This window comes from Vitis vinifera, chromosome 3 (assembly GCF_030704535.1).
Source record: "Vitis vinifera cultivar Pinot Noir 40024 chromosome 3, ASM3070453v1".
NCBI classification, from domain to species: domain Eukaryota; kingdom Viridiplantae; phylum Streptophyta; class Magnoliopsida; order Vitales; family Vitaceae; genus Vitis; species Vitis vinifera.
Window position 1 is genome coordinate 2,331,533 of NC_081807.1, and position 210,305 is coordinate 2,541,837.

At 35.6% G+C, this 210,305-nt stretch overlaps 42 protein-coding genes across 49 annotated transcripts; 29 read left to right on the forward strand and 13 right to left on the reverse strand.

Moving 5' to 3' along the window:
* Positions 1-14,313: 14,313 nt before the first annotated feature.
* LOC104878126 (uncharacterized) lies at positions 14,314-20,294 on the reverse strand. Of its 2 annotated transcripts, none has more exons than XM_019218724.2 (2): positions 19,812-20,294; positions 14,314-16,228 (listed from the first exon to the last, which is right to left on the reverse strand). In XM_019218724.2, the coding sequence occupies exons 1-2, from the start codon at positions 19,825-19,827 to the stop codon at positions 14,643-14,645; spliced, it is 1,602 nt and encodes a 533-aa protein (XP_019074269.1). In that variant the 5' UTR covers positions 19,828-20,294; the 3' UTR covers positions 14,314-14,642. The 2 variants fall into 2 exon arrangements, with proteins under 2 accessions (XP_019074269.1, XP_010646207.1); XM_010647905.3 differs by having other exon boundaries at positions 19,785-20,294.
* A 1,900-nt stretch (positions 20,295-22,194) lies between these two features.
* Positions 22,195-27,484, forward strand: LOC100247016 (O-fucosyltransferase 16). Its single transcript, XM_019219150.2, has 10 exons — positions 22,195-22,509; positions 22,618-22,677; positions 22,761-22,851; positions 23,086-23,162; positions 23,929-24,017; positions 24,113-24,296; positions 25,202-25,383; positions 25,722-25,824; positions 25,913-26,244; positions 26,658-27,484. Exons 1-10 carry the CDS (start codon positions 22,309-22,311, stop codon positions 27,115-27,117), a joined length of 1,779 nt encoding a protein of 592 aa, XP_019074695.2. The 5' UTR covers positions 22,195-22,308; the 3' UTR covers positions 27,118-27,484.
* A 441-nt stretch (positions 27,485-27,925) lies between these two features.
* On the forward strand, positions 27,926-32,130 carry LOC100241886 (protein HIGH CHLOROPHYLL FLUORESCENCE PHENOTYPE 244, chloroplastic). Its single transcript, XM_002278775.5, has 7 exons — positions 27,926-28,323; positions 29,435-29,533; positions 30,217-30,411; positions 30,674-30,766; positions 30,856-30,951; positions 31,366-31,506; positions 31,708-32,130. Exons 1-7 carry the CDS (start codon positions 27,931-27,933, stop codon positions 31,882-31,884), a joined length of 1,194 nt encoding a protein of 397 aa, XP_002278811.1. The 5' UTR covers positions 27,926-27,930; the 3' UTR covers positions 31,885-32,130.
* An 18,481-nt stretch (positions 32,131-50,611) lies between these two features.
* LOC100264167 (protein ALTERED PHOSPHATE STARVATION RESPONSE 1) lies at positions 50,612-57,284 on the forward strand. The gene is made up of 4 exons (XM_002278789.5): positions 50,612-52,236; positions 52,476-52,693; positions 55,063-55,286; positions 55,701-57,284. Exons 1-4 carry the CDS (start codon positions 50,970-50,972, stop codon positions 56,428-56,430), a joined length of 2,439 nt encoding a protein of 812 aa, XP_002278825.1. The 5' UTR covers positions 50,612-50,969; the 3' UTR covers positions 56,431-57,284.
* A 3,622-nt stretch (positions 57,285-60,906) lies between these two features.
* On the forward strand, positions 60,907-67,957 carry LOC100265782 (serine/threonine-protein kinase BSK1). Its single transcript, XM_010647883.3, has 9 exons — positions 60,907-61,501; positions 62,096-62,231; positions 62,899-63,032; positions 63,141-63,246; positions 64,734-64,819; positions 66,074-66,262; positions 66,575-66,739; positions 66,832-66,945; positions 67,410-67,957. The coding sequence occupies exons 1-9, from the start codon at positions 61,184-61,186 to the stop codon at positions 67,662-67,664; spliced, it is 1,503 nt and encodes a 500-aa protein (XP_010646185.1). The 5' UTR covers positions 60,907-61,183; the 3' UTR covers positions 67,665-67,957.
* Positions 67,958-69,348: 1,391 nt separating this feature from the next.
* LOC109122298 (uncharacterized) lies at positions 69,349-70,242 on the reverse strand. Its single transcript, XM_019218822.1, has one exon. It carries the CDS (start codon positions 70,240-70,242, stop codon positions 69,349-69,351), a length of 894 nt encoding a protein of 297 aa, XP_019074367.1.
* Positions 70,243-74,428: 4,186 nt separating this feature from the next.
* LOC104878766 (uncharacterized) lies at positions 74,429-75,717 on the reverse strand. Its single transcript, XM_019218823.2, has one exon. The coding sequence runs from the start codon at positions 75,320-75,322 to the stop codon at positions 74,429-74,431; it is 894 nt and encodes a 297-aa protein (XP_019074368.1). The 5' UTR covers positions 75,323-75,717.
* A 1,476-nt stretch (positions 75,718-77,193) lies between these two features.
* LOC100255496 (uncharacterized) lies at positions 77,194-78,087 on the reverse strand. Its single transcript, XM_002281616.4, has one exon. The coding sequence runs from the start codon at positions 78,085-78,087 to the stop codon at positions 77,194-77,196; it is 894 nt and encodes a 297-aa protein (XP_002281652.1).
* A 3,825-nt stretch (positions 78,088-81,912) lies between these two features.
* LOC100250318 (uncharacterized) lies at positions 81,913-82,809 on the reverse strand. Its single transcript, XM_002281646.2, has one exon. It carries the CDS (start codon positions 82,807-82,809, stop codon positions 81,913-81,915), a length of 897 nt encoding a protein of 298 aa, XP_002281682.1.
* Positions 82,810-86,322: 3,513 nt separating this feature from the next.
* LOC100245194 (uncharacterized) lies at positions 86,323-87,216 on the reverse strand. The gene has a single exon (XM_002281656.1). It carries the CDS (start codon positions 87,214-87,216, stop codon positions 86,323-86,325), a length of 894 nt encoding a protein of 297 aa, XP_002281692.1.
* Positions 87,217-89,977: 2,761 nt separating this feature from the next.
* LOC100267495 (uncharacterized) lies at positions 89,978-90,874 on the forward strand. The gene has a single exon (XM_002281679.3). It carries the CDS (start codon positions 89,978-89,980, stop codon positions 90,872-90,874), a length of 897 nt encoding a protein of 298 aa, XP_002281715.1.
* Positions 90,875-97,651: 6,777 nt separating this feature from the next.
* LOC100265938 (uncharacterized) lies at positions 97,652-98,107 on the forward strand. The gene has a single exon (XM_019218824.1). The coding sequence runs from the start codon at positions 97,652-97,654 to the stop codon at positions 98,105-98,107; it is 456 nt and encodes a 151-aa protein (XP_019074369.1).
* Positions 98,108-99,351: 1,244 nt separating this feature from the next.
* Positions 99,352-100,260, forward strand: LOC100262338 (uncharacterized). Its single transcript, XM_002281691.1, has one exon. The coding sequence runs from the start codon at positions 99,352-99,354 to the stop codon at positions 100,258-100,260; it is 909 nt and encodes a 302-aa protein (XP_002281727.1).
* A 1,452-nt stretch (positions 100,261-101,712) lies between these two features.
* Positions 101,713-102,609, forward strand: LOC100257230 (uncharacterized). The gene has a single exon (XM_002281701.3). It carries the CDS (start codon positions 101,713-101,715, stop codon positions 102,607-102,609), a length of 897 nt encoding a protein of 298 aa, XP_002281737.1.
* A 1,135-nt stretch (positions 102,610-103,744) lies between these two features.
* On the forward strand, positions 103,745-104,635 carry LOC100260729 (uncharacterized). The gene has a single exon (XM_002278896.3). The coding sequence runs from the start codon at positions 103,745-103,747 to the stop codon at positions 104,633-104,635; it is 891 nt and encodes a 296-aa protein (XP_002278932.1).
* A 1,375-nt stretch (positions 104,636-106,010) lies between these two features.
* On the forward strand, positions 106,011-107,156 carry LOC100252108 (uncharacterized). The gene has a single exon (XM_002281713.4). It carries the CDS (start codon positions 106,177-106,179, stop codon positions 107,074-107,076), a length of 900 nt encoding a protein of 299 aa, XP_002281749.1. The 5' UTR covers positions 106,011-106,176; the 3' UTR covers positions 107,077-107,156.
* A 3,065-nt stretch (positions 107,157-110,221) lies between these two features.
* On the forward strand, positions 110,222-111,472 carry LOC100232985 (chitinase class I). The gene is given in 3 exon segments (NM_001280962.1): positions 110,222-110,618; positions 110,833-110,986; positions 111,079-111,472. Coding segments are annotated over 3 exon segments (945 nt in total).
* Positions 111,473-113,051: 1,579 nt separating this feature from the next.
* On the reverse strand, positions 113,052-114,498 carry LOC100241839 (NAC domain-containing protein 6). The gene is made up of 3 exons (XM_002281780.5): positions 114,210-114,498; positions 113,840-114,108; positions 113,052-113,726 (listed from the first exon to the last, which is right to left on the reverse strand). The coding sequence occupies exons 1-3, from the start codon at positions 114,373-114,375 to the stop codon at positions 113,322-113,324; spliced, it is 840 nt and encodes a 279-aa protein (XP_002281816.1). The 5' UTR covers positions 114,376-114,498; the 3' UTR covers positions 113,052-113,321.
* An 8,703-nt stretch (positions 114,499-123,201) lies between these two features.
* On the reverse strand, positions 123,202-125,039 carry LOC100264122 (cytokinin riboside 5'-monophosphate phosphoribohydrolase LOG5). Of its 2 annotated transcripts, XM_002281803.5 has the most exons (7): positions 124,814-125,039; positions 124,624-124,721; positions 124,501-124,531; positions 124,299-124,398; positions 124,138-124,208; positions 123,917-124,060; positions 123,202-123,721 (listed from the first exon to the last, which is right to left on the reverse strand). In XM_002281803.5, exons 1-7 carry the CDS (start codon positions 124,925-124,927, stop codon positions 123,590-123,592), a joined length of 690 nt encoding a protein of 229 aa, XP_002281839.1. In that variant the 5' UTR covers positions 124,928-125,039; the 3' UTR covers positions 123,202-123,589. The 2 variants fall into 2 exon arrangements, with proteins under 2 accessions (XP_002281839.1, XP_010646149.1); XM_010647847.3 differs by having other exon boundaries at positions 124,138-124,398.
* Positions 125,040-134,476: 9,437 nt separating this feature from the next.
* On the reverse strand, positions 134,477-136,292 carry LOC100258952 (expansin-like A2). Its single transcript, XM_002281815.5, has 5 exons — positions 136,073-136,292; positions 135,836-135,945; positions 135,574-135,752; positions 134,996-135,128; positions 134,477-134,908 (listed from the first exon to the last, which is right to left on the reverse strand). The coding sequence occupies exons 1-5, from the start codon at positions 136,182-136,184 to the stop codon at positions 134,663-134,665; spliced, it is 780 nt and encodes a 259-aa protein (XP_002281851.1). The 5' UTR covers positions 136,185-136,292; the 3' UTR covers positions 134,477-134,662.
* A 919-nt stretch (positions 136,293-137,211) lies between these two features.
* LOC100255425 (alanine--tRNA ligase, chloroplastic/mitochondrial) lies at positions 137,212-147,855 on the reverse strand. 6 transcript variants are annotated; one of them, XR_002029761.2, is made up of 15 exons: positions 147,481-147,855; positions 146,627-146,752; positions 146,326-146,534; positions 145,802-145,980; positions 145,332-145,410; positions 144,656-144,790; positions 144,362-144,511; positions 144,068-144,178; positions 143,039-143,956; positions 142,362-142,634; positions 140,824-141,033; positions 140,144-140,301; positions 139,324-139,766; positions 137,814-137,859; positions 137,212-137,725 (listed from the first exon to the last, which is right to left on the reverse strand). XR_002029761.2 is itself a non-coding variant. In XM_002278915.5 (13 exons), exons 1-13 carry the CDS (start codon positions 147,614-147,616, stop codon positions 139,430-139,432), a joined length of 3,021 nt encoding a protein of 1,006 aa, XP_002278951.1. In that variant the 5' UTR covers positions 147,617-147,855; the 3' UTR covers positions 139,089-139,429. The 6 variants fall into 6 exon arrangements, 1 of the variants encoding a protein (XP_002278951.1); XR_009465382.1 differs by having other exon boundaries at positions 137,814-138,108; XR_002029760.2 differs by having other exon boundaries at positions 137,212-137,859.
* Positions 147,856-150,147: 2,292 nt separating this feature from the next.
* On the forward strand, positions 150,148-150,492 carry LOC109122299 (auxin-responsive protein SAUR65-like). Its single transcript, XM_019218825.1, has one exon. It carries the CDS (start codon positions 150,148-150,150, stop codon positions 150,490-150,492), a length of 345 nt encoding a protein of 114 aa, XP_019074370.1.
* A 1,312-nt stretch (positions 150,493-151,804) lies between these two features.
* On the reverse strand, positions 151,805-152,530 carry LOC100245123 (auxin-responsive protein SAUR68-like). The gene has a single exon (XM_019218896.2). The coding sequence runs from the start codon at positions 152,324-152,326 to the stop codon at positions 151,880-151,882; it is 447 nt and encodes a 148-aa protein (XP_019074441.1). The 5' UTR covers positions 152,327-152,530; the 3' UTR covers positions 151,805-151,879.
* LOC109122300 (auxin-responsive protein SAUR66-like) lies at positions 152,529-153,426 on the forward strand. The gene is made up of 3 exons (XM_019218826.1): positions 152,529-152,594; positions 152,673-152,813; positions 153,142-153,426. Exons 1-3 carry the CDS (start codon positions 152,529-152,531, stop codon positions 153,424-153,426), a joined length of 492 nt encoding a protein of 163 aa, XP_019074371.1.
* A 2,656-nt stretch (positions 153,427-156,082) lies between these two features.
* On the forward strand, positions 156,083-156,710 carry LOC100252039 (auxin-responsive protein SAUR68). Its single transcript, XM_002279016.4, has one exon. It carries the CDS (start codon positions 156,180-156,182, stop codon positions 156,624-156,626), a length of 447 nt encoding a protein of 148 aa, XP_002279052.1. The 5' UTR covers positions 156,083-156,179; the 3' UTR covers positions 156,627-156,710.
* A 4,277-nt stretch (positions 156,711-160,987) lies between these two features.
* Positions 160,988-161,600, forward strand: LOC100241775 (auxin-responsive protein SAUR67). The gene has a single exon (XM_002279048.4). It carries the CDS (start codon positions 161,081-161,083, stop codon positions 161,525-161,527), a length of 447 nt encoding a protein of 148 aa, XP_002279084.1. The 5' UTR covers positions 160,988-161,080; the 3' UTR covers positions 161,528-161,600.
* An 867-nt stretch (positions 161,601-162,467) lies between these two features.
* Positions 162,468-162,969, forward strand: LOC100264057 (auxin-responsive protein SAUR67). Its single transcript, XM_010647807.3, has one exon. It carries the CDS (start codon positions 162,533-162,535, stop codon positions 162,944-162,946), a length of 414 nt encoding a protein of 137 aa, XP_010646109.3. The 5' UTR covers positions 162,468-162,532; the 3' UTR covers positions 162,947-162,969.
* Positions 162,970-164,183: 1,214 nt separating this feature from the next.
* LOC100258885 (auxin-responsive protein SAUR68) lies at positions 164,184-164,747 on the forward strand. The gene has a single exon (XM_002279096.4). It carries the CDS (start codon positions 164,233-164,235, stop codon positions 164,677-164,679), a length of 447 nt encoding a protein of 148 aa, XP_002279132.1. The 5' UTR covers positions 164,184-164,232; the 3' UTR covers positions 164,680-164,747.
* A 1,277-nt stretch (positions 164,748-166,024) lies between these two features.
* Positions 166,025-166,626, forward strand: LOC100253738 (auxin-responsive protein SAUR67). Its single transcript, XM_002279115.4, has one exon. It carries the CDS (start codon positions 166,110-166,112, stop codon positions 166,554-166,556), a length of 447 nt encoding a protein of 148 aa, XP_002279151.1. The 5' UTR covers positions 166,025-166,109; the 3' UTR covers positions 166,557-166,626.
* A 1,142-nt stretch (positions 166,627-167,768) lies between these two features.
* Positions 167,769-168,326, forward strand: LOC100248641 (auxin-responsive protein SAUR67-like). The gene has a single exon (XM_002279136.3). It carries the CDS (start codon positions 167,822-167,824, stop codon positions 168,266-168,268), a length of 447 nt encoding a protein of 148 aa, XP_002279172.1. The 5' UTR covers positions 167,769-167,821; the 3' UTR covers positions 168,269-168,326.
* A 3,354-nt stretch (positions 168,327-171,680) lies between these two features.
* Positions 171,681-172,121, forward strand: LOC100265824 (auxin-responsive protein SAUR67). Its single transcript, XM_002279173.1, has one exon. The coding sequence runs from the start codon at positions 171,681-171,683 to the stop codon at positions 172,119-172,121; it is 441 nt and encodes a 146-aa protein (XP_002279209.1).
* Positions 172,122-172,929: 808 nt separating this feature from the next.
* On the reverse strand, positions 172,930-173,471 carry LOC100260607 (auxin-responsive protein SAUR68). The gene has a single exon (XM_010649395.2). It carries the CDS (start codon positions 173,399-173,401, stop codon positions 172,955-172,957), a length of 447 nt encoding a protein of 148 aa, XP_010647697.1. The 5' UTR covers positions 173,402-173,471; the 3' UTR covers positions 172,930-172,954.
* Positions 173,472-174,411: 940 nt separating this feature from the next.
* Positions 174,412-174,831, forward strand: LOC100255537 (auxin-responsive protein SAUR61). Its single transcript, XM_019218827.2, has one exon. It carries the CDS (start codon positions 174,412-174,414, stop codon positions 174,829-174,831), a length of 420 nt encoding a protein of 139 aa, XP_019074372.2.
* A 608-nt stretch (positions 174,832-175,439) lies between these two features.
* On the forward strand, positions 175,440-176,482 carry LOC109122342 (auxin-responsive protein SAUR64). Its single transcript, XM_019218895.2, has one exon. The coding sequence runs from the start codon at positions 175,945-175,947 to the stop codon at positions 176,389-176,391; it is 447 nt and encodes a 148-aa protein (XP_019074440.1). The 5' UTR covers positions 175,440-175,944; the 3' UTR covers positions 176,392-176,482.
* Positions 176,483-177,971: 1,489 nt separating this feature from the next.
* LOC100253806 (auxin-responsive protein SAUR67) lies at positions 177,972-178,649 on the forward strand. The gene has a single exon (XM_002282018.4). The coding sequence runs from the start codon at positions 178,055-178,057 to the stop codon at positions 178,499-178,501; it is 447 nt and encodes a 148-aa protein (XP_002282054.1). The 5' UTR covers positions 177,972-178,054; the 3' UTR covers positions 178,502-178,649.
* Positions 178,650-179,471: 822 nt separating this feature from the next.
* On the forward strand, positions 179,472-179,885 carry LOC100245236 (auxin-responsive protein SAUR67). The gene has a single exon (XM_002279246.4). The coding sequence runs from the start codon at positions 179,472-179,474 to the stop codon at positions 179,883-179,885; it is 414 nt and encodes a 137-aa protein (XP_002279282.4).
* Positions 179,886-180,789: 904 nt separating this feature from the next.
* Positions 180,790-181,209, reverse strand: LOC100267542 (auxin-responsive protein SAUR68). The gene has a single exon (XM_002279269.4). It carries the CDS (start codon positions 181,207-181,209, stop codon positions 180,790-180,792), a length of 420 nt encoding a protein of 139 aa, XP_002279305.2.
* Positions 181,210-182,212: 1,003 nt separating this feature from the next.
* Positions 182,213-182,629, forward strand: LOC100262379 (auxin-responsive protein SAUR61). Its single transcript, XM_019218828.1, has one exon. The coding sequence runs from the start codon at positions 182,213-182,215 to the stop codon at positions 182,627-182,629; it is 417 nt and encodes a 138-aa protein (XP_019074373.1).
* A 1,148-nt stretch (positions 182,630-183,777) lies between these two features.
* Positions 183,778-184,173, forward strand: LOC109122336 (auxin-responsive protein SAUR64-like). The gene has a single exon (XM_059735813.1). The coding sequence runs from the start codon at positions 183,778-183,780 to the stop codon at positions 184,171-184,173; it is 396 nt and encodes a 131-aa protein (XP_059591796.1).
* A 1,851-nt stretch (positions 184,174-186,024) lies between these two features.
* Positions 186,025-186,459, forward strand: LOC100252141 (auxin-responsive protein SAUR67). The gene has a single exon (XM_002279320.3). The coding sequence runs from the start codon at positions 186,025-186,027 to the stop codon at positions 186,457-186,459; it is 435 nt and encodes a 144-aa protein (XP_002279356.1).
* A 1,402-nt stretch (positions 186,460-187,861) lies between these two features.
* On the forward strand, positions 187,862-189,436 carry LOC100247009 (auxin-responsive protein SAUR64-like). The gene has a single exon (XM_010647752.3). The coding sequence runs from the start codon at positions 188,579-188,581 to the stop codon at positions 189,011-189,013; it is 435 nt and encodes a 144-aa protein (XP_010646054.1). The 5' UTR covers positions 187,862-188,578; the 3' UTR covers positions 189,014-189,436.
* A 3,371-nt stretch (positions 189,437-192,807) lies between these two features.
* Positions 192,808-196,517, forward strand: LOC100248706 (lysine histidine transporter-like 8). The gene is made up of 5 exons (XM_002282090.5): positions 192,808-193,509; positions 193,612-193,748; positions 193,849-194,279; positions 195,446-195,577; positions 195,836-196,517. Exons 1-5 carry the CDS (start codon positions 193,007-193,009, stop codon positions 196,319-196,321), a joined length of 1,689 nt encoding a protein of 562 aa, XP_002282126.1. The 5' UTR covers positions 192,808-193,006; the 3' UTR covers positions 196,322-196,517.
* The last annotated feature ends 13,788 nt before the right edge of the window (positions 196,518-210,305 follow it).

Here is a 210,305-nt window from a genome sequence, read left to right on the forward strand (position 1 = left end):
GGAATCAAATATAATCTTAATTCTTTTTTAATAATTTATAGAAAATGATTAATTTTTATATTTTATTTTTTATGAAAAGTAAATATATATATATATATATATATATATATATGAATGGGCGAGTAATGGTTTGATCCAAGTTTTTTTTTTATAAAAAAATAAAAATAAACAAAAAATCATCTAAGTGTGTCCACTTCATGTAATAATGGATTTAGCCTAGTCATTTTGGAGTCATATTCTTTTTTTCTTTGAAACATGCATCTAAATGTACACAAGAAAAGTTGATGAACGCAGCTAACCCTCAAACCCTCCAATCTACCAACAATCTCCCCCCAACGACACCTTAGGGTTTGAACCCATGACCTTAACTCTGATACCACTTGTAAAATCTCAAACGTTACCAATTATCCTAAAAGCAATTGTTATTAAAAAATGCGCATATCATAACCTTATAGTGTATTCACCCAAGCGCCCACGACATTCGAAGACAAAGGGAGTTTATAGATACAATCAATCCTCTAATCAACAATATATCATACAATGGATCAATATTGAAATTAACAAATTAAAAAGAGATAATGAAAAGTTGACATGATTTGGAGACTTTGAGAGGACATGTTGTTCTAAAGCTATGATTGCTTCCGAACATGTGGTACCATTGATAGTTGCTTCAAGATATAACCGTAATAAGTCTCAACCATACAACTGTAACAAGTCTCAATTTTATTTTCTTTACCAACACAAAAGACTAACTAAAGTCTAAGGATAAAAATATTATTTGGATTTTACATGGATATTTTGACAAAAATATACAAAAATGATTCAAAAGTCATGGAAATACTATGAAAAATTTAAAAAATTAGGATAAAATAAATAATAAAATACACGTTTAAAGTTATTTTGTAAGTATAATTGACATAAATATGATCAAAGATAGTAGTTATCAAATTTTTTTATAGAAAAAATTATCTTAAATTCCTTTAATATATTTATATTACATGTTTTATTACACTTTAAATAAAAAATTAAATCCATTTATATAAAATATTTTATTTAAGATTTAATTTCTAAAATTTATTACAAATTTGTGGTTATAATTTTTTGTTATTAATATTAATTTATTTAAAAAATTAAAATGATTAGAAATTATATTAATAATTTATCTTATCAAATTAATTTTAATTTATAAAACATTATAACTTCATTATTTTTTTTTATTTTAGCAATTTTTGAATAAATTTATATTTTTTATATTGACGCAGGTTCATTTATTTATTTTTTAATAAATTATAGAAAATGAATAATTTTTATATTTTATTTTTATGAAAAGTACATTTATATTTCTATTTTAAATATGCTTAAAAAATTATTTCTTTCTGTATATGAATTGGGCGAGTAATGGTTTGATCCAAGTTAATCATCTAGGTGTATCCACTTCATGTAATAGTGGATTTAGCCTAATCGTTTTGGAGTCATATTCTTTATTTTGAAACATATGTCTAAATATATGATGTGTAGAGAGGTCGAGGATTCACTTAGGTTATATTTGATTCAATTGGAAAAAAATTGTTAAAGAAAATAATTTTTTTATATTTGGTTTTATTATGAAAAAAAAAAAAGTTAAATATAATTAACATTGTTAAAAAAAATTATATTTTTAAATTATTTAATCCATATATAGGAATTAAATCTATGAAGTAATATATAAAAATAATTTATTGACTTTAAATTTATTATTATTATTATTATTTTTTCTTCTTTATTTTCTTTCCCTCACATTTTCCTTCAAACTTTTGAATAACCAAGCATAACTTTAAACTCTGATATACATTTTTTTTTTGTTAGGATATAATTACATATTGGCATAAAACTCATGAATTTGAGCACATAAATTATACAATTGATAAAATTCCCAATGTTGATGGAGATAAAACAAGTTGACTCATTCAAAGACTTTGAGACGACATGTTGTTCTAAAGCTACTATCACTTCCTAATGTGTGGTACCAATGATTGATAGTTGCTTCACGATACAACTGTAATAGGTCTCAATCATATTTTCTTTATGAGTATGGAAGACAAACTAAAGTCCCAGGGTAAAAATATTATTTGGATTTTACATGGATGTTTTGACAAAATATACAAAAATTATTAAAAAGTCATGGAAATATTTTGAAAAACTTCAAAAAAAATGATAAAATAAATAAGAATATACATATTAAAGTTATTTTATAAGTATAATTGACATAGTTATGATCAAAGATAGTATTTATCAATCTTTTTTAGAAAAAATTATCTTAAATTCCTTTAATATATTTATATTACATGTTTTATTGCATTTTAAATAAAAAAAATTAAATCGAAATGTATAGACTATTTTATTTGACATTTAATTTCTAAAATTTTATTACAAGTTTGTGGTTATAACTTTTTGTTATTAATATTGATTTATTTAAAAAATTAAAATTATTAGAAATTATATTAATAATTTATCTATCAAATTAATTTTAATTTATAAAATATTCGAAATTCATTATTTTTTATATATATTTTATCAATTTTATAATAAATTTATATTTTTAATATTTTAAAATAAAATATTTAAAATTAAAAAGATAAATATAAATAAAATTTAAAAGTAAAGTGATAATAATTTTTAAAAAATAGGATTAATGAGATAAATATGAAAAATAATTAAAAAGCAGAGATAATATAAAAATAAAAGGGCAATATGAATTTAAAATAAAAATAAATTAGAAAAAAATAATTAAAAAAAATGGAAAGTGATTTTTAAAAAACTTCGATTAAAAGATAGACATAAGAGAATATTGTTATAAACATAATCATAATTCTCATCAAAACTTATAAGTCTTACCCTAATATATGCAAATATTAAAGATTATCCATTGTAAATTAAGAGATTTTGGCTTACTAAATTAATTTGTATAAAATATTTTTATTTTATTTTTAAAAATAACTAAAATTTAAACTTTATTTTCTCAAAATCCAACATTTTTCACTTTTAGGATTTGTTGGTTTAGTGTGTTACAAACAAAGCTCGATGCAATTATCTTAGATAGCATAATCATCGTCTTTTGTTTATATTATCTTAGATGACATTGAAGTTCTAAATTTGTTTATGTTTCTTTTTTGAGGCTTTTTTTTTAATAATTTTTAATTTTTATTTATTTTGTTGTCTGCTCTTCACCAGTCAATCGATAATACACATAAAAAAGGTCTTAAGGTGTTAGCTTGATTCGCATTGTTAATTCATTGCATAATTTTTTATCAATTAAACAAAGTTCATACTATTAAGATATGATAAATGTAAGTCTATGAGAAAGTATAAGCCACATCTAGGTGTGATGTTATATGGGGAAGTAGAGAAGGATAAAAGACATTGCATTGGTACCATCTCTGAGATCCATAAATCCCTTAAGATAAAGAATGAAGCATGGATTCTCCTAATAAACGGTGGGTCTTGCTCCTCCATATGAGTGTGGGCTTGTTTCGTAAATGACAGAAACAGTGGGGCCCATCAAAATTTCCAATAAAAATTAAGTTTATTTGATTTAAAAGGTCGTTGAAAAGTCAAATTTTGAAATTTAACCTTTCATCTTATTTTAGCTTGACAAAAATGTCCTTATTATTTTCTAGTAAAAATAACCATTTTTTTAAACCTTACACATGAATATCTGAAATGATAAATAACATTTATATCAAAATTTGATTATTTTTCAAGTAAAAACACGGAAATGTATCATTTCTTCCCTTTATCCAATTAATTATAGAAACTACCACAAATATTTGTTCCAAGAAGGTATCGAAAAAATAAAGGAAATTTGTTAGGAAAAATGATTATTTTTTATAAATATTTTGATATTATAGGAAAAGGTAATAAAAAAATATTAGGGTTATGTTTGGTTTCTCAAAAAATTGGATGAAAATGTAAAAGAAATAAAATAATGAGGAAAAGTATAAGAGAAGTAAAAAATGGATTTAAAGTTAATAAATGTTTTTAATATCTTTTTTGAAATTCATTTAATTTATTTTCATATAAATATTAAATAATTTTTAAATATATAAATGTCTAACTAATTTTAATTATATTTTATTTATTTTCATTTTTTATAATAAAACCCAATAAAAGAAAATAATTTTTCTTGATATACTTTTTCTTCCTTGCTTTTTAGAAATCAAGTATAGTAATTAAAAGTTTTTTAATAAAAAAATTTTTTTAAATAAATTTTCTCAAAAAAGAATTAAAGAAAATTATACTTGAAATATTTCTCCTTATTCTCTAAAAAAAAAGAAACTAAGGTTATGTTTGGTTATCAGGAAATATTAAGAAAAGAAAACAAATGTAAAGAAAAATGATTTTTTTATATTTGGTTGCTCTATAAAAAATATCAAATAAAATAAAATATAATTAAAATTAGTTAAAATTTAATACATTTTTAAATTATTTAATTTTCATATCAATGAGTTAAAATAAATAAAATAAGTTTATAGGAGCAAGTAAAAATAATTTATTAACTTTTAATCTATTTTTTATTTCTCTTCACTTTTTATTTCCTTCTACTTTTCTTTCTATTACATTTTCCTTTAAATTTTTTGAGAACCAAACATAACCTAAATAAAATGATAATTTTATTTATTAAAAAAATATATACTTGAAATATTATTAAAGTAATTCATAATTTCATATGAGTTATGTTTGGTTCATAAAAATTATTAAGAAAAGAACAAAGAAAAAAATATTAAGGGAAATGATTTTATCCATTACACCATAAAAAATAAGAAAGAATGTCAAATATAAATAAAAGTAATAAAAATTATAAATATTTAAATTATTTAATTTAAAAAAAAAATTCTCTTTATTTTTCTTTCCTTTGTATTTACTATTTTCATATAAAGTTCCCTGCAACCAAACATAGCCATAAGAGTATCGATATGACTACCAGTTTGTCATATCATGAAAGTACATTGCCATTTCACTACCAGTTGAAGGCTTGAAGCTGCCATTTACGGATTTACCACATGCGTCTAAAAAGTGATTATTTCTAGAAAATGTGAGTGTTATTATTACTATTTTTTGTGGCTAGTGCTTGTAGGTAGTAGCTTGTAAGCACAGAAAATTTTTCACATGGGATGTGGGGGCTGTCTCCTTTGTGGGTTTGGTATAAGAATAATACCTGTGAGCCTAACAAAACAAGCAAATGAATCCAACAACAACAATCCAAACAGTTTCTTAAAAAAAAAAAAAAAAATTTCATTCCTTCAAAAAAAATTATTTAATAATAACTTTTTATAAAATAATAAAATTACTTTTTCAAAATCAACAAAGAATGTAATTGACACTAATTTTAAAAAATATTTTTAATACTTAAATGATAAAAAAAATTTAAGTATCAGATCGATTAAAAATACTTTTTAAAATCATTGTAATTCATTTGATAGTGATTTTAGAAAGCGGTTTTTTTATCATTCTAACACTTGTTATAAAATTTTTATCATTTAAGTATTAGAGTGTATTTGATAATGATTTTATATATTTTTTTAAAGTGTTAAAAATATTAAAATCATTTTCTAAAATAATTATCAAATAGATTCTTAAAAATATTGAAAGTGCTTCATAGAATCATTATTAGATAGATTCTAATTTTTTTTTTTTACAATTCTTTTATTTAAAAAAATTTATAAAAATCATTTCTATTATTAGAAACATTTCGAAAATAATGTTTCAAGTATCAAAATTAATAAATTTTCACCCAATTTGTGAAATTTTCTTTTTAAGTTGAGTAAAGGCTTTTATATTTATTGAAATAATTTTTTTTATAAAAAAAAGTTAAATAAAAAAGGTAAAAAATATTGTTTTTTTTTTTAAATAATTATTTGGTATTCAATAATTTTTTCTGCAATGTCAATATTATTATTGTTTTTTTTTTTAAAATTATATCTTTAATTTCATCTTCAAATATAATTTTTTATTTATTTACCAAAGTGTGGACCCCGCATTTCGGCTCATGCGTTTCCCACTTGATGGCGAGCTCGATTTTTATTTGAAAAATTGATTTTTATTTGATTAAGAAAAATGACTTGGAGTCGCCACTTATTTTTGTTTTATTTTTAAAAGGGTAAACAAAATAAGAAAGAAAAACCCTAAGTGTGACTCCTTATTTTGGAAAAGGTGATCTACGAAAAACCGAATCGGGTTCGGGGGTCAGGTTACTTATCAGGAAGGTACGGTAAAGACCGTAGCACCCCTCTAAGTCCCTAAAGTCGGGTCTCTACTAATAAAATGAAACAATCATGGCAGTGGACGAGTAGATCAATGAGTATCCAGAATAAATCATGCACACGTGAGAATCAAAATATGCTTGGACAATTATCAGAGTGAAAATAAGTGCGTACCTGGGCGACGAGCCACCATGCGCTATCAAGAGAGAGGTTAGTGCACAATTAAGAAATAATAGCATGCATGTCGGAGAGTAGGATAAATAAATCGCGACAAACAAATCAATCATAAAATCACGTATGTGGGGCCCCCACCAAAGCCCGATTGATCTTGCATGAATTAATCTCACAAATTCCATTATTCTGAAATTATGAAAGTGACATTCACGCTTATATAAAACCAAGATGAAATTAAAACTGTTCGAGTGAAAACTGGATTTTTGAAATTTGTTTGAAAATTGGAGTATCGAAAATTATTTGGAAATTGGAGTTTTGAAAATTAAATTTAAGAATTGGAATTTTAGGGATTAAATTCGAATGAAAACATAATTTTGAAAATTATTTGGGAAGTAGAAACTATGAAAGTTAAATTATGAAAATTGAGACTTTAGAAATTAAATTTTGAAAGAAATTAGAATTGGAAATTATTTAAGAATTAGAAATCATGAAAATTAAATTACATAAATTGGAATTTTGGAAATTATTTGAAGGTGGAATTTTTCTAAAGATAAATAACTAAAATGATGATGATAATAATATTAATAACAATAATAATAATAATAATAAATAAATGTGAATAGTGAAATTTTTGAAATTGAAAATTAAATTTGGGAGTTGGAATTTTGAAGGATTATTAAAAGATGGAATTTTAAAATGAACTTGAAAATTAGAATCTAAAAAAAAAATATTTGAGGAATGAGATTTCTTAAAGAATTAGATTTTGATATTGGAAGTTTTTAGGAAATTACGTGAGAATGGAATTGAGAATATAACCATTAGAAAGTGTTAAATTAATTGAGAAAGAAACTAGATTGCTAACACATCAGGCATGGAGGATAAAATAATAATAAAATAAAAAAGAAAAAGAAAATGGGCATGCTTAGGATTGAGTGCATAGGTGGCTGCCCATTTTCTTTGATGATGGCCCTACTATTCCTCTGACTTGCACTTTGTCCCACGATGAAATTGAATTCACCCATGGATTATATGACAGCATGCCGACCCTTCCACCAACTCCCAAGCCGCAAGTCAAGAGGGTTGCCATAAAAAATGGGACGTAATTAGAATAGGACTAGATAATGTTACCCAAACATTCGGTCAGTCCAGGGGATAGTAACTATTACTTAACAGCTATAATAGATTATCAGAGGGGAATGAACAAGTAACAAAGAGAAAGGCGGAGCAAAATGTGAAAAAGAAACAAAAGCAGCTGATCCCAACTAAGAGGAAAGACCTGATATGCCAACTGTAGACAACACACCTTCCTCACCGGCCATTTGGCTCGGCAAGCCTGGGTCTGCATCCCATCTGCTCAATAAATTTGGTGAGGCGCAAGGGCTTTGCACTCCACTACTCAGCCAACTTCTGCTCCTTGGATTCTGCGTCCCTCCTCAGTCCCGCTAATTGAATGTATTAGATGCCCTCTCAAACTTCCCCTGATTTCTTTTGCATCTTCTCCTCCCGCTTGCTCTTTTTTTCTTTCTCCCCTCTTTTCTCCTTCCTTCCCACGACTTCTCTGAAATATCTCCTTTTTTTTAGCCGTCCCCTGCCCTTTCTTGCTCCCCCCTTTTTTTAGCCGTTCCTCTCTCTCTTCTCATCTTTCCCAGATTTTTCCCCCTCAAATCTCCCGCTGCTTCCCGTCCTCTCCATCACTTCCAATCTCACCCACTCCCCTAATAAAAAAATAATATTTTTCTCCTCCCTCTCCAGCAAACAAGGGGGTCTACAAATATGCCCCTCTTCGGTAGAGCTCACGAGTGTAAGGAATATGAACACTGAAGTGAAAGGTAAGTGTGAATAGTGAGTGGAATGAAGTGAACTCTACCGAAGAACCAAGGAGACCCCCATTGGGACACTAGTGAAATGCAAATTCACTCAGGCTAGCAAACGAACACAAAGGCTCTGATCCTAAAAGAAGAAAGATGTCTCAAAATGCCTCTAAAGCCACACTAAGGATCCAGGCTCCCTCTAAGATGTCTCCAAAAGTGACTCAAAGATCGATGTCAAAGATGAGTAACGGTCGAACCACCCTGGAGTACAAGAAAGAATGTGCCCGAAGGAGACTGCCCTATGTGAACTATACGAGAATGCCAAGTGTAGGGTGTCCAACAACATGATCGAAATATGCGTCTCAGACTCAAAGAACTATGTCATGTGCAATGGGAAGGGAGGCCTAGAAGAGCAATGATGAAACGATAAGCATAAGGTAACAAGGTGAGGAGAACGAGAATAAGTGCAAATCCATGAAGGTGAGACATGCAATGCTAGTGAATATGAATGCTAGGAGCTGTGACCCTGAATGTCATACTGAAACAAAGACCTGGATGTCGAACTGACCTGATAGGAAGACTGAATGACCGATCTATATGGGTGCGGTCCCGACGCAAACTAAACACAAACTGATAAGATGATGACCGATCGTATAGGTGCGGTCCCAGAAACTGAACTGACATGACAGGAAGATGGCCGATCGTATAGGTGCGGCCCCGACTCAAAGTGACACGATAATGACCGATCGTATAGGTGCGGCCCCGACTCAAACTGATAAGATGATGACCGATCGTATAGGTGCGGTCCCAGAAACTGAACTGACATGACAGGAAGATGGCCGATCGTATAGGTGCGGCCCCGACTCAAACTAATAAGATGATGACCGATCGTATAGGTGCGGCCCCGACTCAAACTGACAAGATGATGACCGATCGTATAGGTGCGGTCCCAGAAACTGAACTGACATGACAGGAAGATGGCTGATCGTATAGGTGCGGCCCCGACTCAAAGTGACACGATAATGACCGATCGTATAGGTGCGGTCCCAGAAACTGAACTGACATGACAGGAAGATGGCCGATCGTATAGGTGCGGCCCCGACTCAAACTGATAAGATGATGACCGATCGTATAGGTGCGGTCCCATAAACCGAACTGACATGACAGGAAGATGGCCGATCGTATAGGTGCGGCCCCGACTCAAAGTGACACGATAATGACCGATCGTATAGGTGCGGCCCCGACTCAAACTGATAAGATGATGACCGATCGTATAGGTGCGGTCCCAGAAACTGAACTGACATGACAGGAAGATGGCTGATCGTATAGGTGCGGCCCCGACTCAAAGTGACACGATAATGACCGATCGTATAGGTGCGGTCCCAGAAACTGAACTGACATGACAGGAAGATGGTCGATCGTATAGGTGCGGCCCCGACTCAAACTGACAAGATGATGACCGATCGTATAGGTGCGGTCCCGACTCAAACTGAACTGACATGACAGGAAGATGGCCGATCGTATAGGTGCGGCCCCGACTCAAAGTGACACGATAATGACCGATCGTATAGGTGCGGCCCCGACTCAAACTGATAAGATGATGACCGATCGTATAGGTGCGGTCCCAGAAACTGAACTGACATGACAGGAAGATGGCCGATCGTATAGGTGCGGCCCCGACTCAAACTGATAAGATGATGACCGATCGTATAGGTGCGGCCCCGACTCAAACTGACAAGATGATGACCGATCGTATAGGTGCGATCCCAGAAACTGAACTGACATGACAAAGAGATGACCGATCGTATAGGTGCGGTCCCGACTCAAACTGACACGATAATGACCGATCGTATAGGTGCGGTCCCAGAAACTGAACTGACATGACAGGAAGATGGCCGATCGTATAGGTGCGGCCCCGACTCAAAGTGACACGATAATGACCGATCGTATAGGTGCGGCCCCAGAAACTGAACTGACATGACAGGAAGATGGCCGATCGTATAGGTGCGGCCCCGACTCAAAGTGACACGATAATGACCGATCGTATAGGTGCGGCCCCGACTCAAACTGATAAGATGATGACCGATCGTATAGGTGCGGTCCCAGAAACTGAACTGACATGACAGGAAGATGGCCGATCGTATAGGTGCGGCCCCGACTCAAACTGATAAGATGATGACCGATCGTATAGGTGCGGCCCCGACTCAAACTGACAAGATGATGACCGATCGTATAGGTGCGATCCCAGAAACTGAACTGACATGACAAAGAGATGACCGATCGTATAGGTGCGGTCCCGACTCAAACTGACACGATAATGACCGATCGTATAGGTGCGGTCCCAGAAACTGAACTGTCATGACAAAGAGATGGCCGATCGTATAGGTGCGGCCCCGACTCAAACTGACACGATAGGAAGATGGCCGATCGATATAGGTGCGGCCCCGACTCAAACTGACATGACAAGATGATGAATGACCTGATCAAGTGACCCAAAACCAAAGGATGACCCAAATAATGATGCAAGTAAACTCGGGAGGGGATATGCTCCAGTATGACAACTCATAAGGATCGACAACTAGGTCGAAAGACAATGAAGCCTGTGAAAGGTCCGATGATCTTGGAGAAGGAGGGTATGCCCCAGTATGCAACTCTCAGGGTCGACAACTAGATCAAAAGTGAATGAAACCTGTCGAAGGTTCAATGCTCTCGGAGATGGGGTATGCCCCAGTATGCAACTCGAGGGAGTCAACAACTAGATCAAAAGTGAATGAAACATGTGGAAGATCTAGTGCTCTCGGGGAGAGGATATGCCCCAGTATGCAATGACGAATAAGCAGGGATGCAAAATGCCTCCAAACCACTGTACTCTGAAATATGTTCATCCATCATGTAATGAAAATGTCTAACCTCAGATGGGTAATGCCAAACAGGACCATGTGTCATGAGACCATGCTGACAACACAAAACTAACTGATGAATAAAACAATGATGACCCATGCTCGAAATGCAAAGAGCAAACAAAAAATCAACACTCATCGTGCCAACTGTCAAAATGAAAGCATCGTCACTGATAAGTCAACAATCTGTCAGGCCCTGCTATCATGGAAGATGTTGAACCTAAAGTCCAAAAGAATGTATGAAAACACAACCAAGGTGATCAAGGACTGATCTACATCCTCTCCTAATCGAGAAAAGGGGTGAGGTCATGTGTCACGGTGGGATGTGTAGGATAAAATAAGGTAATGATCAGGCTCCGGTATGATAGAAGGTATGAAAATATCCATGGTGAAACGTCTGAGTATGAAATGAGAGGTATGTAAGTATCTGAGATCATCCAGGTATGCCGAGGAGGCTAGACCCGAGGTGCCGATAACTCCGTAATCCACCAGAAGTAATAACCATGAACGGAAAGTCAGATCTCGATATCAAAACATCCGACTAGGTGGCTATGCCTCGGTATGCCATGAGGACAACATGAAATAATCCAATGATCTCCATATCACTCGTCAGGCGCTCCAATGTAAAGGACCAAACAGATCTCCCTCCAAAAAATGGATATGCCCCAGTGTAAAGGATCCAATAAGGTGGCTATGCTCCCATGAAAAATACTCTCCATGTCGGCTATGCCCCAGTATAAACCAACTGAAGTGACTATGCTCTAATGAACAATCAAAGTCCATCACCAATGAGAGGGCTACGCCTCAAATAAATCGTCATCTCAAAAATCAACCATCAATGAGTAGGGTGTGTCCCAATGCAGAGTATCGAGTAGAGTGACTGTATCTCCAATAAAAGCGCTCTCTGAAATGGCTATGCCCCAGCGTAGGGTCATCCAACAACTCCTGATCCATCATAATCCAATGTGAAAAAAAGCAAACCGACTATGCCTCAGTGCAAAACATCATCCCGAAAGAAACTGTCATCGATGAGTGGGGTATGCCCCAGTGTAGATAATGTCGCCTCTGAAAATCCATCACTGATAAGAGGGGTATGACCCAATGTAAATCACCATCTCAACTCCCCATCCATCATGCTCTGAGAAATGATCTCCGACCAAGCTCGAGTATTGCCCATGTGTGAGCTGTCAAACACAATGTGAAGTAATGGCCTCAGGGTGGTCTTCAGACTCGGGACGTAACGTAGGCTAAGGTAATAGGGTGAAAGAAATGAAGGGAAACTAGGCTCAAAAATCCCAATGATATAATCCTCATACCCCTCATGCATGAGATGCAATGCGTAGAAAACGTCATGAGTCCCGGACCTAGGGGTCCCCACACGAAAAGTGATGATAAATGAATGGTCATATCGAATAAGCAAGCATGAAGTGCGGATGCTGAACTCAAGTCAAACATCAAGAAGGATGAGAAAAGAAAGAAATCGGGTGAGGTATGGTAAAAATGGAGTGATAAAACAAAGATAAAAGAAGGTAAAGAGATAGGAAGGTGAGTGATGGCTAACCTGCATCAAATCATGGAAAGTAGTCACATCCAAAACAGATGGGATGATGGATAGAGCAAGGATCCAGAGATACTAAAGAAAGGCCACTCGCCTCTCTCACAAAAATCGAATGAGCGACTCATACTCTCACCCAAAATATACATCAAGATGAATCTTAAGAATAAGCTCCCATACGAGCTCTCTCTAACACATAAACTCAATAAAACAACCTGACACGTCCATACACATGCCCAATGAAGAACGATAAAATGAACAATGCGCTATATATATATATATTTTTTTTCATCAATATTTTTTTTTTTTTTTTTTTTTTTTTTTTTTGCGCATACTCTAATCAATAATGAATGAACTCCCATGAAAATACATACCCAAATGATCAAACCCTCTCCACATACGAATGTAACATGAATCCTCACTAACAAGACAACCTCTCAAAATAACATCTCTGAACCACTGCCCATGAGGTGAATGATAGGAAAGAATGTGACAATCCTCCATGCAGTGATGTGTGAAAAACCACCACTCAAGGTGAAACACGGATAATGTCGAGTAAGCAATGATGAAAGAAAAGACAGAAAACGAATATCACAAGTGGTGATATATGATATCAGAAAATAGTGATGAAATGATATCCAAGTGGAAAATACCACAATGAAGAGTGAAGAATGAGGCTCGAATATGTATGTCAGGCCCGGAACTCATGACGTATCTAAACATAGCATGCAAGCACTATAGGGTCCCCAACCCGGTGTAATAGGTAAATGAGGTGGTGAAAGAAAAGGCTATGATGCTCGTGCGAGGCTCAAAGGGCTAGCAATAGATAACTCTATATGCGAGGGTGATAAAGTAAATAGGCTCATGAAATGATGGCCACCCATCCTTTGACCAAAACCTCGAACATCGTGCTTTCAAGATCTCACGTGGCCAATACTAAAGACTGGCATCCATCTAACAAAGTCATGTCACCTCCTCCAAAATCACGTGAAAGCTCCCACCGAGGCTCTGTGATAATCATCAATGTCCTCCGACAATCACCTCGCCCTATCGTCATATGCCACTCACCATCATCTCATAAAGTCACCATGTCTAATCATCCCGACTCTCTAAAGTCATGTGCAATGGCTCAAATCTGGATGCTCCATGATAACCCCTCTATCTCAACAATAGCATCAAATAATCAAGCCACTCTCTCATCATGATCCATCTATCATCGTGTAAAGCTCACCTCGGGTCTAACCATCTCGAACTCTACCTGGTCAGATCAAGGAAATGATGGAAAGAAACAAAGAATGGTACTGTAATATGCTAAGGCGAACAAGGATGGTAATGTAGTATAACGGTACCAAGGGTAGTGTCATGTCAAGCTCAAAATGGGTAAGTCAACAAGTCCACAGAGTCAGGGTATGGATATGGATATAGTACTACTCTGAACGGAAGGTGAAATGGGTCACAGTCTCGAACTCCCTAAGTCGATATCCTAATCCTAGGTCAAAAGGCTCAATATCCTCCATGATAGGTCAAGCCAGAGTGATCATGATGTATAAGTGAAAATATGTCTCAAATCAAAAGCATAGCACACATCAACGCAAGATATGCAAAACATACTCATTAGAAAAGAGAATAACACATACTCAAAATAAAAAGATCATATCACTAAATGAACCAAATGAGTACATCATGTGTGAAGCGATAGAGGACTACAAAAGACTAGACTCTCAACATGAACTACAAACAACGACTCTGAACCAAACTGGACTCGACAAAGCGACTCTGATGAGCTAAACACTGGACCCGACAGATCGGGAACGACTCTGATGACGACCATAAATCAAAATGGAAGGTGCTCTGAGCTAAATCGCTGCAAAATGATGTACCCACGTCAACTGAAACAAAGTCCCCAACCCGAGGTGTCCCAAAATACCATGCGACCATCAATACCATCAACATCCAAATCAATCTACTGAAGACCAGGAGGAGGAGGAACTGCGTGTGTAGAATGTGCAGGCAGGGGATTGGTGGTCACACTTGGCCTAGCCAAGTCAACCACCCCTGAATCGATCAAATCCTGTATCGCATGATGGATTGCTGAACAATGCTCAGTATCGTGCCCCGGAATCTGATGATACAAGCAGTGCTCATGTGAACGGAAATGAGGAGGAATAGGATGGGGCAAAGGCCTCGGCGCCAAATGAGCAATCACTCCAGCATCTCTGAGCTTCTCAAAAGCTCTAGTCAAGGTCATGCCCAAGGGAGTGAACTGTCTCGGGGGCCTCTGTGTATATGGTCTAGGCGGTGGGTGAGTAGCGGCTCTCGGATGTGGTGGTCGCGGCTGCATGCTAGTCTGAGCAATGTAAGGCTCCTGAGCATAATCCAACTGATACTGACACTGTGGAAGAGAGAAAGGAGCTCTGACTGTAGGAGGCCTATAAGCTGAGTGATGCGCGGGCCTCTGGTGCCGATAGCTAATAGCACCAACCTCTCCAGATCTGGTAGATGATCCAATCGTTCTCTTCCCCTTACTGTCAGGGGAAGTAGCAGTATATGTCCATAATCCTCGAGCCATAGCCTCCTCTACACTGAAAGCAGCATGAACCAAACTCCTGAGATCTTGAAACGGGATACCCACAAGACGCCTAGCGAACCTCGGCTGTAGGTTCCGAAGAACCATATCAATCTGATCCTGCTCCTTAGGCCGGTCTATCATACCAGCCACCTTTGCCCTCCAACGAGTGACAAAGGAAGAAATAGACTCCTCTGGCCTCTGTCTAGTGACCTCCAACTCTCGTCTAGATACGTCAATATCGGCACTGAAAGCGAACTGGGTCAGGAACTCACGAGCCACATCCTCCCAAGTGCGGAGTCTCGAAGGCTCAACTGAAGCAAACCATCTCTGAGCTGCCCCACTAAGTGACATGGGAAAGAGGGCCACCAGCTGTGCATCATCTATCCCGTGCGCCCTCATGACTGTGCTGTATAGCCTCAAATGGATCTTGGGACAACCAATCCCACTGTAGCGCTCAATGTCTGGCATGCGAAACTTGGCGGGCAAGCTAGCCGCCGGTATGCCATCTCTGTCATCCCAAGTCAAACCTCCGTCTTGCAATCTGATCTGTCTCATCATGGACTCGAGCCTCTCAACCTTGGCCTCCTGCTCGGCCAATCGAGTATCCCCAATAGTAGGAACCATGGGAGGCGGCATTGTGACAGTAGGTGGTGGAATGGTCTCATAATGATCTACCAGATGGAATGGAGTACCAAGTGAAACCCCAGGTGGACGAGTCTGTGCTGTCTGAGATGCATGAGGAATCGTCTCGTCAGTGACCACGCCAGCCGGATGAGGATCCTGGCGAGAACTCTCTAACTGATCCAAACGTCTACTGACTCCGGCCATGAACTCCTGAATGGAAGCAAGTGTGGAAGCTAGCTCGTCTGACATCTCAACTGAACTATCTGAACTCGGATATGAATCGGCTCTGATCAATCGTCCTCGAACTCTCCTCCAAGAATGTGACTTCAGACTCAACCGACTCCTAAACTGACTCCCTACAATGCAAACAAGATGAATGAAGGACACGAGATAAAACTCTAAAAGACGATAATACAACATACAAGCACATGGTCCTGAGGTGGCAATCATAAATATGGATATATGACGAGAACTCTGAAGTCATAAAGGTGTCCACTGTGAGATGGCTACAAATGTGACTAGAGAATCTCCATCAATAATCTGAGATAAAAAGAGGTGTGAAAAACCCACTATCACGAGATCAATACTCCATCTATAACCACATATCCTTGAATCAACCTTCTACTCGAGCTCCATAAGACAAAAAAATGGTAAGGTGATCAAGGCAACTCTCTCAAAAAAAGTGTGAATATGAAAACGTGCCTTTCACCTTTCCGTAATGAAAATATGAGCATCGAGTCGAAAATTGAATCAAGGATCAAACAAAGAATGAGGTATTGGGCTCGTGATAGGTGTACAATGCGAAAACAAGAAGATCATGATGGATGATCATATCCCAAAGTATCGAGCGAGTGAAAACAAAGTGAAGGGGTGTGTCGAGCCAAGAAATGAGAATGAAAGCCCTAAGGAGAAAACATGCTAAACTCATCGAGTGAAAAACATAATCCAAGGTGACATGACAAAGGTGGTCCAACCGATACTCAAACTCAAACAAATCTCCGAGCACTCTCAACTGGAGACTAAAAAGAGGGAGTGTTGGATCCGAACTGTAACTAAAGAGGCTCTGAAGGCCCTCAGATGCACCCACGTGTAGGGAAGGAGTCCTAATCGAAGGATCTATGGCTCAACCTACGAGGTCATGGTAGCCCTAAATGGATATGGGTGGACTTTAAAGATTCCTAGCAGAAGCGATCATACCCTCCAGTGGTACGCAACCCTCTGCACGCCTCCGAAGAGACGGGGCGCTTCCATGCAAGGTGGTCATCACCTCCACACATGCACTACCTCGACATCCCAGGGGGTTTCCTATGGTGAAACCTCTCAAAACTCTCAAAGCTCAATGGTCGACTAGAGTGCATAGTGAATGGTGTGGGTGCATCCGATAATCCTAGGAAGCTAAAGCAGGAGATGAAACACACTGGTCGCACAAATATCCATAAATCTTAGCTCCGGGCTATACAGGTCTTCAATGATCGGACTCCAATCAGCATCGATATGTCGGTCTCCTCCAAAATGCTCCCGTACATCGATATAGCCCATCGCTAGACCCTACTCCTAATCTCTGGCTCGGTCAGAGAGCAAGCACACAGAAGGTCTCACACTTGCAATAGTGAGAACCGAGATAAAAGGAATGACTGAAACCAAGAGATTTGGAGGTAGGGGGATAGAAGTGCGACCCACATGGACAAGCAACATGCAATCACACAAATGGAGGGTAGTCATGCACCATACAGTCAAGCAGAGTACAGGATATATCACTCATGTATACATACAAGCTGTGACAATCAAGATGAATAGTGATACAAACATCATGCTCAAACGATCAAGAGAATATACAATCCAGATAATCGACATGTCAAATCAAACGATGTATAACAAGGAATCCATACGTGCAAGGCGATCAAAACAATCATGGCAAATATCAGAGTCAATGTGCTAAGCAATACAAGACGATCAATCAACAACAAACCAACATGTCCATGTCTCAAACGAATATATCAATGAAGCACATAAAATCATGGTATTGGAAATCTCAATCAAGACAAATCAGTCAACATAATCAACATGTCAAAATCCCAAATAGATATAACATCCAAGCATGCATCAAAAACTCTCAATGTGCAATCAAGAAATGGGCATCCACTGATCGTCCAATCGAATGCCACGTTTGTTTCATTCTAAGTTCAAGCTTGACCCTCTAAACAATCCCCAGTGGAGTCGCCATTTTGTGGACCCCGCATTTCGGCTCATGCGTTTCCCACTTGATGGCGAGCTCGATTTTTATTTGAAAAATTGATTTTTATTTGATTAAGAAAAATGACTTGGAGTCGCCACTTATTTTTGTTTTATTTTTAAAAGGGTAAACAAAATAAGAAAGAAAAACCCTAAGTGTGACTCCTTATTTTGGAAAAGGTGATCTACGAAAAACCGAATCGGGTTCGGGGGTCAGGTTACTTATCAGGAAGGTACGGTAAAGACCGTAGCACCCCTCTAAGTCCCTAAAGTCGGGTCTCTACTAATAAAATGAAACAATCATGGCAGTGGACGAGTAGATCAATGAGTATCCAGAATAAATCATGCACACGTGAGAATCAAAATATGCTTGGACAATTATCAGAGTGAAAATAAGTGCGTACCTGGGCGACGAGCCACCATGCGCTATCAAGAGAGAGGTTAGTGCACAATTAAGAAATAATAGCATGCATGTCGGAGAGTAGGATAAATAAATCGCGACAAACAAATCAATCATAAAATCACGTATGTGGGGCCCCCACCAAAGCCCGATTGATCTTGCATGAATTAATCTCACAAATTCCATTATTCTGAAATTATGAAAGTGACATTCACGCTTATATAAAACCAAGATGAAATTAAAACTGTTCGAGTGAAAACTGGATTTTTGAAATTTGTTTGAAAATTGGAGTATCGAAAATTATTTGGAAATTGGAGTTTTGAAAATTAAATTTAAGAATTGGAATTTTAGGGATTAAATTCGAATGAAAACATAATTTTGAAAATTATTTGGGAAGTAGAAACTATGAAAGTTAAATTATGAAAATTGAGACTTTAGAAATTAAATTTTGAAAGAAATTAGAATTGGAAATTATTTAAGAATTAGAAATCATGAAAATTAAATTACATAAATTGGAATTTTGGAAATTATTTGAAGGTGGAATTTTTCTAAAGATAAATAACTAAAATGATGATGATAATAATATTAATAACAATAATAATAATAATAATAAATAAATGTGAATAGTGAAATTTTTGAAATTGAAAATTAAATTTGGGAGTTGGAATTTTGAAGGATTATTAAAAGATGGAATTTTAAAATGAACTTGAAAATTAGAATCTAAAAAAAAAATATTTGAGGAATGAGATTTCTTAAAGAATTAGATTTTGATATTGGAAGTTTTTAGGAAATTACGTGAGAATGGAATTGAGAATATAACCATTAGAAAGTGTTAAATTAATTGAGAAAGAAACTAGATTGCTAACACATCAGGCGTGGAGGATAAAATAATAATAAAATAAAAAAGAAAAAGAAAATGGGCATGCTTAGGATTGAGTGCATAGGTGGCTGCCCATTTTCTTTGATGATGGCCCTACTATTCCTCTGACTTGCACTTTGTCCCACGATGAAATTGAATTCACCCATGGATTATATGACAGCATGCCGACCCTTCCACCAACTCCCAAGCCGCAAGTCAAGAGGGTTGCCATAAAAAATGGGACGTAATTAGAATAGGACTAGATAATGTTACCCAAACATTCGGTCAGTCCAGGGGATAGTAACTATTACTTAACAGCTATAATAGATTATCAGAGGGGAATGAACAAGTAACAAAGAGAAAGGCGGAGCAAAATGTGAAAAAGAAACAAAAGCAGCTGATCCCAACTAAGAGGAAAGACCTGATATGCCAACTGTAGACAACACACCTTCCTCACCGGCCATTTGGCTCGGCAAGCCTGGGTCTGCATCCCATCTGCTCAATAAATTTGGTGAGGCGCAAGGGCTTTGCACTCCACTACTCAGCCAACTTCTGCTCCTTGGATTCTGCGTCCCTCCTCAGTCCCGCTAATTGAATGTATTAGATGCCCTCTCAAACTTCCCCTGATTTCTTTTGCATCTCCTCCTCCCGCTTGCTCTTTTTTTCTTTCTCCCCTCTTTTCTCCTTCCTTCCCACGACTTCTCTGAAATATCTCCTTTTTTTTAGCCGTCCCCTGCCCTTTCTTGCTCCCCCCTTTTTTTAGCCGTTCCTCTCTCTCTTCTCATCTTTCCCAGATTTTTCCCCCTCAAATCTCCCGCTGCTTCCCGTCCTCTCCATCACTTCCAATCTCACCCACTCCCCTAATAAAAAAATAATATTTTTCTCCTCCCTCTCCAGCAAACAAGGGGGTCTACACAAAGTTGACACTTTCTTTCCCTTTTTTTTTTTTTTTTTCTTTTCCATTTTTCGAAATTCCATGACTTATAAGCAACTTGACCATGAAAAAGTCCACATATGCAAACAAAGGAACCCAAGTCTTGTTTATTACAAGCTTTTACTTTGAAAGGGAAAACTCCATGAATGAGGAAGTCAATTGCCGTTTCAGCCAAACAAAACGTCCATTTCAATCCCATTTGACACATAAATTATTCACCACTAGCTTATGTCTTTTCAATACACACCTTTCTCCCAGTTCTCTTTTCTTAATCAATCAATTAATTAATCTTAATTCCATTAAAAAATACCCACTAATTAATTAATCACTATCAACAACCCCTTTGACAATTTCTGAGGGTTAGGTGAATCACACATCTTCTCACCACACATCACCTTCATTAATTAATGTTTAATTAAAAATTATTCAATATGTTATGCCAATTGAAGCTTTTATACAAATATGATTAATTTAAGAACATAAAAATAAAATAATCATGATACACGAGGGTTTAACATGGTTAGACCAATTATACTTATATCAACATATAAGAGAGAATATTTCCATTCTACCATAGAAAATATTACAAATAATAGAATCAGATACAATTATTGAATTTCCGAAACATTTCATGTTTCCTACTTAAACCACAAGTCTATTCGCTCCATTAGGTATTTCTCGATCTTCCTCGTATCTTTATTTAGCTCATATAGTATTTATAAACCCATCTTCATTTTATCATTTTTTTCCCCAAAGAAATGCTTTTTAATACCATATTCAATAACTTCATCCGATTCAACTTACATATGTATGAAGTAAAAATATGATCAAAATATGAAAATTTTGGGTTGATACCATAAATATATTTTAAAATTATTTATCTTTGTGACATAATTTCATAAAATCATTAATAACAAAACTTTGGATAAAAAATGAGAATTGAATTGGTGGACGACTTAATTTAGTATACTAATTAAAAATTCGAGATAAAGGAAGTAAAGGGTATGCAAATTAAGTCTTCTCTTTATTAACATATTGGTAAGCATTGTGTATATTGAGTCATGATTCATTTGTCGTTACTATTTTTAATATATTAGAAGGTAGTTTTTTTTAGTAAAAAATTATCACAAAATATATGATAAAAAAAAATAAAAAATAGGTTTTATTTAAAAAATTAAATTGTTAATTACTCCAAAAATCATCCATTTCAAATTTATTAAATTTAGAATTTGAATATTAATATATATATATATGCCAAGAGGCAGTGGAGGAATCTGCGGTGACCTAAAATGTTGAAGAACAACGCCGGCACTCAAACAATATTGGAAACCGTTAGTTTTGACTTCAAAACGACGTCGTACCGGGACAATGGGTGGTGCTCCCCCACGCTCCATAACGCACGTGGAGCACACACGGCTACCTATAGGCCTTCCGGGACTTGTTGCTTCAATCAAGCGCTTTGTTCAGGTGTGAGTGAAGAAACGTGATGCCTTGGAAGCACGTGGGGGTCACGTGATGAGAGAGAACACTACAAAGATCTTGCCGGAAAGAAATGATAAAGAAGGGAGAATGCCTGTGAAAAACACTCGCACCTGTTTTAACCAACCATGTGATTAAACGTGGCAAGCATCAAGTGGCTCATCGTATCGTGGGTCCAACTCTTACTTGCATGACAAGTTGATGAAGTATTCCATGATGCCTTTCTTATAATCAATTTTAAAAAAAATAAAATTTCTGGAAAAAACTCAAATTATAGAAAAGATAAGTACAATAACTTCCATGTGAGTGATTAACACGCTAGAGGAACCACTCAGATTTACGCGCGGTTCGTTCTAGGAGGTGTGGGGCCTACAGGAGTAGAAATCCACTATGTTTTTATCTCCGATGGGAAGGTATTATATGAGAACGTCGTCGTCCTCGCAGAGGCGTTGGAGATGTTCTCAGTTAGGCCACCGTCACCACCACCCGCTCCACCGCTGTCTCTCCCTGTGCCTCTCTTTCCCTCTTCACAATGAAGAAGAAGAACCGCGAAGCAGCCTCCGGACTCCGCCTCCTGCTCCTCCGGCGCCGCCGGTTACAGTCTCGCCTCCGCCTCCTCGCTCCGGTGGTCTCCGCCGTGTCCGGCGTCATTCTCCTTCTCTTCGCGCTGTTCACTTTCCTTGCTCCGGCTCCGATCAGCAGAAATGAGCTCCTCTTCCGCCGGAACAGCTCGGTACTTCTCTCTCTTTGAATTTTCTCAGCTTCGTTTCTCCTCGTTCTTAACTCCTCTCTTCTGATTCTGGAGATTGTGGCGTGTTTTCTTGGTGTTTTGTGTGTTTAGTTGAGCAGTGGATTGGAGGCTCAATCGAGTGCCGATCGGGACGTTGTATTTCGTGTTCCGGTTGGTTTTTGATTTGGTCGCTTCGTTTGGATCTTGCTTCGGTTTTGTGTATTGGTTTGATTTTTGTTTTTTGGATTGGTTAGGCTACTGGAGGGAGTTTAGGTAATGATATGTGGACTTCGAGGTTATCGAAATTCTACTATGGTTGCAGTAATGCTAGCGTTAAGTTCTCCAGTGAGTATCTTTCTGTTCTAGGCCTTGAGCTTTGCTAGGATTTTGAGGAATGAGTCTAAGTTTATCAGAATATTGCTGTTATTTTTCTTGCCATGGCATTAATTTCCATTGTTAAGTGGTGGACTGAATCAGTTTTCTATCAGAAAATGTTGTTTAGTTTTGATCAAAATTTTGGTTTATATAGCAACTTCTGTGTATTGATTTGGTGTTCATTTGTATTTCCATATGTTACAGAAGTTGGTGTCAGCACACAACGGAATAGATACTTGTTGATTGCTACCAGTGGAGGCTTAAATCAACAAAGAACAGGGGTAACTTTCTTTCAATTAATTAACAAGTTTTTTGTTTATAAGTTCCTGTTTATTAATTAAAATAATATTCAAAATTAAATTGATGTTTCTGTTGAATACGCCTTGCATTCCATTATACTCCCTTGTTGGTGCAAGTTTTGAATTGAAATGAGCATTCAACTTCTGAATTTGAAATGAGCATCTGCTGCTGTTTTGTTGTTGTTGCATTCCAGATGTGCGTTAGAACATATGTTAGCTTGCCTATACATTCATGCCATTTGAAAAATTTTTAGGCATCTATTTGGCACTAAAAACTAGGCAAATGTCTTGTTACCTGGTTTTCAGACATTGTTCTTTGCTCTATGAGTAAGGAACTTTCAACCCCATTATTCCTTTGGCATGGTTGGATACTGTTCAGGCTATGTTCTCGGTCCTTTAGAGCGCCAAAGGATGAGAATTAGCTGCTTGATTTGCATCTATACTATTTTTTAATGAATAATAGCTCAATTCATGATTGAAGCAACGATTTTATGATATGATCTAGTGATTTTTTTCTTTAACATGAACACAACTGTTCATCTGTATGATTTTTTATTGTCAGTGAATTTACGGGTCTCAAATTTACTTATGACCAGAACTAGTTGATAGGAGGTATTACTGTTGTGCTTGTTGATGAATTCCTGCCAAACATACTTCACTCATCATTAGAACAATGTGGAGGTTTATAATGGTTGTGTTACTAATTTAGTTTTTTATCCTGAGTATGTTATATCCATCATGGCTGCAGATAACAGATGCAGTTGTTGCAGCTCGTATTTTGAATGCCACTCTTGTTGTTCCCAAGTTGGACCAGAAATCTTTTTGGAAGGATAGCAGGTCTGTTTTCACATTTGCATATTAACTTACCAACTGCTTAAATCAAAGGAAATATATATGTTGTGCATTTATATGTGATGTGGTGTTTGGTGCAGCAACTTTGCTGAAATCTTTGATGCGGATTGGTTTATTTCATTTCTATCAAAAGATGTTAAAATCATTAAACAGCTTCCTAAAGAGGGAAGGAAGATTATGGCTCCATATACCATGCGTGTTCCAAGGAAGTGCACTCCAAGTTGCTATCAGAAACGTGTCTTACCTGTTCTCACTAAAAAGCATGTAAGTAACTAATTCCTTATAAAAAAATTGAATACTTTACTTTTCATACAGAATTTTAATAGATTGGCTCCTTTGTGTTTTTATGTTCTGACATTTGCTTCTCCTTCCATGTCATGATTCCATTGCAGACAGTAGAACATAGCACTAGATGATGACATGCAAATCCCTCAACAAAACTTATTTTTCCTTTTCTTTCAGAATCCTGTCTTTTGTGAGCATGGCTTTGTACTGGATGGGTGCCAGAAAAATAACCCAAGCTGTGGGAACCAAGTGTTCCAGTTTTAATTGGTCCATCAGGATCAACCAGCACCCAAAATTTGGATTTTCAGTTAAAACTGTAAGGGTCTTTAATTGTTGGTCCAACATACAAACTCATAAGTTAGACAAGTGGTTTGGACTTTCTGTTAAAACTGTTAATGGTCTATTATTGGTCCAGAATATAAATTTATAAGTTAGACTATGCATGGTCTAATGTAGAATGATGTGTTCAGTTAAAAGATGTAAAGTGATAACTGATAAGTAAAGGCCATGCAATACCCATATATAAAAACTGTCTGTGCAAATGACTGTATTTGGGGAGACCTCAGAGTGGTCTAGTTTTCTCATCTTGGAGAAAATAAGGGAATTATGATTTTGATGAATTGGAAAGGCAGGTTTGTAAGAAAGCCTACCTGAGTGACTCTTCTGAATTTCTCTTCATTTTCATATTTTGAGTCCAATGAGTAACTAAATTCTTTTATGCCATATTAATTGCACAATGTTCTTCAGATAGTTATAAGATATGTGAAAGGATAAGCTGGTCTTGCATGACAGATTCTTCCATTTTTTGGGGCTTAATAGAAGTTTATGATTTTATTTGTATGCACCAGAATTGACAATTGCTGGCTGTACTTTCCTTGGTGCAGGCTGTTCAGCTCACTAAGTTTGATTATAGGCTTTCAAATAGGCTGGACATGGATTTACAAAAGCTGAGATGCAGAGTTAACTACCATGCTTTGAAATTTACCAATTCAATTCTTGAAATGGGTAAAAAGTTGGTTGAGAGGATGAGGATGAAAAGCAAGCATTTCATTGCCCTGCATTTGAGGTAAGTTACAGTACTTAACCATGTGTTGGCGGCAAGTTTTTTGCTTTTCTTTCTTCCTTATATTCTATTCCTTGTTATTTTGAAATTATGTTGTAAATTTCCTCACCGCATTGGACTACCTGTGTGTACATATAGTGCAAATGTATTTTTTTGAGGTTATCAACAACCGTCTTAATTTCCAATACGTAATAGGTGATAAGTGGGTGTGTATGTGTACATATCAGTATAGAACTTGAATGTATATGGTTTTTGAAATAGGGAAACTTGGTTTTGATTGTATTCCAGCTGCATTGAACAGGGTTTTCATGGATTTTTCTTATGGATGTTCATTGTCATAGGTTTGAACCTGATATGCTTGCATTCTCTGGATGCTATTATGGTGGAGGAGAAAAAGAAAGGACAGAACTGGGCGCATTAAGGAAGAGGTGGAAAACTTTACATGTGAGGCTCCATGAGTTTTAAGAGATATCATGCAATGCCAACTATAGATAAAGCATGCTTTGACACATTCTTTTGGAATTTTATTCAGATACGCAACCCTGATAAGGAAAGGAGGCAGGGAAAATGCCCCCTCACTCCAGAGGAAGTTGGTCTTATGCTGAGAGCATTGGGTTTTGGTAGTGATGTTCACATCTATGTGGCATCTGGTGAAGTATACGGAGGTGAAACAACATTAGCACCCCTCAAGGCACTCTTCCCAAATTTCCATTCAAAAGATACTATAGCCAGTGAGGAAGAGCTGGCCCCATTTTCGTCCTTTTCTTCTCGTATGGCTGCCCTAGACTTCATTGTTTGTGATGAAAGTGATGTTTTTGTCACCAACAACAATGGCAACATGGCTAGAATGTTGGCTGGACGAAGGTATGTGATTTTTTATTTCACGTCTGTGGAAGCAAATTACAAGGATGTGAGGAAAAACTTTTAATACTCTCCTTAATACCCATTAACCCATCTACAATGAACGTGGGATTTAATCCAAAGTCTCTAAGTTGGCAACTTATTCAAGTTTTTTCTTCATTCTTTAGTGTAATCTTAAACAGCGATTTTCATGTTCAAGTACCTCATTTTGGAACCAAGCAACCCCTGTTTTTGGTTGAGAACAGGGCCTGAAAGAAAAATATTGTTGATTACTGCATCAATTGACATTAGTGTCTATCAAATGTCATTCTTCGCTGGAGTTTTTCCTCTGAGCATACTCTTATTCTGGGTTCTGGTAGACCTACAAGCAACTCAAACTGGTCACTTTCTAATCAAATGTGTTTTGTTCATTGCAGGAGATACTTTGGCCATAAACCCACAATCCGACCCAATGCTAAAAAGCTCTATCGCTTGTTCATGAATCGAAATAACATGACATGGGAAGAGTTTGCCTCTGGGGTGCGAAGTCGTCAAATTGGCTTCATGGGGGAGCCAAATGAGGTAAGGCCTGGCAGGGGCGAGTTTCATGAAAACCCGTCCTCCTGCATATGTGAACTTCCTGAAGCCAAGGCCAGAGGAGATTTAGGTTCTAAAGTACAGGCTAATGTCGGGACTGAGGACCTGAGCACAGGAAAGGATAGTGAACAGGCGGATGAGCAGCCAACTGAGGATGAGCATGATTGGATTGATATGGACTATTCAGAGAATGAAAATGGCCTTCAAGGGAAAGGGTCCCTCAACCTAACAGACTCAGATTTGGGCGGTCTTCTCAAGGCCGATCCCCAGCCAGAATTGGAAGAGATGTTCTCGGACTAGATGAATGAACCAACATTTCCCTTGGGCAGAGCTGTATGGTGTACCTAGCCCATTCTTACATCAAATTCTTTGGGTCATATTTTGTTACCCCTTCACATTTGCTTCCATGATTTCTGATGAAAGAGGCAGTGACAAAAAAACATTTTTTGTATATAAGAGCCGTTGGCAATTAGGCGATTGAATCCGAGTCCTGCAAGTAACAGCTCAGTAGCAAGGCAGAAACATCGGGCATCTGTCTGAAGACCAGGGTCATGGAAAAAAAAAAAGTGGAATTTGCGGTGTTTTTCCTAGAAAAGTTGTATTTATAGAGGCGTGGATGAAAAGATTGGTTTAGGAAATGCAAAGCTCTTCCTTTTTTTTTTTTTTTCTCTATCCAATTTTCGTTTTTCATAAGTTTAGTGGCACGAAAAAGAATCAGGAAAATGTAAAGATCCTAAATAGGGTAAGAAAGAAAATTAAATATAATTAAAATTAAATATTTTTTAAATTTTTTATGTAAAAATAAATGAAATAAATTTGAAATAATATATAAAAATAAATTATTTTCTTTGAATCAATATTTTACTTTTTCTTTCTTTTATCTTTTTAATTTTCTATTTATCATATTTTTGGGAATCCAATAAATTGTAAGAGAAAATGGAAAAATAACTGGGAGAGGTGTTAATAAACAAGTGGCCATAGCCTCTACACTTGAGCTGGCAGCGGGCGTCATCCACTTCGAGCACCGACGTGGCAAAATCCACATCTATTGTTCCTCTTCTTATTTCTCTTTTTCCCAAAAAAACCAAAAAAAACCGTTTTTTTCCCTCAGCAATGGCGTCGAAGCTCCCAACACAACTGGCCACTGCTCGCAGTCTGGACTCACGTGGCCACCATTCCAAGCCCAAACCCTCCTCACTCTCGTGGCGCACCACCCTCTCTTCAAACGGTGTCGTTCCATCCCCTCTCACTTCTTCCAATTTGTCCTTTAACGGTCTTCCAAAACGATCTGTTTTGCCGGTGGTGAGGTGCAGCGGTGCGGCGGTGAATCTGGGGCCGGGTACCCCGGTGAGGTCGACGAGTGTGCTGGTGGTTGGGGCGACGGGGACGCTGGGGAGGCAGGTGGTGAGGAGGGCTCTGGATGAAGGGTATGATGTGAGGTGCCTTGTTAGGCCCAGACCTGCTCCTGCTGACTTTCTTCGTGATTGGGGTGCCATTGTTGTTAATGTATATCCTCTCTCTCTCTCTTATTTTCTGGGCTTGAATGTTCATCTATTGATGGGTTGTTCTTGGATTTGAGCTTTTGTTTGTTGCTGATTGTTGTTGGGGATGTCTATGTGATGAAAAGAGTGAAGACCCTCGCTGTACTGTTGGTTCTAATGTGGGGTTTTCTATTTTTATTTTTATTTTTGAATTGTAGTAGTACTTTTAGACTTGATGATTTTGCCTTATAGTAAATTTAATGACATTGTTGTTTGTCATAATTCAAGTGATTCGGGTGCCACTGTTGTCAATATATTGTGGTTGCTGTTGGGTTGCGCTTGTGATCAAAAGAGTAAAGACCTTTGTTCTAATTTTGGTTGTAATATGAGATTTTTTTTTCCATTGTCAGTATTCTTTTAGATTGGATGATTTTACCATTTAGTAGATTCAATTTGGTTGCTTTTTATTATCATTTAATTGATTGGAATGCCACTATGGTCGTTGCATGCCTCTCTTTGTGTTCCCAGTTGTTTATTTGTTAATGGGTCTTTCTTGTTTTGAACATTTTGTTTGCTCATTGTTATTGCCCATGTCATTATGATCAAAAGATTCAACACCCACTGTTCCGGTCTTTGTTTTAATGTGGGATTTTTTAAAAAGAAAGGAAAAATGATGGGCATGCTTTGAGGCTTGATGATTTTGCCATTAGGTGGATTTAAGTGTTAATTCTTGTCTGTTGATTGCTATTGATTATATCAGTATGAAGAAAAGAACCAGGAATGTACCCATTAATCTAATTTTGATTCTAATGGGGGCAACTTTTTAAAGATTACCATTCTTCTTTCTGATTTGCTCATTTTTTCATGTAGTAGATTCAAATTTCCTTATCAGTCTTGTTTCTTATCATTAAAGTGATTATGGGAGGGCCCTGTATTTGGTTTGGATGGAGAAAGGCCCCCTTTCTCTGTTACAGATGCTTGGTATTGCTTCACATCTCATTTGCAAGATATATTTATGTTGTTGCAAAATGTAATTGTTTCCTGCAGCATCTGAATTAGTTGCAAACTTTGGAGTGGCAAATTTTACTTTACTGTCTAAAGGTTTTGGCACTGAAAATCAAGTTTATTTTGAGCAGGCTGATTTAACCAAACCAGAGACCATACCTGCAACATTGGTTGGCATTCACACAGTCATCGACTGTGCAACAGGGCGTCCAGAAGAGCCTATTAAAACGGTAGGTATCAGATTGAAGTTTTGATGCATTCCTTCATTAAAATTACATTAGCATAGATGTTTTGAGTATGAAGGGTGCTTTGCAATACTGGGATTCCAATCCACTGATATGCTAAGTGGTGAAGGGTCATTGGGTAGGTCAAGTTCCTTTGAGACTTGTGTGCTGCTGAACTTTTGGTTCTACAGATTTTCTGGCAGTGAAGATACATGTCCTTGCAATATTAGCTGCCCATCTCATTTGGGCCTTTCTCTTGTCAGTCATTTGAACATCATTTTGCAATTTACATGAAGTTACAAATGCTAATGAAATGACGTAACCATCATGTTGGTATTTTTAGTAACAAATTAAGTGCTGCCCCCTGCTCATATATCTTCACTCTCAAATTTTATTCTCATGAAAACTATTTATTTAGATTCAACCTAATTTATATAATTTCTTGGACATAAATGATGCTGACAGAACTAGTTGATAGGATCTTCTTTTGTATGTCTGCATGTCCTGGCCTTCTATGAAATTGGGTGAAAGGAGGAAAGAGGGATAGTGTTTCTCCTTCATTTGGAGCCTGTATGAAGTTATTATATGTTTCTCGATGTGTGACATCTGCTATGTTCATGAAGTCACCATCATTTTTTATAAGCTTTGTAATGGTTTTTTGGCCTTATCTAATCCATTTTTCTGTTTAGGTAGACTGGGAAGGAAAAGTTGCTCTTATACAATGTGCAAAAGCAATGGGAATCCAGAAGTATGTGTTCTTTTCCATTCACAACTGTGACAACCATCCTGAAGTTCCATTAATGGAAATCAAGTATTGCACTGAGAAGTTTCTTCAGGACATAGGCCTAACCCACATCATAATCCGGTTGTGTGGTTTCATGCAGGTATATTTCACCCAAATAGAAGTTCTTGCAAGTGCTTATAATCTTGTTACTGAAAATGGTTGTACAATATGTGACATAAGTGGCAGGTAGTTCACCGAAATGTACTTATATGTAATATTATACATATAAAAGCATGTAGTAATTATATACACATGTCGATGACTCTTTCTCGTTTCAAAAAGTCTTGTATTGTTCTTTTCCTTTCTCTTCTGATATAATCTTTTTGTTACTAAGCACAAATGCTTGTTGCCAATGTGTTCAGGGCCTAATTGGGCAGTATGCAGTACCTATACTAGAAGAGAAATCTGTGTGGGGAACAGATGCTACCACACGAATAGCATATATGGATACTCAGGTTAAATTGCTTCTGCGACTAGTTTCTCAAGGTTGACTGTGTTGGATTATTATCTTCATCATGGTATCTAAACATGTCAACTTTTCCAGGATATTGCTCGGTTGACATTTATAGCCTTGCGCAATGAGAAAATTAATGGGAAGCTTCTCACATTTGCTGGGCCCCGTGCATGGACAACACAAGAGGTACAAAATATTATTTTTAATGTCATCATTCTTGATACTATTGACTCTTTATAAAGGTAAAAAACCCATTAATCAGTCTTATTACATGTTAATTGGTCAGCCCTTTCAATTGACCTATCAAAAAAGAAAAAGAGAAAAGGGGGAAAAATCTCCGAGCCTTACTCAATACTCTTGATTTTTGTTTGAATGTCTCTTAAAGTCTATTGATTACTCAGAAAATATAGGCTTACCACTGTTGTAAAGATTCATTAGTTTTCTTTTCTTTTACATTGAATTGTTTGGAATCAGTGGGAGTTTTCATCTTAGCAGTTTCATCAATCACCTGCTGTCTATGATTTAGATAGGGCCAGTGCCTTAGGATAAAATCAAATGGTGTAGCCGCATCTTTCTTTAAAAGTGTTCTCTTGGCTTTAGGTGATTACATTGTGCGAGAGGCTTGCTGGCCAAGATGCAAATGTAACTACAGTCCCTGTGTCTGTCTTGAAATTGACTCGCCAACTGACCCGATTGTTTGAGTGGACAAATGATGTTGCAGATCGATTAGCATTTTCAGAGGTAGTAGATTCTTTTCACACTCTCTACTGTTGGTAGTTAAGTTCATGAAAAGCAGTGGAATTCAGATACATGAACATAAACAGATTCTTAATTTCATGATTACCATTTTTGGCTAGACCTTGAAGATAGATAGTCTTTCACATTCTTGATGGAACTATTGCATATAATTGAGGCTGATGGCTTGTCTGGGGGCATTTCTAGGTTCTTACTAGTGATACTGTTTTCTCGACTTCGATGACTGAGACGTATGATCTGCTTGGTGTGGATCCAAAAGACATAGTTACACTGGAGAAATATTTGCAAGATTACTTCACAAACATACTGAAGAAATTGAAAGACCTCAAAGCACAATCAAAGCAAAGTGACTTTTACATCTGAAAGAAGACCCTTTTTCGTAATTGTACATGAAGCTATGTATGTATCGACAAATTTGATACCTCATAACAACTATGCAGAGCCATGTCTTTCTTTCGGGACACCCCCTCTCATCCCTTTTCATGTTCTCATCTGTATCATCCCATACCATGGGAAAAGTAACAATTACAATGTTGAGACACATACCTTATTTATCTTTATTGCTCATTTTGGAGTTGTATAATAGAAGAAAATGTGGATTTCCTTTGATTTCTGCTTGCACCTATGCATATGATAGGCTAGATATTAGCATGGGCTGGACTTTGGTCTAGGTTTCTCCATTTTTTTTTTTGATAGGTAAAGAAAAGTCGTATAAAAAGTATAGAGGAGAAACCGAAAACAATGCCCTCAGAGTATACATGAAGTATACAAATGAAGCCTAAAGGCTCAAAATAGAGGGGGAAGGACAAAAGCAAAAAAATTATCAGCTCTTACTTAGAACCTAACCAATTAATGAAACTTACAAGAGAAACAGGACACATATCTATAGACACCCTGGGCCAAGACCACATGTTACATACAAAAGAATTTTTCAATCTTTGGATCAATAACTCCTAATTGTCAAACACTATCAAATTCCTTTCCTTCCACATTGTCCAAAATATACATAAAGGGGTCGTTTGCCAAGCCTTTTTACGAGATTTACCCACAAACGACCCATGCCACCCAAGAAGAGTTTCCTTCACTGAACAAGAGAGAATCCAAGACACACCAAAGAAGGAGAAAAGAAGATCCCAAAGAACCCGAGACCTTGCATAGTGAAGAAGAAGATGATCAACCGTCTACGCTTCAGAGAGACAAAAGAAACACCTATTTGCCAAAAAGAACCCCCTCATTTGAAGTTGGTATAAAGTTAACACTTTCCCCCAAAATGCTTCCCAAGCAAAGAAGGCCACCTTAAGAGGCCCGCTCAATCTCCAAATACTATCACTAGGGAACGAAAGAGGATTTCATGTCTCCAAGATGGAATAAAGAGATTTAAATGAAAAGGTCCTATACCTCGAAGCTGTCCAAATCACTTTATCTTTCAAATCCTTATAAACTCTAGATGCTTGAATCTTTTGTAGAAAACGTTCCACTAAATCTAGTTCCCAATCATTAAAGGCCCTAGAGAAAAAAAGGGTTCAACCACCCCCTTCACCTTCAGGGTTCCAAACATCCGCCACCCAAGCTTTCTTAGACATAGAAATGGTAAATAATGAAGAAATGACTCACTAAGTGGCTCATCTCCACACCACTTGTCCAATCAGAATCTCACTCTCTGCCCATTGCCCACTTGGTAGGCCAACCTGCCACTCAAATACTTCCATTCTTTCCTAATAGCTTTCCACAACCTCACACCAAATCTCTCTCTCACCTCACGGGAACGCCACCCCCCATTCTCTTCACCATAATTTTGACTAATGACTTGCTTCCAAAGAGCCTCCCTTTCATTGACATACCACCAACTTCACTTGCACAGGAGAGCTATATTCGTCAAAGAAAGATTTCTCACACCTAAACCACCTTTCTTTTTCTCCAAACAAACCATTTTCCACCTTACAAGATGCGGTTTTTGCACAAGAGCCCCCCTACCCCAAAGAAAATCCCTCTGAATCTTCTCTAAACTCAACCTTACTTGTCTTGGCATGCAAAAGAGAGACATGAAATATATATGCATGCTAGACAAAGTGTTTTGAATTAGAGTAAGTCTTCCTTTTTTTGAGATATACTACCTTTTCCACATGGTTAGCCTTCTTCGAAATCTTTCTCCAACACCATCCCAAACCTCCACAGATTTGAAGGAGGCCCCCAAAGGAAGACCCAAATAGTGGGAAGGAAGGCCTCCCACTTTGCACCCCAACTCCAAGGTCAAATCCTCTATACCACCCTTCCCACCGAAATTAGCTCACTTTTCTCCAAATTTATTCTCAAACCCGAGCAAGCCTCGAACCACATAAGAAGTCAACTTAGATAAGTCATCTGGTCTTGAGACGCCTCATAAAATACCAAAGTATCATCAACAAATAACAAGTGAGATATTAGAATCCCATCACCACTTCTATCTCTCACCCACCAACCAGATAAGAAGCCCCCACTAATGGCCCTCCTTAAGAGACACCTAAACACCTCCATGGCTATCATGAATAAGTAAGGGGAAAGAGGATCTTCTTGTCTCAAACCCCTTAAACTTTGGAAAAAACCAGAAGGAGAACCATTAACTAGAACATAAAATTTCGCAGTAGAGATACACCATCCTACCCATTTAATCCATCTCTCCCCAAAACCCATCTTTCTTAGCACTGCAAACAATAACTTCCAATTCACATGATCATACACCTTCTCTATATCCAACTTGCACAACACACCACCTTCATTGCTTTTCAACCTTGAGTCCACAGCCTCATTTGCAATCAGCACTGCATCTAAAATTTGTCTATCCTCCACAAATGCATTTTGGGACTCCGTGATCACTTTAACGGTTACTTTTTTAAGTCTATTGGCCAACACCTTGGCTAGTAGCTTATAGAGGCTGCCCACAAAGCTAATCAATCTAAAATCTTTCAGGTCTTCTGCACCTTCCTTCTTTGGAACAAGAGCAAGGAAAGTAGCATTCAAAGACTTCACAAATCTGCCCCTTTCAATGAAGTCCCTAAAAAAACCCCAAAACCTCATCCTTCACCACATCCCAACAAAAAAGCCAAAACGCCATGGTGTAACCCTAAAAAAAAACCAAGTGAAATATCATCGACTTGTACTTAAACAATTTAAGACACTTGAAGTTACTAAGTCGGCTATACCATCAATACTCAAGTTAGGGCTTGTTTGTGTAAAAAGTTTTAACAAACCATTAGATACAACTTATTTGTTAGTGTTAAAAATGAACCATATGCAGATTCAAAGAACAGTCCCCATCAATCAAACCCCATAAACTGTTGAATCCTCAATTTGGCCCACAATTCCATTTCACTGAGAGCTTTAGACAGTGACAAAAAGAACTATGTGATTTCCTTTAGTCTTTTGGATGATGGAAGCCTTGGGTTGAAGATATGAGGATTGTCTTGAGTACCCTTACCTTTCCCACTCTCTTATATTATGAGTAATGATAGAAACAGAGACTTTTTAACACAAATGGCTGTTAGGGTGGTGGGTTGTGGAATCTCCACTCTACACTCCTCTCTATGGGATTAAAAGTTTGACTATAATGAGTAGGTGGGCCTATCCCAAACAACCTCTATAAATCTAGCCCTACATATTGGTCCCTTGGCTGATTACATTCTTGATTCTTGAAAAAGAAAAATTATTGTTCTCAAACTATGGATAGTTTGCTAGTATATTTGTTTCTTGTATACACTTTCTTCTACTTATCTGAGGACGTCCATGTTATGTGTATGTTTGAAAAGACAAATTGAGGAGTTTGGTTCATTTTTTAGCCCTCATTTAAGTTGACTTTTTTGAAGTGTTTATTTTTATTTTTATTTTTACTCTTTTGGGTATGTTTAGTAGAAGTAGAAGAATTTGTGGTTTATTTTATATTTGGAAGCTCTATTTTAAAAATGGTTTAATTAAAAAAAATATATATTTTTAAAAGCTTGATTAAATAAAAATTTATTTTCCAATATTGGAAGGCATGAGATTCATGTTGGAGGGTTCTATTAAATACCTTTAAAAGATCTTTAGAAAAAAGGTTTTCATATCGAAAAGAAGTTTTATATGTAATTGGGTAATTTTATCTTACGTTCACTTCTTGTTAAATTATAAATTTATTTATACTTTCCAAATAATGCACTGTTACATGATTCCCCCAATCATATTTTCAATAAATTTGTCATTCTTTTAATAGTCTCATAAAAATAAATTTGTCGGGTAATTTTAGCATTATTTTTTATATAATTATTACATATGTGTTAACTTGTATTTATTTCTAAGATTCTTTGGAGATGAAATGAGCAATGTAGGAAATTAGAGAGTGACATGAATGATTGATAATTTGAATACTTAAAGAAAATAATTGCCACTTTCTCTTAGGGCCAGCCATTCCTTTAGAGAGAAAAGGACCACCAGCCATCAAATATGGATCAAATAATTGATGCCAACTTATAAAATTTTGATTGGACAGCCCATCAGCTTGAAAATGGTTGCCAAGCCTTTTCTAAAATATTCAAAGAATCAAATCAATCTCAATAAATAAATAACTCACAGAGCATGTAAAAATGGCCAAAAGCATCATTATTTTATTAATGTTACCTGTTGGGTAGGGTTTGGATGGGTGCAATGATGCTGATATTTTTGAATCATGGTTTGGAAAATGGACATAAAAATATGAATATGATTCCGATACGATAAAAGGTTTGGCCTATCCTACTGAAGTGTAATAAGTTTTTAAGTGAAATAGTTAAAAACCTCGATATAAAACTTTGAAAATAAAAAATTATGTTGTTCTTTCTTTTCCGTTTATATTTTTTCTCAATTATATTGGAGTTAATGTTTCACTCGTGCAATCTCCAAGTTAAAAATTTAGAGATCTCGAAGATAATAGGACAAATAACTTTTGGGCTTGATTAGCAATTTGATTTTGTTTTTTGGACTTAAATTTTCAATCATAGAAGCGCTTTTGTCGTCATTAGTTATAATTTCAATTGATGTATAACCTAGAAAAGATTCCAATTGCATGTTTGATTAGAATTGTCAAATATTTTTTTGTATGTTATTGAATTTGTACAAATTTTGATCCAACTTTGCACTAAGATAAATACCTTTGTATATATATATATATATATCGTAGATGCATAATTCACTATATTTAATTAAAAAAGGTGATTTAAAAAAAAAATAAAAGATCAAAAGCTTGGCTAGGCTAGGCTTGAAAAGATGAAATTACATATGCAGATGATGCAACACTTCCAACTCTTATTCAAATGGCCCAAAAAAGAACACAATGGAAATGGTTTGATTTAAATCCCATAAAAAAAATACCCAAAAATTCTAGTATTTGATATCACAATCTTGGTGGGGTTTGGCTAAAATTCATATATACTGAATGCCAAAGCCAAACAGATGTAGAATGGAAACTTTTTCCCGGAAAAAAGAACTGCAGTCTTCTTGAGCTAATCCAGCCATGGCCTTGTGGTAGTACCTTAGCTGACATTTCCCTGTACAATGACATTAAAAAATCCAGCCCATAAAGATCCCTAAACTTCAAAGACCCGAAAATTTGTATCTATCTTTCACATGCATTGTACCAAACATTTTATCGTGCAACGAAATCATCCCCTGAAATTGATACAAAAGGCCAAAGACACCACCATGATCACAACATGGAATGGTCTTATTCGTAACAACTGGTCTTTTTGTGATGTGCAGTGGGCTCCAAAAGGACATTTTTTTTTTTTTTACCTTTAGAGTAGGACCCAGTTCCCATCTGTACTGACATGGGAATCACCATTCCTTTGCATCGATTTTACTCATTGATCAATTTAAAATTATGGGGTCGACTTTCCCATATTCCTAAGACCGAGCATTATGATTAAAATTCTTGCAATCTGTAGGATGGGAAGAAAAGAAGATCCTCATCAGAGATTCTGCACAAAGCCTTCAATACTTTAGCCTTTAAGGATGTGAAGGTCTACACAAGGATATTCGCTTTGATACTTGAATTTTGACTTCAATCATATTATATTCATATGGGGTATGGATGCAGCTTTGAAGTCATAGTAATTAGAAGGTGATTAGGGAGTAGGGTTTTGTAAAGATACCGAAAAATGATATCCTTTGGAAGACATAAAAAAGGGTCAGAATACAATCTAGCACTATCAATTTTTTTAAAAGCTTAAACTTAGAGGATTCGGGTTTAATATACATATACGATTTCTTAACACTCTTCCTCATATACGATTTCATACTCACATGTAGAGAGCAAACAGACATGAGTTCCATCAAACCAAGCTTTGATACCATGTTAAACTACTAATTTTTCTAAAAGTTTAAACTTATTGGATTTGAATTCAATATCCATGTCGTAATCCTTGACAAAGAAGAAGACATAGAACTCGATTGTTTTTTTTTGCTGATTTGGAATTAGGGTTTTGGTGGAGATATCGAGAAATGAGAACCTTTGGAAGAGGTGAGAACAGGGTTAGAGACCAATCTAACACCTGTGGCAGTCTTCATGGCAGCTTGCTCCCCACTTGAATACACAGTGAAAGTGAAAGTGAGAGCTAAAAGAGCTGAAACACCCCATCAGCTGACTCACTTTTCAATTTTCATCAAACATATTACCCAGCTTTTACTCAAAAGGAGCTACATCAAAGCATATATTAATACCGTCTTTGACTTCCTCACATGGATACAATGTACTCGAAGCCATAGCTCTAGCCAAACGCCCTGTTCCTGCACACAGATTGAGTTAGCTCCTGAATGCTTTTTACCCAAAAAGAAGCAAAAAAATTGGGAAACCCCTGAAATCATGAGGGGTGTTTTTTAAGGGGTTTTGGTCAAGTAATGCTCCAAGTCGAAGAATTGAGTAAAGTCCCATGTGGGTTCAGAAGCTCATGTTTGGAGGTTTGCTGGCTGGCTGCACATATGCTTCCAATGACAAGCCTCTTTGCTTCAGTGAAAATGCATGTATGACTCTGCTTTGATGTCATGGTAGTGATAGTCTTGTCCTTTGGCACATGCATTCATTATTCATAGTACTTCTTCTTCTAAGTCTTAACCTAACAACTTGGTTCCAATCTCAAACAAGAGTAGTCCCAGATCTTTCGATTATAACAAGGCGTAGTCGATTATGTACTATATCGGTTTAATGTTATGTTAAGATAGAAGTATTAGGTAGGAGTTGTCTTTTTGTCCCATATTTCAAATTGAGACCAAGGAAATTATAAAAAGTCACAATAGCGTTAAAGCAAGGTTTCTTTCTTGACCTTTCGGTTGGTGATCTAAAGTATGAGCCAATAATATTAGAGCTGGCATTGGGGTATAGACTATATCAACTTTCCCGTGAGTTCTCTAGAGAATTGCTCCCAAAAGAGTCGTAAGGGAAAACCAATGAGTCTAAATTTGTACAAAACTTGACTAGAATTTTTTTAAAAACTATTATTTAGACTTTAAATTTTAGATATTCAAATAAAATATTGAATGCACTAAACAAAAAAATAGACGACACTAAAAACTTGTTGGGGAGTGTTTTGACATTTGAAAATCATGATTCTTTCAAAAATCATGTTGTAGTATGTGTCTCATATTAAGTGAAAAACATATAAAAATAAAAAATAAAAGTGGGCAAATGCCGCAGCGAAGTTCCTGCGGTATAATTCAAGGATATTTTTGGAATTTCATTCCTTGAGGGTTAGTATAAATACCCTTTTATGTAACCTTAATTTAATATTTAGTAAAAGTCTTATTTTCTATTCCCGTAAACATAGGCAATCTATCGAACCATGTTAAATCTGTGTATTTTTCTTCTCTTTGTTTTCTTTAATTTTCATCATAAATCGTTACACATAAATCAATAAATCATTTTCACAAATATTTTAAAAAATATATATATTTTTTCAATAAAAAGACCGCTATTAACACACATATATATATATATATATATATACTCACCGGACATTATTTCTAAAACATCTTATATATTCAAAAATCAAATGGGCCTACATTCCATAGTGCAATCACTTTCTCTACTCATGAGTCCTCTTTCAATCCAACAGTGCAAAGTACAGTATATGGTATAAAACTATAAAATAGACTTCATATAATGTTAAGGTAAGAACACTAATTTTGTGTGTACTTAGGTGTGTATATATATAAATAGAATACAAGAGGGATGGGACCACAGCCCACACTGCAGATCCTAGCACTGCAGCACATGGGAGTAGCATTATTTGCTTAGAAAATTGAGAGTATGATCTCAATTTTATTATGGTTTGGATGCATGAATGATGGTCAGAAGGACAGGAAAGAATAATGATAAAAGGTTGAATAATATAATCAGAGTTGTTTTTGGGCTAAATCTTGACTGCAGACCTCAAATGATGATGCACCAAAAAGCATATAATAATTTTCTTACCTCTTTGAGTGTCTCATGTGCATGAAGCTAGTAGTAAAGCAGAGGCAGTGGTACACATTGGATTCTTTTCTCTCTGATAATTCAACCTTTAATTTGGAGAGTGTGAAGTGGGGTACTGGTGGAAACTACTAATAAATCTTGAAATGGACAGTGCCTCCCAACAGGAAGGGAAAAAAAAGGAAAAAAAACCCTTTGGTTCATGGGGTGTGGGGATACCTGTTGGGTAATGAAAACCCTCCATCCAATTTATTTGATGTGTTGGTAGAAGCTTTGAATTGATCTATTCAATTGTACTCTACTACGGGGATAAAATAATTTTCAAGGCATGTTTTATGATCGAAAAAATGAGTATCGTGAAAATATACGTCATTCGATCGTAAAAAGCTGATGAAGATTTGAGGGATCTCTTTTAAATCAATAGTATCGTTATTGAAATCGTGAATACTGACATATAAATTTCAAATTCAAGTGTAGTATCATGACCTTCTATTATTGTTCATATTTGTCGGCTCATTCTCAAAAGACGATTTTATAAAATCATTTTTTTATTAAAAATTATTTAGTTATGGTTTGATTAATTATGTTTATGTCTATAAATAAAAGAAAATCACTTGTAAAATGTTCGGAATCTTTTTTTTTTTCATTCTTTATATCTATATCTTTAATCCGAATCTATTCCATTAGGAATCTCTCACTCTTCCTTATATCTTTTACCTACTTGTATATACTTTATAAGTTCAATTTATAGTCGTAGTCGGGGGGTTCGGGAATAAAAAGTCTAGAAAAATAGGTGTCCTAGAGCTGGGGTCACCCATGTGCTAGGAAAACTAAAAAGGGGTTAGTAGCAACATGCTCTAATGGTGCATTGTTTCAAAAAAGTGGCACTAATGCTTACTTAGCCAACTCCAAAGAAGACAAACTTTGTTGGTTAATTTAGTGTTGTAAGCATGAAACCCCAATTTAAAAACTCAGAATGTACTTCGAAAAAATATGAATGGTCTTCACTTCATTGCACATGGTCTTCCTTCCTTGGTGGGTTGGCTTGTGGGGGAGGCCATAAAGCTCATCAACTACACAAATTAAATGCTGCAAATGGCATGAAAAGATCCCCCCTCTTTTTCTCATTCCTTATCTCAGAATAAACTGTCTTTTTTAGCTCTGCCCATGTCATCTGCAACTTGATCTTCTTTCACAAACTTTGCTCTTCATCTTGCCTTTTAGTATTTTGGAATAAGGACAAAGAAAATGACATTGAATTTGTTAGAAAAAAAAACTAGCATTCTTGTAAAACAATTTCATTGAAATGATATGGTACGTGGGCGTCCTTCAAAATTCAAATCCATCAAGATTCGTAGCTATGCGAGGTTAAAATCAGACTGCTACGAAAAACGATTTTTTCATATCATATATTTTTCATACTTTAGTTACATTTTCTTTTACATCGATTACATTTTTCATTATTTTAATGCTATTTTTTTTTTAATTCAATCAATACATATTATTTATATTTAAGATTTTTTTAACAATTTTTCAATGTCGTATCTCTTTCATACTTTAATCAAGTTTTTCTCCCATATGATCTCATTTTTGTGTTTATTTTTTAAAGACGATTCTAAATTCATCCAAATCGGGTTAAATTTAGATTATCATCCTCTGCTTGATCGTATTTTTGTATATATACTCTAATCATATTTTTATACTTCTCTTCATACATTTCATGCATGAAATTTGAGAACTTATAGTTTTCCTAATTTGTGTCATGGATTAAATTTTTGTGAGAAAAAGGAAAAGAAAAAAGGTTTTTTCTTCGCAAAAATAAAGTGAAAGTATAGTAGTAAAAGCAAGTAAGAACTGCACAAAAGTGAAAAGGACAAGATATGGGCATTGAATACTTAGGTTGAAGGCTTGCAATTGTGCTTTTTGGTACTGTTTTCTTCTTAGTTCAGTGGGGACCCAAGAATTTATTGCCTAATATTGCAATTTGGAAGTCTTAGATTCACCTCAGTTGCCTTTTTTTTTTTTTAATGAAAAAGTAATAATAAAATAAAAAAAGGGCAGCCTATCACCACTCACAACTACCACCCCTTTCACCAACCAAACCATGGGGGCAAGCCCACTTTTCCCATCTTTTTTTTTTATTATTTTTTTTTATATTTTTATTTTATCCCAACTTTTAATTTTGGAAAAGAAAAACAACTACTATCACTTTCTAAACTTAAAAATAATTTTCAAAAATAAATTTAAGAAAACATAATAAAATAGGTTTATATTTTTCTTTTGTTTTTAAAAACTATTGAAAACAATTTCTAAGTATTTTTGAAAAATTAATTTCTATTTCATTTTATTTTTAAAAATTATTTTAAAAAAACAATGTTAAATATGATTGGAATTTTTTAAAAACAATTTTCTATTTTTAAATTATACGATCAAACAAGATTTTATGATAGAAATAGAGCAACATAAAAATACGAATAATAAGGTGAAAATAAAGGAAAAAATAATGTTCATAAATCATTATAAATAAGTGATTTTAGTATTGCCCTTGTTTTAAATTTTTCAAAGATTCATTATGTTAGGAGTAACTTTTTGACTTCTAGGCCATTCAATGGGTAAAATGGCACACAAAACATTCTAAACCAAGTACTAGAGAACTTGGTTTTTTCTTCCTCATGCCACATTTTCTCACATCAAACTATTTTCTTTCCAAATCACAGCCACCAAACACTCCCAACTTGGCTTCACTTTTCAAAAATTACAGTGAGATTGTAAAAGAAGAAATGGTACTAATCAAAGCAGCTGAACCACCATATTAATGACATTTTTTCTTCTTCGAACATGATTAATGATAATTTTACGTTCAACCAACTGATTATCGCTTGTACGTTCAACCAATTGATTATCGTTTTTCTTCTTCTTTCTTTCCTTTTACTTTTTCTTTTTACGTACACAACTTTAAACTAACAATGTGAAAATAAAACAAACTTATATTCAAGTTTTCTGTCTATTGACATAAGACTTGTCATTTAGTTTTTTTATTTGATTGATGTGACATAAATATTAGTTTAATATTTCTTATTAAACTAATTTATTTAAATCTAGACTAAATATATTTCTTATTTTTATTTTTAAAAATAAAAAGATAAAAACTCTTGTAAAAAAATAGAAAACAATACAAACTCACCTTATGTTATTAAAAATTAGTTCTACAATTTTTAAAATTTGATATAATAAATTTCTTTTTAATGCTCAAATTTCTTTTAAGTGTTGTTGTATTTTATATAGAAATTTTTGTTTTTCTAAAAAATAAAAAATAAAAATATTTTTAAATGACATCTATAAAACTCCTAAATTACTATCTAATTCATAAAAATTAAAGGTTTGTTTGATAACTATTTTCGAAAATAATTTTTGAAAACTGTTCTGTGATGTTATGTAGAATAATAGTTTATTTGGAAACCTAAAATATTTTTTACCTATTTTTAATATTTTTAAAAATAATTTTATATTCAATATTATATTTTTAATCATTCTATATGTTTTGTATAATTAATTTTTAAAATAGTTAAAAAAAACAAATAAAAACAATATAAAACAACTAAAAGATGTTATCTAAAAACATCTTATTTTCTATTATTAAGAACAAATAATAGAAAATAGAAAATAGTTTTTTTTTGTTAAACATTTTTTTTTATTTTAGAGGAAAAAAAATTATTTTCTAAAATAGTTACAAAATAAGCCCTAAAATTCTCCAAGAATTGTCTCTTATTTATTTTTTATTTTTGACTTTGTTTAAGGCTAAAATCAATATTTTAAAGTAAAAATTTTAGCATCATGAAATTTATATAACACAAAACAATTTCTTAAATTAAAAAAATATATATTTTTAAATAATTTGACATTATTATTATTTATACATTAAATTTTGTTAAAAATCATAAACTCTTCCAATAAAAATTATTTCAATTAAATATATTTAAAGTCAATTTAGTTTAAAAAAAAAAAAGGAAAAAAATATTTGGTTTTTTCTAAAAATCAATTCAAATAGTTAGTGTAGATCCCAATGAGCACAAGATGGAAATTCCCAATTGTAAAATGAAAAAAATAAAAAATTATTTTATAGTTCAATTACCTAATTAATTTTTTTAATGCATTTTGTATTGGGAAAAGTGGAATTTGATTCACTAATATGAAAATATATGAAAAAAAAGAAACTTAAATTTTTTAAATTAGTATTATCATTTATCTATTTAAAAATAATTTGAAATACATACACTTTTAATAAGTCATCCAATTATTTTAAAAAATGTTCATTCACTTGTTATATCATCTAAATCAATTGATAACTAGACTTTATTATTATTATTATTTTATTTGAGAGTTTTTTTTCCCTTAAAAACAGTATAAAATAAGAATTTGAAAAAAAAAAGTTTATTCTAGTATTAATAACTTAAAAATAAATTTATATTATTGATAATAAATAAACCAATAATAAATTTATATTTATTATATAATATTAATAATTATTTAATATAATAAGGAATAAAATTTATTGTAAGAGTTTTTTAGATATAAAATATTTTATAATATGGTTGTACTTTGATATATAGTTTAAAAATAAATAAATAAATAAATAATTATTTTATATTAAATAAATCAATCATAATTAAAATAATTATAAATTATTAAATTTATTATTTAATAAATAACCTTATTACTTTTTGAATTGATAATTATTATTAAATAGGATTTGTTTGACGATATTTTCCCCTAAAACTATAAGAAATAAAAAAAATATTAATCCTATTTAAATAGGATTTTTTTTGGCACAATATTTTTTAAACTTTTAGAAAACTAAAATAAGAATCTTATAAGGTATTTGTTTCTAGAGAAAAAAACCAAATAATAATAATAATAAAATATCTAAAAGAAATGAAAACATCTATACGAAGGAGTTTAATTGCCAATTAATTTAAATGACATGACAAGTAAAAGAGTATTTTTGATAATAATTGAATGATTCATTAAAAGGAGCATGTATTTCAAATTATTTTTAAATAGATGAAGATAATATTAATTTAAAATTTTTGGGATATTTTTATATATATTTTCATATTAGTGAATCATCAAATCCCATTTTTCCTTTTTATATTACTTAAAAAAAAAAAACAAAAAACAAAAAACAAAAAAACCTTATCACTCCATGATTGGTGCACTAAAAAACCCAAAATCAAACACATTTGAAGACAAGAGTTAGGACAAAAAGTCACAAATCAAGAGAATTTATTTATTTATGAAGGGTCTCAAGAGGTGGTCCATTGATCTAATGGGTCCAAAAGAAAGTGACACATTTCAACAACAACAAAAAAATATTAATTTTGATTTTTTTTTTTCTGTGTATTTTTTTTTTCTTTTTTAACACTTTGAACATGAATGTATTTATTAAAGTATGTGTATTGTAACCCCAACCACATGTTACATACCAAATATGGAGTGTTTGGACATGGTGAATAGACTAAGGAAAACGAAAAAAGAAACAAATGCATTGGAATTGATTTTCCCAGTAAACAGCCCTTTCTCACGTGCAGTTGTGGGATTGGAATTTGAATATTCCAAATCAGACTGCTTTCAAAGGGAAGAGATTTCTCTTTTCTTTTCTTTGCAGGTTTTCCATGAGTGGCCCTAAGGGTAAAAGAGGAAAAAGAAAAAGAAACGCTTCCTATCATGCCAATTCCACAGCCTTCTTGAAAGCAAAAGTTTAGGACATCCAAACAGGGCTTTTTATTTTTAGTATTACATGTCACATGGTGTGGTATTGGAAAGGCTTATCAACTTGTCCGATAGGGTACTCCACTTGATCGGACAAATATTAAAAAGTGTAGTCCCAATAAATGACACATGATTTTGGGTTTGAATCTAACTATTGATGATGCCTTGAATTGATTTGATGTTGGTTATTACGAGACAGTCAGCACTCCAAGCTTTGTAGCTATGGAAAGTTCCTCTGTTATCACCGACACACGATCTTAGGTTTGAATTTTGTTATCGATATCAGCGCCTTAAGGTTTGTAGTCATGAAAGGTTCCTTAGTTATTACTTATATGTGGTTTTAGTTTTGAATCTTGTCATCGATGGTATCTTGAATTTTTCAGATGCTGATTGTTACGGGACGATTAACACTTTAAGGTTTGTGACCATAAAAGGTTCTTCAATTATCCCTACCACATGGTTCTGGGTTTGACGATTAACACTCCAAGGTTTATTGCCATAAAAGGTTCTTCGGTTATTACTAGTACATGGTCTTGAATTTGAATCATGTCACTAATAATATCATAAAGTAAAATTTTAATAACAGGTAATTATTTTTGTCCAAAGAAAATTAATCTTATTTGAGTAGTAGAAAAAAGTAAAAATAAAAATAATTATTTATTCCATGTAATTGAATGTTATATTTTGGAACTTTATTTTAAAAGTAATTTTATTAAAAAAAGGGAATAATTTTGATATTTAAAAAAAAAAAATTGTTCCACCTATCATGATTAAAAAAAAATTCCTTATTTAAAATATAAATAAATCATATATGATTGACCACGTATCATCTAGAATTTTGAAAAAAATCTACAAAACTAAAAATGTATAATATTTCAATACCAACCACTAAATTTTAATATATAATTTAAATTGGTGGTAGCGTTTTGTATCAACTACTCGTATTATTCATATTCTTGGGTCACATCTTTCATGCATGAATAGAAAATTTTGACACGTTGACGTCAATCCTTCGTGGGTATTGGTTATAATATGTTCGAATTAAAAAATATTTCATATAATATCGTAAAAGTACTTTTTCTCACCAAAGATTAATTTTAAAATTTTGGAATAAAATGTCGGAATATATTTTTTTTTTTTAACGATAAAAAGGAAAAAATAGATAATGTTTAAAAGAAGAATTAATTATTAAAGTTCCACTTACGCTAAAAAAAACTCTTATAAAGTAATTTTTAAGGACTTGTTTGTCAACACGTTAACTATACTTTTAATCGCATTCAATATTGGATGGCTGAATCTAACACGGTCCAATTTGGTTTCCTGCTCCCCAAACAAGAGGAGGAAAATACTAGAAAATAACGGAAGATGTTTCCGGGAGGTTTCGATGGAAAACCCATATCTTTTAATGCAGTCAGAAAATGCCTTAGAAAATAAAACCCTAGTTGAAAGAATCCCTTGAAAATATACAAAGACTCTGGATGGTCAATTGTTGATGGTGACATTCAAGAAATGTGAAACCTCTTAATTAGCTCCACATATTTTTTTGGACCAAAATACCCCCATCAGATGATATAATTTTGTCAAATTCAGAAATATTCCTACATTATATTTTTTTGGCATAATAAGATTACGTGTGAAATTATTTTTACTCCAAGTATTTTTAATAAAAGTGTTTTTTAAATTTTTTTAATTGTTTATCTAGAAAACACTATAAGTAATATTTTAAAATTTTAAAAATATTTTCTAAATTTAGTTAAATATTGATTTTTTTTTCAAATACACTTTTTAAATTTAAATAGTGTGTTTGGAAGTGATTATATGCAGTGTTTTTAGTATTTTTTTTAATTGAAATTTTTATCTTTCAAGTATTAAAAATATTAGAAGTATTTCCTAAAATCAATGCAAAAGGTACCCTAAAAACGTTTTTTTAAATCACCATTAAACTATTCTGTTTGACAATGCTTCTAGTCAAAGTGTTTTTTTTCTATATCACTTCTATGAAAAATGCTTTTATAAACTTCCGAAAAGTGATTCTAATAGTATTTTTGACAATATGTCCCATAAGTATAAAAATACTTTTAATATTAGTAAATTACTAGAAAAATATGTATTACAAAAAGAAAATACTATAATAAAGAAAATAAGTTTTACAAAAAATAAATAAACATTTATATTGTTAAAAAGCTAAAAAAAAATATTTTTATGATCATAAGAAAATTTTTAAAAAATATTTACAAAAAAATTTGAAGTATTTTTTCAAATAAACATTTTGGAGTATTTTTAAAATATTTAAAAAAATTTGAAGTATTTTTTTAATAAACACCTCTTAAGTACTTCTCTAAAAAAACACTTTAAGTGTTTTTCAAATTTTTTAGAAATGTTTTTCAAAATATTGCCAAACACTTATTCCCTTATCTTAAAAATGATTCTAAGGATAAAATTATTTTTAAGAAACACCGTGAAAACGACTCGTTAATAATATTAATCAATATATTGTTTTTTTTACTATAATAATTGAATTTCTATAGCAAGATATTTCTTTGAAATAGTAAATCCAAAAAATTGTTATAAATATTACTATCTATTAATTTTTGAGGCTTGTAGCAATGTTGGCCATGCAACATATGAATAAAGTGAAACATATCACCCCACCATTGGGGACAAAAACTTTTGGCGACCAAAAGGGACTTTCTCTTTTTTCTCTTTTATTTTTAATTTTTAATTTTTTAAAAATTTATTTATTTATTTTATACGTGGCTTATTATTATTATTATTATTATTATTAATCACAATTTTAATAAAAAATTAGAAATTTTTTTGAAGGACAATGGTAGGTCAATAGATATCATTGAACCAAGATAATAGCTTAGGCGCATATGATTTCTCGAGGTAAAAGTATTATAAATTATTGTTAAATAAAGTTTTTCGTATATGTACGGTCCATGCGCTCCACGTATTAAATTAAATAATTATTTTATTTGTACTATTAGATCGTTGCATTCAAGTAAATTGTTCTCTAATGTTGACCATGTGCTCGGTCTTATTTAAATATGGTTTTGATAATTCTTTTTGAAAATAGTTTTCAATTATTTGTAACAATAGGATTTAATTTAAAATTTTAATAATGAAATACGGTTTTTATCGATTTAAAATGGATTTGGTAGAAAATTTAGGAAGTGGTTTTATTTTTTTCTGGTATTTGAAAATTTAAATTACGGTGGCATTTGTTTTTTTAGTTAAATATGAAAAATCAAAATATTTGATTTTTTATTTATTTATCTAAAAGTAACTCGTTGAAATAAAACAACATAATTAAACTAAATTTATTAATAATAAGTTTACTTTATATTGATTGATATTAATCGTATTTTCAGTTGATTAGAAAAAGTCAAATATTTCAATAAAAAAACAAACACTACTTATATTTGGATATGAGAAAATACTAAGCTATATTTGGTTCTTGGAAAAATTGAGGAAAAGAAAATGGAGATAAAAGTTGAAGGAAAATAAAAAATAGATTAGAAAATAATAAATTATTTTATAAAATTTTTTTAAAGCCATTGAACTTATTTTTCTCTGTTGTATTAAGATTAAATAATTTCAAATTATATAAATTTTTAATTAATTTTAATTATATTTGGTATTTTTTATAGTGAAACAAAATATGAGAAAATTGTTTTCTTTATCATGTTTTTTTTTTATTACTTTTAAAGACTTTCTAATAATTAAATATAGTCTAGAAAAGAAAATATATATAAAGGAAAATAATTTTTTTTATGTTTTGTTTCACCATAATATATATTTGATTATTTAATATTCTATAAATAAGTAAAATAAGTTTAAAGAAATATGAAAAAATAATTTATTGAGTTTAAACCTATTTTTTTTATTTTCTTTTTTGCATTTTTCCTTAAATTTTGTTGAAAACCAAATAGAGCCTTAAAGTATATTTAACGGTGATTTTAGAAAGTATTTCTATTATTTCTAATACTTAAAAATAATAATTATTTTTATATTAAAAAATGAGAAATATTTTTTAAAATTACTATTAAATGGGATGAAAACATGTAAAATTTTTTTTTAAAAAATAACTACAAGTTTAGTAGAAATGGATTTTGTAAGGAAAAGGAAAAATTTGCTTTTTGGGAAATGAGAGGGACATTTCTCCTAACAGAAAGAGGTGTGAAATTGAAATTACATATGATGGAAACTTGGAAACTTTATCGAGAGAGAAGTAAAAGCAGTAAATTGTAGATGAAGCAACTCAATTTCTATTTTTCTATCCGTTACATACATGGGAGGAAAAGCTTTTTCCTTGGAAAACATTTTCCGTGACTTGAATGCCAAGGATTCAACTTTCCATGTTGGTACGAACATTCCGTTTATATTTTTTATTTTTATTTTATCTGTTTAATTTAAAAATTAAATAGAAAATAAATTTGAAATTGTTTTTTTTTTTTTTTTTTTGGGAAAAAGAAGGCGACTCAAAAGTCGGTCCACCGCATCATTACATATTTTTAACCAAAAAGACAAGAATGGTATTCCAAAAAATAAAAAAGGTCAAAAACTAGACCCCAGTTCTTTTTTAGTTAAAGAAATACAGCTGTAATTATGTAATTTGGAAGGGGTATTGTTGGAATTGCACGTACTCCCGTCCGCTGCCAACGGCGGCGACAGGCGTCAAAGCCTCTGTCATACCCGAGCTTTCTCTCTCTAGAAACTCCACTTTCTCCCTGGAAAGCAATGGTCTAAAATTCTAAAAATTGACCCCTTTGAAAATTTGATTTTATTTTTTATTTTTATTTTCGTATTTTAATGAACCGTAGGCGGTTTGGTGTACAAGTGAAAGGAGCGTGCTCCGAAAAATATACCCACTCACACCGAAGATAAAAACCGAAAGGGATACACTCACGATCTCCTCTCTCCTCTCTCCTCTCTCCTCTCTTCCCTCTCTCTCTCTCTCTCTCTCTCTCTGTACTGCGATTTTCTCTCTCTTCTCTTCCTCTCTTCTGCAACCCAAAACGACAGAGGCTCCGCTGTCAAGATTCTTCTCTTTCTTTCTTTCTGTCTCTCTCCTCTCTCCTCCACTTTTCTCACCCCTTATCTCTCCCTAATTCCTGAAATTTTCCCGAGAAACAAACACCCTGGTTCACATGGTTTTAGTGGTTGAGATGCTTTTTTCAGTGCTTTGATTGTTGGGTATTTTTTTGGGTTGTTTGCGGGTTTTGGTTTCATGGGGTGTACGACTTCTAAGATTGATGATCTCCCGGCGGTGGCGCTTTGCCGAGAGAGATGTGCTTGCTTGGATGACGCGATACAGCAAAGGTACACTTTTGCGGCGTATCATGTGGCGTATATGAAGAGCTTGCAGGTGATTGGAGGGTCATTGCAGGAATTTTTTGACCTGGATCTTGATGGGTCAGCAGTGTCGCCGGTGCTGCCGCTGCCGGTTCAGAAAAAAGGAGATCATGAGGTTCAGAGGGAAATCAAACTCAAGGCTGAGCCCTCGGGCTTGTCGCCGGCGGCGGCTGCGTTGAACGACCGTTCGAATTCGAATTCCGGGTCGCATCTAAACTTTCACTCGGATTCGGACGACGAAGATGGTAGCATGGAATCCCTCCACCATTCCGAACACTATTCGCCTCGTCATGGCTATCAGGACCATCTCGGTTACGATGAGGAAGCCCTAAGTTCATTTCCGAGAGGGTTCATGAATGTGAACATGAATTTCATGAAAAATCAGGCCACACAGTCGGTGACGTACCAGCACCGGCCGGCGAGTCCTGAAAAGATGCACATGGGCGAAGCTTCGTACTACCCATATGCCTATCCGAACAATAATCCTAGTTCTTACCCCTACGGTTATGGTGGTGGAAATTACGGCTACTATGGCCAGCAGCCGCAGCAGCCGTATGGGGCTTCATCGCCCGCTATGGCAACGGGGGCGTCATCTTCGAAACCGCCTCCACCACCGCCATCACCGCCTAGCAGCTCGGCTTGGGACTTCTTTAACCCTTTCGAGAGTTATGATAAATACTATCCTCCATATACCCCTAGTAGAGACTCGAAAGATTTGAGAGAGGAGGAGGGTATTCCTGATTTGGAAGATGAGGATTATCTGCATGAAGTTGTGAAGGAAATTCACGGAAATCAGAAGTTTGTGGATGGCGGTGGAGGTGGTGGCAATTACGCAAAGATGATGGAGAATCAGAGCGAGAAGGTGGATAATATGGATGCCCATTATCAGAGACAGAGTGTTTCAGCGGATAACGACAGAGTGGAGTATGAAGTGCATATGTTGGAGAAGAAGGTGGTTGATAGTGAGGAGAAGGCCGGAGATCGGGGTAATGTGGCTGCATTCAAAGCTCGTGGCGGGCCTCGGGGTATGTACGAGGTGGTGAGGGAAATTCAGGTTCAGTTTGTGAGAGCTTCAGAGTGTGGAAATGAGCTTGCCAAAATGCTGGAGGTGGGAAAGCACCCATACCACCCAAAAAATCAAGGTAAAATTTTTCCCACAGAGCTTCTGATATTCCATGTCTTTCTCTCCTTTCGAGTTCTTATTTCTCTTTGTTTTTATTATTTGTTAGATTGCTTCATCTGTGATAATTTCATGGCTAAGTGAGTCTGAAGCATTTGATTGTAGTTATATGGATCTGGGTTCACTTGAATGTAATCGAAAATGTTCAATAACTGGATCATCATGCCCCTGATTTTCAATTTTATGGTTCTTTGAAAGCAGTTTCTTCGAAGATGTTGCATGCCATTTCTCCTTCGGTAGCCGCTTTAGTATCCTCACAGCCTGCTACTTCCAAAAATGCCGAGTCCTCGGCTTCCGGTGAGAAGGCTGATCCTATGGAGTTGGAATTTGATGGAGGTGCCGGGATGAGATCAGGAAATCTCTCTTCTACCTTACAAAAGCTGCATCTTTGGGAGAAGAAACTCTATGATGAAGTCAAGGTATGCTTTTTCTTTTTCCCCCTTTTCTTTTTCATCTCCTTTTTTTTTTTTTTTTTTTTTTTTCTAATTTTTCTGCATAATCAATCTTGGTTTAGACTTTAATTTATGTAGTTTTGGATTTTTAGTTCAAATGGAAATTTTCTTTAGCTGAACTATATGGTACATGTCTACGTCATCCTATATACACCCACTTCTGGAATCATGTGGTGGTGACAATTAACTGCAATCTTGTTTCATGATTTCTCCTTTATCATCCACCATTATGTTAGGATGCTTATCCTTGTCAGCAGTTGGCGTGTTTGGACGTTTGTTCCCCTGTCAGATGTGTCAGAAACCATTTTGGACATTTGTAAATAAGTGCACGTCTTTCTAATCAAAACAAAACACGTGGAGTAGAATGCTCTTGTATTTTGAATTTTATTTTGTCGAAGAGGAAAAAAAAAACCGGCGCCTGCAAATTTGCTATGTGGCTGATATGTTATAACTTGATTATCAAAGACAATTCATAATTATCCTTTCCACATGAGCACGCTGAAACAAGCTAGAATTCTGTGTCCTTGCATGTTCCCATTTGGTGCATTCTCATGCACTTGACATATATATAAATGTATCCTTATTTCGAGATTTTGTGGAGTTGCTTTATCTGACAGCATATTCTGTTTTCTGGCACAAATTGTGTCCATTCTAATGTTTAATGTCTCCATTGGTCATAATTCTTATGTAGACAAGCTTTCTTATGGATTCCATATCATTGACATGCATTCTATATTTTGGACAGAAGAATGTAGACAATTTCTTGAAACTCATGGCCATGGAGGGATGTGAAGGCAACTATTTGTTTTCACACTTCACCCATCAATCTTGCTTTCCAGAAATCGTTCCAGTTTTCCATCTTAAAGCTTGCTTGTCCCTTTTAAAGCAAAGAGCAATTATTTGACTTAAAAAACAAAAAGAAAAAGAAAAAATAAAGGAAAAAAAGAGGGGAGGGGGTAGTCTTATTCAACCATTTGGGATTGGGTGCAGTATAATTTTTCAATTTTCTTCCTTAGTGCTATATTTTTTAGTCAATATTTCTGCCATAAGATTGACAAATTTCAATGTTTTCGTTAATTATAGTTTAACAAAATGTTCTAATGTTTTATTTCTTTTGGTATATTTATGAAACCAAGAAAGTTGATTGTATTGGAACTTGTAGAACATTTAGTGGTGATCTGATATTATATCTTTTGGCAATGTGTGGGTGCAGGGATTGTGTGTTGTATTTGCTGCATGTGTATATATGTGCACCTTAAAATATAGCTACACAAACCACAGATAGATAACTGCCACCAGAACATTACATAATCATCATGGTATTGGCTAAGATCTGTGGAATTAAGGTGCATGAACAGAGTGGTGACTGTTGACTAGATTCTCAGGAAAGTAGACGTGAGGAAGTATTTGCTAATGCGATCAAATTCCATATTTTAATTTGTAAGGTCATTAATCACTTAGTCAAAGCTAAGGCACTCGAGGATGTCCAATAGGAAAGAAACCATTCTTTAAAAGCAAGTCTCGATATTTTCATTTTCAGAATTTGCTCAACCCATCACTATTTTGTTTTGGTTTTTTTTTCTTTTTTCTTTTTTCCTCCCTGTCCTTTGGCAAAATTCTTCTATTTCTGTCCAAAGCAAGAGATTAAGGGCCACATATATTTTGAACTTGTGGAAACTCTCTCCAATAGCAAAGCTAAAAGAATAATTTAAAGGATCTAACTCCAAAGAGATATGGTTATAGATACTCTTCCTTTTTTTCCCTTGCCCCTCTGAAATGATGAAGCCATGAAAGAAATATGCATCATGTTTATGTCGTGGCTTGGCTTCAACTTATGATACCAATCAAGGGACTTCTTTTAGTTTTCTATTATAATTGTGAGTGCACACATGCATGTGTTTCTGGAAGGGCTCTTTTTGGAGGCATTTCATTTTTAACTGGTCCTGCCATTGCTTATTAGTCTTCTGACTGGTCTCTTTATCTGCACACCTTCTATACTTTCATGGATAGGAATCATAATCTACCAACCATCTTATGTTGGCATCTGTATCTATGTTATTAGTTCTTATCAATTCAAATATCATCACATAATGTTCTCACATGGATAAAATGGCACTTGGTGATTCCCATCTTTTCGATTCTAAGTATGGATTTAGATAAGTAAGAAACATTGATTCTGCCTTGGTTTTCTTCACTTAGTCTCTTGTCTTTTTCTTTATAAAAGATCTCGTATCCTTCCTTTACTTCGACCGACCCTTTTGTTCCCTAAAGTTATATCTTGTGAATCCCTGTTTATAGGCTCCTTATGGGGAACAACCATGTATGTTCTTTTTCAGGTTGAGGAAAAAATGAGAGTAGCCCATGAGAGGAAGAGTCGGAAGTTGAAGCGTCTGGATGAAAGGGGTGCTGAGGCTCACAAAGTTGATTCGACCAGAAGTATGATCAGGAGTCTTTCCACAAAAATAAGAATTGCCATTCAGGTTGTTGAAAAGATTTCTCTAAAGATAAATAAGTTAAGAGATGATGAGTTGTGGCCACAACTAAATGAATTAATTCAAGGGTACGTGACTTTTATGAGTTCTTTAGTAGTTTTTTGTAGTTCTATTTGTCTATCTGCAGCTATTGTTTGTAATAACTCTTGTTTTTACAGACTTATTTTAAATCTGGTTGAGGTTCCACAGTTGTTAAACATCATGATCAAAGCTACTGACTTATAATACTGTAGAGTTGGATGGATTTGAATAAATAAATATTTATGAAGTTAATCTGATTGAAAATTATGATACGGTGACTGCATGGAATTTTCAACTTTTACGTTAGTTGTTTATTGCTGAAGTATTGTCTCTGTAGTCCGCCATGGCAAAGATTAACTAATTGTTCATGTTTTAATTGTAGTTCTGCATAGCTCTTTATGGTTGATGTTTATTCTTTGCATTGTCTTGTTGGTTGCTAATATGAAATTTATTTACATCAGCCTAACCAGGATGTGGAAATCTATGCTTGAATGTCACCGTAGTCAGTGTCAAGCAATCCGAGAAGCTAGAAATTTAGATGTCATTTCATCTCACAAGCTTAGTGACGCCCATCTTGATGCCACATTGCGGCTTGAACGTGATCTTCTTCACTGGACTTCAATGTTCTCTAGTTGGATTGCTGCCCAGAAGGGTTATGTCAGAGCCTTGAATAATTGGCTCGTAAAATGTCTTCTATATGAGCCAGAAGAAACAGCAGATGGAATAGCTCCCTTCTCTCCTGGGAGGGTGGGTGCACCTCCTGCATTTGTAATTTGCAATCAGTGGTCACAAGCTATGGATAGGATTTCTGAGAAAGAAGTTGTGGACTCTATTCGTGTTTTTGCCAAGAGTATTTTTCAGCTTTGGGAACGGGGTAGACTAGAAATGCGCCAGAGGGCGCTGGTTGATAAGGATTTAGAGCGGAAAGTTAAGGACTTGGATAGGGAGGACCAGAAGATTCAGAAGGAGATTCAAGCCTTGGACAAAAAGATGGTTCCGATTGCAGGGCACAGTGACGGCCTCGCATTAGCTGGACATCTTGTGTACCAAAGTGAAACCAGCAGTAATAATAGTATACATGCGAATTTGCAACATATTTTTGAATCCATGGAGAGGTTCACAGCTAACTCCTTGAGAGCCTATGAGGAGCTTTTACAACGAATTGAAGAAGATAAGCTTGCTGAGGCATGAGAGTTTTTAATAGTGGCAAGTGAAATGAAATCGTGTCCATTGCTTTCATGTTGGTAATTTTGGTTCATTATCTATGGCATATGGTCCTTCCTGCAAGACTATCTGAAGCTCAACTTGAGGAGCACACTGCCCCTTTGGGAAAGACAGGTGTGAGGAAAATTTTGGCTGATTCATGTCAGCAGCAGTTTGTTTTGGTGGCTCAGATTCCTGGAGAAGATCATTGGTCCCAACTCCAATTGAATTCCATTTTGAGCTACAACCACTGCCATTGAGTTATTGTCTCCAAAGGAAGAAAGGTCAAGATACCAAACAAGAAGTATTGATGCAAAGCCAATTAGGTTTCAATTTGGTTTCCCTTGATCGAAAATGATGATTCCAAAGCTGTTGCTGGGTTAAGTGGACGGTGATGTTTACCAAATTTGTCGTTGCCCATTGGTTTCATTACTGAGCTAGTCTTGCAGCTGTGTAAAATGAGAATGAAGACGCATAAGTGGAACTCCCATTTTAAGCATACTATTTCCCATTTGGGTTTGGGAAAACAGCTTTCCATGGAAAGATCAATAGCACAGGCAGCTGGGTCAGGCAGATGGTCCTTGGAGGAAGCAGATTTCACTCAAAACAGTTTTGCACCAAGATGAATTCTAGGGTTATGGGCAGTTTAGCACGACGCAAGTCGTGGAAATGCCCATATATCATATGCTGTAATTATAAAAATAAATTTTGCTTTATTTTAATGATCACTTTAGATTAAGTTATTGTACAGAAGATCTTGACATTGGAGCATTTTGAAAGCACTTGATTAGAGTGGTTTGGACGCAATGATTCTTTTATTTAATTAATAAGCTTTTATCGAAGATGAATCTTGTCCCATGAGCTCCTGGTCTGTGGTGTGTATACAGGATGGCTAAGCTCATCAAGGGCCATCTCCCCAACCCAGAATGCAGCAGCACAGAGACCGGCCTCTGCTCAGAAACAACAGCAGAGCAGTGAAGAAGCGAAGCTGGCGAACCATGAAGTAAGTTTTGATAATTGTGTTTTCTATCACTGTCTTGCAGTGTCATAGCTGATTAGGACAATAGTTTCTGGGAGACAGTTTTCTGTAGTTTGGCCATGCAGATGCACGATTATCGGACTGATGTGATGATAAACACTGATTACTGGCTTTGAAAACAATGGATTAAGCTTGACAAAGCAGTTGCTGGATATGGTATAATTTCATAGGTATTGGTGGGTAGAAGAACTATTATAGAAATGATTGGCATAGTTGAAAATCTATCTATATTATAAATCAGATCAGATCCCACTACAAACAAATATACTTTGTACTGATTAGCCTGTGGTGGTCCTCCCTCCTCCTATGAAATGACAAAGTATCTTCACGGAGTCATTGATTATCTGGTTGATATCACTGTGGAAAATAATACACGCTGCAGTTTGTCCTTTTGAATACATGGGCTTAGAAAATGTTAGTAGGCCACGGCTCTTTGAAGTCTGCGCCTCTTTGATTCCTTCCTCCGTTTGCTCGTTCACACTCGACACCCTCAAATTCCAAGTTGAGGTGTGCTTGAAAAAAAAGCTAAGGTTTCCCAATTCTGTTTTAGTAAGGAAATTCGTAGGTACTGATTTGGTATTATACCTAACTTTGGACTCGGGCGGTATTATTAAATTATAAAAAAATGAGACTTAAGTATAAACAATGAGACTATGATAGGATGGAAAGAAATATGATTCATTTGTCTCGAGTATGATTGGTAGAGGCAAATATGATTCATTTGTCTCGAGTACGATTGGTAGAGGCATATGGTCTCGGGTTTGATTTCATGAAAAAGATAAATTATCTATTTAAATATTTATACCAAGTGTACACTTGTGATTGGGTGACACTTTTTTAATATGTGGTGCCATGGAAAAACCCTTGTTGGTGATTCACTTGTTTATGCATATTTGCATTAGGAGCTTTTGTGCTTGGCATTGTGCCAAATGGGAGACTTTCACCCTTTTGTAAAGAATATATGCCTTTCAATCAATCTCCATTTAATACTCATTAAAAATATATTTATGCCCTCAACACATCTATTGTATATCCTTATTTGGCAGATTTCCATTCCTAAGGGATGCTTATTCTTATTTATATTATATATATTTTTTCAATTTCTCATCAAATAAATATCGAAATTTTCATCACTCTAAAATAGGGCCGATTGATGGAAGCCACACATATGTGCATTAGTACAATTATTGGTAGCATTATATTCAAATATCCAACCTGTTGGGTCTGACTTTTTTTATTAGTATTGAACCATTACATATAATTTGAAAAACTTTTTATTTTTTATTTTAACTAGAAATCGAAAAGAAAACAAAGTCGGAAAATTTAAAAGATCATATTAGAATCGTAAAAGTGTTATTTAACATGATTTTTTTTTAATAAGTGAAAACAAATTTTTTATAAAAGACAATATTTTTAAGTCATAAATTCTTTAGATGAAATTAGTCCAACAAACATGGGAGTTCTTGAACTTAAAAAATAGTTTTGGACTTATAGAAAGTCAGTCCAAATGGGCCTTAATCTAACTTAAACACATGATGGAAGTGAAAAAATGTTACTAAACCAAGCTGCAAAGAATGTTCTAGAAAAAAAAAAAGAAAAAGACCCATATTAAAAGTTAGATGGTAGTTATTGGTAGAGATTTGTGAGTGGACAAAAGTGTAGAAAGTGTATACTGAGGGGGGGCATCCAGCTAGGAATGGACAGACCAACAAGTAATGCCCCCACAAAACAGAGGACTTTTCAATTCATACACCCCCAGATTAGGTAGGTAAAGTGTCCCTGATATGAAGGGCCAAAACCCAATTCAAAAATAGGTCAATTTTGATCTTTACATTTGGGTAACCTCCCCAAGGACCCATGAACAAGATATGATTTGGCTGCTCTTCTTTTGGGTGTGGGTCTGTGAATTTAGGTACCCACTTGACTTTCACCATGTCCTGCCCCTAAAGGACTTAGCCCTCTCACCACGCACCACCACCACCACTCTTAGGATCCACCACCTTAGCTGTCTCACACTCTCATTCATTCACCCACACAAACACATTTACGCAATAGACTTCCCTACAACACCTTTTCGTTCATTGTTTTTAAAAACAATTTTTATTTTTATTTTTTAAAATTGGGAAATGAAAGTAGCTCCTACATAAAATATAAAAATTCTTTAAAACAATGATTTTTAAAATTTATTTAAAATATTGAGGTATTTAATTTTTTTTAAATTTAAAATATAAGAAAATTTAATATAATTTAATCTAATTTTTTATTTTTATTTTCTCAAATTTGTTATAAAGCTTTTTAGAACTTCAATAAAGATTGAAACCGGTAGTAAAGTATTATATATAAGAAAGAGTCATATTATGTAGAAATAATTTGAGATGTTTTCTAAAATGGACTTGAAATATTTTAGTATTGTAATTTTAGGTTAATTTTAAATTTTATTATCTTATTTAAGTATAAAAATGAAAAATTAATTTTGAGGTGGTGTTGGAACATATATATATATATATATATATATATATATATATATATATATATTATATTTATTTTTGTTAAACTCTACACAAATTATAGGAATTCTATTAAAAAAGATAAATTAAGGGTTTGTTTAGTAACTACTGTTCTTCAAAATAAAAAATTTAAAAATCATGTTTGATAATTAAAAACTATTTTTTATTTTTTATTTAAAAAATAGAAAATATGGTATTTTTGGAAAATATCTTTTAATTGTTTTATATTATTTTTACTTGTTTTTTAAGGGTTACTTTAAAAAATAATTATATAAATGTCTAAAATGATTAAAAATAAAATAATAGGTATAAAATTCATTTTTAAACCATATTTAAAAATATTAAAAATTACTTAAAAAATTTTAGATTTTAAACAGTTTTTTATTTTATAAAACATCAAATAATAGTTTTAAAAAAATATTCTTAAAAATTATTTTTTAAAACTATTTTTTAAAATAATTACCAAACAAGCCTTTAAAGATTTTATTTGAAAATTATTTTAAAAAATAGTTTTTGAAAATAAATTTTAAAAACTAATTTATAATATTTAAAATAATAAAAATTGTTTGAGAATCTAAGATATTTTAAACTATTTTTTATGTTTTAAAAAATAATTTTTATATATAATATTTTATTTGTAATCGGTGAATGTATTTCAATAATTATTTTATAAAATAATACTGAGATGACAAATGAAAATAAATGAAAAATATTTTTTGAAAATAGTATAAAACTATTTTTTATTTTTAACTTGATAAACGTGTCGTGTCTTTTCTAATCCTTAAATTTTAAAGAAAAATTAGAATATTTTCAAATATAATTCAAAAAATTTCAAAGTGTTTTCAAGAATATTTAGCATCGACTTTCTGATTTTAAACATTACCTATATTTAAAAGAATAAATTGAGTTTATATTTATAGGAAAAAAAAAGTCAAATTTAGTGGGAATTAAAGAGCAAGAAAAAAAATCACAGATATGTAATGTGAAAAGGCGCTACAAACACATGAGAAATGAAGATAAAGTGTTGTGGATGTTTTTCAAAGGCAATTTGGTGATGAAAACGCTGTTGGAAAAGTGAAAGTGGAGAAAGCAACTGAAGAAGTAGAAGACGACACCGAAGAAGAAGCACAAAAAGGAAGGATAACTGGGTCGAGCTCATTTCATTTCAACTCGTTAGCTCACTCACTGAGTCATCATGGGCTGCTGTGAATCGTCGTTCCTTACAGAGACACACCCAGAAAAAGATGACCAGCATCACCACAACAACAGCCACAATACCCAGAACCCACCCTTCAGCCCTCCCTCCCCTGCCGACGGGGGAGTCCCATCCTTCTCCGAGTTCTCCTTCTCGGACCTTAAGGCAGCTACTAATAACTTCAGCTCTGACTCCATCGTCTCCGAGAGCGGCGAGAAGGCCCCCAATATCGTCTACAAGGGTCGCCTCCAGAACCGTCGGTGGATCGCCGTGAAGAAATTTACGAAGATGGCGTGGCCGGACCCGAAGCAGTTCGCTGTAACTCTCTTTTGTGTGCTCTCGTTTTGTTCTTCTTTTGATTTCTGTGTGTGGGTGTGTTTAATTTTGTGGGTTTTGCTGTTTTTGGAAGTGACTTTCTGCTATGGCTGTCATTTCTTATTCTTATCGATAGCTGTTTGTGTATTGTGTTTTTGATTTTGTGGGTTTTTCTGTGTTGGGATGCGACTCTTTTCTTTGTGTATTGGTGTGTTTAGTTCTGTGGGTTTTTCTGTTCTGTAATCGAACATGCTTCTTTGGTTCTCATTTCTTCTTCTTTTATTGCTGTCTGTGGGTGTGTTTAATTTTGATGGGTTTTTGCTATTTTAGGATGTAGCTCTCTTTCCCTCTCATTCTTATTCTTTTGATTGCTGTATATGTGGGTGTGTTTAATTTTATGGGTTCTGCTCTTTTAGGATGTACCATCTTCATTGACTCTCATTTCTTGTTCTTTTGATTGCTTTCAGTAGGCGTGCATTTAATTTTGTGGGATTTTCTGTTTTAGGATGTGAATCTCTTCTTTGGGCATCATTTTTGTTCTTTTGATTGTTCCGTGTGTATTTGTGTGTTTGATTTTGTGGGTTTTCACTGTTTTAGGAGGAGGCTTGGGGTGTTGGGAGGTTGCGGCATCAGAGACTTGCCAATCTGATTGGTTATTGCTGTGATGGTGATGAGAGGTTGCTTGTTGCTGAGTACATGCCAAATGATACTCTTGCTAAGCATTTATTCCACTGTATGTTTTCATTTGGAATTTGAATTTTGTATGTTACACTCTAATCGATGCCTTTGTTCTGGTTCTTAGTTTGTTTTATTCATTTGACCTCTGTGCTAACTTTTGAGATGTGTTTTTATTAGAGTCTGGAAATTTGTATCCAAATGGCTGGCAATATTTAACTAAGGCATGAGATAATTTTTCAGTTAGTGTTAATGGCCTACTTGGGATTCAGCTTCCTTGAGGCAAGCTATGGTAGTGATCTTAAGGGATGGTGAGGATATGGGAAAAGGCTGGTAATGTAGCTGGATTTGTGTCCTCAAGTTGTGTACTTGAGTATGCAGCTTCATTTGGTGGTGGTGATGATTCTGTAATGATTGATTAAATTTGTCTGTGTCTTAGAATTGGATGAATCTATTATATGTATTAGGGACTAAGTCCAATTGATGTCTATTTTGGAACTTTAATTGGTATAGAATACATGGTTGTAATTGTTTACTTTTTCCATTTCTCTGTTTTTTCCATTCTGGCTTTCTTTTGGTTTACTTTTTGCCCTGTTTATCAAATTTTTGTATTTGAGTTTTATTAATTTGATATATTGTACTCTATTCTGGTTTCAAGTTGAAATTAGAAAGTTGGATTACTGTTTGTTTTAGATTAAACTCAGGTCTTTCTTCTTTCTTGACAGGGGAAAATCAAACCATTGAATGGGCCATGCGTTTGAGAGTAGCCCTTTTCATTGCTGAAGCCTTGGATTTTTGTAGTACTGAAAGCCGTTCATTGTACCACGATCTGAATGCATATAGGGTTCTCTTTGACGAGGTGCTATAATGGATTCTTTTCTCAAAATTTTAAAGTTTATTATCTACTGTTATACATAATTTGATGTTTAGCTAGGTGATAATCTAATATTTTGATTGGACTTTGTAGGATGGTGACCCACGGCTTTCATGTTTTGGCTTGATGAAAAATAGTAGAGATGGGAAAAGTTATAGCACAAATCTTGCCTACACACCTCCGGAATATCTAAGAAATGGTACTTCTCTAATCTGAATGATATCTATTTGTTTGTCAAATGTCATTTAAGTTTTCCGGTACTTCATAAAATGTTGTGAAACTGATCTGGCTCCCCTTATACCCACTTTCCTAATTTGTTGTTCTACTTGGTGTGCATCTTTAACCTTTGCCCCCATTCAGAATTTTGTACATTTTAAAAACTTAAAATCAGTTCTTGATTGGTAATTGAAACAAACTGGTGAAGAACTGGATTACTCTTGCATGTTTCGTATTTGAAATATACAAGCTACAATTTGAATTATTGCCAAATGACATGTTTGTTTTGAAAAGTTTGCTAGTATCTTTGTATTACAGCATTCTATCCCATGTAACTTTTGCAGTTTCTGTTTTACTATGAATGCAAATGGTATCATATCCCTGTTAACATACCAGAGGAGATGCAGACAGAAATTTCCACCTTCCATTGTTTGACTCTGTGCCATAGTGGTCGATCTTTGCGGAATCTTAAAGAGGGAAAGAAGACTCTTCACATAAAATTATTTATTAGGAACAAAGAGGTTTCTAGTGGAAGTAAACATGGGGATTTGCCTCTGTAACTGATACTTGTTTAAAGGATAACAAACATGGTTCCAAATATTTAACTTGAAATCATATTACAAGATTTGAAGAGTGCTGAGTGGTAATCATTGGTAGAACAACTGATATTATGGAAATCAAATTGTGAGTGATTGTGTTGTTTTGCCAGTGGCTGGGCATACAATTTATATTCATCACTGGGTATGACTGAAATAATTTCTCACCTTAGTAGTGGGCTCCTAAGTGTATTTGTGTTCACTTGATAAAATTAATTATTGTTAATGAAATACTAGAACACCGAGGAGATGGAAATCTTAAGGCCTTGACAAAAAAATTGGATTCAAGGTTTTAACTCTACAATGAAATATCAAAATTACTATTTGATATCTATTGTGGGAGAAGAAGTGGATATCTTTAGCTAATTTGATCCTTGGGCTGCTCTTTAAAATAGTTATATGGATCTGCTAATCTTTGTGTGGGCTCTTGCAAACAATGACCTCTTGTTCTAGAAAAAAAATATTTTTGGGAACCCTACTTTGGATAACAAATTTTGAGTTCAAGTTTGTATTGAAATCATAATTGGAATTTTAATTCACTTGTTAGTACCAGTTTTGATGAGTTTAGTTCTGAACTTCCAGTTCTTTGGAAGAGACAATGCAAATAAGGTTGCAAAATATGTCGCCTTTTGAGTAGCATGAAATGGCAATACCACATGGTGTGGCATTCACATATTTAAATTAAGTTCCTTTTGTTTTCACAGATTGATTAGGAAAAGATGTGGCAACTGTTTTACAGTGCATGATAACTAGGTGCTTATCTGTCATTTATTTTAGTAAGGACTATTATTTCCTTGTTTTGGATTGCATGATCAATCTTTCTGTATCTTTTGGACTTGTACTTTCTGTAATTGCTATAATCTGTATATTGTAGGAAGGGTCACCCCTGAAAGTGTTATTTACAGCTTTGGTACTGTCCTTTTGGATCTGCTAAGTGGAAAGCATATCCCGCCAAGTCATGTGAGTCAATTATACTTGTGATGAACTTATATGCTTAGTTAATATTACAGATAGCTTCATTTTTGTTTGACAATCTGGAAACCATGATCTTGTGGTTGCAGTTGTGTAAATTGACCCTCAGTTTAGTCTGAAGTAACTAAATCAAAACAGGAGAATGTTGGAAAAGGGATTAATTTTCCTTTGATTCTTCACACAGTCTCCTACACCCCTTTGAGCTTAAACTGTTCATATCTTTCTCATCATTCTCAACTTATAAAAGACCACCTACTGTGAACAACTGCCCTGTTTTCTTCAACAATATGCTTCCTTGCCCTCTCTTTAATTAGTGCTATTTATGGAACTATTTAATGTCATACAACATGAATCAGGATTGGCATCTTTTCTTCTTATAGTAACACCATGCTTCACTTTTCCAGATTTTTTCCTAATTCTGCCTCGAACGTTTCTTGCATGATTCAAAACCAAAACAGTTCATTTGAATTCCATCATGTGGATTTTTACGGCTATATAAAGATTCAGGAATAAATATTGCTGTGGTCGCTTGAGTTTCAGGTGGTGTAGGTGTTCTGTATGGATATGTATAGGTGTCTCAGAAATTTTAGGGGACTAGGCTAAACTTTGACGTAATAAATGGAAAAAAAATAAAAACTAAAAATCAATTAGAAATCAATCAAAAGCAAAAATGTCTTTGTTAAGAACTCCCTTTCTTTTCTCTTTTATTTCATTTTTTTCTTTTTATCTAAAATATTCTTATACAAGTTCACTTCTAACAAACTCTCTTTTTTCAATGAAACTCTATTAAGCCATTGAAAATAAAAAAATAAATCAAACAAGCTAACTAGGAGTATTGGACAAGGATCCCACACCCAGACTCGTGGCCTGTTGTATCAACACAGGTATGCTGGGTGAAGTTGGAGAGTCCAGATATTGTTGGCTGTTGTCTTATTGGATTCTAATTACAGATGCATTTATCATTTTATGTGATGATCTACGTGGATGAATCAACCATAATATTGTGTAGGGAATGAACTGTATAAGAGTCTCATTCTACCATAGGTAATAGGATTATGATTTCTACTTCAAAGATAAATCAATAGGCTTCAACATGCATGCTGAAAGATCCATTGTTATTTTTTGTACATCAGATGGAGGAGGCTTGGACAGTGATGATGGAATAACAAATGTTCAAGCATGATCCATGTGAAAGCAGGATAGAACCTGCAGTATTAATTTATTCTCTGTGCTTGTTTTCAGGCTCTTGATTTGATAAGGGACAAAAATATCATCCTTCTGATGGACTCACATTTGGAGGGAAACTTCTCTACAGAAGAAGCAACAACCGTTGTTGGTCTTGCCTCTCAATGTTTGCAATATGAACCTAGAGAGCGGCCTAATACAAAGGACCTTGTTGCAACACTTGCCCCACTGAAAACCAAACCTGATGTAAGGAACCTGTGCTTGTCTTTGACTATTTGCATTTGTAAATCCTCAATCTATGCTTCCTTGTTTTATCCTTGTGCTCAATTAATTATAAAAATATTTCCAGACATCTTTTTCCTTGTTTCACATGATTTTGATAAGATGGCTGCAAGTGCAAAATCTGTTCTTCCTGGATATGATTTTGTTCTCCTATTTACTTTTTATTCCCCTATTAACTTTTTGATCAATGATCTAATTTTTGCTCCAACAAAAATCTGCTTTACACTTAGCCGCCTTTCTTTTAAAATCCTGATCAGAATCTTTGTGGTGTTACAGGTTCCATCTTACGTCATGCTTGGGATTCCAAAGCATGAGGATGCCCCACCAACCCCACAGCACCCTCTATCACCAATGGGTGAGGCCTGTTCACGACTGGACCTCACAGCAATCCATCAGATCTTGGTTATGACACACTACAGAGATGATGAAGGAACCAATGAGGTAATTGAGTTGTTGATGAAGGTTTTTTTTTGGCATCTCTATACTCTTACATCCAATGGTGAGTGGTTTATCTTGGTGTTGTATTGGTTCAGTTGTCCTTCCAAGAATGGACCCAACAGATGAGAGATATGCTAGAAGCAAGGAAGCGTGGGGACTTTGCATTCCGTGACAAGGATTTTAAAACTGCCATTGATTGTTATTCTCAGGTATGATTTCTATCTCTTCCAATGGAAAGTATGATGCTGTGCAAATGCTAAGGTGTATCTCCATAGGTTACACTATAAGTCATAAAAGGCAAAAGGGGTAAAAAAGGGATGAGCACTCTGTATTGCTTAAAAGGATCCCATGCCGCCCCAGTTGCTTTCCTTAATCGGCTTCTGTTTTGGCCATGTATTCCAACATTAAAAGAATCCAAAACCCCATCAATTTGTGTAAAAAATATAGGCAGAGAATTGATTTATTCAGAGCTAATCATACAGTTGATGCTTAAATTACTGTGCATATGATATAATGTTTTTTTGGTTATGTCCAACACTCCCAAATTTGCTCGTCATTCATCTCCATGTGTGCATGCGCCCATTTTGATTTAGAGATCTCTTGAATTGGGCAAAGGAAGTAGCTGTGTCATGATATTCTCTTTGTGGTCCTTTTGGCTTTGTTTCTGGAGCAGTTTGTAGATGTGGGAACCATGGTGTCCCCAACTGTTTATGCACGGCGCAGTCTATGCTATCTGCTGTGTGACCAACCAGATGCTGCCCTTAGAGATGCAATGCAAGCCCAATGCGTCTACCCAGACTGGCCTACGGCCTTCTACATGCAATCAGTGGCTCTTGCCAAATTGGACATGCACAAGGATGCTGCTGACATGCTAAATGAAGCTGCTGGACTTGAAGAGAAGAGGCAAAAAGGTGGGAGAGGATCATGAAAAGAAACCCAATAATCAGAATAAATTGATTAACCACCATCATGATTCTTCATGTCACGACAAGTTTGTGTACAATCTGGGTTGGGAATTGAACTTGCCCATCAATTGAAAATGTATTATAGAGCAACCTTGTTCTCATTGCATTTAATGTCTGTGTGATTCACTGTTTTGAATTAAAAATCTCGGCCTCAACCTGTAAAAAATACATGTGAGTCATTTGTCATAAGTCATCACAACTGTGTCTTCTACCTTCTTCTACGTGTATAATATCAAGTTCATCTATATTATCAACACCTATAGTTGTTTTAAAGAATTTGATTAGGAGAGCAGTGGGCACAGGCTTCAGCATCTGCAGAAAAACCCAGAGAGGCACCTATTAACTTCTGCAAGGAGAAAAATGTGGTGACTATCAACAATTTTCCTCTCTATTAATGACAAACTTGAGGTAGGTAAGAGTAAGACTGAAAAATGACAACCTGTGTTGAGGAACCTCAACTCCACCTTCTGTTAGGTTGAATGTTGAGGCATTCAAAAATCCAAATCCAAAAGGATCCGGTTATAACATCGAATGGGTACCTACTGAAAACTGCAATCAATCAGGTTTTATTACATGTTCATTCACTTTCCCTTGTAGCCATTGTTTTATACCTAGATTTCATTCAAAGAAGAATTTGACCACAGCACCCAAGAGGCACCTACCAAAAAGTGCAACCAATCAAGGCATGTCATATGTGTGTTTGATGCTATTAAGGATACTGTGACGATAATGAAGAGGTAACTACCAAAAAGTGCAACCAATCAACATTCAAAGAAGAATTTGACCACAGCACCCAAGAGGTACCTACCAAAAAGTGCAACCAATCAAGGCATGTCATATGTATATTTGACACTATTAAGGATGTGACGATAATGAAGAGGTACCTATCAATATCACCTGTGCATTTAGATATTATTGTTTATCTTATCATATCTAGCTAACAACAGTATATAGCCTTAAATCACATTTGAATGGTTGTATAAAATACAACCTATTTTTTTGCATTAAAATTAATCTTTACAATTTTTAAAATGTGGGATTCAATTTTTTTCAAAGTGAGAATGGTTGGATGTGGTGACATGAAATTTCATGCTAACCTTTTCTCAGCTGCCTTGTGGAGAAGAAGACATTTGGTTTCTGAGAGTAGAACTGCAGAATGTATGGCTACCCCCCATTGAGCCTGTAGGGAGATTTGCTCTTTGTTGTGGGGTTTTTCAGCAGCTTGATGAGAATGTGGCTACAAGGAAGAAGAAAAGGCGCAGGAAATTTTCTGGGAACTTATGACTAGTGGCAGCAGGTGACCTTGGAAAATGATGAGTTATCATGGCTTGACTTCTGATACAGAATTAGATCCCCCATTGTGATCATCTCCCCTTTATGTAAAAACTAAGTATACAATGTTTAGCTCCCTGTATGGTAATGAAATCTTAGGCGGTTCTTTTTCCTTAGATAAGCCACGAATGCCTTCTACTGTGATTCCCCACCTTCATGAGACCATAGTTCATATATCACATGATGAGTATTTGTATTTATAATTTGTAAATGTTTACAAGAGAATTGATTGTATTTGTATTTCTCATTCATGTACAAGTATGCAAAAATTGATAGGCCTTTGCCCATGACATACTACATTGTATGTTCTAAAACCTAGTGATTGAGGATATTGAGGAGAGAAACCCTGGTTTTGATCAACCTCCTGGATAGGAACTCTAGACCTTCTTCAAGATCTTGAATGCTCGACTCCAATTTCCCTAATTTATTTTGCACATTATCAACATGAACTGGGTTAACTGATTTGCCCTTGTGATCAATGAGGGTGTTCAATGCAGAATCCACCTTCTCAAAATCAGTGAGGCCTGCTGGTGCTTCCTCACACGCTACCTGCTTGTGGTGGATCAGTTTTGAAACTAAAGACCAGCTGCTTGACTTTGATCTCACAGTTGATCCAGATATTGAGGATAACAAAGATTCAAGCACTGTGAGAGTCACCATTTCCACCTCTCTTAACATGCTGACCATGGAGAGAGCCTCAGAGTCTGTGTTCAAGGGAGAGAAACTGCACTTGTTCTTCATGCCCTTCAGATTGTTTAGGGCCTTGTGGATTGCCTTCATCACCTTCTTCCTAGAGGTTAAATATTCCTCAACCTTGGTTGAGATCCTATATTCACCTCTTCGCCTTCTGCGTAGAGTTGATTGAAGTTCATTTGTATGTTCCTTTGTCTGCAACAGTGCTTCCTTAGCAGTGCCACATGCATCTAATAGGCTGAGAGATCCCTCCATCAGCTCATCGACCCATATCTTGTGCCCGTGTTGGGCTAAGATCTGTTGGGTGAGTGGTAATAGAAGCAAATTGTCTACACAATCATGTAGATCTTTTAGGCCACTAAGTTTGTGGCTTATTGACGATGATGAGGTGGCCTCAGAAGCTTGTAATCTGCATAACTGCTCATCAAATTCAGGAATGAGAGGGTGTGGCCTAGAGGGCAAGCTAATGGAGCGAGCATGGTAATTGGCTTTTGGGTTTAGAGGAGTGACAGCCATTTTTTCTTCCTTGGGAGAAAAGAAGGCCTGGAAGTTGAATCTATAATTTGGCCTTGCAATTTGCAGATGCTTTGCGTTGCTCTATCATCTTCCCAGTATATATAATGGAGTCAGGAGACAATAAGAATTCCTTCCTCTCCAAAAATCAATGAATGGTAATGTGGTTATGATTTTGATCTTAATGATATCTCAGCGGTGTTTAGTCATTGTCTCCCTCCAACCAGTTCCCCAACTCACCACCCATTTAATTTAACTTAGAAAATCACAGGCTTAACGTTATGTGATCCTAGAAATAATTCTAGTATATGCAGCCCACGAGTGGCAGTCAAAATCTCCTCTGATAGAAGTAATCTTTCTGCTCCTATTCATATATGTATATACATCATTTTTTTTTTGTTTTGTCTTTTTTTGCATATATTACAGTTGTGTGACAATAACCAAACATGAGGAATAATTCAATTCCATATGTTCCACCACTGTGAAATTTGATATTCAGAAGACAACAGGTCTGCATCACTCATGCAAGCATATTCTGAGTAGGATTTGCAATTTCTTTTAAGGATAGAGGGCCTTAAAATTAATCTGATATTGTGGATATTGTGAAGAAGAAAGTTAATTTTCTAGCAAACCTGCATGTTTCTTTTTGTTGGTATAGTCATATTGCTTGTCCCTACATCATATGAGAAGGAAATTTCACCAAGAAAATGAAAAAGTTTGATGATTATGAGCACAGAAATATCTGAACAAAAAGAATTTGATGAGGATTTTTCCTTCCGTACTAGGTCTCAACTCTGCTTGTTATCACAAACCAGCACAAGACAATCAAAACAATTTGTATGGCATTATGTTTATGGATCTTGCATTTGATTCATCTGTTTGGAAATCTGATTATTAGAATCAAATGGGATTAACTTTTACCAGGTACAAAAAATGGTAGAGTTTAAGCGCAAGGCCCTTCATTTTTTATGAAGGAACAAACTACGGAGGACAGTAGTTGGCTCTTGCAACATTTATCTCCTTGCCACTGGCTGTGGATATCGGTAAGTATTCTTCAACCTCATTTGAAGGCCCTTATTCACTATGGTCTTCTGCACAAAACTGATTGTAGTTCTTGGACGTGTTCCTTAGCAATGCTGCATACATCAGGCTACTTAGATTGTCCCTTAATGATGATTATGAACAGGTGGTTTCAGAATTTCTTAATCTACACAAATGCTCATCTAATTGAGGAATCAAGGGATGAGGCCTAGAGGGCAAACTGATTGAGTGAGCATGGAACCGGTTTTGGGGACTGACAGAGAAGAAGCCATCTTTGTTACAGGAGGCCAGGCACTAACAATGTGCAGGTCAGATCTAGCAAGTTCCCTTCCTCCCTTGGCATCTGCTCAATATATATATATATGGTGGAAGAGAGGAATAAGAAATCTCATCTTTTCAACTCCCATTGACTCACAGCATCATTTTGAGTAGATCTAAACTCAAATGTCTGCCAATGTTTGTTCAATGTTCCTCACCCCAATTCATAATTACAATTACATGCACACGAGAGGGTCTCTTCAGTCTTATAATATGGAAATTGAAGTGATCATGTGAATGGTGTCAACCCTATTTAAGACAAAAGGGATCTTGGCAGGCTTGAAATCACTGTAAAATACATCACTTGCTCGATTCTTTTCTGATTAGTTTATGGAAAAAGAAAATGCAGCCTGGATTAGATTAGAAGATATGCCATATGCTTATTTTCAGGGTGAAAGGTTTCGTATCTATGCCAATGGTCCTTTGACATCAGTTTAGTTTTGTTTAACCTTTTCCATGTGTGCTAGCTTGTAATTGCAATTCATTTTGAAAGATAATGATGAACCCAATATATAATCCATACTTAGGGAGAAGTTGAATCCACAGATCAGTCTTGCAATTTGCAGATGGTTGGCCTTGCTCTGGCATAAGCTTAATATATATTATGAAGTGAGGAGACAAGAAGAATCTCTTCCCCTCCAAAACTCAATGAATGCTAATGTGATTTTGATTTGGATGTAAATACTATCTCAGCGATGTTTATGCATTGTCTCCCTCCAACCAATTCTCCAACTCGCCACCCAAATAATTTAACTTTGAAAATCACAGGCTTAACTTAACATGATGTGATCCTAGAAAACAACTCATAGAATATGCAGCCCACAAGTGGTCTCCTCTGATAGGAGTAAACTTTCTGATCCTATTCTTATATTCGTTTCTTTTTGTTTTTTTTGCCTATATAATTGTTGTGTGACAACAACCAGTAGCAACATTTTTCTCCTAGCTACTGGGTTTGCATGTTGGTAGAGGCCACTCTGCTTTTCAAACAGATCCTTAAAGCATACACCCGCAAGTGTCTTCTGTAATAGTAATGAGAAAATATCTACTTAGGTATGGTTCTGCACCATATATGATTGAAATCAACATCTGTGTAAGGAATGCTTTGATGAAGGTAAGGAAATGACAAGAACAATGTTAATTTGGAAAAAAAAAGAGTATATTTATGTAGAAAAAGTACAAAGCATTCAAGTATTTGCTCAAGGCTTATCTCTATTGAGGCTTTTAAACTACCAGTAGAGGACGTTGAGAAGGGACACTCTTGTTTTCATAAGATGCCTAAACAGGCATTCTAGTCCTTCATCCTCTGTGACTTCTGCCATGGCCAAAGCAGGAACTTTGATTATTTCTCACCCAAAGCAGCTCCATCTCTAGATTTCTGCTGAGAACCCTCTGCTCCAAATTTTGAATTCTTTGCCACGAACATGCTACTCCTGCTGATTGGAAACAAAATCACTAACCCTCTCCCTTGACATCCAAGGAGATTAGCCTCAGGGCTGTTGGGGCTATGCAAAAGCTGACAGAGAAGAAGCCACCTTTCTTAGAGAAGACTCAGCACTTACAATTTGCAACTCCTTCCCCCCTTGGCAATTGCTTGATATATATTTGGGGGAAGAGGCAAATCAGGAATCTCATCTGCTCAACTCTCACTTATTACTTGATTTTTATTTGACCTAGACACCATGTTTTCCATTTTCTAGTCAGAGTCCCCCTACCCAACTTATAATTTCCTATAAACAGTTTTCTTCTTTAAACTTGTTATTGCATTGACCTTAGTGTAGCAGCATCTCACATTTGATAAAATAATGCATTAAAATACATGGTGAATGGTGGCATTGCTGCCTTGTCTCCCTCCATATAACCATGCATGGCTGATGAGAAAAATATTAAACTACACCACATAATTAAGACTGTTGCGCCATAATCTTGCTACATAATTGATGGAGGTATCCTGATATGGGAGACAAGATTGCAGTCGTACTTATGCTGGTTTGTAGTTGCTACTCATTTTGAAAGGCAATGATGAACCCAATATATAATCCATACAAGTGTGCATCTGCCTAAATCCTTTTTATAATGGCTGCACACGAGGCAGCTGCAGTCAATCATGTGAAAATTGTAGTGGCCATGTGAATGGTTGGTGTCACTCCCTATTGAGACAAAAGGCATCTCAAAGGGCTTCAAATCAACATAATACATTGTCCCCGTGTGGTCTTGATTATATTAGCAGATTCTTATTTGGTTAGTCTATGGAAAACAGGCTTTAAATCAGTCCTTGTGTAGCCTGGATTATAGTGGGGGGTTCATCATATGATTATTTTCATATATGCAAATGGCTTTTTTCTTCAAAAGTTCTTATGGAAAACCCTCTGTGGGTGGGCTTGAGTCATGACTCTGGCATAAATTAATACTGCAACTTGGCGTGTGGGTTATTAAGCAATCAGGTTTCCAGAGTGGGGTCATTTCTGATCATTGCCTTTTGTGTAAAATCTCAAGGATACAAACGTTTGCTTATTGTATGGTAACAGAATCCTTGACCATTCTTTTCCTTGACAAATTTAATCAATCATTCATGGTGGAAGTCCTTCCCTAGATAAACCAAGAATGCCTTCTAAGAAGATTCCTAACCTACCTCAGACCATAGATCATATACCATATCATAAAAGGAAAAGAAGCAAAAGATTACCATTGAGTAGTCTGTATATAAGAGAACTTATTTGTGGTGAAAAACAGAAAATTGTATTTGTATTTCTCATTCATTTACAAGTATGAAAAAATCAATGGGTCCTTGCCCATGAATCTATATTATGTTTTGTTTTTTTTTTTTTCTCAGCTATTGGCTCAGGATGTTGAGGAGAGACACCCTGGTTTTGATTAAACGCCTTGAAAGGAACTCTATCCCTTCTTCAAGATCTTGAATGCTTGATTCCAGCTTTGCTACCTCATTATGCACATTATCAACATGCACCACATTAACTGATTTGTTCTTGTGGCCAAGAAGGGTGCACAATGCAGCATCCACCTTCTCAAATTCACTAAGATTGGCTTCTGCTTCCTCGCATGCCACGTGCTTGTGTTGCATCAATTTTGAGACTAAAGACCAGCCACTTCGCTTTGATTGTGCTGTTACCCCATCTATTGATGACAGCAGAGATTCAAGCACTGTGAAAGTGATTGTTTCCACCTCTCTTAACATGCTGACCATGGAGTGAGTCTCAGGGTCTTTGTTCAAGGCAGAGAATCTGCACTCCTTCTCCATGCCCTTCAGATTCCTTAGGGCCTTGTGGATTGCCTTCTTTACCTTCTTCCTAGAGGTTAAATATTTCTCAACCTCACTTGAGATCCCATTTTCACTTCCTCGCCTTCTGCGCATACTTGATTGAAGTTCACGTGCACCTTCCCTTGTCTGCAGCAAGGCATCCTTAGCTGTGCCGCATATGTCCAGAAGCATGAGAGATCCATCCAACAGCTCATCAACCCATTGCTCATGGCGGTTTTGAGCTAAGGTTTGTTGAGTGAATGGCAGAAGAAGAAAACTATGGACACAATCATGTAGATCTCTAAGGCCCGTAAGTTTGTGGCTTTTTGATGATGAAGAGGTGGCTTCAGAAGCTCTTAATCTGCACAAATGCTCATCAAATTCAGGGATGAGAGGGTGTGGTCTAGAGGGCAAGCTGATAGAGCGAGCATGGTAATAGGCTTTTGGGTTTAAAGGAGAGATGGCCATTTTTTTCGTCCTAGTGAGGGAGAAGTTGAATCCACAGATCAGTCTTGCAATTTTCAGATGGTTGGCCTTGCTTTGTTATATGCTCAATATATATTATGAAGTGAGGAGACAAGAAGAATCTCTTCCCCACCAAAAATCAATGAATGGTAATGTGATGTTGAATTGGATCTAAATGCTATTTCAGCAATGCTTATGCATTGTCTCCCTCCAACCAATTCTCCAACTCACCACCCAATTAATTTAAATTTGAAAATCACAGGCTTATCAACATAATGTGATGCTAGAAAATAATTCATAGAATATGCAGCCCACGAGTGGCACTCATAATCTCCTCTGATAGAAGTAATCTTTCTGCTCCTATTCATATACAAGTAGGTATTTTCCCATGGCTTATCTCTATGAGGCTTATAAACTAGCAGTTAAGGACATTGAAAATAAGATGCCTAAACAGGCATTCTAGTCCTTCATCCTCTGTGACTTCTGCCATGGCCAAAGCAGTTGCTTTGGCTATTTCGCACCCCAAACATCCCCCTTGAGATCCAAGTAAATTTGCCTCAAGGCTGTCTTTCTTGGAGAAGACTCAGCACTTAAAATTTACAACTCCTTCCTCCCTTGGCATCTGCTCCACATATATTTGGGGGAAGAGGGAAATCAGGAATCTCATCTACTCAATTCTCAATCACTCACAAATTGATTTTGATTTGACCTACACACCATGTTTTCCATTTTTTAGTTAGAGTCCCTGTGGCCAACTTATAATTTCCTATAAACAGCTTTCTTTTTTAATCCTGTTATGCCATTGACCTTGGTGTAGCAGCATCTCACATTTGATAAAATAATGCATTAAAAAACATGGTGAATGGTAGCATTGCTAAAAAACATGGTGAATGGTAGCATTGCTGCCTTGTCTCCTCCATATAACCATGCATAGTAGATGAGGAAATATTAAACCGTAATCTTGGTACATAATAGATGGGGGTATGCTGATATGGGAGACAAGATTGCAGTCCTACTTGTGCTGGCTTATAATTACAACTCATTTTGAAAGACAATGATGAACCCAATATATAATCTATGCATGTGTGCATCTGCCTAAATCCTTTTATAATGGCTGCACACAAGGCAGCTGCAGTCAATCATATGCAAATTGTAGTGATCATGTGAATGGTGTCATGCCCTATTGAGACTGAAGGCATCTCCAAGGGCTTTAAATCAATTTATAATACATTGTCCCCGTGTGGCTTTGATTAGATCAGCAGGTTCTTATCTGATCTGATTAGTTTATGGAAAACAGGCTTTGAGTCAGTTCTTGTGTAGCCTGGATTAGATTAGAAGGCTCATCATGTGATTATTTTCATATATGCCAATGGCCTTTTTTCTTCAAACTTTCTTATGGAAAACCCCATGTGGGTGGGCTTGAGTCATGACTCTGGCACAAATTAATACAGCAACTTGGCATGTGGGTTATTTAACAATCAGCTTTCCAGAGTGGGGTTAGATCAAATGGGGTCTTTTCTGATCGTTGCCTTCTGTGTAAAATCCCAAAGTGTACAAACATTTAGCCCCTTGAATAGTAACAGAATCCTTGGCCATTCCTTTCCTCGATAAATTTAAATCTTTCATGGCGGATGTCTTTCCCAACATGAACCATGAATACCTTCTATGAGGATTCCTTACCTACCTGAGACCATATCTCATAAAACACATCATAAATGGAAAAAAAAGTAGAAGATTATCATTGATTAATCTATTTAGAAGAGAGCTGATTTATAATGAAAAGCAAAAAATTGTATTTGTATTTCTCATTCATTTACAAGTATTGAAAAATCAATGGGCCCTTGCCCATTATTCTGTATTATGCGTTTTTTCAACTAGTGGCTGAGGATGTTGAGGAGAGACACCCTGGTTTTGATTAAATGCCTTGATAGGAACTCTATCCCTTCTTCAAGATCTTGAATGCTCAATTCCAGCTTTGCTACCTCATTATGCACATTATCAACATGCATTACATTAACTGATTTGTTCTTGTGGCCAAGGAGGGTGCACAATGCAGTATCCACCTTCTCAAACTCACTAAGATCAGCTTCTGCTTCCTCGCATGCCACTCGCTTGTGTTGCATCAATTTTGAGACTAAAGACCAGCTACTTCGCTTTGATTGTGCTGTTAACCCAGCTATTGAGGACAACAGAGCTTCAATCACTGTGAGAGTGACTGTTTCCACCTCTCTTAACATCCTGACTGTGGAGAGGGTCTCAGGATCTCTATTCAAGGCAGAGAAGCTGCACTTGTTCCCCATGCCCTTCAGATTCCTTAAGGCCTTGTGGATTGCCTTCTTTACCTTCTTCCTAGAAGTTAAATATTTCCCAATCTCACTTGAGATCCCATTTTCACTTCCTCGCCTTCTGCGCATACTTGATTGAAGTTCATTTGCACCTTCCCTTGTCTGCAACAAGGCATCCTTAGCAGTGTCACATAAGTCCAAAAGCCTGAGAGATCCATCCAATAGCTCATCAATCCATTGCTCATGGTGGTATTGAGCTAAGGATTGTTGAGTGAATGGCAGCAGAAGCAAATTATCTACACAATCATGTAGATCTTTAAGGCCACTAAATTTGTGGCTTATTGATGATGAAGAGGTGGCTTCAGAAGCTCTTAATCTGCACAGATGCTCATCAAATTCAGGAATGAGAGGGTGTGGTCTAGAGGGCAAGCTGATAGAGCGAGCATGATAATAGGCTTTTGTGTTTAAAGGAGAGACAGCCATTTTTCTTCCTAGGGGGAAAAGAAGGCCTGGAAGTTGAATGTACTATCCTTGCTCTGCCATCTGCCCAATATATATAGTGAAGTGAGGAGACAAGAGGAATCTCTTCCTCTCCAAAAATCAATGAATGGTAATGTGATTTTGATTTGGATGTAAACAATATCTCAGCGATGTTTATGCATTGTTTCCCTCCAACCAATTCCCCAACTCACCACCCAATTAATTTAATTTGTAAAATAAAAAACTTGGATTAACATAACATGATCCTAGAAAATAATTCATAGAATATGCATTCCACGAGTGGTGCTCATAATCTCCTCTGATAGAAGTAATCTTTCTGAGAAGACAAACATGAGGACGAATTAAATTTCTATATTTTCCACCATTGTAAAATTTGAAATTGAGAAGACAACAGGTCTGCATCACTCGTGCAAGCATATTCTGAGTAGGATAAAGGGCCTTTATATTGTTTCAATATCTTGAATATTATGATGAAAATGGTTGACAAAAAACCTTCCAAATTTGATGATTATGATCACAGTACTGGATGGTCATATATTTTTTCTTTGTTGGTATAGTAGTAGTACTGCATGTCCTGCAGCATATGAGAAGGGAATGCTACTTATGAGAAAATGAAAAAGTTTGATGATTATGATCACAGTACTGGATGGTTTTCTTGTATAATTCTGGACATCCAAGATTAGAAGCTCATGTCAGTACTAAATTTGATGGGGTTTTCCTTCTGTTCCAGGTCTCAACTGTGCTTGCTATTACAAACCAGAACTGGGTTATCAAACAATTGGTTTGTTATTACATTCATGGATCTTGCATTTGAGTCATCTGCTTGGGAATCTGATTATTAGAATCAAATGGAATGGAATGTAACTTCCTTCAGGTACAAAAAAAATGGTAGGAGCTTAAAGCCAAAGGCACTTCATTTTTTATGGAGTATCAAAATGCAGAGGTTTCTCCTTGCTACTGGTTGTGGATGTTGATTAGGGTCACTCTGCTTTTCCAACAGATTCTTAGGCACACTCCACCAGTGCCTTCTGGAAAATATATGAACGACTTCAGTTTACCTCTTACAAGACCAATTATGTTTGATTTGATCTCTCTCTCTTCATAGGTATGATTCTGCATCATATATGACAGGAGTATCAACATCTGTGCAAAGAATGCTTTGGTGAAGGAAAGGAAAAGAGGAGAACAGTGTTGATTTGGGTACAAAGAGTATATTTATATGGAGAAAAGTGTAAAGTATTTCTCCTTCATGTACAAGTATGTATGTATCCTGACAAACATTTTGGTTGCCTATGGCTTATCAGTGTGAGGCTTTTAAACTAGTGGTTGAGGATGCTGGTTTTAATAAGATGCCTAAACAGGCTTTTAGTCCTCCATCAAAGTCTTGAATGCTCAACACAAAAGAGAGGGTTGGTTCTCTTTTGGCTGATGTTGGGGTTCAATGCAGCACCTATATACCTTTTGATTTTGCTTCTTCCTCAGATGCAACATGCTTGGAGTGCATCAATCTGGATACTAAAGACCATCCCTTTGTCTTTGGATGGACCTTTGGCCCAGAAATAAATGCCAACAAGTATTCAAACACAGTGAGGGTGGCTCCTATAACTCTCTTAATAAGCCGTCTAAACCCACAGTTTCATGTTCTTTGTCTTGGTAGAGAAGTCGCACTTGCTCGTCAAATCCTACAAGGACTTGTGGATTGCCTTCTTCATCTTCTTCCTTGAATCTAAGTATTCTCCAAACTCATTTTAAGGCCAAAGTTCACCACATGGCTTTTTGCTCAGAATTGATTGAAATTCTTGTGCAAGCAACAGTGCTTATAGTCAATAGCAAAAGATATGCATCTTTTTACCTCAGTAACCCATTTCTGGCTTGGTTGTTGGACCATGACTTGCTGAGAGAGTGGCACCAGAAGCAAATTCCCCAAACCATCATACAAATTTGCAAGGCTACTGAGATTGTTGCTTACTGATAATGAAGAACAGTTGGCTTCGGAATCTCCTAATCTACACTTAATTGAGGAATCAATGGATGAGGCTTTGAGGGCAAGCAGATGGATTGAGCATTGTAACTAGTTTTGGAAACTGACAGAGAATAATCCATCTTTCTTACATGGGGCCTGACACTTACAATGTGCTATTCAGATCTACCAAGTTGCCTTCCTCCCTTGGCATCTGCTCAATATATGTATATATATGGTGGAAGAGAAAAACAAGGAATCCTATCTTCTCAACTCCTATTGACTGACAGCATGATTTAGATTCCATCCAAGCACCCTGTCTGCCAATGTTTGCTCAATGTTCCTCAACCCGATTCATAATGACCATAAACAACTCTGTTCTTCAAAATTGTTATGGCATTGACCTTTTAGTATTGCAACACATGATATCTTATAGAACATTGCTAAAAAAAGGAGGAGCAGGTGGCATTGTCACCTTGTCTCCTCCACATGATTGTGCACGGCTCATTAGGAAATATTGAGGCCACTGGAATAATAATTAGGACCAAATGAGTTATATCTCATGTTCATTTGAAAATTGAAAAACAGTGTGGGAGACAAGATTGCAATGCCACTCATTCTAGTTTGTAATTGCAACTCATTTGAAAAACAATGATGATTCCAAGTGTGAAAGAAAGAAAAACGTTTATAAGCATGAACACTTTTATAATTAGATGTGCACGAGAGAGTCTCAATCTATGATATTGAAATTGAAAACAAACACGGATCCTCTCCTTCAACATCCAAGGCCACACAAAAGCTAACAGAGAAGAGGCCATCTTTCTTAGAGGAGACCTAACGCTTACAATTTACAACTCCTTCGTTGGCATTAAAATACATGAACGGTGGCATTGCTGCTTTATCTCCTCCATATAACCATGCATGGCTGATGAGGAAATATTAAACTACAGAATATAATTATGACTGTTGCACCAAAATCTTCCTATAAAAAAAGATGGGGGTCTGCTGATATGAGAGACAAGGTTGCAGTTCCACTTGTGCTATAGTGTAATTGCAACTCATTTTGAGAGACAATGATGAACCCAATATATAATCCATACATGTGTGCATCTGCCCAAATCCTTTTATAATGACTGCACACGAGGCAGCTGCAGTCAATCATATGAAAATAGTAGTGACCATGTGAATGGTATCACTCCCTATTGAGACAAAAGGCATCTCAACAGGCTTTAAATCAATTTAGAATACATTGTCCCCATGTGGCCTTGATTAGATTAGCAAATTCTTATCTGATTAGTTTATGGAGAACAGGCTTTGAATCAGTTTTTTGTGTAGCCTGGATTAGATTAAAAGGTGATCCATCATATGATTATTTTCATATATGACAATGGCCTTTTTCATATAGGTTTCATATGGAAAACCCCATGTGGGACTGGCACAAATACAGCAACTTGGCATGTGGGTTATTTAACAATCAGCTTTCCAGAGTGGGTTGAGATCAAATGGGGTCGTTTTTCATCATTGCCTCCTGTGTAAAATCTAAAGATACAAATGTTTGGCTCATTGTATAGTAACATGTTCCTTGGCCATTCGTTTGATTGATAAATTTAAATCTTTCATGGAAGTCCTTCCCAGAGAAACCATGAATGTGTTCTAAGTGGATTTCTAACCTACCCAGGGCCATAGCTCATACACCACATCATAAAAGGAACAGAAGCAAAAGATTGCAATTGACTAGTCTGTAAGAGAACTGATTTAGAACAAACAACAAAAAATTGTATTTGTATTTCTCATTCATTTACAAGTATGCAAAAATCCCCATGATTCTGTGTTATGCTTTTCTTCAACTAATGGCTGAGGATGTTGAGGAGAGACACCCTGGTTTTGATTAAACGCCTTGATAGGAACTCTATCCCTTCTTCAAGATCTTGAATGCTTGATTCTAGTTTTGCTACCTCATTATGCACATTATCAGCATGCACTACATTAACTGATTTGTTCTTGTTGGCAAGAATGGTGCACAATGCAGCATCCACCTTCTCAAATTCACTAATTTCGGCTTCTGCTTCCTCACATGCCACGCGCTTGTGTTGCTTCAATTTTGAGACTAACGACCAGCCACTTGTCTTTGATCCTGCTGTTGGCCCAGCTATTAAGGACAATAGAGCTTCAAGCACTGTGAGAGTGACTGTTTCCACCTCTCTTAACATGCTGACCATGGAGAGAGTCTCAGTGTCTTTGTTCGAGGCAAAGAATCCGCACTTGCTCTTCATGCCCTTCAGATTCCTTAGGCACTTGTGGATTGTCTTCTTTACCTTCTTCCTAGAAGTTAAATAGTTCCCAATCTCACTGGAGATCCCATTTTCAGTTCTACACCTTCTGCGCATACTAGATTGAAGTTCGTGTGCACCTTCCCTTGTCTGCAGCAAGGAATCCTTAGCAGCGCCACATATGTCCAGAAGCCTGAGAGATCCATCCAACAGCTCATCAACCCATTTCTCATGGCGGTTTTGAGCTAAGGTTTGTTGAGTGAATGGGAGCAGAAGCAAATCATCCACACAATCATGTACATCTCTAAGGCCACTAAGTTTGTGGCTTATTGATGATGATGAAGAGGTGGCTTCAGAGGCTCTTACTCTGCACAAAAGCTCATCAAATTCAGGAATGAGAGGGTGTGGTCTAGAGGGCAAGCTAATAGAGCGAGCATGATAGGAGGCTTTTGGGTTTGAAGGAAAGAGAGCCATTTTCTTCCTAGTTAGGGAGAAAAGAAGGCCTGGAAGTTGAATGTACGATTTATCCTCGCTCTGTCATCTGCTCAATCTATATAGTGAAGTGAGGAGACAAGAGGAATCTCTTCCTCTCCAAAAATCAATGAATGGTAATGTGATTTTGATTGGGATGCAAGCGATATGTCAGCAATGTTTATGCATTGTCTCCCTCCAACCAATTCCCCAACTCATCACCCAATTAATTTAATTTGTAAAATCACATGCTTGGCTTATCATAATGTGATCTAGAAAGTAATTCATAGAATATGCATTCCCCGAGTGGTGCTCATAATCTCCTCTGGTAGAAGTAATCTTTCTGCTTCTATTCAAATATATATATAGCCAAATGTCAGGACTAGTTCAACATCTATATTTTCCACCATCATAAAATTTGAAATTGAGAAGACAACGGGTCTGCATCACTCGTGCAAGCATATTCTGAGTAGGATAAAGGGCCTTTATATGGTTCTAATACTTTGAATATTATGATGAAAATGGTTGACAAAAAAACCTTCCAAATGCTAGTCTCTCTAGGCCCTCATTATTTTTTTCTTTGTTGGTATAGTTCTTGTACTGCATGTCCTGCAGCATACGACTAGGGAATGATACTTTTAAGGAAATGAAAAAGTTTGATGATTATGATCACAGTACTGGATGGCTCACTTGTATAATTCTGGACATCCAAGATTAGAAGCTCATGTCAGTACTTAATTTGATGAGGATTTTTCCTTCTGTTCTAGGTCTCTACTGTGCTTTCTATTACAAACCAGTGCTGGGCAATCAAACAATTGGTTTGGTATTGCATTCATGGATCTTGCATCTGAGTCATCTGTTTGGAAATCTGATTATTAGAATCAAATGGAATGGAATGTAACTTCCTTCAGGTACAAAAAATGGTTGGAGCTTAAAGCCAAAGGCACTTCATTTTTTATGAAGTATCAGAATGCAGAGGTTTCTCCTTGCTACTGGTTGTGGACGTCGGTGAGGGCCACTCTGCTTTTGCCAACAGATCCTTAAGCATGCATCCGCCAGTGCCTTCTGTAAAATCTATGAACAACTTCAGTTCACCTTCTTCAAGATCAATTAGGTTTGATCTCTCTCTACCTAGTTATGATTCTGCATCATATATGATAGAAATATCAACATGGAATGCTTTGGTGGAGGGAAGGAAGTGACAAGAACAATGTTGATTTTGGCAAAAAGAGTACATTTGTATGGAAAAAGTACAGTATTTCTCATTCTTGTACAAGTATGCATCCTATGGCTTCTCACTATGAGTCTTTTAAACTAGTGGTTGATGTTGGTGTGCAATGCCAGCATCTACCTTATGATTCTGCTTCTTTTTCACATGCAACATGCTTGGAGTGCATCAATATGGACACTCAAGGCCATCCCTTTGTCTTTGGATGCACCTTTGGACCAGGAATAAATGCCAACAAGGATTCAAACACTGATGGGGGCAGCCTCTACCTCTCTTAATAGCAGAAGATATGCATCTGCTGCCTCATTAACTCATTTATGGGTTTGTTGTTGGACCAAGTCTTGTTGAGAGAGTGGCAACAGAAGCAAATTCTCCAAACCATCATACAAATTTGCAAGGCTACTTAGATTGTTGCTTACTGATAATGATCAACAGTTAGCTTCAGAATCTCCTAATCTACACGCAGTTGAGGAATCAATGGATGAGGATTTGAGGGCAAGCTGATGGAGCGAGCATAGTAACTAGCTTTGTAAACTGACAGAGAATAAGCCATCTTTCTTACAGGAGGCCTGACACTTACAATGTGCTATTCAGATCTACCAAGTTGCCTTCCTCCCTTGCCATCTGCTCAAATCATGTATATATATGGTGGAAGAGAAAAACAAGGAATCCCATCTTCTCAACTCCTATTGGCTGACAGCATGATTTTGATTCCATCTAAACACCCTGTCTGCCAATGTTTGTTAAAGTTCCTCAACCTAATTCATAATGACCATAAACAACTCTGTTCTTCGCAACACATCATATCTTATAGTATATTGCTAGAAAATGAGGCGCAGGTGGCATTTTCACCTTGTCTCCTCTACATGATTGTCCATGGCTCATTAGCAAATATTGAGCTACTGGAATAATAATTAGGACCATCTGAGTTATATCTTGTGTTCAATAAATGGCGACACCATAATGTTGTTATATAATAAACTGGGGAATATGCAGGTGTGGGGGACAAGATTGCAGTGGTGCTTATGCTAGTTTGTAATTGCAACTCATTTGAAATCCAAGTGTGAAAGAAAAAAACAACGTTTATAAGCATGGACCCTTTTATAATTAAATGCACATGAGAGAGTCTCAGTCTATGATATGGAAATTGAAGCGACCATGTGAATGGCATCACCCCATTGAGCACAGAAAGTGATCTTGGTAGACCTGAAATCAATGGTCCTATAAAATCATTCCAGCTTGGCTTTAGCATGTAATCTAGTTGCCTATATGATTCTGTTTTCATTTTGACACTCTGAATTTCATCCTCTGTTTTTTAAAGTGACTTATGTTATGGCCAAGCAAACACTTTGGTCATTTCTCACCCAAAACATCTCCATTTCTAGCCCACAGATGAAAACCTTAGCTCCAAATTCTGAGTTCTTTTTCAGGCACATGCTACTCCTGCTGATCAGAAACAAACATGGACCCTATCCTTCAACATCTAAGGAGATTTGTCTCAACGCCACACAAAAGCTGACAGGGAAGAAGCCATCTTTCTTAGAAGAGACCTAACACTTTCAATTTACAACTCCTTCCTTGGCATTAAATTGAATGAATGATGGCATTGCTGCCTTGTCCCCTCCATATAACCATGCATGGCTGATGATGAAATATGAAACTACAGCATATGATTATGACTGTGGTACGAAAATCTTCCTACAAAATAGATGGGGGTATGCTGATATGGGAGACAAGGTTGCAGTTCCACTCGTGCTATAGTGTGATTGCAACTCATTTTGAGAGACAATGATGAACCCAATATATAATCCCTACATGTGTGCATCTGCCTAAATCTTTTTATAATGGATGCACACGAGGCAGCTGCAGTCAATCATATGAAAATTGTAGTGACCTTGTCAATGGTTTGACCCCCTACTGAGACAAAAGGCATCGCAACAGGCTTTAAATCAATTTAGAATACATTGTCCCCATGTGGCCTTGATTAGATTAGCAGGTTCTTATCTGATTAGTTTATGGAAAACAGGCTTTAAATCAGTTCTTGTGTAGCCTGGATTAGATTAGAAGATGATTCATCATTTTATTATTTTCATATATGCCAATGGCCTTATTTTCATATCCCACATCATAAAAGGAACAGAAGCAAAAGATTGCAATTGATTAATCTATAAGAGAACTGATTTGGAATAAAAAACAGAAAGTTGTATTTGTATTTCTCATTCATTTACAAGTACGCAAAAATCAATGAGACCTTGCCCATGAATCTGTATTATGCCCTTTTTTTTCAGCTATTGGCTGAGGATGTTGAGGAGAGACACCCTGGTTTTGATTAATCGTCTTGATAGTAATTCTATCTCTTCTTCAAGATCATGAATGCTCAATTCCAGTTTCCCTAACTCATTATGCACATCATCAGCATGTACAAGATTAACTGATTTATTCTTGTTGCAAAGGATAGTGCACAATGCAGCATCCACCATCTCAAATTCACCATGATCGGATTCTGCTTCCTCACATGCCACACGCTTGTGTTGCATCAATTTTGAGACTAAAGACCAGCCACTTCGCTTTGATTGTGCTGCAGCCCCAGCTACTGAGGACAGCAGAGCTCCAAGCACTGTGAGGGTGATTGTTTCCACCTCTCTTAACATGCTGACCATGGAGAGAGTCTCAGTGTCTTTGTTCAAGGTAGAGAATCTGCACTCCTTCTCCATGCCCGTCAGATTCCTTAGGGCCTTGTGGATTGCCTTCTTTACCTTCTTCCTAGAGCTTAAATATTTCTCAATCTCATTTGAGATCCCATTTTCACTTCCTCGCCTTCTGCGCATTCTTGATTGAAGCTCCTGAGCACCTTCCCTTGTCTGCAACAAGGCATCCTTAGCTGTGCTGCATATGTCTAGAAGCCTGAGAGATCCATCCAACAGCTCATCAACCCATTGCTCATGGCGGTATTGAGCTAAGATTTGTTGAGTGAGTGGCATCAGAAGCAAATCATCAACACAATCGTGTAGATCTCTAAGGCCACTAAGTTTGTGGCTTATGGATGATGAAGAGGTGGCTTCAGAAGCTCTTAATCTGCGCAAATGCTCATCAAATTCAGGAATGAGAGGGTGTGGTCTAGAGGGCAAGCTGATAGAGCGAGCATGATAACAGGCTTTTGTGTTTAAAGGAGATACAGCCATTTTTTTCCTTCCTAGTTCGGGAGAAGACCTGGAAGTTGAATCCACAGGTGATTAGTTTTGCAATTTGACAATGCTTTGGCAAATGCTCAATATATATTACGAGGTGAGGAGACGAGGAATCTCTTCCCCTCAATGCTATTTGATTTGAATCTAAATGCAATATCAGCAATGTTTATGCATTGTCTCCCTCCAGCCATTTCCCCAGCTCACCACCCAATTAATTTAACTTGGAAAATCACAGGCATAATATGATCCTTATATATTGTAAAATAATTCATAAAATATACAGCCCACGAGTGGCACTCATTATCTCCTCAGGTAGAAGTAATCTTTCTCCTATTCATATATACAATAACCTGAGATGAGGACTGATTCAATTGCTATATTTAATTTGCACCATTGTAAAAGTTGGTATTCAGAAAACAACGGTAAAATAATGCCTCCTGCCCATCTGGGCTTGTTTCTGCAGAAGACAACATGAGATGCAGACTTCCTGTCTTCTGGAGAAACTGCCCCAGATGCCATATGAATCTTGTTTTTTGAATATCAAATTTTGATTGTAGTAGAATAGGTTATGAATGCCACTCGTGGCCTGCATATTTTTTATGTTTTGTATTATTACATTATGTTAAAGATAAGCTTGTGATTTTCCAAGTTATATTAATTGGGTGGTGAGCTGGGGAACTGGTTGGAGGGAGACAATGCATAAGCATAGCTGAGATAGCGTTTGGATCCATATCAAAATCACATTACCACTCATTGATTGTTGGGGGAGAAGAGATTTTTCATGTCTTCTCAGACCCCATTATATGTATTAAGCATATGACAAAGCTAGGCAAAGCATCTGCAAATTGCAAGCCTAAATTGTAGATTCATCTTCCAGGCCGCCTTCTCTCCCTAGGAGGAAAAAATGGTTGTCGCTCCTTTGAACCCAAAAGCCCATTATCATGCTCGCTTTATCAGCTTGCCCTGTTGGGTGGATCTCTCAAGCTGTTGGATGCTTGTGGCACTGCTAAGGATGCCTTGTTGAAGACTAGGGAACATGCAAATGAACTTCAATCAACTCTGCGCAGAAGGTGAGGAGGGGCATATGGGATCTCAACCAAGGCTGAGGAATGTTTAAGCTCTAGGAAGAAGGTAGTGAAGGCAATCAAAAAGGCACTAAAGAATCTGAAGGGCATGGAGAACAAGTGCAGCTTCTCTCCCCTGACCAAAGACCCTGAGGCTCTCTCCATGGTCAGCATGTTAAGAGAGGTGGAAATGTTAACTCTCACAATGCTTGAATCTTTGTTATCTTCAATATCTGGATCAACTGTGCCATCGAAGCCAAGTAACTGGTCCTTGGTTCCAAAACTGATGCCCCACAAGTGCTTAGTATGTGAAGAAGCAGCAGCAGATCTTTCTGAATTTGAGAAGGTGGATGCTGCCTTGAACACTCTTATTAGTCACAGGAGCAAATCAGTTAACCTAGTTCATGTTAATAATGTGCAAGATGAGTTAGGAGAGTTGAAGTCAAGCATTCAAGCTCTTGAAGAATGTCTGGAGTTCCTATCTAGGTGTTAATCAAAACCAGGGTTTTTCTCCTCAACATCCTCAATCACTAGCTTAAAAACACATAATGTATATGTCATGGGCAAAGGTCTATCGATTTTTGTATACTTGTACATGAATGAGAAATACAAATATATACATCTGCTCTCTTTTATTCTAAATCAAAATTATCTTATGGAGACATCAACACTACTATTTTGCTTTTCCTTTTTTGTCATGTGTGCATAATAGTCTGAGCAACTTGAGCTTTTAAATAAAAAGAGATAGAACATGAGTTAGGCACATGGATTGCATATTGAACATGGAGTAGCCTATGGGTGAATATTTAAGCATCTGCCATAAATCAGGGTGCCCCATCTCAACATCCAAAACCACTAGCAGCAACAGAAAAACACCTGCACATAGCTCTAGTGTCAGCAATTAGCATCCACATTTTAATTTTTTTGACGAGAAAAAAATGTCTGTTCAAATCCCATGGACCATGGTCTACTTCTCTTTGTAAGGACCCCTACTCACATACATTACTGTACCAACAAAAAGAAAAGAAGGGAGATATTACGAGATAAATTAATGCTAAAAGGTTTTTCTGTGTAAATGGCAACTCAGCGCATGTGAGCATGAGAGAAGCAGATCCCTTGTCCTCCGGAGAAGGCTGGCCTCAGGTGGGCAGCAGGCATCATCTTGGTGCCTGTTCTCATGAATATCAAGATTCACATTGGTACACAAATGACAATGAAGTTAATCCTCACGTGTGGTTGTTTTACACAATACACAGTTTATTGTCCAGAAAAAGACTTGAAAGAAAGTGTATATACACGTAGGGAAATCAGGGGATGGTTTTGTTAATTACTTGCATCAGGGGAAATCATCAATCTCAATGACACCCATGGGCAGCTTATTTTATTAATCATTCTATGATATTACCTTCTGCTGTTGTCTTATATAAAGATAAGCATGGGCTTTTACAAGTTAAACTAATTGGATGGTGAGTTGGAGAGCTGGTTGGAGGGAGACATTGCATAAACATCGCCAAGAAAGCAGTTAGATCCAAATCAAAATCATGCTACTGCTCATTGAAAGTTGAAGAGGACGAGATTCCTCATGTTTCCTTGCTCCATGATATAAATGGTGAGGATGGCCAAGGAAGGCTCATTCCAAGGCTGAATTGTACAATCAACTGCTTGGCCCTCTCTTTTCTTAGGAAGCAAAAATGGCTGCCTCTCTGTTAAATCCCAAAGCCCAGTATCATGCTCGCTCTATTAGCTTACCCTCTAGACCACACCCACTTGTTCCTGAATTTGATAAGCATTTGTGCAGATTAAGAACTTCTCAAGCTGCCTCATCATCATCATCAGTAAGTCACAGACTCAGTGGTCTTAAGGATCTGCATGACTGTGTAGATGATTTACTTCTGTTGCCACTTACTCAACAGACCCTAGCCCATCACCGCCATGAGAAATGGGTTAATGAGCTGTTGGATGGGTCTCTCAAGCTGTTGGATGTGTGTGGCACCGCTAAGGATGCCTTGTTGCAGACAAGGGAACATGCAAATGAACTTCAATCAAGTCTGAGAAGAAGGCGGGGAGGCCAAAATGGGATCTCAACTGAGGTTGGAGAATATTTAACCTCTAGGAAGAAGGTAAAGAAGGCAATGCACAAAGCCCTAAGGAATCTGAAGAGCATGGACAACAAGAGCAGATTCTCTCCCTTGAACAAAGACCCTGAGACTCTCTCCATGGTTAGCATGTTAAGGGAGGTAGAAGGAGTCACTCTCACAGTGCTTGAATCTTTGTTGTCCTCGATAGCAGGGGAAGCAGCAAGATCTAAACCAAGTAGTTGGTCTGTGGTCTCAAAACTGATCCACCACAAGCGTGTGGTATGTGAGGAGGCAGCAGGAGATCTCAGTGAATTTGAAAAGGTGGATTGTTCATTGTTCACCCTCATTGGCCACAAGACGAAATCTGTTAACCAGATTCACATTGATACCATACAAAATGCATTAGGAAAATTGGAATCAAGTATTGAAGATCTTGAAGAAGGGATAGAGTTCCTATCAAGGCATTTAATCAAAACCAGGGTGTCTTTCCTCAACATCCTCAGCCACTAGCTGAAAAAATGCATATTACAGTGTTATGGGCAATGGCCTATTAATTTTTGCATACTTGTACATGAATGAGAAATACAAATACAACTTTTTCTTTTTCATTCTAAATATTCTCCAATGCAAAATCTCTTTTGTTTCTTTTCCATGTGTTGTATGAACCTGCCTCTCAGGAAGGCGAGGAATCCACTTAGAAGGCATTCATGGTTTATGCCTAAGGAAAAATTTCCACCATGGATGAACTCAACTTTATAAGGAAAACATTGGCATAGTATTTTGCCAATGAATGAGGGGAGGAACAATAGCGCACTTTAGCTTTTACACAGAGGGACATGGTGAGGAAAGGGATTTCAATTTGTATCAGAACTTGAGCCATCTTCAGTTCTGCATTATTTGGTTATAGACAAATTCCCCAGAATCATCCAGAGTACAAACTTGATTATGCAGGAACTTGGAAAATGAAACTACTCATATTTCAGTTCCACATGGGCCAATTATTTCAACAAAAGATCAAAATTTACAAATATATGATGCACAAGATGCTCTCTGAGGGAAATTTGATCTTTTATGTCATGCTATTGCTCTTGATAAATTAGAGGTAATGGCTTTTGACACAAAACATGAATAGGCCAAAAGCTTGACAGTTTCATTATCAAATTCTTTTAGGCTTGTAGGAGCATTGTTGAGGAGGATACAAATTTTCAAATTGCAGGCTTGATTAACTCCCTCACCGTTTGATCTGTTTAGGCGTCAGATCAATACGGACGTGGAGAATCCTTGGATAAGAAGGTCCTCTGCATTACTAATTATGATTCCTGGAAATTTTTTGAATGGGTTAATGTTGATGCTGGGTTGTTTGCACTCGGTATTTTAACTGTCCTGTAGGTGAGGCAAGAAATTTAGGTGAGGAGTGCCATAAAACAGAGCGCCGCCCCTTCTCGACATCCGGAACCATTGGCAGCAAAAGCCAAAGGCCTGCACATAGCTCAAGTATCAGCCATTAGCATCCACATTTAATTTCTACCCAAAAAAAATGCCTGTTCAAATGCCAAAGTGCCATAGTCTGATTCTCTTGGCATGTGATTTCTATTCACATGCCACACTGCCATTCAATGCTATAGCAACACAAAGAAATGAAGGACAGATTACAAGAGAAATCAGTGAGTCAGACCACTTGTCCTCTGGGGAGATGCTAGCCCAGGTGGGCAATAGGCATCAGCTCAATGCTCTTTTTTGTGACTATCAGTATTCACATTGGTACACAGTATGAGATATATTCTTCACGTGTAGCTGTATGTTGCACACAATTATTGCAGAAAAAGAAAAAATGTGTATATGTACATGGGGAAAATCAGGGGGTTGGTTTTGTTAATTGTATGAGGAAACCATCACTCACAATGCCACTCGTGGGCTGCTTAGTTTAGCAGCTATTTTATGATAACACCTTGTTGAGAGTTATGCCTTAGTAGCTGCTGAGGGAAAGGCTGAAATAGTCAACCACATGCAATTGAAGTCAACGAGATTACTAGAATGCTGAAGCTATTTTTATGTTTCTGTTTTTGCTGTTGCTATTTTTATGTTTTTTTCTTTTAAGTTAAATTCTGATGCTATTTTGTAGGAGGTAGTTGTTTGTTCAACAAGTAGCTTGATTTGATGCTTTTTTTGAGGTCATATCTGTTACACAATCTGTATAAATTCAGCCTTATGATCAAATAAAAAGATGAGATCAGTAGCAGCATATCTCTGTTCTCTGTTGCTTGGTGTGTTAACCTCCCCTGCTTCCAACAGTTTGGTATCAGAGCATTTTTGTCTTGAGGGACCAGTGAGGTGTGTGAGCCTAAACACCATATACCAAACCTGAATCTGAAAACCTTGCAGAAATGGAAGAAGCAAGCTTCACAGCAGCACCACCAGTCTTCAATGGAGAAAATTACCAAACTTGGGCTGTCAGGATGACTGTTCATCTACAGGCTCTTGATGTCTAGGAAGCGATAGAGGAAGATTATGAAATTTCTCCACTTGGAGCCAATCCAACTGTGGCACAGATGAAAAACCATAAGGAGAAAAAGACGAGGAAGGCTAAGGCCAAGGCTTGCTTATTTTCTGTAGTCTCACCATTAATTCTCACCAGAATCATGCAACTTGAATCTGCTGCAGAAATCTGGAAGCATCTACGGGAAGAATATCAAGGCAATGAAAGAGTCAGAAATATGCAGGTGATGAATCTGATTCGAGAATTTGAAATGGTGAGGATGAAGGAGTCTCAAACCATAAAAGATTATGCAGAACAACTTCTTACCATAGCAAACAAGGTGAGGTTGCTAGGTAAAGAGTTGTTCAAAAAAATTTTGTCACACTTCCTGAAAAATATGAAGCTACAATTTCTTCTTTGGAAAACACAAAAGATTTGTCAAGTATCACCTTGGCAGAACTACTAAATGCTTTACAAGCTTTGGAACAAAGAAGACTCATGAGGCAAGGAAGTTCTGTAGAAGGAGCTTTTCAAGCAAAGACACAGACCAATGAAGGCAACACAAGAAGGAGGAAGAACAAAAAGAACAACAATAAGCCAAGCAACAACAACAATCAAAAAACTGGAACCTATCCACCCTGTCCTCATTGCAAGAAAACAAATCATCCTCAACAAAAATGTTGGTGGAGACCAGATGTGAAATGCAACAAATGTGGTAGACAGGGACACATAGAAAGGATCTGTAGAACTCAGCAGCAGCAGGGAGAAACCAATGTAGCAGCTGAACAATACCGGGAGGAGCAACTATTTTCAACAACATGTTTTGCAAACAGAAGCACCTTTGAAAGCTGGCTCGTGGACAGTGGTTGCACAAACCACATGACATATGATCAAGATCTCTTTAGGGAGATTGATAGGACAACTATTTCCGAAGTCAGAATTGGAAATGGTGAGTATATTCTAGTAAAAGGTAAAGGAACAGTAGCTATTGAAAGCCTAACAGGTTTAAAGCTCATTTCTGATGTTTTGTTTGTGCCTGACATTGACCAAAATCTGCTAAGTGTTGGACAGCTTGTTGAGAAAGGGTTTAAAGTTTGTTTTGAAGACAAAAATTGCATAATCAAGGATGCTGAAGGCAGAGAGGTGTTCAACATAAAAATGAAAGGCAAAAGTTTTGCCTTGAATATGTTAGAAGATGAGCAAATTGCTATTGCACAACATGAGAACAATACAATGCTTTGGCATAAAAGATTAGGGCATTTCCACCACAATGTCGTGCTCTACATGAAGAAGAATCAGATTGTAGAAGGACTCCCTGATTTGGAAGAAGAACTTCCTATATGTGCAGCCTGTCAATATGGGAAGCAAATAAGACTTCCTTTTCCTCAAAAAGCAGCATGGAAATCAACACAAAAACTACAATTGGTTCACACAGATGTTAGTGGACCTCAAAAGACACCATTTTTGAAAGGGAGTAAGTACTATATTGCATTTATTGATGACTTCACAAGATTTTGTTGGATTTATTTTCTCACTTACAAATCTGAGGTTGCTGATGTGTTTTTGAGATATAAGGCCATGGTTGAAAATCAAAGTGAATATAGAATCAAGGTTATAAGGTTGGATAATGGTACAGAATATACTTCAGAAAAATTCAACAAATTTTGTGAAGATGCAGGCATAGATCACCAGCTCACTGCACCATACACCCCACAGCAAAATGAGGTGGTCAAAAGAAAAAATAGAACAATAATGAAGATGACAAGATGTCTTTTGCATGAGAAAGAACTGCCAAAAAGTTTCTGGGCTAAAGCTGCAAATACAACAGTATTTTTGCTAAATAGACTACCAACAAAAGCATTGCAGAAACAGACACCTTTTGAGGCCTGGTTTGGTTATAAGCCTATGCTAATGAATTTAAAGACCTTTGGTTGCTTATGTTTCTCTTATGTTCCTCAGGTGAAAAAAGACAAGCTAGATAAAAAGTAAGAACCAGGAATTTTCATTGGATACAGCAGCACCTCAAAAGCTTACAGAATCTACTTGCCACAAAATAGTAAAATTGTGGTAAATAGAGATGTTAAGTTTTTGGAAATGGAGAAATGGAGCTGGGATGAGCAGAATCAACAATATATTGATGAAGATGTTGATGAACTTCTAGTTAGAGGTTTCAGGACACTTTTTGATATTTATCAAAGGTGTAATATAGTTGTTCTTGAACCTGCAGGGTTTGTTGAAGCTGCTGAAAATAAAAGATGGAGGGTTGTAATGCAGGAGGAGCTAAATATGATTGACAAGAACAACACTTGGGAGCTAGTAGATAGACCTTCACACAAAAAACCTATTGGGGTTAAGTGGGTTTACAGAACCAAACTCAATTCTGATGGTTCTATAAACAAACATAAAGCAAGGCTAGTTGTCAAAGGGTATGCACAAATGTTTGGTGTTGACTTTTAGGAAACCTTTGCACTAGTAGCTCGTTTGGATACAATCAAGATGTTGTTGGCTCTTGCAGCTCAAAGAAAATGGAAAATTTATCAACTAGATGTGAAGTCAGTATTTTTGAATGGCTACCTGGAGGAAGAGATTTTTGTCGAACAACCAGAAGGTTTTGCTATCAAAGGAAAAGAAGAAAAAGTATACCTTCTTAAAAAGGCCTTGTATGGGTTAAGACAAGCCCCTAGAGCCTGGTACAGCAGGATTGACACTCACCTGCTAACTTTAGGCTTTCACAAGAGCTTGAGTGAATTTACACTCTACATTAAGAAGATTGAAGAAGATATATTAATTGTTTCTCTATATGTTGATGATTTGCTTGTAACAGGAAGTAATGCAGGGTTTGTGAACAAATTCAAGGCTGAAATGGAGCAGGTCTTTGAGATGACAGACCTAGGTGAGATGTCTTACTTCTTGGGAATGGAAGTACACCAGAAGCAAAATGAGATTTTCATCTGCTAACAAAAATATGCCAAAGAAATTCTGAAGAAATTCAAAATAGAGGAATGCAAACCTACATCTACCCCTATGAACCAGAAAGAGAAGTTCTGTAAGGAGGACGATGCTGAAAAGGTAGATGAAGGACTTTATCGAAGCATGATTGGATGCTTAATGTACTTGACTGCAACAAGACCCGATATAATGCATGTTGTAAGTCTACTTTCGAGATACATGCATTGTGCTAGTGAAATTCATTTCCAGGCAGCAAAGTGTGTGATAAGATATGTTAAAGGCATTGTGGATTATGGCATTAAGTTCAGTCAAGTTCAAAGTTTCAATTTTCATGGATTTTCTGATAGTGATTGGGCTGGTTGTGTTGACGATATGAGAAGTACTTCAGGCTGTTGTTTTAGCTTTGGTTCTGGTGTTTTTTCATGGAGTTCAAGGAAGCAAGAAGTCGTGGCTCAATCCACAGCTGAGGCAGAGTATATTGCTGCTGTTGCAGCTGTAAATCAAGCCTTATGGCTTAGAAAGTTGCTGACAGATTTGGATATGAAGCAAGAAGTGAGTACAAAGGTGTTTGTAGACAACCAAGCCACTATATCTATTGCAAATGATCCAGTTTTTCATGGTAAAACAAAGCACTTCAAGATTAAATTGTATTTTCTGAGGGAAGTACAGAAAGAAGGAGATATACAGCTAGTTTACTGCAATACAGAAAGTCAGAATGCAGATATTCTGACTAAAGCTCTTCTAAAATAAGATTTGAGTTTCTACGAGAAAGACTTGGAGTTTGCAGCTCCTAAGTCAAGGAGGAGTGTTGAGAGTTATGCCTTAGTAGCTGCTGAGGGAAAGGCTGAAATCGTCAACCACATGCAATTGAAGTCAACGAGATTACTAGAATGCTGAAGCTATTTTTATGTTTCTGTTTTTGCTGTTGCTATTTTTATGTTTTTTTTTTTTAAAGTTAAATTCTGATGCTATTTTGTAGGAGGTAGTTGTTTGTTCAACAAGTAGCTTGATTTGATGCTTTTTTTGAGGTCATATCTGTTACACAATCTGTACAAATTCAGCCTTATGATCAAATAAAAAGATGAGATCAGTAGCAGCATATCTCTATTCTCTGTTGCTTGGTGTGTTAACCTCCCCTGCTTCCAACACACCTTCTAGTGTTACGTTATGTAAAGATAAGCATGGGGTTTTACAAGTTAAACTAATTGGATGGTGAGTTGGAGAGCTGGTTGGAGGGGGACATTGCATGAACATCACCAAGATAGCATTTAGATCCAAATCAAAATCATGTTAGTGCTCATTGAAAGTTGAAGAGGATGAGATTCCTCATATCTCCTTGCTCCATGGTATATATGGTATAGGTGGCCAAGGAAGGCAAATTGAAAGACTGAATTCTACATTCAACTGCTAGGTCTTCTCTTTTCCCAGGAAGGAAAAATGGCCACAAAAGCCTAGTATCATGTTCGGTCAATCAGCTTGCCCTCTAGGCCACACCCTCTCATTCCTGAATTTGATGAGCATTTGTGAAGATTAAGAGCTTCTCAAGCTACCTCTTCATCATTATCAATAAACCACAAATTGAGTGGACTTAAAGATCTACATGATTGTGTAGATGACTTGCTTCTGTTACCGCTTACTCAACAGACCTTAGCCCAACACCGCCGTGAGAAATGTGTTGATGAGCTGTTGGATGGATCTCTTAAGCTGTTGGATGTGTGTGACACTCCTAAGGATGCCTTTTTACAGACAAGGGAACATGCACATGAACTTCAATCAAGTTGCGAAGAAGGTGGGGAGGTGAAAATGGGATCTCAACTGAGGTTGAGGAATATTTAACCTCTAGGAAGAAGGTAAAGAAGGCAATGCACAAGGCCCTAGGGAATGTGACGGGCATGGAGAACAAGTGCAGTTTCTCTCCCTTGAACAAAGACCCTGAAACTATCTCCTTGGTTTGCATGTTAAAAGAGGTGGAAACAGTCACTCTTACAGTGCTTGAATCTTTGTTGTCCTCAATAGCAGGGGCAGCAGCAAGATCTAAACCAAGTAGCTGGTCTTTGGTCTCAAAACTGATCCACCACAAGTGTGTCGCTTGCGAGGAAGCAGCAGGATATCTTAGTGAATTTGAAAAGGTGGATAGTTCATTGTGCACACTCATTGGCCACAAGACCAAATCTGTTAACCAGATGCCTCTTGATAATGTACAAAATGTATTAGAGAAATTGGAATCAAGTATTGAAGATCTTGAAGAAGGGATAGAGTTCCTATCAAGGCATTTAATCAAAACCAGGGTGTCTCTCCTCAACATCCTCAACCACTAGCTGAAAAATGCATAAGACAGTGTCAAGGGCAATGGCCTATTAATTTTTGCGTACTTGTACATGGATGAGAAATACAAATACAATTTTTTTCTTTTTCATTCCAAAATTTTCTCCAATACAAAATCAACACTGTTCTTTTGTTTCCTTTCCTTCTATGATGTATTATATGAGCTACCATCTCAGTAAGTAAAGGAATCCACTTAGAAGACATTCATGGTTTGTATCTAGGGAAAGATTTCCACTGCGGATGAACTTAACTTTATAAAGGAAAACATTAGCAAAGTATTTTGCTACTGTATGGGCATGGAGAATCCTTGGATGAAGAAGGTGCTCTCATTGATAATCTTGATTCTTGGAAATCCTAAGAAATGGCCAATGTCGATGTTGTGTTGCTTCCACTCAGTATTTTAATTGTCATGCAGGTGGCCATAAACAGAAGTGTCCCTTCTCAACATCCAAAACCATTAGCAGCAAAAGCAAAAGGCCAGCACATAACTCAAGCATCAGCCATTAGCATCCACATTTAGTTTCTTCCCAAGAAAAATGCCTGTTCAAATACCAAAGGGCCATAGCCTAATTCTCTTTAACAGTGATTTCTATTCACATGCCACAGTGCCATTCAATGCTATTGTAGAAACATAAAGGAATAAAAGGAGAGACTACAAGAGAAATTAGTGAGTCAGACCTCCTGTCCTATGAGGAGATGCTGGCCCAAGTGGATAGCAAGCATCATTTCAATGCTTGTTCTCATGAACATCAATATTCACATTGGTACACAATATGAGATTAAGTTAGTCTTTACCTGTAGTTGTGTCACACACTTATTGCAGAAAAAGACTGGAAGAAATCTGTATAAATACATTGGGGAAATCAGGAGGTTGGTTTTGTTAATTGTATCAGGAAAACATCAATCTCAATGCCACTCGTGTGCTGCTTAGTTTATCATCTATCTTATGATAATAATATCTAGTGTTGCATTAAAGATAAGCATGTGGTTTTAGAAGTTAAATTAATTGGATGGTGAGTTGGATAACTGGTTGGAGGGAGACATTGCATGAACATTGCCGAGATAGCATTTAGATCCAAATCAAAATCAGGTTACACTCATTGAAAGTTGAAGAGGATGAGATTCCTCTTGTCTCTTCGCTCCATAATATATATGGTATAGGTGGCCAAGGAAGGCTGATTGCAAGGCTGAGTTCTACATTCAACTGCTAGGTCTTCTCTTTCCCTGTGAAGAAAAAATGGCCTACTCTCCTTTAAACCTGAAAGCCCAGTATCATGTTCGCTCAATCAGCTTACCCTCTAGGCCACACCCTCTCATTCCTGAATTTAATGAGCATTTGTGCAGATTAAGAGCTTCTCAAGCTGCCTCATCATCATCATCATCATCATCATCAATAAGCCACAGACTGAGAGGCCTTAAAGATCTACATGACTCTGTAGATGATTTGCTTCTGTTGCCACTTACTCAACAGACCTTAGCCCAACACCGCCACGAGAAATGGGTTGATGAGCTGTTGGATGGATCTCTCAGGCTGTTGGATGTGTGTGGCACTGCTAAGGATGCCTTGTTGCAGACAAGGGAACATTCACATGAATTACAATCAAGTCTGCGCAGAAGGCAGGGAGGTGAAAATGGGATCGCAGCTGAGGTTGGGGAATATTTAACTTCGAGGAAGACGGTAAAGAAGGCAATGCACAAGGCCCTAAGGAATCTGAAGGGCATGGAGAACAAAAGCAACTTCTCTCCCTGGAACAAAGATCCTGATACCATCTCCATTGTTACAATGTTAAAAGAGGCGGAAACAGTAACTCTCACAGTGCTTGAATCTTTGTTGTCCTCAATAGCAGGGGTAGCAGCAAAATCAAAACCAAGTAGCTGGTCTTTTGTCTCAAAACTGATCCATCACAAGCATGTGGCATGTGAGGAAGCAGCAGGAGATCTTAGCGAATTTGAGAAGGTGGATGCTGCATTATGCAACCTCATTAGCGGCAAGACTAAATCTCTCAGGCCTGTGCACATTGATGATGTGCAAAACAAGATAGGGAAATTAGAAACAAGCATTCAAGGTCTTGAAGAAGGGATAGAGTTCCTATCCAGACATTTAATCAAAACCAGGGTGTCCATCCTCAACATCCTCAGCCACTAGCTCAAAAAAAAGCATGTTCCAGTGTCATGGGCCATGGCCTACTAATTTTTGCATACTTGTACAGGAACGAGAAATACAAATACAATTCTTTCTTTTCCATTCCAATATTTTCTCTAATGCAAAATCAACACTATCCTTTTTTTTTCCTTTCCTCCTATGATGTATTATATGAGCTACCATCTCAGTAAGGCAAGGAATCCACTTAGAAGGCATTCATGGTTTGTATCTAGGGAAAGATTTCGACTGCAGATGAACTCAATTTTATAAAGGAAACCATTAGCAAAGTATTTTGCTACTGTATGAGGGGGTGAACAATTGTGCACTTCAGCCTTTATGAATAAGGACATGGTGAGAAAGGGGGATTTCAATTTGTTTCAGAAATTGAGACATCTTCAATCTTGCATTATTTAGCTATAGATAAATTCCCCAGAATCATCCAGAGTAAGAACTTGATTATGGAAGTAGTTGGAAAATGAAATATGAAAAGGGGAAAGGCTTGACAATTTTTCATTATCAAATTCTCTTAGGCCTATGGGCAGGATTCCGAATTCTCAAATTATTGGCTTGATTCTTGGAATGAGAAAAGGAGTTAAGTCACTACTTGATCCATTTAGGCATCAGATCAACATGGACATGGAGAAACCTTGGATGAAGATAAATCAGAGCGCCCCTTCTCAACATCCAAAACCATTAGCAGCAAAAGCAAAAGGCCTGCCATTAGCATCCACATTTAATTTCTTCCCAAGGAAAAATGCCTGTTCAAATGTATGCCAAAGAGCCACAGTCTGATTCTCTTGGCAGTGATTTCGTTTCACATGCCACACTGCCATTCAATGCTAGTGTAGCAACACAAAGAAATAAAAGGATAGATTACAAGAGAAATTTGTGAGTCAGACTGGTTGTCCTCTGGGAAGATGCTGGCCCCAGGTTGGCAGCAGGTATTTTTCTCATCAATATCAATATTTACATTGGTACACAATACGAGATTTAGTTAGTCCTCACGTGTAGTTGTCATGCACACAATTATTCCAGAAAAAGACGTGATCAAATGTGTATTTATACAGAGGGCAAATCAGGGGGTTGGTTTTGCTAATTGTATAAGGAAACCATTAATCTCAATGCCAGTCGTGGGCTGCTTAGTTTATCAGCTATTTTATAATAACACCTTCTAGTGTTACATTATGTGAAGATAAGCATGCAGTCTTACTTAAACTAATTGGATGGTGAGTTGGAGAAGTGGTTGGAGGGAGACATTGCATGAACATCGCCAAGATAGCATTTAGATCCAAATCAAAACCATGTTACCACTGATTGAAAGTTGAAGGGGATGAGATTCCTCATGTCTCCTCTATCTCCATAATATATATGCCATAGGTGGCCAAGGAAGGCAAATTGCACGGCTGAATTCTACATTCAACTGCTAGGTCTTCTCTTTTCCCAGGAAAGAAAAAAATGGCATTCTCTCCTTTAAACACAAAATCCCAGTATCATGTTCGGTCAATCAGCTTGCCCTCTAGGCCACACCCTCTCATTCCTGAATTTGATGAGCATTTGTGCAGATTAAAAGTTCCTGAATCCACCTGTTCATCATCATCAATAAGCCACAAACTGAGCGGCCTTAAAGATGTACATGATTGTGTAGATGATTTGCTTCTGTTGCCACTTACTCAACAGGCCTTAGCCCAAAACTGCCTTGAGAAATGGGTTGATGAGCTGTTAGAAGGATCTCTCAAGCTGTTGGATGTGTGTGGCACTGCCAAGGATGCCTTGTTGCAGACCAGACAACATGCATATGAACTTCAATCAAGCATTCGCAGAAGGCGGGGAGGTAAAAATGGGATCTCAACTGAGGTTGAGGAATATTTAACCTCTAGGAAGAAGGTAGTGAAGGCAATTCACAAGGCCCTAAAGACTCTAAAGGGCATGGAGAACAAGTGCAGCTTCTCACCCTTGAACAAAGACCCTGAAACCATATCCATGGTTAGCATGTTAAGAGAGGTGGAAACAGTCACTGTCACAGTGCTTGAATCTCTGTTATCCTCAATAGCTGGGGCAACAGCACGATCAAAACCAAGTGGCTGGTCTTTGGTCTCAACACTGATGCACCAGAAGCGTGTCGCATTTGAGGATGCAGCAGTAGATCTTAGTGAATTTGAGAAGGTGGATGCTGCATTGTACCCCCTCATTGGCCACAAGGGTAGATCAGTTAATCTAGTGCATGTTGATAGAGTGCGGAATGAGTTAGAAAAATTGGAATCAAGCATTCAAGATCTTGAAGAAGGGATAGAGTTCCTCCCCAGGCGCTTAATCAAAACCAGGGTGTCTCTGCTGAACATCCTCAGCCACTAGCTCAAAAAAAAAATCGTATAGGCACCAAAAAATTTTGTTACAGAAGCTCAGCTATACATCCTTGTACATGAACAAAAAATATTTGTACTATTTTTTATATATCAATATATATTCTTGCACAAACATTTGTTATTCTCATCAATTACATTGTGTGTCAAGTGCAATTCAGTTTAAAAACCAATGATAGTTTTTACCAAATGAAATCTCATGTCATTTGATTCTAAGAAATAAGCTTTTGCCCAAATTAGAATCACCAAAGGGCCAGTAAGAGACCATCACCAACCCAAGAATTATATAATTGCCTATCATATATTAGAGCACATAATCCATATGTGTCATCCATGATTATATTACCAAAACAGTTGTTCATTTCTCAGGTGCTAGTTTGTACTAACTGCTGGTGTTAAGACCTAATAACAGAGGAGCAAAATCCTAATGAAATTACATAGAAGAAATACAATGTTGTGTTTTTGTTATCATAGTAATCTAAATTCATTCTTCTTAAGAATCCCTACTCAAAATCCACATGGCAGTTCAATGTTGCTGTATCAACAAGAAGAAATAAAAGATCTTTTTTGTCATCTTCTTAATTATCGTGATGATCAAGAAAAGAAATATGCATGCATGGGTGAGGCAGATGTCTTGTCTTCCAGAGAGGCAGGCCCCAGAAGAGTAGGAGGCATCATCCCAGTTTTGTTTGTTGAATATATAAACTCAGCATAGCCTATAAAATGTGCAGTTGTTTCACATAATTATTGTATGCATGCATTGAACAAAGTAAGGAAATGGCCTTATTAGTTGAATCAGAGAAGAGACTATCAATGCCATTCGTGCATTTCATAGTTTATGAATTATTTTATGATATATTTCCATTATGTCAATATAAGCCTGTGATTTTACAAGTTAAACTAATTGATTGCTGAGTTGTAGAACTGGCTGGAGGGAGACATTGTTGAACATTGCCAAAGTAGCATTTAAATCCATGCCAAAATCATTCACTGAAAGTGGAGGAGGATGAGATTCCTCATGTCTCCTTGCTTCAGAATATATATTGGGTAGATGCCAGAGGCAGGCATATTGCAAGGCTGAATTGTACATTCAACTGCTAAGTCTTCTCTTTTCCAGGAAGAAAAAAATGGCTGCCTCTCCTTTAAACCTGAAAACCCCTTGTCATGCTCGCTCTATTAGCTTGCCCTCTGCACCACACCCTCTCATTCCTGAGTTCAATGCACACTTGAGAAGATTAGGAGCTTCTGAACCCGCCTCATCATCAATAAGCCATAAGCTCAATGGCCTTAAAGATCTACATGATTGTGTAGATAATTTGCTTCTATTGCCACTCACCCAAAAAACATTAGCCCAACACTATGATGAGAAATGGGTTGATGAGTTGTTGGATGGATCTCTGAGGCTGTTGGATGTGTGTGGCACTGCTAAAGATGCCTTGTTGCAGACAAAGGAACATGCACATGAACTTCAATCAAGTATGCGCAGAAGGCGAGGAGGTGAAAGTGGGATCTCATCTGAGGTTGTGGGATATTTAACCTCTAGGAAGAAGGTAAAGAAGGCAATCCACAAGGCCCTAAAGGATCTGAAGGGCATGGAGAAAAAGTGCAGCTTCTCACCCTTGAACAAAGACCCTGAGACCATCTCCATGGTTAGCATGTTAAGAGGGGTGGAAACTGTCACTCTCAAAGTGCTTGAATCTCTGTTGTCCTCAATAGCAGGGGAAACAGCACAGTCAAATCCAAGTGGCTGGTCCTTGGTTTCAAACCTGATGCGGCACAAGCACATTGCATGTGAAGAAGCAACAACAATAGATCTTGGTGAATTTGAGAAGGTGGATTCTGCATTGTTCACCCTTACTGTCCACAAGACTAAATCCAACCCAATGCACATTGATATTGTGCAAACTGAGTTAGGGAAATTGGAAATAAGCATTCAAGATCTTGAAGAAGGATTAGAATTCCTATACAGGCGTTCAATCAAGACCAGGGTGTCTTTTCTCAACATCCTCAGCCAGTAGATGAAAATTCCATATTGTAATGTCATTGAGCAATGGCCTGTTGAGTTTTGCATACTTGTACATGGATGAGAAATAAAAATATATACATAAAATATATATATATATATATATATATTTACTCTAAATCACATCTCTTATGATCAAATTAGTGCGATTGTACTGCTTGTTTTCCTTTATCGAGCTATGGTTGCAGCCCCCTAAGGAGGATTATGAGGCCATAGCATACATATATGGCATTCACTTCAGTGATATAATGGTGAAATCTTGATTGTGGAAATACTTGGACAATGGAACTAGTTGTGCTTTTTAGATGTAGAATTCCTCCTCAGGTTGGTTTTTCAAATATTGGCTAATACTTCCCTGCCTCCTTCCAAAAAGGAAAAAAATAAAAAATAAAAATTAAAAGAGAGAAAAAAACATTAACAGAAATAGTCCACTGTCTGATTATGTTACAAAGGATTACAGATAATTAAGTTTGATTCTATGCTTGTAAAATTCCATTTTGTTTGCAGCCTGGTTTGGTCATCATCCAGCTAGAGTTACATTCTGTTTTTGCAAGATTTCCATCTCATTCAACCGGGGCACCTCATTACTGCTCTTCCCCATGTTTTAGTTGAAGATGGCCAACCAATTTTCTTCCCTTCACAAAAGAACATGTGCTGATTGTCTTCTTGTTGGGGGACCTAACTGATCTTATCAAATTTCTACTCTGTCAAGAGCATGGACTAGTTGCATATATGGATCTGGCGTTCCCTTTAGGCAGCAATGGTGTTCATAGCTTGCCTGAGTTGCTTGATTAATTAATTAACAATGATTACAACAATTATAGATGCATGTGCATCTTCAGTCTGAGGGCGTGTGAGGCAGCAGAAGCAGAAGTAGTTGCACAAACTAAGGACCATGGAAGCTGCTTCACTGTGGGCAAGATGGGGTTAGCAATTCTCAAAATTTGAATAGGCCTCACCTGATGGCAGCACTGCTTTTAAGATTGAACATGGAAAATTATGAGTCCTCTGTGAAGTGTAGAACTTCATCTGAGCTTCACTTCATTTCCCTCTTAGCAGTAATAAGTATACTGAAAAGAGAAGGTAAATCAAGCCCTTAAATCTTGTCTAAACTGTTGTTATGCAGAGAAAGGAGTAAAGAAATATGCATATATACATAGGGAAATTAATGGGGATGGTTTAAATTGTTACTGGATTCAGAGGAGACTATCAAGTTTCAACGCCACTTGTGCATTGCATATTTTATGAATTGTTCTGAAATATATTTTTTGCTGGTGTTGCATTATGTCAAGATAAACTTGTGATTTTCAGGTTGAACTAATTGAATGATGAGTTGGAGAACTGGTTGGAGGGAGACATTGCACGAAAATCGGTGGGGTAGCTTTTAGGTTCAACTCAAAATCATGTTACCACTCATTGAAAGTTGAAGAGGATGAGATTCCTCATGTTTCCTTGCTGCAGGATTTATATATAGTGTAAATACCAAAGGCAGGCAAATCGCAAGGCTTGGCCCTCTCTTTTCTCAGGAAGCAAAAAATGGCTGCCTCTCCTTTAAACCCCAGAGCCCAGTATCAAGCTCGCTCTATTAGCTTGTCCTCTAGACCACACCCTCTTGTTCCTGAATTTGATGAGCATTTATGCAGATTAAGAGCTTCTCAAGCTGCCTCGTCCTCATCATCATCAATAAGCCACAGACTGAGTGGGCTTAAAGATCTACATGATTGTGTAGATGATTTACTTCTGTTGCCACTTACTCAACAGGCCTTAGCCCAACACCGCCATGAGAAATGGGTTGATGAGCTGTTGGATGGATCTCTCAAGCTGTTGGATGTGTGTGGCACTGCTAAGGATGCCTTGCTGCAGACAAGGGAACATGCACATGAACTTCAATCAAGTCTGCGAAGAAGGCGGGGAGGCGAAAATGGGATCTCAACTGAGGTTGGAGAATATTTAACCTCTAGGAAGAAGGTAAAGAAGGCAATCCACAAGGCCCTAAGTAATCTGAAGAGCATGGAGAAGAAGTGCAGCTTCTCTCCCTTGAACAAAGACCCTAAGACTCTCTCCATGGTTTACATGTTAAGGGAGGTGGAAGCACTCACTCTCACAGTGCTTGAATCTCTGTTGTCCTCAATTGCAAGAGCAACAGGACAATCCAAGCCAAGTGGGTGGTCTTTGGTTTCAAAGCTGATGCATCATAAGCGTGTGGCATGTGAAGACGCAGCAATAAATCTTACTGAATTTGAGAAAATGGATGCGGCATTATCCATCCTCATTGGCCTCAAGACCAAATCTGTTAACCTGGTGCAGATTCATAATATGCAAAATGAGTTGGGAAAATTGGAATCAAGCATTCAAGACCTTGAAGAAGGGATAGAACTCCTGTCCAGGTGTTTAATCAAAACCAGGGTCTCTCTTCTCAACACCCTCAGCCACTAGATCAAAAATTATGTTGTAGTCTCATGTGCAAAGGCTAGGCCTATTGTTCTTAGAATACTTGTAAATGAATGAGAATTACAAAATATATACATATCTTTATCTTTGATTCCATTTCACATCTATTATGGAAAAACCAACATTGTTATGCTACTTTTTTTTTTCCTTCTGTAAGGTTTTGTATGAGTTATGGGCTCAATCACATTCGGAGTAAAAGAAATTTAATATCTAGTCTTGATACAATGAGGCAAATGGGCTAAACACCTGAATTAATTTCCATTATTATCATTTTTTGGTTTGTTACTTTATTCATGGAGAGTAATCAATCTCATGTAAATATTAATAAAATCAATCACTAATGTGAATACAGGAATATGACGTGGAAAAACCACCTCACAACCTTGTATATAAAAAAATCATGGGTGGTCTTTTGACCGTTAAATAATTCACTAATTATGAAAAAAGAGTACACCATTTTATATGGTCGGATTCGCCTGCTCTCTAGAGTCTTATACCATCAACACTTATACTCCTTTTCCACATCTCCAACACAACATCGTGTATGCTCTTACTAGATCCCTCAAAGCCTCTATTAAAGTTTCATGATGAGATTTCTAACCTATAGTTTAGCCAAATGTACTCTTAAGATAGATCTTAAAAGATTTTCATACCCTCATAGGATTTATGAAAATTCATATCTTTTTAATAAAAAATCTCTATCTGTACTTGTAAAACATTTTCAAAATTATAGAGAGTTTCTTAATTTTAAAGCATTCCAAAAACCACTTTTAGAATCAAACATTTATTTAAAGATAAATACAATTTTAAAACTTACCAAAAACAATTTTTGGAATTTAAAACATAATAGCAACCTTAGTAGGAAATACAAAATAAGTCTTTTCTAATTCCGTCTATTAGTCATTCCAAAAACTTTATAAACTATAAATTATAAATACATAATTATCTTAAATTTCACTATTCCGAATAACCTGAATTGAATTTGAAGAAGTTCGAAGTGGTTTTGAGAAGAATGATTGAATCCAAGTCACAACTAACTAATAAAAAAAATAAAATTATCAATTAAATAAGTAAATAACAAGCATTAACATTTGCTTCTAGTTACCTAATTGATTCCACAGTAGGACTGTATGCAATTAAATTTTGATAACTTCACCATCTTGATTGGTCATCATCCAGCTAGAATTGCACTATTCTTAAAAGATCTCCAACTCAAGCCACTCAGGCATCCCCTTAGTGCTCTTATCCATGTGCTTTAATCAATCATTCAAGGGGATGATGTAGATGCCAAATAGAAAGGGTCATCCATAACGTAGAAATATGGCTTTTTTTTGGTAGTTATGAAAAAGACACCATCAATTAAATTGTGTCATTTATACATTTTCAAGGCTCGTTATTTATACCCTGATCCCATTTATTTGTTCTTTGCTACTTTGATTCCATTTTTTTGTATTCTCATTCAATGGTCTAGATTCCATCGTATGTATTTAAGAGTCTAGATTTGGATTTCGATAGATATCACTATAATATCTTAGCATTTTTTCGGATTTTAAACCTTCTTGTATATTATAGCTAATCAAATTGCCTTGTCCTCCTCTATGATGAAAAAAAACACAAGTGGTGGCCGCCTTTCTGTTGTGGAACATGACTGACCTTTTCACATTTTTCTACAATGTGAAGAGCATGGTCATGTGTGATATGCAGATCTGGCCTGCCTCTTGGCCAGCAGTTGTGTCAGTGGCTCACGAGTTGATTGATTAATTAATTAATTAACTAACAATTATCAACACAATTGTAGATCCATGCCCAGCCATAGCCAAAGGATAAGGTTGCAGATGCCGAAGCAGTTGCATAAATTAAGGGGCCTTGGCCTTGGAAGCTGCATAGGTGTGGGCAAGGTTGGCCTGGCCCAACAACAGGCTGATAGCACCTCTTTTAGTATTGAAAAAGTGAGAATTCTGTGTGATACAAAGGGAAAAAAATTTCCACATTATATATGTATAAGCCTTTTTCAGACACATTATAAATCTGTGAGGGTCCTTTGGATTTAAAACGGAAAATATCTACTTAATTGAAAACGGATCATTATATTATGAGGCTTTTGCATGCCGTAGAACTTCAACAGAGCCTCACTTCATAGCCTTTGATTCTCATTTGAGAACTGAAGCCAAACCCATCCCATAAACCTAAGTCCATTTGAGCTGATCAGATGCCATACCAGATTGCAGTAAGGGTTTTTCCGTGTCACATTGGGTTCCATAGATATGCAACATTAAAAAATTGCAGCAGAGAAGACCCAGTCCCAAAAAGATGGTTGGTTCAATCCGGAGTGGGCAAATGTTGTTTTTGACTCACTTTCTTGGTCAATGACTTGTCCTAACAGGAGACGAACAAAAAAGTAAAAACACATGATTGCAGACCATTATTTCCCTTATCCTCAGCCCATAAATATAGATCAACATTCAATGTCCCCATACCTAACCTCGTTGAAAAACAATGAGCAAAGGTATAAAGTTCATGGACAGGATAGAGCAATTCTGTCATAAGAGTAGTCATTTTCACCTTTGTTTAAAGGGTTTTTCCTTTAAGTTTTTTACACTTGTATTGAATCAGAAGGCAAGGGTCCGATGAAAGGTGTAGAGTGTTCCACTTGTTAACCCCCTTCAAAATAAATTCAAGCAAATATCTTCCCATTTGAAGGATATATGTTAAAAAGACTTAAAAATTTGTTGACAACTTTATGGTTAAAATCTTTGCAAGATTTCAAGTATATACCATCCAGGAGCCTATGAGGTGTGCTTCTCAAGCTCAAGAGGTGGCAGCTTGGTGAGGAAGGTAGTCCATTTTCACCGCTTCTATTGGGTATATTTTATGGATTTGTCTCTCAATAAGTTGACATACACTTGGCATATGATGACATTTTCTGTATTAGAATAGCATTAATGGGGATGAGGCTAAAAAAAGCCGCCCACGTGCCATCTTTTTGCCCTTTCGAGTTTCAAAAGAAATAATGGATAAGAAGACAAGATAAGGCCATCCAATGTTGTTGAACAAGTCAAGAACACCCCCTATTTATACCTGCAATCTCTAGCTTAGTGTAGAAACAACTAAACTCACAACAAATAGAGAAATGGGGTTGTGGGCATTGGTAGCTTTCTGTCTGTTGTCATTAATACTGGTTGGCTCAGCAGAGCAATGTGGAGGGCAAGCTGGGGGTAGAGTTTGCCCAGGGGGGGCATGCTGCAGCAAGTTTGGTTGGTGTGGCAACACTGCTGATTACTGTGGCAGTGGCTGCCAAAGCCAGTGCAGTTCCACTGGTGACATTGGCCAGCTTATTACCAGGTCCATGTTCAATGATATGCTTAAGCATAGAAATGAGGGGAGTTGCCCTGGCAAGGGCTTCTACACCTATGACGCTTTCATAGCTGCTGCTAAGGCCTTTCCTGGCTTTGGAACAACTGGTGATACCACTACTCGTAAAAGGGAAATCGCAGCCTTCTTGGCTCAAACTTCTCATGAAACCACTGGTTAGTTTAGTTAGTATTCAAGTTTGTTGTGTTGTCTTATTTGATTTTAGTGTCATTATGTAATGATCAGCTCCCAGCCATATAGATATTATCCATTTTGAGCCCAATGTGCTCTCACCGCTTTTCTAATATCTACACGATAGGGAGCAAATCATTACAGAGTAGCATATGAAAAGCCTTAATTGAATGATTTATTTGGGTTATGCTTGTTCAGGGGGGTGGGCTAGTGCACCTGATGGCCCATACGCTTGGGGATACTGCTACCTCAGGGAACAAGGCAGCCCCGGAGCTTACTGTGTTCCTAGTGCACAGTGGCCTTGTGCCGCTGGTAGGAAATACTATGGCCGAGGCCCCATACAGATTTCCTAGTAAGTACACGAAAACTTCTTCTGTTTACAGATTCTTTCTTGTTCCTTTCGTGGTAACTATGGATTAATCACAAATAACCTTTGTATTTCAGCAACTACAACTATGGGCAAGCTGGGAAAGCCATAGGGGTAGACCTGGTAAACAACCCTGATCTAGTAGCAACAGATGCAGTCATATCATTCAAGACAGCCTTCTGGTTCTGGATGACACCCCAGTCACCCAAGCCTTCCTGCCATAATGTCATCACAGGAGGATGGACCCCATCAGGTGCAGATAGGTCAGCAGGGCGGCTTCCCGGTTTTGGTGTTATCACAAACATCATCAATGGAGGTGTTGAATGTGGGAAAGGGGTAGTTCCTCAGGTCCAGGACCGCATAGGTTTCTATAAGAGGTACTGTGATATACTTAGGGTTAGCTATGGCAACAACCTGGACTGCAACAACCAAAGGCCTTTCGGGTCTGGCCTCCTGCTGGACACCATCTAAAGTTGCTGTATGCTTTCTGCTCAACCTGTTTTGTCCACTCTGCTATGGTGATGTGAGAAGTTGTATCCATGAACTGTATGAATAAACGTCTTAGTTGCTACATCAAACAACTAAGAGAAGATCAATAATATGCAAAATTTTGTTTTCTGAGCATCCAAATCTTTCTGTGTGACAACCTCTGCAATCCCCAGTATGCAATGTCTAGTGTCTTAAGTTTATTTCCCTAATGGGTGTGTCATGAATGAGTACACAACTCCAGGCTTCGGAACACATTATCAGATGCCTGCATAGGGGGTCCTTGCCTTGGACTTTCTCCACCATAAACAGTATGAATTGGTGGCTAGAAATAGGGGTTATTGACAATGTTGAATTTTGGATTTTCTTATACATTTTTGCCAGAAAATACTCAGAAAATACCTAGAAAAGCACCTAGTTCATATTTGATGTTTATGATAAATACATTTTTTTTTAGGTAAGATATCTTTCGGAACTTCTTAATCCGTCAAAAAGTATAACAAAAGTAGGCTTTTCCAACAATAATTTAGTATACAAATGTTATAGATCTTGATCATAGTCTCACCAACTGATAACATTTTGCTTTCATGTGAGTATATAATAACATTTTGCCGGTAGCCTTTGTTAGTTATAAAAACAATTTTGTTCCTAGGACAATGACGATTCAAAATTGACCTTGGGATGGGTGTGTAGGGCCTGAGATGATTAGGTTCTATTATAAGCTTGGGATGGGTTAAAACCCCAAAATGGATGTGTTGTATGAGAAAGATTTAAGTCTCACTCTGTATCTTTGAATGGTTAAGCTCCAAACGAGCGTGAATGAATGTGATGTCGAACCACATAAAGAGGGTTAACTTGATCTTGACCCATCTTACTAACAACCAATTGATCAAATGAAATGACTGATATCTTGATCTTAACAAGTGATATAAAAGCCAAATCATAGGTTTGAGTTAGAGGAGCTGCATGTCTTTGAAAAATGACCTTAGAAAAATTGGTTTTTGATGGCTAATATTTTGCTTCAAGCAACTGGTATCAAAGAAAGGTCATGGGTTAAAGTGAAAAATGATTTTTAGATGGATGAATGTGTTGTGTCACTTGTGTGCGATAAGTATGATGGATGGGTGTGTTGTGTGGGATGACTCTGATGTTGAATCGAAATTAATTTGATCTCAGTGCCGATTAATTAATTTTCAGATGAAATGGCTAAGTGCTTGATTGCAACACCTTTTTTCCCATTGTTGGAAGTGGGAATCAAGAAAGTGATTGTATTGTTCCATTACCCCCGCTAGATCAGAGAAGCCAAGTCCAAGATTTGATGTTAGGCAAGTGGCTATTAAACAAGTATTAGGTAGGTGACAAGAAGTTCAAAAAAATATCAAGTAAAAGATGCTCATGGGGCCAAGCCTGAAATCTCCATACAATTTCCCAATAGACCTTTTGGTTATATAATCCATTTATGTGCCCCCTTTTCCGGGCTTTCACACTAAACATCCCCATTAAAAAACCTTAATCTGGTTCATTTGCAGAGGATTGCATACGCTCTAAAATTGAAGATCATCAATGAAGATCAAATGGAGATCACTGTTGGCCAGTAACCACATTGCATAATGAACTTATAAGCTACATTGAACATACATAAAGTTAACATTCTTTGATTACAAGATCAGTAAATACGTCCAAACTTTGAAACAGAGTCAAGGCTACCCTCTGGGCTCAGTCCAAACTGTTATTCATACCAAGCCAGGGATGACAAAATGGCCTAGATGGACTCGGAGACAAAATTTATCTACAGGGTTGATTGAGATTCATCCTCAGCAGATAAACAAAGGCCTTAGAAATTCAGAATGTTGGTGTAAGTGTTCAGATTTTGAAGCCAAGGGCTGCCTAGTTGGGTCCAAATGGGGTCCTGGCTCCAGTCTGTGCCTGATTTTGGAACTTGGAGCTCAGTCAACTTCCCTGATGGCAACTGCAGAGATGAGCAAGACCCTTTGGCACCCTCCTGGCCATTTTCATACTTCTTCTCTTCTACTACTTCCTTCTTGAAAACCATGCCCTGCATGGGCATCGATGGCCCCGGCTTTTCTTGTTGAGAGCTGCAGAATGAGATACCATCCATTGATGACATTGGAGATGAAGGTGATCCATGAACTGACTTCATCTCTTCCTCCATTGCTGCCCTTTGTTCCAGGACCTTCAAGGATGTTGCCTTCCTATATATCTTACACAACACTATGTCCTGCATGACACATAACAGAAGAGAAAACATTAGAACCCATATTCATCAGAGCTCTCCTGCAGAATGTGACTGGATGATAATTGCCTGCATGGGACGGGCTATTTTGCAGGTACCTTTGGTATGGAACAGTTGTCTGGGAGGCGATATTCGTTCATGACCCAATCAGTTTTTTTTCCATGAGGTGCTCTTCCTTCGTAGAACACAAGAGTCTTTCTCAGGCCAATGATCCTTTTAGGATCAGAAGAATTCAGTATTCTTCTGTCTGAGCCTGTGGCCTTCCAGAATCCATTTTCAGTGGTCCTGTTAGGCCTTCCTCCATTGCCATGCTTCCTATCTCTAGGAACAAAAAAGTACCACTCCCTCTCGCCAATCTTCGCCAATCCTATCGAAAATAACCCACCATGACATCAACAATTTAGCTTCCTCATACTAGTTAATTAGCATCCAAACATCCAAACAAAAAGAATTTAAAGAAATACACACCTGGCAAAGCCCAAGGATCATAATGATATATGTTGAGCAGTCCAATTATATCAAACCTCTGCCTCTTCCCAAAAATGATATTTTTCAGGTAGAAGTCCAGGAGTTCTTCCTCGGTAGGATGAAACCGAAACCCGGGTAGTTCAAGCTCTGCTGTCATGTCCTCCATGTCTACTGCTTACTGGTGTTGTCCTGTGAGCTACCTCTCAATGTTTTTTTAAGGCTAATTGCAATGGCCCCATATTCACAAACACGAACTCCTGAACATATTTATAAGAACTCAAAAGCTGATGATTACAGCTTCATAGGGGGCCAAGATGAATGAAAATTAAAGGGTGTGGGGGCCTAAAAGTCTCCAATGGACTTGGAATTACGTGGGCATGTACCAATGGTGGAACCCACACGCTTATAAACTGACCCTCGCAGACTCACTACTCACCAGAGACTTGACAGAGGAAATGGACATGGCCACATCTCTGGCCCCTCACATTGGTCTTCTTTTCCATATTTCTTTGGAGTTTACCTGGAAAATTCCAATCGGGATTTTTCCATTGTGTAAAATTCTCTTCCACAGAATTTGATATTCCCTTTCAAAGATGGAAAGTCTTATTCATTCTGGTATCATCACATTGAATCAGTCATACCACTTAATGGGCTCTCATTTATCATTATGTTCATTTACAGTCAAGAAAAACTTTTATTATTTTTTCCCCATGACTCCCATTTTGAAGACTTGGTCAATTTTTCGGTCCAATAAGTTCTAGACTTAGCTTACCATAATGTTATCAAATTTTTTCTTATTTTCATTATTATATTCTTTGTTGTTATTCGTGTGAAGAATGGGTAAAAATGAAGACAAGACTTCTTTCTTTTTCCAATCAATTGCTAATGAAATTCCAAGCACCTCCTCATCTTCATTTTCCACTGGATTGCATCAATATCTTGTCGGGAATATCTTGACCGGGTCATTAAAGGGTGTTTGGTAAATTAATTTATTGAGTTAATATCATGAAGAGTGCTAATGGTTTTAGAAAATATTTCTAATTTTTTTTAATATTTGAAAGATAAAATTTCTAAAGTTGCGTTTGATAATGATTCTAAAAAACGTTTTTAGTCTATCTAACACTTAAATGATAAAAAAAAGTGTTAAAAAATGTAAAAACACTCTAACGGGGCTCTAAGGTTAGAAAGATTATAAACATTTCCTAAAATTACTATCAAATACACTTTAAATTATTTAAATTAAGAGTCCATTTGACAGTGATTTTAGGAAACGCTTCTAATATTTTTAATACTTGAAATTTTTTATCATTTAAGAGTTAGAATAGTTAAAAACATTCTTTAGAATTACTATCAAACACACTCTAAGTTATTAAACACATTAAGAGTACATTTAGTACTTATTTTAAAAAATATTTCAAACATTTGAATGATAAAAATTTTCAAATGTTAAAAAAGTTAAAAGCACTTCTTAAAATCACTGTCAAATGGGTTTTAAAAATGTGTGTAATAGTAATTCTGAAAAAACGTTTTTAATAATTTTAACACTTGAATGATAAAAATTTTAAAGTATTAAAAATATTAGAAGTATTTTTTAAAATCACTATCAAACGAACTCTAAGTATATCTAATAAAATAATTTAATATTACAGATTTTTTAATGTTATAAATAAGAAATATTTGGTTAAAAAGGATGAAGTAATCCCCAAATCGGAAATCTAACCATTCCCATGTTTTTTTTTTGGAAAAATAACCAATTTTTTTTATATAAATATCCTTTTATATTTTAAGTATTTACATGTAAGTTGTAAAAGAAATGGTTATTTTTATTAAAAAAAATGATGAGGGTATTTTTGTCCAAATGATGCCAAAAAAGGGTGAGAGGTTAAATTTAAAAAATTGGGTTTTGAAAGGCCTTTTACTCAAATAACCCTATAAATAATTTATTAGTTAAAATGGGTTACTTTAAGCCTCTTTCAATGCTATTTTTTAAAATGATTTTCTATTCCATACTCAAAAAACAAAAAATGATTTTTTGAAAACTTGTTATGAAAATTGGATGTTTTTTGAAAACATAGTTGAATTATTTTTAATTATTTTTACTTGTTATAAATAAAATTGTTTTTAAGAAATTTTGGAAACATAAATGGGGTTGAAAACATTCTAAATTATTAAAAAGACTTTCATTTTAAAATAAATATCATTGACCTATTTTTTGAAAGTGTTCTCAAAATCTATTCTTTGTCTTCTCAAAAAGATTCGATTTTATGTTAGGTCTCTTATTTCCCTGGCTTCTCTCATAAATTTATTATTTAATAATACTACTTAATTTTTACTTTAAGTCATTTTAAATAAAGTATTAAGTTTTACTTAACACAATTAGACTATATTTATTTATTTTTACTTAATTTTAAATAGAATTTAAAATTAAATAGTACTCGATAAAGTTAAGTATTAGTTTGTTTGTTTTTATAATATTTTATTTTTATTAAGTATTAAAATGTAATTTTTTTCATTTAAAAAAATCAAATATTTTGATTTTTTATATTTGGATAAAAATTTATAATAAAATAAAAAAACAAACAACATAAAATATGCAAGTAAATGACTTTTAGTAAAAAGGTAAAAATACAAACATCCTTAAATCTTTTAAATCTTTATAACCAGTAAATATTTATTGTAAGTAAGGAAGTTATGTTTAGATCGAAAAATTTTTAAAAAATAAATCCAAAATGTTGATATGTTATGTAAAATATGAAGAAAAAAAAATTAAAATTTCTTACCCACACAGGCATATAAGACATGCTTTGAATCTATCAAATTTCAAAATTTTAAAACACATGTGCGTACTTACGACGGGTAACTTATTATGTATTGGTTTATCTTGAAAAAATGAAAATATTTAAAAAAAAAATTCAAACAAAATATGTAAATATTATTTGCTTCAGCTTGGAATCTATTTAACTTTATGACTTTGAAACGCGTCTCAATTATATGAGTTATCGTCCTTTCTACTTTTTGGTCACATGAGACATAATATTTAACACTAATAAATTCATTTATTTCAATCTTTTCACACACTTATCATGCTTTATACTTTAATTTTAAAATTAATATCTTTAAATAAATAAACAAACAAACAAAATAGAAAAAGTGGAAGTCTTTGGTCTTATAGGACGCGTAGTATCTATAAAGTGACTTTCAATTTGATTGGAATTTTCCTTAGTACAATAATACGAAATTTCCCGTTCTAAAAATTTTGTGTGGTCATGAATGAAAACCAAGTCTTACAAAAAAAATTGGTATCTAAGCAAAGACAAATAGATGAGTCCAACTGTTGTAAATGGTGTCTATTGGCCTGAGACAAGAAATTTGCCTAGTTTTTGTACAAAATAACACATTAGGAGAGCCCAAGGCCTGATTTGGATTTGAAGGGATCTAAGGTCTCTTATTTTGTTTGGTCAAAAAAAAGTTTAAAAAAAAAATTAAATATAATAAAAATGATTTTAAAATTCATATATTATCACATATAAGAAATTTTAAATTTTTTAAATTAAAAAAAAAAAAAAGAGGTTTGTCCTATGTTTTTTGTTTTATAGAATAAAAATATATTTGAAAATTTGAAATATTTTTAATATTTTTAAATATGTTTTAAAAATAAATTTTAAATTTTATGTTTTATTTTTAATTATTCTGCGTGTTTGTATAACTATTTTTTAAAACAATTTTCAAAAAATAACTAAAAGATGTACTCAAAATAGAAAACAATTTTTAATTATTAAATATGTTTTTTTATTTTTTTGAAAAAACAAAAAATTATTCTCGAAAACAGTTATTAAACAAACCTTAAACCTTTTTATCATTTTTTTGTCTATTTTCTTTCTCCTATGCTTTTCAAAATATGAATTAAGCATAAAATTTTAATTTATTCTAAAAAAAAAATAAGGGGGGGCAAAACCCCACAAAGTTTTGGTTGGTAGAATTGTAGAAAGGCTCTACAAATTGCAACATAAAAAAGAAAAAAAATCCAAATTAAACATAAAATTTTAGGTTGTTTTGGAAAAAAAAAAAAAAAAAAAGGAAGCAAAGCCCCACAAAATTTGTTAGGTAGAAAGCTCTAAATTACAACATCAAGTAAAGCAAAAGCCAAGGAATCCAATTTAATATCACCCCTTGCTTGTTAAAAAGTGAGAAAGAATCAAAAGTACCCCACTAACTCACTACTTTTGAATCCAATTTCCCAACAAAAAATAACTCAAAACCCAAGTGTTAGAACTAATGATTTTCAGTCTTTGACACAACCTGAAACCCAACAACCATTTCCCAATTTGTTAAGTGTAAATTAATGCATTGAAACTTAAACAAAAGGAGAGAATTTCAATATGGGTGATTGGCAAAGCAATAGCCGCGTTGCTTCCCCACTTATTCATGCCATAATGTGAGGGAAAAGGACAGAGTTTTGACTTGGAAGTCTCCTCCAAAGACTTCAACAAGTCTTTCCTGTTTAGGTAGGTGACCACTATCTCCAATTTTTTTAAGTTCCTTGATTGTTTAGTTTTTGTATTAGTTCCCTATCGGCACTGCTGTTTACAGAGGGTGGGTGGGTCTTCTTGTAGGACAAATCATTTTACTTTCAGAGTAGCTTTCCTTGCAATTTCCTGGAATCTTCCCCATCTTTTTGGGGTCTTTTCATAGTTGTTTCCTCTGTGTCATGTGCAAGTCCCACATGAGTTCCACTGGGTTGTCAGCAACATGGTTGTTGATCAAGTTTTTCCACTGGCCCATATGCTAGTTGGCATGTTTTTTGAAGGAGTCAACTCCAAAGTCTTGTTAGAATTATAAGCATAAAGGCATAATAATTTGATTCCCCTCTTTCCTTCCTTAAAATAAATACTTTAATTAATAATTTTATTATATATAAATACTCTTAATTTTATAAAGTATTCATATAAATATACAATTTTATTCTTCAATTGGTACTTTTACTCCCATAATATATTAATTTATTTTCTTGTTTGAGCGTATCTTGAAAAGTTTCTAAAAATTTATTTTTTTGATTTTGTTTAGATATCCTTCATCGATTTTTAGAAAGACCGAGTCCAAAAAAGGGGACAGCTATATATCTATGTCTACTGGCCTACAAAGAAGTAAACATCACGAGAAAATGAAATTAGCTCATTGCATTCATGTGCATAGAGAGTGATGGATAACCATTATTTGATATTGTATGATCATCTAATTGGAAACATTAATCGTGGTTTGGAGTTGATTAATCGTTTGAATACACTTTATTTTTTTATTTTAAAAATAAAAAATAATAGTAACTCTTATATAAAAAAAATATGGACTTATCTTATCTCCTTATAAATTTCTTTTAAAATTTTTTAAAAAAAATTTTTTTTTTTTAAAGCAAGTTTCAAAGTTCTTATATATTATATCTAAGTTACTATCATGTTATATTTTTTAAAGGGTTATTTGATTAAAAAGACATCTTAAAACCCAATTTTTGAAATTTAACCTCCCATCCTTTTTTAGCATCATTTGAACAAAAATATCATCATTATTTTCTTATAAAAATAACTTTTACTTTTAAAACCGACATGTAAATACTTAAAATAGAAAATAGTATTTATATCAAAAATTGATTATTTTTCTAGACAAAACATGGGAAATGTTAGATTTCCCATTTTGGGGATTATTTCATCCCTTTTAACCAAATATTTCTTTTTTAAAATGGAAAACAAGAAGCGTACCTAAAGGAGCACTAAATTAAGCAACATTGATTATGAACTTAGCTAGTAGACTTCCAACCATGGCCTCACCAGTAGGGCTGCAAACACCAAGCTCAATCTGAATTTGTTCAATGAAGGCCTCATAATCAATCTCAATTAGGGTAAAAATTAGGGTGAACACATTTGATTGCTCCCCCAGATCATTAGCAACCTTAGAGCTTGAGCAGCTACTGAAAAAAGAAGGGAAAAAAAAAATCAATCAAGAATTGGACTAGTTCTCTTGGGGGTTTCTTGGTTTTGAAATCCCTTGAAAGTGACCTGCCAAAAGGTTAAGAAAACCTGTTCAGCAGTTTCTCTGGCATTCTCTTTCAATTTTCCACTCCCTTCCTTCTAGTGAGAAGTGGGCTCAGCTCCTTGTACATATGGACAAGACAGAGTGAGTATAGAAAAGGGAATAAACCCATCAAGATTAGCCCACTGGGGAGTTCTAACATATGCCATTTGGTCTCACCCATTGCTTTCTGGGCTGAGTCTAGAACTTAACAACCAGACTTGGTGAATATTGGTTTTGGGTTAGATTAGATTAGGTTATATGGACAGGTTTAAGAGACAAAAATGGAGGAGGATACAAAGAAAGGTTACATATGACTAGAACTAGTATTGCTTTGGGCCAACTGACCCTTAGGACCCTTCCCATGGAGACAAGATGAGGAGGTCATGGCCCCATGAGACTCATGGGTAGCTTAGAGTGACCCATACCATGGATGACACCTAAGTAGATATTATCATTCACGGTTTCAAAACATATTCATACATGTAAAATGAGTCATCACTTGCTTTTGTAAGTGCTACTAACTTATCATGAGTCTCCTTGAGTTTCATAACTTGCCCTAAAGGTAAATCAGGTGTAGAAGTATAAGTGAAAAAAAAAAAATCAATTCAACCTTATCAAAACCTAACAAATCAACTTGATTTTTAACAATCAGGAAGATTGATTCTATTTAAGAATTTTGACAATTGATTTTACCGATTCAGTCTTTGATTCCCGTGTTTGTTGTTTAACTGATAAAGATCGAATCAAACCGATATTTCAAAATTCTATTTCAAACTTATTAACACTTGAAAGAGTCTATTACCATATTTAAAAAACAGGGTGTAAGGGTCTCAAGCACAATCATTGCTAGAGGAGGAAATGGTTTAAAGTTTGAACTTTGAACTTTGAACATTGATAAGGGAGAAAAAACCCTAATTGTAATAAGCTGGATTACTGGTTTTTGAATGGGTCAGGGTCACTAGCCAAGAAGGAAAACAGATAATACAATGTAACTGTACCATCACCATGCCCCTATCTCAAAAATTTTCCCCACCTATCATCATTGCCTTTTCCAAAGAATATGATCAACTGTGAAAGCAGGACAAAGGACAGAGCCCAAATTGATAACCCTTTTAGAAAAAGAGGGCCCAAAAGAAGAAAAGCCATTGAAATAACAGGCCTAGTAGTTTATAAACTGAACCAGTCATCCAACTGCAGTTTATACAGTAGACTTTTGATGGCTTCATTTTCCTTTTGGCAACCAGAGGTTCATAGCATATGACTCTGTATGACTTTTCCTCAACCACCTAATGGTCCCATATCCATATGCCAAAAACTAAAGCCTTCATGGAATTGTTTTCGAGATTCGAAAAGATATTTGATAATTTCTTTTTGAAAAAACAAAAACACATAAAAACAAACTTATATGACTATTGAAAAATGCTGCAGAACTTGGTTGAAGTTAGCTCATCACACTTGGGATTAGGGTCATTTTCATTTCATTTTCCTATACTTTATTCTTAAAATATTATCAAAATGTTCCTTTAGTGTTTGAGCCCATGACAGTAATGCCCAATTATGGATGTGTCCATGTGAAAGTTTTACCAATCTTCATTAACCACATCTTTCCCCCCAAGGCAATCAATCATCTATGTACTGTAAGAGGTTGCAACACTTGATTTTTTTGAAAGAAAGTACCCTTTTAAAGGCAAAAGTGGAAAAGTAGGTCAAATTCAACCTTTTGGCTGAGCAAGTATATGTTTTAGATGTCTTTTAAAACAATTAAGTAGGAGTCACATAATTACCTTTCAAAATTTTCTTTTAAAAAATGATAGTTTCCAAACCAGATCTATAAAAGAGGCTTTTATGAAAATCTTAGAAGTTTCTAGATACAATTTCTTATTTTATAGGTAGTAAAATCATTGATCTGAAGATGCAAATTTTTGAATTTATACTAAAATCATAATTTCTAAATGGGTTTTTTTTTTCACATGAACTACATTTTCCAAATTTGGTTTCAAATTGATTTCAACAGTGGCCAAATTTGTGTATTTTGTTGGCCAAACCAAAAGGCTAATTTCAGCCAAAAATGGCACATATGGGAGATGTTGGTTAGATTTATTTTGGGAAAGCCAGAGATGGAGTGAGTTTGACTGAGGAGAGATGGCAGTTGCAGTGGTGAGCTTGGCTGCGAAAAGTGATGAAAATGTGGGTCAATGTTAACATGAAAGTATTGGGTTCACATGGAAGACTATTTGCCCAATCGGTGAACGCATGGATAATGCCCATGGGTTGCAGAAAAACCAGTAACTCAAAAAAAAATGAAAAAAGAAAAGGCCTTAATCTGACCCAGAAGACGAAATGTTAATTTGGCTCTGAGATTAGGGTTTGTACACTGAAATTATGAGTGGTGAGTCTGGTGACTGGTGACAAAGTGAGAGAGGTCAGAGGAGGGCCATGGATGGTGTGGAAGAGCTTTTATTATATTTTATTGAGGTGGGCATGGAGGAAAAAAGATTGAGAAAAAGATATAGAGAAAGGCAGCCTTTGGTAGTTCGTTAGGTATCCATGATTGGTCAGTTTTTTCGTTTTCAGACCATCATTTGGAACTCTCCCTCACCACACACACTTTCTCTCTGTCTCTCTCTCTCCAGTGCTTTTCAGGAGCACCAAACAAACCGCCCCCAGCTACAGTTCAAAAATCCCTGTCCCTGCAATGAGCTGTATCAGTACTACTCTCTGATCATCACTCCATTTCTTTTTCATTTTTTCCTTGTTTTTGTTTTCGGGTAGAATCTGATTACTGAGAAAAGGTCAAGCAAACACAAGGTTGGTAGTAAAAGTGGTCTACAAATTGGCCAGAAAACTCACACCCCCACTAATTTTCAAGGCCCAGATAACAGTGGAAATGGCCATAACTCATCATCATCACACACCACATAACAGTACCTTAAAAACTGGCACCACCACAGCTAAAGGCATGGATGTGCTCATAGGCTAGCATTTGCAATTGAGAATAAAGCTGCTACAACTTTTGGATTTTGCTTCTTGTTCTTTCTTAGAATATATATCTTTATGTACAAGCCCAATCCATGCAGAAAATACAAAGCTTTAGCTTAGCCCCCCACCAGTAAGATTAGAATGACATAAAACAAAGAAAACCCAAAAAAAAAAAAAAGTAGTTTCTTTCCCCACTTTACAAAAAAGCACATTTTTCAAACTGTTGATTTCCTCTCTTTATCTCCCCACCTAAAACCCAAAATCAGAGCAAAAGGATAGACCCCAAAACACCTTTTTTCCCCCTACTTTCTTTCTTCTGCATTCTTGAATGTCTCTCTTTATAGAGCTACCTCAGTCTGCAAAGTAGTGGCATTGAACCCCACCTGCTGTTGCTGCTGCTGCTGATGCTGCTGTTGTTCAACCTCCCACCTCGCCTTTGCAATGACCCCATCATGCACAGGCACGTACTCCTAATCAAAACCAAGGCAGAATCATCATTCATAAGGAAACAACATCACTGAGATAAAGATCAATATGGTAACCTGACCAGATTCTCTCTCTTCATCTCCGGATTGTCTTTTCCACTTATGTTTTAATCCAAGATTTAGAAAAAGAAAAAGAAAAGGAAGAGAAAAGAAACTGGGTGTTATTTGCTCAAGACCCACCTCAAGCTTTTGGACTAGCTCTTTGGCGTTTGGAGCTGACACAATGATATGGCGCTGTGAAGGCTTGATGAAGCCATCATCCACTGCTTTGTCAATGAAGGTGAGCAGGTAGTTGTAGTAGCCATCCACATTGAGCAAACCCACCTGCAGATTTTCAGAGAAAAGCTTAGAGAATCAAAATCTTGGGAGGTTATTCTTAATGGTTTCGGATTTTGGCTCACTGGTTTGTCATGGATTCCGAGCTGTGCCCAGGTGATGACTTCCAGCAATTCCTCTAGAGTTCCATACCCACCTGAAAAAGCCAGAAGGGTGTTGCTGGTTTCATGTGAAATGAATTGAAAACAAAGAGTAAAGTGTAGCTTCAGTTTATGCAAATGGGGACCTGGTAAGGCAATGAAGCAATCAGAATGGCGGGCCATTTCTGCTTTTCTTTGGTGCATGTCGGCCACAGGCCTGACCTCTCCAACCGTCTCTCCTGTTATCTGTGGCTCCACAAAACAAACATTTTGAGAGATGTCGAAACTAAAAGACCCTACAATGCAGAAAATATCAGAAGCAGAAGAAACCCAGATGAGTTTTATCACCTCTTTGCACATCAGAGTTCTGGGAATGATCCTGGAGAGCCCAAAAATCAACAAAAAATCCTCAATATATCGTGAAAAACAACAAAAATAACACAAAACCAGATCAAAATACAAAGCATTTACCCAAGAACATGTCCTCCACCACGATGAACAGCTTGAGAAACCAGACCCATCAAGCCAATACTCCCACCTCCATACACAAGGTCCAGCCTCCTCGCCACCTTCACACAACACCCCAAAACCAAAAAAATCTTCAGAAAACATGCACAAGAAAACAAGCAAAAGAAATGGGTTCGAAGCGGTGAGAGTGTACCAGCTCTTGCCCTAATTCAACGGCGGCATCTCTGTAACAGTTTCTCTTGCCAGTGCTGCTTCCACAGAAGACACAGACACTCTTGAATCTGGAATACACAACCTTCTCCTCCATGACTACGGCGGACTCTTGGTGGTGAGCTGTTAGGTATTCAAACACTACGGAGCAGTAGATATATAGAGAGAAAAGATTGTGGGTGGGGCAAGCCACAACCAGGGCCTACAAGCTTTTTAACACGAAGGACAAGGAAGAATATAACATCTATGCACTATATATGCATATATAGAAAGACTCCACAGATTACTTTTTTAACTTTTTTTTTTTTTACTCATTTAATTTTTGGAAGAAAATAAAAAATAATTTTTAAAAAAATATTTGTAAAATTGGATTGTATATATATGTCTATTTTTATTTACAAGGGTAGGAATGTAATTTTGGTTCAAAACTTGGCTAGGGCCTGGATAATGAGTTGACTCATGAGAGAGTTGGCCCATCCTAGCCCAAAGCCTTTCTAGCCTCAATTTTTCAAAATATTTTCTATTAATTTTTTTTTCTTTTATCAATCTTTGTATTATCTTAAATTATGATAGGTGGTGATAGAGGATAATAGAATTAAATAATATTTTTTTATTATATTAATTTTTATTGTAGGATTAATGGATGATATTAAGATGTGACAAAGTCATAGTAAAATGTTGACTTTTGTACACGAGATAGATTTTGACTTTTTGTGGTGGGATTGCATTGAGAAGAAATTATATTATACTTTAAATTTGAAATATAATTAATATGTAGAAAGGATTTTTTGATCTGTAAGTCACCAAAGATAGTTCAGATGTTGAAAGGCTTTATCGATTTGCAAACTGATAAAGATAGTGATAATTAATATGAGATTAAGCAAATATTAGAATATTTTTAAATTTGATAGAGGAATTTAGTGAACTTGATTGATAAGACGATGTTAATAGGATTTGTTAATTTGTAAGTTAATACAGACACCGACAAATAGTGCAATGATATATAAAATTAAGAATGTTTTTTTTTTGTCTGGTATGAGAATTCAATGAACTTGATTAATTTAAATAACATTATTTGTAACTTTGACAAAAGATTCAATCCACTTATATAAATAACACAAATGACGTCTTTAATAATTTAATCTCATCATTTGTTAAAGTCTTAAGTTCATTGTCGTTACTTAAACTTTTAAGTTCTTTTTAACATTTTATGAAGTGAATGATGATAAAGGAATTCGATGAATCCGGTCAATATGAATAACATTGAAAAAAGAAGGTTTACTTTTTTCTTTATCGTAGTTGAATATGCCTTAGTCTTAATTCAAAAACTACTTAAAGGGGTGCATAAAAAATTATGAAAACTATGCTTAATGCCCCTAATTTCTCTATTCAAAACACAACCCAATTTTTGTCTCTTTGGTATCATGCAGAGCCCTTAATCATCTCAAAACCCACCATCATCCCAATGACACTTGGTGTATGCCAATTCACTAAGCTTCCATTTTCTTCGTGCCCACTATACAAATTTGGAGTTCAAAGTCAAAATGATCTTTACTAGGATAAAAAATAAAAATAGAACTTTTGATCATATTCCTTTTCAATCACGTAATGCTACTACTTTGGGGAAAAATAAATAAATAATAAATAAACCCTTGAATTAAAAATAATTAAGAATTATTATTAGAAACTAGTTAGGTATTAAAAAAATATTGAAAATAAAATAGAGGGAAAATAGAATTTTGGGCAAAAATGATTTCTTTAAAAAAAAAAAAATCCACAATGTAACCTTATTTTCAAAATAATTTCTAAATTAGTGTATCTTATCATAAAATTATTGTTGGTAATTATGGTTTTGATTTTTTTTAAATGGTCAAAATCATTAATGAATATGACTTTAAATATGTCTAAACAGATTTTTAAATGGTTTTATGACATGGATATCAACTAAATAAGAGGCACTAATTTGTTGAAGAACTATTTTGAGAATGAACTTATGTAAAATAAATAAATAAATAAATCTCAAAAATCACTAGGGTGTCTAAGTGATTGAGATGCATTAATTAATTTATAGTTTATTAGGTAACTTATTTCGAAAATAGTTTTGAAATATAAAATAAAAATTTGTTTAAAAACCTAAAATATTTTTAATATATTTAAAAATAATATAAATTTTATATCAGTATTTTATTTTAATCCTTTTTTATTTATATTGTTATTTTTAAAAATAATCATCAGTGAAAATAACTAAAAACAGATAAAAAAAAAAAATTATTCAGTTGCCAAGCCTGATTAATGTAGATATTTCTCAGGAAAATGGGGGGAAAAAGTAGAAAGGGTGGAATATGAGAAGAGAGGTGGGGGAAGTACACGTGCAAGACATCAGCATCAAATCAAGGTTAGCATCACAAATATTTGGGGTTTGTTTTCCTAAGAAGCATTGAGAAGTGAGAAGAGTGCTCTATGAGGGTGGTGGAGGTAGGTGCTAGGTGGCTAGGTGGTGGGCTATGACCTAATTAAGCTTAGGCAATAGGCAAATGGGGGGTTGCAGTTTGCAGCAGCTTGATGATTGGCTCAGGCTCCCATCATCTCTCATCCATCTCCTTAATTCAAATATTTAAAACTATTGATACTCTCCCATTCACCAAAACCACACTTTTTCATTCTATCACTTTTGCTTCCAACTTCCAACTTCCATTCCTCACGCTCACGCAACTCAAATATAATCATAATTAATAAAATGCATTTTTACAAGCAGAAAGTGGGCACAATAATAAATGTGGGGGTGAAAGCTACATCGGATTTGATTAAGAAGAGGAGGAGGAACGAGGAAGAGCGTCACGACTCACCCTGATCTCCTCCCATCATCTCTTAAAAAGTAAACTGCAAACCCAAAATCAAGGACATGACTCAACGTTGGAGTTACATCCGTGGCTGATGGGCGATAGGCTGTAGGAGATGGGCGACGGGCGATGGGTGTGTGTAGTCAAGTCTTCGGCCTTCGGCCTTCCACCTTCGCCTATTAGGTTTCACCGTTTGGGCGAACAGAAAAGGCGTGTCCCCAAATCAATTCTCTCCTTTCTTCTACTCTTTCTAGAGATGTGATGGCCGACTCACACGCCATCTCTGCCTACTTGTCTCTTTCACTTCCCAATTCAATGCGCCTCCCTTCTCTTTCTTTTTCCCTTTCATTTAAACTCCTTTAATTAATATTTATTTACGAATTAATTTTTTCTAATTATAATTAAAATTTAAAATAAAAAAATAATTACTAAAACTCACGCCGGCATAGAGAAAAGGCACTGTGACATGCTTTTAATGCCAAGATGCCAATCCCCTGTAGCCACAGCGCATAGCCACCAGAGGAATGTTTTCGTGTCACTGCGGCGTACCCTCCACCTTAACACCACCGGTTTGAGTTCCAATATCTGGTATTTCCGATGTCATTCCAACGGCCAGGATCTGATCGTGTGGATGGCGCCGTCACAGAGTTGCTCTGCTTTTCAAACCTTGGGACTCGTGCTCATCCTCGGCCGTACGATCATTTTGATCCAGTCGATCCGATATATGGTCATCATTTGGATTCATCTGTGTTGTGATATCGTCACCTAATAGTGCAAGAAAGTATCATAGAAGAAGGGACACGTGGATAACTTGTGCTCAATTACAAGCCCACTTCTCCAATTTTTTTAAAGTAGAATGAAAATTTTATGTTTGCTTATGATGGGATAATTTTTTATTTTAAAATAGAGAATAATTGTAAAATTTAAAATTATATTAATTTTAAAAATTATGTAAAAAAAATTCAATACTACCTTAAATTTCAAAAAATTTCAAAGATAAAAAAATATATATATAAGAAGGGTTCATATTTTTTGTTTTTAAATTTATAAATTTTTTTATATTACAATTTCCAAACTTGGGATAATTTGATATTTTTTATTAAATTTTATTTTTTTTGTAATTTCAATATAGAATTATAAAGATCAAACATGTTGAGTTATATTTAATAAATAAAGACGAGTTTGATAAAACTTAATACTTTTTATTTAATGATTTAAGAGGATTTTAAGTTAAATTATATTTAAGCGATTCACTAAAAACTTATCACTTATTTCTTATTTTAAGTGTGAACATTGATAAAATTAATTTAAAACTTATTTTAAATCATTAAATCGACATATTTATTATTATAAATTATAATTATGACAAAAAAAAATTGAGTAATTAGGGCAAATAAAGATAAAAAGTAAAATAAAAATATAAATATAAGAATAAATTAATTATTTTTATTTATTACTTAAAATTGTTTATTTTTTATTTTAAATCAAACCATTAAGTTATTTTACTGATGGTGGTGTTTGTTTTTTTACTTAATTCTAAATAGAACCTTAATACTTAATTGTATTAAATATTAGGTTGTTTGTTTTTGTAGTATTTTATTTCTATTAAGTATTAAAAAGTAAAAAAAAAAACCATTATGTTATTTTTTCTATTTAGAAAAAGCCACATATTTTGACTTTTTTTATTTAGTAAAAAGTTTATAATAAGTCATGAAAAAATAAAAAAACAAACAACCTAAATTGTAAAACTAAATGGTTTTTAACAAAAAGTCAAAAAAACAAACACCACCTAAATATACTTAATAATTTATATTAAATTATTAAGTCACTTTAAATTATTAAGTTGATTTATCAAACATCCACATAGATTTAAGAATAAATTAATTATTTTTACTCATTACTTAAAGTTGTTTTGAATTTTAAGTCACACTATTAAGTTATGTTACCAATTATACTTCATTAATGTATTAAGTTGGTTTACAAAATACCCATTTAAGAGTGTAAGCAAAACCGAAAAAACCAACAAATCAATCCAAACAAATCAAAAGCGATCATATTAGTTCAATTTTTTTTTTTTAAAAAAAGGTTAATTTGATTTGAGAATTTTAAAAATCGATTAGTTAGTTCAGTTTTCGATTTGCTTAATCAAAACAATATTTTAAAACTTATATAATTGTTTGATATTTGATAATTTTTTATATTAGATTCTATTAAAGTAATTCATCGTTTTATATTATGATGAAATTAATTTTAAATATTAAAACTTATATAATTGTTTGATATTTGATAATTTTTTATATTAGATTCTATTAAAGTAATTTATTGTTTTTATATTATGATGAAATTAATTTTAAATACTTTTTATGTATTTTTAATATCAAATCCAAGTTGGTTTCAATTCATTTTAAAAATAAATCAAATTTAAGATTTAATATAAACTCAAATGAATGAGATATGGACAAAAAAAAAAAAAAAAAAAATACAAATCTATAACCAGGTTTAAGATTAAAAAAAAATTATTGGATTAGATCAATATCGATCCAAGGAAACCAAGCCAAACCACCTTAAAAAGTTTGGTTTGGTTCAATTTTTTCACTTTAACTCTAATCGGTTGATTTTTTATCATATATAAAACCCATTATATTGATTCAGTTCATTTTTTATCTAAAAACCGATCGAATCAACCTTATTTACACCCTTACACCCACTTATTCAATATTATAACACTTTTTTATTAAAAATTTGAAACCTGAAAATAAAATTAAAAAAAATCAAAATTTCATTTCTATGGATACCCAACAAGGCACTATGAATATCTAACTAAAAAAATATATAGATGATCATTATTGTTACTATTTCTCGATAAGTGATATGGGGCACGTTCTTCCCATGGTAACTGTCATTATTTCTCCTTCAGTTTTTTTCCCGCTGGAAATGATTTTCCCAGAAAATTCAGCAACTGAATTACTGGGAAACAGTTTTCCATACAATTCACATGTTTAATTAATTCCATGTCTTTCCAATCTTGATAGCGACCTAGTGTCTATGGCCACCTCCTCAGGTCAAGTTCATTGAACCCTTTTCCTTTCCATCCACCCACCATACATCCAAATGATTTTCCAAGGAAAACAAATGTCCACTTGCCAGGGAGAATGGTCTCCCAGGAAAAATTAAGGAATTGTTTGAAAATGTTTAAAAATTGTTTTTGATAAAATTGAAAATAAATTTTCTGATTAAAAAATGGTATTTCTTTTTTAATAAAAGAATAGTGTTTTTTTTATAGCTTATTATGAAAATTATGGTATGTTTGGTATCTGTTTTTGGAGAATAGTTTTTGAAAACCGTTTTTTGATGTTTTGTAAAACAAAATCTTGTTTGAAAATTTAACATATTTTAACCTATCTTTAACAATTTTAAATAATTTTTTAAAATATTTTTTTTATATAATATTTTTATTTTTAATCATTCTACGTGTTTGTGTAATTATTTTTTAAAAGAATCTTTATAAAATAGGTAGAAACAACAAAAACAATTAAAAGTTGTTATCTGAAAATATCATGTTTCTTGATTTTTTTATTTTGGAAAATAAAAAACCATTATCAAAAACAGTTTCCAAACATACCCTAAATGTTATTTTATAACATATTTTAATTATTTTCATTTGTGTTTTAGGAATTATTTTGAAAAATAATTTTACAAATATGCTAATTGAAAATCAAATAGAAAATATTTAGAAATATATAAAACAAAAACACCAAATTTCTTAAGAGACTTTTATTTTAAAAACCATTGAAAAACTATTTTTGAAATCTGTTTTCAAAAATCATTTTTTGAAGAATTATTTTTTAAAATATTCTCAAATAAAACCTTTGGAATATTTGAAATTGTTATTAAAATAGATTTTTTTTTTCAAGAACATAAAACAAAGTTTTGTATGGAAATTATTCTTGAAAATAGTTTTATTTCTATTTTGAACAAAATATGATTTTCTAACTCAAAAAATACATTTTACAAACTTTTCACAAAAAAATAATTTTTGAGAACTAGTTACAACGGTAGGTTATTTTTTAGAATAAATTTTAGATATTTTCCGTTGTTTTCCACAAAGCATTCTAATTAGTAGTTAAAAATATGGATAATACTTGGTAAACTTTTGTATTATATACAAGCATATACTTCACCGAGGATAAGTCAATTCAACTACTTTTTATATTTGAGTTTGCAAATAAAATTTTATCGTTAAAAATAATCGAAAAACACTTTTAAGAACTATTTTCAAAAATTATTTTTTGAGAATTGTTTTTAAAACTGCTTCCAAAAAATGTCATAATTTTCTAATTCTAGAAACATGTTTACCAAATTTCTAACATAAAAACAATTTTTGTAAAAAATTGAATTGTTGAAGTATTTAAAACTTGAGTTTGTAGTTATTATTTATATTGATTATAAATTAATTATATGTTCTATTATTTGAAATATATTTATGGAATACTTTATTTTATAGATTTTATATAATTATCTTATTTTAACAAGAGCATTAGTTATAGCTTTTTTTTTTTTTTTTTTTTTCTTTCGTATTTCAGAACTCACTAGAACCCATAGAAACCAAATTTCTCATGGGCTTGACGTCGATCAAGAATTCCTAATCCAACCTCAAGTTATTTTTACCACAAGTTGAATATATTGATAGATGAACTTGATATAGGTTAAGTTATAATCTTAAAGCAAATAGAATCGTGTTTCCTATACGATTGATTCAAATTGATCTTCATTTTTTATATCGTATTGTAAAATTACCATAAAATAAAATACCCATGTTTTTATATAATTTTTGGGTAGACTTTTTCTTGACATACAAATGTAAAGCAAGTCTAAATGAACATTTGGAAAATAGACTTTTGACCATTTGGGTTAACCCTTTTTCATCCTATACATTCAAATATGCTTTATGCAAGCATTAGAATTCTAAATTTCTCTTTTTCTCATCTCTTTTCATTTATTAGATGCTTAACAAGTAGAACACGAGTCAAAGGTTCTTTTGTGGAACATACTTTGTTGAATTTGAAAAAGGGTAGGGATGGATGCTAAGCCCATGCCTAATCCTTGAACCTTTCAATGAGAAAGTCACACTACTTTTTGGTATGCTTTATGAAATATGAGAAGCCAAAACTAATCTCAATCAAGGTTAACCACAAAAAAGACGTGAGACTTTCCTTTTGCTTTATGTACAAGAATTTGAATAAAGAGAATCTTTTTGGTTTAGTTTATAGAACGGTTCATTCTTTACCTAAAAAAATGGATCACTATACTATATTTTGAATTCTTCAAATGATTCCAAATTCCCACCGAATGAATTTGGAGAAAGAATTTCTAAATTCTCACCGTATTCCCACTTTTGATTTAGTAGGTATGTCAACGGGCATAACAAGATGACCCAAGTAGAGCTTAGACCTCTTTGTTTTGGGTTTAGGTTGGGCTTGAGCCATTTCTAGCTAGGTCAAGAATCGAGATAGGCCTTTTTTATTATATCCAAACTAGGTTGGAGATTTAACTCTTAGCCCGAGCCTAACCCTAAGCCCAACTATTTGATAAATATAATTGGGTTTATCAATAAAAATAGTTTAAAGTTTGGTCTAATCATTTAATCATTGGACTTACTTTTTGCAAGGTAATTCCCATGCATTCTATTTTTGGATTTATTTTTATTTTGAGCTGGGCTTGGAGCCTATGGGCCAAATTTACATCCTTAAATGTCCTGCTTGGTGTCACAATTGCTCTACAAGTTTTTCCACTTAGATATGGGCTAAGGAAAATTAAGTGAACTAAATGTATCTTAAACAGAGATATTTTGTTATTAGTTTGTGTTAGGGTGCTACTTGGTTGGGTTGATGGTAAACCTAAGCTCACCTCAAATTAAGAAATAATAAACTCAAACTCAAGTTAACCCGAACTTTAACCAAGATACTTGGCCTAAGCCCAACCCAACCTCTAACCTAAGGTGTTTAACTTAAGCTCAATTCGACCTTATTTCTCTAAGATCAATTTATCTTTGGATCGACTAGTTGCATAATTCAAAATCCATTTATAATATTTTTAAATTTGTTTAACTATATATTTATATCAAAATTTAAATAGTAAAAGGACAAAATTCTAAGATAATAACAAAAAAGGTAAAAGTAAATTTATATATCTTTCTAAATAGAAAGTAAAAAGTTTATGATATTACATAATTTGATTTTTTTCTTAAAAATCTAAAAAAAAAAAAGAATATTATTATATATGATAATATACCTTATAAATATTATAAAAACATTAAGTAGGTTTGGGTTGGACTCAGAGTTATTTATACCTTGGTTTAAGCTCAATCCAAATTGATCTTGTGTTGAAAAAGCTTAACTCAAGCCCAACCTAAGTATTGAAAATAATTATCCAAGCCCCACTCAAACGGGTTAGGTTGGGCCAACCTGCCCAAGTTGCACCCCTAGTTTGTGTAGGGTTTGGTAGAGCCATGGGCTACCCCTATAGGCCAGGCTTAGGTAGTCGGTTCACAGCCCCATGAGCTGAAGATTTGATCAGGGCCTGGGATTTCAGTCCACCTATGCCTAAGCCCACCCAGTGGCCTGCCTGGCCCATGGCCATCCCCTATGCCATCTACCTTCTCTGTTTATGTAGTATGCTACAAAGTTGTACAACAAACTTGGAAGGGAGAGGTTAATCAAGCTGCAGATTCCAACCAGTGCCTAATCTCAATTCAATTCTAAAACATTCAGAAACATCAAGCAATTTTTCACACAAGGGCATCAAAAGATAGAAACGAAAATTTTTTATTAATGTAGAGAAAGTGTCAAATATCAAGTTGATGTAGTAACAAAGAGTCTTCTTCCAATTCTATTCTCAAATAATCTAATGCTCTGCTTCATATAAGCCTGTGTGTGTTCAAGGAATCATTGACAAAGAACTATGGTGTATTCACATAAATAACAGCAAGTCCCTCATTTCCAGTTTTCGTTGTCGCAGGGATAACAAGGCTCCTGTGCTATATCACTGATCTGAACTCCAGCATCATAGGTCTCCCCAACTTTCCAATCAGCAGGAAGCACCTTCTTTGCCCAAACCCACTTTCCATCGTACCCGCCCGTGACTACAAACCTGAGTTGCAGTGGCCCAGATGGGACATTACTGGTGTCCCAAATTGCGCCATAGTTTCTTGTCATGTAGGTCCATCTTGATGAATCAACCTAAAAAATATCTACATGATTAGTATCTGCAGACTGCAGGTTGATGAACAGCTCTGATTTAAGAGGGGTTGTTTGTTTGTCCTTTACCTGAGCTACATCCATGCCCACAATTTCTGTCTGTCCACCTTGGTACAGAACTTTAATTGCTAGATAATGTGGCTTTTGGCTCATTTCTTCCACCCGAATCGCTAAATTCTGTTTATTGTAATTGCATAGCACCCTGCTCAATATAATCAAGAAGGAAATGAATGAAAATTATGACTAAAACAATGGGGTGTCACATTTGGTTACAGATAGGAAAGGAAAGCACTCAAGAATGCATACAACCAAAGAGGAATTCTCTGTTTCTGCGGTTCAAACTGGTGAAATGTGACAGAATACCAACTTCACATAATGCATATGCTGTGTGTACGGTACATAATTTGTAGAATATACTTAATATATAGCATTGATAATGGACCGTTGGGGAAATTAATATGCTCAGCTCTGTGTCCTAGGGGAGACCCACAACATTTAAGGCTGGGCCATGCGGTGGTGACCTTTTTATATGGGGTGGGTGTAACAAAACCATTACCAGAATGAGAAAAAGATGCTTTGAAAAAGGCATACTGATCTGTTTTTGACTAATGATAATGAAAATTTTGATTTGTTTATCCCAAACTCACCTCTTGTATTCGACGTCCACAAGCCCAAGCTTGAGAATCTGTTGGCCCATGCCCTTGTTGGCCATGGCCGTGAAAGCTCTGCTGCTGAGAACAAAGTCTGTTTGGTTGTTGCGATTGAGATCAGTTAATATCACAGTAGTCCCTGCTCTGCTGCAGAGAGTGGTGTTCTTGCATCTTATCTGCCGGATAGAAGTTCACAATTACCACAAAATTTCAACACAAAAACAATGGTGAATGAAGGCAAAAGTAAATGTTAACCTACCTGAAAACATGCACCACAGCCAGCTCCATCTTTGAACAGTGAGGGAACACCAGCTGCAAGGTGCCCACCATAGAAGCCTAACGCCAATGAGCCATACCCACAAGCCCCAGCTGCATCAAATCCACAAAACAAAGATTACCCAGTGAACAAATCGTCCAAATTTCATCCGGGTCTATGCCCAATTTGCCTTCTGTAAACCCAATAACAATTACACAGAAGGGAAATTTTGATTCTTACATGAGAGTGCTGAGGCTTTGGAGAAGTAAGCAACCTTGGTGTGGTGCACACAGCGATCGCAGGCAGTTGCAGAGGAGATGAGGAAGAAGAGGAAGCATAGAAAGATAGCCATCTTTTGCAAAGAATGAGGAGAGAAGGAGAGTGGCGAGGTATATATGGGGAACACAAGGAGAGAGTGGAGTACAGGTTAGCATTTCAACAAAGAAGGATTGCATGGAGTTTTCTATATATTTTGCGCGTTTTTTGATTTCTTTATTTGAAAAGGCTTAGATGTGAAGAAAGAGACAGGCAAGTGAGGAAACGCGGACAGATAAAAAGAAAAAAATGATGGTGGCTTCTTTTACCGACTCTTGTCTCTCTCTCACTCTGTGCGTGTGCACACAGCTGTGCTGTAAGAACACGAGGCTTACGCTGTAAGACTAGTTTTATTGTCTGGCGACAGATTTTTTTTTTTTTTAGCACTTTCAAAAGAAGTTTCCTCTTAGCTTTTATTTTCCACTAGGCACTTCTCTGAATGTTTGTCTCCCTTCTTAAAAGTATAATAAAGTATATCCAAAGTGGGTTTATCAATTTGTTTGAAATATGAATAAAAATATATAAAAGTTTCTTAAGATAAGAGTTAAAGTTTCTTACTTTTTATTAAGATTTCAAATTGAAAAATAATGTTTGTTTGGAGAACCAATTCGATGTCTTTAACGAAGTCCAACAACATGGGTGTGGGATTTCAAGATTGATCACAAATGCTAATGTAGTATAGATTTTTTAATTTTTTTTTTATTTTTATTTTTTTAAATCTTATTTGCATTTGGCCTTTGGAGGGTGAGAAGTGAGAAAGCTAACTAGAAAGCATGGAAATCTGTTGAAAATGCTCAATCAAGGAGCGGAGAAATGTTTGGGTTTTGCCTTTTGATTTGATCCCAATTGGATTTTCACAACCCCACATGAAAATTGACATCCTAACAATGGTTTATGGGCTCAGCCATTAGGGGGAGATGGAGATAGGATTAGAATCTTGTTTATGTGCTTAATTCTTTAGTTGCTTAGGTGTGTCCCATGGTGCCCAATTGCAAAAGAAAAGGAGGTTGAAGATGATAGGTTTGGTGGGTTGGATGATTGCTTGTTAATGAGTGGAGCAAAGATAAGAACAAAGTCTTCCAAATCCGACTCATCAAGTAAGAATAATGCCAAAACACAACAGCTAGAGTTGGCTATGGAATAAGAGAACCTTCTGTTTCTTGCCCCATGCCTAGTCTCACTGTTAGGGACTACGAAAACCCGAAAATAACCATGCATTGAGATCATATCGTCATTCCTGTAGGGGTAGGACTGTCTTTGAATGATCGATGGTCCGCGCCCGAGGACCACGGATTAATTGCATGCCAACAGCATAGGTTTCTTGAGGATCCACCACCAATTTTCAGGTCAAATTTGGGTAGCCATCGATTTATCATTGTAGCATTCTGCATTATGGCTTTGTCCTAGGTGTATGCCACCGCCCACAAACATCATGAATTTCAACCATATTGAATCCAGCTGCCCATAGTCCCTGACCCCATGGCTTGCGCTTTTTGTTGGCTGAGCACAATGGAAGTTAGAGCTGATCTGTAATCCTTTGTTTGGTTGTCAGGAATACAGAAGAAACCTTGGGAAAATCTGAAATATGGCAACAACCATTGCAGCATCAAACATGGCCAATAAGGAAAACTCTCTGTCGATGAGAGTATACCCAATCAACATATACCTGCCAAAGACAATAGAGCTGGCGCCCACCAGCTAAATTTTTGTCCCTGAAATGACTCATCCTGAAGAAGTTAACAATCCAACATCGAAAAATAGTAAAGCTGAACAGGGTGTTTTCACATTCGAAAGAGAAGAATTCAAGCCATTTGTCCAGCTAGATAATGTTGTAACAACCCCCTAAATTATATCAGCAAGATCCTCGGTTACAACCACCATATCATCCAGCACTGGTAAGACATCACCTCCTAGAATTGACAACAAATAGTTTGAAGAACATATCTCAACTCCAGGGCTTCCTACTTGGTCCATGTGTAAGATATCATTAATCAAACGAGGCATTAAGTGTATAAATAAACAGTTCAATTCATATTATGCATAATCCAAGTGTCAGATACATATTTTACTGTGTCTCATGGTGCCCACATTATGAAAATATAAACAGCTGCTGTTTCCTAGATGAATATTGATGATGAGGCAGCAACTAGGTAGCTTTGAATATTACCATAATAGAACATGATTGCACTCGAATGCAAGCATGCGTTCAAATTCTTTTGATAATTTGACTTTTAACTCAAAATACTCCCACTATAGTATGCTTTGATTGGCACAGCATTCTGGAATCGTGGAAGTGGAGGGGATGTGGATCCAAAAAGTTCAAATAATAGTGTACTTGGTCAGACATGGTACTCCCATAAGAGTGTAAAGGGGGAGCACTTAACCTAATGACTTATGTCAAATCATTGTCTCTCTGGATGGCTAATATAGAGTTAGATGGTATGCTAACCTAGGCATGATTCAGTGCCAGCACAACCAAAAATGGAAATATCTCATGGGGTTTAGGTATTGGCCTGCCAGAGCCTTCACCCTGGAGGGCCTCGGTTCTATGATCACTCAACTGGCTCCAGTTCCTGGTTACCTTATCTGTTTTGACATTGACATTGGAGTACTGGCTGTATGCTATTTGTCAATCTGAGATTTGGATCTCAAGAAATAACGATGCAGAAAAAAATACAAGCAGAAAATACTAAAATAGTCACCAGCAACTGTCTTCTGAGGATGGACACCCGTAGAGAAACCCAGTATCATTTCTAGATAATTTTTCTAATACTTTTCGGCCACAGTCAGGGAGCTCTAGATGTGGTTCTAAAAATTTTCCAGTGCTTTCTACCCATTCTAAAGTCTCTGATTTAGGTTTTTTAGTCATCTTTGAGTTGCTTTTCAGTACAATGTTTTCTGTCTTTTTTCGGTTGGGTTCCTCAGTTTCCAAAAGACAATATGGTCGAAAGGTGAATCAAAAGTTGAAGAGGTGCAATGTCAAAGCTTGTACAAAATGGAGAAGAGCATGTACATATTGGCTTGCTCAAGGCCATACTTCATTACGAGAATCACAATGAAGTAAAACTATACCATGCGTTTACAGTTTCCTTTTTCCTATCAAAAAGAAAAGAAAAAGTATTTTTGTATGCTGTTGGTGTGTGATTGAACATGATGATATATGGAAGTACACTTACTCTTTGCAGCTACTGCAGTAGAATTCTCTGAATCTTTCTGAAGCAAGTATGGTCTTGGGTACTTGACTCCAAGTAGAAATTTCATGCCAATAGACTATAACTGATTTCAGCTTGCTTTTTCAGATAGAATGGCAACAAGCTCTTCTCGAGCTTTTTCTAGAGCACCTGACAAATTCTCAGGCTTCCTTCCACCTGCCTGAGCAAAATTAGGTCTGCCACCTCCTCCTCCACCACACAACTTAGCTATGGGCCCTATAAACTTCCCTGCTTGAATTCCTAGATCAACAACCCCTGGGGTGAATGCTGCAACCAAACTTACCTTCTCTTCACTAGGACATGAGCCCAAAATGACAGCTGCAGGATCTTGTAGCGTATCAATGAGGTATTCAGCTGCACTCTTTAGTGAATCCGCATCAATATCATCCATACTCTCAACTAGTACCCTGAAATATTTTTACAGAAAGTAAAAGCATTGAAGTCATTTTCTTCTGCTATGTGGCAAAGTTCCGTGATTTTTTAAAAAGAAATTATATACTTCTTCGAAACTTAAAAAGGGGAATCAGAAATGAGAACTTCTAATGAAAAACCCATATTGTTAACCAGACAGGGCTTGGATGGTTAACTGTGAATACTGCTGCTGCAAGGAAGCTTCTATTTTCTGAAAATTATGCAATTTCATGACCTTGGCATGTATATGAAAAAATAAATAATACAAGGTTTCTAATGTGAAGACATCTCTTATTTTCTTAGTAAGATTATCTTGATACTTATGACAAAACCAAGGAAATTTGGAGTCTTGCTAAGTAGAGAATATGATTACCTGATTTTTTTTGAAGTCCCCACTGGGAATGCATTGCCTGCCATAACTGATGCTTTGTATACTGCTGCTTTTGCACGAACAGCAGAAACTTCATTTCTTGTCATCCGTAACTCCTCCAAGAGAGCTTCTACCCTAGTAGTCACTTCTTCAGCTTTCACCTTCATAAAGAGACATTTTCACTTTTTTTTTAACATACAAGGGAATGGTGTTTAAGCACCAAACAGCACTCAAATGTTGGAAAAAGCCCAAGCCATATTACAGCTAATTAGAGAAGTGCCAGAGATGTTCTCAGAAATTAATGCAGTAAACAACTTGCCATGGAAGAGATATGAAAACTTCAATTGCAAGAACATAACAGGCAGTAAAGGAAAAAAACGGTTTCCTGCCAAGGATGAGTGCTTCTTTATGGAAAAAACACAAGCCTTCCATATAAAAAAATATCCAAATCATTGTGGTGAAACTCAAGTTTAGGTTGTTCAAGGAAATGAAATAACCACAACAATAAAAATGAAAACTATAGTTTGTCCACAATCACACAAAGTGAGCAGACAACACCATAGAATCCAGAACATCAGATAATTGCTGAAAGTATTGGTGAGGTACATTTTTCACAATGCAGCATAAATAAAGAAATGGGACAAATTGCCCGAGCAGTGACAAATGTCTAGAAGAAATCATACTTTCAGAGTGGAGCATAGTTGTCTCATGTGATTATCTCTAGCATTGACATATTCGATGAAAGCATCCCCAGCAACAGCTTCAATACGCCTGATCCCAGATGCAATACCCTGTTCTGAGATTATTTTGAAGCCACGTATTTCACAAGTATTGCTGACATGGGTCCCACCACATAGCTCCATGGATACACCTGGAACCTCTACAACACGTACCTACAGTACACCATAGTATAAGTAAAGAATTAGCCCATAAACTACTTTTGCTAGAATGGCTGAAATTCTTGGAAATCAAAATTTCCAATTGGAAGTCTAAATGAATATATTTAACATATGACATTCTAACATGCTCAGTTATTAGAAGTTTGATTGACCCGTCATGTACTTTGACACAAAGGAACAAGTTTGCCAAGACTATGGGTGCAGCAAGTTTCTTACACCATGTTAACTTACACTGCACAGTTTTTAAGTGCTGAAGGACTATGCACAAGTGTGCTAGTATCAGATACTTGAGCCCCAGATGCCATAGACTGTGCACATTGCTCTATCGAATAATAAACTAATTCATAATTCACAACTTTTTATTAAAATAAGAAACTGTATGCTTATAACCTACTTGAAAACAAAGATCCACCTCACAGAAAAGTCATGCCACTTTTCTTTGTGAGAATCATAAAGTAGACTTTGGGAGGTTTTGATGCCAGATGGAAAACACATTTTTATCAGTCTAACTACTAAAATCTGAATAAAATTAGGAGCTCCTAGGTTTTAATCAGCAACAATCAGAAATAGACTATACAGTAGACTCAACTTCAGCCAAAAGAGACTCTTGTGGGCATAGTAGACGCTACAATGGAAAATTAAGGCAGTAAAAAAATTTACCAAACATGGCTCTATGGTTATAGGTTGCATTAAGAAACTTATGACATTCTCTAGGATTGTGGATATGAAATCACAGACTTATCACTCTATATGCACATCTGGTATGCAAGCTAGTGATTAGTGATTAATACATGTTTTAAATCTAGCAAGTGACTTAGGCCTGACAGATATTACTTTTAAGAAAAGGGAATCTTCTTACCAAGAAGCATAATAATGAGAAGAAGAGTCTAAGCATGAACTACCACTTCTCTTTGATCCAAATTTCTAGGTCAGCTAGATCGAATAAATGCCAATAAAAAAATAAAAAAATAAAAAAAAATCCTTAAATCACTCATTATGAAAAAAATAACTTCTTCCAGCCATAAGTCATTCCTTTTAAAGTCTTAATCACTAGACAGTGGCATTGCCTACTTTTTAAAATCTAAATTAATAGGTAGTGTTGTTGCCTATTCTAAAGGCAACAGCATCAACTAATTGCAGAAGGAAAAAAATATGAACTATTTTAAGATTTTGTAAATTGTAACACCTTTTGAAACATATACAAATGAACTATCCCTTCAAAAAGCTAAATCATTTAACAAAAATGTGTGTAGAGATGAGCTTATAGTATTCACAATAATTGCATTCTTAATTACAGAAGTAGATTCTATAGAAATTTGAACCTGTTCACCATATTTTTCTCCAAACATTGCAATAGCTCCAGCTCTTTTTGCATCAGCTAGAGGCATCACTTTAGTCTGGAGCAGTGTTGCATCCCCAATCCATCCATTGATCAATTCTTCAATTTCCACAAGCTCCTTCTCCTGAAGTGGTCGGTGGAAGTTAAAGTCAAACCTGAGACGATCGAAAGCCACCAGTGAACCAGCTTGTGATGTTTCATCACCTATAACTTTTTTAAGTGCAGCTTGTAGCAAATGAGTAGCTGTATGATGAATCTGCAAGAAACCAATAAGAGCTAGTGTAAGACCAGAAATGTTTCACATTTCAAGGGGGAAAAAGTAAATGCAAAAAGAGAGAGAGAGAGAGAGCAGAAATATTTCAAGTTTCAAGAGAGAAAAAGTAAAAGAAAAGAAATTTACATAATTCCATGACAAATAATATGCAAACGAGTAGCAAAATTTATTGTGAACGAATTTGTAAACTTGATAATTAGACTTTTATAATTTGTGTACAAACTCCTCTTGAATGTAAGCATGCGTGCACTGCCACCAAACCTTGGACTCAGGTTGAATGTAGGCATGTGTACACATCAACCAAAACTTAGACTCTGCCCAAATAATTTGAAAAACATGTTATAACTTAACTATTTTGAAAAGGAAGTCAAACACAGTTTCTGTACCTTAGCCCGTTGCCTCAGGTTTGCATCTACTGCAGCTTCTACTTCTTTGCCAACCTCTACAACTCCTTCCTTGATAGTGCCCTTATGAACAAATATGTTACCCAGAGATTTCTGGACATCTTTTATCTCAACAACAGCATTTTTTTGGTTTCTATCTTCATTTACATATAAGAAACCGTGATCTCCAATTTGACCACCTGATTCAGCATAAAATGGTGTCCTATTCAGAAAAATTTCTACATCACTTCCTTCGGAAACTTGGATCACTGGGTTCCCATTCACCAAGAGGCCTTCAATTACTGCTTTGGTAGAGAGGGTTTCATATCCTAGAAATTCAGTGTCAGAAATATTTTCAGTAAGATCTGCACTATTTCCAACTGCCAGTTTAACAGCATTATGCGCAGCCTGAGATTGCCGCCTTTGGTTCTCCATTTCAATTTCAAAACCATTCATATCTATACCAACCCCACGTTCTTCAGCAGCTTCTGTTGTTATCTCCACTGGAAACCCATAAGTGTCATACAAAAGAAATACATCTTTTCCTGACAAAATAGGCCCGTTTCCATTTTCATTAGAATTTAATAATGCATTAGCCAGCATTTCATCAAGCAACTTTTCTCCTCTCTCTAGTGTCTGTACAAAACGCAACTCCTCCCTTTTCAACTCCTCAAGAATGCGAGGTGCTCTACTCTTTACATCGGGATCTATTTGGCTACTTAACTCTATTACTTTTTCTGCAATGGTTGGTAAAAATGCCCCTTCAGGGTTCCCCCTACCATCTCCCTTTATACCAAGTAACCTTCCAGTTCGAACAGCTCTTCTGATAAGCCGCCGAGCCACATAACCTCTTCCAATATTTGATGGAACAACACCATCTGATATGAGATAAACAATTGCACGCAAATGATCTCCAATAACCTGGAATTAATAAATTTTTTTACAGAAGTTATCCGCAATTGTTAAGAGAAAAATCCGTATATGTTGGAAGAAAAAGTGAAAGAGATTGCAGATTCTTAAATGATATAACACCTTAAGGTTCATTTTTGCATGATCATCAGCAAGAGCATACGAGACATTTGCCAATTCTGAGGCTTTCTCTATGATAGGATAAATTAAGTCAGTCTCGTAATTGTTTGGAACCTGCAGGATAAGTGTAAGTTATATGAATAGAACATTTGACTCACATGAGACATACAAGTTTTTGGAGTTACAACCTCTAATCACTTGAAAGGTATCTTCTCTGATGGAAGACCCCCATTTTACTTTGTGGTAAAAATAAAGGCTACTCTTCATAGTTTAGGAATGTGGCAGAGCAATGAATACCTTCTGAAGGATGCGAGCCATACGCTCTAGGCCAAGCCCAGTATCTATATTCATCTGTTTGAGGGGTTCCAGTGATCCATCATCTTTTTTGTTGTATTGCATGAAAACCAGGTTGTAAAACTCTATAAACCTAGTGTCATCACCTAGATCCTGAAATTAAATTCATCCAGAACAAAGATGAAATATATATATATGCCTGTACAATTCCAAAATTTCACCAGAAAACAAACATAAAATCAAATAAAGAAAGAGTATGAATGAACCAGAGTTTACTTGAACTCATTGAATACATACAACATCCGAATATCCCCGCTCAGGATGGAAATCGTAATAAATCTCAGAGCATGGACCACAGGGACCAGTCACTCCACTGGTCCAGAAGTTGTCCTCAGCACCCATCCTCTTTATGCGCTCCACAGGAACACCCACCTGATGCAAGAACCATCCTGACACAGTTCATTGAACAGTGTAATACTAGTGTATATTTTCATGTCTTTTACTTAACCTGAAAAGATCATCTAGAAAAATTGTTAGATAAAACATCACGTTAACAAACTGTTCAAGACCCACAAATTCTGTACTCGGATTAGTGGATAAATGAAATACTTTTTGTTTTTTTTCCACTGACTACTAAGTGGTATACTAGGTGCTAGCATATTCAAATTGGTGGCTAATATTGAACTTATAACGAAAAAAAAACTCAGCATAGCATATATGCATCTATAAATTGGGAGGACAAGGAAGTGATTTTAACCACTTTATATGGAGAAAACATGCAGCGATATGTTTACCATTATGGTGTTAACCTTCCCCCCAAAAAAGAAAACTAAACAAAAAGATTCTGTAATGCAAATTTGGAAAAAGTTAGAGCTCAATATGCATATTGCAAAAAGTATTACATGAAACTACCACCAAAGAAAATATAAATTTCACAGAATGTACAATTATGACGAAGTCTTGTTTGGCTTACCTCTTTGGTCCATATTGCTAAAGCTTCATCATCATCTTCATAAACACTAATCCATAATCTGTCAGCTGGCAATCCATACCTGTAAGAAAACACAATACATAAATGAGAATTTTATTTTTCTTCTGAAGAGATAGTACATGATCATGAAATATCAAAAAGAATATGTGGGATCTAAAATGTATAAATATTGTGCAATTTCACCAAATCCAAATGCCAACATACTGGAGCTCAGCAAGGCAGTACTAGTAATACACCATCCTTAATCAAAACCAGTGTAAAGTTCTTTAATAACAAATACATGAGAAAACTCCATCTAAAATTTTTCTCTAAGAGATTCCCAGAAAATCGAACTTATCATGCAGAATTACTGCTTCCAGCATGAGTCAGTTGACAGAAAATCACAAGTAAATAGAACAATTTGTCAGAGGAGGTTAATGGCCTATTAGCAATAGGAAAAAATTCACACATACTCTATTGTTGAAAGCTCCCATGCCCATTTAATTGCTTCCTTCTTGAAGTAATCTCCAAAGCTGAAGTTCCCAAGCATCTCAAAGAAAGTATGGTGTCGAGATGTTTTACCTACGTTCTCCACATCATTGGTACGTATGCACCTTTGAGCAGTTGTAGCACGAGGTACTTGTCTGGGAACCTGAACAGGACATGTGAGTCTTGTTAAATAGGCTAAAATTTATATAACTATAGAATGAAAGCGCATTGCTAAATCAGAAAATAAATATGAGCTGAATAAAGAGAAAGCAATGTACCGCATCATGTCATCAACAGAATAATGGCATGAAATTTTGCATTGCTCAAACCCACTTGCCTACCCATGCATGAGGGTTTACAAACAGTCAATATCCCCACATAAACCAAAGTCACCCACCTATTTTTTTTAAGCCTTATCTTCATAATTTAGCCCCCCTAAATTACAGTGGAACAATTAGAAGATTTCTGGTTGGGTTCACAAATGATCAGTACACCCACATAAACATACCTTTCCAAGGAATATAGGCTTGAATTGAAGCATTCCTGCAATTGTCAGTAGAACTGTGGGATCATCTGGCACAAGAGAAGAACTTGGAAGAACCTTGTGCCCACGAGAAGCATAGAAATCGAGAAATCGGTGCCGTATAGAATCACCACTTGTTGGGAGATCCTTGGACTTGTCCTCTACCAGTTCCTCAGTCATAGGCTGTATTGATGCTGAAAAGTGATGCAGTAAATACAACACCTTTGAAGATGGAAGCTGAAGAACAATTCGACAAGCTCGCTTAACAGATAAGAATTAAAGAAACCTGATGTGCTTCTTGTGGTAAATCGTACTTCCCTTGTTTGCTTCAGATTGGAATGTCCACAGGGCAAACCACTGGGAGAAATGAGGGCTAGTTTTCTGATTATAGAGCCAGCATAAACCCGGCAACCTATATTTTGAAAGTAAAGATTCAGCAACTTGTAATCATATTGTGTCAAAAAACTCATGGAAAAAAAGTAGCAATACAGAAACTCAAGCTGAGTCCTAAGTACCAAGCAAGATAGAATAATCTACACTTGGCTAATCCAACCATAAAAGGCCAAAATTAACCTTCACCATTTCAGAAACTGATTCCTTAACATCTAAACAGTAGGTTACTTCGTGATCAATTTGATTATTGGGTACAGAAATAGGGAAATTAATCATCAGACTTCAGATTCTACATGGGTTTCTTTACCAAATTCACTAAATTGGAGCCCAAGTTTAAACTATAATCAAGACCAATGGACAAACATCTTCCATTGAAAAGAATCTAAGCAACACAGCACTAGTAGAGTCAGCAATCCATAGTTGTTGTAAAATAGATTGCAAAACGGCCCAAGTAGAAGCGCCTCCCAATAACCCCTGTGTGGTTTCTAAGAAAACCCAGGAAAATACAACGAAATAAATTCTGGGTCTTAGGTCATATGCCCTTTTAACTTGCCAAGAAATGAAACCCCGCTTCAGTTAATCCAAATAGTCGTGTTAAGCACAGCTGAATCAAAATCTCTGTTTTTCCAATTCCCAAATTATGAAAAAGAAAAAAATTCCAACTTTTTCATTTTCCTATCCTTTCCCACATTTTCTCAACAACTAAACCGAAACTAGAAGGAAAAGAAAGGTCCCAGAAGAAATTACCTGTGGAAAGAGCCAGGTTGCATTTGGGTTGAATTGGGAAAGATGGTCTGGAAACTAAGCTTGAATTTGGAATTTGGACAAGAAGGTTCAAGCCATGGCTATTCTGCAGAGTGTGTCCGAGCTTCAAGCCTTCCATGGCTGTTGCTCTCTATCTCCGTCTGTCTGATTATCTTTGATTTTCAAATTGAGGTTTATATATGTTGGTGTGGAATGGAAGATAAGCTTTTTGAGGTGTCCACATGTTCTGAGTCAGTTGTTCCAAAGTGGAAAATATGGGCACAAAAATGCCACGAAGGCCCATTTGCTCGCTCATGAACTCATTTTGGGGTTCAGGCCCAAATCAAGATTCTGTTTGGATTACCAGAAAATCAGTCCCCAGCTTGCCCCAGAAAATCAAATCAAGGATCTATCTTTCAGCTTCCCAATAATCAATTCTCCTCTTTGCATCAGTTTGAAATTCTAGTTCAAAGTTATTAAAGGAATGCACTGTTTTCAATTTTCAAGACGACAAGGAATAACTAATTTAAGTTCAGTAAGACACAAATTGATTTGTTCAAACCCTTTCAACCGCTAGAACCTCAAATCGATGTGTAAGGTTTAGGAAAATTTCAGTAACCCATGAAAAAGTTTTCCACTTTTGAGCTAATCATTCATTTTATTCATGGGTAGCTGGATTGGGCCCGTAGTGTTTTCAGAATCATGAAGCTACGTGCAAACAAACAAGCAACAATGGCCTGCTTGGCCTAGCTGGTTGCAGGGGGCGCCCACCAGTATAGCCATTTCTCTGCCTCAATCATCACATGGCCATACAACCCATCAGCCCAACATGAAGAAATCCACAGTGGGTGTTGGCAATCCTTGCAATCCTATGAATCACAGGATTCACTACCCAATATTGATTTGCACACAACCAAGACTCCTGCTTAGAGGCCTCAGCTTGAGTTTCTAGCTGTCATATGTACAGCATTTGCTCTTCAGATTGGTCAGAAAGACATCATCAATGAAGAATTTGGTCTAGAGGAACTGGTGTAGGTTTTCGAGGCCATTGATTGAAAAATTTTAGGTGTCCCCCTGGAATTTCTATATGTTGAGGAAACTCATTAAAACGTTCAAGAGAGATTTCGACTACTGGGAAATGGACCTATCACATTACCTTCTGATACTGCATTTTTGGACTATGTAGGCTTTGCTCCCTTCAATGGCTACTTGTCACTAGTTGGCATCATTTTCTCTTGATTTAGGACAGAGACGACAGCAATAGTTGTCTCTAGATTCTAAAGAGATCATGAGAGAGGCTTTCATGTACCATTTATATAGCCTTTTTTGGTAATGCTTGTCTGATACTAGATGTCTAATTTTTGTATATTGAATAGGACTATAGGAGCATCTATTCATACTTCTTTCCCAAAATTGAATGGATCAGTGTGGATGCACTTACAGACAAGCTGTGAGAGAATTACTTCTACTACTTCTGAATAGATTAGAATGAACTTCTAAGTTGTTACTCTCCTTGAAATAACCTCTGCCGATCAACTTTCTCAACAGATATCAGTAGGCCATTTAGCAGAGCTACTGGTAGACATATTCATTGTGTGGTTATTTGCAATTCTATGCATGGTTTCCTTCACATGTTTGTTTGTTTTCCATCGCCTTATCTAAAATAAGGAGCAGTGAAGGTACATGTAGCTCTCACTATCCTATATGACTGAGATGGTCCGGCTCTCAAAATCTTCCAGTCCTACCGAATCACAACTTTGTCTTGCATTTCCTGCAAGCCATGTGCCATGTTTGGATCTTGAACTCAACCAAAATCTTTATGGCCTATCAAACAGAATGTGGAGGCTGCAGGAGCTTGGGAAAATAACAGCTGCTGTTCCCATGGGGAAAATTGAGGCTGTACTCTCTGCCTTTGAATCCAAATGTGGCCATATTGCAAGGTCAAAATGGAAAAAATTCAGTCTGGTAGAAGTTATGTATGCTTGTGTTCTAGATTATTATAGTTATCATATTTTGTACCATTGAATCTCCATATGCAGCATAACACAAGGAAATAATTGAGTTCTAAGCCAGTGAAACAAAATCAAAGGATATCTTTGATATACTGTCTCCAGGGATTAACTGCTTCTGTGGATAATAATGAAATGGTCATATTTTAACATTCAAGTGAATTCCATTCCTTGTTCTCAATCACTCTCATTTGTTTATATGTTCCTGTGGTATTTCATAGACTATTGGGCCTATGTGTTACTGAACCACTTGGCAGATACGAACATAACCATTCTGTGGCTGAGCTCCTCCTTGACCCGCAGAACAAAACAAAACATGGTCACTCCTTGAACGTCCCTCCTTGTCCATCCTGCACATGGTTTTGCATTCAACAGTGCCAACACAAAGCAAGTTACATTTGAGGGCTATCTCTTGAAGCTAAGTAATATATAATAACCTACTTGTATGGCCTTCCATACAACACAACAATATCTTTCTACTTTTCTGAAGGAAAATCTCGTTTCTTTCTCAGCGTTCTTGCTTGGAGTATTTTCCCTCAAACTTGAGAGCTGGGCAGCATGATCAATCCCAAGAAACTCATTAGAATGGCAAGGAAGTGGCAGAAGGTAGCTGCCCTTGGTAGGAAAAGGATCTCATTGGAAAGAATCAATAGGGGTGTGGATGCAGACAGCTGCAGCACATCATCGGGTGGCCGATAAAGGCCATTTTGTTGTTTACAGCTCTGACAGAAGACGCTTTGTGATTCCCTTGGCATATCTTAACAGTGAAATCTTCAGAGAGCTTTTCCAAATGTCTGAGGAAGAGTTTGGAATACAAAGTGCAGGCCCCATCATACTGCCATGTGATTCAGTCTTTATGGACTATGTGATCTCATTCATCCAACGTGGTATCGCAAAAGATTTGGAGAGAGCTTTGATCATGTCTATAGCTTCCAGTAACTGCTCATCCTCTTCATACTTCCCTCAAGAACAGAACAATGAGCAATTACTACTGTGTGCCTTCTGAAGAAATCACACTTAATTTTTGTAATTGATCCACACAAGTTTAGTTGGAAAATAAATATAATGAGAATTTTCAAAGTATTTTCTTCATGTTTTCTCATTTTCCCCTTAGAGTATATTGCTTATTGTCTCAAAATGAGTTGTGGACAAACTCTATTATGCTTAAGAAAGTAGCTACTGCAAGTCCTATTAAACTACCGTCTTTTTTCCCATATAGATTATACTTCTGCAATAGGTGATTTCAAATTATTAGACTTCCCATCAAAAGATTTTAACTTCTGTTTAATTTCTTCATGTGCACCCTGATTCAGTGAAGGAAAAACCTCATGGGACCGGGAAATTGTTAGATTCTATGAATCAAAACCTCCAAAATTTCAGTCTTAAATTACCATACACTCTGTTTTTAGAGCTGCCAGCTAGATTGGATATGATGTGTCCTTATACCACATAACAAATATGATGAAATATCATCCTCTGTATGCACCTTGATGCACTGATTACCAACATAAAAGAAAAAAAAAAAACAAGATTACCATGCATTTGTTTTTGATATTATAACTTATCACATGGTTTTGCATCCAATTTTTCCCCAGGAGCGCAGACGCTATCATCTTTTTGGGGTCCTCCAAGCACCATATTCTAATTGATGAGCACTATAGAGGCTATGGGACAGAATCAAACACTCAAATGACTGTCAAATTCGTATATGGTACTACAAACCAAGTACTAGATTCCCCTGTTTTCCTAGAAGCCAAACACATTGGTGAATAAAGGAACACAGAAATGAAAGCACAGTCGTCTACATGGCTAGTGATACCACATATGAAATAGACAGTGATCCACAAACAGATATCAAATATGCCCAGCTCTCAAATCTTCCACTCTCTGCAAATCCCACCTGGTTCCTTTGCATTTTACACAAGGCATGTACCTTGTTTGGGTCTGATATTCTGTCCCACATCCTCTATATGGAACTCATCAATTAGAATATGGAGCTTGGAGGACCCTAAAAAATAGATGGCAAAGTTTTGGATTTCTTGTTGGGTTTAATCTTCATACTGAATGAGATTTTCCCACTGTCCTCAATAAAATCCTTTTGGAAGATCCTAAATATTTACTGGGTTCATAATATAAACGTTTGGGGCTGTTTCAGATTAGTTTTCCCAAATGAAACTAACAGTATCACATTGGGAGGTCAGAGATTGTTCTGTTTCACTTTCAATACGTGGCATCTGATGGGCTGTTCAAATTGCTAGAAATTAATTTACTGGAGATTATAAATGCATTATGGTAAGCAATGAACGACTTGAAAAAAATATTAGGAAAATTATTTTGACGTATATATGAAACTAAATTGTATGGATGATTTACAAAATTTGAGCCTAATTGCTTCAGTAGGCACATAGTAGTGCTTGTTTATTGTACTTTTGTTCTTGAAGGAAGTGTGAAGAAGATGAACAGTTTCTGAAAGCTATAGACATAATCAAGGCTCTCTCCAAGTCTTTTGCAACACCATGTTGAACAAACGAGATTATGTAGTCCATGAAGACTGAATCACATGGCAGTATGATGGGGCCATCACTTTGTATCCCAAACTCCTCAGACATTTGCAAAAGCTCTCTGAAGATTTCAGTATTGAGATACATCAAGGGAATCATGAAGCGTCTCCTATCAGAACTGTAAACAACAAAGTGCCCCTTATCAGCCACTGATGATGTACTACAACAGTCAGCATCCACATCTCTGTTGGTCCTTTGCAAGGAGATCCTTTTCCTCCCAATTGCAGCTACCTTCTGCCACTTCCTTACCATTTTGATGAGCTCCTTGGAATTGATCATACTGTATTACTCTCTAGTCAGAGGGAGAATACTTCAAGAAAGAATGTTGAGGGAGGAAATTTGAGGTTAGAACACAGAAAGGTGTTGTTGTGCTGAGTGGAAGGCAGTTCAAGGAAGCTATTATATATTACCAAGCCCAAGACAGTCACTCAAATAGTCAAATGTAACTTTCTTAGTGTTAGGATTGACTGGGTGCAGAAGCATGTGCTGCCTGGACAAGGAGGGGCCTTCAAGGGGTGGCTGTGTCCAGCGGCTCAGAAGGGTCAAGGTGGAGCATAGCCATATATTGGTGCCTATTTGCCTGGCGGCATATATTTCCTTCTCTTTCCATTAAATCATTTTGCAGATAGGACCAGAAATATTTTGTGGCTATGCTCCCACCTTGACTCTGGAGCCAAGAGCAGCACCAGATGCAAGCACTCCTTCAAGGTCCCTCCTTGTCCATCCAGCACATGGTTTTGCATTCTACGTTGCCAACACATTGAAAGTTACATTTCGGGGCTATCTCTTGGAGCTGAGTAATATATAATAACCTACTTGTATTGCCTTCCACACAGCACAACAATATCTTTCTATTTTTCTGAAGGAAAATCTCATTTCTTTCTCAACATTCTTGCTTGGAGTATTCTCCCTCGAACTTGAGAATTGGATAGCATGATCAGTCCCAAGAAGCTCATTAGAATGGCAAGGAAGTGGCAGAAGGTAGCTGCCCTTGGTAGGAAAAGGATCTCACTGGGAAGAATCAATACGGGTGTGGATGCAGACAGCTGCAGCACGTCATCAGTGGCTGATAAAGGCCATTTTGTTGTTTACAGCTTGACAGAAGACGCTTTGTGATACCCTTGGCGTATCTTAACAGTGAAATCTTCAGAGAGCTTTTCCAAATGTCTGAGGAGGAGTTTGGGATACAAAGTGATGGCCCCATCATACTGCCATGTGATTCAGTCTTTATGGACTATGTGATCTCATTCATCCAACGTGGTATTGGAAAAGATTTGGAGAGAGCTTTGATCATGTCTATGGCTTCCAGTAACTGCTCATCCTCTTCATACTTCCATCAAGAGCAGAACAATGAGCAATTACTATTATGTGTCTTCTGAAGAAATCACACTTAATTTTTGTAATTGATCCACACAAATTTAGTTGGATAATATACATAATGAGAATTTCCAAAGTATTTTCTTCATGTTTTCTTGTCTTCTCATAGGTTATATTGCTTATTGCCTCCAAATGAGTTGTGGACAAAATCTGTTATGCTTAGAGAAGTAGGTACTACAAGTGCTATTAAGTTTACCATTCATTTTTCCCATATAGATTATACTTCTCCAATAGGTGATTTCAAATTATTGGCCATCAAAAGTTTTTAACTTCTGTTTAATTTCTTCATGGTGCACCCTGTTCCTGTGAAGGAAAAACCTCATGGGACAGGGAAATTGTTAGATTCTATGAATCAAAACCTCCAAAATTTCCGTCTTAAATTACCATACACTGTGTTTTTAGATCTGCCAGCTAGATTGGATATGATATGTCCTTGAACCACATAACAAATAGGACAAAATATCCTCCTCTGTATGCTCCTCAATACACAGATTGCCAACATTAAAAAGAACATGATTACCATGTATTTTTTTCGATATTGTAACGTATCACAATGGTTTTGTGTACAATTTTTCCCCAGGAGCTCAAACGCTATCATTTTTTGGGGGGTCCTTCAAGCCCCATTTTATAATTGATGTGCAATATAGAGGATGTGGGACAGAATCAAACACTCAAATGACTGTCAAATTCATAAATGGTACTACAAGTACTAGTTTCCCCTGTTTTCCAGAAAGCCAAACACATTGGTGAATAAAAGAAACAAAGAAATTAAAGCAAAGTCATATGGTTAAAACAGAGGACAAGTATACATGGCTAGTGATACCATATATGAATTAGATAGTGATCCACAAATGGAAATCAAATATGCCCTGCTCTCAAATCTTTCACTCTCTGCAAATCCCACCGGGTTCCTCTGCATTTTACACAAGGCATGTACCTTGTTTGGGTCTGAAATTCTGTCCCACATCCTCTATATGGGACTCATCAATTAGAACATGGAGCTTGCAGGACCCTGAAAAATAGATGGCTAAGTTTTAGATTTCTTGTTGGGTTTAATCTTCATACTGAATGAGATTTTCCCATTGTCCTCAATAAAATCCTTTTGGAAGATCCTAAATATTTACTAGCTTCATAGTATAAACATTTGTGTCTGTTTCAAATGAATATACTTAAATGAAACTAACAGTATCACATTTGGAGGCCAGAGATTGTTCTGTTTCACTTTCAACACATGACATTTGATGGGCTGTGCATATTGCTTGAAATTGATTGACTGAAGACTATATAAACATTATGGTAAGCAATAATGAACTTGAAAGATAATCTTGGAAAATCATTTTGATATATATATATACACATATATATATATATGTAACTAAAATTGTGTGGATGATTTACAAAATTTGAGCCTAATTGCTTCAGTAGGCACATAGTAGTGCTTGTTTATTACACTTCTGTTCATGAAGGAAGTGTGAAGAAGATGAACAGTTGCTGAAAGCTATAGACATAACCAAGGCTCTCTCCAAATCTTTTGCAACACCACGTTGAATAAATGAGATTATGTAGTCCATGAAGAATGAATCACATGGCAGTGTGATGGGGCCATCACAAAGCGTTTCCTATCAGAACTGTAAACAACAAAGTGCCCCTTATCAGCCACTGATGATGTACTACAACAGTCAGCATCCAAATCTCTGTTGGTCCTTTGCAAGGAGATCCTTTTCCTCCCAATTGCAGCTACCTTCTGCCACTTCCTTGCCATTTTGATGAGCTTCTTGGAATTGATCATACTGTATTACTCTCAAGTCAGAGCGAGAATACTTCAAGCAAGAATGTTGAGAGAGAGGAAATTTGAGGTTAGAACACAGAAAGGTGTAGTTGTGCTGAGTGGAAGGCAGTTCAAGGAGACTATTATATATGACTAAGCCCAAGACAGTCACTCAAATGTAACTTTTGTAGTGTTAGGATTGGTTGGGTGCAGAAGCATGTGCTGCCTGGACAAGGAGGGGCCTTCAAGGACTGGCTGTGTCCAGCAGGTCAGAAGGGTCAGGGAAGAGCATAGCTATATATCCGTGCCTATCTGCTTGGCAGCATATAGTTTCTTCTCTGATATATTTAGTTTCAGTTAAACCATTTGCAGATGGGACCAGAAATATTTTGTGGCTATGCTCCCACCTTACTCTCCAACCAAGAGCAGCACCAGGTGCAATCACTCCTTCAAGATCCCTCCTTATCCATACAGCACATGTCCATGTAGCACTTGGTTTTGCACCCTGCAATGCCTAACACATGGTTACATAGATGTTTGAGGGTCTGTCTTACCTTTCACAGATAATATGGCTGTTAGATCGGTTTGTGCTAGTTTTCTTGTGCCTTTGCCAATACATAGGCATCTGTTGTTAGAATGAGATAACACCTCAACTAATTGGAGCCATTATGTCTTCAGATAACCTAGCAAAATGTAAAAAGATGTGTCTTCTGCTATGATCTGGCTGAGTGCATTGATTGCATAACACAACCAAACTTGCCTCCCCCTAAATGTCCTTGTGGTCCAACCATCACATGGCTTTGCATTCATTGAATCCCTACAAAATGATAGATACAAATTATTTACTGTCTCAGACCTCATTACTATATAACTGACCTGCTTCCATTCTTCATCCCAAACACAACAATTCTATCCTAGACTCCTGAGATTAAGGTCTCCTTTCTTCACTTGTTCAAAGTTCTCTCTTATTTACTCAAGTGAATAAGCATGATCAATCCCAAGAAACTCATCAAGATGGCAAGGAAGTGGCAGAAGATAGCTGCCATGAAGAGGAAGAGAATCTCTCTACCAAGAACAGATGAGGTTTTGGATGCTGATGGTTGTAGTACATCCGCAGTGGCAGATAAAGGCCATTTTGTTGTTTACAGTTCTGATAAGAGACGCTTTGTGATTCCGTTGGTGTATCTCAACAATGAAATCTTCAGAGAGCTTTTGCAAATGTCTGAGGAGGAGTTTGGAATACAAAGTGAAGGCCCCATCATATTGCCATGTGATTCAGTCTTCATGGACTACGTAATCTCATTCATCCAACATGGTGTAGCAAAAGATTTGGAGAGAGCTTTGATTATGTCTATAGCTTCCAGTAGCTGTTCTGCTTCTTCACACATCCTTCAAGGATACAACAATGAACAAATGCTCCTATGTGCTTTCTGAAGCAATTGTGCTCAAACTTTGTAAATCATCCACACAGTTTTAGTTTGGCTATATAGTATATACATCAACAGAATTTTCGAAGTATTTGCTTTTCCCAGTAAATTACAGCTTACTGCCTCCAAATGGTAAACAAGGTTGTTGCAGCCGTATAAGTAAATAGTGCCAGGGCAATGCTCCATTACCGAACTTTTTTTTTCATTATATAAGGGAAACCTCATTGATTTTTTTGATAGGCAGGGGACCTTTTCTCCAAATGGGATTTTAATATATCAAACCAGAACTTGTAGTGTGTCCAAATAGACACAAGCATCCAAACCTTCTATATTTTCAATCTTCAAATTTCATCTAATGGAACTTGCCCTGGTTCCATGAATTAGTTAGCTCTGGAATTACTTCTTGCTCCAGTACTTCATAAATAATCCTGTGATTTCTAAGCTGCCAGCTAAATCGGATATGATTTGTCGTTGAACTGCATAACAAATAGGAGGAAATGTCATCCTCTGCATGCACCATGATTCCCTGATTGGAAACATAAAAAAACATGACCACTGTGCATTTATTTTCAATAATGTAACTTATCACATGGCTTTGCATCCAAATTTTCTCCAGGAGCTCTAGAGCTATCAATTCTTGAGGGTCCTGCAAGTCCCAAATCCTAATTGATCAGTTCTACAGTTAATGTGTGAAGGCATTGGATGGCATGTGAGGGCATTGGATGGCTTGTGCATTATGTGTTTTTTTGGTTTCTAAAACCATGACTTGAATTCCCATATGTACCCAATTGACACATAAGCAGGCAGAGGATCTGTTGGCACATTGTTCTCTCCATGATCCATTTATTTCAGACTATCAGTTGTCAGTTTCCAGCTAAAGGGATTGGATCTATTATCACTAAACCACTTGGCAGATAGGACCAGATGTACTGTGTGGCTGTGCTTTTGACTCTTCATGCAGTACCTTCAGAGCCACTTCTTAAAGGTCCCTCCTTGTCCATGCAGCACATGGTTTTGCACCCAACTGACCCTAACACAGAGAAGGTTACAATTAAGGGGCTCCAATATATAATAGCTCACTTGCATTGCCTTCCACTCAGCATAACAATTCCTTTCTAGTGTTCTAGCTGAAAATCTCCTTTCTTTCTCAACATTCTTGATTTAATTATTCTTCTTCTAACTTGGTAGGACAGCATGATCAGTCCAAAAAATCTCATCAGAATAGCAAGGAAGTGGCAGAAGGTGGCTGCCCTTGGAAGGAAAAGGATCTTATTACAAAGATTCAATAGGGGGTGGATGCAGACAGCTGTGGCACATCATCAGTGGCTGATAAGGGCCATTTTGTTGTTTACAGTTCTGATAGACGACGTTTTATGATTCCTTTGGTGTATCTTAACAATGAAATTTTTAGAGAGCTTTTCCAAATGTCTGAGGAGGAGTTTGGAATACAAAGTGATGGCCCCATCATACTGCCATGTGATTCAGTCTTTATGGACTATGTGATCTCATTCATCCAACGTGGTATTGGAAAAGATTTGGAGAGAGCTTTGATCATGTCTATGGCTTCCAGTAACTGCTCATCCTCTTCATACTTCCATCAAGAGCAGAACAATGAGCGATTACTATTATGTGTCTTCTGAAGAAATCGCATTTGGTTTTTGTAATTGATCCACACAATTTTAGTTGGATAATATACATAATGAGAATTTTCATAGTATTTTCTTCATGTTTTCTCATTTTCCCCTCCGAGTATATTGCTTATTGCCTCAAAATGAGTTGTGGACAAACTCTATTATGCTTAAGAAAGTAGCTACTGCAAGTCCTATTAAACTTACCATCTTTTTTCCCATATAGATTATACTTCTGCAATAGGTGATTTCAAATTATTAGACTTCCCATCAAAAGTTTTTAACTTCTGTTTAATTTCTTCACACTGCATCCTAATTCTGTGAAAGAAAAACCTCATGGGACCAAGAGAGTGTTAGATTCTCAGAACCAAAACCTCCAAAATTTCACTCTTAAATTACCATCCAATTCGGCTTAACCTGGTTTGCTAAAGCAGTTCTTTTTATTTTTTTCAGTGCTTCAAAGAAGGTCCTCTGATTTATGATCTTCCAGCTTAATTGGCAATGATGTGTCTCTAAACCACATAACAAATAGGAGGAAATATCATCCTCTGTATGCACCTTGATGCACTGATTTGCAACTTAAAAAAACTTGACCACCATGCTTTAGTTTTTTGATAGTGTAACTCATCACATAGTTTTGCATCAAAAGTTTCCCCTGCAGCTCAGAAGCTATCATCTTTTAGGGGTTCCTGCAAGCACCATCTTCTAATTGATGTTCACCCTAGAGGATTTTGGACAGAGTCAAATGCTGCAAGCCATGTACTAGTTTCCCTTGTTTCCAAAAGCCAAAACATATTGGTGAATAAAAGACACAGAGAAATGAAAACAAAGTCATCTGAATAAAACGGGGAAAGTAATATATGGCTAGTGATACCATACATAAATTTGATATCAAATTTTCCCAGATCTCAAAATTTACCACTCTGTGAATCCCACCTAGTTCCTTTGCATTTTATACTAGGCATGTACTTTTTTTGGGTCTTAAATTCTTTCCCACATTCCTATTAAACTTATCAATTAGAATATGGGGCTTGCAGGACCCTGAGAAATAGATGGCCAAGTTTTGGATTTCTTGTTGGGTTCAATCTTCATACTGACTGAGATTTTCCCACTGTCCTCAATAAAATCCTTTTGGAAGATCCTAAATATTTACTAACTTCATAGTATAAACATTTGGGGCTGTTTCAAATTAATATTCCTAAATGAAACTAACAGTATCACATTGGGAGGTCAGAGATTGTTCTGTTTCACTTTCAACAGATGGCATCTGATGGGCTTTGCATATTGCTTGAAATTAACTGACTAAAGACTATAAATAATTATGGTAATCAATATTGAACTTGGAAAAAAAAAGGTACTTGTCAAATTAATTTGATATATGTATGAAACTAAAATTGTATGAATGATTTACAAAATTTGAGCCTAGTTGCTTTAGAAGGCACATAGTAGTGGTTGTTTATTGTACTTCTGTTCATGAAGAAAGTGTGAAGATGAACAGTTCTGGAAGCTATAGACATAACAAAGGCTCTCTCCAAGTCTTTTACAACACCACATTGGATAAACAAGATTATGTAGTCCATGAAGACTGAATCACATGGCAGTATGATGGGGCCATCACTTTGTATGCCAAACTCTTCCTCAGAAATTTGCAAAAGCTCTTTGAAGATTTCAGTATTGAGATACCCCAAGGGAATCAGAAAGCATCTTCTATCAGAACTGTAAACAACAAAGTGCCCCTTATTGGCCACTGATGATGTACTACAACAGTTAGCATCCACATCCCTGTTTGTTCTTTGCAAGGTGATCCTTTTCCTTCCAATTGCGACTAACCTTCTGCCACTTCCTAGCCATTTTGATGAGCTTGTTGGAATTGATCATACTGTATTACTCTCAAGTCAGGGGGAGAATACTTCAAGCAAGAATGTTGAGAGAGAGGAAATTTGAGGTTAGAACACAGAAAGGTGTTGTGCTGAGTGGAAGGCAGTTCAAGGAAGCTATTATATATTACTAAGCCCAAGACAGTCACTCAAATGTAACTTTTGTAGTGTTAGGATTGGTTGGGTGCAGAAGCATGTGCAGCCTGGACAAGGAGGGGCCTTCAAGGGGTGGCTGTGTCCAGCGGCTCAGAAGGGTCAAGGTGGAGCATAGCCATATATCGGTGCCTATTTGCCTGGCGGCAAATATTTCCTTCTCTTTCCATTAAACCATTTTGCAGATAGGACCAGAAATATTTTGTGGCTATGCTCCCATCTTGACTCTGGAGCCAAGAGCAGCACCAGACGCAACCACTCCTTCAAGGTCCCTCCTTGTCCATGCAGCAAATGTCCATGTAGCACTTGGTTTTGCACCCTCCAAATCCTAACACAGAGTTACGTGGATGCCTGAGGGGTGCGTCTTACCTTTCGCAGATAGCATGACTGTTAGATCGGTTTGTGCTAGTTTTCTTGTGCCTTAGCCAATTCAAAGACTTCTGTGGTTAGAATGAGATAACACCTCAACTGACTGGAGCCATTATGTCTTCAGATAACATAGCAAAATGTTCTTGTGTCTTCTGCTATGATCTGCCTGAATGCATTGATTGCATAACACAACCAAACTCGCCTGCTCCTCAATGGCATTGTGGTCCAACCAGCACATGGCATTGCATTCATTGAATTCCCACATAATGTGGCATATAAATTATTTACCGTCTCAGGCCTTATTACTATATAACTGACCTGCTTCCATTCTGCATCCCAAACAAGACAGAAATTCCATCCTAGATTCCTAAGATCAAGGTCTCCTTTCTTCACTTGTTCAAAGATTTCTCTCTTATTTACTCAAGTGAATAAGCATGATCAATCCCAAGAAACTTATCAAGATGGCAAGGAAGTGGCAGAAGATGGCTGCTATGAGGAGGAAGAGAATCTCTCTACCAAGAACAGATGAGGTTTTGGATGCTGATAGATGTAGTACATCATCAGTGGCAGATAAGGGCCATTTTGTTGTTTGCAGTGCTGACAAGAAACGCTTTGTGATTCCATTAGTGTATCTCAACAATGAAATCTTCAGAGGGCTTTTGCAAGTGTCTGAGGAGGAGTTTGGGATACAAATTACAGGCCCCATCATATTGCCATGTGATTCAGTCTTTATGGACTATATGATCTCAATCATCCAACGTGGTGTTGCAAAAGATTTGGAGAGGGCCTTGATCTTATCTATAGATTCCAGTTACTGCTCATCCTCCTCATACTTCCATCAAGAACAGAACAATGAGCAATTACTATTATGTGCATGCTGAAGAAATCATACTTAAACTTTGTAATGATTCACAAAATTTTAGTCTAATGGGAATTTTCAGGTCATTTTCTTCATGTGTTTTTCTTGTCCTCCTTGATTTATTGCTTATTGCCTCAAGATGGTAAACATAGTTGTTGCAGCCATCTAACCATTCCCAGGACATAGCCGTTACTTGATTTGTTCTCTTTGTAAGATAATTCATCATGCAAACTATGAGGGAAAATAACTCAATTTAGAATAATTTTATGCAAAATTGCTGTGAATCATTTACATGTTTTTGCCAATTAATTACAAGAGAGAAGCTGCAGCTCATCAGCTAGAATGTGTTGAAATTGAAACAGAAGAATTGATGGCCAAATGAATATTCTATGGTAATAAGCTTTCATGAAAGGGCCTTACTGAGGGAATGCAAAATCTTGTCTAATATTACCAGATATCTTCCAATGATCTCTCACAAACAGAGGACTGTTGCTGTTGAATTTTCATTCTTAGTTGTGTTGATGATTTGTTCTACTTTATGTTCTAAGAAGTTTGATTTTTCAATGGTATTTCAACAGTCCAACTTCTACCAAGAAAAATTTTAGTCTCTTCTTATAATTAATAGAAGGAAATCAAGTAGTTCATATTGAAACTACTGTCAAACTGACTTCAATAGTTTGGTGCCAGCTAAATTAGATATGATGTGTCCTCAAATCACATAAGGAGATGGGATGAAATCTCATCCTTGGTATGCACCTTGACGCACTGATTTGAAACATGAAAAAACAGGGTGGTGCATGTGTTTTTCAACAATATAACTAATCACATGGTTTTGTACTAAAAGAATCACGGCATGAAGAAACTTCGTTAAATGGAGTGTCTAAAACCCTGTTGATATATAATCCACTTCCATGGCCTTCCACTCAACATAGCAAAAACTTTTCAAAACTCTAAGATCTAAATCTTCTTTTCTCTTCTTTCTCAAAGTCATCCATCCATAGTATAGAGAGCCAAGAAGCTAGTCAAAATGGCAAGGAAGTGGCAGAGGATAGCAGCCCTTGGGAGGAAAACAATTTCTTCACCAAGAACCAAAGTTGATGTTGATGCAGACAATTGTAGCACATCAGTGGCTGACAAAGGCCATTTTGTTGTGTATACCACTGATAAGAGGCGGTTTATGATTCCCTTGGCATATCTCAGCAATAATATCTTAAGAGAGCTCTTCAAGATGGCTGAGGAGGAGTTTGGACTGCAAAGCAATGGGCCTATAACTCTCCCTTGTGATTCAGTCTTCATGGAGTACATACTCCCACTCATCCAACGAGGTGTAGCTAAAGATGTGGAGAAAGCCTTGCTCTTCTCCCTTGCCACCAGTTGCTGCTCACTATTGTCTTCCCATCAAGAACATATAAGCCAACAATTACTTGTTTGTAGCTATTAACTGTTATTTGTAATGATCCACACAATTGTATAGTGATACATACTTTACAATTGCCAAAACTTTTCTCAGTTTTTCTTCCATTATAAAGTAACTAAATAGAGTTAAGCAGCATTGATAGCCAACAGGGTGGACATGATTTACATTGTTCTCCTGGTGGCCTTTATCAAGAAGTCTGGTCAATATCAACTTAAGAGCATCGTTTGATCAAATATCTGGAGAAGTGTCATAAACTCCTTTTATGATTCAAATCAGTACTGTGGATTTTTTTATTTTTTTATTTTTATAATAAAAAAAGAATCAATTATATTGTCATCTTAGTGAAAGCCATCTTATTTGAGACTGCCAAAGTGTAAGACCTTCTGAATTCTTCAAAATTTATTCTCCATCAAAATATTTTAGTTAATACTTGTAGCCATTGAAATTCAAATATGAATTTTGGATCATAGAACACACTATAGCAGGCTTTTAAAGCAATATCTCATTCAGACTGCCTCAGCCTTCTCCAAAAGGTCAAGAGAACCATGTTAAGCCTGATGCCCCCAACAGCTTTTCTTTCCCAAGGCATTGTTACTAGATTTGCTCCAGGGTTGAACTTTAACAGTATTTACCAACTTCCACTGGCCTGAAGGAAATGTTTGTTGCAATAGTAAAATGATACTAGGCTTATCTGGTGAGAGAAATGGCTTCTAGTGGCAAACAAACTATGGTCCAGAATCAGTTTGGAGAGCCAACTTTTCAATGGATAATACCTTTGAAGAGATTCCCGGTAAGAGCTGGCACCACCAATTTTGAGGTAGATGTTTGAGGGGCCGGTCTTAGTTTTCCCAAATGATATAACTGATAGATCAGTTTGTGCTAGTTTTCATTTGCCTTACCCAATGAGATAGATCAGTTTGTGCAGTTAGAATGAGCTGACACCTCAACTCACTGGAGCCATTATGTCTGCAGATCACTTAGCAACATGTAAGGATATGTATCTTCTGCTATTTCTGTGGATAACTTAGCAAAATGCAAGAGGTGCCTTCTGCTATGATCTGCCTGAATGCATTGATTGCATAACACAACCAAACTTGCCTGCCCCTCAGTGCCTTGGGGTCCAACCAGCATGTGGCTTTGCATTCATTGAATCCCCACAAAATGAAGGATACAAATTATTTACTGTCTCAGGCCTCATTACTATATAACTGACCTGCTTCCATTCTGTATCCCAAACATAACAGCAATTCCATCCTAGTTCTTCACTTGTTCAAAGTTTTCTCTCTTATTATTTACTCAAGTGAATAAGCATGATCAATCCCAAGAAACTCATCAAGATGGCAAGGAAGTGGCAGAAGATAGCTGCCATGAGGAGGAAGAGAATCTCTCTACCAAGAATAGATGAGGTTTTGAATGCTGACTGTTGTGGTACATCAGCAGTGGCAGAGAAGGGCCATTTTGTTGTTTACAGTTCTGATAAGAGACGCTTTGTGATTCCGTTGGTGTATCTCAACAATGAAATCTTCAGAGAGCTTTTGCAAATGTCTGAGGAAGAGTTTGGAATACAAAGTGAAGGCCACATCATATTGCCATGTGATTCAGTCTTCATGGACTATGTAATCTCATTCATCCAACGCAGTGTAGCAAAAGACTTAGAGAGAGCTTTGATTATGTCTATAGCTTCCAGTAGCTTTTCTGCTTCTTCACACATCCTTCAAGGACACAACAATGAACAAATGCTCCTATGTGCTTTCTGAAGCAATTGTGCTCAAACTTTGTAAATCATCCACACAGTTTTAGTTTGACTATATACACCAAGAGAATTTTCCAAGTATTTTCTTCATGCTTTCTTTTTTTCCCAATAAATTACAGCAGATTGCCTCAAAATGGTAAACAAGGTTGTTGCAACCATCTAACCAAATAGAGCCAGGGCAATACTCCATTGCTGAACTGATAATATTAACTTTTTTTTCATTATATAAAGGAAATTTCATTGATTTTTTTGGATATGCAGTGGACCTCGTTCTGGGTTTGATATATACACATATCTATATCTATATCTAATTATCTATATAATCCCAGAATTTGTAGTGTGTCCAAATATACACAAGCCTGCAAACCTTCCATATTTTCAATCTTCAGATTTCAATGAGATTAACCTAGTTCCATGACTTAGTAATAGTTCTGGAAGTGTCCTATGTTCCAGTAGTTTATTAAGAATCCTCTGATTTATGAGCTGCCAGCTAAATTGGATACAATTTGTCCTTAAACCACATAACAAGCAGGAGGAAATATCATCCTCTGTATGCACCTTGATTCACTGACTGGAAACAGTTAAAACATGACCACCATGCATTTATTTTCAATAATGTAACTTATCACATGGTTTTGCATCCAGATGTTCTCCAGGAGCTTGAGAGCTATCAATTTATGAGGCTCCTGCAAGCCCCAAATCCTAATTGATGAGCAATATCAGGGATTTGGGACAGAATCAAAGACTCAAAGCTGCACTGTCAAATTCATATGTTGGACTGCAAGCCATGTGCTACTTTCCTCTGTTTTCCCTATGGGGGTCATCATTTAGAATGTGGGGCTGGCAGGACATTGAAAAGTAGATGTTAATGCTTTTACATTTACTCTCCATGTGCAGCCCCATACAAGGGAGGTTTCAGTTAATGTGTGAAGGCATTGGATGGCTTGTACATTTTCTGGTTTTCTTGGGTTCTAAAACCCTGAATCTCTAGAATTCCCTTATGTGCCCAATTGATATAAGCAGGCAAAGGATCTGTTGGCACATTGTTCCCTCCATGATCCATTTATTTTCCAGTCTTTGTTCAGTTGTCAGTTTCAAGCTAATGGGATTGGATCTATTGTCACAAAACCACTTGGCAGATAGGACCAGATATACTGTGGCTGTGCTTTTGAGTCTTCACGCAGTACCTTCTCAGCCACTTCCTAAAGGCCCCTCCTTGTCCATGCAGCACATGGTTTTGCACCCAACCAAGCCTAACACAGAGAAGGTTACATTTAAGGCGCTGTGTTGGGAGTCCTAACATATATAATAGCTCAATTGCATTGCCTTCCACTCAGCACAACATCACCTTTCTAGTGTTCTACCTGCAAATCTCATTTCTTTCTCAACATCCTTGCTTGAATTATTCTCCCTCAAAATTGAGATTCGGACAGCATGATCTGTCCCAAGAAGCTCATCAGAATGGCAAGGAAGTGGCAGAAGATGGCTGCCCTTGGAAGGAAAAGGATCTCATTACAAAGAATCAACGAGGGTGTGGATGAAGAAAGCTGCAGCACATCATCAGTGGCTGATAAAGGCCATTTTGTTGTTTACAGCTCTGATAGAAGACGCTTTGTGATTCCCTTGATGTATCTTGACAGTGAAATCATGAGAGAGCTTTTCCAAATGTCTGAGGAGGAGTATGGGATACAAAGTACAGGCCCCATCATACTGCCATGTGATTCAGTCTTTTTGGACTATGTGATCTCATTCATCCAACGCGGTGTTGCTAAAGAGTTGGAGAGGGCTTTGATCATGTCCATAGCTCCCAGTAACTGCTCATCCTCTTCATACTTCCACCAAGAACAGACCAATGAGCAATTACTCTTCTGTGCCTGCTGAAGAAAACTACACTTAAATTTTGTAAATGATCCAACAAAATTTTTGTTTGATAATATATATAGTGAGAATTCTCAAAGCATTTTCTTCATGTCTTCTTGTCTTGCTTGTAGTTATTGCTTATTGCCATCAAATGGTAAGCATATTTGCTGCAGCATCTAACCAGATATTCCCAGGACAAAGCCATTACTCAATTTATTTGCTTGGAAATATAATTCATCATCTAAACTATGAGAAAAAATGACACTAATATAGAAGAATCAAATACAAAATTACTATAAATTGCTCACTGTTCTTTCTCAATTAATTACAAGAGAGAAGCTGCAGCTCATCAGATAAAATGTGTTGTAAATGAATCTTCAAATGTACTGTCTCCATTAAAACATTTTAGTTAATATTGGTAACCATTGAAAATTCAAATTTGAACAAACTTGGATCATAGAACAATCTAAAATGGGCTTTTAAAGCAATATCTCATTCAGACTTCCTCAGCTTTTCCACAAAGGTTCAATGTCAAGCCTGATGGCCCCAGCATAAAACCCTGCTTTTCTTGCCTAAGGCATTGTTACTAGATTTGCAACAGGGCTGAACTTCAACAGTATTTACCAACTTTCACTGACCTGAAAGAAATGTTTATAGCAATTGTAACAGGCTGCTAGGTGTATCTAGTGAGAGAAATGGCCTCTAACGGCGACCAGACTATGGTCCATGGTCAGGTTGGAGAGGCAACTTCTTAATGGATGATACCTTTGAAGTGATTCCTGGTAAGAGCTGGCACCTCCCATTTTGAGGCGGATGTTTGAGAGGTCCATCTTAGCTTTCCCAAATGCTATTGTGCTAGCTTTCTTTTGCCTTATCCAATGCATAGACTTCTGCGGTTGGAATGAGCCGACACCTCAACTCATTGGAGCCAATATGTCTGCAGATCACTTAGCAACATGTAAGGATATGTATCTTCTGCTATGTCTGTGGATAACTTAAAAAAATGCAAGAGGTGTCTTCTGCTATGATCTGCCTGAAAGCATTGCTTGCATAACACAACCAAACTTGCCTGCCTGGCTGTCCCTCAATGCCGTGTGGTCCAACCTGCATGTGGCTTTGCATTCATTGAATCCCCAAAAAATGGAGGATTCAAATTATTTACTGTCTCAGGCCTCGTTACTATATAACTGACCCACTTCCATCCTGCATCCCAAACATAACAACAATTCCATCTTAGTTCTTCGCTTGTTCAAAGTTTCCTCTCTTATTTACTCAAGTGAATAAGCATGATCAATCCCAAGAAACTCATCAAGATGGCAAGGAAGTGGCAGAAGATAGCTGCCATGAAGAGGAAGAGAATCACTCTACCAAGAACAGATGAGATTTTGGATGCTGATGGTTGTAGTACATCCGCAGTGGCAGATAAAGGCCATTTTGTTGTTTTCAGTTCTGATAAGAGACGCTTTGTGATTCCATTGGTGTATCTCAACAATGAAATCTTCAGAGAGCTTTTGCAAATGTCTGAGGAGGAGTTTGGAATACAAAGTGAAGGCCCCATCATATTGCCATGTGATTCAGTCTTCATGGACTATGTAATCTCATTCATCCAACATGGTGTAGCAAAAGATTTGGAGAGAGCTTTGATTATGTCTATAGCTTCCAGTAGCTGTTCTGCTTCTTCACACATCCTTCAAGGACATAACAATGAACAAATGCTCTTATGTGCTTTCTGAAGCAATTGTGCTCAAACTTTGTAAATCATCCACACAGTTTTAGTTTGACTATAAACACCAAGAGAATTTTCCAAGTATTTTCTTCATGCTTTCTTTTTTTCCCAATAAATGACAGCAGAGTGCCTCAAAATGGTAAACAAGGTTATTGCAACCATCTATCCAAATAGTGCCAGGGCAATACTACATTGCTGAACTGATAATATTACTTTTTTTTCATCAGATAGGGGAAATTTCATTGATTGTTTTATTTATTTATTTTATAAGAAGTGAACCTTGTTCTTTGATTGATATATATATATATATATGCATATATATTGAATCCCAGAATTCTTAGAGTCTCAGAATAGACACAAGCATACCAAACCTTCCATATTTTCAATATTCAAATTTCACCTAAAGGGACTTAACCTGGTTGCATGAATTAGTTAGCTCTGGAGGTATTCTTTGATCTAGTATTTAATAAAGAATCCTCTGATTTATGAACTGCCAGCTAAATTGGTTGTTAGCTGTCGTCAAACCACAAAACAAATATAAGTAAATATCATACTCTGTATGCACCTTGATTCACTGATTAGCAACATAAAAAAACATTGCTACCATGTATTTGTTTTTTGATGATGTAACATATCACATGGTTTTGCATCAACATTTTCCCCAGGAGATCAAGAGCTCTCAATTTTTGAGGCTCCTGCAAGCCCCAAGTCCTAATTGATAAGCAATATCAGGGATTTTGAACAGAATCAAAGACTCAAGGCAGCACTGTCAAATTCATATATGGGACTACAAACCATGTACTACTTTCCTCTGTTTTCCCAGCAGCCAAACACAGTGACAAACAAAAGAAACAGGGAAATGAAAACAAAACAACCTCTTTGTAAGTTGAGTTTTGAGTCAATCCAAGAGCTATAGCTGCTTGTCTCTCTTGTCTTAGTTTAGGGGTCTCCATGGATTTATCTGATGAAAACCACATTTTTGAAAAGTTCAGAACAGGAGCTATATATATTGGTTTGGCTCAGAAACCCCATTTACAAACAGGTAACATTCTTTACATTTTTTTGTTTCTTTTTTTCTTATCACTGTGTTTGCTGCTGGGAAAACAGGGGAGGAGAAAGGTAACATACGGCTAATGATATCTTATATGAATTGTATAGTAGTCAATGAACAGAAGTCAAACATGTCTAGCTATCTTCAATTTTTGGCAAATCCCACCTGTTCCCTTTGCATTGTATGCAAGCCATGTGCCTTGTTTGGGTCCGAAACTCTGTCCCACATTCCTATGGGGGTCATCAACTAGAATGTGGGGATTGCAGGACCTTAAAAATTGATGGTAATGTTTTGGATTTTTAGTTTGGTTTAATCTCCATCTGCAGCCCCACGCATGAGGATCGTCAGTTTATGTGTGAAGGCATTAGATGACTTGTACATTTTGGGTTCTGAAGCCATGAATCTCTAAAATTCCCTAATGTACCCAATTGATATAAGTAGGCAAAGGGTCTGTTTGCAAATTGTTCCCTCCATGATCCATTTATTTCCAGTCTTTCTTCAGACTATCAATTGATAGTTTCCAGCTAAAGGGATTGGATCTATTGTCACAAAACCACTTGGCAGATAGGACCAGATATACTGTGTGGCTGAGCTTTTGAGTCTTCATGCAGTACCTTCTCAGCCACTTCCTAAAGGCCCCTCCTTGTCCATGCAGCACATGGTTTTGCACCCAACCAAGCCTAACACAGAGAAGGTTACATTTAAGGCGCTGTGCTGGGAGTCCTAATATATATAATAGCTCAATTGCATTGCCTTCCACTCAGCACAACATCACCTTTCTAGTGTTCTAACTGCAAATCTCATTTCTTTCTCAACATCCTTGCTTGAATTATTCTCCCTCAAAATTGAGATTCGGACAGCATAATCAGTCCCAAGAAGCTCATCAGAATGGCAAGGAAGTGGCAGAAGATGGCTGCCTTTGGAAGGAAAAGGATCTCATTACAAAGAATCAATGAGGGTGTGGATGAAGAAAGCTGCAGCACATCATCAGTGGCTGATAAAGGCCATTTTGTTGTTTACAGCTCTGACAGAAGACGCTTTGTGATTCCCTTGGCGTATCTTGACAGTGAAATCATGAGAGAGCTTTTCCAAATGTCTGAGGAGGAGTTTGGGATACAAAGTACAGGCCCCATCATACTGCCATGTGATTCAGTCTTTTTGGACTAGGTGATCTCATTCATCCAACGCGGTGTTGCTAAAGAGTTGGAGAGGGCTTTGATCATGTCCATAGCTCCCAGTAACTGCTCATCCTCTTCATACTTCCACCAAGAACAGACCAATGAGCAATTACTCTTATGTGCCTGCTGAAGAAAACTATACTTAAATTTTGTAAAATGATTCAACAAAATTTTTGTTTGATAACATATATAGTGAGAATTCTCAAAGCATGTTCTTCATGTCTTCTTGTCTTCCTCGTAATGATCACTTATTGCCACCAAACGATAAACTAGTTTCTGCAGTCATCTAATCAAGTATTTCCAGGACATAGCCATTACTCGATTTGTTTGCTTGGTAATGTCATCATCTAAACTATGAGGGAAAATGACACAAATTTAGAATAATCAAACACAAGATGACTCACTCACTGTTCTTTGTCAATTAATTAAAAGAAAGAAGATGCAGCTTATCAGATAGAATATGTGTAAAATGAAACACAATAATTGCTGGCAATACGAATATGTTGAATGCTAAATTTCATTTAGCTGTATTTACTAGGAAATACCACAAATATCTACAGGTTCTCTATACTGTGCACATGGTACATTATTTAGATTTCTCATAGAAAGCATTGTAGAAGTGAAGAAAGAAAAATAATTTATAGAAGAACTCTACTGAGGGAAAACTTCAAAATCTCATCCATATTGCCAGATATATTCTGATGAGCTCTCACAAACAGTGGACTGATGCTGTTGAAATACTATTCTCATCAGGGTTGATGAGTCGTTACTAGTTTCTTCTTATAACAAGTAATAGGAAATCAAGCAATTCCTGTTGAAACTACTGTCAAACTCACTCCAAAAGGTTGGTGCCAGCTAAATTGGATATGATGTGTTCTTAAAGCACATAAGTAGATAGGATGAAATCTCGTCCTTGGTATGTACCTTGATGCACTGATTTGAAACACGAAAAAACAAGATTATCATGCATTTGTTATTCAATAATATAACTTATTACATGGTTTTGTTCTAAAGAATTGGAACATGAGGGAATCTGCATTAATGGAGTATATCAAACCGTGTGAATATATAACTCACTCCCATTGCCTTCCACTCAACACCAGCAAAAACATTTCACAGTTCTAAGATCTGAGTCTTCTTTTCTCTTCTTTCTAAAACCATTCAGTCCATAATATACAGAGTAAGGCAGCATGATAAGCCCCAAGAAGCTCAACAAAATGGCAAGGAAGTGGCAGAGGATAGCAGCCCTTGGAAGGAAAAGAATTTCTTCATCAAGAACAAATAACAATGAGGATGCAAAAAGTTGCATTGCATCAGTGGCAAATAAAGGCCATTTTGTTGTGTACACTGCTGATCAGAGGCGCTTTATGATTCCCTTGGTGTTTCTCAGCAATAACATCTTCAGAGAGCTCTTCAGGATGTCTGAGGAGGAGTTTGGACTGCCTAGCAATGGGCCGATAACATTGCCTTATGATTCAGTCTTCATGGAGTACATAATCCCACTCATCCAACGAGGCATGGCTAAAGACATTGAGAAAGCTTTGCTAATTTCAATTGCAACCAGTCGCTGCTCACTGTCATCTTCCCATCAAGGACAAATGGGCCATCAGTTACTTCTTTGTGGCTACTGAATTAGTCTAATCCGTAATTGGTACTAATTAACACATCTACAGAATGATATATTCTTTGATAATGCCCAAGATTTTTATCTCAATTGTCTTCCATTGTAGTGTAGTAGCTAGCCAAAGTAGAGCAACATCGATAACAGCAAGAGCAGACATGATGTAAACAATTCAACAGAAGAATGCTATCCCACCAGATCTCTCTGCAAATATCATAACAGATATGATTCAAGTATCAACAAATCAAATTTCTTTTAAGAATCACTTATAATTTTATCTTAAAAACCCTCATTTCATGTGATCAGAGTAAAAAAGATGCTGGCACCAATGGTCCAAAACACAATCCTTTTGGTTCTCTGCAACCTGAAACTTAGAGCTATAAGTTTCTTCCTCTAATTACCTCTGTTCTTAAGACCGTGTCATGTCATTTTCTCCTTTCTCTTCCTTGCTCTCCAAGGTTAAAAGATGATGTCTACTTCCTCTGTTTCCTCGTCTCACTGATCAAATCATTTTAATTACACCTGCTTTGTACCAAACATGTCGAAAGATTAATTTGGTTACAGAGCATGAAACAGCTAAATTTTATTTTTCGATGTTAGAAGGACAAAGCATGTCTTGTTTTTTCTTTTCTGTTAAGCTACAATCCCTTGTGAGGAAAAAGATCATCTCATCTTTGTGAATTAAACACTTGGGCATGTTCTGAGCTAATGCTTTTTTCTATGCAGAAATGTGTAGTAGTGATGCAAATGGCGAAAATGAAGAAAATTCTGGGAATTATTCGCAAGGTATATTATTAAGCTAAAAATTGTGTTGATCATTTGAAAAATCAAGCTATCATTAATTCAGTAACTACAAACAAGTAATCTCGAGTTCATCTGTTCTTGGTGGGAAAAGAAAGAAGATGAGGACTGAGTGTAAGCAACTGATGTAAGCAAAGCTTTCTCCAGATCTTTAGCTACACCTCTCTGGACCAAAAAGATGATGTACTCCATGAAGAATGAGTCACAAGGAAGTGTGATAGGTCCGTCACTTGGCAGCCCAAACTCCGCTTCAGACATCTCAAAGAGCTCTCTGAAGATCTTGCTGTTGAGATAAACTATCGGAATCATGAATCGTCGTTGGTCAGCTGTGTAGACAACAAAATGGCCCTTATCAGCAACTGACGATGTACTACAATAGCCAGCATCCAAATCCTGATGGGTTCTTGGAAGAGAAATTCTCTTCCTCCTGATGGCAGCTACCTTCTGCCACTCCCTTGCCATCTTGATGAGTTTCTTGGGATTGATCATGCTTATTTTCTGGGTAAATTATAGAGAGCTTTGATGAAGCAAAGAAGGGAGACTTTGATTTTATAAGTCTAGGAAGGTATTGCTGTGTTGAGTGCAATGCAAATGGAAGTGGACTAGTTATATACTCACAAGGCCAGAAACAGTACAAAGGCATATCTTTCAATTTTTTGGGGATCAAATAAATACAAAACCATGTGCTGATTGGATCTCAGGGAGGGGTGGGCCTGTTTGGTTCTGTTCTGAAATCAATACATCAAGGCAGATCATAGCAGAAGATACATCTCTCACCTATTTGCCAAGTGATCCACAGACATAATGGTCCAATCAGTTTAGCTGTCAGCTCATATAAACCACAGAAGGTTATGCATGTGGGAATACAAACACATTGACCAAGGTACAATGGTAGCAACAAAAAAAAAAAGTGGCCCCTCATCTAACTAGGAATCACTTCAGACGGCTTACTACAACAAGCCATTAGGTGTATCTAGTAAGAAAAATGGCTTCTGATGACCACCAGGCTATAGCCGACAACTAGCCTAGAGGTACAAGTTGAATTGATTCCTGGTAAGGTCAAGTACCACCCATTTTGGTAGATGTTTGAAGGATCTGTCTTAGCATTCCTGGACAATATGTCTTAGATTGATTTTTTTCCAGTATCCTTGAGCCTTAAACTGCTGTACTTTTTTCTCCTATGTATAGATGTCAATGAGCAGACAGCTAAGCTGAATGGATATGGCAAAATGTAGTAGATGTGTCTTCTTCTGTAACCAGTATTGATGCAATGGTGGAAACATAGATGGAATAAGCATATGTTTTTCCATTGTTTCAGTCCCAGCAAAATGAATTTTACACTTACGTACTATCTTATAGCCTTGTTAGTATATAAGTAACCTATTTCTATTAGCAATCCACTCAACACAGCAATACCATCTCATTTCTTTGATTCTTCCAAGTCTTCTCTCTAATTTAGCTGGAAAACAATCATGATCAGTCCCAAGAAACTCATCAAAATGGCAAGGAAGTGGCAGAAGGTAGCTGCCAGCTGGGGGAAGAGGATTTCTGTTCCAAGAATCGATCAGGGTCTGAATGCTGACTGTTGTAGTACATCATCAGTGGCTGACAAGGGCCATTTTGTAGTCTACACAGCTGACCGGAAACGCTTTATGATTCCACTAGCCTATCTCAACACACAGATCTTCAGAGACCTCTTAAAGATGTCAGAAGAGGAGTTTGGACTGCCTAGTGATGGACCCATCACATTGCTTTGTGATTCATTCTTCATGGAGTACATTGTTTTCTTGATACAGAGAAGTGTAGCTAAAGATTTAGAGAAAGCTTTGCTTATGTCATTTGCTAACACTAGGTCCTCTCCTTCTTTCTTTTCCCACCAAGAACAGATGAAACCGAGATTCCTTGTTTGCAGTTACTGAATTAAGGATAGCTCGATTTTGCAAATGATCAACTCATTTACATCTTATAAAAATCCCAGGGCTCTTCTTCATATTTCATTATCTCAGCACTGAAAATGATCAAATTTGTTGGTTGAGAATTGCCTGATTTCTTTTCTTGTATTAGTCCTCTTTGTTGTGCCCATTATACTATCATTTATCAGAAACTTCCAAAAATCTTTCATTTCACAATTCAAATCAGTAGCAAACTTTACACTTCTTCCTCAGAATGGATTCCATCTCACCATCAAAGGTATGAAATATTGGAAAAAGTACTTTTTGATTCTGCAGAAACATCAGACCCCTGTCTCTGCTGATTATAGGCTCAGACATAGTACAAATTAAAGGTAATAAAGCTAAATATTTAGTGGAATATTAGTTATAAATGTTCATTACGCAACAATAAAGAGCCACTATAATGAGTAAGTAAAGTGAGTCTACAGGTTAAAAGAAAGCAGCTTTGCATAATTTACCTACCAAGCTTCCAAGCATGGTATCTTCACCTTCATTTTTTTCACAAAAACCTGCCATTTGAAAGTGATAAAAAATCTTCTTCCAAGTAGTTTTCAGACCTTTAGTGCCTAATGGAAATGAAGCAGGTTGGACCCAACATGTCGAAATCCAGCTAAGAGGATACCAAAGAGTGGCTTTGATTGTCTTGACAGTGAATGAGAAAATGCTTTCTGCTCATGATTAAGCTTTGCCCAGCTCTCCAAAAGTCCCAATCAGGACTCACTGAACTCAGTTTTCACATATTTTTGAAGGTAACTGTGATTTATGAGCTGGAAGCTAAGATGATTGTCTCCAGTATGTTCTTTAACCACCTAGCCGAAAGGATATACTCCTTTGCTATGCTTATCCATTCATTGATTCCCAACAGACCAATCCGACAAATCACATGTCTCTGCATCCTATAAATCCCAACAGAAGAATGGTGCATTTAGTGGCCTGTATCCTCCCCTATGGATATATAACTCATTCACATCCGTCTCCTTTTACTCAGCCCAACAATACCATTTCAGTGTTCTAAGGTCTAAAACTTCCTTTTCTTTCAATCTCGAAGTTTCCCATCTCGATTTTACACATCCAAACAAAATGATCAGTGCCAAGAAGCTCATCAAAATGGCAAGGAAGTGGCAGAAGATGGCTGCCATCAGGAGGAAAAGAATCTCATTGCCTAGAACTAGTAGAGAAGTGGATGCAGAAAGTTGCAGTACATCATCAACTGCTGAAAAGGGCCATTTTGTTGTATACAGTGCTGATGAGAGCCGCTTTGTTGTGCCCTTACCATATCTCAACAGCAACATCTTTAGGGAGCTCTTCAAGATGTCTGAAGAAGAGTTTGGACTGCCCAGCAATGGCCCCATCACTTTGCCCTGCGATGCAGTCTTCATTGAGTATATAATCTCTCTGGTTCAACAATCCATTGCCAAAGACCTAGAGAAAGCATTGCTCACAGCCATAGCAACCGGGCGCTGCTTATCAACCTCCAATATCTGTCAAGAACAAGGAAACCAACAATTGCTAGTTTGTAGATGTTAAAGAAAATTATACTTTGGTTTTGTAAATGATCCATTGAATTGTATCCAAATGAGCTTACATACATAAAAGTAGTACTCTGAAATTACAGTTACACTCTCTTGCCAATCCCTTGATTGATCAATCTAATTCATAAGCTGTTTCTGAGGGTTCCTAAGGCTGATCCCAGCTTCATGGATGGATTTGAATAAGGGTCTGCTATCACTTCCATTAGCTTCTTCAACTTTTCTGACAAAGGCATTGCATCATGCTCAAAGCAGAGGCCAAAATTGATGAAAATTCTGTACAACTCTAGTGGACAAAAGACAAGATTAAAGTTTTGAATTACACGCTATTAGCCCAAGGTTTCTAAAAGCTCTCAATCAAATTTTGATGATATCAAAACAAATGATTGGATTTAATCATTTTTCTCAAGTGTATGCAGGTGTTAGGGATCAAAATGCAAACCAATCAAGATTAAAGAGAAAGGAAGAACTCAACTGACAATTTAAAGATGGCACAAAGGAAAAAGCACTATAAAGTCTCCCAGATTTACTTCTCAACTAGGTCTAGGTGCAATCAAAATGGACTCAAGCATAATATATTTTCAAAAAGCACCTTTGGCTAAGTTTTGGCTCAAGAAGTGATGGCATGCATGTGTGAACCGTTTGGGACCCTCAAAGTGCCACATTTTGGAAGTAGGAAGTTGGGTAGTCGCCCAGTTGCTAGTATTGGCACCCTCTAAGGTAGGCACAGGTCCAGAAGATTGAGCGATGGACAAAGTGATCAACCAGTTTAGTGAGAATTCTTACATAACAGCTAGATCATATCTGATATAAAAGGCTCTTGAACTTCATTTATAACTTCCAAACAACTTGAAAATCAATTATGATTATCTTTGATGAGCCTTAAGTATCTCACGTGCAATCACTACCAAACTTACATATCTATTGATTGCATGATAAGAGTTTAGCCTTTCTTCCCTTGTACTTCATTGATCATCACTGGCTCTTGATTTTCATTGTTTTTGTATGTGGGACTACAAGCCCTGTACTACTTTCCCCTGTTTTTCCCTTGGGGATCATCAATTAGAATGTGGGGCTAGAAAGACCTTGAAAAATAGAGGGCAAAGTTTTGGATTTTTAGTTAGGTTTAATCTCCATGTGCAGGCCGACACACAAAGTTTCAGTTAATATTTGAGGCCCAAGATGGCTGGTGCATTATGTGGTCTTTTGGGTTCTAAAACCACGAATCTCTTCTTGAATCCCCATATGTACTCAATTGATATAAGCAGGCAAAGCATCTGGTGGCACATTGTTCCCTCCATGATCTATTTATTTTCCAGTCCAGCTAAAGGGATTGGATCTATTGTCACTAAACCACTTGGCAGGTAGGACCGGGTATTCTGTGTGTGGCTGTGTTTTTGACTCTTCATGCAGTACCTTCTCAGCCACTTCCTAAAGGCCCCTCCTTGTCCATGCAGCACATGGTTTTGCACCCAACCAAGCCTAACACAGAGAAGGTTACATTTAAGGCGCTGTGTTGGGGCTCCTAATATAAAATAGCTCAATTGTATTCCCTTCCACTCAGCACAACATCACCTTTCTAGTGTTCTAACTGCAAATCTCATTTCTTCCTCATCATTCTTTCTTGAATTTTTCTCCCTCAAACTTGAGATTCAGATAGCATGATCAGTCCCAAGAAGCTCATCAGAATGGCCAGGAAGTGGCAGAAGATGGCTGCCCTTGGAAGGAAAAGGATCTCATTACAAAGAATCAACAAGGGTGTGAATGAAGATTGCTGCAGCACATCATCAGTGGCTGATAAAGGCCATTTTGTTGTTTACAGCTCTGATAGAAGACGCTTTGTGATTCCCTTGGCGTATCTTAACAGTGAAATCTTCAGAGAGCTTTTCCAAATGTCTGAAGAGGAGTTTGGGATACAAAGTGCAGGCCCCATCATACTGCCGTGTGATTCAGTTTTTTTGGACTACGTGATCTCATTCATCCAACGCGGTGTTGCTAAAGAGTTGGAGAGGGCTTTGATCATGTCCATAGCTCCCAGTAACTGCTCATCTTCTTCATACTTTCACCAAGAACAGACCAATGAGCAATTACTATTATGTGCTTACTGAAGAAATCATTCTCAAATTTTGTAAATGATCCACAAAATTTTAGTTTGATAATATGTATAATGAGAATTCTAAAAGATTTTCTTCATGCCTTCATCATAATTATTGCTTATTGCCATCAAATGGTAAGCATTGTTGCTGCAGCTATCTGACCAGATATTCCAGGGACAAAGCCATTACTCAATTTGTTTGCTTGGTAATATAGTCACCATCTAAACTATGAAGGAAAGTGACAGTAATTTAGAATAATCAATTGCAAAATTACTATGAATTGTTCATTTTTTTTTGTAAATTAATTACAAGAGAGAAGCTGCAGCTCATCAGATAGAACGTGTTGAAAATGATACAGAACAGTTGCTAGCAAACAAATTTCATTTAGCTATATTTACTTGGAAATGCCTCTAATATCTATAGGTTCTATATACTGTGAACATGGTACATTATTTAGATTTCTCATAGAAAGCAGTGTTGAAGGGGGGGAGGGAAATTATGGAAAAGGATCCTATTGAGGGAAAACTGCAAAGTCACATCCATATCGTCCTTGTTGATGAGTTGTTGTTTTAGTTTCCTCTTATATTTAGTAAAAGGAAATCAAACCATTCATATATTGAAACTACCGTCAAACTGACTTCAAAAGATTGGTGCCAGCTAAATTGGATATGATGTGTCCTTAAAGTGCATAAAGAGATAGGATGAAATCCCGTCCTTGGTATGCACCTTGATGCACTGATTTGAAACATGTAATTTATCACCATGGTTTTGTACAGAAGAATTGCAACATGTGGGAAGATGCATCAATGGAGTATCTTGAACCTTGTGAATGCATAACTGACTTCCATTGTCTTCCACTCAACACCAGCAAAAACATTTCAAAGTTCTAAGATCTGAATTTTCTTTTCTCTTCCTTCTCAAAGCTCTCAGTCCATAATATACAGGGTAAGGCAGCATGATAAACCCCAAGAAGATCATCAAAATGGCAAGGAAGTGGCAGAGGATAGCAGCCCTTGGAAGGAAAAGAATTTCTTCATCAATAACAAATATCAATGTGGATGCAGAAAGTTGCAGTACATCAGTGGCTAATAAAGGCCATTTTGTTGTGTACACTGCTGATCAGAGGTGCTTTATGATTCCCTTGGTGTATTTCAGCAATAACATCTTCAGAGAGCTCTTCAAGATGTCTGAGGAGGACTTTGAACTGCCTAGCAATGGGCCCATAACATTGCCTTGTGATTTAGTCTTCATGGAGTACATAATCCCACTCATCCAACAAGGCATGGCTAAAGACATTGAGAAAGCTTTGCTATTTTCAATTGCAACCAGTCGCTGCTCACTGTCCTCTTCCCATCAAGGACATATGGGCCACCAGTTACTTCTTTGTGGCTACTGAATTAGTCTAATCTGTAATTGGTACTAATTAACAGAACTACAGAATGATATATTCTCCGATAATGCCCAAGATTTTTATCTCAATTGTCTTCCATTGTAGCATAGTAGCTAGCCAGAGTGGAACATTGATAACAAGCAAGAGTAGACATGGCGTAAACAATCTCAACAGAAGAATGCTATCTCACCAAATCTCTTGCAAATATCATAACTGATATGATTCAAATATTAACACTTCAGGTATCTTTTAAGAATAAGTTTTAATTTCATCTTAATAACCCTCATTTCATTTGATTATAGTGAAATGATGTTGGCATCAAAGGTCAGAAACACAATCCTTTTGGTACTCTGCAACATGAAAACTTAGACCTGCAAGTTTCTCCCTTTAATCACCTTGGTTCTAAGACAAGGTCATGTAGTTTTCTCCTCTTACCTCCATGCTCTCAGTGGCTTAAAGATGCTGTCTCCTTCCTCCGTTTCCTCCTCTCAGTGATCAAACTATTTTAGTTATCCTTACTTTGTACCCAACATGTCTGAAGATTTATTTAGTTACAGAGCATTGGCTGCCCAACTATTAGAAACAGGGGTTGCCTGTCCTTTCATTAACAGCTAAAGTTTATTTTATTTCAGTGTTTGGAGGAAGAAGCATCTCTTCTGTTTTTTTCTTTTCTGTCAATCTGTAATCCCTTGTGAGGAAGAAAGTATCTCATCTTTTTTAATTAAGCACTTGGGCATGTTCTAAGCTAACCCAGCTACAAACTTGTTCTGTAATGCCTTTTTCAATGCAGAAATGTGTAGTACTAATATACAAATTATGAAAATGAGGAAAATTCCACCAATTGTTTACAAGGTTTATGTATAAAGCAGAAAATTGTGTTGGTCACTTGAAAAATCTACCTATCATTAATTCAGTAACTACAAACAAGTAATCTCGAGTTCATCTGTTCTTGTTGGGAAAAGATAGCAGATGAGGACTGAGTGTGAGCAACTGAGGTAAGCAAAGCTTTCTCCAGATTTTTAGCTACACCTCTCTGGACCAAAAAGAGGATGTACTCCATGAAGAATGAGTCACAAGGAAGTGTGATAGGTCCGTCACTTGGCAGCCCAAACTCCTCTTCAGACATCTCAAAGAGCTCTCTGAAGATCTCGCTGTTGAGATAAACTAATGGAATCATGAATCGTCGTTGGTCAGCTGTGTAGACAACAAAATGGCCCTTATCAGCAACTGATGATGTACTACAATGGCCAGCACCCAAATACTGACTGGTTCTTGGTAGAGAAATTCTCTTCCTCCTGATGGCAGCTACCTTCTGCCACTCCCTTGCCATCTTGATGAGTTTCTTGGGATTGATCATTCTTATTTACTGGGTAAATTATAGAGAGCTTTGATGAAGCAAAGAAGGGAGACTTTGATTTTAAAAGTCTAGAAGGGTATTGCTGTGTTGAGTGCAATGCAAATTGAAGTGGGCTAGTTATATACTCACAAGGCCAGAGACAGTACAAAGTCGTATCTTTCAATTTTTTGGGGATCAAATAAATACAAAACCATGTGCTGTTGGATCTCAGGGAGGGGTGGGTCTGTTTGGTTCTGTTCTGAAATCAATACATCAAGGCAGAACTTAGCAGAAGATACATCTCTCACCTATTTGCCAAGTGATCCACAGACATAATGATCCAATCAGTTTAGCTGTCAGCTCATATAAACCACAGAAGTTTATGCATATGGGAATAAAAGTACATTGACAAGGCACAATGGTAGTAACAAAAAGTCGGTGGATCTAACTAAGAACTCAGACACCTAAATGCAACAAACCATTAGGTGTATCTGGTGAGAAAAACGGCTTCTGCCGGCCACCAGACTATAGTCCACAGCTAGCTTAGAGGTACAAGTTGAATTGATTCCTGGTAAGGTCAAGTACCACTCATTTTGATAGATGTTTGAAGGATCTGTCTTAGCTTTCCTGGACAACATGTCTAAGATTGATCTTTTTCTACTATTCTTGAGCCTTAAGCAGCTGTATTTTTTTCTCCTATGTATGGATATCTGTGGTTTGTATGAGCTGACAGTTAAAGTGAATGGATATGGCAAACTATAGTAGATGTATGTCCTGATGCAATGGTTGAAACACGGATGGAATCAGCATATGGTTTTCCATTGTTTTGGTTCCAGCAAAATGAATGTTACACTATGTACTATCTTGTAGCCTTGTTAGTACATTAGCAACTTGCAATCCACTCAACACATCAGTACCATCTCATTTCTTTGCTTGTTCCAAGCCTTTCTAATTTAGGTGGAAAATAACCATGACCGGTCCCAAAAAACTCATCAAGATGGCAAGGAAGGGGCAGGAGGTAGATGCCATCAGGTGGAAGAGGATTTCTCTTCCAAGAATTGATCAGGGTCTTGATGCTGACTGTTGTAGTACATCATCAGTGGCTGATAAGGGCCATTTTGTAGTCTACACAGCTGACCAGATACGCTTTATAATTTCCCTAGCCTATCTCAACACACAGATCTTCAGAGACCTCTTCAAAATGTCAGAAGGGAAGTTTGGACTGCCTAGTGATGGACCTATCACATTGCCTTGTGACTCATTCTTCATGGAGTACATTGTCTTCTTGTTGCAGAGTAGTGTAGCTAAAGATCTAGAGAAAGCTTTGCTTATGTCAGTTGCTAACACTAGGCCCTCTTCTCCTTTCTTTTCCCACCAACAGATGAACCTGAGATTACTTGTACGCAGTTACTGAATTAATCATAGCTAGATTTAGCAAATGATCAACATAGTTACATCTTATTAAAATCCCAGGTGTCTTCTTCATATTTCATTACCTCAGCTCTGAAAATGATCAAATTTAGTGGTTAATGTGTATTTATGGATAGCCTGAGGCATGCCGCACTTCTTTTCTGGTAATAGTCCTCCTGGTTGTCCACATTATACTATCATTTATCGGAAACTTCAAAAATCCTGCATTTCACAGTTCAAATATCAGCAGAACATTACACTTCTTCCTCAGAATGGATTCTGCAAAAACACCAAGCCCCTGTTTCTGCTGATTATAGGCCACTGAATTGTCCATCAGACATAGTCAATACAAATTAATGGTAATAAAACTAAATATTCAGTGCAATATTAGTTATAAATGTTCATTACACAAGAACAAAGAGATATTATAATGAATAAGCAAAGCAGCTCTACAGGTTAAAAGGGAGCAGCTTTGCATGATTTACCTACCAAGCTTCCAAGCATGAGATTTTCACCTTCATTTTTTTTTCTTTTTAAATAAAAAACCTGCCATTTGAAAGAGGCCAAAAAAATCTTCTTCCGAATAGTTTTCAGACCTTTACTGTCTAATGGAAATGAAGCAGGTTGGACCCAACCTGTCGAAATCCAGCTAAGAGGATACCAAAGAGTGGCTTTGATTGTCTTAACAGACAAGGAGAAAATGATTTCTGCTTAGAATCAAGCTCGCCCAACTCTCCAAAAGTCCCAATCAGGACTCACTAAACTCAGTTTTCACAGATTTTTGAAGGTAAACTGTGATTTATGAGCTGGAAGCTAAGATGATTGTACCCAGTATGTCCTTTAACCACCTAACTGAAAGGATATACTCCTTTGCTAGGCTTCTCCATTCATTGATTCCCATCAGACCAATCCGACAAATCACATGGTTCTGCAGCCTATAAATCCCAACAGAAGGAATGGTGCATTTAGTGGCCTGTATCCTCCCCTATGGATATATAACTCATTCACATCCGTCTCCTTTTACTCAGCTCAACAATACCATTTCAGTGTTCTAAGGTCTAAAACTTCCTTTTTTGGATCTCTGAGTTTACACATCCAAACAACATGATCAGTGCCAAGAAGCTCATCAAAATGGCAAGGAATTGGCAGAAGATGGCTGCCATCAGGAGGAAAAGAATCATATTGCCAAGAACTAGTGGAGAAGTGGATGCAGACGGTTGCAGTACATCTACTGCTGAAAAGGGCCATTTTGTTGTATACAGTTCCGATGAGAGCCGCTTTGTTGTGCCCTTACCGTATCTCAACAGCAACATCTTTAGGGAGCTCTTCAAGATGTCTGAAGAGGAGTTTGGATTGCCCAGCAATGGCCCCATCACTTTGCCCTGTGACGCAGTCTTCATTGAGTATATAATCTCTCTGGTTCAGCAATCCATTGCCAAAGACCTAGAGAAAGCTTTGCTCACAGCCATAGCAACCGGGTGCTGCTTATCAACCTCCAATCTCTGTCAAGAACAAGGAAGCCAACAATTACTAATATGTGGATATTAAAGCAAATTATACTTTGGTTTTGTAAATGATTCACAGAATTGTAGCCAAGTGAGCTTACATACATAAAAGTAGTCCTCTGAAATTACAGTTACACTCTCTTGCCAATCCCTTGATTGATCAATCTAATTCATAAGCTGTTTCTAAAGGTTCCTAAGGCCGATACTAGCTTCATGGGTGGATTTGAATAAGGGCCTGCTATTACTTCCATTAGCTTCTTCAACCATTTCTGGCAACAGGCATTGCATCATGCTCAAAGCAGAGGCTGAAATTGATGAAAATTGTGGATAACAAGTGAACAAGAGACGAGACAAAAATTGAAGTTTTGAATTATACACTATTAGCCCAAGGTTTTCTAAGAGTTCTCGATCAAATTTTGATGAGAACAAAACAAATGATTGGATTTAATCATTTTTCTCAAGTGTATACAGGTGTTGGGGATCAAATTGCAAACCAATCAAATTAAAGAGAAACTAAGAACTCAAATGACAATTTAAAGATGACACAAAGGAAAAGCAATTTATTGTTTTAAGGATTTACTTCTCAACTAGGTCTAGATGCAATCAAAATGGACTAAAGCATAATATATTTTCAAAATGCACCTTTGGCTATGTTTTGGCCCAAGGAGTAAGGGCATGCATATGTGAACTGTTTGGGACCCTCAAAGTGCCTCTTTTGGAAGGAGTTGGGTAGTCCACCAGTTGCTAGTATTGGCACCCTCTAAGGCTTGGCTCTTTTGCAGTGGCTTGTAGGCACAGGTCTGGAAGATCAAGCGATGGACTAGGTGGTCAACCGGTTTAGCGAGCCTACCTAACACATAGGTCGTATCTGATATAATTTATAAAAGGCTCTTGACCGTCATTTATAACTTCTGAACTACTTGAAAATCAATTATGATCATCTTTTATGAGCCTTTAGTCTTCCATATCTATTGATTGCATGATAAGAGTTTAGCCTTTCTTCCCTTGTACTTTATTGATTATAACTTGCTCTTAATTCTCTTTGGTTTTACTTGTGGTGATTCTAAAGGTCAATTACTTTCTCAAACTAAGTGTAAAAGTTGAAAGGTTCCTTGGATTATCATTGCTTTTTAGTGAAGGTCCTCAAAACTTGGATTGAAGCTTGAGGTCATAGATGTAGGCGGGTTGTATCTAACCCCTTTATATTGTTGTTTACATTTTCTTAAGTATATACACGGATTGGGGAAACTCGACTTCACATCAACAACACTAAATTCTATATAAAAATGTGTTGTTAATGGTTTCCAGACCTCATAACAAGAGGTCAAGATTCAGTTATTCTAGGCACTGCTTCAATAAACCCCAATTTTTTTCTCTCTTGCTGACATAGCAAGAACAACTACCTTCATCAGAGGTTTATCATTTATGAGATAGTTAATACATTGAACAAGTTCTTTCTTGTAACTCAAACAAGTTCTCTTTTTTTGTTTTTTTTTTGTTTTTTGGTTCTGTGGTTCACAAAGTCGGCTGTGATTCAGCCACAAATTCTGGATCCACTATGTTATTCATCTATTTGACCAAAACGAAATATGAATGTTGCTTAGCTATGCTCCACTTTGATGTTTTGATGGGCAAGCATAACCAGACATGCCCAGCCACCACCCCAACAGCCATAACCATTCTAGCTACTTTCACATGGTTTTGCCTCCCATGAATCCCTGCACAATGAAAGCTACACTTAGGGTGGCTGCCTCTGGCTGTGTGAGTATATAACCAAACCCACTTCCATTTCCATCTAACCAAAACAAACACAGCCATTTTAGTGTCCCAAGACCATATTCCCTTTTTCTTCAATACCAAATTCATTGTTTGCTTGTTAGTTTGAGGAGACAACATGATCAGTACTAAGAAACTCAGCAGAGTAGCAAGGAAGTGGCAGAAGCTGGCCCCTTTGAGACATAGAAGAATCTCGTTGGGAGGCACCAATGCATGGAGCTGCAACACATCACCAGTGGCTGATAAGGGCCACTTTGTGGTGTACACTTCTGATAGAATACGCTTTGTAGTTCCCTTGGTTTATCTTGACAATGTTATCTTCAGAGAGCTCTTTCAAATGGCAGAAGAGGAGTTTGGGCTGCCAGGAAATGGCCCTATCATACTGCCATGTGATGCAGTTTTCATGGAGTATGCAGTCTCTTTGATTCAAAGACATGTAGCTAAAGATCTCGAGAAAGCATTGCTCATGTCCATAGCTGCAGATCGCTGCTCATCATCTTCATATTTCCATCAAGATCAATCCAACCCACAGTTACTGATTTGTGGCTTTTGAAGCAAATCATTCTTTGATTTTGTAAACATTCAGAACAGTTGTAGCTTATACATCTAATGAAAAGTCCCTCAAGTTATCCTAATTTTTTGGTGTCTTTAAGTGGCACAAAAGCACTAGTCAAAATGATCAAAATCGGATGCTGACAGCATACATAGTGAAATTTATCAATGACTTCTCTACTATATCCTATTTACCAAACAATCATTTACTTTCAAGTATTCGACGGTAATTGCTTGACACATAAAACATAACAACATTCACTGGCAGCCTCAATTTAGTGATCTACAACCTAATTTCATTAGAATCATTCAAAATAATCTGATGCCCTGATGCCCAGATATTGACCTTCCATTTCACTGATTGGGGCATTCCCTCCAAGTTGCTCATAGAAAGCTAATGCGGAATTGTAAGGGAACAGAAGATTATATTTTTGGCATACATGGAGGGAATTCTTCGTATGTTTGATACAGGAATAGTCCCACACTTGCTCAGAAGGTCTTAAAAGCCAAAACAGATGGTGAATTTTTCACCTACAATAGGCAGAATGATGCTAGTAAGTACTAACCAACATAGAAGAGACGGATAAACAAGAAAACAGCAGAACTCAAAATAGTCTGGAGTGAGATGAGAAAGATCCTACCGTTTCTATAGGAGCCTTTTTGTGTCGGTCTGATTTATCAAGGATCATAGTAAAATATGGCAGTGATCACTGCTGGCTTATTAAAACAGCTGTAATGAAATAAGGTTGTACTTTCAGTACTGAATTAATCAGTTCCAGTATATGTTGTTGCTTCACCTCCAACATGTCACATGAGATGTTGCAAACATTGCCTAATCAAGAAAAAAAATGTGGGATTCACAATAGATAAAGGGTATTGAAACTTTTGGGAATAGCACAAACAGTTGAGTGTCATAAGAATAAGGATTCACTTCTAGTGTTAAAACTTATGGCTGATAATGAACTATAGCAATACCGACTAGGCTGATAAACAGAAACCAATAATCATAGAGGAGAATTTTCCAGCATGCACAGAATTTGCTTATCTAGCAGGGTTCAGGGCAATGAATTTGCATGTGGGTTATAGAGCTAGGCCTTCCAAGATCACAAGATGAGCCATTCCTGTCTCTCAAATGCCTTCTAAATGTAGCTTTCCTTGTGGTACGCAATGGGGTGATCACATGGTGCTGCTAGGAAACATATTTTTGGCTGATCGCGGAGGAAAAGGAACGCGTGCTTAAAACAGAACACGTGAAATTTATCTGAGCTTCCTGTATGAAGATAAAATGAGTATGCAATATGATGCCAGCAGCCCTCAACCCGCTAGCTGTATAAACTTTTGAGGCCAGATGACACACAATGGCCTACCACCAGTAGCCTACAGTACAGAAATATGACTACGGATAATGAAAAACTTGCTGTATTGACATGGAAACTGTTTCCATAATTGGATTCTGCAGGAGGAAATGTGATGCTCCCATATTCCACCTAGCCCTTTCCATCCATTAGTCTTTCCAAGCCAGAGAGATAGATGCAGAAATTGCCAAACCAAGTGGTGATTGCCTGGACACTTGAAGTCCTTGTTTTGTTTGAGCCACACATTTGCTTGTTAGGTAGTTCATCTGTATGCTGGGACCGGCATGCTTTGTCTTGCACATCCGCACATGCCTAATTCTGGTAGTGCTTTTAATCCAACCAAATCACCAAACTGATCCTTCTGGATATTGAAGATTAACATTAGAATTAGAAGAAGATTCAAACTTTCATATTTAAGTTGAGTGCTTATCTATACTTCTGTGTGGATCTCAAAAACTAGGCATGAATATCATCCACCTGCTTTGTGCCCTATGTGTCATGAAACCAAATAGCAGAAAACACCACCTGTACGCTCCCAACATAGCCAAAAATGCACACTATCATCCAAGTCTCACATGGCTTTGCGCCCATGAATAGATACACCAGGAAAGCTCCATTTACCCGAGTGTCTCTAACCCTGTAAATGTGTATACTTATATATATACTAATAACCCACATCCATTGCCTTGTATTGAGCTCTAAGCCAAACCCATTTCAGTGACCCAAGTTCTAACATTTCCCCATTCTTAACAAAGGCACTGCACCATGATCAAGATGGCAAAGAAGTGGCAGAAGCTAACTTCAGTGAGGAAACAGATTTCACTGCAGAGAAGAAATGGAGATATTGCATATACTGACAGCAGCAGTAGTACTACTTCATCAAGAGCTGAGAAGGGCCATTTTGTTGTCTACACAATAGACCAGACCCGGTTTGTGTTTCCCATAGTGTATCTCAGCAACCACATCTTCAGAGAGCTCTTCAAGATGTCTGAGGAAGAGTTTGGATTGCCCAGAGATGGACCCATCATGCTGCCATGCGATGCGGTCTTTATGAACTATGTAGTGTTCTTGATAAAGCGGCGTGTGACTAAAGACATGGAGAAAGCTCTGCTCATGTCCATGGCTACTAGTCAATGCTCACGGTGTCATTCTCTTTTTCAAGAAGAAAGCAGTCAGCATGTGCTTCTCCGTGGCTTCTGAATGAATTAAACCTTACAAGTTTTTGTATATAATCTACTAATTTGATGCTACAAAAAATTTGATTTCTTTCTTCATTCTTGAATGTATCAGCTGAAGGAAAAAGATTTGACTATATGTGTGAAATTATTCTCATGTTGTATGCATCTAGGATTCGTCAGTATACGTGACTACACTGGTTTGGATGTCTTCAATCAATTCATGGTTTGGGTAGAGTCCTTGGTCTTTCTTGCTATGAAGTAGAATATTCAAACAAAAGGTGCAGCCTCCACATGTGACCATGGCCAGCATGGGAATGGCCAAGAGTGGCAAGTTGGCTGCAAAATGATGTTCACAATGTTTGCTGCATGGCTGAAGTGTCAGCGTGGTGGACATTGTTGTCACATTATTTAATGTTGTAGGTCAAAATTGATGACTGGACATCATTTTGGTTGTTGGGAGGTTATGAGTTCTAATCTCATACCCATTTCTTTTCTTTTCTTTTTTTCTTTTTTTAAATATATTATTAAAAATGATTTTAAAAAGAATAAAAAAAATGCAACGCTTTTGTTTTTTTTTTATACCCTATTTATCTTTTTAAAAGATGGATTGATTTTTTTCTTTTATTAAACTTGTCTTTTCAAAACACAAAAGTTGGGTTTCTTTTTTATTTTGAATTTATCTTTTCAAAGACTAGATTTATATGAAATTATAAAATAAAGTGGTTTTAAAATTATTTTTAATTGAAATGTATAAAAATGGGAAATTATAAATACGTTCACTAAAACTTCCTTTGTATTTATCCTTTTAATGAAAAATTTTAAAACATAAATACCCCCTTGTTGATATCCTTAAAACACTTTTTCAATACAAAAATAAGTTCATTTTCTTTCATTCATTTTTTTCTAATCTCTCTATAACCGTAATAAAATTCAGTAAGAGAGTTATGTTTCTCATCAATGAATAAATAAATAATTATGTCCCGTGATGTTGCGAGCTAATGCACAAATATGTTTTTTTTTTTTTTTTGTGTTTTTATTACATTTCTTGAGTTAAAAGAATGAACTAATGCACAAATATGTTTCTTTTTTTTATTTTTTTTATTTTTATTGCATTTCTTGAGTTAAAAGAACGAGGTATATATCATGGCTCTTATTTGGAGTTCTAGTGCTAAACATTTTGCGGTTGTCCAACCTTACACCTGAGCACACTTTCAAGGTGTCCGACTTTATACCTCTTAATACTATTAAGAGTGTTTGGTTATGTACCTCCAAACATCTCAACTATGTCTAGCCTCCCAAGATAGACACCATGAGTTCAAAAATTTTCCACCTCTATTTACATTAATTATAGTTTTTCACAATTTCTCACTATTAAACGACATCTACATTCTTAATTGTTTTTCAACCATTTTTACAAGAAGTTGTTTTATTAAAAATTAAATATGAATAAACCCTAAAAGATTTCCATGTTTTATGTTATTTGTAGTTAGGGTTTGTGGTTATGAAGAAATAAGTTAAGAGAAAATGGAAAAATAAGGGAGAATAATGAAAAGAGTATTTCGGGTATGTTTTAAATTATATATATATTAATAGGTTTCCTAATTTTTAGATGAATGTATAAACAAGATGAATGCAAAAAGAGTTTTAGGAGATGCATTTATAATTTCCCAAAAAATTAAAGAAAATGATTTTCTCATATTTGATTATACCATATGAATGATAAAATAAAAAAGTCAAATATAATTAAAATTAGTTAAAAAAATTTATATTTTTAAATTCTTTAACCAGTATGTATAATAATTTAATAAGTGAAATGATTTTAAATTAGAATATAAAAATAATTTATTAATTTTAAATTTATTTTTTATTTTCTTTCACTTTGTTTTCCCATTACTCTCCTTATTTTTTCTCCTATCTATTTTCCCTTGAACTTTCCAAAACCAAACATGGCGTAAATATTAAAATATTAGAATTAAGAAACAAATGGTTTGTTTCTAACATACAATCCCAACAATCTGCAGGGGCCACATTCCCTCATTAGGGAAACTTCCATTGGCCAATGTCCAAATTTGATGCAACTTGTCTCCCCAATTGGCTAGTTTTCATACCATAGGGTCCACTATTGGCAGCCGATAGAGAACTTTTGCATTTCATTCTTTGAATTCCACAACAGATCAAAGCATTCCTCATTGTTGAAAATGTGAGGAGAAACTGTTGAAGCATGCTGATTAATTTTTTGCTCTTAGAACTGCATGACTTTGGTTTCCATCCTTTGACTATGATATCAAGTATTTTTCATAGAAATATAATTTCCTATGACTTTGATATATTTGTCAGCTGGGCTAAAATTAATAATATTAGTTTTGTATACATTATTGTTTTCTCATTGTCTAGAAGTTTAAAACCTCTATTGAATGATCTTCTATTTTGTTTTAAGTTAGAAGTTGAGATTAAAAGTAAAGTTTTAATTTTTAAAATGTAATATTAATATAATAAAAGTTTTATTAAATATAAAACGATTTTTTGTATACGTTAAAACTTTTATCAGAAGTAATATTTACCTTATTTTTATAATAAGAATTTTAAAAAAAATTATAATTTTTTTAAAATAAAATTAGTCAAACAGATAGAAAAACGGTATTTAAATATGACCTAAATAATGTATCGTATTGATATCAAATTTTTATGTCATAGAAGGTCAAAAAGATTTAATAGAAACCTACCCATGAAACAATTGTATATGATTTGGAGGAGGCTCTATCCAATGGAAAAAATGGACAAATGTTGGGAAGGAGGGCTAGGGTTTCATCAGCTACAGTGGGCCAATTTTGAATTCAACCATCTTTGTAGAAAGAAAAAAAAAAAAAAAAAATATATATATATATATATATATATATATATATATATATATATATATATATATATATATGGAAGCTTCATGGCAATGACACCCAAAGCTCATGGATTTGATAGTTTGTGTTTTAATATTCTTTTTATTTTATATATTTGTTGGCCACCGACTCAAACTCACATGTGTCAATGGTTGCCCTAACCAACAAAATTCACTTTCACATTATCTTTTTTTTAATTAATTACTTGGGTAAAATTATTATTATTATTTTAAAAAAGGTCATTTTCTAACCCTGATTAGAAGCAAAGTTGGACTCAAAGTTTTAACATAAGGTGTTATAATGCTAATTTAATTAAATGTTTGCGACCGCTAGGAAAATATGTCTTGGTTGTAGCTTAGCAGTCCTAAGAAAATTTTACTGGAGACAATTTTCTTTCCTTTTCTTGCCATCCAATCCACAATTCCAGGGAACCAAACAAAATTTAGTTCAATTAAAGCTCACTGGCACAGTACCCTTTTGAATCAAGTTGTAAATAAATAGATACACAACATGTTTTCATTTTGCTAATAATTGTATATTTAATTTGACTTCTAATTTGGCCTTAGTATTCACATGGTGGCTTGCCAAGACCCTTAGCTGTATCTCACAAGTCACAATCTTCCCTATCTCAACTCCACACAAACACTTCCCTATCCTTGAAGCAATCACTGACCCCACAGATATTATTAATAATGTTCCTACCCAAGTGGGTAGGTTTTTTTGGCTTCTTCCTGGCGCCCATTCCTTCGGACCTAGTCAAGGTCAAGCCAACACAGATCATAACCCCACCCCATGAGTGCGTGGAAGGATCTTGGAAATCTACAAGGCATCCAAATATGTGAAACAGATTCAAAGGCCGACTATTTTTGTCAAAGAAGATGCATGCCTCCTTGGTATGTATCTTTAGACTGGCGGTCTTCACCAGCTGCCCACCAAAAATTGGTCAACATATGCACACCCACATAACATGACTTGGAGGAATGGGAGGAGACTCGCAACTACACTTATCCCGTTGTATTATTGCATGCATATGTGGCTTATATATAGGCCAGTTAGGGTGTGTGAGCAAAGCCAGAAGGAAGAGTTGATTACAAAGAGGGAGAGCTGATTGCATACAGGCATCTATGAACATGGGTGATCACAGTGAAGTTAGCTCTGCTCCAATTACTCCTAGGCCGATGACACCAAGGCAAGGGACACCGCCTATATCGGCTCCAATTACCCCTAGGCCAATGACACCAAGGCTAATGACACCGCCCATATCGGCTCCTCCGTCGCAGTTCCACTCTCCTTCCCTCTCCCGGTCACCGCTGCTAATTTCCATCGGAGGAGACCAAGTGGAACCTGCAGGCAAAACACCCAAAACATCCAAAACATCAACACCCAGAACATCCAGGACTCCGAATTTTAGGACTCCTATAATCAGAACCCCTCGCTTCATTACTCCCTTGGGGAGCCCCATTAGGAAGGCGTTGCGCTTCACTAAGCTCGACCCTCAAGATGCTTGGCTGCCCATCACTGAGTCAAGAAATGGAAATATATACTATGCTGCCTTCCACACCCTCTCTTCTGGGATAATTGGAATTCAAGCCCTAGTCCTCCCTGTGGCCTTCACTGTTCTTGGGTGGTAAGTGATCAGTCTTGCATATATATACAAGCCTCCTAGTGTCATGCCCATGTCCATAGTTGTGTTTTCTTTTTTTCTTAACATATCTGTGATTGATTTCAGGACATGGGGGACCATATGCTTGACAGCAGCATTCATATGGCAACTCTACACTCTATACTTACTTGTCCATCTCCATGAATCCCCCGAAACCGGCATGCGATTCAGCCGATACCTTCAGCTCTTCAATGCAACTTTTGGTAAGCATTCCACACTTGTCTTCAACCCCAAATCTCTTAAAAGTGTTCGATGAAATCAAATTCTTAAAATCTTCCTTTGAACTTAATCTGAATGTGTCAGGTGAAAAGATGGGGAATATTTTTGCGATATTTCCGATAATGTATCTATCAGGAGGAACATGCGTTGCCCTAATCATCATGGGAGGCTCAACAATGAAGCAGTTCTACCTGACAGTCTGCGGTGGCGCCGCCTGCTCGCCGAACCCACCAACAACTGCAGAGTGGTACTTGATATTCACATGTGCTGCAGTTGTGCTGTCCCAGCTGCCCAACTTGAACTCCATCGCCGGTGTTTCGCTGATCGGCGCTATCACTGCAGTGACCTATTGTACCATGATATGGGTAGTGTCTGTGGCTGAGGGGAGGGTGTCTGGGGTTTCATACAATCCAGTTTCGTCCAGCTCAGAAATTGGTAGAATTTTTGATGTTTTGAATGCACTTGGGATCATTGCTTTTGCCTTCAGAGGCCACAACCTCATCCTTGAGATTCAGGTATGTCAATCACATAGCTTACCTTCATTCTTCTTGTTCTGTATTTTTTTTATTTTTTTTTATTTCTTGTATTTGGATAATATTTCAAATGGTTGAAAACACCTTCAGATTTTTAGGGCTTGGTTTATATTTTAGAAAAGAAAATAGTTTTTTCAAATTAAAAAAAAAAAAAAAGGGGTCCCACAAGTTTTTTTAATCAAAAAGTTTTTGAGAATTTATTTTGTTAAAAAAATAATTGAACAAATTTAAGGTGATTTTTGTAAAATATTCTAAAAGTCCCATTAAAAATTCGGAGAATATTTTGAAAACTTTTTATATTACACATAAATTTATAGTAATTTCATATGAAATAAATTCTAAAAAAAAGTTTTTTTTCATATTTGAATTTGTCATCAAATTTGTTTTCAAAGATAATTAAAAACTATTTTAAAACATTAAGGCTAGTTTTACCATATTTTCTAATTTAATTTTTTTATTCTTTAATTTAAAAATAATTTTTAAAAACAAATTTTAAAAAATATGATTAAACAAACTCATATTTTTTTTTTACAAAACAATTCTTACTTATTTTTTAAAAATTATTTTGTATTTTATTTTATTTTAAAAAAATTTCTAGAAAACAACGTTATATTAGAAAATTTTAAAATAAAAAATTGTTTTTAAATCATATGATTAGGTTGATATTTAAAAAAAAAAAACTATTTTAAAAATATTATAAAACAAAAACTGAACTTTCAGTCATATTTATAATATTTAATAGCTTTAAATTCGTTGTTATCTTACTTTTCTTGCATTGATGAGAAAGCTCAGAAAATAGCCCCCACCAGACAAATGTATACGACTAATGTGTCCACATGACCCATCCAGCCATCAAAAAGTCGGACTTTGCTTCCTTCCTTTTCCACACCAAACCAATAATTCTACAAGCCGCCCTCTTCAATGGACCAGCCATTGTTGAACACTTGACTCTACCACACAATTTTTTATTTCCCTTCTACCATCACATACAGTTAGCAGGCGCGAGCTTGTCTCCTTCTGAGTTCTTAGCTCATACCCCACATCGGATATAGACTTTTGGTTACTTCGTATGTTTGATTTGGTTGAATATATGCTTTGAATAGTTGTAATTAAATATGGGTTTTTGTTTTTTGTTTGCTTTTTTGCAGGCCACAATGCCATCTGATGAGAAGCATCCATCACATGTGCCAATGTGGAAGGGTGTCAAGGTTTCATATACGATAATTGCATTGTGTCTCTATCCCCTAACCATTGGGGGCTATTGGACATATGGTCAATTGGTAGGTTTATCTCTTTTTAATTATGGTATGTTTGTTTGAAATTAGAGTCCGAGCTCTTTTAAGAAGTTGAATACTTCTTTTACCCTAAGATAAAAAGTCAATTTTGTTGAAAAAACTTATGTACTTTAAAAAAAGTTTAATATGAAAGTCAAAAAAAATATTACTTCTTATCGAAAGTCGAAACTAGAGTTTTGAAAGTTCAATGAGATTTGAATACATTTCTATGATACGATCTAATCAATTAATTTTCAATGACAGATACCGAGCGATGGGGGCGTGCTAGCAGCATTGTTTCAATACCATGGCCATGACACATCTCAAGTCATCTTAGGACTAACAAGCTTATTCGTCATAATTAACGCGGTAAGCGCTTTCCAAATCTACGGCATGCCAACATTCGACGACATCGAGTCCAAGTACACCATGAGAAAGAAGAAGCCATGTCCAAAGTGGCTCAGGGCACTTATCCGGGCCTTGTTTGGATTTGGGTGCTACTTAATGGCCGTGGCCTTACCATTCGTGAGCAAGCTGACTGGACTTCTTGGTGGCTTCGCCCTACCAATCACATTAGCCTATCCATGCTTCCTGTGGCTCAAGACCAAGAAACCAAAAATGTATAGCCCAAGTTGGTTGATTAATTGGGGATTAGGGACATCAGGGATGGGGCTAAGCGTAATAGTAATCGTGGCCAGTATATATGTTCTGATTGATACTGGGATTCACGTTAGCTTCTTTAATCCTTAGTGATTAATGAATTTAGTAGAGATATGGGGAGAGAGTGAGTGAGTGAGTGAGTGAGTAAGTGAGTCAGTGAGTGAGTTTGAATTCTAATCTCATTACCAATAATACAGTATATATATAGAAATTATATTTGTTATTTGTAATTATGTTCCTCCTTTCTCAAGAATGGAATAAAAATATTGAATTAGTTTTTTTCTAATGAGTGTCCATTGAATCTTTGTGGGCTTTGGCAACAACCCATCAGCCCAGCCCAAGTTTGGTGTGAAGATGCATCAAAACCAAGCCCAATTCTATTAGAGTCCATGGAATATGACACCAACCTAACCTAAAAGTTCTAATGGTAAGGGGTGGACCAAGCTAAGACATGTAGATACCAAATTTTGTGAGATATCCCTACCCTATACATTAATTTGCAAAATTTTGAGGCAAATTCCAATTGATAGAGGGGTGGACCTCAAGCCCACTTTCCCCTCCCCACTTCATGCTTGAAGAGTTGGCATCTTTCCCTCAAATCAATCAACTTTCCATCGAGATTGAACAAACATATTCCAATGCCATGCCCACAACTAAGCCATCAACTCTCATCTTCTTCCACCCTAAAAGAAAAATAAAGAGTGTGAAGGAGATGGGGTCTTAGTCATCACTCCATTTTTGTTATGTCACCCTATCAAATAGTCTTTTTCTTTGGTCCCCTCTTTTCTCCTCATCAATTTTATTAACACATGGCAGATGGACATTATTACATAAAGAAAGATTTGAGATTTATAATTTCAAATAAATCAAATTCATTTTCAATGTATGATAATGTTGGAGCAATCATAGTGGTATAATTTAAGTAGCAATGGAATTGGTGCCATCACTTTTGAGACCTCTATCTTAAACCTTATTTTCTTCAAAGTTTCACATGGTTATGTTTTACATGTCCAAAATCTTAGTATGGGGGACTAACATCAAGTGACAAGATGTTGAATGCCCTCCATTTAAATTTAATTAAAAATAAAATTTAAACTAGCTTAAAAAGTACCAATATGGGGTCAATAATGTAAATATTATTCATTCTACACTTAATTACTTCTTATGATTGAAAAACATGTATATGTCATGAGATTAAGAATCAGATAAAATCTCATATCGGATCAAAAATTGATTTTAATATCATTTGTACCAACTTGTTTCATACTATAAATATTATTTGTTTTATATGCAATACATTCGTACAATTTTAAAATGTGTTTGTTCAAATTGATTCTGATATTATTTTGTATCAATTTTCTTTTTACTATAGATATTGTTTACTCCATGTACAATACGTCCACATAAGTTTAAAATGTGTCTAATTAGTCAAAAAAACTTACAAAAAAGTTTCCCCTCTCGACCAATAGGAGATAGGGGATATGACACACTAATATAAAAGAAAAGAAATTAAGTCTCATAATGTAAACAAATTAATTTGATTTTCAATGACATCATAAGGTTGAACTAAATAAAGTGGTTATCACTTAAATGTCTATGGAAGTGACCTTCATTTTGTCTCCACATGGTTGCACCACCCTAGGAGGACACATTGTCTAATCCCACTTTTGTCTACTTTTATGTCTTTTTCCTCTAGCTTGTCTTTCTTTCTACGCCTAATATAGAAAAGTTCACATGAATGTTATAAAATAAAAATTTTAAATAAAAAAAAAAAAAAAAAAAAGGAAAAGTAGTGATTGAGTCTCAAAAATGGTTAAAAAGTCAAATATTTGATGTTTAGATAGAATTTTCAAACAAATCTCCCACCAACTCTTGAATAGCAGGTTTATCAATAATCTTTTCTTCATCACGTGATTTTTTCCGTAACATAATTTTATTTAAAATATGGTTTTCAAACATAAAATTCAATCATACTATAATAATCACGACTTCTAGTTTTTCATCCTCTACTACTAAATAATAAAATCAAATATTATCTCAAATAAATCGTTAAAATATTCTATTTATTGTTTTCTGGAAATAAATACGATCCCACAACGGATTATTTGCATACAAATATGTAAATTTATATTCGATGAATTTCATTCAATAAATTTTCCTCGTCATCATCATCTTAGCATGACTACAACCATTGAAATTTTCAATGGAGGTAGGCCTCGTTTTCTTTTGGCACAGAGACTCTAACCCAAGTAGTCCATATCAATAAAAATTTGAGAGCAACTTGAGTGGGGATTGAGTCCACTAATCCAAAATGGTGGCAGCTGAGAGGTCACAACACTTGAAGCCAATTAGCACAACAGTTGTGTCTATTCTGAAGATTTTTTTCCTTGTGGGACAATATTGGATGCATGGAAGGAAGGAAGCAAAGGAGTGTTACAGCCACTTACCCCAAAGAGAAAGGTGGGGAAAAAGGAGAACAAGATATAATATGTGGTATCTTCTTCCACTATGTTCATCCATTTTCTTTTGATTATGATTCCAAGAATCCATATTTGAAAACCTTTGGTGGGTTGAATTTGGATTTCATAATTTGGAGGAGAAAATTTTAGTTTTTGATCTAGAATTGTCTTCTTCTTCTCTTCCTTTTTTATTTTTTTATTTTTTATTTTTTTTATATTTGAAGGGCTTTCAAGAAAAGGAAAAAAAAAATTGCAAATTTTAAAAATTGTTGTACGATTTTTGTAAAACAAAAGTCTATTTAAAAACCTAAAATATTTTTAATATTTTTAAATATGTTTTAAAACTAATTTTTATATTTTGTATTTTATTTTTAATTATTCTACATGTTTATGTAATAATTTCTTAAAATAGTCCTCAAAAAACAAGTAAAAATAATATAAAAGAACTAAAAAATGTTCTATAAAAACACATGTTTTCTTTTCTCAAGAATATGAAATAAAAATAATTTTTGATTCCTAAACATGTTTCTCGAGTTTTTTTGTTTTGAAAAATAGAAAACTGTTCTAAAAAATCATTTTCAAACAAATCCTAAATTTTATTATTGAATTTGTTATAAAAAATTCAAAATTAGGTGTATATAAAAGTTTATATATTTTTTAAATTTTTTATTATGCATATTTTTCTTTCTCTTTATTCTTTTTTTCTCACATTTTTTAAACATTTCATTTAAATCATGAAACCATTGAAAAAAAAGAAAAAGAAAAAACACAATGAAATAAAATTGATTGAATTTTAATAAATAAATAAAAATTCCTTATTTTTTATTTTTTTTTATTTTTTCATTTTCATTCCCTCCAACTCTTTCTCAAATTTCCCAAAATCCCTTCCTCCCCCTCTTCATGGAAATTCATATTTTGTAAAATTAAATTGTTAACAAGTAATTGCCTTTCCAACAAAACCATGTTTATGGAAAATGATGGATCATTTTAGCTTCAATTTCATAAAAATATTTTTGTATAACATTTTCTATCTCATGAAATGCATGTTGATTGAAAATTTTGAAAGGAGTAACATTTTCTAATTCATTGACTAAGAAATACATTTCTTAAAACATGGGTAGAAGAACGCAATATTGTTTTCATCATGGGAACCATTCAATAGACTTTTAAATACAAGTCTTGATTCACGTGGATACCAAATTAAAAGGCTTTTGTCTTCCCAATAGTCAAGATTCCCGTCATCCAAACACAATTCAAAAAAAAAGAAAATTATGCTTTTGATAGATTAAGCCAATAATGATGGTAAGGTCCATGCAAAGATGTAAAATTTAGCTTAAAGATTAATAAATATTTATAATTGAGTTAAAGGATATAATTTTCACATAATGTTAAAAATACCAGAAAGACATAGAAATTACATAAAATAAATTTATATTATGTGACTATCTTGTATCATTTACAGTAGACACTATTTGATTTTTTTTATGCTTTTAATGATTTAATTTTTAAAAAAATCATAAAAATAAATAAATTAAACTCACATTCAAAGTAACTTTAAATTATTTTTCAAAATAAAATTTAAAATGAAAATATTAAAATTATTTTTTAAATGATTTCAACATGGTTTTTTATTTCATATAATAAAGTATAAAATTTCTAAAATATATGCAAAAAGTTAAAAAAAAAAAAAAATAGTTATTGCTTCCTTTCAAATATAAGAAAATTACATTTTAAAAATGTTATTATTAATATTAAATTTTGATGAATGTCTCATTGATTACTTTCAACAACACTACTAAAATGTTATATTATCAATAATAAAATAAAATCTAAAAAAAGGAATAAGTTATAGAAAATATTCGTTTTTACTTAAAATTTAACTTATTCAATTATCAAATACAAAAATTAAATTAAATTTTGAAAAATTAAAAAGATATAACTGAAATTCCATTAATATGTCTATCATGCTTTCCTTTTTAAATATTTTTAATAAAATAAATAAATGTAAAAATACTAAAATATTTTTTAAAAAGAAATTAAAGAAGTATAATAAATGTGACACTTAGAGATAAAAATAAAAATAAAATAAAAAGCCCTCATTTTATTTTCTTCTCTTTTATGCTTTGACTTTTAGTGACAAATCTCTCTGGCGGTACCTGTGTGATGCTGATCAAGTAATAGGGGGATGTGGCTTGTAGCATGGAACTTCTCTTCAGAACTGTGTGGGGATTCTTCATGCATTGCCGATAGACTAACTGGCGCCCCAAGTGGCTCATGGTGTTCACTTTGCATGGCCATCCAACTCGAACTCAATGGCTGGTGTCTCACTCCTCGGCACGACCACTGCCATCAGTTACTGTACACTCCTTTGGGTTCTGTCCATCTCCAAGGGGCGGAATGGGGGATATCTAGAAGTACGGTCATCCCGTTAAAGATCTTATACTTAAAAATCCTTACACCCAGTTTTTCATCGCATAGAAGATCAAGAGCTAATGTTACCAAAGATATTTTTCTTTGCAATCTTGGTCACGAATAACACCACTAATCATAACTTATTTCTAATTATAATAATATTGGCAATATTATTAAACTACCAATTTTTCTAAAAATTTAAATTTACGGAATTTCGGTTTAATATGTATATCATGTTCTTTAACACTCTCCTTCATATGTGACCCCATTTCCATACATGAAGAGATAAACAAACAAAAGAGAACAACTACCGACTACTTAAATTTTTAGGATTTTGATTTAATATAAATATCATCTTTTTTAACACCCTCCATCATGTAGTTTTTTTTTTTTTTTTTTTTTGCATTGACAATATTGTTAAAAGGTTAAACTTGTAGGATTTGAATTCAATATGAATATCATACTCTTTAACACTCTTCTTCAGATACGGTCTCATAACCTTATATAGCATATGGAGAGATAGGCAAATAAGGGAGAACAAATGCAGATAAGCCTTTTTTTTTTTTTTTACTGACAAATATACAAATGAGGAAACAAATATGCAAATTGAACACAAGACCTCTCACCAAATTAAGCTCTAATACCATGTTAAACTACCAATATTACTAAAAGTTTAAGCTTGTAAGATTTGGATTCAATATATATATCACGCTCTTTAACAGATATTACTCATTTCAGGAAGTGTTATTTTATCAATATAAAACATATTAATTAATAAACGTAAGTGGATATCTTAGACAAGCCCATTTTTAAGGAGAGGGGGGAATCTACAAATACTTTAGACTTGTATAATATGTGGTATCTTCTTCCACTATTTTCTTTGTGGAAGTTAAGTGGATATCAAAAGAATTTTTTCTTTGTGGGAAAATATTGGATGCATGGAAGGAAGGAAGCAAAGGAGTGTTACAGCCACTTACCCCAAAGAGAAAGGTCGGGAAAAAGGAGAACAAGATATAATATGTGGTATCTTCTTCCACTATTTTCATCCATTTTCTTTTGATTATGATTCCAAGAATCCATATTTGAAAACCTTTGGTGGGTTGAATTTGGATTTCATAATTTGGAGGAGAAAATTTTAGTTTTTGATCTAGAATTGTCTTCTTCTTCTCTTTCTTTTTTATTTATTTATTTTTTATTTTTTGAAGGGCTTTCAAGAAAAGGAAAAGAAATTGAAAATATTATAAAGATAAGTTTGGTAACTGTTTTTTAAAACAACTCTGAAAAACAGTTTTTAAAAATTATTATTTGATTTTTGTAAAACAAAAGTTTATTTAGAAACCTAAAATATTTTTAATATTTTAAAATATGTTTTAAAACTAATTTTTATATGTAGTGTTTTATTTTTAATTATTCCACATGTTTATATAATTATTTCTTAAAACAGTTCTCAAAAAATAAATAAAAATAACTAAAAGATGTTTTATAAAAACACATGTTTTCTGTTCTCAAGAATATAAAATAAAAAATAATTTTTGATTCCTAAACATGTTTCTCGTGTTTTTTTTATTTTGAAAAACAAAAAACTATTCAAAAAAAATAGTTCTCAAACAAACCCTAAATTTTATTATTGAATTTATTATATAAAATTCAAAATTATGTATATACAAAAGTTTATATATTTTTAAAATTTTTTTATTATGTATATCTTTCTTTCTCTTTATTCTCTTTTTCTCATATTTTTAAATATTTCATTTAAATCATGAAACCATTGAAAAAGGAAGAAAAAACACAATGAAATAAAATTGATTGAATTTTAATAAATTTTTTTTTTCTTCAATCTTTTTTTTTTCTTTTTCATTTTCATTCCCTCCAACTCTTTCTCAAATTTTCCAAAATTCCTCGCTCCCCCTCTCCATGGAAATTCATATTTTGTAAAATTAAATTGTTAACAACTAATTGCCCTTCCAACAAAACCTTGTTTAGGGAAAATGATGGATCATTTTAGCTTCAATTTCAATCAATTTCATAAAAATATTTTTAAATAATATTTTCTATCTCATGAAATGTAGGATGATTGAAAATTTTGAAAGGAGCAACAATTTCTAATTCATTGACTAAGAAATACCTTTCTTAAAACATTGGTCGAAGAACTCAATATTGTTTTTGGAACCCATTCAATAGACTTTTAAATACAAGTCTTGATTCCACGTGGATACCAAATTAAAAGGCTTTTGTCTTCCCATTAGTCAAGATTCCCATCATCCAAACACAATCCCAAAGAAAAAGGAATTATTATTTTGGTAGATAAAGCTGATAATGACAGTAATGTAGGGACCTCCCCTCCTGAGAACACGTGCCACGCATCTCATGGTGACACGAAGAACGTATTATCATCCGGATACACGTGACACACCTCTCATATCCGGACTGCCTCAAGGAAGTTCAAACGACACTTGTAAGCATAGAACATCCGGACGGCTTCCACAAATACATCCGGATGACTAGCATAAGTCATCCGAATATAATTGTCCGGATCATTGACTGAAGTAAGAAAGTCTTACACGTTATCACAACAGCCTGCCATAGCCCACGTCCGCCACCTACAGAGTGAAGGGACAAGATGAAGTGACAACAAGTCACTTCCTACGATCATTTCACATGATCACCTGCCACGATCTCTGACAGCCGCATCACCTACCACGGTCTCTGTCAAACTGCCCGTAGGGTGATGATGGCCCTGCCACCACCTAGTGTCATCATGACAACACAAAATATCTCCCCACCATTAAAGAAGGAATCAAAGCTTCTGATACTATATATATCAACCTTCACACAAAGAGGAAGGTAAGCTTGCTATACCTAGTAAAAGGCCAACTGATTTATCTCTCTCTCTAACCATGGCTGACAAAACCATCGGAGGGTGCGTCCGGACACCCCGTCCGAACGTCTTTTGCAGGGAGAACGACTGAATCAAGAACCTATATTGGTTGAGATCGTGCGCCCATCCATTTGGCAACTACGTGGATCACCATGGACATGAGGCCTCAACAAGTAAGGTTCAAGTAAAGATGTAAAATTTAGCTCCAAGATTAACAAATATTTATAATTGAGTTAAATGATATGATTTTCACATGATATTAAAAATATCTAAAAGACATAGAAATTACATAAAATAAATTTATATCATGTGACTATGTTATATCATCTACTATACACATTATTTGATTTTTTTTTTATGCTTTTAATTCCCTAATGATTTAATTTAAAGAAAATCATAAAAATAAATAAATTAAATTCATATGTAAAGTAAAATCTTTAAATTATTTTTCAAAATACAATTTAAAATGAAAATATTAAAATTATTTTTTAAATGATTTCATCATGGTTTTTTATTTCATATAATAAAATATAAACTTCTAAAATATATGCAAAAAGTCTAAAAAAAAAATAGTTATTGCTTCCTTTCAAATATTTGAAAATTACATTTTAAAAATGTTATTATTAATATTAAATTTTGTTGAATATCTCATTGATTACTTTCAACAACATTACTAAAATGTTATATTATCAATAATAAAATAAAATAGGAAAAAAGAATAAATTATAGAAAATATTTGTTTTTACTTAAAATTTAACTTATTCAATTATAAAATACAAAAATTAAATTAAATTTTAAAAAATTAAAAAGATATAACTAAAATTCTATTAATATCTCTATCATGCTTTTCTTTTTCAAATATTTTTAATAAAAAAATACTAAAATATTTTTTAAAAAGAATTTAAAGAAGTATAATAAATGTGACACTTAGAGATAAAAAAATAAAATAAAATAAAAAGCCCTGATTTTATTTTCTTCTCTTTTATGCTTTGACTTTTAGTAACAAATCTCTCTGGGGGTACCTGTGTGATGCTGATACTACAGGAGGATGTAGCTTGTAGCATGGAGCTTCTCTTCAGAACTCTATGTGGGGATTCTTCATGCATTGCCAATAGACTAACTGGCGCCCCAAGTGGCTCATGGTGTTCATTTGCATGGCCATCCGACTCGAACTCAATGGCTGGTGTCTCACTCTTCGGCACGACCACTGCCATCAGTTACTGTACTCTCCTTTGGGTTCTGTCCATCTCCAAGGGGCGGCGGAATGGGGGATATCTAGAAGTACGGTCATCCCGTTAGAGATCTTATACTTAAAAATCCTTAAACCCAGTTTTTCATCGCATAGAAGATCAAGAGCTAATGTTACCAAAGATATTTTCCTTTGCAATCTTGGTTACGAATAACACCACTAATCATAACTTATTACTAATGATAATAACATTGACAATATTATTAAATTATCAATTTTTCTAAAAGTTTAAATTTATCGAATTTGGGTTTAATATGTATATCATGTTCTTTAACACCCTCCTTCATATGCGACCCTTGTACCCATACATGGAGAGATAAACTAACAAAAGAGAACAAATACAATTTTTCTGTATTGACAATATTGTTAAACTACCGATTTTCCCTAGACAAGAAAGAACAAATGCAAATAGTCCCCCTTTTTTAGGCATTGATAATATTGTTAAACTACCGATTTTTTTAAAAGTTTAAACTGGTAGGATTTTGGTTTAATATAAATATCATCTTTTTTAACACCCTCCAGTTTTTTCTTTTTTCTTTTTTTGTTACCTTGATAATATTTTTAAAAGATTAAACTTGTAGGATTTGGATTCAATATGAATGTCATACTCTTTAATACTCTCCCTGACATACGGCCCTATATCCTTATATAGCACATGGAGAGATAGGCAAATAAGGGAAAACAAATGCAGATAAACCTTTTTTTTTTTACTCACAAATGTACAAATAAGAAAACAAATATGCAAATTAAACACAAAACCTCCCACCAAATTAAGCTCTAATACCATGTTAAACTACCAATATTACTAAAAGTTTAAACTTATAAGATTTGGGTTCAACATATATATCATGCTCTTTAACAGATATTACTCATTTCGAGAAACGTTATTTTGTCAATATAAAACATATTAGTTAATAAACGTATAGATAGGCTATATCTAAAAGTATAGTCACCTAATTAAACATTTTATATTTAAAAACCCTAATACCCAGTTTTTCATTGCACAAAATATCACCCAAGAAATTCTCATAGAAGATCAAGAGTTAATGGTTGAAAAGATATTTTTATTTATGAAGTTAATGCAACATTGTGAGGCATAGCCCAATTGATAGAGTAGGGGTGGACCTCAAGGCCGCTTCCACTACTTCATATTTGAAGATTTGGCATCTTTCCCTCAAATCAACTCTCCATCAAGATTGAATCCATGATCGAAACCCATGCCCACAACCAACCCATTAACTCCCATCTTCCACCATGGAAAGTAAAATGTGTGAAGGAGATGAGGTCATAGTCATCACTCCATTTTTGTTATATCAACCTAGCAAATGGTCTTGTTTTGGTTTTTTCCTGGTCTGCTAATGAACTTTGTTAAGACATTGGACATGGGAGATAGATATTTAAATATAAAGAAATATCTAGATTTATAATTTAATATAAATCAAATTGATTTCCAATGTAGGATAATGTTATAGTAATCAAAGTGGTATAATTTATGTATTAATGGAAGTGGTGTTATCTCTTTTCCCACCTCTTTCTTAAATGTTATCTTTCTTTAAAGTTTCCCATAGTTGTGTTCATATTAGAGGCTAGAAAAATATCCAAAATCTTGCATGGAGGATTAACATCGAGAGAAAAATGTTGAACGCACTTAATTTAGATTTAATTAAAAATTAAATATAATAATTAAAGTAGCTGAGAAAGTATCGTTATGGGATCACAAAGTCATAACCATTCTCAAAATACATCTCCGTTATATTATTTTAAAATAGCATATTTCCTTTTATATAAATATTATTAATTTTATACTTCATTAATTCTTATGATTTTAAAACACGTCTATATCATTAAAACAAAAAGTTCATTACTATATAATATCTTAAATTTCTTCCCCTAAAGTAGATCTAATCATCTTTCACGCAAATACAATACCACTTATCATATGTCATAGGATTAAGAACTAGATCAGGTCTTAAGGTACTCTTGGGTTCTGTCACTATATGTATTGTTTGTTTTATACGCAATAGATGCGTATGACTTTCAAATATGTCTATTCAGTTAAAAGTTTGTCTCATATCGGGATCAAGAATCAAATTTAATGATATTTACTTAGTTAAAAAAAAAAAACTCACTATAGATCTCTTCAACCAGATAAGACGTACTAAAAAAAATTAAGACTCAAAACCTCAACAAATTAATTTGATTTTCAATAACATGATAAGATGGTTCTAATCAAAGTGATATGACTTAAATGTTAATGAAAGTGGCGTTCATTATTTTAGTCTCCCCATGTTCCACATTGGGACACATTTTCTAATCCCACTTTTATGTCTTTTTCCTCTACCTTATCATTTCTTATGCACCTAATTTATAAAAGTTCACATGAATATTAAAATAAAAAAGCAAAGAAAACCTATTATTAGACTCTCTAAGAGCTTTTTCTAAGTCTTAAAGGTAACCATTAGAAGTCAAATATAAATTTTCAATGTTAGGATGAAATTTTCAAACCAACCTCTTTCCAACACGTCAAGCCCACACACCAAACATCACTTTGTATAATACCAAATTGAAAGTAACATAATTTTATTTAGAGTATAAAAATGAATCTTATATTTAAAATAATTATTTTTAAACTATGATTCTCAAATATAAAACTCACTCATATTATAAAAATCACGACTTCTGGTTCTACATCCAAATCAATCAGAACAATAAAAATAATTACTTTTATTTTTATTTCAATAGGTAAATATCAACCCACAACACTCTTTGTATTCAAATATATAAATTTATATTTGATGAATTTCATTTAATAAATTTTTATCCGGTATCAATTATAACCACTAAAATTTTCAACGAGGGTAGCTAGGCCTAGGTTTTCTTTTGGCACATATACTCTAACCCCAAGTGGTCCACTTGAAAACAACTTGAGTAGGGAAAATAATGATGCACCTATGTGGTCACAAGATTGCTTCATTTAAAAAACCAAAAAATAGGTGGGAGACCTAGACTTGAAGCCACTTAGCAAAACACTTGTGTACATTCCAATTTCCAAAGAGTTTTTTCTTTGTAGGACAATAATGGATGTATGGAAAGGAAACAAAAGGGTTACAGCCAATTACCCCAAAAAGAATGATGGGGAGAAAGGAGAACAAAATATAAAGTATGGTATCTTCCTCCACCATATCATCCATTTTCTTTTAATTATGACTCCAAGGATCCATATTTGAAAACCTTGGGTGGGTTGGAGGAGAAGATTTTTAGTCTTTGATCTAAAATTATCTAACTCTCTTTCCAAAAGGGGTTGAGAGGTATTGTGGAAAAGGGAAAAAAAAAATGAAAAGAATTATATGTTTGGTTCCCAGAAAGTACAAAGGAAAGAAAAAAAAATATTAAGGCTATGTTTGGTTCTCATAAAATTTGAGAGAAAATGTAAAAGAAATAAAATAGAGAGGAAAATTAAAAGGAAATAAAAAGTTAAGGAAAATAAAAAATAGAGTTAAAGATGATAAATTATTTTTATGTGCTACTTCAAACTCATTTTATTTATTTTAACTCATCAATATAAAAATTAAATAATTTTAAAATGCATAAATTTCTAACTAATTTTAATTATATTTAATTTTCTTTGGAATATTTTATAGGTCAACCAAACATGAGAAAATCATTTTCCTTAACATTTTTTTTCTTTCTTTTGTACTTTCCGGGAACCAAACATAACAAGGAAAATGATTTTCTCATGTTTGGTTGACTTATAAAATATTCCAAAGAAAATTAAATATAATTAAAATTAGTTAGAAACTTATGCATTTTAAAATTATTTAATCTTTATATTGATGAATTAAAATAAATAAAATGAGTTTGAAGTAAAAAATAAAAATAATTTATCATCTTTAACTCCATTTTTTATTTTCCTTCAATTTTTCTTTCCTTTTATTTTTCTTTTCTATTTTCTTTCATTTGCATTTTCCCTCAAAATTTCCAAGAACCAAACATAACTTAAAATTCTTATGAAATGAAATGGAAATATAATACAAATCATTGTTAATTATTAAAATATTATGATAAATTATTAATAATTAATAATTAAAACAAATTTTCAAACATTAGAATATTGATATTTTACATTCCTAAAGTTATCATAATAAATTTCTATAATTAATATAACCTATAATATGAGTCCATTTATAAATAATAAATATTAAATTAATTATAAAAATATAAAATAATTTTAAAAACGAAAAATGTTAATCTTATTTATTATAATATATTACAATATATTATCTATTAATATAATTAATATATTAATATATTATAGCATTTGATATATCTATTTATAAACATTGTTTATTGATTAATATCATATTTGTAACTAAATTATTGGTATATTATGTTATTTCATATATTACTTTTATTAATTTAAAATTATATATATAGAAAAATCTCAAATTTAATTTAATTGTTAAAAATAATTCACTTGTTTTAAAATGTTATTTCTTCCAACCCAAAGAGCTTACCTCATACAACATACTAACTTAATTTTCTAATGAAAAATAATTATTAATAATCAATAAAAATAAGATTTTAAAATTGTTATTAATTGGAAATGATACAAATCATTACTAATTATTAAAATTAATTTTCAAACTTTAAATTATTGATATCACATCCCTAAAGTTGTAAAAAATTACATTTGAAGAATTTATTAAAAAATTATTATTATTATTATTATTTAAAAAAATGCAGAATAAAATAGTACATTATGAAACAGTATCAGCTACATCAACCCCACGTTCATCCCATGTGTCTCTAGAATCTCTACCCATCCCCACCATCTCGTGCAAGGAAAAAGTTGTTCTCTTTCCCCATTTGACTTAGACATTTCCAAAAGGGTTTGATCACGCGTCTCTTTAAACCCATCTCATTCATACTCCTTCACACCTAACTCTCGCCTCCTACCTTTTCCCTACTCTACTCTTCATTTTCATTTTCTTGATATGAAAAAAATAAAAATAAATAAATTTTTAATTATTTTTTTCTGATCATCCTAAACAAAGACTTGATTAAACTAATGACACA

Bases quoted from the DNA above. Each gene is read 5' to 3' on its own strand.
- LOC109122336 (XM_059735813.1), top strand. From the start codon at position 183,778: ATGGCTGCCATCAGGAGGAAAAGAATCATATTGCCAAGAACTAGTGGA.
- LOC100262338 (XM_002281691.1), top strand. From the start codon at position 99,352: ATGGCCTACTCTCCTTTAAACCTGAAAGCCCAGTATCATGTTCGCTCA.
- LOC100248641 (XM_002279136.3), top strand. From the start codon at position 167,822: ATGATCAATCCCAAGAAACTCATCAAGATGGCAAGGAAGTGGCAGAAG.
- LOC100252141 (XM_002279320.3), top strand. From the start codon at position 186,025: ATGATCAGTACTAAGAAACTCAGCAGAGTAGCAAGGAAGTGGCAGAAG.
- LOC100267542 (XM_002279269.4), bottom strand. From the start codon at position 181,209: ATGGCAAGGGAGTGGCAGAAGGTAGCTGCCATCAGGAGGAAGAGAATT.
- LOC109122300 (XM_019218826.1), top strand. From the start codon at position 152,529: ATGTGCTGCCTGGACAAGGAGGGGCCTTCAAGGGGTGGCTGTGTCCAG. The intron at 152,595-152,672 runs GTGGAGCATAGC...ATCATTTTGCAG, and splicing joins AGCGGCTCAGAAGGGTCAAG to ATAGGACCAGAAATATTTTG. The intron at 152,814-153,141 runs GTTACATTTCGG...TGTTGTTTACAG, and splicing joins ACGTTGCCAACACATTGAAA to CTTGACAGAAGACGCTTTGT.
- LOC100248706 (XM_002282090.5), top strand. From the start codon at position 193,007: ATGAACATGGGTGATCACAGTGAAGTTAGCTCTGCTCCAATTACTCCT. The intron at 193,749-193,848 runs GTAAGCATTCCA...TGAATGTGTCAG, and splicing joins GCTCTTCAATGCAACTTTTG to GTGAAAAGATGGGGAATATT. The intron at 194,280-195,445 runs GTATGTCAATCA...GCTTTTTTGCAG, and splicing joins ACCTCATCCTTGAGATTCAG to GCCACAATGCCATCTGATGA.
- LOC109122299 (XM_019218825.1), top strand. From the start codon at position 150,148: ATGCAGACAGCTGCAGCACATCATCGGGTGGCCGATAAAGGCCATTTT.
- LOC104878126 (XM_010647905.3), bottom strand. From the start codon at position 19,827: ATGGCCGGTGAGGAAGGTGTGTTGTCTACAGTTGGCATATCAG. The intron at 16,229-19,784 runs GTCTTTCCTCTT...TTTGCATTGTAG, and splicing joins GTCTACAGTTGGCATATCAG to GGAGTCAGTTTAGGAGTCGG.
- LOC100258885 (XM_002279096.4), top strand. From the start codon at position 164,233: ATGATCAATCCCAAGAAACTCATCAAGATGGCAAGGAAGTGGCAGAAG.
- LOC100258952 (XM_002281815.5), bottom strand. From the start codon at position 136,184: ATGGCTATCTTTCTATGCTTCCTCTTCTTCCTCATCTCCTCTGCAACT. The intron at 135,753-135,835 runs GTAGGTTAACAT...TCTATCCGGCAG, and splicing joins GCTGTGGTGCATGTTTTCAG to ATAAGATGCAAGAACACCAC. The intron at 135,129-135,573 runs GTGAGTTTGGGA...TATATTGAGCAG, and splicing joins GTGGACGTCGAATACAAGAG to GGTGCTATGCAATTACAATA.
- LOC100264122 (XM_010647847.3), bottom strand. From the start codon at position 124,927: ATGGAGGAGAAGGTTGTGTATTCCAGATTCAAGAGTGTCTGTGTCTTC. The intron at 124,722-124,813 runs GTACACTCTCAC...TGTTGTGTGAAG, and splicing joins TTGAATTAGGGCAAGAGCTG to GTGGCGAGGAGGCTGGACCT. The intron at 123,722-123,916 runs GTGGGTCTTGAG...GGTTTTGATTAG, and splicing joins AGCTAGTCCAAAAGCTTGAG to GAGTACGTGCCTGTGCATGA.
- LOC109122342 (XM_019218895.2), top strand. From the start codon at position 175,945: ATGATCAGTGCCAAGAAGCTCATCAAAATGGCAAGGAAGTGGCAGAAG.
- LOC100264057 (XM_010647807.3), top strand. From the start codon at position 162,533: ATGGCAAGGAAGTGGCAGAGGATAGCAGCCCTTGGGAGGAAAACAATT.
- LOC100262379 (XM_019218828.1), top strand. From the start codon at position 182,213: ATGGCAAGGAAGGGGCAGGAGGTAGATGCCATCAGGTGGAAGAGGATT.
- LOC100241839 (XM_002281780.5), bottom strand. From the start codon at position 114,375: ATGGAGGACATGACAGCAGAGCTTGAACTACCCGGGTTTCGGTTTCAT. The intron at 114,109-114,209 runs GTGTGTATTTCT...TATTTTCGATAG, and splicing joins TGATCCTTGGGCTTTGCCAG to GATTGGCGAAGATTGGCGAG. The intron at 113,727-113,839 runs GTACCTGCAAAA...TGTGTCATGCAG, and splicing joins ACAACTGTTCCATACCAAAG to GACATAGTGTTGTGTAAGAT.
- LOC100255496 (XM_002281616.4), bottom strand. From the start codon at position 78,087: ATGGCTGTCTCTCCTTTAAACACAAAAGCCTATTATCATGCTCGCTCT.
- LOC100247016 (XM_019219150.2), top strand. From the start codon at position 22,309: ATGAAGAAGAAGAACCGCGAAGCAGCCTCCGGACTCCGCCTCCTGCTC. The intron at 22,678-22,760 runs GTTGGTTTTTGA...TGGATTGGTTAG, and splicing joins ACGTTGTATTTCGTGTTCCG to GCTACTGGAGGGAGTTTAGG. The intron at 24,297-25,201 runs GTAAGTAACTAA...TCCTTGGTGCAG, and splicing joins CTGTTCTCACTAAAAAGCAT to GCTGTTCAGCTCACTAAGTT.
- LOC100265782 (XM_010647883.3), top strand. From the start codon at position 61,184: ATGGGCTGCTGTGAATCGTCGTTCCTTACAGAGACACACCCAGAAAAA. The intron at 63,033-63,140 runs GTGCTATAATGG...TGGACTTTGTAG, and splicing joins ATAGGGTTCTCTTTGACGAG to GATGGTGACCCACGGCTTTC. The intron at 66,946-67,409 runs GTATGATTTCTA...TTTCTGGAGCAG, and splicing joins CCATTGATTGTTATTCTCAG to TTTGTAGATGTGGGAACCAT.
- LOC100253806 (XM_002282018.4), top strand. From the start codon at position 178,055: ATGATCAGTCCCAAGAAGCTCATCAGAATGGCCAGGAAGTGGCAGAAG.
- LOC100245194 (XM_002281656.1), bottom strand. From the start codon at position 87,216: ATGGCTGTATCTCCTTTAAACACAAAAGCCTGTTATCATGCTCGCTCT.
- LOC100245236 (XM_002279246.4), top strand. From the start codon at position 179,472: ATGGCAAGGAAGTGGCAGAGGATAGCAGCCCTTGGAAGGAAAAGAATT.
- LOC104878766 (XM_019218823.2), bottom strand. From the start codon at position 75,322: ATGGCCATCTCTCCTTTAAACCCAAAAGCCTATTACCATGCTCGCTCT.
- LOC100265824 (XM_002279173.1), top strand. From the start codon at position 171,681: ATGATAAGCCCCAAGAAGCTCAACAAAATGGCAAGGAAGTGGCAGAGG.
- LOC109122298 (XM_019218822.1), bottom strand. From the start codon at position 70,242: ATGGCTGTCACTCCTCTAAACCCAAAAGCCAATTACCATGCTCGCTCC.
- LOC100265938 (XM_019218824.1), top strand. From the start codon at position 97,652: ATGCACAAGGCCCTAGGGAATGTGACGGGCATGGAGAACAAGTGCAGT.
- LOC100260729 (XM_002278896.3), top strand. From the start codon at position 103,745: ATGGCTGCCTCTCCTTTAAACCTGAAAACCCCTTGTCATGCTCGCTCT.
- LOC100241886 (XM_002278775.5), top strand. From the start codon at position 27,931: ATGGCGTCGAAGCTCCCAACACAACTGGCCACTGCTCGCAGTCTGGAC. The intron at 28,324-29,434 runs GTATATCCTCTC...TATTTTGAGCAG, and splicing joins GGGGTGCCATTGTTGTTAAT to GCTGATTTAACCAAACCAGA. The intron at 31,507-31,707 runs GTAGTAGATTCT...GGGCATTTCTAG, and splicing joins ATCGATTAGCATTTTCAGAG to GTTCTTACTAGTGATACTGT.
- LOC100255537 (XM_019218827.2), top strand. From the start codon at position 174,412: ATGGCAAGGAAGTGGCAGAAGGTAGCTGCCAGCTGGGGGAAGAGGATT.
- LOC100253738 (XM_002279115.4), top strand. From the start codon at position 166,110: ATGATCTGTCCCAAGAAGCTCATCAGAATGGCAAGGAAGTGGCAGAAG.
- LOC100252039 (XM_002279016.4), top strand. From the start codon at position 156,180: ATGATCAATCCCAAGAAACTCATCAAGATGGCAAGGAAGTGGCAGAAG.
- LOC100247009 (XM_010647752.3), top strand. From the start codon at position 188,579: ATGATCAAGATGGCAAAGAAGTGGCAGAAGCTAACTTCAGTGAGGAAA.
- LOC100255425 (XM_002278915.5), bottom strand. From the start codon at position 147,616: ATGGAAGGCTTGAAGCTCGGACACACTCTGCAGAATAGCCATGGCTTG. The intron at 146,753-147,480 runs GTAATTTCTTCT...TTCAAAATATAG, and splicing joins CAACCTGGCTCTTTCCACAG to GTTGCCGGGTTTATGCTGGC. The intron at 144,512-144,655 runs GTATGTATTCAA...ATTTAATTTCAG, and splicing joins AGCGGGGATATTCGGATGTT to GATCTAGGTGATGACACTAG.
- LOC100250318 (XM_002281646.2), bottom strand. From the start codon at position 82,809: ATGGCTCTCTTTCCTTCAAACCCAAAAGCCTCCTATCATGCTCGCTCT.
- LOC100264167 (XM_002278789.5), top strand. From the start codon at position 50,970: ATGGGGTGTACGACTTCTAAGATTGATGATCTCCCGGCGGTGGCGCTT. The intron at 52,694-55,062 runs GTATGCTTTTTC...GTTCTTTTTCAG, and splicing joins AACTCTATGATGAAGTCAAG to GTTGAGGAAAAAATGAGAGT. The intron at 55,287-55,700 runs GTACGTGACTTT...TATTTACATCAG, and splicing joins CTAAATGAATTAATTCAAGG to CCTAACCAGGATGTGGAAAT.
- LOC100241775 (XM_002279048.4), top strand. From the start codon at position 161,081: ATGATCAATCCCAAGAAACTTATCAAGATGGCAAGGAAGTGGCAGAAG.
- LOC100260607 (XM_010649395.2), bottom strand. From the start codon at position 173,401: ATGATCAATCCCAAGAAACTCATCAAGATGGCAAGGGAGTGGCAGAAG.
- LOC100252108 (XM_002281713.4), top strand. From the start codon at position 106,177: ATGGCTGCCTCTCCTTTAAACCCCAGAGCCCAGTATCAAGCTCGCTCT.
- LOC100245123 (XM_019218896.2), bottom strand. From the start codon at position 152,326: ATGATCAATTCCAAGGAGCTCATCAAAATGGTAAGGAAGTGGCAGAAG.
- LOC100257230 (XM_002281701.3), top strand. From the start codon at position 101,713: ATGGCATTCTCTCCTTTAAACACAAAATCCCAGTATCATGTTCGGTCA.
- LOC100267495 (XM_002281679.3), top strand. From the start codon at position 89,978: ATGGCTGCCTCTCTGTTAAATCCCAAAGCCCAGTATCATGCTCGCTCT.